The 288,358-nt window shown below is 47.8% G+C and overlaps 2 protein-coding genes across 7 annotated transcripts; both read right to left on the minus strand.

Annotated features, from left to right (window-relative positions):
* Positions 1 to 7,702: 7,702 nt before the first annotated feature.
* On the minus strand, positions 7,703 to 108,532 carry dmc1 (DNA meiotic recombinase 1). Of its 2 annotated transcripts, XM_038783852.1 has the most exons (14): positions 108,500 to 108,532; positions 105,252 to 105,356; positions 93,019 to 93,063; positions 91,846 to 91,992; positions 66,750 to 66,832; positions 56,880 to 56,932; positions 56,644 to 56,685; positions 55,875 to 55,947; positions 38,550 to 38,641; positions 25,612 to 25,685; positions 20,834 to 20,948; positions 19,887 to 19,947; positions 12,847 to 12,963; positions 7,703 to 8,435 (listed from the first exon to the last, which is right to left on the minus strand). In XM_038783852.1, exons 2-14 carry the CDS (start codon positions 105,306 to 105,308, stop codon positions 8,366 to 8,368), a joined length of 1,029 nt encoding a protein of 342 aa, XP_038639780.1. In that variant the 5' UTR covers positions 105,309 to 105,356; positions 108,500 to 108,532; the 3' UTR covers positions 7,703 to 8,365. The 2 variants fall into 2 exon arrangements, with proteins under 2 accessions (XP_038639780.1, XP_038639779.1); XM_038783851.1 differs by lacking the exon at positions 108,500 to 108,532 and having other exon boundaries at positions 105,252 to 106,061.
* A 25,742-nt stretch (positions 108,533 to 134,274) lies between these two features.
* LOC119956431 (SUN domain-containing protein 2-like) lies at positions 134,275 to 237,351 on the minus strand. 5 transcript variants are annotated; one of them, XM_038783647.1, is made up of 19 exons: positions 237,264 to 237,351; positions 229,196 to 229,360; positions 207,331 to 207,542; positions 193,711 to 193,904; positions 192,800 to 192,958; positions 186,720 to 186,788; positions 185,932 to 186,025; positions 183,935 to 183,996; positions 182,961 to 183,094; positions 158,568 to 158,804; positions 158,102 to 158,179; positions 153,709 to 153,752; positions 152,525 to 152,687; positions 148,589 to 148,828; positions 148,106 to 148,190; positions 143,629 to 143,744; positions 142,964 to 143,131; positions 135,914 to 136,006; positions 134,275 to 134,605 (listed from the first exon to the last, which is right to left on the minus strand). In XM_038783647.1, exons 3-19 carry the CDS (start codon positions 207,450 to 207,452, stop codon positions 134,492 to 134,494), a joined length of 2,172 nt encoding a protein of 723 aa, XP_038639575.1. In that variant the 5' UTR covers positions 207,453 to 207,542; positions 229,196 to 229,360; positions 237,264 to 237,351; the 3' UTR covers positions 134,275 to 134,491. The 5 variants fall into 5 exon arrangements, with proteins under 5 accessions (XP_038639575.1, XP_038639574.1, XP_038639573.1 ...); XM_038783646.1 differs by lacking the exon at positions 229,196 to 229,360; XM_038783645.1 differs by lacking the exons at positions 229,196 to 229,360; positions 237,264 to 237,351 and adding an exon at positions 224,630 to 224,799.
* Positions 237,352 to 288,358: the final 51,007 nt, after the last annotated feature.

Genomic DNA, 288,358 nt, shown 5'->3' on the forward strand with positions numbered 1-288,358 from the left:
CTTGCCCCGCTACAAGTTATCATGAGCCCTTTCCCTTCGCTTTCCTCCTACTCGTCCCTCTATTAGGCCACAAACTCCATCTCCTGGCCTCACCCTGCTCCAAGTTGTTCTTCAGACCTTTGTCGTGGTGTCTGCAGGAGTCCCGCAGCACAGTGCTGTCCAGACACTGGTGTGTGGCACCAGAGAGGAGGAAGGACACTCCTGTACTCCCAACCTCAGGCACAATACTGATTCGGCTCGGTGACATATGAGTGCCCATGGATGCAGCAGCATTGAATTGTCCATGAAGACAGGCTAGGCATGAAAATGAAGGTCTGCCCTGGCAGAGTGATGTACAGCGCATCAGGAGCGGCGCTGCACTATGGCAGAAAGTTGTTGCACTGACCCCGAAGTCTCTGGCAAACTGAGGACCACCTTGTACACATCACTCATTCATGATCAGGGTTGACGCCAACGTAAATCCCTGCTGGCGTGACACAAGGTTGAAAGGCCTGACAGGATGTCGGCATTGATGAGATGTAAATGAATGCAAATTATATTTGCACTACCTGTCAGCGGAAGAGCCACCCAACATTAACCTGCCATTGGGAGAATTGCAATGTGATGTTATGCTGGCGGTTCTGCGATTTTGTGGCTCCCACTAGATTCACCATCACCCACCAAATCGCCGAGGGCTGTTTGGGAGAATTCGGCCCAATGTTTCCCCTTGAACGGGACAGCATAACTAGAGGCCATCAATAATAAGATAGCCACCAAGAAACTGAATAGGGATTTCAGAAGAAACACTTTTAGCCCAAAGTGTTTCTTTGTTACCACAGGGAGTGGTTTATTTGATACTTTTGAGGGGAATCTAGACAAGTGTTTGAGGGGGAAGATGGTCACAATGAAAGATTTAAATGAGGAAAGATAACAAAGTATCATAACCTGCACGGGACTTACAAGGTGGCAATCATTAAACACCCATGTGCCATGCCAGATATGAGCTCCCTGGTTAAAGTGTGTGGGGAACCTTAAACCATGTATAATTAACTTCTGTATGAAGTCGACCAGTTTGGGTACCAAAAGAAAACACTGGCTGGGATCCTTCGTGCATTCTAAATAATAGTTTTTGTAATAAAACTTTATTTCCTTATAACAACTCGGTGTGGACTCCTTTGTGGTTAACTAAACTGGCAACGAGGATTCAACTGGTTTGCTGTCATTGCTGCTCTCTGTCGGTTAAGCCATCACCCTAACCCTACTGGATAAAGGTTGGAATAATTTCATTTACCATGCCTCTGTTCAAAAGGTTAAGTGTGTTTGACGCCAATTTGGAAGCTTGGATTCAGTACGCAGAAAAGAATGTGTTAATTTTTCTGGGCCAATAGTATCACGGAGAATGATCGTCCGTCATTCTGCTGAATGCCTGCGGCGCACATACCTATGGTGTGATATGGAGCCTCACCTATCCTGTGGCGCCTGACACTCATACTTTCGAGCAGCTAGTAACATTAGTGGGTAACGAGTTTGCACATTCTCCCCATGTTTGCGTGGGTTTTGCCCCCACAACCCAAAGATGTGCAAGGTAGGTGGATTGAACATGCTAAATTGCCCCTTAATTGGAAAAAATGAATTGGATACTCTAAATTTAAAAAATGAACAACATTAGTGGGCAACATTTCAACCCAACACCATCCATAATTGTACAGATGTATTACTTTTATACAGCGGAAAGGACACTGGGTGAGTTTGTCACACAGTTTTTGTCGTGATTATGAAAGGTAGCCAAATTCTGCAAATATGGCACGTCCCTGTCGGAAATGGTATGCGATCGTTTGGTACGCGGCATCAATAATGTGGCCGCTCAAAGTAAATTGTTGGCTGAACCATCCTTAAACCTACAGCAAGTAGTGCAAATTTCACTATTCCGCGAGAGCGCTGTGACGGGTTCTAGAGATCCATGGAGTGGAAGTTAATGGATTAGGATGCACCCCCTTACAATGATTGACCCCTCCCAATGGCAGTACCCTGCCCTGGACTGAGCGCGTGCAGGCCCGATCCGTTGGTCAAAGACTGAGTCGTCCCAATGGAATACCTCTGCATAGGGAGACAGGGCTGTTGTGGGGCGTGTGGTCACAGGTCCCGACATGAGCGCAAGCCGCAGGTCGGCCAGAGGCTCCAGCGCTCCGATAGAGGTAGACGGAAGACTGCATGCAGCTCAATTGTGTGGCGGCACCTCGAGATTTTCCCATCAAAATTGCAGCGCAGGTGAATGGGCATCTATTGGATATGGAGTTTGATACTGGCGCTGTGGTTTCCGTTGTAGGAACGCAAACTTTCAATTACATTAAGAAAGGGGTACAACAGTTGGATTTGAGGGACATTGATAATAATAATCTTTATTACTGTCACAAGTAGGCTTACATTAACACTGCAATCCGCTAGTCGCCACACTCCGGCGCCTATTCGGGTACACAGAGGGAGAATTTAGAATGTCCAATTCACCTAACAAGCATGTCTTTTGGGACTTGTGGGAAGAAACCGTAGCACCTGGAGAGGTTGAATTGGCCACTTATATCATCGAACCGCTGGACATTGGGGCAAGCGCTGTATCCCCGGTGGTTTATGGACGGCAGTTGTTGTGTCTCCCGCTAATTGTCGTAAAGGGACATGGCCTCAGTTTGTTAGGCCACGATTGGTTGAGCTGCCTATATCTTAATTGGCAACACATCTTCTAAATGGAATCCAGGGGCCTGAGCATGGTACTGAGAAATTACCCTGAAGTCATTCAGCCCTGATTAGGGAAAATAAAGAGTGCTGTAGCCAAAATCCATATTGACCCTGGTGCGCGGCCGAGATATTTCAGAGCCCTCCCAGTTACTTATGCATTGTTGGCAAAAGTGGAGACCGAGCTTAGCCGGCTGGAAGGATTAGGGATCATCCGACTCATGCACTTTGCAGATTGGGAGGCACCATTGGTCTCAGTGTTGAAGCCGGACAAGACGGTCCAGTTATGCGGGGATTATAAACTGACGGTGAATATGGCTTCACATTTGGACTGCTACCCGATGCCACGTATTGAAGACCTTTGAGCTAAATTAGCAGGTTGAATCTCATTTACTAAACTTAATATGTGTGATTCATATTTGTACCTTGAATTGGACACCACCTTCCGTCGTTACGTCACGATCAACATGCACCGCGTGGTCACATTAGGTTGCACTTCGGCATGTCGTCGGCCTGTGCCATATTCCAGAGGGTGATGAAGAACATTCTGTGTGGGTTACCACGTGTAGCGAAATATTTAGATGACGTGCTGGTCACTGGAGCGATTAAGCAGGAGAATTTGAACAACCAGGCAGATGTTCAACGGCGTTTTTCGGAGTCTGGTGTCTACCTGCAGAGTTTTTCATGCAAAAGAGGTGGTGTAAAGGACAGCACGGTGGCACAGTGGTTAGCATTGCTGCCTACGGCACTGAGGACCCGGGTTCGAATCCCAGCTCTGGGTTACTGTCCGTATGGAGTTTGCACATTCTCCCCGTGTCTGCGTGGGTTTCACCCCCACAACCCAAAAGATGTGCAGGATAGGTGGATTGGCCACGCTAAATTGCCCCTTAATTGGAAAAAATAATTGGGTACTCTAAATTTGTTTTTTTGGGCTATCGGGTGGACTGCGAGGGCTTCCGCCTGCTCGCAGAGATAGTGTACGCTATTCAGCAGGCCTCTGCCCCTACGAGCACCAGGAGCTTCGATCATTTTTAGGGTTAGTGAACTGTTACGGCAAATTCATCCCGAATCTCGCAATGATGTCGGCCTCCCTGCATCTACGTTTGAAGAAAAACCAAGAGTGGGCGTGGAGTAGGCCGCAGGAAACGGCTTTCATACAAGTGAAGGAACAGCTTTCAACTTCCAGGTTGTTGATCCCGCCAAGCCTCGCATCGCCATTGCATTGGGGCTGTTCTCTCTCATAGGATCGCAGGGAATGGCCGATCGCTTTTGACTTCTGGACGCTAGCTGTGGTCGAAAGCAAGTACTCACATATAGAAAAGGAGGGCCGATGGTGGTTTTCGTCATAAATAAATTTCACCAATACGTGTAGGGCCGCCATTTCACCATCATCATTGAACTCAAACTGTTGCTTGGTCTGTAGAAGGAGGACAGCACCATTTCGCCTATCGCTTCTGCAAGGATCCAGTAATGGACCCTTTTGTTGGCCACCTACGAGTGTTCGTTCAAACATCGGACGGGCACTCAGACTGCGCAAGCCGATGCATGGAGCCAACTACCCTTACCGACTAGTCCTCCCTCTCCTGCCAGGACTTTAGTGATTCGTTGGTGCTCACTGCGTCTCAGATCCGTGAATGAACCCAAACAGACCCGGTTCTTTCCAAAGTTCAACATCTCCTTTTGTATGGTGCCAGCATCGACAGCTCCCACGTGAATTGAGGGGTTTCTTGTCCAAGATGTCCGAATTTGGTATGGAAGGCGGTGTCCTGCTTTGCGGTACGCGTGTTGTCATCCTGGAAACAGGGCAGGGTTTGATCTTGCAAGACTTCCTCCGGGTGCTCCGGTTTCCTCCCACAGTCCAAAGATGTGCGGGTTAGGTGGATTGGCCAGGCTAAATTGCCCTTAGTGTCCTAAAAAATAAGGTTAATGGGGGTTGTTGGGTTAATGGTATAGGGTGGGCTTGAGTAGGGTGATCATTGCTCGGCACAACATTGAGGGCCGAAGGGCTTGTTCTGTGCTGTACTGTTCTAACCCAAAGACCTCCACAATAGACACCCGGGGGTACCAAAAATGAAAATGTTAGCACGCAGCTACGTTTGGTGGTCAGGCCTGGATGCTGACATTGAACAATTGGCCGGACAATGTACCGCCTGTGAGGAGCACCAGACGCTCCTGCTGGCTGCGCCCCTCCAACTGTGGGAATGGTTAGGGGATCAGGGGCGCAGTTACATGCCGATTTTGTCAGGTTATTTCAGGGTTTGATGTTCCTCCTCCTAATTGATGCCCATTCCAAAAAACTGGAGGTCACAAGATGTGGGAAACCACCTCCAGGGCAACAATTGAGAAGCAGCATTTGTCTTTTGTACCCATAGCGTGTTAGTCACAAACAATGGCACACCTTCTGTGAAGAGGTGAAGTGAAGAGTTCTCTGGGTTTCTGAAGGCAAACAGGGTATGACACATCCGAATTTCCCCGTACTGCCTGGCTTTGAATGGGTTAGCGGAAAGGGTGGTCTAGATGTTTAAACGGGGTTGCGGAGAAAGTCTTCGGGGTCGATGGACATTAGGCAGACCCAGTTCCTTTTTCGCTACCGGACCATCCCGCACCCCATCACTGGAGTGGCCCCAGTGGAGAGGCTGATTGGATGGAGGCTTCGGACCCACCTTAGCATAGTCTTACCTGATATCAGGGGGAAGGTGCGCCACAACCAGGACCTGCAAGGGCATTGCCCCATTTGACGCAGGCCGCCCAGGCACTTTGTATCAGGTGATGCAGTGTGTGTCTGAAACTTTGCAGACGGCGCCCAATGGCTCTCCAGGATCGTTATCTGCCAGTCAGACCCAGTTTCCTTTCAGGTGCAAGTCCAGGGCCAAGTAATGAAATGAAAATGAAAATCACTTATTGTCACAAGTAGGCTTCAATGAAGTTACTGTGAAAAGCCCCTAGTCGCCACATTCCGGCGCCTGTACGAGGAGGCTGGTACAGGAATTGAACCGTGCTACTGGCCTGCCCTGGTCTGCTTTAAAAGCCAGCGATTTAGCCCAGTGTGCTAAACCAGCCCCTAATGGGAAAGCACTGAGAGTGCATTAGGTCCAGGCAACCAATTCTTCATAAAATTCCTTGTGAACGAAAAGTTCTTGTGCAGCCAAATCTGATGCCCGAACTGGCTGGTCAAGACGCTGACATGAGAGTGGTCGTTGACACAGATTCGGATATAGAGATTCGGATATAGAGACTCAACCATCAGTGGTCTCTGATGGGGAGTTCACAGTGCAGATGGGGAGTCCAGGCTGGCACCCAGGTGGCACTGCCAGGGTGCCACACTGCCCAGAGGCCAACTCTGAGTGCCATTCCACCTGGTCCCCATTTGTGAGGACCAGCGCTGAGCGCTGCTCGCCTGACGTCTCCAAGGTGGGGAGTTAGATCCCACACCTTGGGTAGATCTTGTGAATGGGCACAATGGGCAGGATTCACATTGCGACATCTCACAAGATCTAACACGATCTCGTGCGGCATGTCGTGCCAGGTGATCCCGGAAGAGAGATCTCCTGGCATTTACCGGCTGCGCACTTTTCAGGCGCAACTTGGCCAGTACATCTCGCCTTTTATTTTCTTATAACAACTTGGTGTGGACTCTTTCGTGCTCTACTAAACAAAGGTATGGGTTTATTTGACTCAAAATAATTTTTCTGTACCAAAGATATGTAGCATTAACACTGCAGGAGAGGCCACCATATAATAAACATAATGGAGTATGATGTCATCGGCAGTAGAAAACAGTGGTATATCAATCATGTACAATTACAGGTTTTCAACATCATAGAAGGAGCTTACTCATCTTGGAAGGGTTATAATACAATATGCCAGAGTTGAGAAGGATGTGTATTTCTGATTTATATTTTATTTAGTGTACTAACAAACACAAATTAACAAATTATCCAGAGTACTGTTTTATCACTCAAAAAAATCGCTATTCATCTGAAGGCACTGTCCAAAAGAGATTCAACAAATCTACATTTTGAAAATAGTAATTTATCTATACTCCTCCTGGCTCTTCTTTTGGAAACATCATCTGTCAGGAAAGACAACTCAAGAGCTCAAATGGGCCGTGTTGTCTTCTTTCTTTGACTTCAGAGACACCAAAAGGTTCCCAGCCTTTGCATTGTGCTATATATGTGACATGTGTCTTGGTGATGCAGAAAGGTCATCTGGAGCATATTCTTCCACTCGAGAGAAAATAATCCCACAAACAAAAGCAGCATTGCATTTACAGGGCATGCAGAAATTGATTCTGTGACACACAAAAGCAGCTTCTTTTGTTAGAGATCTGTTATTTGTATGACCAGCGTCTATGCTGAAGAAAATAATGCAAGGTCGAGCCCTGTTTAGGGGCTAGTGAATTGGAGTTCCCGCGATAGGACTATATTCCAATTAACACTATATTCCAATTAATGCATTGAATAAATTTTAAATGATGTTCATACACTTTGTGATAATTTGAACCCTGAGATAAGGTGTAGCCTATAATTCACTCTCAGCTATTAGTTATTTTAAGTAGTACATTCTGAATGCATGGGACACAATACGAGTAGAATTCTGACATGGAGGGAGTGTATAACAACCACCTGAAAGTTAATAGGTAGTGCTCTATTACAGGGTCAATTTTGTAGCACGTGCAGGTTTGCATAATGTATACTGCACTGATACTAATGGATTTCTCACTGCATTACACACAAAGGTGCTGAAAATGTGATGGGATAAAAGGGAAATAATTGACATAGGAAATGAAATGAAAAATAGAAATCGCTTATTGTCACGAGTAGGCTTCAATGAAGTTACTGTGAAAAGCCCCTAGTCGCCACATTCTGGCGCCTGTCCGGGGAGGCTGGTACGGGAATCGAACCGTGCTGCTGGCCTGCTTGGTCTGCTTTAAAAGCCAGCGATTTAGCTCAGTGAGCTAAACCAGCCCCTGGAAATGTGTGGTATACATGAGAATTTTATATATTATATATAGTTTTATATACAATAAATAATATTAAATATTTATTGCTATGTCCATGTAAAGAATGGAAAATGTATTTTTAACCCCTAGGATCTCTTTCTAGTGATGTTGCCATGGGTCCTCAGTTTCCTCAGCCTACACTGCAACCAACAGCCACTTCTCCACTTTGCAAAGTGCAGGATGTTTTACTATTTAGCTATGGATTTTATCAAATCAAAGCAAATATTTTAAGAATAAAGACGGAAGGTGTGACCTTAATATGCAGATTGAAATTTATCCTCATGCCCTGGACTAATCAACCTTTGCCCTCTAACCTCGCTGAACTCACCCGTGCAACTCCACATCAGTGGTGTATTTTTCTCATGTTCTCTGTCACAGATCCAGTTCCACAGGGTATTGGGGGTCCTTAGGCATCTCACCAAAGTGGCGCACATGTGACAGCCTAGGTGAATGCTGGCAGGATATCATAACACACATTGTTACACAGAATACCCAGTTTTGTCACAGTTATCTTCCCAACAACCCAACAATATGTTCAATCTTTTAATTTTTTGCACTTTGTAAATCAACAAGAACCTCTGAGCCTCTCCATGTCTACAACAACTGTCTCATATTGAGGAAAAATTAAAACTTCTGTTCATCTCAATTCAAGATGTCTCACTCCTTTGCATCGCTAATTCCTCCCATAGTGATGGCGAATGTAGCTTCATTCTCTGGTAATTCTGGGCTGAGAATTGAAAAATCCTTTAAGTTAAAGACAAGGCCAAAATAAGGCAACTTTTATTCCATATAACTTACAGCACAGAAACAGGCCATTCAGCTCAACTAGACTATGCCAGATTTTTTCTCTACACAACCCTCCTCTCACTCTTTTTCATCTTATCCTATCAGTCATGTTATGTGCATGCTGCACGAAGTGAGGTCCTTGCCTGAGTGGTTGCTGATACTTCACCGTGAGCTTTCTTTTTTTTAAATTTAGAGTACCCAATTATTTTTTCCAATTAAGGGGCAATTTAGCGTAGCCAATCCACCTATCCTGCACATCTTTGGGTTGTGGGGGTGAAACCCACGCAGACACGGGGAGAATGTGCAAACTCCTCACGGACAGTGACCCAGGGCCGGGATTTGAACCCGGGTCCTCAGCGCCGTAGGCAGCAATGCTAACCACTGTGCCACCATGCCGCCCACCGTGAGCTTTCTTGACAGTTTTTATCAGTGGTGATTATCCTATCAGTATATCCTATCCTTATCTAGTTCCCCCTTAAATGTATCTATGCTATTGGCCTCAACCATTCCTTGTAGTGACAAGTTTCACATTTTAACCACTGTCTGGGTAGATAGGTTTCTCCTGAATTCCCTATTGAATTTATTAGTAGCTATCCATATTTATCAGCCCTAGTTCCGGTCTGCCAAGGAAGTGGAAACATCTCCTCTATGGTTATGTTTGTTCTTGTAAGGATGCCCTTAAATTTTGGATGTAGCCTCACCACAAGCTCCATCTATCAAATGTTGCAATAGATTGCACAATTGGTGGTGTGCTGCAGATGTGTAATACCTGCTGTTTTAGGGAGGTTGCTGAGTGAAGATTGGACTAGGAAGTAGAGGAGAGGGAAAAAGGAATCTTAATAAATTGTGGGAAGGAAGAATTGTTTGTAGAGAGCGATTCTCTGCCCAGGTTGTGCCTGGTGCACATCCCGTTATTCCGGGAGAATAACAGGCAAACTCTTAAACGGGGTTCACGCTGTACGCCGAACAGAGTGCAATGCTCGTGGCCGGTGGCACCTAACGCGCTCTGGTTGACGCCCTAGCTGGGCGTGAACCAAATGAGCATATTTAAACAAGCATTTAAATATGTTCAGACCGTTCAAAGCCGGCGTTCCTGGCTCCCCGGATTCTCCGTCTGCCCCAGACTGGCACTGCCAGGGCGCAAGGGGTGGGGCCTAAAAGGGGCAGAGCCATGAAGGAGGCATCTGGTGACCCCACAGCAGGGTGTCGCTTCCTGGGGAGGGGGGTGTGCTGGTGCCAATGATTGGGGAGGGGGGGTTGATGCCGGCTAGAAGGGGTGGAGCATGGAGGGAGACACTTTGGAAGGGCCCCAATACCAGCAGACCTTGGGGGTGTGGGAGTGTTGTGGGACCTGCACTCTCACTTTTAGATCGGGGGGCCCTTTAAAAAGGGAACCACGATCTCTGTGTGGGCGGGTTTGCCTGCGTCTTATTCAGGTCTCACATATTTTCCAGTGGGTTTCACCCCGGCACCAAAAAAATTAGTAAGTGGGGGAGCATTGTGATGGGGGAATTCGCACCGGTTTTCCAACCAGGTCATTTTTTGGGAGAATTCTGCCCTATGTCTTTATTTGTATGCTTCTTTTTTCTTTATTTTTTTCCTCTTGTTCTCTGCTTTCTTTTTCCTATATCTTGCTGGTGGTGCTCAGGGTTTCTGGGGCAGATTTTAATTTTATTACTGTACCTGCTGTACTGAGGGGAATTAGAGGTTTTCATGACAGTAATGGGGTAATTCTCCTTATTGTGGACCAAGTCCCCACGCCGGCGGGAAAACCAGCGTGAACCACTCCGGTGTCAACAGCCCCAAGGAGTGCGGAATTCTCCGCCAGAGGGGTTGGCGCTGCGCCAGCCGGACCCGAAGGGACTGCACGCCAAAGGGCCGGCGTGATCTCGCACATGCGCTGAAATGCCGGCGTGTTTTGGCGCATGCGTGGGGGTTCTCTTCTCCGCGCCGGCCATGGCGGAGCCCTACAGGGGCCAGCGCGGAACATGGAACATAGAACAGTACAGCACAGAACAGGCCCTTCGGCCCTCAATGTTGTGCCGAACAATGATCACCCTACTCAAACCCACGTATCCACCCTATACCCGTAACCCAACAACCCCCCCCCCCCCCCCCCCCCCCCCCCCCTTACTTTTTAGGACACTACGGGCAATTTAGCATGGCCAATTCACCTAACCCGCACATCTTTGGACTGTGGGAGGAAACCGGAGCACCCGGAGGAAACCCACGCACACACGGGGAGGACGTGCAGACTCCACACAGACAGTGACCCAGCCGGGAATCAAACCTGGGACCCTGGAGCTGTGAAGCATTTATGCTAACCACCATGCTATCGTGCTGCCCCTAGGCAAGGAAGGAGTGCCCCCACAGCACAGGCCAGACTGGAGATCGGTGGGCCCCGATCGCAGGCCAACCCACCGTTGCACCCCCCCCACCCCGGGGTCGGGTCTCTCCGCATCCCCCCCAAGGAACATCCCCGCCGACTTACCTGCCAGGTCCCGCCGTGTGGGACCATGTCTCACCCACTCGGGCGGGACTGGCCAAAAACGGACGGCCACTCAGCCCATCGGGGCCTGGAGAACTGCCGGGGGGGGGGGGGGGGGGGGGGCCACTGCCAACGGCCTCCGACTGGCGTGGCGTGAACCCCGCACTGTCCAAAAAACGGCGTCAGAGAATACGACAGCCGGCGTCAGGGCGGGATTCGTGCTGCGCCCCCCCGGGATTCTCCGACCCGGCGGGGGGTTGGAGAATCCCGCTGATGGGCTGCCCAAATATTCCTTCCAATTACATGTGTCATTACATGTAAATTCCAATTACATTGATAAGGGTAAGAAGCTGCTGTGGGGCATAAGAGGCGGGAGTGAGGGTAATGGGGAAAATAAGAATCTGGGTGGGGGGTGGTTTGTGGGAGGATAGGTGTTAGGAGGTCAGGAGGGGAAGGAAAGGAGACTTGTCTGCTTGTAGTGGCAGGCGATGAGAATAGGAGGCCATTAGTGGTAATGGGGGGGAATGGATGGATATGAAGCTAGTGGTGTGTTGCAGGGGAATGGGCCTGGAGAGGGGACAATCCTGCTCAGCTCCTCAGATAAATAAATGTGAAAAACCATTTTGTAGGTCACCACATGGTTCCAATCTGCTGTTACTGGCTCAGACTGAATTCCTTGGGATAAACCAATTGGTCTTGTCACTTAATGGAATTAATCTATGACAAATTAACTTCTCAAGCATGTCATAATCTTGAATACCAATATTAAGTCATCAACTAACAATCAACAAACAAGGAGGCTCTACCCAGCTTTACTCCCGTGAACCTTGTAATTACATTCTCTTGTGAGGTGGATCCGGCAGTCAGGGCTACAATTAGGGATGGAACATTAGGAGTGGAACTCAGATCTACCATCTTTCTTCCCCACTTACACTGGCCAAAATGTCCCAATCAAGCATTTGTAGGTATGTTTGGCCACATGTCAAGCCAGGGCTTTGTGAATGTGTCTGGGGCCATTCAGCTGACCTGGGGAATTCTCCTAGATGGACTCAGCAGGACCAGTTCTGCTGTTCACAAGTACTTGCTCCATTCAGGGCCAATTAACAGACAGAAAATGATAATCAATCCCGAAAGGGTCAGCTGTAATTGTGACAACAGTTTGCCTGAGCTGCTACATCTCCAAGTAAACCCATTCTGTGGCATGACACATGTAGTCACCTAACCAGGTTATATAAATGACCCTGTTTGTATAACATGAGATGGAGTCATTACTGAGTGAAGATAGCTTCCTCGGATGTCCTGTTTAGAAGGCTAGTAGTTCAGGGCACTCTGCACTCAGGGTAATCTTGATTTTGCAATGGGCACTTAAGGGAATTGAAGTTATACTTTACTTCTATTAAAGAAAATCAGCAAAATGCCAATGAAAACAACTATCATAATTATTCCACTATGGCATATTCAGGGATCGAGTGAAAAAGTCAATTAAATCTGTCGGCAGGATTAACCTAGAAAGACTTGTTGGATCATGGCCTGTTCCTGCTCCTAACATTTCCTTGTCCTCATTAATTCTTCACAAAGCGCATGTTTTTATATGAGCTACATTATTAATGGCAAATACATTACAATTATAGCTGGAAAATATGTGGTGTAACATCTTATAAATGTTTGATCTTACTGTTATAATATCATTTGCTAAAGTATTAAAAATGTACATACCGCTAATGATAGTGATAGTAATAGTTTAGGGGTATGTCCGAGTAATAACAAACCATTTTTCCTACTTAGTCAAGTTTCTCAATGGTACTAGTAGTGAATATGAAGCTTTACATATGCACTGAATGTTGTTGGCGTAAGGTCATATTACCTATCATAGATTTTTGCAATGCGCAGTTCACCTCGTCCTTTCCGCAGACTAATCCTTGTAGTAGATGCGTGAGCCAGAATGTGACCACCAATCGGTTTCTTTGGGTCTGCCTGGAAACTTGGCAAGACATCAAGGAACAAAGATTTATTAGAACAAGAGATAAAACATTGTTGCGGAAGCAAGCTGTGGAACATACAGAATATGAGCTAGTCTGTGCACTAAACAGACACAAGCTTTACTGCTACGGCTGTTCAGTGCCTGTCCTCTTGAGCAGAGATTCAACAAGACATGAAGAGTGCTCCAGATGACACATGTAGATAACTTTCAGATCTGCGTGGCAAAATAATTGTGTGGTTTTTTTACAGTTCCTGCATATCATTATGAGCAGCAGGTATGAGCACAGGCTAAATTTTAAACAATAACAGAAAATGCTGGACAATCTTTTAGGCTAAATTTTAACCGTTGTTTAATTAAAAAAATTAATTTCCTTATAATTTTAATTGCAAAGATAGCAATCACCTGTGTGCAGTACATTTCTATGTACTGATGAGCAGATTTTCTGAAGTCAAACCCAGGACTGCCTGAGGTAATGCTCCCTTAAAACACAACCAGATTTTCCTTTTCGCCCCCCAGGTGCACACATCCTCAGTTTTTGTCACTGGACACTCGGAATCAAACGCAGTGCCCATAAATGAGTGCCTTTTCTTCTTTCCAAAGTCAATTCCCCACCAAGTTCCGATGAAACCACGCAATGTGGATGCATTAAACATCCACAATGTGGGGCAAAGCATCACATAAACTGTGGCAATTGTGGGGCTGATCATGCTTTCTATAACCTATCTATGTAATAGACTTATAAGGTGGTCCTAGCGAACAATCAATTCCAATATAGCCCCAAACAACAAGATTCCTTTTCAAATAAATAACTAAAATGACCTGTTCAAACATTGGTGTATTAGTCCCTACCAGGTATTGTAGAAGTGGCCAAATATTGAAAGTAATCTGTACTCATCAAGCTATGGGCCGAATGGCCTCCTTCTGCACTGTACATTCTATGATTCTACCAGAATGCTGTTTCAAGTTCTCTTTGCGAAGATTACTGTTCAAGAGTTTGGTCCCCATGCAGTGCCTGGGGCTGTGGGACCCTCTACACAGCCCCGCACAGTGACCAGGGCTGTCATCCTCCATACACGGCTCGAAGCTGTGGCTTCTGCACGGTGCCTGGGGCTCTGGCCTCTTATCCGAAAGAAGAGTTTCAGAATCACAGAAATCATGCAAGGGCTTGTGCCAGTGAAAAAATAGGTCAACATATTTTCTTTTCTGTTGCTGTTGGGGGAATGTGTCTCCCACACACATATTTTTAATTTTGGGTAATAAACACCCACACAAGTACTCTAGTTATTGACATTGTATTAGGAGTAAAGAAGGGGCGGGATTCTCTGACCCCCCCGCCGGAGTGGTTCACGGGGGCGGGATGGGCGCCAAAGGGCCTCCGCCGGCCGGCGCGAGTTTGCGCATGCGCGGGAGTGCCAGCGTGTGCTGCCGTTATCCCAGCGCATGCAATGGCGGAGGTTGACAGCAGCCAGCGCGGAGAGAAAGAGTGCCCCCATGGCAGCGGCCCCCACCGGCGATTCTCCCTCCCGCGATGGGCCGAGCGGCCGCCCGTTTTCAGCCAGTCCCGCCGGTGTAAATCAAACCAGGTCCGTACAGGCGGAACCTGTCTCTATGGGCGGCCTGCAGAGTCCTCGAGGGGGCGTAGGGGGATCTGGCCCCGGTGGGGTGCCCCCACGGTGGCCTGGCTCACGATCGGTGCCCACCGATCCGCGGGTGGGCCTGTGCCATGGGGGCACTTTTTCCCTCTGCGCCGGCTGCTGTCAACCTCCGCCATGGCCGGAGCCGAGAACTCCCCTGTGAATGCGCTGGGATAACGCCAGCACACGCTGGCTCTCCCACGCATGCGCAAACTCGCGCCGGCTGGCGGAGGCCCTTCACCAACCCCGTCGACGCTGGCCTAGCCCCTGAAGGTGCGGATGATTCCGCACTATCCGGGCGGCCTGACGCCGGAGTGGTTCACGCCACTCCTTGGTGTCGGTACGGCCCGCACCGAATGGGTAGGGGGGAATCCCGCCCCTGATGTTTATTCAGAAGGTTAAGGATTTTTCACTGAGTAGATGAAAACATATATTTTTTAAAATAAATGTTTTTATTGGGTTTTTGAACAAAGTATATCTACCATTAGGTACACAGAATAAGATATATATACATAATATAGGGCGTACCCAAACATACCAAGAAAAAAATGTAATAATACAAAATAAAATAAAAAATAAAATAGAATAACTGGTAGGGTATTGTGCACCAGCTCAACAGCCGCAACTCTGTACAACTGGCAAAATTATTTACAACACATAAGTAGGTGACTGTTTGTAGGGGGGAGGGAGACTGGGGAGGTAAATATACATTTGGATGCCGGAGAAACAATTACAGTGGGCAATACTCAAATGGGTTTTGTGTTGGTGTTGTCACTTGCTTCTCCCGGACAGATCTTGCTGCCGTTGTCGTCACGCGCTCACCACCGCTTCAGCCGTTCCTCCCGTCTTTCGCCTGTATTCTCCTTGTTCTCTGTTCCTGGAGATGCCAAGTTTGTTACCCGTGCCCTCCTTCCGGCTGTCATTTCCCTGTCTCCCACCCACCTACCTGATTCTCCCATCTTGTTCCCTGTCCCTTCCCTCTTCTGTGGTTCGCCTTTCTTTCTTAGGTTTAGCTGTCCCCCACCCCCCTCCCGTTCTATCTCTCCTTCTCATGCTTTGGCTACTTTCCCCTGATTCTTGGCTACCTGGCTATTCTTCTGTTTTTCGTTGGCCACAAACAGGTCCCGGAACAATTGGGTGAATGGCTCCCACGTTCTGTGGAAGCCGTCATCTGACCCTCGGATGGCGACTTTGATTTTCTCCATTTGGAGAGATTCCACCCTCACCCCACCACTTCAGACATTGCCTCGAAGAAGGCTGTCCAGTACCCTGCAAGTCTGGGGCAAGACCAGAACATGTGGGCGTGGTTGGCCGGGCCTCCTTGGCACCGTTCACATCTATCCTCTACCTCCGGGAAGAACCTACTCATACGGGTTCTTGTTAAGTGGGCTCTATGTACCACTTTTAGCTGCGTCAGGCTGAGCCTAGCGCACATGGAGGTGGTGTTGATCCTGTGCAGTGCTTTGCTCCAGAGTCCCCACCCTATCTCAATCGCCAGGTCCTCCTCCCATTTCTTTCTTGTTGTCCAGTAGGGTGTCGGCCCTCTCTACCAGTCGGTCATACACATCGCTACAGTTTCCTTTATCTAGTATGCTTGCGTCCAGTAACTCTTCCAGTAATGTCGGTCGTGGCGGTTGTGGGTACGTCCTTGTCTCCTTTCAAAGGAAGTTTTTGAGTTGTAGATAGGTGAAAACATACTTGACCTGATCTTCACCAATCAACCTGATGCAGATGCATCTATCATTAGAATATTAGTGGGAATGACCGCCACACAGTCCTTATGGAATTGAAGTTCCGTCTTCACACTTTGCATACAATACTTTCCATCATGTTGTTTAGCACCACCACAGCTGGATCAAAAACCTAGGATTCTCTTCCTCATAGTATTGTGAGTGCACCTACAACCAGATGGACTAGATCAGGGTTTTTCAAAGTGCGGGTCTCGATCCGCAGGTGGGTTGTGGGCATAGGTTGGGAGTGTCGCAATGTTCCCGGGCTGATCCCGATCACGGAGAAGTGTCGAACAGCCGCTATCTGCTTTTAAATGCGGACGAAATGAGGCTGTGTGTAGTATTCCGACCATAAGCGGCAGGAGTGAGCAGGTCGCGTGCCCTGCACGTACAACTGACGTCAAGCGCCTTGTTGGTATTCGCTCTTGGCACCCAATGACAGAGGAGAGCTTCTTCCATTTTCTAGCTGCTGGCAAGCATGGCAAGAGGACTGTGAAGATGGATTGTTTTGTGACAAGAGGCGTCCAGAAGAGACACAAGTCGACAGTATACCTACTGGTCAGGATCTCACATCTGAATCTGCTGAAGATCAGGAGAACCCACAGCAGGACAGAGCAGTGCTAGTGTTATCTCTGTACAGAGCTCCAGGGCCATTGGGGAACAGCCTACAAAGAAGGGGCGGGATTCACCGACTCCCAGCTGGGTCGGAGAATCGCCGGGAGCGGCATGAATCCCACCCCCGCTGGCTGCCGAATTCTTGGGCGCCGGAGATTTGGCGGGAGCGGGAACTGCGCAGCGCTGGTCGGCGGGCTCCCCCCCGGCGATTCTCCGACCCGCGATGGGCCGAAGTCCCGCTCGTTCTATGAAGGTCTCGCCGGCGTAAATTGGACTATGTCCCTTACCGGCGGGACCTGACGGCACTGGCGGGCTCCAGGGTCCTGGGGGGGAGGGGGGGGGGGGGGGCACGTGGCGATCTGGCCCCTGGGGGTGCCCCACGGTGGCCTGGCCCACGATCGGGGCTCACCAATCCGCGGGCGGGCCTGTGTCGTGGGGGCACTCTATTCCTACGCGCCGGCCATGTAGGCCTCTGCGATGGCCGGCGCAAAGGTGAACCCCCCCGTGCATGCGCGGGGATGACGTCAGCAGCCATTGATGCTCCCGCGCATGCGTTGACCCGTGCCGGCTGGCGGAGTCCCTTTGGCCCCGGCTGGCACAGCGCCAAAGGCCTTCCTCGCCGGCCAGCGGGCTGCAAACGACTCTGGCGCCGGCCTAGCCCCTAAAGGTGCGGAGGATTCCGCACCTTTGGGGTGGCCCGACGCCGGAGTGGTTCCCGCCACTCCACTGCGCCGTTTCTGCCCAGCCCGCCGATTCCCGGAGAATCCCACCCAAGAAACGTAACTCTGGAACAAACAGTATACAGATGGGGCGAGATTCTGCGATCCTGAGGCTAAGTGTTGACGTCATCGGAAACGATGTCGCATGTCTCGACAGCGTCAACACAGCTTCAGGATCATCAATTCTGACCCCTACAGGGGGCCAGCACAGCACTGGAGCGGTTCACACCGCTCCAGCTGCTGATCCCAGTGTCAAATGGGCGCCGCGGGATCCGCGCATGCGCAGTGGCACTGACGCCAACGCGCACATGCACAGTGCTTCCTTCAACACGCCGGCCCCGACGCAACATGGTGTGGGACTACAGGCGCGGAGGAAAGCAGGCCGCCAGCCAGAGAGGCCGGCCCGCCGATCGGTGGGCCCCGATCATGAGCCAGGCCACATCGGAGGCCCCCTCCTGGGGTCAGACTACCCCTGCCCTCCCCCACAGGCTACCTCCCCCAGCCCAACCCTTCGACGCTGAATTCCCGCAGGCTGAGAGCAGGTGTGGACAGCTCCGGCGGAACCCGGGTTTTTTATAACGGCTGCTCAGCCCATCCCGGGCCGAGAATCGGCGGGCTGGCCACATAGAGCGGTTCCCGACCGCTGGCGCCAATGGCGGCGATTCTCCACTCTGCGTGCCGGTGTCAGGGCGGCGTGGTGCGATTCGCGCCGGTCGTGGGGATTCTCCGGCCCGGCCCCGGGCTGAGAGAATCCCGCCCATGATTTCTTGAGGTATGGTTTTGTCAATTGTGCTAATTCAAATAAAGATGCCAAGCTGGGGCAGCACGGTGGCGCAGTGGTTAGCATTGCTGCCTCATGGCGCCGAGGTCCCAGATTAGATCCCGGTTCTGGGTCACTGTCAGTGTGGAGTTTGCACATTCTACCCTTGTTTGTTTGGGTTTCACTCCCACAACCCAAAGATGTGCAGGTTAGGTGGGTTGGCCACATTAAATTGCCCCTTAATTGGAAAAAATAATTGGGTACTCTAAATTTTAAAAAAAATGCAATGCCCATGTGTGTTATATGCAGGGAAGCACTGGCAAATGAGAGAAGTTTCAGATTTTGAAAGAGAAGGAGTGGGTGAAAAATTCCATTTGATTTTGAGACCTCAGAGTCAATTATTAACTTAAGAGCTGACTACAAATGAAAAGACTAAATTGCTGTACTGACAGCACATTAAAAACACGCCAAAAGTCCATAAGGCTGTCAGCAATCTGGAGTAGCATCTCCTTGGAGAATCCAGTGTTGAGTAAAACAATCATTTTGTTTCTATTGCCTTTCACGACGACCTACATGGATTTTCCATTCTCACAAAGGTGAAGATGGCACAAACGAACTGCAAATGAACTCTGCACCTGATATGCGCATTGCCTTCTCCTGCTGTTAACCTGATTGGAGTGAAATTGTGAGGACCAATAAGGCTCCTCTTTTGCATTAAAGGTAAGGAAAAGTGACATGTGTTGTGCAGGCCAGCTGGTGTAGGTTGTGAAGGTCGGTCGCCATGGCTCCTGAAGATCAGCCAGTTGGCAAACATTGGTCCTGAGAAAAAAAGTTTGATAAGCACTGGACTAGAGCTCAAGAATGTGGCTCACTACCATCATCTCAAGGGCAAGTAGGGATGGGCAACAAGTACTGCCTTTGCCAGTGGCGTTCACAGCTCATGACAACAAATAAACTAAAATGGAACTGGCAAAATAAAATCTCATCCTCTTGTTTAAATCTCATGTTCTCGACTCTTTGTAAAATCTCCCAACCCCAAAATCCCTCAGAACTCTGCAATAGTCGAACCCAATGTCTTGTGCATTCCCCTTTCTTATCCCACCATTGACACTTGTGCCTTGACTGTGCCTTCGGCTGATTTGGTCCTAAGTTCTGGAATTTCTTACCTAAATCTTTGCATCGCCCTGTTTTAAGATGATCTTAAAACCCATACACTTTGGCAAGTTTTTGATCACCCCTCACAGAACAGCCTTCTTTGACTTGGCATTATTTTCGATCTGATTAAAATTCTAAGAAGCATCTCAGGATGTGTTTCCACATCAATAGTTCTAGAACTGGAAGTTGAACACGGAACACCCATTTTTCAACATTAGAAGATTAAGGAAACTCGCATACATCGTTTTCCCTAGTTTGTCTCCTTTCCCATCTTTGGATGATCATGTCTCAAGTTGAACCTTGTGCCTACCTCATGGCAGCTCCTGGATCGGCAGTCATCTGATTGGTGATAAACACGGCCACATTGTACTCTACAAGAAAATAATTAACAAAAATGATTCAGCAGCTATTAGAATCTCCAATTCTAGAAAGAGAAATCTGCTCCAGATTAATTTTCAAAACTTAATGTAGCCTCACTTGCTTGAGACAGGAGAGAATTTCAACCTCTTACCTAGAACACTGAGTTGCTCCTATTCAGAAATACATGAAGAGCTTGTTGCTTCACTATTTGGCACAGTATGCATTCAGGTACAATTCAGGTTCCCTTTAATTCCCATCACTGATCTCCTGAAGGTGTCAATCTCTCAGGGAGCGCAGTTCTGTGAGCCCAGGTTAATACTCTGGGGACTCAGGTTCAATTTCCACAATGACAGCTGGTAGAATTGAAGTTCAGTTTGTAAAACTGTACTATAAAACTAGTCTCGATAATGGCATGAAATTATCATTGATTGTTGTAAAAACTTTAGGGAAGGAAATCTGCCATTCTTACCTGCCCTGGCCTACACGTAACTTCAGGCCTACAACAATGTGATTAACTCTTAAGCGCCCTCTGAAATGGCCTGGCAAGCTACTCCAATTCAAGGGCAACTCGGGGTGGGCAACAAATGTTGTCCCTGGTAGTGACACCCACAGCCCATGAAAGAATAAACAATGAAAGAATAAAAGACAAGCTAGGAAGATCAGTAGTCGGAAAAAAATCAGACAATTCATAATTTCCAACTTTATGGAAAGCCATGCAGGTCTATAGTCGGGCTCCGCAGCCAGGTTAGAAGATACAATTGATTCTATGCATGCAAGAAACCACAACTGAGGGACTAGGTCTAAAATGATGTACTAGATAATGCACTGTTCATGATGATCTCTCACTATTCATCTAAACCATGCACTCTCAAATCCATGATACTGTTTGATAATTACCTTCAGAGATTTTCTGCAGGCGGGACAGCATCTGAGCCAGTTTCTGCTGACGTTCTGCAAGCTCAGCACGGCCACTGAAATCTACTCGGAAAAGTGCCATGATTGAATCTATGATCTAAAGTTCAATCAATAATAGTCACTTAATGAGCGGAACATAAAAATTGATGGAACAGAAATGCATCACCATTGCTGCACAATTGTGTATAGTTAAATAGGAAAAGAACTCAGATTGCCCCTCTAACCTGGATGTTTGCAAATTGACAGCTGTTAAAACAGCAGGAAGGTACACAAAGTTATCCAGTATCTTTTTTTTCATCTGTTGTTAACTGAACTTAATTACATATTGGCCCAGCATTTACAGGGAGGGTACAGGTGAGGCTGAAAACATTTGAAGAACAAAACCCTTAAGGCCAGGGACACGAGACCTCACCAACTTAATGGGAGCACCTCAGTAACAGTTTTTATCTACATTTCCCATCTAGCAGTTAGCCAATTGGATTGCCTGGTTGGTAGGTGGGAGGCAGGAAGCCAAGGTTAGGGGTCCTTGGGGACAGTAAGAGAGAACCTAAAGATTGAAAAAGCTGATGATTGACAATGGGGGTGGGAGAGAAACTCATGATTGGGTCAGGTAAGGCAGGCCTGCAAATAGGAGCTGGAGTTTGAAGCCTTCTTTGGGCTGAACCTCATGATCCTCAAGTGCTGAAAGGGTCACTTACCTTGCAGAGCCTTCAGCTCCAGATACCCCTTCATTTAAAAAAAATTTAAATTTAGAGTACCCAATTCATTTTTTCCAATTAAGGGGCAATTTAGCGTGGCCAATCCACCTACCCTGCACATCTTTGGGTTGCGGGGGCGAAACCCACACAAACACGGGGAGAATGTGCAAACTGCACATGGACAGTGACCCAGAACCGGGATCGAACCAGGGACCTCGGTGCCGTGAGGCAGCAGTGCTATCAACTGAGACACCGTGCTGCCCCTGGATGCCCCTTCATGGCCAAGTTCCCCAAACCATGGTAAATCTGTGCAGCTCCAGTAAGTAGGCGCCCAACTAGAATATCTTAGGTAAGTGATCCATTTACATAACACAGACAAACAGGGCACATGATGCATGCTGATGTTGACTTCTAAGTCACCCTTCCCAAACCCATTCTTGATTGAGGGAGGGAGCTAATATCAAGGCAATTATGCCAGAAATGAAAAACATCCATTTAAATCTTCCAGAATGTTTTCAAGACATACTGAAGAAAGAGGACATTAATTTGTTAAACTTATTGCAGCCAGTTTGTGAAGGCACCTAGAAGTTAATCTTTACAACTGAGCCATTATAAATATATAGCTCCTAACCCTATAACCCCTCACCAGTCTCAATAAGTGCCTCTCTATCTTCAGAAAGAACTATCCAACTAGTGTTCCCCCCTTACATATACTTAACCTTACTTTATACAATTAAAATGTTGCCAAGAAAATGAAATGAAAATGAAAATCGCTTATTGTCACGAGTAGGCTTCAATGAAGTTACTGTGAAAAGCCCCTAGTCGCCACATTCCGGCGCCTGTCCGGGGAGGCTGGTACCAGCCTGTAATATCCTGCAGGGACCTATGGGGTGGGAGTGATTATGTTCCCCATTGATCTCACAGAGTACGAGCTCCCCCGTCCATTCAATATGTATAAAAGGTCAGCCAGTAAGACACCTACTAAAGAGAGACCTAGTAGGGATCTACTGGGAGTTGTATATAATGCAATTGTAAATAAACCAAGTTTGTTATTCTTACTCGGTATGGACTCTCTGTAGCCTTTCTACAGTTCGTAGATGTTTGTGGGGTGTACTGACCGGGTTAGTGAGAGATCACCGGATGGCATAAAAGGAGGCAACTCGACCCATCATGTACTTTTAAAAAAATAACCTTAACAACTTGTCCTGCCTGAAAGAATCACAAAATAGTGCACCATTGAAGGAGGCAGGTGGCACTTTCAAACAGCAACCCAGTTTGTCCCACTCCCAGGTTCGTTCTCCATATCCTGTTAATTAGATATTAATGTTTTTATAGGGATGCAGCAGGCTGAGGATTAATTTGTGTTCTTATGGACAGACACAGACAGCTGGAATTTCATGCCTCCATCCTAGTGGGAAGGAGGATTTAAAACTGGAAGGCAGTACTCATTTCCAGGATTTCTATGGCCCTGGGATAAGCATGTGGGTAGCAAGCCCACACACAGCACTTTCACCTACTCCATTGTGGGGATCGACATTTTAACCCCCCACAATTTCCATGATGTTGGGCTTCCTTTGTTAGGTGGCATTGTTCACCTCAAAGGGGTCATGAACCATTGGGGAAACCTATCTGGGGTCAGAAATCTTTTACAGGCAAGTTCAAAAGGTGTTGACAAACTTCACCTGTCATAATGGGTAGTTGTTAAATATGTTTTTGATAGTGATTAATGGTGGGAATCTGTTTTTAAAAGATAAGTCACCATTAAATTGACCAGCTTTGTGTAAGTGTTCAGATGCAATACAGTACTTTATCTAGGGATAAAGTGTTTGTCTGTATTCAACAATATTGAGATTAAGATTTTAATTTGTCTTTGAATGCGGAACTTCAGTTACATAGATGGATTGGAGAATTGGGACTGTTTTACCTGGAGAAAAGAAGGCTGGATAGGGAGAAACGTCGCATTCATGAAAGAATTGGGAATGGGAGGGCACAGATTTAAAGTAATTAATTATAGAAGCAAAAATGACATGAAGAAAATATTTTTCGCAGTGAGCGGGATGTAATTCCTGAGAGTGTGGTGGAGACAGGTTCAACTTAAACTTTGAAAAGGGAATTAGACTGTTAACTGAAAAGGAAGAATGTACAGGGTCATTGCAAGAAGTCGGGAGAATGGTACTAAGTGTCTCGCTCATTCAGTGATACAGAATAAGTTTGTCTCTACTTCTGGGACAAAGGGGCACATTAGTGCTGATTCTCCAGTTTAGGAAGCTGGCACCACATGGGATGGAAGGGCACCCGCTACCCGTGGCCCTTACAGTCACCTCTGTTCTAAACATCTATGCGAGAGGCTTGTTTCAGGACAGCACCGGTAATCTGTGTGGCATCTCTCAGTCAGCCGCACACAAATGCATGTGGGAGCGAAAGCCCTTGGCCCTCAGAATGCTGCCTGAGGTAAGGGTTCTTGTGCTTCCCTGAGAGGATCTTTATTACTATTGAGGCAGGGATACAAGCCATTCCTGAGGTGCCCACTCTGCCCTTGCAGCCCGTGGGATCGCACCCAGTTCCTTCACAGTTGCTGCAGTGTTGACACTCAGTATTCACCTCCTGCCACCCACTTTCCAGCTCCAGGAAGGACAGGCACTCCCTCAGCAAGTAGGACACAGGAAGCAATGCTTGCATGCCAGCCTCCAGACCTCCTTAAAGCAAGGGTCGCCACAAAGTGAATATGAGGTAAGGCCTGCTTGCGACACCTCCCCCCAAGAATGAGTGATTGACCCCCAGCCCCAACTTGAACTTATCTATGTCCCGCACGTCCTCTCCGGTGCACCCTTAGCAGTGAAGAGCCTGAGGAATCATGGCTGCTTGAATGTTCACCTCCGATATCCCCTTTGGAGGTGAAGCCACCAAGTTCACCCTTTTGCAGACCTGTTGTAAATGATGGCGGCATAATGTCACGCTGGCACCCGGTGAATATTCTGTGAGAGGTGAAGGTCTGGAGAGACTGCCCACTAATCGCATACTAATGTATTCAAATCAGTTCCCAGGCTCACACGGTTTTTACCTTCTGTGCAGTCACTCCCGCCCCAAACTGTGATACCATTTAATCACTTTGATCCTTCCCACTGCATACCACTCCTCTACGGCCAATGGGTTTGTTGCCAAGGTACAGAATAAGTTTGTCTCTACTTCTGAGTCTCCTGCTTAGAAGGGTAGTCAGGCACTGGTGGGCTTGCGCACTTTCCTCCTTCAGACCCTGCAGGTAGCTGTACATCAAGGATTCTCCTAGATAGCATACACTGATGACATTTCTTCTACCAGTTGCTCAGTTTCAATTCCAATATGCAGCTCGAGTTTATAAACCCGGATGTCTCTTTGCATCCTTGTGGGAGCTGCCTGTCTTTTACAAAGAATTTATGAAGATCTAGAGCATGGTCACCTCCAGCTGGAGCTCTCCCTCCATCAGTGGGATTTTGCATGGCTAGTGAAGTTAGCAAGGTAGCCAGAGTCGGGGATATACTGCATGGCAAAGAAGTGGGCTGGATGTTGTCACAGGAGCTGCATCCTGAGGAACCACCATCATAGAATCACATCCCACATCAGTGCAAATCCACATGCCTCAGGAAACTTTGGAACGGCTGGCAGAAGGACACCATCATGTCAGCAGGAGGTGGAGGCAGAAGCAGCAGTGTGCAGTCCCCAGCAGAGGGCAGATCCAGCCACACTTACCCAGCCGCAGATCATACACAGCCTTGTGAAGTAGCAACAGGAGATGAATTAATCCACAATAAACAACTAGATTATAGACCCTTGCCCACTGAATAATCAAATGATGAGCCTCCACCTCCTTCCAGTAAACGAGATACCAGGACCAACACTATAGATACGCAGATAATTGTCCCATCACCCCACCAACAAGCAGAATAAGTGCTCAACTCCATAACATTCCTCAATTATAAAACAGGAGTATGGAAACTCTCATTTTACATAATGTGATTACAGACAATTATCAATTCAGATCCTATTAGCTAACAAATTACAATTCTAGTTGAGTGCTGCTTATACCAAGAGTTTAAAAATTCCGCCTTCTTCATGAAATTTGGCTGCTACATAATCCAGTAATTCCATCTGGTGTTCACCTGTCAATGACACAGAAAGTTACTGCAGAACTAACAATTTTCAACTTCAAAATCAATCAGTCAGAAGATTTGTGTTTTGTTAAGGGAGATTTATTTGATTTCAAAACTGTTCTTTGGACTAAAGCCATGAAAGTTACACAGAAATTGTATCTGACTGAAGAGTAAAATCAAATATAACAATTCATCAGTGAAAGGAAGCACACCAGCAAAGAAATGTAACAAGCATCCTTGGATTTCAGAAAGAATCCATTCCCGAATTTTGGCATGTTCACCTAGACAACATACTTGAATGTTAGCATCAATTACATTAACACTAACTATTAAATTCATAGCCTTATGCATATGTGCATCTGTTTAGCAAACAGAGACATGCACAGAATGTTACTTGCAGGGAAATTAAACTTAGATCCAAATATATGAGATAGTCACTAATAAATCCAATAAAGAATTCAGGAAAAACTTTTTTAAACAGAGAGTGATTAGGATTTGGAGGTCACCAGCACAAACCGTCATTGGCCTGAATTTTATGCCCTCCCCGGTGGATCTTGAGGGAAGAGGGGAGCATGAAATTGCATGGACAGGATTCCCTCCGGGATCCCACCCACCCCCACCTGGTTGGTTGCAATTTTAAGGCTGGCAGGTGACAGATAGATACAATGGGGAAATAGAACATTTTTAAATCCTAGATCTTGGGCGGGAAGGTGTTGGTGGGGATGGGTAGCCTCCATCAGAAGCCCCTCCTGATTTGGGATGCCTCCCCTCAAGGACTGGACGGGCACCTCCGGACCTCCCTCCCCACTCCAGCCTACTCACCAAATCCAATCTCCCTTCTGGTGACCCCACAAGGAGTCCCCTCCCCTCATCTCCCTGGGATCACTGCCACTTACCTGGCCTCCATGTCACAACCCCTACCCAGGTACGTCTTCCAGCCACTGCAATGCTGTGCCTGGATGAGCTGAGAGCTGCCGGTCAATCTGCTTGGCCAGCAGCGCTCCAAGGTAAGACTTCCATCGAAGTGAGGTAGATGAGTGAGTCTCCGCCATTCTAAAAATTCTGGCTATTGAGTTAAATAGCATACATGCATTTAAGTGGGTAGCTGAATAACCACATGCGAAAGAGAGAAATAGAAGAAAATGCTGATGGGTTAAAGAGGAATGGACATATGTACAGTGGAGCGTAACTATCAAAATGAACCAGATGGCCCAAATGCCTTGTTTCTGTGGTTATATGCAATTTTGCAGGAACTGAATACCTTTGGAAGTAAGAAGCAGTGGTTTAGATATGGAATTTGGTCAATGACGTTGTAATAACCTGCACAGGACTCATCCAGCTGGGGATGATTGTTCCCCGTGCTCAATTGGACTGAGTTAACCCAGCAATAGCATAAAAGGCAGGCAGCTGTAGAGCCGGCTAAAAAGGAATGAGGATCTGGTGAAAGGTAACCGGGCCCTGTGAATGTACGATGATGTTGTTGAAATAAAGGACTTTTAAGAAGCTCATTGGACTCCCCTGGCTTTATCGCAGACGTAAAGGCCATAGGAAGGGTCCAGAGGAGCTTTACTGGGATGTTATCAGGGATGAGGAACATCCGTTATGGCATCAGGTTGGAAGAGTTGGAAATGTTCTCCTTGGAACAAGAAAGATTTAAGAAGAGGTAACTAATAGAAGTTTTCAAGATGGTATGAGATTTTTAACAGAGCAGATAGTGGGCCAATAACTAGAGATCATCGATGCAAAATCTTTGGCAAAGATCTAGAGGGGAGATGAGGTGAGATTCAGAGAATTGTCAGGATCTGGAACATGCTACCTGAAAAGGAGGTGGAAACTATTTCATAAATAATTTAGAAAGTGAATTGATAGATGCTGGAGGGCGAGGACTTGACAGGGTTACAGATATTCTGGGGGGAAGCATGATTGCTCTTTCAGCAAGCTGGAACAGTTATAACAGGCTGAATGACCTCCTTCTGCATTGCTATTTTCTATGATTTTATGAAGTGGAGAACCTGCAGTGTCCAAAATTGAGTTGTCTATAGGAAGCAGGAGTAATGATCAATAAAAGCATAATGGATTGAAAAGTCTGGACTGGAAGCCATTGTTGCACTGTGCCTGTTCCTTTTTATTGTAGTTTTGTGAACTTCAGTTTTTGTAACTATGGAGCTTTTTTAATGTTGGAAATACTTTTTGACAAGGTCTAAATAGCAATAAAGGTTTGTCATTACTGCTGGAGATGATAACAAATGAGTTACAAACGGAAAGAGCAGCGTTCTGCAAATTGCCTACTCCACTCCTTCCACCAAACATCAGTTTCTAGCTTGGTATTATTTACATGTATAATTTAACCAGACAGTTCACAGATTTAACTTTGAACCTTCAGCGTAGATCTGACTATATTGCACCTCGGCTTTTGCACATCTGTGGGCAGCACGATAGCACAGTGGTTAGCATAGTTGCTTCACAGCTCCAGGATCCCAGGTTCGATTCCTGGCTTGGGTGACTGTCTGTGCGGAGTCTGCACGTTCTCTCCGTGTCTGCTGGGTTTCCTCCGGGTGCTCCAGTTTTCTCCCACAGTCCAAAGGTGTGCAGGTTAGGTGGATTGGCCATGTTAAATTGCTCTTAGTGTCCGAAAGTTTAGGTGGGGTTGCTGGGGTACGGGGATAGGGTGGAGTCGTGGGCTTAGGTAGGGTGCTCTTTCCAAGGGCCGGTGCAAATTCGATGGGCCAAATAGCCTCCTTCTGCACTGTAAATCTATCTTTGATCTATCACACTAGCAAAGATTTAATTCATGCCACATCCTCCTTCCTGGCCTCCTCCTCTACAGACTCTAGAAAATCTAATACGTGGCCACCTTCATTATGGTTTGCACGAAGTTCCATTTGCTCCCTGCTGGCTGGCCTTCAGATTAGTTCCCTGTACACAAAATTGTTGAATTGAAATTCTTGTCCCCAAGTTTCTCCAAGGCCTCTCCCCAACCACCTGCAGGTATGCATTCCCCCCCCCCCATTCCCAGACTCAGGTCTTCTATGTCTCCCAATATGTCTCTCTCTCTACTCCGCCAGCAGGTCTCCGGCTGTCTCAGTCCTACCCTCTGGAACAACACCATATAAACCCTCACTACCTGTCTACTTCTCTCCATAATTTAAAAAAATGCCAATAAACCAATTTCATTCCTCACGAAGGCTCATGTTTGTTGTTCTTTCTTCCTCTGTGAAGTACGCTGACACTAATTATATATTAAAAGAATGATGCAAGTTGTTGTTAATGTTTGAAATACACAGCAGGTTGATCAACTTCTAAAAGATTAAAAGACAGGTTAACATTTGGGTGTGACTACATTAAAATTCAGCTTTAAAATGTGTTTTTATCTTGCTGTCATATCCTTAACCTCCTAATTTTAATTTTTGAAAGGCATTATTATAATTCATAGAATTTACAGTGCAGAAGGAGGCCATTCGGCCCATCAAGTCTGCACCGGCTCTTGGAATGAGCACCCTACCCAAGCCCATACCTCCACCCTATCCCCATAACCCAGTAACCCCACCTAACACTAAGGGCAATTTGGACCCTGAGGGCAATTTAACCTGGCCAATTCACCTAACCTGCACATCTTTGGACTGTGGGAGGAAACCGGAGCACCCGGAGGAAACCCACGCACACACGGGGAGAACGTGCAGACTCCACACAGACAGTGACCCAAGCCGGGATTCGAACCTGGGACCCTGGAGCTGTGAAGCATTTGTGCTAACCACTATACTACCGTGCTGTTCCAAAATGTCAGAAAACATCCCAAACAAAGTTTGGAAAATCCAAATTTTCCTGGCTATGGTAGAATGGTCCAGACCTTACTTGAAAATAAATCTCATGCTCTCAGTGCTCATATCTCCTTCAGAAATTTTCAAATCGACCACTGCAACAAACGACACAATTGTGTACAACAGTTTTTCCCCTGCCATAAAAATGATGGAAATTGGATGTACCTGCAGTGTAAGCTGTAACAAGCCCAAGTTGCATCACATTTTCAATCCATCTCTTTTGCTTGAGTCACAGGCCTTGAGGAATACGAGAAAATCTGCTGAGCCCAATAGGAGGCCTTAAAGGAAGAGATAGTTTGGGAAAAGACTAAACACATTCCTAAGACTGGGAATGGAAAAGCATTCAAAGCTGGAGCTCCCTGAACAACTAGTGATACAGGGCTTCACATTCACAATACAAGAGAAAACCAAGCAGAATACAGAAATTGCAGAGGAGAGCTGAAGAAAAAGGTAAGAGAGGCAATGAAAGTGTCTGAGAAAAAGATTAATGGGTAACATTAAATACTAAAGTATTTTATAAACATGTAAAGAATAAATAAATAGTTAAGGGTGGGGCGGATTACCTACCAAAAATGATTGTGGAGGCAGAGGGTGTAGTTGAGGTATTAAATTAGTACTGTGCACCTATCTTCACTAAATGAGAGGATGCTGCCAATGTCAAAGTAAAGCAGAAGGATTTAGAATTTAGGATGGAAATAGATAAAGAGGAGCTACTTAAATTCCTGGGAGTGCTCAAAGTAGAAAAATCATCCAGTTTGTAAGGGATGCATCCTATGCTCCTGAGGGAAGTTAGGGTGGAGAAAATGGAGACTACGATCACAATCTTACTATCCTCTTTAGATATGGGATTGTGCAAGATGACTGGATGGTCCAGATCTTCGGCATGACAGAGAGGCTTTCTGCTGTGGCAGAAATGGTGGATGAGCCCAGAAAGCCAAAGTCTCACTTGCAAACAATATTTTGCAGGAGTGGGACTGAAGTCGAGCTGGAATTCGCATGTGCGTGGTTTACAGAGCAACTGAAGTGGGATTTTGGTCGGCCAGGAGTGTAAAATCTGCCGTGTGCAGATTATACCAGGTTAGAGGAGGTTTGAACTTGGTAGATTCATTTGGATAACCAGGGTACTCCTTTGGAGAGGTAAGGAACACCTTTGGTTATGGTCCCGGGACGCGATTCGCGCCGGTCGCAGGGATTCTCCGGCCCGGCCCCGGGCTGAGAGAATTCCGCCCCCGGGTTCAATTCCAGCCTTGAGTGACAGTGTGGAGTTTTCACTTTCTCCCCGTGTCTGTGTGGGTTTTCTCCGGGTGCTCCGGTTTCCAACTACAGTCCAAAGATGTGCAGGTTAGGTGGATTGGCTGTGATAAAATTGACCCGTAGGTTAGGTGGGGTTACGGGGATAGGGTGGGTGATGGGCCTAGATAGAGTGCACTGTCAGAGGAACGGTGCAAACTCGATGGACCAAATGGCCTCCTTCTAACTTTAGGGATTCTATGGATTCTATGTGGTTATGCCATCAAGGCTATATTTATTGCCCATCGCAGCTTGTTGTGAAAAGATGATGTTGGCTGACTTGTTCAAGTACTGATCAAGGCTGTTTTAATACCAGATGGACACTACCGAAGAAAAATCAGATCAGGGCTAATCCTCGAAAAAAAGTTAATAGTTGGCCTTGGATTTCCAGATTCTTTACTGAGCTCAGCAGGGAACAGAACGTGTTACTACAACTGGATGATGAGAATCTTTAAGAAGTTAAAGCAATGCAATTATCTTAACATGTTCAACATATGAGCATGTAACTAATGCCTGTACAAATACCGCATCTGCAGGTGAATAGTCTTCACTAAAAGGATTCCCTTTAAAGATTTCCAAACACCATTAATTACTCTATAACAAATCCTCAGCTGATGTAAACAAAGAGATGAAAACAAATCAATGAGAAGAAAGCCTCGGATCGAGCAGCCTATGAAACGTGTGCAGAGCTTTTTGCACTTTGTTCCCACTCTGTACATCAACCATATGAAATACGTAAATCTCAGACAATGAGGAGTATCCGGATTTGTATGAGCATTTGAAAATGAAATGACATGAAAATCGTTTATTGTCACGAGTACGCTTCAATGATGTTACTGTGAAAAGCCCCTAGTCGCCACATTCCGGCGCCTGTCCGGGGAGGCTGGTACGGGAATCGAACCGTGCTGCTGGCCTGCTTGGTCTGCTTTAAAAGCCAGCGATTTAGCCCAGTGAGCTATGTAGGGTGATTTTGCTTTAGAATGTGCCTTGTCAACAATGAAATCTAGCAAACTTTATAAAGGTCTTAGCTTGACATGCACACCCTCCTACACCAACATCACAGAGAATGTGTTATCACAGTAAAGGTAACTGGTTGGGAGATAGGAGACGAGGAGAATGGGCATATTCCTTAATTGTCAGGATGTGACAACTTCAACAGGAATCTGTAATGGGATAGAAACAGTAAATGCTGGAAATCTTCAGCTGGCCCATCAGCATCTGTGGAAGAGACACAGAATTAATGGGCAGGATTTTACTGCGGGCTTCAGGAACCTGACTTCGGGACAAAATGGGGGTCCCAAACCCACACTTACCTGCAACAGGATTGGCTCAGCAATTTTATTAGATTATCTAATGGGCAAGCTCTGGGTTTTCCATCATGTTAAGATGCTGGATGGGGTCCTTGGATGCTGACTGCTATCAGAGGAGAGGCTTTGGTAGTCCTGTTGGGGGGCTTGGGGGCGGGGGGAGTTGCTGAGGCAGCTAGGAAACCTTGAGGGCACAGAGGTAAGTAAAAAAACAAAATCAGAGGGACCATGCAGGCAGGGCCCTCTGGATGACCCAATGTGGCAAAGAGGATTTCAAAGAATGATCTAATCAAGATTTGTAAGATGATAAAGGGATTTAATAGGATAGATGCAAAGAAGCCATTTCCTCTGGTGAAGGATCCCGAATATCGATGCATAATTGTATAATTTGAGTTAAGCCTTCAGGAGTGACTTCTCCATGCAAACAGTAGTGGAAATCTGGAACATTCTCCATATAATGGCTGTTAAGTCAACTGAAATTTTCAAGATTATGACAATAACATTTGTTGTGAATGGGCATCAAAGAATAGGTGAGAGTTGCAGTACAGGCAGCTATAATATAACTGAATAGTGGAAGAGACTTTAGATGCTGAAATACCCAGTTTTAGTCCTATCGACCTACGGCTGGAGAAACAACAATTATTGCAATGTAAAAAGGTGAAAAGACAAGCAGCATGTTCCACGAGAATCACAAAACGAGAAGAAACAGTTAAGCATTCCCTGTAAATCGAAATGACAGAAGTTAGCATGCTTTCATAGAATCCATACAGTGCTGAAGGAGGCCATTTGGCCCATCGAGTCTGCACCGACCCTCTGAAAGAGCACTCCACCCAAGCCCACTTCCCCGTCCTACACCTAACACACATCTTTTGAACACTGAGGGGCAATTTAGAATGGCTAATCCAACTAACCTGCACATCTTTGGACTGTCGGAGGAAGCCGAAGCACCCGGAGGAAACCCATGCAGACACGGGGAAAGTGTGCAAAATGCACACAGTCACCCAAGGCCAGAATTGACCTGGGTCCCTGGCGCTTTGAGGCATCAGCACTAACCACTGTGCCGCCGCATTTTTAAACTTTGCATATCACCTCTCTAGCAAAGGAATCCTTTCCCCATTCCTCCCTCTTCAGGTACCATCTTCCCTATTCATCTAGAATCACTTTCACTGAACAAGATGGCATGGAAAGCTCTCAGAATTCCGAAAATGTGTTTGTTAATCACAAGTAACATTAACTACAACTGTACCTCATCGATCTCTATAATGCCTTTATCATTCCTCAATCTCTCAATTGTCTGACATTACTCATTCCATCTTCCCAACCATGCCTCAACAGGCAGTGGGATGGGAAAGTCATTCACAGGCTGTCCTGCGGCAGACTTAATTGGGGTGGAGGTGGTAAGGACCCTACCCCCCCCCCCCCCCCCCCCCCCCCCCACCCTCCTGCCCAATCAAATACCTCTACCACAAAACTTGCCCTGAGAAAGAGTGCACAATTCCACCCTATATTCCACTTCTGCCATACTAGACTCCACCTTTGTTCCACACCCATCCTGTTGCTCTGTCTTGGTTGTCTAATTTGATGATGCTATTAAGTGCTGGGGTTGAAATTGGGAAACTGCACATCCTTGCCCGTGAACTTCCACTCAATGTATAAAAAATTATATTGAGGGTCTGGAATGTCATTATGTGTGCTGCTGGCATTGGTCAAGCAGAAGGTCTCCACTCACACTCCTCCCATACCTGTACAGGTGCTTCTGGTTTACAAAGAGTGCATTACGACAAGCCATGGAGTTTACCACTCCAAAGTCTCCACTGACTCAAACAAGAACTAGATGAGTCAAAATTTCATTCACATTCAGAAAACAAAACCTGAGCCAACCTGTCTCAACAACAACCTGCATTTATGAAGCACTTTTAATGTAAAAATATCTTTAATGTAAATGATATTTAACCTGCGCCACATATGGCGATATTAAGGCTGACTTGATCAAATTGGATAGGTTTACAGAACATCCAAGGGAAAAGAAACGTTGACAGGGAGAGGTTAGGGGCTGCAGAGCTGGAGATTACAGAGTTGGGGAGGAGCGAGGCCATGGTGGAATCTGAAAACAAGGATGAGAAATTGTGAAATGAATCTCCCACTATCAAATAGGGGGAGAACCTCATTCACTGCTTCTAGCACCCATGTGGCTTTCTTCACTGATATCATTGAAAAATGCCATATGGGCGCTGAATGCCCTGGTGAATCAATGTAAGTCTGCATAGGTTTTGTCAAGAGGTGCAAAATAGTGGTTTATTCCTTGATCTGAAGATTTCTTCTAAATATTAACTCCGTTACCAAATTCCACATTTGAAGCATTGATCTCTTTGTCCTAATCCACCTACTCCATCTTACTGGTATTTGTTGCTTCACCAGAAACCCCCTCAAGGCCAGATTCCCCTGAAATTGATATATCTGGTCTTGTGCTAGCAGATCCTGGAGCGCTTATGTGATGGGCTTGACCTTGCTCTTCCCTGGTGCCATCTTCAGAGGCACTTTACAAAGCAAGGACAATACCTATTAGCATAGGATAGGAGTCAATCACTGTGCACGGGGTAGCAAATCCTATAGATCTCTTTACTGTAGACAAAGGTACATGTCAGAAAACAGAAAATGCTGTAAATACTCAGTAGGTTAGGCAGCACCTGCAGAGAGAGAAAAACAGAGAGTGGGGTTTTCCGGTTGTTCGGTCCCGCTGCTGCTGGGGTCGGGGCGGTGCTACAGCAAAGAACAGTAATGTAGTAGCAATTGGGAAAATCAGACATGACTGCCAACATGAGTCCTACATGGTTCCAGGGTATTGCGCATCATGATAAGGGTACACAGCAACGATGTACAGAGGATGACGGTTGAGGTCTTTCAGTCAGAGTTTAAGAAGGCAGGGAGGAAGTTAAAATGAAAGATCTCAAAGTTGGTCATCTCTGAATTACACCCAGTGTCACACAATAGCCAAAATAGAATTGCAGGATTTGGCAAGTTCATGGCTCGAGACATGATGCAGGAATAAAAGCTTTAGATTCATGGACATTGAGACGGCCTCTGAGGTAGGAGGGAGCTGTTCAAAATAGACAGGTTACACCTTACAAAGTTGGGAGCAATACCTTCACAGACAAGTTAACCACTGCTGTGGGGGAGGGTACAAACTAATTCAGCAGAAGGTTGGTCACCAATGTGTAATATTAACAAGTAGAAACAAGTGAACAGAATAGTGAGAAAGATTGTGATTAATAAAGTTTGTGAGCTGCTGGTGGAAGCAGCCATGTGAGAATTTGGTGTAGTGACAATAACAGACCCGGCTCAAATGTAAGAACAATTGGACAATTGGATTCTTAATATTCCTGGGAGGAAGGGAATGGTAGGGAAGGAAGAAAAGGAAAGGAAGAGAGGTAGAAATTTTGATTAAAGGTTGCACGGCACCACGGTGGCGCAGTGTTTAGCACTGCTGTCTCACGGCGCCAAGGTCCTAGGTTCGATTCCGGCTCTGGGTCACTGTCCGTGTGGAGTTTGCACATTCTCCCCGTGTCTGCGTGAGTCTTACACCACAACCCAAAGATGTACAAGGTAGGTGGATTTGCCACGCTAAATTGCCCCTTAATTGGAAAAAAAATTAATTGGGCACTCTCAATTTTAAGAAAAAAAAGGTTACAGTTCCTCACATCCTATACCTTATGAGGATTCTATTCTCCCAGTTCCTCCATCCGCTTTGCATCTGTTCCAATGATGCAACCTACTAAAAAGGAGACCAACATGGGACATCAAATAAAGCTTTCTTGTATCTTAAAACAATATTATTGCTGGGTTTTGCTTCTTCAGTGCACGGGGGCCTGAGATTGAGCCAAATCCTGTACTTTGGTTGATATCCTGTTGCCCCCCCTGGGGCGGTGGGACGCTTTCTTGTTTGAATGAGCAGTTCTCTTGGTGAGTGCTTGGCATGCTCCAGGGAAATATGGAACCAGATTTGGGTCTTGATCCTTTGTTATCCTGTGGATTATTTCTGGTAGTTCTAGTTCTTCCTCCTCTTTTTTTCTTTCTCGGGAGACCTGAAGGCTTGCTCATAATCCAAACATACTGTTGTTGTTGATCCTCTCTGTACAAATATATGGAATGATGTTGGTTCTGTACTGGGCCTCAAATTGGGGTCAAGTTTGTTGTGTTTATTTTGTAAGGGTAGGTACAAAGACTCCGTGACTGGTTCCTGCCTGGGTGCAGACGGGCTAGTGTCCGAGGAGACGAGGCTGTGGTGTGTCAATGGTCCATTTGGTGCTGCTAGAGTTGAGGGAGATGTATATTGGTGCAACCAATAGGGGCTGGTTTAGCACACTGGGTTAAATCGCTGGCTTTTAAAGCAGACCAAGGCAGGCCAGCAGCACGGTTCAATTCCCGTACCAGCCTCCCCGAACAGGCACCGGAATGTGGCGACTAGGGGCTTTTCACAGTAACTTCATTGAAGCCTACTCGTGACAATAAGCAATTTTCATTTCATCTTTAGGGGCAGCAGGGTAGCATGGTGGTTAGCATAAATGCTTCACAGCTCCAGGGTCCCAGGTTCGATTCCCGGCTGGGTCACTGTCTGTGCGAAGTCTGCACGTCCTCCCCGTGTGTGCGTGGGTTTCCTCCGGGTGCTCCGGTTTCCTCCCACAGTCCAAAGATGTGCGGGTTAGGTGGATTGGCCATGCTAAATTGCCCATAGTGTCCTTAAAAGTAAGGTTAAGGGGGGGGTTGTTGGGTTACGGGTATAAGGTGGATACGTGGGTTTGAGTAGGGTGATCATTGCTCGGCACAACATTGAGGGCCGAAGGGCCTGTTCTGTGCTGTACTGTTCTATGTTAACCCCGAAAAGGGCGCAGAAAATTTAACCTGAACTCTCACGGTAATAACGAGCAGATGTGGTATGGGAACGTACGTACCATTTTGACATGTTTTCATGGCCTCTTCCGGTTTCTCCCTTGATCTCTGACAGGTACCTAGCCATGTCTAATGATTGTATCGAGCCAGTTGGGCAGCACGGTAACATTGTGGATAGCACAATTGCTTCACAGCTACAGGGTCCCAGGTTCGATTGCAGCTTGGGTCACTGTCTGTGCGGAGTCTGCACATCCTCCCCGTGTGTGCGTGGGTTTCCTCCGGGTGCTCCGGTTTCTTCCCAGTCCAAAGATGTGCAGGTTAGGTGGATTCGCCATGATAAATTGTCCTTAGTGTCCAGAATTGCCCTTAGTGCTGGGTGGGGTTACTGGGTTATGGGGATAGGGTGGAGGTGTTGACTTTGGGTAGGGTGCTCTTTCCAAGAGCCGGTGCAGACTCGATGGGCCGAATGGCCTCCTTCTGCACTGTAAATTCTATGATAATCTGTGATAATGTACATCTCCTTTCCTCCCTCTGTATTTATGTATGTTGAGCACTTTTTACTTTGCTTATTGCGATGTATCATTTTTGTAATTTTGTTGCATTGTTTGTTAAAATGTTAAACCTTAATAAAATACTTTAAAAAGTGGCGGCACGGTGGCACAGTGGTTAGCACTGCTGCCTCACGGTGCCGAAGACCCGGGCCGGGATTCTCCCCTACCCGGCTGGGCGGGGGGGGGTCCCGACGTGTTGGAGTGGCGTGAACCACTCCGGCGTCGGGCCGCCCCAAAGGTGCAGAAGTCTCCGCACCTTTAGGGGCCAAGCCCTCACATTGAGGGACTAGGCCCGCGCCGGAGTGGCCCGAAAAGACTTTGCCGGCCGGCGTACGTCCGCGCATGCACTGCAGCGTCAGCGGCTGCTGACGTCATCCCAGACCATGGCAAAGGCGGAATATAAAGAGTGCCCCCACGGCACAGGCCCGCCCGCCGATCGGTGGGCCCCGATCGCGGGCCAGGCCACCGTGGGGGCACACCCTGGGGTCAGATCGCCCCGCGCCCCCTTCAGGACTCCGGCGCCCGCCCGCGCCGCCAATCCCGCCGGTCAAGTAGGTGGTTTAATCCACGCCAGCGGGAGAGGCTTGTCAGCGGCGGGACTTCGGCCCATCGCGGGCCGGAGAATCGCCACAGGGGGCACGCCGACCGGCGCAGCGCGATTCCCACCCCCGCCGAATCTCGGGTGGCAGAGAATTCGGGTCATGGCGGGGGTGGGATTGACGCCGGCCCCGGGCGATTCTCCGACCCGGGGGGTGGGGGTCGGAGAATCCCGCCCCGGATGCGATCCCGGTCCCAGGTCACTGTCCGTGTGGAGTTTGCACATTCCTCCCGCGTCTGCGTGGGTCTCACCCCCACAACCCAAGGGTAAGTGGATTTGCCACGCTAAATGGCCCCTTAATTGGAAAAAAAGAATTGGGCACTTTAAAGTTTTAAAAAAAAACTTTAAAAAAAACAATATTGCACAGCTCAAAAACATTCCACATATCTCATTGCAGCAGAAATTGATAAATGTGTTCTTACTGGTATAAGCACGTGCGTACAGCACATTATCTAGTACTGCGTCTGGATCCACTTGAAAGCGATCAGCAATCCCTCGCAGTCTTTCTGGCCGGCTAAAGGAGGTTAAGGATTTTGAGATATCAAACTGGACATCAAGATAGTATCACACAGAAAACACATCCACTTAATAGATTTCACAGGATTTAATCATTTAAATAACAGCAATACCAGACACACACAGATTGATACTATAAAAACTGACACACAAGACAACATGGAGTTATTATATTCGCACTATTTTTAAAATTTCACAGACACACACTGACAATAACAGGGACTTATTGCATATTATACAATTAGAATAGCCGAGATGATCTATGTGGGTGAAATCCTGGGCAGAATATGTTATGCAGCTGTCCGATACCTTGGATACCTTGTAGTCAACCTCATTTAAATATTAAAGGCAAGTTTCAGGTGTCAGGGATATTGCTGATTCAGAGTTTGCCTGTTGTGGGCAAGAACTAGTATGCCACTGCAGGATTAAAGATCCTTCAGCAGTTTAAAGCAACTGGCAGTCAACACAAATGAACTGGGAGAAGAGTGTCATTACAAATTATCTGTGACATCTGTGACATTAGGGGCAGCAGGGTAGCATGGTGGTTAGCATAAATGCTTCACAGCTCCAGGGTCCCAGGTTCGATTCCCGGCTGGGTCACTGTCTGTGTGGAGTCTGCACGTCCTCCCCCTGTGTGCGTGGGTTTCCTCCGGGTGCTCCGGTTTCCTCCCACAGTCCAAAGATGTGCGGGTTAGGTGGATTGGCCATGCTAAATTGCCCGTAGTGTCCTAATAAAAGTAAGGTTAAGGGGGGGTTGTTGGGTTACAGGTATAGGGTGGATACGTGGGTTTGAGTAGGGTGATCATGGCTCGGCACAACATTGAGGGCCGAAGGGCCTGTTCTGTGCTGTTCTATGTTCTATCTGCAAGAGAACAGAATGCTCAACTTTTAAAAAAATAAATGTAGAATACCTAATTATTTTTTTTCCAATTAGGGGGCAATATAGCATGGCCAATCCACCTACCATGCACATCTTTGGGTTGTGGGGGTGAGACCCAGGCAAACACGGGGAAAATATGCAAACTCCACACGGACAGTGTCCTGATGTGTTGGGTATGCTGCGTTTACCATAGCAGTAAGAGAGACAGGTTTCCAACACTTGGAGAAATGCAACTCTATTTTATTGAACTACCAACTGTTAAACATACTTTAACTGTGGGTTGACTATGCTGAGTTGACTGGAGACCTGAGGCTAACCTGACCAGACTATCTTACTACCACATGGTGGATGTTCGTGTTGTTGCTCGCAGGCTCTGGCTGTCTCAGAGGCTGCATCCCAAGAGAGCGGGAAAACTAGTGCCCTCTGGCTTTATAGCGGCCGTGTCCTGTTTGGTGATTGGCTGCTGTGTTCTGTGTGTCAATCAATGTCTGTCTGTGCACCATCATATACTTGTGTGTATATTATGACATCTTCCCCCTTTTCAAAAATGTGTATATGTCAATAAATAGTGAGTATGTGAATGTGCCTGACTACGTACAAAAAACGTGAACATATTTACATGGGAAGGTGTCTAGTGCAGATGGAGCGCATATAACAAATTAGAAAGAACAATATGTACAGGCGAGTAAAAGAAGAACAAGGAAACAAACCATTCAGTCTATAAATTCAGTCTCTGTGGCTGGCGATGAATTCTGCTTGACCGCCTCAAGGGTGGGTCAGGGGCCGCCTGTGCTAGAATGGGTGGAGCTGCATCGACTGTAGAGGGTGGCAAAAGAAGAGGCAGATCGGTGACCTCTTGGAAGGGTGTGTCCTGAGGAAACATCAGGCGAGGCGAGGTATCACGTTCAGGTGGCGAGCGTGGAAGCAGCCGCAGTGCCCGCCTATTACGCCGAAGAAAAGGGCCATCATTCATGCGAACTAGAAATGATCTGGGGGCCACTTGCTTGACCACCACAGCTGTGGTAGACCAGCCACCGTCAGGTAGCTGAACACGAACCTGGTCAGCAGGGTCGAGAGCAGGGAGATCCGTGGCGTGGGTGTCATACGCCGACTTGCATTGGGCCCGAGACAGTTGCATTCTTTGCAGGACCGGAAAATTGTCAAGGTCCGGGATGCGGATTGCAGGCACCGTCGTCCGTAGTGTGCGGTTCATTAGCAGTTGTGCTGGGGACAGGCCAGCGGACAAGGGAGTCGCCCTGTAGGCTAGCAGTGCTAGGTTAAAATCTGAACCCGAATCAGCCGTTTTACACATGTGTACCCCCTTTTCAGGATTCACATTTGACTGGGGCTCAAGGTGAAATTGTACCGTCGGGCAAAATCGGTCCACTCCTGACTGAAGAAACACAGGCCATTATCAGTCATGACCGTGAGTGGAATGCCATGACGGGCAAAGGTCTCTTTGCACGTCCTGATGACTGTTGCTGATGTGAGGTCATGCAGTCTGACCACCTCGGGGTAGTTAGAAAAATAATCCACAATGAGGACATAGTCCCGGCCTTTTGCGTGGAAGAGAGCAATACCAACCTTGGTCCATGGGGACGATACCAGCTCATGTGGCTGCAAAGTCTCTTTCAGCTGAGCTGGCTGGAACCGTTGGCACGTTGGGCAATTGAGGACAGTGTTGGCGATGTCCTGATTGATGCCAGGCCAGTACACTGCCTCTCTGCCTCGCCGGCGACACTTTTCCACCCCCAGGTGACCCTCGTGGAGCTGGCCAAGGACGAGCTCTCGCATACTTTGTGGTATGACGATCCGATCCAATTTCATCAGTATGCCATCGACCACTTCCAGATCGTCTTTTACATTGTACAACTGTGGGCACTGGCCCTTTTGCCACCCGTCTGTGCGATGGCGCATGACCCATTGGAGTAGAGGATTCCTGGCCGTTTCATGACGAATCTGGACGGCCCTTTCGTCAGTGACCGGAAAGTTGAATGCGCAGAACTCAACATGGGCATCGATCTGGCAGACGAAGTCCGACTGCTCGCACGGCGTGGTGATAGAGTGAGAGAGTGCATAGGCCACAATGAGCTCCTTGCCCGGGGTGTAGACCAGTTCGAAATCATAGCATTTGAGTTTAGAACAGTACAGCACAGAACAGGCCCTTCAGCCCTCAATGTTGTGCCGAGCCATGATCACCCTACTCAAACCCACGTATCCACCCTATACCCGTAACCCAACAACCCCCCCTTAACCTTACTTTTTTATTAGGACACTACGGGCAATTTAGCATGGCCAATCCACCTAACCCGCACATCTTTGGACTGTGGGAGGAAACCGGAGCACCCGGAGGAAACCCACGCACACAGGGGGAGGACGTGCAGACTCCACACAGACAGTGACCCAGCCGGGAATCGAACCTGGGACCCTGGAGCTGTGAAGCATTTATGCTAACCACCATGCTACCCTGCTGCCCCTGAGGAGGATGCGTTGGAGGCGTGGCGTCATATCATTGAAGTCCTTCTCATGGTGAACCAATGGCCTGTGGTCCGTTTCGACCGTAAATTTGAGGAGTCCATACACGTAGTCATGGAATTTATCAATCCCTGTGAGGAGGCCCAGGCACTCTTTCTCGATTTGAGCATAACGCTGCTCAGTAGGTGTCATGGCTCTAGATGCATACGCGACTGGGGCCCAGGAGGAGGATTCGTCGCGCTGGAGGAGTACCGCCCCAATGTCAGATTGGCTCGCATCACTGGAGATCTTTGTCTCCTTGGCAGGGTCGAAGAATGCCAGTACCGGGGCCTTGGTGAGTTTCGCTCGTTAATGAGCGGGGAGCCACTGGAAGTCGGTGGTTTTCTTTACAAGATTGCGGAGAGCTGTGGTGTGAGATGCAAGGTTGGGGATAAACTTCCCAAGGAAGTTGACCATCCCCAGGAAGCGGAGGACCGCCTTCTTGTCCTCCGGTGTCTTCATAGCATTGATTGCCGACACCTTAACTGCACCTGGCTGTACACCGAACTGCAAAATATGGTCGCTGAGGAACTTTATTTCTGCTTGACTGAACGAGCATTTGGCTCTGTTGAGTCGGAGGCCATGCTCGTGGATCCTCTGGAACACTCGCTTGAGGCGATCGATGTGTTCCTGCGGACTCGTGGACCAGACACTAATGTCATCGACGTACACCCGCACCCCCTCGATGCCCTCCATCATTTGCTCCATTATTCGGTGGAACACCTCTGAGGCGGAGATGATACCAAAGGGCATCCGGTTGTAAGAATACTGGCCAAACGGGGTGTTAAAAGTGCAGAGCTTCCGTCAAGTTTTATCTGCTAAAACCCGTTGGAGGCATCCAGCTTTGTGAAAAATTTGGCGCGAGCCATTTCGCAGGTGAGCTCTTCACGCTTTGGGATAGGGTAGTGTTCCCTCATGATGTTACGGTTCAAATCTATGGGGTCGATACAAATGCGCAGTTCCCCTGACTGTTTTTTGACACAAACCATGGAGCTAACCCAGTCCATGGGTTCCGTAACCTTAGAAATGACGCCCCGGTCCTGGAGGTCTTGCAGCTGCTGCTTGAAGCGGTCCTTAAGGGGCGCCGGCACCCGACGGAGTGCATGAACCACAGGTGTGGCATTCAGTTTCAAAAGAATCTTGTACGTGTAGGGGAGTGTGCCCATACCCTCGAAGACGCCGTGGTATCGTGCAATGATGTCAATTAACTGGATGCGGAAATTGGCATCTGGTGAGGCTGATGCCCCAGCGGGCGACATGGAGTGAACCCGCTGTACGAGATTCAGGTTCTTGCAGGCCTGAGCACCGAGCAAGGAAGCTTTGTTGGACCCCACAATTTCGAAGTGTAGGGTGGCTCTTAAAGAACGGTGTGATACCACAAGGTGGCATGAGCCACTGGCAGCAATGGCATTGCCATTGTAGTCGACAAGCTGGCAGGCCGATGGAAGGATGTTCGGCTTGACGTGGATGTTATCCAGGTCAGACTGCGAAATGAGGTTAGCTGAAGCACCGGTGTCCAGCCTGAAACGTATGCGAGATTTGTTGACCGTAAAGGTGGCACACCACTCGTCGTCCGGATCAGTGCTCATCACTGGGAGGGGCTTGGCCTTTTTTGAGGAAAGCATTGTATGCTTGGTGATGATGCCCACCCTGAATTGGGATGTGAGATCCTTGGTGTCGGGATCTGGAACCATGTCATATAGTCGGAATCTGTAACGGGTTGCTGCACGGACTGGATGTTCCTGCGCTGCTGCTGGGACCAATGTGAGGTGGGCCGTTGAGCAGATCTGCACAGGGTTGCGTAGTGTCCAAGCTTGCCACACTGGAGACAGCGTCGAGATTTCGCGGGACATTACCGCTTTAAGTGGGAGGAGCCACAGTTGTGCACGTCATGGCGCCGACGTCAGGACGCTCCGTGCGCCACCGTGCATGCGCGGTGCGGTTGAACGATGTGCGCACCTGCGCAGTTCGGTCCTCGGTCTCGCCGTCCCCTCGGTCGTTGCGCGCATGCGCAGGAGCCTGGGAAAAGCGCGCGAAATGGCTGCCCTCATCCAGACTCAGGCCCTGGAGCTGTTTTACGGCCTGCACGCACTCCGCATCGTGGGGTCCTTGCCGCGCCGTCTCTGCTGCCTTAATATGGGAGGACCGGTTAGTAGTGTGCTCATGTAGGACGTGGGTCTCGATGGCGATGGCGAGGGTGTGCTGCTTCACTTTAAGGAGCTGATGGCGAAGGGGGTCGGCGTGGAGCCCGAAAACGATCTGGTCGCGGATCATGGAGTCGGAAGTGGAGCCGTAGTTACAGGATTGCGCGAGGATACGGAGATGGGTTAAGAAGGACTGAAAAGGTTCATCCTTAACCTGAAGCCTCTGCTGGAACACTTAGTGTTCAAAGCTCTCGTTGACTTCGATGTCACAGTGGCTGTCGAACTTCAGCAGGACTGTTTTGAACTTGGACTTGTCCTCACCTTCAGCAAAGGTGAGGGAGTTAAAAATGTGGATAGCGTGGTCCCTGGCTGTAAAGAGGAAGAGAGCAATCTTTCTGGCATCCGATGCGGCTTCGAGGTCGGTGCCTTCGAGATACAGCTGGAACTTCTGCTTAAAAATCTTCCAGTTGACACCGAGGTTGCCGGCGACGCGGAGCGGCGGGCGGACGCTGTCCATGTTACCGGATGGCTGATCGCTGGTCAAAGGCAGACTATCTCGAGGTAGGTCCGTCAACCTCTAACACCCCACTCCTGGTACCAAGATGTGTTGGGTATGCTGGGTCTGCAAGGACTGCATTTACCATAGCAGTGAGAGAGACAGGCTTCCAACACTTGGAGAAATGCAACTCTATTTTATTGAACTACCAACTGTTAAACACACTTAAACTGGGGGTTGACACTATGCTGAGTTGACTGGAGCCCTGAGGCTAACCTGACCAGACTATCTTACTACCACATGGTGGATGTTCGTGTTGGTGCTCACAGGTTCTGGCTGTCTCAGAGGCTGCATTCCAAGAGAGCGGGAAAACTAGTGCCCTCTGGCTTTATAGTGGCCGTGTCATGTCTGGTGATTGGCTGCTGTGTTCTGTGTGTCAATAAATGTCTGTCTATGCACCATCATATAATTGTGTGAATATTATGACATGTCCTGGGGCCGGGATCGAACCCGGGTCCTCAGTGCCGTGACGCAGCAGTGCTAACCACTGCACCCGTTGCTCAACTTCTTTGATGCACATGTGGATGTGTTCCTGGACAAAGTTAGACAGAGGAGGGGGACTCTTGTTAGTCACACTGCCCTGCAGAGCCTATACAATTAGTGGCAGTCACTGCCATCTCCAAGACAATATTCATGGCTCGTCAGACAGAATAAAGTTAAATGACTTTGAGATTAGATGCCGTAAGAATTGTCAGGCACATCAAGAATGCATAGTGACTGAGCTTCTCTGTGTATTGCGACTCCCATTACACTACATTAAGGTACTTGAAATGCCCAGAAGATGGCACAGTGCTCTAAGAAATAGACAAATTACAGCAATTATTAGACTTAACGGCACAGTTCGAAAGAGTGTGCAGGAACAAAGGGACCTGGGGGTATATGTGCATCGACCTTTAAAGGTGGCAGGACAAAGGATGTCCATCATCTACAAGGCACAAATCAGGAGCGCAATTGTTGAAAATCAAGCACATGACCCTGCCAGTTGCGATTGAAACGTATACTGAGCATGAGCACTCTAAAAATCGCTATTCACAGTCCCACGAGGTGGAGAGTGTTCAGGCCATCTCCCGGATGCAGCCCCTCCACATTGACGAAAGCGGCCTTTTCGTGCGCTCTTCCCGGGGCCCGATGCATGTGCAATGCGATCGGGTACACGAAGCGGCTGAAGGTGCCAAGCTGGCAGTGGTGGCGATTGGGCAGGGGTGTCCTGCGCGGGTGTTGTGGGGGTGCGACCCGGAGATCCTCCCATAGTGCGTTGGGGGAGGGGGGGGAGGGGAAGGAAACAGAGGTGGTTGTGGCATTGGACACTGAGAAGGCGTTTGATCGGATAGAATGGGGGTACTTGATGGCAGTTCTGAGCGGTTTGGAATTGGACCAAGATTTGTGAACTGGGTAAAGCTACTCTATAAGGAGCCGAGGGTGAGTGTCCGCACAAACAACATCAGCTCGAGATACTTTTCTCTCCACCGTGGGACAAGGCAGAGATGTCCTATGACCCCCCTGCTGTTTGCACTTGCGATTGAGCCGTTGGCCATCGCATTAAGAAGTTCGGAAGCATGGAAAGGAAAGTGCGGGGCGGGGATAGAGCATAGGGTGTCCTTACATGCCGATGACTTGTTATACGTGTCGGAACCGAGTGTGTCGATCAGGGGAATATTGGAGCTGCTTCGAGTATTTGGGTCTTTCTCGGGGTACAAGCTGAATCTAGACGAGTGAGTATTTTGTGGTGTCTCAGCCGGGGGTGGGGGGGCTGCCATTCCATAGGGCAGGGACTCACTTTAGGTATCAGGGGTGCAGGTTGCCCGGGCGTGGGGGGGGGGGGCTTCGCAAGTACAACATCTCTAGTTTGGTGCGGAGAGTGAAAGCTGATCTGGCAAGGTGGGATGGTCTCCCTCTGTCACTGGCAGGTAGGGGCCAGGCGGTTAAAATGAATGTGTTGCCGCGATTTCTGTTTATTTTTCAATGCCTACCGGTTTTCCTGCCAAAGGCTTTTTTCAGAGAGATTGAGGAAAGGATTACCTCGTTCATATGGGGAGGGAAGGTGGCCAGAATGAGAAAGGTGCTGCTACAGAGGGGAAGGCAGGCAGGGGGTTTGGGTCTTCCGAACCTGATGTACTACTACTGGGCGGCGAATGTGGAGAAAGTGCGGAGCTGAGTCAGAGCATTTGATTCCCAGTGGGTCAGAATGGAGGAGAGTTTGTGCAGGGGATCGGGACTGAAAGCACTAGCAACAGCGCCGCTCCTGATAGCCCCGGGGAAATACTCAAGGAGTCCAGTAATAATAGCTTCATTGAGAATTTGGAGGCAGTTTCGCCAACACCGGGTTGGGGGCAGGGTCAAGGGAAATGCCGATTCGGGGGAACCACAGATTTGAGCCAGGGAGGTGGGATGGAAATTTTCGAAAATGGGAGGAGAAGGCGATTTGTTTCTTAGGGGACGGTTTGCAGGACTGAAGGAGCTGGAAGTGAAGTATGGGTTGGAGCGGGGGATGTATTTAGATACATGCAGGCTCAGAATTTGCCAGGAAGGAGATACAGAGCTTCCCGGTGGAACCGGCCTCCACATTGCTGGAGGAGGTGCTGACGACAGGGGGACTGGAGAAGGGGGTAGTGTCAGCGGTTTATGGAGTTATTTTGGAAGATTAGAAGACACCACTGGAAGGGATCAAAGCAAAGTGGGAGGAAGAGTTGGGAGAGGTTATGGAGGAGGAGTTCTGGTGTGAGGTGCTCCGGAGAGTAAATGCCTCCACCTCGTGTGCGAGGTTGGGGCTGAAGGTGGTATACAGAGCACACCTCACGAGGGCGAGGATGATTCTTTGAAGGAGTAGAAGATGTGTGTGCTGTGTGAGCGTTGCGGGGGGGGGGGGGGGGGGGGGGGGGGGGGGGAGGTGGGGGTTTCGGCGGATCCTGTTGGGATGGAGAGCAGCCTTTCCACCTGTGTCCTGGAGTGGCAGGAGGGCCTGTTGAAATTCTTGACTCTTGAGAAAGTTAAGTTTGAACTGAGGGGAAGGATGGAGGGGTTCTACAATTCATGGACATTATTCATTATGCACTTTCAAGAACTGGATAACATCGAATATTAGGGGGGTTGGGGGGAGGGGTCTGTGTGTATTAAGGGTGACTATGGGTGATTCCTGATTCATTTTTGTCATTTGTTTATGTAAACATGCGGGCTAATGTTTGGTGTTTGGTGGGAAGATGGGATCATTGTTATTGATATCGGGATTGACATATTTGTTGCTGATTATTGTTTATTATTGGTGGGTGTAAATTTGGGAAAAAATGTGAAAAAGGAGAAAAAAAAAAAAATTTTTAAAAATGGTGTCCAGTTCTCTAGCCACACTAAGGAGTTACGGCGAGTCGAGCTCCTCAGTGCAGAAAACAGTGCTATGTGCATCCTCGGCCATTCCCGCTGAGGCTCCCTATTAAACCTGTGTGCCGTTTAATAGCGTTGTCTCAGCGCTGCACGTGCCGGGAAACACACGGGTAAATGCGCTCGCTATGGGACTTTGTTCTAATTGAGTTAAATCGCACCCACTGGATTTAATTTAATTACAATCTCACTGAAATTGCAATCCTATCTCTGTATATGTAAATAAATGATTGTTAATGTACAGTCAGATGATGATGGCAACACTAACAGGAACTATATAAGGAGTTTCCCGCTCTTTCTTTAGGTTCTTTGTGTGTATGTGACCAACTCAGAGTGTAGTGTATTATATTCATTGTTAATTTAGTCTAACCTTAGTTAATTCTACCTACTAGTCAAAGTATTAAAGTAAAATAACTCACAAGTATATTGCTTTGACAGTCATTGAACTCAAAACGTTAGCTCTTTTCTCTCCCTACAGACCTGCTGAGATTTTGCAACATTTTCTTTTTGGTTTCAAAGTATATTATTTTGTTATTCAATAAATAAATTGTCATCAACTGGAAGACTTTGACTGTTTATCATCAAGTTAAATACAACTCAGCAAGACAAATGAGTAATATAACAACGGTGACAACTGCCAAAGAGCAATAAGATTGGGTGTTGAAGGAAAGCCAGATGTGCAGCTGGTGTGGGACCATGAGATAGCTACTTCACAAGGCTGCACTCATTAATCAGCAGAAGCCTTTCATGCAGTTCTTTAAAAACCTTCAAAGCTCTTTACATGGGAAATTAGAAAACATATAGATAATTCAACACAATGTACTAATAATAGATAATACCAAGGTGGAAGATTTGACAATTATGTTAATATATGTGTACCTTTCAATTTGAAAGGAATATTCTGATAGTGAAAAACTATCTATGAAATGAGATTTCTGCAATCTGCAGGCAAAAACTGAAACTGCATCTTTACTGCATTTATATTATATGAAAACATATGAACAAGGAACAGGAGGAGGTCATTCAGGCCCTTGAGCCTGCTCCGCCACTGAATAAGACCATGGCTGATCTGATAGTAACCTCAGATCTGCAACCCGCCCACCTTGTTGCTTACCAAGAATATATCGACCACTGCCTATAAAAATATTCAAACCCACAACCCTCCGATCGGAAAAAAATTGCCTCATCTCCGTTGTAAATGGGCGACACCTTGGGCTGGATTCTCCGTTAGCTGACACTGAAATCATGAAACGGGATTGAATGGAGAATAGCTACCAATGCCAAAATCGCGGCGGACACCGGTTTGATGCCAAATCGGGATTCTCCACCCCCCCCCCCCTCCAAAATGGTGTAAATGTGCCGCTCGCCGCACGGCCTTAAAGTACAGTAGGCATATCATTAGCAGGCCTGACGCCTGACGCTCCGGGGCCTCCGTGATTCAGTGCCTCGGATGGGTCGATTTCCCGATGGCGTGGTCACTTGTGGTTTTAAAAATTGTGAACCTGGCTGCTGAGCGAGAGAGAGAGAGAGGAGGTAGGAAATGGCTTGGAGTGACTACGGGCTGCTGGCCCTGATACCGGCCTTGCTGGCTGCGTGGGACATGCGTAGGTGTGGACTGCAGTGCCGACCAGGGCCACCGTATAGCCCATGGCACCTGGTTGGGCACAGGAGTACTCGCCATGCTAACTTGTGTGCCTTTCACCCCTGCAGACAATGGCTTTCGGACACCAACCTGCGATGCTGGCCGCCGTGGCGATGGCCTCAGCTCTGCATGAATCCCTGTGGCAGTATGAGCAGAGGCCGCTCAGGGAGGAGGTGGTGGCTGCAGCAGAGGGATGGGCTGCAGTGGGGCAGGTGGCAGCCGCTCAGGCTGGAGGGCTGTCCGCCTAAAGGACGAGGAGGAGGAGGAGTTGCCAAGGAGGTGACGGATGAGGCCCCGCGTGCACCAGTGCCGCATGACATTTGAGGACCTTCCGGACCGGGCATTGAGACGGAGACTGCAGATGAGCAGAGAGTGTGACACATCTGCCAAATGATGGCACACCTGGCACCGCAGCGGTTATGGGGGACGACACCCGCTCTCAGTGACCGTCAAGATGAAGGTCGCCCTCGACTTCTATGCAACGGGATCGTTCCAGCCCTGTCCGGGATTTTATAGGCATCGGCACACATGTGCATCCGCGCCATCGCTGATACCCTATATGCCCAGGCAGAGCGGTACATTCAGTATCCTGTGGACCGCGCCAACCAGGATGCCTGGGCAGCAGGGTTCACTCCGTCGCCGGATGCCCCGGGTCAAGATGGTGATCGATGGGTTGCATGTTACCCTATCGCTGTACACTAACCAAAAGGGCTACCATTCAATGAACGTGTGACCATCAGATGTGCATTATGCACCTCTGCGCTGATACCCGGGCAGCGTGCATGACACATTGATCTTCGCACACTCGGTGATACCCAACATGTTCAAGGCACCCCCCGCGCTGGGCTGTGGGCTGGCTGCTGTGCGACAGGGGTTACCTGTTGTGGACATGGCTGATGACGCCTATACAGAGGCCACAGACCGACGCGGAGACCGCTACAATGATGCTCTTACAGAAACCTAGGGTATCGTTGAGCGGTGCTTTGGGGTCCTGAAGATGGGCTTCAGGTGCCTGGACCGCTCTGGAGGGGTCCTCCAGTACAAGGCTAGGAGGGTCACCCACAACATCGCTCAGCAGAGGGGCGATGTGCTGGAGGAGGATGAAGAGGAAGGGCAGGCCTTGTTAGACGATGAGGATAAATGAGGGGGACAATGAGCGGGACAGTCACTGGCCAGGCAAGGGATGCCTTACAACACCATCGCCAGGGCCAGCGCGCACGAGAAGCCCTCGTCCCAACACGTTTTACACCTCCCACACCACTAAACCACCCGCATTAACACCCTTCAGCATACCTTCACCCTTAACATACCTGGGCACAATATCTGGGGGCACTGGGTTGGCAGTGACAGCGGGTCTGATCCATGGGATGGAGGATGATGACAACCCGCTCTGCGATGAGCTCCGTGCTCCACATTGTTTGACAATGTCTGACTCATGCCCACAGTAGCACCTTCCACCTGGGTGATCCCTGCATGCGAGTTGGCCAGTCCATCACATGGTCCTGTCGAATCGCTGGGGTGGAGCTGCTGGGGACGGTCGCGGCAGGTTGGGGAGGAAGAGTGGGGAGCACGGGGCCATCACTCGTCTACTACCCCCCCACTCTCACTGACCTGCACTTACCGCCCCACCCCGATCAGACAGAGCACAGAGGCAGGTTTGAACAGTGTGAACATGTGTTTATTGTGAAAAAATATATAATATAATAAAATAAAGTTTATTGTCGCAAATTCGCTTATATTAACACTGCAATGAAGCTATTGTGAAAAGCCTCTACTCGCCAAATTCCGGCGCCTGTTCGGGTACACAGAGGGAAAATTCAGAATGTCCAATTCACCTAACAGAACGTATTTCGGGCTTTGTGGGAGGAAACTGGAAAACGCAGAGGAAACCCATGCATGATGCGTTATCTGTGTTGGTCTAACATCGACTGCAACTGGATGCAGTGAAACAAGAAACAGGCTTCCGACACAGGAGATGGTCCAAGACTGTTTTATTGAACCTGCTGATTGCTGTACAAAATCTGCTGTGGGTTGACACTCTTATTAACCTAACTGATAGCCTCCTACTGGCTTGACCAGACTAGCTCTCTATTACATGGTGATGATGTTCATTGGCCTCTGCACTGTGACTATCTCCTTAGCCATGTCCTGTGAGAGAGGGAGAGTCTTAATGCCCTGTGGGCTTTATAGTGGTGGTGTCCTGTCTGGTGATTGGTTGTTCTGTGTCAGGTGAGTTCACTGATTATCCTGTGCATCAATCACTGCCTGTCTGCATCTCATTAAATACATATTATGACATCTCCCCCTTTTAAAATAAATTTTGGAACGTGGCTGTATATGCATGCATAACTATGTACAGTGGGGAATTAATGAACATATGTACATGGGAAGGTGTCTATCGTGCAGATACAGGGCAAACTGAACAAAATTTACAAGTCTAAAGATTCAGTCTTTATGGTGGGCGACAAATATTTGTCGATCGCCTCAGAGGTGGAGGGGAGACACCGGCACCTGGACAGGCGGAATGGCTGCCATCTCGGTGGCCTTGTGGACAGGTAGGGATCACTGCCAGATCTGTGGCCTCGTGGTGCAAGACGTCCGGAGGAGGCATGATGACATGCGGAGAAGTGCAGTCGGGTGATGGGCAGGGAACTTTACGCAGCACCCTCTTGTTGCGCCGTACAATGGAGCCATCAGCCATTTGGACAACGAAAGACCTGCGAGCAGCCTGTCTGACGACAATTGTTGGGGCTGACCAACCTCCCTCAGGCAGCTGAACGCGAACAACATCGTCTGGAGCCAGCGCAAGCAGATCCATGGCATGAGCATCATACGTGATCTTTTGCTGGTCCCTGGATCGCTGCACTTTCTGCAGCACCGTGAGGTGGTCAAGGTCTGGAACATGGATGGCTGGAACAGTCGTCCTCAGGTTGCGGTTAATGAGCTACTGCGCCGGAGACAAACCAGTTGACAGAGGGGTTGCCCTGTATGCCAATAGCGCCAGGTTGAAATCCGAGGCAGAGTCTGCAGCCTTGCACAGCAACCGCTTGACAATATGGACCCCTTTCTCGGCCTTCCCGTTTGATTGCGGGTAATGGGGACTGGATGTGATATGACTAAAGTGGTAGGATCGTGCAAGGTCGGACCACTCTTGGCTGTAGAAATATGGACCGTTGTCACTCATTACCGTGAGTGGTATCCCATTCCTGGCAAACGTCTCTTTGCAGGCTTTGATGACGGACTTGGACGTGAGGTCCGACAGTTTCACCATTTCCGGGTAGCTGGAGAAGTAGTCGACCAGGAGCACGTAATCATGCCCATTTGCATGAAAGAGGTCTATCCCCACCTTGGACCACGGAGAGGTCACAATCTCGTGCTATTGCAACGTTTCCTTGGGCTGAGCTGGTTGAAACTTCTGGCATGTTGTGCAGTTGAGGACCGTGTTGGCAATGTAAACTGCCTGACGGGTCCTGCGTCGACATTTCTCGACCCCCAGGTGACCCTCATGGATCTGTCTGAGCACCATGTTCTGCATGCTTTGGGGAATGACGATTCTATCGAGTTTATGAAGGATCCCCATAACAACCGTCAGCTCGTCCTTAACGTTGAAGAACTGGGGACACTGCCCCTTTTGCCAGCCATGGGCGAGGTGCTTCATCACGCGCTACAGTAGGGGATCTTTGGCAGTTTCTTCACGTATTTGGATAACTCGTTCATTACTGGCTGGGAGGTTGCTGGCACTCAACTGCACCTGTGCTTCAATGTGGCGAATTAAGTCGCCTTGTTCACACGGCGTGGTGACGGATCGGGATAGGGCAACCTCGACGATCAGCTCCTTACCCGGTGTGTAGACGGGTTCGAAGTCATATCGGCGGAGACGAAGAAGAATTTGCTGCAGCCAAGGTGTCATGTCATTTAAATCATTCTGGATTATGTGGACAAAGGCCTGTGGTCTGTTTCCACCGTGAACTTTGGCAGGCCGTATACGTGGTCATGAAACTTGACATTTCCTGTCAGGAGAACCAAGCACTCCTTTTCGATCTGGGCATGCTGTTGTTCGGTCGGAGTCATGGCCCTGGAGGCGTATGCCACTGGAGCCCAGGAAGAGGCGTCGTCTCGCTGGAGGAGCACCGCCCCAATGCCGTCCTGGCTTGCGTCTGTGGATATCTTGGTATCCTTGGTTGGGTCAAAGAATGCCAGTACTGGGGCTGTGGTGAGCTTTGCCTTCAGCTCAAGCCACTCCGCTTGATGTGCGGGAAGCCACTGGAACACTGTCGTTTTTTTTACAAGATGCCGTAGGGCCGTGGTGTGGGGTGACACGTTGGGAATGAATTTCCCGAGAAAATTCACCATCCCGAGGAAACGGAGGACCACCTTTTTGTCCTCTGGGGTCTTCATGGCATTGATTGCCAGCACCTTGTCAGTGTCAGGTTGCACACCCTGCTGTGAAATGTGGTCACCCAGAAACTTGATAGTGGACCTACCAAATGAGCATTTGGCCCTATTGAGCTGGAGGCCATTTTCATGAATCCCCTGGAAAACTTGTTTGAGGCGAGCGATGTGATCCTCGGCGTCGTGGACCAGATGATCACGTCGTCCACATAGACTCGCACCCCCTCGATGCCCTCCATCATTTGCTCCATTATGCGATGAAATACTACGGAAGCCAATTATACCAAAAGGCATGCGGTTGTAGCAATACCTGCCGAACGGAGTGTTAAACGTGCACAGCTTCCGACTGGACTCGTCCAGCTATATCTGCCAGAACCCACGGGAGGCGTCCAGCTTGGTAAAGAATTTGGCATGAGCCATCTCACAGGTTAACTCTTCACGCTTTGGGATCGGGTAGTGCTCTCGCATGATGTTGCGATTCAGGTCTTTTGGGATCAATGCAAATGAAGAGTTCACCAGGGGGCTTCTTGACGCAGACCATGGAGCTGACGCAGTCTGTTGGTTCCGTGACCTTTGAGATGATACCCTGGTCTTGGAGCTCTCGTAGCTGCATTTTCAGACGATCCTTGAGAGGAGCCAGCACCCGGCGTGGTGCATGGATGACTGGGATGGCAATCGGTTTTAGCAATATCTTGTAACGATATGGGAGCATGCCCATTCCATCAAACACGTTGTGAGAATGTCGTCTATCTCAGCCTGGAGATTTACATTGGGCGAGGCAGTCACCGGTGTCGAGGACATGGCATGGACGCGTTGGACCAGATTTAGGAGTTTGCATGCAAGAGCACCGAGCAGGTATGCCTTGTCAGGCCGGACGATCTTGAATCGTAACGTCGCTTTGATTGCCTTGTGAGATACACTTAGCTGACACGATCCACTGGCATTACCATTGTAGTCAAGGAGCTCGCAGGCTGGTGGAAGAATACTAGGTTGGTCACGGATGCTGTCGAGGTCCGACTGTGATATGAGGTTTGCAGATGCGCCAGTGTCCAATTTAAACCGGATGAGACTGGTTAACCGTGATGACAGCACACCACTCGTCGTCACACTGGCATCAGCACTTAGTCTCAAAATCGGAGAATCCAGCCCCTTATTTTTAAACAGTGACCCTAGTTCTACATTTTACCATATGAGGAAACATCCTCTCCAAATCCACCCTGTTAAGACCCCTCAGGATCTCATATGTTTCAATCAAGTCGTCTCTTACTTTTCTAAACTCCAGCAGATACAAGCCTAACCTCTTCTCCAACCTTTCCTCATAAGACAACACATTACTGGTGTTAGTCTGATAAACCTTATCTGAATTGCTTCCAATGCATTCACATCATTCCTTAAATAAAGTGACCAATACTGTACACAATACGCCAGATGTGGTCACACGTGTGCCCTGTATAACTGAAGCATTGCCTCGCTACTTTTGTATTCAAATCTCCTTGCAGTAAATTATAACATTCTATTAACTTTCCTATTTACTTGCTGTACATGCATGCCAGCCTATTGTGTTTTTAACCTAGTAAAACATTCCAAAGCACCTCATTGTTGAGGTTTGGATCTAAGTAGGAGTAAGGTTAAGAGGAAGGAGATGGGGAGGTGCAGGCTCTGTGTACATAGAATGTGAAATCATAACAGAAGAAGCCATGGAATGGAAAAAGCTAACAAAGGAAAGGATACAAGGTGTTCTCTGTATCAATGAAGATCACCTTTCCTCCACTGTATCCACTAAGTCCAGGAAGCTGAGCAGTTACTATAATGAAAGAGATAAATCAATTGGTACAGATCTGGTCAGAGGTCACTAGACTTTCATCAACCTGCCTCATTTTGGTGCTCCCAATCCCGAGTTCACCTCAATTCCAGGGTGAAAAGGGCACAGCTGTTACATTTGTATTTTTCAGCTCAGGAAACCACTATCATAATACACTCCTCCAGATAATTCTATTTGGTGCAAGTATAAGTCTACAATAAGTACAGGGTACAATGTTCAGTTTTTCTAGTTACACAATGGCTGATTATTGGTGACTGTATATTAATTGTGTTTAACTGTGGGCACGTGGTGGGTATTATATGGGTATTCAATTGTGCCAATTAATATAGAACATTGTATTAAACAGTGGGTGTTAGGTTAGAATGTGCTTGCTTGTAATCTGCAAAATAAATAAATGCTTCTAAAAGTGTGTAAAGATTGGTTCAGTTATATCATTCACTAACTGGCATTCTGAATTATATTACTTCCATTGCCACTGAAAGAATTTGTCTTCTAAACAAAAATTACAGCTTGATTCTTGGCAACATAATTTTGCTGGACTTTTACGTCCCTAATTTGCACTGTTTTCTTCGAATAACAACAACGATACAGATGATCTAATTCCCCACCCAGAATTTATATTTTCATCTTATAAAGTGCTGGCATAGAGACTTTAATGTTTTGTATATGGGAACTTACTGCAGAAAGTGTGCGACAGCTGTGTCTTCCCTGTTCGAAATTCTGCAAATAAAAACAGAAATTAACTACAAAGATAAAAGAAAACATTTGCATTTAGTGTCTTCCACATCCTGAAGGACTCAAAGTGCTTTAAATCCAGGCCTTTTGAAAAGTATTCACGACTCTTTGCACCGTTTTCTGCCTCCACTCCATCCTTTCCATTAATACCAGGGCCATTGTGCCTATGTTGAACTCACCACCAAATGCCTCAGTGATTGCCATGCTTTCAATTCCACCACCCAACAGTTTGCTGCAAAGCAACAAAATAAATGTTAATATGGCACATATTATTTTCTAGTCTCACTTAAAGTGTAGCACACAAATCATGCTAGATATGTTGTCATAAGTGATGATACACGATCAACTATACATCTTGCTCAACATACAGATGTCTCAGTCAAAGTTAGATGGTCACAAATGGTGGATTCTTTTCAAAAATTATTTCTCAAATCTAACCCAAAATACTTAAAAGGTGTATACAGAATATATGTTCAGATTTTTGAATCATTCCCCTGCCCATCTTTCCATTTCTGCTGCCTAGCGTCCTCCCTGGTGTCACATGGGCAGGACAATCTGTATTGTCACCTTTAGTATGATCATCATTAATGTCACTTAGATGAGCCGGAAGTGGTTCATTTGCAAAGTGAGATGGCGTCTTTCTTCTGCATAGTGTCTCCAGATGTGGTCTTTTTCATCCCTGAGAATGTTGAGTATGGCCTACACAAGTTGAAACCAGGCAAAACTATTACCAGGCATATTCTGCTACTTATATAATTTAATATATTTTTTTCTGAGACCTGGCATTAACAGCGTAAAGGGAAGTACAATACAACTCAGCAGTTAGAGCAGGCCACCACTTGTAATTGAATTAAACAGTTTTGACAACTGAACATCACGTATATTCAATGTCTGTCCATTGCTTTTAAAATAATGCAAGACAGTTTTACTAATAAAGGAAAAATAGTGCCTGCCGAAAATGCGCAAATTTTCTTGTAGTGAATGCAATCAAGATTGATTCTACAGTAAATCTAATTAATGGTTTCTGCAGTAAACGGAATGGTTACTGAAGTGAATGAAGTCTAGGTTCCTTTAGTAAAGGCAGAAGATATATTTCCTACAGTAAATTCAATATAGTTCCTACAGTAAATACAAGTTCCTGTAGTAAATGTAAGAATTACTGCCACAATGTAACAGATTGTTCCTGCAGTAAATGCAATACTTCCTGCAGTAAATAGAAAATATCCTGAGCGGGATTCTCCCGTACACGGCGGGGCGGGGGATCCCGGCGGAACAGAGTGGCGTAAACCACTCTGGCGTCGGCCCGCCGCAAAGGTGCGGAATCCTCTGCACCTTCGGGGCTAGGCCGGCGCCGGAGTGGTTTGCGCCCCGCCGGCTGGCATGGAAGGCCTTTGGCACCACGCCAGCCGGGGCCGAAGGGACTCTGCCGGCTGACGCGAGTCCGCGCATGCGCGGGAGCATCAGCAGCTGCTGACGTCATCCCCGCGCATGCGCAGAGCGGGGTTCACCTACGCGTTGGCCATTGCGGAGGCTGACACGGCCGACGCATAGGGAAAGAGTGCCCCCACGGCACAGGCCCACCAATCAGTGGGCACCGATCGCGGGCCAGGCCACCGTGGGGGCACCCCCCGGGGCCAGATCGCCCCACGCCCCTCGCAGGACCCCGTAGCCCACCCGCGCCGCCAGGTTCCCGCCGGTAAGGGACCTAGTCTAATCTACGTCGGTGGGACTGGCAAAGAACCAGCAGGACTTCGGCCCATTGCAGGCCGGAGAATCGCCGGGGGGGTCGCTGCGAGTGGCCGTCGACCGGCGCGATTCCTGCCCCCGCTGAATATCCGGTGCCAGAGAATTCGGCAGATGGCAGGGGCGGGATTCACGCCGCCCTCCCAGCGATTCTCCAACCCCCCGGAGAATTCCGCCCCCTTTCTGTAATAAATTCAATTAAGAGAGCATGAAATTCATCTGTCCTGTTCTTTGGGCATAGGGATTACAATTTATGACAAACTTTGTCCATCAAAATCATCTGAAAGATTTCTGTGCAAGTATCTGAAACTCCAGTGTTTCTCCCTTCTCAACATTGCCAGCAAACGCAGCAAACAGTAGGATGCACTAGCAGCATTATTAGTATTACAGGGCAGGTGGTACATCTCATACCCATTACAACACCAGCGTCTCATGCTACTCAATGCACCACACCACGTTAATCATCCAGCACCAGCCCTCGGCATTCATGCCTAACATCCAAGTACTCCACCTCAATCTCACACCTACTAATGTGCCAATCACACACCCACCTCTCACTGCCTCTATATATCTCCAACTCTTCAGCTATGGTCTACACATCACCCAAAGGCAATACAACAGACAATCTCCCCTCTCTCGTGCAGGCTCGAAAGAAGCAGAACGACTTCCGGTGACGGCTATGAAGGAGTAAGTCGCACATTTGGTGGCTCTCGCTCGGGTCGGACTTTTGGACCTTTTCCCCCGATTTTCTACTGGACTTGAACTGTAAAACTGAAGACAGAGGCAATTGTGTACTGAATTCTACATTGGTGCATGGAGAGAAGGACTAGAAGTGCTTGTAAAGGCAGAAACGGAAAGACAGAGAAGGCTTGGGCTGAAGCTGCAACGGGAGACAGCATGGCACAGGATCAGACCTCTGGTTTGTTGACCCAGCGGTCAACGGAGCAGCTGATGCAAGCAATTCAGGAAGGCTTTGCTAAGCAATCCAGAAGGTGGAGAAGGCACTGGCTGAGCAGGAGGAACATCAAACTGCGGTGGAGTTGGAGGTGGGGAGGCTGAGAGACCAGCAGAAGACGCTCCTGGAGAAGGTGGAGGACCTAGAGAATAGGTCCTGCTGGCAGAACTTGAGAATCGTTGGGCTTCCAGAGGGGTCCGAAGGAGCGGACGCTGGGGCATACATCGTAGATGATATGTTTGAGAAACTGCTGGGGGATGGGGCATTCTCCCGATTCTTGGAGGTGGACAGGTCTCACAAAGCACTCGCAAGGAAGCCGTGAACAGGAGACCCCCGAGGGCAATGGTGGTGAGATTCCACAGGTACTTGGATAAGGAGCGCATTCTACAGTGGGCCAAGCAGACACGGAGCTGTAAGTGGGTCAATAGTATCCTGCGGGTCTACCAAGACCTGAGGGTGGAGGTGGCCCGGAGAAGAGCAGGCTTCAACCAGATTAGGTCGATCCTTTTCAAGAAAAAGGTGACGTTCGGACTGTTGTATCTGGCCTGTCTCTGGGTCATCTACGAGGAACAGCACTTTTATTTCGAGTCGCCTGAGGACGTACTGGACTTCATGAAAAGGAAAGGACTGGTGGTGGACTGAGAATTTTTGAACTTTGCTGCAGCAGTCGTGTTTTGTTTTTCTTTTTGCTTCTCTGTTCTTTAAAAAAGTTTCTCGTTTTGTGGAAGCTGTTTGCAATGCCTTCTGTATTGATTTGGGACCAGTGGCAGAGCTGAGTGAGTTAAGGTTTTAATTTGCACTGTTGGGGAATGGAGGTCTTTAGATTTTGGTGTTTTTCTGTTGGGCGATTGTGTGGGGATTGTTTGATGTTGGGAGTATGTTTGTATGAGCGGGGGAGAGGGAACAATAGGTGGGAGAATATCCAGCGCCAGGGATGGGGGCCACCAAGCTAGCTGGGTGGGCGAGCTCACAGAAGCGCAGTGGGGGGGGGGGGGGTGCATATGTTCGGTTTATCAAAGGGGTTGGGTTACAGAGTGTTGTTACTGGGTGGGGAGGGGGGAAATGTTCTGCTGATGAGGGAGGGACTTGGGCCAAGGGACAGAGGGACATACTGGACCAAGACTCCCACAGGTTGGTCATGGGAGGGGACTTCAACAAAGTTATTGACCCTGGCTTGGACCGGTCAAACTCGAAAACGGGCAGGGTGCCAGTAATGGCAAGGGAACTGGGGGGTTCATGGAGCAGATGGGGGGGAGGGGGGGGGGGGGTGTGTGGATCCATGGAGATTTGGGTGGCCGAGGGTGAAGGAATTCTCCTTCTACTTGCATGTGCATAGTGTATTCCCAGATCGATTTCTTCATTTTGAGCAGGGCCTTACTGGCAGGGGTGGTGGACACGGGGTACTCGGCGATCAAAATCTCAGACCATGCTCCACACTGGGTTGACCTGCAGGTTAGTAAAGACAGTAACCAATGCCCGCACTGGAGGTTAGATGTGGGACTTTTGGCTGACGAAGGGGTGTGCGAGCGGCTGAGGAAATGTATTCAGAACTACCTGCAGGTCAACGACACGGGGAAAATTTCAGCAGCGATGGTCTGGGAAGCACTGAAGCTGGTGGTCAGAAGGGAGCTGATCTCGATACAGGCCCATAGGGAGAAGGTGGATAGGGCAGAGATGGACTGACTGGTTAAGGAGCTATTACAGATCAATAGGAGATATGCGGAGACCACAGAGGCAGGGCTTTCAAGGGAATGGAGGAGGCTACAGGCGGAGTTCAGCTTGTTAACCACAGGGAGGGCGGTGGAGCAGCTGAGAAAGGCGAGGGGGCAATCTATGAGTATGGAGAGAGGCCAGCAGAATTCTGGCACAGCAACTTAGAAAGAGGGAGGCAGCCAGGGAGATAGGGAAAGTAAATGACGGAGATGGGAACCTGGTTGGAGATTGAGCAGGGGTGAATAAGGCGTTAGGGATTTCTACAGTCGGCTGCATAGGTCGGAGCCCCCTAGGGGGCCGGAGGGGATGAGGCCTTCTTGGGAGTGCTGAATTTTCCAAAGGTGGCGGGGAGCTGGTAGAAGGGCTGGGGGACCCACTCAGATTGGAAGAGATAGGGGAGGGTCTGAAGGCCATGCAGTCGTGTAAAGCCCCGGGACTGGACAGGTACCCAGTGGAGTTTTATAAAAAGCTCTCTGGGATATTGGGGCCGGTGTTGATGAGGATGTTCAATGAGGCAAGGGATAGAGGGGTGCTGCCCCCGACGATGTCACAGGCCACGATCTCGCTGATCCTGAAGCGGGACAAGAACTCAGAGCTATGGGGGTCCTACAGGCCAATATCCCTGTTGAATGTGGATGCCAAACTGCTGGCCAGAATTTTGTCCTCCAGGATTGAGGATTGTGTTCCGGAAGTTATTGGGAAGGACCAGATGGAGTTTGTTAAGGGTGGGCAGTTGGTGGCCAATGTAAGAAGGCTGTTAAAAATGATCATGATGCCCCCGGAAGGTAGGGAGTTGAAGGTAGTGATCGCAATGGATGCAGTAAAGGCTTTTGATCAGGTAGAATGGGATTATCTGTGGGAGGTACTGGGATGGTACGGATTTGGGCGGGGCTTTATTGACTGAGTCAGGTTGCTGTATCAGGCTCCTCTGGCAAGTGTACGTACGAATAGGACAACATAGAACTACTTTAGACTGCACCGGGGGATGAAACAGGGATGCCACCTCTCCCCACTGTTGTTCGTGTTGGCCATAGAGCTGTTGGCAATTGCTTTGAGAGCCTCAAGGGGCTGGTCCGGGGGGGCGGGGGTGTGGAGCATAGAGTCTCACTCTATGCAGACGACCCGCTTCTGTTTGTATCGGACCCATTAGAGGGATGGAGAAATCATGAGGATTCGAGGGGAATTTGGCCAGTTTTCAGGGTATAAGCTGATCCAGGCGAGGGGACAGGAGAGGCGATTGGGGGAGCTGCCGTTTAGATTAGTAGGGGGAGGCTTTAAATACCTAGGCATTCAAGTGGCACGGGAATGGCACCGGCTGCATAAATTAAATCTGGCCCGGCTAGTAGACCAAATGAAGGCCGATTTTCGGAGATGGGACGTGCTCCCGTTGTCATTAGTTGGGAAGGTGCAGACGGTGAAGATGACAGTCCTCCCGAGATTCCTGTTCGTGTTTCGATGTCTCCCCATCTTTATTTTGCGGTCCTTTTGATCTCTGGCTTTGATTGGGCGGGCAAGGAAGGTAATGCTTGAGCGGAGTCGGGGAGAGGGTGGGCTGGCGCTGCCACATTTTAGCAACTATTACTGGGCGGCGAATATCGCCATGATCAGGAAGTGGGTGGTGGGGGAGGGGTCGGTATGGAGGCGGCTTCATGCAGGGGCACCAGTTTGGGGGCGTTGGTAACTGTTCCTCTGCCGTTTCAGCCGGCACAGTACTCCACCAGCCCAGTGGTGGTGGCGGCTCTGAGAGTCTGGGGGCAATGGAGGATACATGTGGAAGCAGAGGGAGCATCAGTCTGGTCCCCAATCTGTAATAATCACCAGTTTGCCCCGGGACGTATGGATGGGGGGTTCCGGATATGGCAGAGAGCAAGGATTGAGAGGATGGGGGATATGTTTATAGAGGGGAACTTTCTGAGTATGAGGGCACTGGAGGAGAAGTTTGGGTTGGCGAGGGGGAACAAATTCAGGTATCTGCAGGTGCAGGACTTCCTACGTAAACAGGTGTCAACATTCCCATTCCTACCGCTCATGGGGATTCAGGACAGGGTAGTTTCCAGAGGGTGGGGAGGAGAAGATGGCGTCTCGGACATTTACAACAAACATATGGGGTCAGAGAAGAACGCAGACCGAGGAGCTGAAGCGCAAGTGGGAGGAGGAGCTGGGAGGAGAGATAGAGGATGGTTTGTGGGCGGACGTGTTGAGTAAGTCAACGTGTCCGCAACATGTGCCAGGTTCAGCCTGATACAATTTAAGGTCGTTCAGCGGGCTCACATGACAGTGGCCCGGATGAGTAGATTCTTTGGGATGGAAAACAGGTGTGCAAAATGTGCGGGAGGACCAGCGAACCGTGTCCACATGTTCTGAGCATGTCCGAAGCTTCGGGGATTTTGGCAGGGGTTGGCAGATGTCATGTCCATGGTGTTAAAAACAAGGATGGCGCTGTGTCCAGAGGTGGCGATTTTCGGGGTGTCGGAAGACCCGGGAATCCAGGAGGAGAAAGAGGCAGACGTTTTGGCCTTTGCTTCCCTGGTAGCCCAGAGACGGATACTATTAGCTTGGAGGGACTCAAAGCCCCCGAAGTTGGAGACCTGGCTATCGGACATGGCTAGCTTTCTCTGTTTTGCTTAGAGTAGGGGGTTAATAAAAGTAAGGGAGGGAGACGGCTTTTGCACTTTGCTTATAGTTTCATGTACATTGCTTATTGTGTTGTTGTTATCATACCAAAAAATACCTCAGTAAAATGTTTATTAAAAAAAAAGAAGCAGAACAGGACCAGTGAGGAAAAAGATGCCTGCATCCCCTGAGCCCAGCAGAGCAGATGGCTTTCAGCATCATGGGCACAAGCTGCAAGGGGGGCTTGCAGTGTTTGACGTCACTGAGAACATTGAGGATGACGATACGTTTCTGCCCCTTCTCAACTCCCAGCACACCCCAGTCAAGTTATCTGGCTTGATGAGAAAGCTGTTGATGGCGTGACCATGGACTCTTGCTTCCCTTCCCATCCACTTCTCTCTGTTGCATTTACTGAAGAATTGTTGTTACTATTTTTGCTAAAGGAAAACTATTACATTTACTTCAGAAACAATCTATTACATTACTGCAATAACTCATATTTTCTGCAGTAACTCTGGTGCAATTACTGTGCCACATAAGTGCCAGGCAAAGACCATCTCCTACGAGAGAGGATCTAACCACCGCCCTTTGACATTCAATGGCATTACCATCGCTGAATCCTGGGGGTTACCATTGATCAGAAACTGAACTGGACTAGCCATATTAACACTGTGGCTACCAGGGCACGTCAAAGGCTAGGAATCCTACGGCAAGTAACTCGCCTCCTGATTCCCCAAAGCCTTTCCACCATCTACAAGGCACAAGTCAGGAGTGTGATGGAATACTCTCCACTTGCCTGGATGAGTGCAACAACACTTAAGAAGCTCGACACCATCCAGGACAAAGCAGCCACCTTGATTGTTCTCCCTTCCACAAACATTCAAACCCTCCACCAGTGGCGGTTCAAGGAGGTAGCTCGCCACCACCTTCTGAAGGGCAACTAGGGATGGGAAATAAATGCTGGGCTAACCAGCGACGCCCACATCCTGGAATGAATTTTTAAAAAAGGACTATCTCGATTCTATTTATGGTGGGGTTACATCTCTGCTGCCTTTACTGAAGTAACACTATTGCATGTACTGCAGGAACCATCTCTGTTCCATTAACTGCAGGAACTACCAGTTAGATTTACTTCAAAAGTTATTTTGATTACATTTAGTTGCAGGACAATCTCCACATTTTCTGATAATTATCTTCCTATTCTGAGCACTTCTTTCAAACACTCAGTTGTCTAGTCAATGAAGAGGCCCTGTCACTTGATATGAACACCTGCAGCTACCAGCTTAGATACTAGCACTGCATTTGGATGCCAGAATATAGTTGGTATCAAACCATGATGAGTCACGGCGCATGAGTGGTTGCAACCTGGCCAGGTGTTCCAGGGTGTTGGGTGTTAATGGGAATATGGCCCACCTCCTCGAAAACAGTACGGAGCAGTAACAGGGGCTTCCGGGTGCGGGGATTGAAAGACCAGCCTCAGTGCTCCGGGACTTATAAGGAATAAAACAAATAAACATTCTTCTAGCCCTCACCCCTCGCACACTCCCCATGCCCCATCCATGTCACCTTATGCCCCTTTACCCACCTCCCCATAGCCCCACACCCCCATGCAACCTATGTACACCCATGGCCCTTTATAGACCCTATGCCGACATACTGTCAGCTCGTGCCAATACATGGTCCCCTACCATCATCCTTTGTCCATACACCCTCAGTGCCAAGTCACATAGCATCCACCATTGCCAGACCTCAGGAAATTATTAATTAACCCTGTTTCATTACACAAGATCTAAAATAGTCTCTTCCTTGTTGGGTTAATGACACATTGATCTGGGAAACATCCTTGCTGTCATTTCCTAGATGTCCTCCAAACTATCTTTGACAATGTGATTAGTCAAGTCTATATGAAGATTAAAGTCTCCCATGATTATTGCATAACCTTTGATATAAGCTATGTCAGCTCCCTTTATTTCTTAGTTCCTAATATAGTGTCACAGAGATAGTGCCTGCAGTAAAAGACATGGAGTATTTAGAAAAGATAGTCCCAGCAGTGAATGGAAAAGAAATAGTTTCTGCAGTAAATGCAATTGATCACTTCTGCAGTTAATGGAAGAGATAGTTTGGCAAAAGCAGCACAGAAATAGCTCCTGCAGTAAATGTACGATAGTGTTCCTGCAGCTAATAAAAACAGAAAATGCTGGAAATACTGGGAGATAACCTCTGTAGTAAATGCACAAAAGTGTTCCTGCAGTATATAAAAATAGAAAATTCTGGAAATATTTGGGAGGTACCTCCGGTAGTAAACATGTAAGAGAGCTCCTGCAGTAAATGCACGAGTGTTCCTACAATAAATATACAAGAGCACTCCTGCAGTAAATACAAACAAAAAGTGCTTGGAATACTCAGCGAATCTGGCAGCATCTGTGGAGAGAGAAACAGAATTAACTTTTCAAGTCGGTGACTACTTTAACTCTCTTTCTCTCTCCACAGATGCTCTTTGACCAGTTCAGTACTTTCATCATTTTTATTTCAGCTTTCCAGCACTCGCAGTATTTCGCTACTATTCCTGCTATAAACAAATAAATAATTCCTGCAATGAATGAAGATTATTCCTGCAGTAAATGGAATAGTGACTGTCCTTGCAGTCAATGCAATATACTTCTGAAGCAAATGCAGTCCAGTTTCTGAAGTAAATGTCTCGGAGGTAGTTCATGCAGCCAATGAAATAGATCGTGCAGTAAATGGAACAGACGAGGGCATTTCCACAGCTCCAGAATGCAATCGCATCACAAAAATAATTCAGATGTTGCTCAGTGACCACCTCACTGTTCCTTGTTTGATGATTGTCTTTTCATTTTAATTCAATGCCTCTCAGACCATTTAGATTTTGCCAGCAACATCACCATTTAAGCAAAACTACTCAAGGTCAAAGAAATCCCCAAATGATGTACAACAGCTTTTCTGTTTGACTTTGAAACCGTTTTGCTCTCTTCATGTAATTTCCATAGATAAATACGGTTCTCACTCTAATTCTTGGCTGCCAGTGGTGATGTGAAACACTGTTTTCCTCTTCTCACTATACTCAAATGCGGTGAGAAATCCTGGCTCCTGCAGCACAAAAACAGTTTTGCATGCAAATAAAACAATGAACATCACAAATACTAGTCTGTGCCAAGGATAGCATGGAAGGGTATATTGGAAAGGGAGGACAGTTTCAAAACGCGTCACCCTTTTAAATTGGAGATGAGTGGTATATTTTTCTCAGTGTTATTAATTTTTCAAATTCACTACCCCAGGGAGCTCTAAGAGGTTGGACCATTCAATATATTATATTGAAATATCTACATTCTATTATTAGGCTAAGTTTAAAAAAATAAATTTAGAGTACCCAATTCATTTTTTTCAATTAAGGGGCAATTTAGCGTGGCCAATCCACCTACCCTGCACATCTTTGGGTTGTGGGGGCGAAACCCACGCAGACACGGGGAGAATGTGCAAACTCCACACGGACAGTGACCCAGAGCCGGGATCGAACCTGGGACCTCGGCGCCGTGAGGCTGCAGGGCTAACCCACTGCGCCACTGTGCTGCCCTATTATTAGGCTAAGTTAGACAGATTTTTGATCGACAAGGGAGTCAAGCGTTATGGAGAACAGGCAGGAACGTGGAGTTAAGACCACAATCAGACAAGTAATGATTTTGTTGACTTGCGAAATAGGCTCAATGGCAAATGGCTTATTCTGCTTCTTATTTCTTCATGTTCTATCAGCAACAGGTCTGTGATAGGCTTAATGACAGTCTTGCAGTCAATTATCGCAGCCCTAGAACATCACTGCTGGGGTTTCTCAGAACAATGTCTTGGGCCCAGCCATCTCTTGCCGCTCCATCAATGACCTTAAGGTCAGAAGTGGGATTTTCACTGATGACTGCACACTTCTATAAGCAATTTCTCAGAAAATGAACACATTCATGCCACACAACTGTCAGGCAATGACCATCTAATAAGATAGTCTAATCATCTCCCCATGACACTCCATGGCATTGCCATCATCAAATTCTGCACCATCAACATCTCAAATTCTGCACCATCAACATCCTGAAGGTCACCATTGACCAGAAACTGGACCAGCAACAACACTGTAGTTATAGCAGCAGAGCAGAAGCTGGGAATCCTGCAGTGAGTGCCTCAATACCTGACTTCCCACAGCCTTTCCACCACTTGCCAGGCATAAATCAGGAGTGTGATGGAATGCACCGTACTTGCTTGAATGGATGTAGCTCCAACGTCATTCAAGAAGCTTGCCACCATCATGAACTAAACCGTCTGTTTTGATAGGTACCCCTTTAACCACAGCTTAAGAATCACTCCTGTCGCTCTGGCACATCTTGGCTGCAGTGTACACAGTGCATTACAACAGTGGCTAAGCCTACTTCTTAGAACATAGCTTTTTCAAATATTCGGCGTCCGGTGGTAGTTTTTAGAAATCCTTTTTGAGGTATGCAGCTGGATGGGAACCAATGCAGGAAGTCGGAGGGGAGTAAAACGGGGGCAGAAACAAAAGGCAGTAAGGGGGAAAGTGTAAGTTTGAGAAACCATAGTCAAAAAGGGCCACAGTAGAGGGTACAGTGACTGAGGAGAGCTCAGTGAATAGGCCCAGCAATACGAAAAGGAATAAACGGGAAGTAAAAACATAAATGGAAAGCAACGCAGCAGGTTGTACATGAGGATATGGGTTCAACGATGAGGACAATTAGGAGAAAAGTTCAAAGGAAAAATAACTTAGGAGAGGTTACTGACAGAGGTGTTAAGATTCAAAACAGTGTTGGCTGACGAGGGAGGGATTTGATTTTAGAAGTGGAGAAGAGGTTGGGGATGGGCGCTGCCAGGAGGCGGGGCTACAGAGGCACAGGGCAGGGGTTGGGGGCAGGCCCCGTAAAGGGGATGGCTGACCGGCAAGGGGGGGGGCGCACGGTGCCCCCCAACTAGGCTGGTTACATGGAACGTGAGAGGGCTAAATGGGCCGGTGAAGAGGGCTAAAGTGTTCTCGCATCTTGGGGCTTTAAAGGCGGACGTGATAATGTTACAGGAGACGCACCTGAAGGTAGCGGACCAGATCGGGTTGAGGAAGAGCTGGGTTAGTCAGGTATTCCACTCAGGGCTAGACGCTAAGACCAGAGGAGTCGCGATTCTGGTGAACAAGTGGGTGCAGTTTGAGGTGGGGAATATTGTTTCGGACGGGGGGAGGTCGCTACGTTATGGTTAGCGGTAGGCTGGAAGGGAGGAAGGTGGTCTTGGCCAACATATATGCGCCAAACTGGAATGATGTGGATTTCATAAAGAGGGTGCTGGGAAAGATATCAGACCTGGATTCCCACAAGCTGGTTATGGGAGGGGATTTCAATACAGTTATGGATCCAGGCCTGGACCAGTCGTGCTCAAGAACGGCAGAGTGTCAGCAATGGGAAAAGAGCTGAGGGAGTTCATGGAGCAAATGGGGGGGACCGATCCGTGGAGGATTGGTAGGCTGACAGGGAAGGAGTTCTCCTTCTTCTCTCACGTCCATAGGGTCTACTCCCGGATCAATATTTTAATACTGAGTAAGGATCTACTGACAGGGGTGGTGGATGCACAGTATTCGGCAATCACCATTTCCGACCATGCCCTGCATTGGGTTGAGCTACAGGTGAGTGAAGAGAGCTTCCAGCGTCCGCAGTGGATGCTGGATGTGGGACTACTGGCGGATGAAGGGGTATGCGAGAGGGTGAGGAAGTGTATACAAAACTACCTGCAGGTCAATGATACGGGGGAACTCTCAGCAGCGGTGGTGTGGGGGGCGCTTAAGGCAGTGGTGAGAGGGGAGCTGATTTCAATCCGGGCTCACAGGGACAAGACGGACAGGGCAGAAACGGACCGACTGTTAGTGGAGATTCTGCAGATTGACAGGAGGTATGCGGGGACCCCAAGTGTGGAGCTCTTGACGGAACGGAAGAGGCTGCAGGCGGAGTTTGGGGTGGTGTCCACGGGCAAGGCAGTAGAGCAGCTCAGAAAGGCGAGGGGTGCGATATATGAGCATGGTGAGAAAGCCAGCAGGATGCTGGGCAGCACGGTAGCATTGTGGATAGCACAATCGCTTCACAGCTCCAATGTCCCAGGTTCGATTCCGGCTTGGGACACTGTCTGTGCGGAGTCTGCACATCCTCCCCTTGTGTGCGTGGGTTTCCTCCGGTTTCCTCCCACAGTCCAAAGATTAGGTGGATTGGCCATGATAAATTCCCCTTAGTGTCCAAAATTGCCCTTAGTGTTGGGTGGGGTCACTGGGTTATGGGGATGGGGTGGAGGTGTTAACCTTGGGTAGGGTGCTCTTTCCAGGAGCCGGTGCAGATGTGATGGGCCGAATGGTCTCCTTCTGCACTGTAAATTCTATGATCTATGCTGGCTCAGCAGCTCAGAAAGAGGGAGGCGGCTAGGGCAATAGGTAAAGTGGTGGATGGAGGTGGTAACTTGGTTGGGGATGCAGCGTGTGTGAACAGAGCTTTCAAGGATTTTTATTGCAAACTTTATAGCTCGGAGCCCCCAGCGGGGCCGGAGGGGATGAGACGTTTCTTAGACGGCCTGACATTCCCAAAAGTGGGCAGGGAGCTAGTAGAAGGGCTGGGCGCCCCGATCAGAGTTGAGGAGATATTAGAGGGCTTAAAGGCCATGCAGTCAGGTAAGGCCCCGGGACCGGATGGATACCCGGTAGAATTTTATAAAAAGTTCTCCGGGATATTGGGGCCGCTGCTGGTCAAGGTGTTTAATGAGGCAAGGGACAGAGGGGTGCTTCCCCACACGATGTTGCAGGCTACCATCTCCTTAATTTTAAACGGGACAAGAACCCAGAGTTGTGTGGTCTTATAGGCCGATCTCCCTTCTTAACGTGGATGCCAAACTGCTGGCAAAGGTTTTGGCCACTAGGATTGAGGATTGTGTGCCAAGTGTTATTAGGGAGGACCAAACAGGTTTTGTTAAAGGTAGGCAACTAGGGGCGAATATAAGAAGATTGCTCAATGTGATCATGATGCCCCCGGAGGGAAAGGAGGTGGAGGTAGTGGTGGCAATGGACGCCGAGAAGACATTTGACCGGGTAGAGTGGGACTACTTAGGGAGGTGCTGGGACGGTTTGGATTTGGGTGGGTTTCGACTGGGTCAGGCTGTTATATCAGGCCCCGGAGGCGAAGTGTGAGGACAAAAGGGACGATTTCCAACTATTTCAGACTGCACCGTGGGACAAGACAGGGATGCCCCCTCTCCCCACTGCTGTTTGCGCTAGCTATAGAGCCGCTGGCAATTGCTCTGAGGGCTTCAGGGGGTTGGAAGGGGCTGGTTCGGGGAGGGGGGGTTGGAGCATAGGGTTTCATTGTATGCAGATGACCTGCTGTTGTACGTTTCGGACCCGATGGCGGGGATGGACGGAATCATGGCGACCCTGGGGGAATTCGGCCGGTTTCGGGGTACAAATTGAATATGACAAAAAGTGAAATGTTTGTAGTTCAGGAGAGGGGCCAAGGGGACTGGCTGAGAGAGCTGACGTTCCGGCTCGTTGGGGACAGTTTCAGGTACCTGGGAATACAAGTGGCGCAGGAATGGGGTCGACTACACAAGCTGAACCTGTCAACCTGTCCGGCTGGTAGATCAAATGCGAGGGGAGTTCTGGAGATGAAAATGAAATGAAAATCGTTTATTGTCACGAGTAGGCTTCAATGAAGTTACTGTGAAAAGCCCCTAGTCGCCACATACTGTGGCCTGTTCGGGGAGGCTGTTACGGGAATCGAACCGTGCTGCTGGCCTGCTTTCAAAGCCAGCGATTTAGCCCTGTGATAAACAGATGGGATGCGCTCCCGCTGTCGTTAGCTGGGAAAGTTCAGACAGTTAAAATGACGGTCCTCCCGAGGTTCTTATTCGTGTTCCAGTGTCTCCCCATTTTCATTCCATATTCCTTTTTTAAGAGGGTAAGTGTGGTAGTCGGTATTAGGGGTATTACGGTACCTAGGTTGGAGGTACCCGATGCTGTAAGACCACTGGTGTTGGAGGTACCTGATACTGTAAGAACATTGGTGAAGCCTGCCTGCTGGTTCCGCCCAGTAAGGCGGAGTATAAAAGTCTGTGTCTCCCTAGCTGCTGCATTCTGTACCTGCGCTGCTGGGGGAAACATCTAGTCCAATAAAGCCTTCAATTGTACTCCAATCTTGTTTCGAGAGTTATTGATCGTGCATCAGTAAGCAAGATCATTTTGGGCCTTGTATGGGCGGGCAAGTCCCCGCGAGGTAAAGAGGGTGGTGCTCGAGCGGAACCGGGGGGAAGGGGGGCTAGCGCTGCCGAATTTCAGCAACTATTATTGGGCGGCTAACATTGCCATGATAAGGAAGTGGTGTGGTTCGACTTGGGAGCGATGGAGGCAGCCTCACGTAGGGGCACCAGTTGGGGGCCGTTGGTGACGGCGCCACTGCCGTTCCCGCCGGCGTGCTTCTCCACCAGTCCTGTAGTTTGGTGGCGGCCCTTTCGATCTGGGGGACAGAGGAGGAGGCACGTGGGAGCAACGGAAGCATCGGTCTGATCCCCAATATGTGACAACCATCGGTTTGCTCCGGGGAGGTTGGACGGGGGGGATATTGGGTATGGCAGAGGGCGGGGATTGAGCAGATGGGGGATTTGTTCTGGAAGGGAGCTTCCCTTGCTTGAGCGCGCTGGAGGACAAGTTTGGGTTGACGAGGGTGAATAAATTCCAGTATATTCAGGTGCGGGACTTTTTGCGTAGGCAGGTGCCATCTTTTCCACTCTTGCCACCAAGTGGGATCCAAGATAGGGTAGTGTCTAGAGGATGGGTGGGGGAGGGAAGTGTCTCGGATATTTACAAGGAGCTCATGAAATGAATGAAAAATGAAATTAAATTCATGGGAGCGGAGGAGCTGCAGACTGAGGAACTGAGGCATAAATGGGAGGAGGAGTTGGATGGGGAGATTGGGGAAGGCCTGTGGGCGGACACGCTGAGGTGGGTTAATGGGACTGCAACATGTGCCAGGTTCAGCCTGATTCAGTTTAAGGTTGTCCACCGGGCCCACATGACAGTGTCCCGGATGAGCAGATTCTTTGGTGTAGAGGACAGGTGTGTAAAGTGCCTGAGAGGACCGGCAGACCATGTCCACGTGATTTGGGCGTGTCCAAAACTTAGGAGATACTGGCAGGGGTTCGAAGACATCATGGGAGGAATTCTCCGCTCCCACACAGCATCGGGAAGGCCGTCGTGAACTCGGCCGATTATCACGTCGGCCTCGGAGGCCGCTCCTTGCACCCTATTCACCACACCCCCCCCCCCCACCCCAGGGGGGCTAGGAGCGGCGCTCCGTAAATCTCGGCCGGCGGGCCTTGACGCTTGCGTCAAGGCGGCACGCCGAGAAAGACGCGACGGCGGTGCCTAAGTGACGTCAGCCACGCAATGCGCAGGTTGGCCGACTCCAACCGCGCATGCGCGGTTGCTGTCTTCCCCTCCGCTGCCCCGCAAGACATGACGGCTTGATCTTGCGGGGCGGCAGAGGGGGAAAGAGTGCGTCTCTTGGAGACCCTGGCCCGACAATCGGTGGGCACCGATCGCGGGCCGGGCCAGTCCCCTCCCGAGCATGGCCGTGGTGCTCACTCCCCTCTCCGCCCCCCCACAAGCCACAAACAAAACTTTGGCGCCATGTTCACGACGGCAGCGATCAGGTGTGGTTGCTGCCGGCCGTGACCAGGTCGGGAACGTCAGGACGCTCGGCCCATCCGTGGCGGAGAATCGGCGGTTGTTGGGAAAAAACGGCGAGCGGCGATTCCTCGAGCGGGGGTGGGAGAATCGCGGGGAGTGCCAGGGCGGCGTGTCGTGAGTTGCCTGGCCCTCCCGCGATTCTCTCACCTGGCGTGGGGAGCGGAGAATTCCGCCCCATGTCTGGAGCATTGAACATAAGGGTGGCTTCCCTGGTAGCCCGGAGACGGATACTTCTAGCTTGGAGGGAGTCAAAGCCCCCGAAGTCAGAAGCCTGGCTGTCAGGCATGGCGAGTTTCCTGGGCTGGAGAAAATCAAGTTCGCCTTGAGAGGGTCGTTGTTAGGGTTCGCTGGAGGTGGCAACCATTCTTTGACTTCTTTGCGGAGAATTAATCGTCAGCAGGGGGTGGGTGGGTGGTTAGGGGAATGTAGTATAGGGGGTCAATTAGGCAGATCTGGGTAGGATGGGTTAGGGCGATTGCACGGTGTAGTTTGTTTATTGTACAGTCCTTTTGTTTTCACGTTCTGTAATTCTACTGTTTACAATGCCAAAAAATACCTCATTAAAATTGTTTATCAAAAAAAAGATTCAAAACAGTGGCAAAAAGCCAACATAAGGGTACTTTACCTCGATGCTCGTAGTATCCAGAATAAGGTAAATGAGTTGATGCCGCAAGTCATCGTGAATGACTATGATTTAATGGCCATTACTGAAACATGGATAAAGAATGGTCACGACTGGGAGTTAAATATCCAAGGTATCAAACTATTCGAAAGGACAGAATGGATGGTAAGGGAGGTGGTGTAGCTCTGCTATTTAAGGATGACATCTGGGCAGTAGTGAGGGATGACTTCGGTGCTATGGAAATGAAAATTGCTTATTGTCACGAGTAGGCTTCAATGAAGTTACTGTGAAAAGCCCCTAGTCGCCACATTCCGGCGCCTGTCCGGGGAGGCTGGTACGGGAATCGAACCGTGCTGCTGGCCTGCTTGGTCTGCTGTAAAAGCCTGCGATTTAGCTGAGTGACCTAAACCAGATGAGGTTGAATCCATTTGGGTGGAAATCAGGAATAGTAAGGCGAAAAAGTCACTGATAGGAGTAGTCTATAGGCCACCAAATACTAACATTAACGGTGGGGCGAGCAATAAACAAATAACTGATGCATGTAGAAATGTACAGCACAGTTACATGGGGGATTTTAATCAACATGTCAATTGGTTTAACCAGGTCAGTCAAGGCAGCCTTGAGGAGGATTTATAGAAGTATCTGCGATAGTTTCCTCGAACATTATGTAATGGAACCTACGAGGGAACAAACGGTCCTAGATCTTTCCTATGTAATGAGACAGGATTGATTAATGATCTCATAGTTAGGGATCCTCTTGGAAGGAGTGAGCACAATATGGTGGAATTTAAATACAGATGGAGGGTGAAGAAGGTAAAATCAAACACTAGTGTTTGTGCTTAAACAAAGGAGATTACAATGGGATGAGAGAAGAGCTGGCTAAGGTAGACTGGGAGCAAAGACTTTATGGTGGAACAGTTGAGGAACAGTGGAGAACCTTCCAAGCGATTTTTCAGTGCTCAGCAAAGGTTTATGCCAACAAAAAGGACGGTAGAAAGAGGGAAAATCGACCGTGGATATCTAAGGAAATAAGGGAGTAGCAAATTCAAGGAAAAGCATACAAAGTGGCAAAAAATTAGTGGGAGACCTCGAGGATTGGGAAATCTTTGGGGGCAACAGAAAGCTTCTAAAAAAGCTATAAAGAGTAAGATAGATTATGAGAGAAAACTTGCTCAGAATATAATAACAGATAGTAAAAGTTTCTGCAAATATATAAAACAAAAAAAGAGTGCTAAGGTAAATATTGGTCCTTTAGAGGATGAGAAGGGAGATTTAATAATGTGAGATGAGGAAATGGCTGAGGAACTGAACAGATGTTTTGGGTCAGTCTTCACACTGGAAGACACAAACAACATGCCAGTAACTGATGGAAATGAGGCTATGACACGTGAGGAGGTTTCAAGGCCTGTGTATTGAGTCACCTTCCACGTAGGCTTTTCTCCTGTGGCTCAACTCAGCACAAAGAGCAGCAGACACATCAACAATCTGAAGACGGTTTTATTTTCTACAAGATTGCATTCATTTACATGAGAGATAAGAACCTGGAACTTTCAAAAATCAATAGCCCTCCCCAGTTAGACGCGATTCAATCCCTGAAGCTGCTATGTTTAAACTTAGCCAATAGAATCGCAAGCAATGTTTAAACTTCACCCAATAGAATCGCAAGCAACCCATGATTAATGTTCATCCTGACAGCTTTGTACAATATCAGCATCCTGTGCTGATTGTTTGTGAGAAACAGAACACCAGAACCAGCACCCTGGATTATTTCACAAAGACAAGGTGTCAGAAGTGATGTCCTTCTGGTCAAGTTAGCTATCTTCAATACCATTTGATTACTCATTACTGCTATGTCCTAAAAATACATGTTTAATGGTTAATAATGATTACTCAGTACTCTTCCTATATTCATTTCAATCCTTAATAAAGTAACGTATGTAAAACTACTCTAGCGGCATGCTAACTATTCAGTTTTAAGAGGTATCATTGCTGAACCCCTCCCTTCAAGGACCTTGAGACGATTGTTATCACTAAGGACGTAGAGATGGGCAAGCTAATGGGGCTAAAGGTAGACAAGTCTCCTGGCGCTGATGGAATGCATCCCAGAGTACTAAAAGAGATGGCTAGGGAAATTGGAAATAATAATTGCAAATGATTTCAAGTGATAATTTACCAAAATTCACTAGACTCAGGGTGATCCCGGCAGATTGAAAATTAGCAAACGTGACACCACTGTTTAAAAAAGGAGGTAGGCAGAAAGCGGGTAATTATAGGTCAGTTAGCTTAACTTCGGTAGTAGGGAAGATGCTGGAATCTATCATCAAGGAAGAAATAGCGAGGCATCTGGATGGATATGATCCCATTGGACAGATGCAGCATGGGTTCACAAAGGGCAGGTTGTGCCTAACTAATTAAGTGGAATTTTTTGAGGACATTACCAGTGCGATAGACAACGGGGAGCCAATTAATGTGGTATATCTGGATTTCCAGAAAGCTTTTGACAAGGTGCCACACAAAAGGTTGCTGCATAAGATAAAGATGCATGGTGTTAAGGGTAACGTAGCAGCACGAATAGAGGATTATTTAATTACTAGAAAACTAAGAGTGGGGATTATGGGTGTTTTTCTGGTTGGAAATCGGTAGCTAGTGGTGTCCCTCAGGGATCAGTGTTGGGCCCACAATTGTTCACATTTACATAGATGATTTGGCAGTGGGGACCAAGGGCAATGTGTCCAAGTTTGCAGACAGCACTAAGATGAGTGTAAAGCAAACAGTGCAGGGAAACTGGAAGTCTGCAGAGGGATTTGGATTGTTTAAGTGAATGGGCTAGGATCTGGCAGATGGAATATAATGTTGACAAATGTGAGGTTATCCATTTTGGTAGGAATAACAGCAAAACGGTGTCCGAGTACATGAGTCACAAAAAGTTGGTTTACAGGTGCAACAGGTGATTACAAAGGCGAATGAAGTTTTGTCCTTCATTGCTAGAGGGATGGAGTTTAATAGTAGGAAGGTTATGCTGCAACTGTATAAGGTGTTAGTGAGGCCACACCTGGAGTATTGTGTTCAGTTTTGGTCTCCTCACTTCAGAAAAGACGTACTGGCCACTGGAGGGTGTGCATAGGAGATTCACTAGGTTAATCCCAGAGTTGAGGGGTTGGATTATGAGGAGAGGCTGAGTAGACTGGAACTGTACTCATTGGAATTTATAAGGATGTGTGGGGGGGGATGTTATAGAAACATATCAAAGTATGAGGAATAAATAGATAGATGGCGGGCGGGTTGTTTCAATGGCAGGTGAAAGCAGAACTCAAAATAACCTCAAAATAAGGGAAGTAGATTTAGGAGTGAGTTTAGGAGGAACTTCTTCACCTAAAGGGTTGTGAATCTATGGAATTCCCTTGCCCCCGTGAAGCAGTTGAGGCTCCTTCATTAAATGTTTTCAAGATAAAGGTAGATCGTTTTTTGAAGAATAAAGTGATTAAGGGTTATGGTGTTCGGGGCCGGAAAGTGGAGCTGAGTCCACAAAAGATCAGCCATGATCTCATTGAATGCGGAGCAGGCTCGAGGGGCCAGATGGCCTACTCCTGCTCCTAGTTCTTATGTTACATCTTCAAGAAACAAACCTGCAATCGCTGATCGTACAAGCTTATTATATCAGCACACGCACATTTGGGTGCATAACGCACACATAGTTGATTAGCTTAGTTTTAGTAGTTGGTTAGCTTACTTTGTCCTCTACAGTCCCCCTTTTGATTCTTCAAATAATATCAAAGAGAATGAATCATTTAATTCAGCAAGCTTGCGAAAGGTAGCACAAGTGCACATCTCTCAGTGCCTTTAACGGTCTCCATTTGTTCGAGACAGCCTTCAAACCTGTGATGGGCAAGCCTTATAAGCTGCATTTTAAAAATAGGAAGCGCATTTATGGTGTAGGAAGGGAAGGCGAGAGCTTGCAGGGGCATAATCATAACAGGGACTTTGGTTAATCGTTTACAAGCAACACTTAATAAGCAGAAAAACACAATAGAGAATAAGAATGATAATAAAGGATAAGATCAAGCCTTGAACTAATGAGTTCCCAAAGTGCCCAGCCCACCCAGTAGCCCAGCTCCATAAGCAGGAGGATGGAAGCAGCTTAAACTTTTCTATCTCCCTTTGGATGTGATCTGCCAGATTAATGATATTTTCGGAGTTATCCGGAATGTATGTGCAACACTGAGCCCCTATCAGGGCACAAGTACCCCCTTTCTCAGCAAGGATAAAATGTAGGGCCATGCGGTTTTGAAGGGCAACCGTATGAACAGCAACCATTTCATCATTATTTTATAAGCCTTCCGAGGTGTCATTGGCCACCTCTTTAAGCACAGAGGCATTGTTAATAGACTCCCTTGCCAGTTTGACACTCCCGTACCAAGGGACCAGGATGGAGAAGAATCTCTCCGTCTCTCCTTAACCTCCGCCAACGAGCCAGCACTAGAAGGGAGGTAAAATGGCGGATATGGGGCATAATATACTCCAAATAACAAGATCCTGTCCAAGAATATGGCAGCCAGGGATAGACCCTGTGAATACAGCTGAAGTAAGTACCAATGCAGGAGGTGAATCGGGCTACCACTTCCGGATACCAGCATTCAGAGAAGGCCTCGCCCTCGTAAGGTTGTTAAACCTGTTAGGCTGGAAGAGTCAGCATTATCAGACATTAAAATAGTGCAAGCAGTTACTGCGCCTCACATCATGGCCCCCTCTTTGATTTTTAATGAGTCATATGAACCCCAATGGTCTCCCCATGCCTGACATATTAGTGAGGGCCAAGGACATCTGTGCAAGGTTTGGCTGGTCAAAGGGGTGCAAACACTTAAAATGCAAGCAGCAGATATAACAAAAAGGTTAAACATATTAGTCAATAATAATTATCTTTTTAGCAGATAGGAGTTAATCCCAGTATGCTTGTTTTACGTGAGAGGCGTGTATCCAGGCCTTCTTCCCTTGCAGCTTGACAGCTACTTGGGTGGTCAATAGCACCTGAAAAGACCATTCCCACTTAGCTCCCAACGGTTCTTTTTGTTTTCTTCACATAAGAACTGACAGAATTTGTTAGGTTCTGACAATATTCTAGTAAAGCGTCACTCATCAGGTGACGGTCAGCTTTTTGGAAATCATTGGTTCCTGGCAGGGACATAGGCCTGTCTGTAATTATTTCGAATGGGCTGAAGCCCATGATTCTGTTTGGTGTCGCCCTAATGCTGCATAGGACTATTGGCAGAGCCTGGGGCCATGGTATTCCTTCTTGGTAATATTTGGCTACCCGTTATTTCAGGGTTCAGTTCATACGTTCCATTTAGAACATAGAACATACAGTGCAGAAGGAGGCCATTCGGCCCATCAAGTCTGCACCAACCCACTTAAACCCTCACTTCCACCCTATCCCCGTAACCCAATAACCCCTCCTAACCTTTTTTGGTCACTAAGGGTAATTTATCATGGCCAATTCCCCTAACCTGCACGTCTTTGGACTGTGGGAGGAAACCAGAGCACCCGGAGGAAACCCACGCAGACACGAGGAGAACGTGCAGATTCTGCACAGTGACCCAGCAGGGAATCGAACCTGGGTCCCTGGTGGTGTGAAGCCACAGTGCTTATCACTTGTGCTACCTTGCTGCTATAGTGATCTGTATATATATAAGGGGTCAAGGTAGATGCAATACAACTGAGCAAGCACCAGAGGGAGCACGGGAGAAGTATAAATAGAGAGAGAGACAGGAAGTTAGAGGCACTTCATAGGTACGGCAGCTGGAAGCAGAACAGATAGGCAGCTCAGATGTAACAGTAAGTTAAGCGCTGGAGAGAGAACAAACTCACAATAAAGCATCTACTTCAACTTTAAGATTACGAGCCTTTATTCAGACAAGAAACAACACATGGTACCAGGAGACTTCAGAACGCTTATTAGAAGATTACACAAGCTGTAGACACAGAAAGACCAAAATGCCAAGGAAAACTCCTACCGGACATTCGACGTGGGAAGACTTCGCTAATTCGATTATATCGATTGGAACTCCACCTCAGCTGAACACAACCGGTAATTTAAGTAACAAATGGAAAATATTTAAACAAATGTTCGATCTATATATCATAGCTAATGATTTAGAAGCAGCTTCAAAAGAAATGAAAATAGCACTGCTCATCGCAGGACATGAAGCTAGAGAAATATATAATTGTTTTAAATACTTCAAAGGTGAAGACAGCACCAAATTGGAATACTAAAAAAAATTGAAGAGCACTATATGGAATTTGAACAGTACTGTATGCTCAGAGGCCAAACTGCAAAGGGAGTGAGTGATGCAAAACTCAAACAATCACTAACAGAACAGAAAGGGTTCAGTCTAGAAATCACGAGTGAAAAGTCCAGATCGAAAGGAAAAAGTAACTTGAACTTCTTATAAAGAAAAAGCGCTGAAGTCCACTGTAAAATGGCGTCTGAGCACATTTTACAGTCTCCGGGGACAAAAGACGAAAATCTGTGTCTGCGCATGCGCAGGAAACAGAAGACGCGCATATGCAGCTAAAATCAGCCGTTTTACGTTCTGTGCATGCGCAGTTAGAAAAAGATTTGGTCGCGGATCGTTCTGCGCATGCGCCAGCCGCGCATGCCCAGTTGAAAGGAAAGATAGCACCATTCGAAGATGGTTCTGCGCATGCTCAAGGCGCGCATGCGCAGTGGACAAAAAAAAAAATTGCACAGTAAAGGAAGATCGATTTGCACATGCAATCGATTCCTACGCATGATGTCACGAGCGTCATGACATCAGAGGACCTGGATCACGCCCACTTAAAAGGGAAATGCCCGAAAATTGAAAACAAGACACTTAAAGCTGTAAAACCCAATTTTCTTACCTCAAAAGACAGAACAATGCCTGAACTTATACCAACAGTTGAAAATAACTCTCACAACTCCCTGGAACAAGCAGTCTGCACCACCCAAAGTGAAGGACACAATGAAAAATCAGAAACTAAAGAAGGTGATTTGTTCACTGAACATGAAGACATCGATAACAACCCCAAAACAAAACGAGATGATTTGGCTATTGAACAATACACACAATACTGCTCAGACATGGCTGAATTATTCGGACATGCTGATCACAGCATCAGCAACAAGGTTGAAAAGCTCAACACTACTCTTCTCATGGTAGATGAATCCAATACCATGGTGCCATGGCAGATCGTCGATACATTGGATGACAGCAATACCCAAGACGAAGACGACGCCACACAGAGAGCACAGAAAGACTCCACAAAGAGAGCGATGACACTCCACAGAGAGAGCGATGACAGACTCCACAGAGCGAGCGATGAAATACTCCACAAAGAGAGCGAAGCTAGCCTCCACAGAGAGAGCGACGCAAGCCTCCACAAAGAGAGTGACGTAAGCCTCCACAGACAGCTCGGTGACAGACTCAAAAATGGAAGCAAGCAAACACTCCATAGCGAACGCCACGCATGAACAAGACCCACCGTATCTGAGCAACCACAAGCAGGACTATGAAAGTCTACCAAGCTCAAATAATCAAGAAGAAGACAATGTAAGTCTACGCACTGCATGCAAAAACAGTGACAATGTGATCACACTTGACATACAGGAAGTGCAGCATCACAGCGAAACTGACAGATCTCAGCTCGTCTGTACAGAAGCACAGAGTAGGGCTACTCATGAGTCCAGAGAAACGACGTCAATTGAAATCTTGAAGACTTTGACTCCAGAAGAGGAGCACCAAGAGTCCAGAGAGACCACGTCAATAGAAATCATGAAGATTTTGGCTCCTGAAGAGGAGCACCAAGACCCACAAGAGAATGAAATCGTGAAGATTTTGACTCCAGAAGAGGAGCACCAAGAAAGCAAAGAAGAAGAATCAAATCCACCACAAATGACTCCAGAAGAGGAGTACCAAGGAAGCAAAGAAGAGGAATCAAATCCACCACAAATGACTGATGTCACCAACATCAATGCAACATCAGATCATTTTCACCATTCTCTAGATGAAACGCTCAATGTAACAGATACCACAAAGGACACTCGCACCAATAACTGTGACAATGACTCAAATTATCCCTGCGGAACATTCATTGAGCGCAACAAGAAAAACAAAAACCACAAGAAGCACTGCAGAAACAATAACAACAGCAACAACAAAAACTACAAACACAACAAAAACTACAAGAACAAAAACAACAAGCATAACAAAGACAACAAGCACGACAAAAACACAAACAGAAACAAGCACAAAAGAAAAACGACGAAAACAACAAAAAACAGAAACAAGAAGCACGACAAAAACAACAAGAACGACAACGAAAACAACAAAGATAGAAACGACAAAAACAACAAGAACGACAATGAAAACAACAAAGACAGAAACGACAAAAACATCAACAAGAACGATAACGAAAACAACAAAAACAGAAACGACAGAAACAAAAACAATGAAATAACGACCTATACAAAATGGTACAACTCTGCACATGAAGGACAATGCCACAGCACACTGCAAAACAATGACAAGACTACAAACATGCCATGGCATGACAAAGAATCTCATGGATTCACATCTGCTCCAGAACAAACAAGCACACCAGCTTTCAAGGCAGATGACACACTAAATCGATACAAGCACAGAAAAAAAAAGACCACGTCAGTCAACATCAGTGGTTCGGCCATTCAAACACATTGGGATGACTTGTTGGTTACTTAACACACAAGAACACTGACGACATTCACAAAGGAGTTGCAATGTCAATATCACCACGTCAACAAAAGAAAAAAAAACTCACCGAACAAATTCATAAAGTTTGGACTCATAAATGTTTTTATTCAGATTGGACTCATAAATATCAATTGGCTTTGTATAATAACCAATGTCATCACTACTTGTACAGATATACATATAATAAGCATATCATAAGTAATCTAACTAGTTTTTACAAATTTCTTTACCACGGTACAGAAAATATGTAAAAGAAAAAAGGGGGATGTAGTGATATATATGGGGTCATAGGTGATGCAAACAACTAAGCAAGCACCAGAGGGAGCACGGGAGAGGTATAAATAGAGACAGGAAGTTAGAGGCACTTCACAGGAACGGCAGCTGGAAGCAGAACAGACAGGCAGCTCAGATGTAACATTAAGTTAAGCGCTGGAGAGAGAACAAATTCACAATAAAGCATCTACTACAACTTTAAGACTATGAGCTTTATTCAGAGACAAGGAACAACACAGTTGCCCCACTTGATCTGAGGATTGTGGGTGGTGAGAAAAATGTAGGTCCCAAGTAATGTTCAGCAGGAGACAGACTTCCTGACAGACCGCACTAGTAAAATGGATTCCTTCTTCAGAGCCAATGCGGGCCATAACTCCCCATCGGGGAATGTAATCTTTGCACAGGACCTTAGCAGTGTGGGTGGCCGTAGCTCTTCTGGTCAGAACAGCCTCCACCCCTCTGGAGAATCTGTTGACGACAAGGAGGATGTCGGTATACCCATGGCACTTTGGCAGAATAATATAGCCAATCTGCTGGGCATATTTCTTGAATCCTTGACACCACCAGCTTTTCTAGAATCGGGCTGTCATCTGTTGCAGGGCCAGGTGTCCCCATGAGTGAACCTGTTGGGCTAGAAATGGCATCAGCACCTGTGGTGAGACTGGTTTATCGGTATCCCTCTTTCTCCAGATGCCATCTTCACATAGCTTGATTCTTGCCTTGATCCACATCCATTTTTCTTCCCTGACGGATTCAGCCTACATCGCCTGTAGATCTTGTACCAGATTACATGTGTCCAGTCTATATATTTGCATCAGTTCGTCCAAGAAAATACACTGTGAGACAGCTTCCTTAGCTGCCTGGTCAGCTAGGGCGTTTCCTTGGGCCTCTGAGTACCATCTTTCGTATCAGCTTTACATTTCAGGATGGATACTTCTCGTGGTAATCATCTGGCTTGGTGTACCCGTGACAGTGAGAAATCCTCTTTATCGCCACAACTGTCCAAAGCCGTGGGCAACTCCAAATGCACACTTTGATTCTATATAGATATTAGCCATCTGTTCTTTTGCTATCCGGCATGCCTCTGACAGGGCTCATAATTTGGCCTGTTGTAGACAACAACAATGTCGTGTAGGCTTGTGGCCGCCCATCCTGCTTTTCAGATACAGTTACCAATAAAGGAGGAGCTGTCCATAAACAGGATCAGGTCTGCGTTGTGCAATGGTTCCTCTGCTGCCAGGCTCAATTCCTCCATTTCTTTCAAGATCTTCGCACAGTCATGCCCTTCTCTTCCCCCCTCTTGCTTCTCGGGAAGCGGGAGTGTAGATGATGGGTTCACCGGGCTGGCCCAAACAATATGGAGATAGGGGTCTTCCAGAAACCTTTTCAACTGGTCCAGCTGGTTGCAGCTACCTGGGATACTCTATTCATGGATAGCAAGGCGTGGACAGAGTGTGGGCACTTCACCATCAGTTTTTGATCCAATACTAGTCCAGCAGTGGCCATTATGGCCCTGCACGTAGCTTCCATGACAAGTAGACAACTTCCCCATCTGAGGGCCACAGTGTCCAGTTTCGCCGAACAATAGCCAATGGGTCTTTGTTGGCCCCATGTTCCTGTGTCAGAATGGCTGTCATTCCGGATAAAGGGTAAATGGCTTCCCCTTGTCGAGGATTCCTAGAGCCGGTGCCGAACACAAAGCTTCCTTTAGAGAATCAAAGGCATCTTGCTGTTTTCTGGTGAATGTGATTGCCTCCTTCGAGGCAGTTCTCCCTTTCAGGAGATAATTTAATGGTTGGGAGAATTGTGTAAAGGAGTCTATCCAATGTTTGTTGAAGTTGCACAGACCCAGAGAGGATCTAAGTTCCTGAATAGTGGTAGGTTGTTTGGCATTTCAGACGGTTGTGGTTCTGTCCTGGGTGAGTTCCCTCTTTCTTAGGGAAATTTTCTGCCCAAAGTACACAACTTTTACTTGTGCGATTTGCGCTTTGTTGATGCTGGCCTGGTGTCCCCTCTGATAGAGGTGGTCCAGCAGGTAATAGAGATCCTGTTCGTATTGTTCTTCTGTTTCAGCGGCCAACAGGATGTTATGAACGTATTGGATAATCGTGGAATACATAGGAGGTAGTTCCCACAAATGGTTTTGTAGAGCCAAGTGGAATGCCATGCTGCTATTGTGGAGACCCTGTGGAAGTTCGATCCAGGTATATTGTTGGTGGACGGTGAAGGCAAACTGTGGGCGGGCCTTGGGTGCGAGTTGCACTGACCGGAAACCATTGGCCAAGTCTATGATGGAGAACCATTTATGTTCCGGCGTCAGGGCAGCCAATAATGTGGTGGGGTCCATAACCAATGGAGCCTTTTAATCAATACTCTGGTTAGCCTACCGATAGTCAACGGTAATCTGCTAGATCCCGTTCATTTTCCATGCTGGCCACACAGGGCTCTTGGAGGCGCTGTGTGTCTTAACCAGTACACCTCGCTCCTCCAGTTGTTCAATAACTGGTAAGTTTCCTGCAATGGAGGCAGGACTGATGGGGTATTGCCTAGTACATGACGGAACAGTTCCTGTAAATTTTGCCAGTTCCATTTGCAGTAGCCCACAATCATTCCTATCTTTAGCCCATATCGGATTATCCCGTAACTCCACTTTCTTCAGCCTTCGGATACACCATGTCACATGACCGTCGTCAAAATGCAACGAGGAATTCAGCTGAGTAAGAAGGTCCATTCCCAGAAGGGCTTGGATTTTCTGATCAACATGTGGACCCAGCCCCATGGGCAATTTAATTTGGGCATCGTGCGGTATAAAGTTTCCATATGGTAATGCTAAACAAGTCAATTCTGCCCCTGTATCCAGGAGAAGGTCTACATCTTCACCACCCACCCCTCATGGTTACATATAATCCATCTCCCTGTTGTTTCACAAATGCCAAAAGGGGCACTGAGAGGGCAAAGGAGGGCTCCCCTAGTTTTTTGTCACATCAAGTAACTCTCTCTGTTGTTGGGGATTCAACTGCTTAAACTTTTCCAGGAGGTCATGGTCATGAGAGGGTTGATCTGACCTTCGTGCCGGGTTGATTTTTTGACGTCCTTTTCCCCTTTGTTTGGCTCTACACATCTTGGCCCAATGACCCTCCTTTCCACAGTACTGACATTTTCCGAGTTGTCTATCTTGCCCATCTTGTTTCATTCGTTTTTATTTTTCCAACCTGCTTGCGTGGCGCGCAGTTTTGCTCCCATGTCCCTGTCAAGCTGATTGCATCAGTCACTTAATCCCGTGAAGGTCACTCTTCGCCCTTCCCAATCTGGCAAGGTTACCGTCAGCATTTTTGACAGTCCTGGCTTTAGCCCCGTGACTTCAGGGGCTGTTTAGCACAGGGCTAAATCGCTGGCTTTGAAAGCAGACCAAGCAGGCCAGCAGCACGGTTCGATTACCATAACAGCCTCCCCGAACAGGCTACTAGGCTACTAGGGGCGTTTCACAGTAACTTCATTTGAAGCCTACTCGTGACAATAAGCAAAATCTCATTTCATTTCATTTCAAAGGCAGACTTCAAAGGTCCAAAAGTACTGGCATCTATATCCTCGAGTCTGATGTTGTTCACGACCGAGTGCCCCAGCCAGATGGTTCTGAACCATTCATCGTATTCTAACATTTCTTCTATACCCTTTTGTCCCCGGTATTCTACCCGTCAAAGAATTTCTGGAGTTCATGTGCCCGTTACACCCATCTCCAAACTTGGGCAGCAGTTCGATGTTCCATACCTATGTCACCTTTATCCCACTATGGGACTTAACAGTTTTAACTATGTATTCTGATCAATTGTCTACTCTTTGTTCTCCATTTACTACTGTGATATATATATTCTAATTAATTCTGACATGAACAACTCACTTGAGACAGGTCATCTCGGTGAAGGGGCAGTGGATCCTCACCTCTGTGGCACAAGCCTTCATTGCTGTTGGTGACTGCTCTCTTCTCGATCAACCTGCAATTTCTAGGGCCTATTCCTCATAAGGAGGAAGGACAAATTCTTTCTATTAAACAGCTCAAAGAACAGAGATGGATAAATTCTTATGGTGTGAATGAACAGCAATGAGACTGGAGCATACAAGATCTTGTGAAATGTTCTCAGATCGTATATCACTCAATGCCTTTCGTTAACAAAAATCTATCCAGCTGTTTTAAAATTAACAGTAACTCTCGCATCAATTGCTGTTTGCCAAAAAGAGAACCAAACTTCTGCCACCCTTCATGTGAGGAAGTGTTTCCTAATTTCACTCCTCAAAGATTTTGGCTCTGCCCCCTAGTCGTTGATTAACGACTGGAAAGTTTCTCTATTTCACTTGTTACGTTGAAAACTTTGATTAAATCATTCCATAAATTCTAGAAACCACAACCCTAATTTGTGTAATCTCTCCTTGTAGCTTAACCCTTGGAGACCCGGTGCCATTCTAGCAAATCTAAGCTTTGCTCCATCCAAAGACGTGGAGCCTAAAACTGCTGAGTTCTCCAGGTGTGGCCTAACCAGGGTATTGTATAGCTGAAGCATGACTCTTATCCCTTGCATTCAAATATTCAAGATATATAGGCTAGAATTCCATGAGCTTTTTTGATAATTTTTGGGATTTGTCCGTGACATTTTAATCATCTGCATAGGTGGACACCCAAGTATCTTTGGACCACTGCTGTTTCTAATTTAGTACTATTTCAGAAGAAATTGCGCCCCCGTCCCGAGTTGGATTGGGCGCACAGGTCGTTGAGGCAGAAGCCACGTGCTGGTGAGCCACCACGTGCGATCATTTAAAAGATCATTGGGACTCCAGATGGGGGGATCTATCAGGATGTTGGAGCACAGATATCCTCAGATTCTGTCCCTCTCATTCAAATCTACCACCATCAGTGCTTTCCTCAAAAAAAACTCTGGATCCCTTCATCCAGCACGGTAGCACAGTGGTTAGTACTATTGCTTCACAACGCCAGGGTCGCAGGTTGGATTCCCCGCTGGGTCACTGTCTGTGTGGAGTCTGGACGTTCTCCCCGTGTTTGCATGGGTTTCCTCCGGGTGCTCCGGTTTCCTCCCACAAGTCCCGAAAGGCGTGCTGTTAGGTAATTTGGACATTCTGAATTCTCCCTCCTGTACAGGCGCCGGAATGTGATGACTAGGGGCTTTTCAAAGTAACTTTATTGCAGTGTTAATGTAAGCCTACTTGTGACAATAAAGATTAATATTAAACTGCCTTCCACCTGTAACTTCCCTTTCTGCACCAAAGTCTTTAAGCGTGATGTTACCTCCCAAATCCATGCCCATTTTTCCCAGCACTCCCTCCAAAAAGACTGCCAACCCTGCCACTGAAACAACTCTTATGAAATTCACAAATTAAATCTCATCTGTTGCGACAAAGGTCAACTATGCCTCCTCGTTTTTGACCTGTCTGCAGCTTATGTCATGATTGATCACACCTTACTTCTCCAATATCTCTCTACTGTTGTCCACCTGACTAGGACTACATTTTCCTGGTTCCATTCTTACCTGTTTAATTGTAGCCAGAGAACCACCAGCAACAGCTCACGCTGTTACTTCCAATAGTCCCCAAGGATCTATCCTTGACCCTCTCCTATTTCCCTTCTATAGGCTGCCTCTTGGCAACAACAAGGGGGGGTTCCTTGTCTGTAGCTCTTAGAAAACAATTTCATTTGCGTAGGAAACTAAAACTAGGGGCTATGAATATAAGGTAGGCATTAAAATAGGGCGCGATTTAACGGAAATGAAACAGAGTCCCGTGTCGAGCGCATTTAGCCGGGTAAGTCACGGCACTGATAGCGCCGAGAACTACCCCGCTATTAAACGGGATTGTGCTTCATTTCTGGGCCTTGGTGAGGAACGCCCACTGCTCAATGGGCGGTATCCAGATCGCAATGCCTCGCGAGATCTTCTTAGGCCTCTTGCGAGATTTACCGTCCTCACCACATTTCAAGTCGGGCATGGCAAGACCAATGGATCGCGCCATAATATATACCGTAAGTAATTGTATTATAAATAGAACTAAATTAATGCCATTAAATAAATAAATACAAAACTTGAAAGGCAATCCATATGTATAGATTGTATTATAAGGTTTGTAGACAGCATGGGCTGGATTCTTCTGCCTCGCCCACTGCAAGATCGCCACAGGACCACCATGTAAAGGTCCATTGACCTCAGGCGGGAATTTCCGGTTGACGGGCAGGTGCGGCTGGCGAATCCCGCCCCAAGTGTCCCAGATTGCCACATCTGCAATAAATCTCTTGTTTTCAGGAAAATATAGATATAAGAAGGGAAGAGTGACTGCAAGTCAACAGTGGGATTCAAGGGGAGTGTGATGAATGTAGGAAATTGTTATATATTATACTTGTTGTAGTAATGTTGATAAAAATCCTGGGTTCAAATACATACAGGCAGTATGTGTGCTAAAGCTGCGATTAAGAAGTCGTAAAGATGAAATAATTGATTTTAACCATTTACTTGTTTATAACGAGGTGGCTAATGGAATATTGTTTATGTTTTTGTATAGGGTGTGGATAATTTATGAGGAATTGTGTTTAGTTCTAACTAAGCAGGTTATGGGACATCTTCATCGGATGAGACAGTAGAGTGCTTTATCCTTGGGATACAGATGATGCAATTAATGGGAGAAGCCACGTTTGTCTATAGTTTTACAGTCTGCTTACAGTCTAATTTTAAGTTGAACAGCAGTTTGCCATAGGAGTTTAGTCTGACAATACGGAAGGATTTTGAGTTTGTTCCTGAAAGTGTCTCTCTCTCCAAAGGTCTGCACAGTTCGGGCAGCACGGTGGCCTAGTGGTTAGCACAACCGCCTCACGGCGCTGAGGTCCCAGGTTCGATCCCGGCTCTGGGTCACTGTCCGTGTGGAGTTTGCACGTTCTCCCCGTGTCTGCGTGGGTTTCGCCCCTACAACCCAAAAATGTGCAGAGTAGGTGGATTGGCCACGCTAAATTGCCCCTTAATAGAAAAAATAATTGGATAATCTAAATTTATTTAAAAAAAAGGTCTGCACAGTTGAGCAATCAAGTCTGATTGTTAACGTTATTTATAAGTGGCATTTGAACTGTATTGGGTTGCTTTATTGGAATATACAGTGGCAGGTAAAGATAGTGAGTTAAAGTTGTTTTTCCTTTTATTTAAGAATTGTTTTAGCTGTTAATTGGAAAGCTATTACTTGTTGCTAATGATTGATTTGGTGTTAAAATTAAAGCTACCTGTTGGTCAGTGTTTTCATCCTGTGATTTAGTAGTCTTCCCTCACAGTCTTATAAATTTCAAACTGTTGGGATTCTCTTTTGGGAGTTTTAACAGGAGATAGTGAAGGGATTTGGTAAACACTGGTTCTATTCAATAGGTACAATGTACTTGCTACCTGTGAGAATAAGGAAGCAGGCAGTAGATGGACCCAGTATGTTAACCATGGCACCATGGTGCAAGAGGTTGCCCAAACAGGGGTGCGGGAAAGAGCAAGAAAGAAAGCTTGTAGTCAGCGGGGATTGGAAAATAAGGGGGACAGACAGCAACCTCTGTTGACTGAGAATCCAGCTGCTTACTGGATGCAAATCTCATATGAAGGATATCTCAGATCAACTGGAAGAACTTGGAAAGTGAGGGGAGGATCCAGGTTGGGACCAATAATTGAGGAAATGAAAGGCAAGAGATCCTACCAAGGAACCATAAATAATTAGGAACTAAATTTGAAAACAGGACCTCAAGATTACTACCAAAACAATGCGCTAGCTGAGATAGGGATTGATATGTGAAGGAGAATGTGTGGTTGAAAGACTGGTGTGGGAAGTAGGGATTTCATTTCATGGGACACTGGCACCAGTACTTGGGCATGGTGCACTTCTGGGACAGGCTCCACCGGCACCGGAATAGGATTAGTGTTCTTGTAGAAAGACTAAATAGGGACGTTGACTGTGAACTAGTAAGACAGGATAGGTATAATCTAAACTGAAAATGTAATAAATAGTGAGCACAAATTTCAAAACTAAGTGTAATGCATGACCAATCTTATTGAAATTCTTGAAGAATAGAAAAAAAGACAAGGGTAATGCAACTGATGTAATATATTTAAGCCTTCCCTAGAGTACTGCATAGTAAACACTTAACTAAGGTCGTAATACATGCGGTCAGGCAATAAATAACGGAATAGTCCAAAAATGTGTATGTTAGGTGTACTGGCCATGCTAAATTGCCCCTTAATGTTCAGTGATACGCAGGTTAGATTACAGGAATAGAGCAGGGTGAACGGGGGAGTGGACCTAGGTAGCGTGCTCTTTTGGAGGGTTGGTGCCGACTTGATGGGTCGAATGGCCTCCTTCTGCATTGTAGGGATTCTATGAACTGAGTACATAGCAAGATAGCTATGATTTGGATTCAGGAATAGATCGTAATTTCAAAATTTGTGGATGATACCAAATTTAAGGAATAGTTAATAAAGAGGAGGGATATGACAAAATTCAGGAAATCCTTCTTAAAAGTGGCTCTTGTGGAGCTTTAACACTGATATGAAGCAGTTGGGCTAAATAGCCTGCTTGTACTGTTGATTCCAGGATTTATTTATACCTAAATCAGGACTGTGACAGGTTTTGTATAGTCAGGTTTTGTTTATATCACTGATGGTATCCTTACTATGAGCTTGTTGGCGGCTTCCTTGATTTTCTCCACCTTGGCCTCAGAAAGACCCTTGATGTTGCAGAGTGCCCTTCGTGTTGTCATCTGAATTCCCTTCACTGTGCAGATTCCAACAGTTTTCATTTTCTTAATATCGGCCACATTCTGTAAAAAAGGCACCATCAGGTTTCTGAATCATTACCTAAGAGAACAGAACATTATTTTGTTCAAAGGACATATACAAGCTAAGGTCACATGAGGTTAAATCCAAAGGTCAGGACTCCAAACCAACAGAACAATATTTGTGAACAGCCCAAATTTTCAATGCTTGGCAATTTATGTGTGGTTATTTTCTGTGGCCATCTCAGGATTATTCCTCCTCACCCCCCATTTAAGTTTTGATATGACCAACCACACCATCATCTTCCAACATTCTGTCTCCAGAGTTCAACTTATTGGGACTGTCTTCATTTCACTCCTCTCTTGCCAAAGGCATTCTTGAAATGGCTTCTCTTCTTGTCCAGGTATTATTATCTCAAGAGTTCTACAGGATCCATGCTTTGTTTCTTCTTCTTCTCTAATATTCCTATGCATCACCATCGGCAGACACAGGGTCAGATTCCATCCAGCACTCACTACCTCACCACAACATATTTCAACCCTTTCACTATCTCTGTTCTTTCAGACTTGATAATATTCATTCATTGATGGGCTGCAACTTCCTCCAGCTAATAGAAAGATAAGACCAAGATCTTCTTGGAAATCGGCAAAGGCCGATGGTGGGCGGGAAAAGCGGCATTGAAGCTGCCGACAACAACAGTGTCTTTCTCCACCATATGGTTTCAGACGTGACGAAAAACCTTAAAGGTGTGGGTCCCACAAAGTTTCACTGGCAGGATGGCTTCTCATTTACCCACTCTGCCAAGACATTTGAGAATCAGGCTGGCATTTTTAAAGGCCACCCCAGCACAAAGGAGTTCATCCCCAGGTCATCACTGCAGAGTTCATCAGGATAGTGTCCGAGGTGCACTGATCTTCAGCTGCTTCAACAATGACCTTCCCTCCATCATAAGGTCACGAGTGGGGATTTTCATTAACTGTGACTCAATGAGGAGCCTAAGTCACTAACTAGAGAAAAAGGGGAGTACACCCAGGATTCAAACTCACATGGTCTCAGGTTACTCTACTTACAATGCCGTGTTTCTGCAAGAGGTCAATGTCCTGGAAGAAGGACTCCTAAAGGAAAAAAAACAGAATCACCGAGAGTTTATATTTTACATCAAATCAAACTTAGCTGCTATTATAATCAATTATAGGATAAAATTCTGATGTGCAAGGATTAAGGCTCTTCATACTGTTATATTGCCTTCTGGAGATTATAGTTTTAGTACCCAAATATTCACTTGAAAGTAACATCTTAATTAAACTGTGGCAAGAACTAACCTGTGTATCCACACATCCTCTGCTCCTGTACTAAAATTAAACTCTTACAATTTTATTTTCCTATCCTTATTCCCATAGTGTATTACTTTACATTTCCCTACATTGAAAAGCACCTGCTACTATCTATCCATCCTGCCACTCAAGTCCTCTTAGTCTATCACAATCTTTGACACAATTACTCTTAAGCACCATTTTGTGTCACCAGCAAATTTCAATATTGCTTTTTCAATCCTCAAGCCTGACTTATTTGTGCATATTATAAATAAGCGTAGGTCCAGCCCAAATTCCTGTGCAATTAAGGGTGAGGCCGTGGTATTGTCACTTGACTAGTAATCCAGAGACCCAAGGTAAGGCTCTGGGGACCCTTGTTCAAATCCCACCACGGCAGATGGTGAAATTTGAAAACTCAATTAAATATCTGGACTTAAAAAGTCTCAGGATGACCATTATCAATGGTCATAAAACCCCATCTGTTTCACTAATGTCCTTTAGGGAAGGAAATCTGCTGTCCTTACCTGGTCAGACCTACATGTGACAGTAATGTGGTTCACTCTTAAATGTACCCTGAAATGGTCTAGCAAGCCACTTAGTTGTATTTAAACACTACAGATGAAACAAAATGAACGAAACCTGATGAATCATCCGGCATCGACCAAAGCACCGGAAACAACAACAACAAACCCAGCTAACAGTGGTGTACAGTGGAGAGGAAGTTGCCCTGGGAATTCCAAACATTGACTCTGGACCCCATGAAGTCTCAGGTCAAACATGGGCAAGGAAACCTCCTGCTGATTACCACGTATCATTTCCTCCTCAACTGATGAATCAATACTCCACCATGTTGCACACCACTTGGAGGAAGCACTGAGGGTGACAAGGGCGCAGAATGTACTCTGAATGGGGGACTTCAATATCCATCACCAAGAGTGGCTCGGTAGTACCACCAGTGACTGAGCTGGGAGTCCTAAAGGACATAGCTGCTGCTAGACTAGGACTGCTGCAGATGGTGATGGAACCAAAAAGAAGAAAAAATATACTTGACCTCATTCTCTGCCTACCGCAGATGCATCTGTCCATTACAGTATCGGGAGGAGTGACCACTGCACAGTACTTGTAGAGATGAAGTGCCATCTTCACATTGAGCATTCCCTCCATTGTTTTCAGTAGCACTTCAACTGTGCTAAATGGGGTTTGACTTCAAACAGATCTTGCAGCTCAAAGGTGAGCATCCATGAGGCACTGGGCCATCAATAGTAGCTGAATTGTATTGAACCACAATCTGTAACCTCACGGCCTGACATAGCCCCCATTCTACTATTAAGAAGCCAGGGTTATCAATTCTGGTACAATGAAAAGTGCAGGAGAATGGGACGGTTTGGATTTTGGCAGGGCTTTATTGACTGGGTTCAGTTGCCGTACCATGCACCGGTGGCGAGTGTGCGGAGGAACCGGGTGAGTTCAGACTACTTTAGACTGCATCGGGGTACAAGGCAAGGATGTCCCCTCTCCCCACTGTTGTTTGCCATGGCTATAGAAGCATTGGCAATGGCGCTGAGAGCGTCAAAGGACTGAAAGGGGCTAGTCCGGTGGGTTTGGGGGGGGAGGGTAGTGGAACACAGGGTCTCGTTCTATGCAGAAGGCCTACTCATATATTTCTTACCCGTTAGGGGGGATGGGGACATTTTGCGGATCTTAGGGGAATTTGGCTGGTTCTCGGGGTACAAATTGAAATGGGTAAAAGTGAGGTTTTTGTGATCCAGGCGAGGAGGCAGGGGAGGACACTGGGGGAGTTGCCGTTTAAAGTCGTGGGAGGGAGTTTTTGCTCCTTGGGTATTCAGGTGGCACAGGGTTGGGAGCAGCTACATAAATTATATCTGGCCCGTTTAGTTGAACAAATGAAGGAGGACTTTCAGAGGTGGGACATGCACCCGTTATCACTGGCGGGGAGGGTACAGATTGTAAAAATGACGGTCCTCCCGAGGTTTTTGTTTGCTTTCCAGTGCCTCCCTATTATTACATTAAAGGCCTATTTTAAGCGGGTGAATAGGGTGATATCTGGGTTTGTATGGGCGGGTAAAACCCCGGGAGTGAAGAAAGCACTGTTGGAGTGGAGCCGGGGAGGGTGGGTGGGTGGGGGGGGGGGGGGGGGGGGGGGGGCAGGGCTGGCACTGACGAACTTTAGGAACTACTACTGGGCAGCAAATATAACTATGATTAGGAAGTGGGGGAGGGGTCGGTGCAAGAGCGGGTGGAGACGGCCTCGTGTAAGGGCACAAGTTTGGGGCATTGGTAACGGCTGCTCTGCCGTTTCCACCGGCCCAGTACTCCACAAGCCCAATAGTAGTGATCGCCCTGAGAGTCTGGGGGCAGTAGCAGAATTATATGGGAGTGGAGAGAGCGTCGGTGTGGGCTCCAATTTGTGGTAATCACCAGTTTATCCCTGGGAGGATGGTTGAGGGGTTTCGGAGGTGACAGAGAGTGGGGATTGAGAGGCTGGGAGAATCTGTTTATTGATGGGAGCTTTCTCTATTTGGAGGATGATTTTGAATTGCCGGGAAGGAATGGGTTTCATTATCTGCAGGGAAGGGATTTTGTGTGAAGACTGGTTTTGACCTTTCCGCTTCTACCGCCGCAAAGGATACAGGATGAGCTAGAACGGGGGTGGGGGAGGGGAAGGTATCGGAAATCTATGAAAAAAAACTTATGGAGTGGGAGGAAACCCAGATAGGTGAGATAAAACGTAAATGGGACGATGAGCTGGGTAAGAAGTCAGAGGTGGGCCTGTGGGAGGATGCTCTGAGCAGAATCAACATGCCCTCATCATGTGCCACACTCAGCCTAATATAATTCAAGGTGGTTCACCGGGCACACATGATGGTGGCCCGGATGAGCAGGTTTCTTGGGGTAGAGGACAGGTCCCTGAGGTGTGCAGGAGGGCCCCCAAACCATGTCCACATGTTTTGGGAATGCCCGAAGCTTAGGGGATTCTGGCAGGGATTTGAGGATGTCATGTCCATGGTGTGGTGAATGTGATTCACACTATATATAGTTGCCAATATCACTCCATGTATATATGTTCGTTATCTACCTGTTGTAAGATCAATGCTGTATATAGTTGCCAATATAACTCCATGTATATATGTTCACTATCCACCATTGTAAGTGCGGTTGCACTATCCGACCACCAGGGGGAGTCGCTCTGGGAGTACGCGAGAGTGTGTACTGGGCTCCTCCCTTGGCTCCGCCCAGGACTCCTCCCCCTGGGACCGATGTATAAAGATCAGTGCCTTAGAGCCAGCCTGCAGTTGATCTGAAGTTCAACGACGAATAGGCTGGCTCTGTTGTAAATGTATTAAGGCCTCTGTTCAGATCCAACTACACGTGTTCGCTGAATTGATGGTTCCATCACATGGTACTAAAAGCGAGGGTGGCGCCGAGTCCAGAGGTGGCGATTTTTGGAGTGTCGGAAATCCCTGAAGTCCAGTGGGCGAGAGAGGCTGACGTTTTGGCCTTTGCCTCCTTGGTAGCCCGGAGACGGATATTACTAGGGTGGAGGGGCTCGAAGCCCCCAAAATCAGGGGTATGGGTTAGCGACATGGCTAGGTTTCTCAGACTTGAGAAAATTAAGTTCGCCCTGAGAGGATCAATGTTAGGGTTCGCTCGGAGGTGGCAGCCGTTTATCGACTTCTTTGGCGAAAACTAAACTGTGAGCAGATTCAATAAGGTGGGGGGGGGGGGGGGGGGTAGGGTGTAAGGGTTAATGGGGGGAGTTAGGCTATTTTTTATCTAGATTAGGCAGGAACAGTTGCAGATGGAGGGATGTGTTACGTACTGAACTATGTTTACATTTTGTATTTGTATCTTTTATTGTTATAAAACTATAAATGCCTTAATAAAATGTTTGCAAAAAAAAGAGTGCAGGAGAGCATGCCAGGAGCAGCACCAAGCATGCCTAAAAATGAGATGTCAACCTGGTGAAGCTATAAAACAGAACTACATGCATGCCAAACAGCATAAGCAGCATGTAATAGACAGAGCGAAGCAATCCCACAACCAACAGTACAGATCTAAACCCCCTGCAGTCCTGCCACATCCAGTTGTGAATGGTGGTGGACAATTAAACAACCCACTCCAAATATCCCCATCCTCAGCGATGGCAGAGCCCAGCACATTAGTGGAAAAGATAAGGCATTTGCAACAATCTTCAGCCAGGAGTGCTGATTGGATGATCCATCTTGGCCTCCTCCCAAGGTCCCCAGCATCACAGATGTGACCCTTCAGCCAATTTGATTCACTCCACGTGATACCAATAAACAATGAAGGCACGGGATATTGCAAAGGCTATGGACCCTGCCAATATTCCAGCAATAGTACTGAAGACTTGTGCCACAGAATGTGCTGTGCCCCTAACCAAGCTGCTCAAGTACAGGTTCAACACTGGCATCTACCCAGAAATGTAGAAAATTGCACAATACAGAGGACAAATCCAACCCAATCTGTCTACTCTCAATCATCAGTAAAGTAATGGAAGGGATCATCAACTGCGGCACCTAAGCGGCATTTGTTCAGCTATAACCTGCCCATGGATGCTCAGTTTGAGATCCACCATGGTCACTCAGCCCCTGACTTCATTACCGCCTGGGTTCATACATGGACAAAAGAGTGAGAGTGACTGCCCTTGACACCAAGGTAGAATTTGACCGAGTATGGCATTAAGGAGTCCGAGGAAAATTGGAGTCAATGGAAATGGGGGAAAACTCAGGTTGGAGTCATACCTGACATAAAGGAAGATGGTTGTGATGGTGGAAGTCAATCATCTAAGCTCCAGGACTTCATTGCAGGAGTTCTTCAGGATAGTGTCCCAGGCCCAATCATCTTCAGCTGCTTCATCAATGACCTTCCTCCCTTCATCATAAGGTCAGAAGTGGAGATGTTTGCTGACGACTGCACAATGTTCAGTATCATTCGCGATTCCTCAGGTACGGAAGCAGTCCATGTCCAAATGCAGCAAGATTTGAACAATATCCAGATTTGGGCTGACAAGTGGCAAGTAACATTCAGACCACACAAGTGCCAGGCATCTCCAGCAAGAGAGGATCTAACCATCACCCCTTCACATTCAATGGCATTACCATCCCTGTATCCCCCACGATCAAATCCTGGGGTTAACAATGACCAGAAACTGCACTGGAACATAGAACATAGAACAGTACAGCACAGAACAGGCCCTTCGGCCCTCGATGTTGTGCCGAGCAATGATCACCCTAATTAAACCCACGTAACCCGTATAACCGTAACCCAACAATCCCCCCATTAACCTTACACTACGGGCAATTTATCATGGCCAATCCACCTAACCCGCACATCTTTGGACTGTGGGAGGAAACCGGAGCACCCGGGGGAAACCCACGCACACACGGGGAGGACGTGCAGACTCCACACAGACAGTGACCCAGCCGGGAATCGAACCTGGGACCCTGGAGCTGTGAAGCATTGATGCTAACCACCATGCTACCGTGAGGCCCCAAATGCTGTAGCCTAGCCATACAAATGGACTAGCCATACAAATACTGTAGCTACCAGAGCAGGTCAAATGAAAGAAATCCTGCAGCAAGTAACTCAGCTCCTGCCTCCCGAAGCCTGTTCACCATCTATAAGGCACTAGTCAGGGTTTAATGGGATACTCTCCGTTTGCCTGGACAGGTGCAGCTCCAACACTCAAGAAGCTTGACACCATTCAAGACAAAGCAGACCGCTTGATTGCTACCCCTTCCACAAACATTTCATTTCCTCCATCACCGATTGACAGTGTGCTGAGATGATTGACCTCCAACCATCACAACCATCTTCCTTTATGCCAGGTATGACTCCAACCTGTGGAGTGTTTTCTCCCTATTTCCATCTACAAGCTACACTCCAGGAACTCACCAAGGTTTCTTTGGCACCACCTGTCAAATCCACAACCACTACCATCTAGAAGGGCAAGAGCAGCAGATAATGGGAACGCCACCACCTGGAAGTTCCCCATTAATCAAGTTACTCATTGACCTGACTTGGAAATATACTGCCGTTCCTTCACTGTCACTGGGTCAAGATCCCGGAACTCCCTCCCTCATAGGTCTGTGGGTGTATCTACACCTCAGGGACTGCAGCGGTTCAAGAACACAGCTCACCACCCCTTCTCAAGGGCACAGTAAGAAGTCTTACAACACCAGGTTAAAGTCCAACATGTTTGTTTCAAACACCAGCTTTCGGAGCACTGCTCCTTCCTCAGGTGTGCTCTGAAAGCTAGTGTTTGAAACAAACATGTTGGACTTTAACCTGGTGTTGTAAGACTTCTTACTGTGCTCACCCCAATCCAACGTCGGCATCTCCACATCATGGCTTCTCAAGGGCAACTAGGGATGAGCAATAAATGCTGGTCTAGCCAGCAACATCCACATCCCATATATGATTTTTTTTAAATCCTCTTTCGCTTATTCTTTAGGGCCAATAAACTTCCATTTATCCCTTCCTCTTGCTTTTTACCCTTCAACCATCCCTTAATCAGTGATCTGCGATGAATGTAGGATTTTAGATATATTGGATTATTAGTATTTGGTGAAGTAAGGGTTAAAAGCCTGTTTGAAAGACAACATAGCTTTTAGTAGCCTGAGGTGCAACTAACCATCATAAAAGCTTGGGCGCTAAGCTTTGAATTAAGCTTGGAAACAATCCTTTCCCATATAGAATGGGTGGTCACCTCCACCTATACACATGGAACCCACCAAAAAGGCCAATGTCACAGCTTCCACAGGTCAAAATGTTACAGTTATAGCTCAAACTGTTGCTATTTGGTTCTGGTTACTGTTCAAAAGGGTTCCAGGGCATCACGACAGTCCATCAATTGGGCGGCACGGTAGCACAGTGGTTAACACTGTTGCTTCACAGCACCTGTGTCCCAGGTTCAATTCCCGGCTTGGGTCACTGTCTGTGCGGAATCTGCACGTTGTCCCCGTGTTTGCGTGGGTTTTCTCCAGGTGCTCTGGTTTCCTCCCATAGTCCAAACATGTGCAGGTTAGGTGGATTGGCCATGCGAAATTGCTCGTTAGTGTCCACAAGGTGAGGGTGGGGTTACTGGGATAGGGTGGAGGTGTGGCCTGAAGTGGGGTGCTCTTTCCAAGGGCCGGTGCGGACTCAATGGGAAAAATGGTGTCCTTCTGCACTGTAAATTCTAGCATTCATCTCCACCTCGGCTCCTTTGATGCAGACAGAGGTGTGTACGCTACTTCGCTTCCTGAAGTCAATGACCAGCTCTTTAGTTTTACTGACAATGAGGGAGAGTTTACTATCGTTACAGCATCCACTAGGTTCTCTATCTTCCTCCTGTACCCTGACTCATCTTTATTCGAGATTCAACCCACTACGGTCGTGTCACCAGCTATCTTGTAGATGGAGTTGGAGCCAAATGTTGCCACACAGTCGAGTGTGTATAGGGAGTATAGTAGGGAGCTAAGTATGCAACTTTGCGGGGCCCCGGTATTGAGGACTATCGTGGAAGAGGTGTTGTTGTTTATCCTTTCTGATTGTGGTGTATGGGTCAGGAAGTCAAGGATTCAGCTGCAGAGGGAGGAGCCAAGTTTTAAGTTTTGGAGCTTTGATACGAGCTTGGTTGGGATTATGGTATTGAAGGTGGAGCTGTATTTAATGAATAGGAGTCTGACGTGGGAGTCCTTGTTGTCGAGATGCTTCAGGGATGAGTGTAGGGCCAGAGAGATGGTGTCTGCTGTGGACTGGTTGGAGCGGTATGCAAATTGCAGTGGATCAAGGCAATCTAGGAGTACAGAGTTGTTGTGTCTCATGACTAACCTCTTGAAGCACTTCATAATGATCGATATGAAGGCCACCGGACGGTAGTCGTTGAGGCATGTTGCCTGGTTCTTCTTTGGCACCAGCATGATGGTGGTCTTCTTAAAGCAGGTGGGAGCGACAGAACGGAGTAGGGAGAGATTGAAGATGTCCGCAAACACATCCGCCAGCTGATCTGCACAGGAGCTGAGTGCACGACCAGGGACCCCGTCAGGACCTATTGCTTTCTGAGGGTTCACTTTCAAGATGGCCAATCTGACTTCGGAAGCTGTGGCGGTAGGAATGGGTGTTTCTGAGGCTGCTGGGGAAGTTGACAACTGATTGATGGTTTCCTGCTCGAACCGAGCATAGAATGCATTGAATTCATCAGGAAGGAGTGTGTTACTTCTGGAGATTCTACTAGGCTTCTCTTTGTAGCCCGTTATGTTGTTTAAGGCTTGCCACAACCGATGAAAGTCCATGACTTTAGTCTGTGACTCTAGTTTAGTCTGATATTATTTCTTGCCGTCCCTTTTTTAAACTAAATTTAGAGTACCCAATTATTTTTTTCCAATTAAGGGGCAATTTAGCGTGGCCAATCCACCTACCCTGCAAATCTTTGGGTTGTGGGGGGGTGAGAACTATGCAGACACGCATTGTGGCACATTTGGAATACTGCGTGCAGTTCTGAACGCCACATTACCAGAAGGATGTCGATGCCTTGTAAAGGGTGCAGAGGAGGTTCACCAGGATGTTGCCTGGTATGGAGGGTGCTAGCTATGATGAAAGGTTGAGTAGATTAGGATTGTTTTCGTTGGAAAGACGGAGGTTGAGGGGGGACCTGATTGAGGTCTACAAAATTATGAGAGGTATGGACAGGGTGGACAGCAACAAGCTTTTCCCAAGAGTGGGGGTGTCAGTTACAAGGGGTCACGATTTCAAGGTGAGAGGGGGAAAGTTTAAGGGAGATGTGCGTGGAATGTTTTTTACGCAGAGGGTGGTGGGTGCCTGGAACGCTTTACCAGCGGAGGTGGTAGAGGCGGGCATCATTTAAGAAGCATCTAGAGAGGTATATGAATGGGCGGGAACAGAGGGAAGTAGACCTTGGAAAATAGGAGACAGTTTTAGATAAAGGATCTGGATCAGGGGAGGCTGGGAGGGCCGAAGGGCCTGTTCCTGTGCTGTAATTTTCTTTGTTCTTTGGCACGCAATCTTCAACACACTTGCTGATGTAGTTTGTGACAGTGGTGGCTTACTTGTTTAGGTTGGTCGCTGAGTTCTTAAATATGGACCAGTCCACTGACTCCATGGAGTCACATAGGAGCTCTTCTATTGCCTCGGACCAGCACTGCACGATTTTCTTAACCAGATTCTCCCACTTAAGTTTCTGCTTTATGCCGGGAGAAGGAGCATCGTCTTATGGTCTGATTTTCCGAAGTGCGGTCTTCGGAATACCTTGATTGGTAGGCGCCCTTGATTTTTGTATAGTAGTGGTTGAGAGTGTTGGCACCCTTGGTGGGACAGATGTATTGGTGGAACTTTGACAGTACACCCTTGAGATTAGCCTGGTTAAAGTACCCAGCCACGGTGAACAAGGCTTCCGAGAGTTCTGTTTCATTGTTATTTATAGCAGCATACAATTCAGCAAGCGCCTTCTTCACTTCCGCCTGGGGTGGGATGTAGACATCTGTGATGATGCCTGAAATGAACTCCCGTGGGAGAATTTCAGTCAGGTATTCCAGGTCTGGGGAGCAATAGTTCATCTGCATCACCACATCCAAGCACCAAGAGGAGTTGATAAGGAGGCAAACCCACCACCCTTCGCTTTGACCAATGACGCCGTGCGGTCCATCCAGTGCATTGAGAAGCCTTCAGGTTGTATGGCACAGATAAGCTACGTCTCCATGAAACAGAGCACACAGCAGTCCCTCACTTCCCTCTGAGAGGTAAATCTAGCATTAAGCTCGCCCAGCTTGTTTTCGATGACTTGGACAATTGCTGTGGAGAGGAGACTTGAAACCATGTTGTTTTATTCTCACCTGCAGACCGCCATGTTTCCACATGCATCACGTGGTCCCTCCCCAACTTGTATTTAAGTCTGATTCCTGACTTAATCCTTATGTTCTCCTGTAATCTAAAAAACAAATTTCCAAATTCTACATCTGATTTGGTCCTTGCATGAGCTCAAATTGCCTGGTACTTCTAATTTACTATCCATAGCCGTTTTGCATTAGAACATAGACATAGAACAGTACAGCACAGAACAGGCCCTTCGGCCCTCAATGTTGTGCCGAGCAATGATCACCCTACTCAAACCCACGTATCCACCCTATACCCGTAACCCAACAACCCCCCACAACCCTACTTTTTAGGACACTACGGGCAATTTAGCATGGCATTATAGGGGAATATAGCTTTAACTTTCCCTTGTCTTCCTGTGCTTGTTGGGTTTCGGCTGTCTTCGGTTCCATCTCGGTGCCTTTTATTTAAACTTTGTAATTCTGCAGGAAATCTTCAAACAGGTCATTTGGGACAGCTGCTTACTTTTTAGAGCTTGGAAAATCAATTTGAATGTGTTTTTTTACAGTTCTATTGCAGATGGATTTGAATGCCATCTTTTTTCAAATGAGCACGGCTGCCACATGGTAAGACACAGACTCCTTCCAGCTGTGCTGGTTAAACCATAGTTTTGCTCTGTCTGATTATTTTTAGTTCAGCCTTTAAGTGAATCTTGTTCACCTTTTTTAATAACCTAGTGCTTTGACTTTTGCTTTGACTCTGCGTTCGATCAGTATTGGCACTGGACTGCCTCATTCTCTTCTGCTCTTCAGCCTCACATCTGCCAGCGTTTGGCAATCTCCAGCTCAAATCAGGTACACTTTGTTTAGGTCACTCTGTAGATTCGAATTCTCTGGAATCCTTCTCCAGCTTTCCTGAGGTTATGGATTCTTCCATTAACTGCCACCACGTTGCAAGGTTGTTTTGAGCCTCACTAAGAGGCCTGGAGGCTTGTGTTTTTATTTTAAATATTAGCTCTGGCATTTATTGTCAAATTGTTTTTGAACAGAGTGGCTGGCTAGGCCAATTCAGAGGGCTTTAAGAGTCAACCACATGGTTGTGGGCTTGGAGTCACATGTAGGCCAAACCAGGTAAGGATGGCAGATTTCCTTCCCGGAAGGACATTATTGAACCAGATGATTTTTACGTTTTTATGAGCATTATTTCATGGTTATCTTCAGGTGTTAAATTCCATTTATTTTATTGTATTCAAATTTCACCATCTGCCTTGGTGGGATTCAAACTCCAACATTACCCTGGGTCGCTGAATTACGAGTCCAGTGAGAATACTACTGCGCCACTATTAACACAATATTATGTACATATTTCCCAGGATAGCCCTAACTAGATTGGCAGAATGGCCTCCTTCTGCACTGTAGGGATGCTATGATTTATCATCTTGTGACTCTTTGAATCAGTCCCACATTCTCCCTTGCTCTGCTGAACACCCTATACTACACACTTGACCTGTCTATATCTCTTTCCAGCTTTTTTGTGTTCTCCTGAAAGCTTGCATTCCCACAAAGCTTTGTAATTACTCGCTGTCTCTTTGACCTGAAACATTAACTTTGTTTCTCTTTTCACAGATGCTGCCACACCTTTGATTGCCAACATTTTCTACTTTTATAGACTCACAGACGTTTACAGCACAGAAGGAGGTCATTTGGCCTATCATGTCCACACCAGTCAAGAAAAGATCTGACTATACTAATCCCATTTTCCAGCGCCTGGAACATAGCCCTGGAGGTTACAGCAGCGCAAGTAAACATTTAACTACTTCTTAAATGTTATGAGAGCTTCTGACTGAACCACCTTTTCAGGCAGTGAGTTCCAGGCTCCCACTACTACCCTCTGGGTGAAAACGTTTCTCTGCAACTCCCCTCTAGGCCTGCTACCTCTTACCGTAAGTTCATGCCCCCTGGTTTTTGACTGCAATAAATTTCCAATTTTTAGCGTCAGCAATATTTTGCTCTTGCATTTTTGTTTTTGTTATATGTACACTTCAAAGCTTGGCTATGAGAAGTTTCACATTTTGGAGCCATGTTTGACACTGTTATGAAAAGCAGTCTCAGATTACACATTTAGCATTACTGTACCTCTTCATTCTGGAAGCTAACTTCCTCCTCCACTACCTGATCCTCCATGGCCTTCATGGTTACAAATATATGCAGGCCACTTCTTGTCTTAAGTCAGTTGTGGCGCTAAAAGCACAAAAGGGTAAGACAGATTCATGAATAAAGGCAGATTTTCATAACCTCAGGATATCTCAAAGTACTTTAAAGCCAATGAAGTACTTGTGAAGTGTTGTCACGGTTGTCATGTAAGAATCACAAAAAATTGTTGCATGGAGTCGCCATAAAAATAGCATCTCATGTAAATGTTTGATTTTGCAATGTTCCACTTGCAATAATGGGTGGGATGCAAAGTTATAACATAGAAACAGATGAGGAAATGGTGCGAAGCAGGACTTGGAAATGTCCTTTGTATGTTTTCATCTTTCATCGTAAATGTTGGTTTCCTGCAAAAATGCTGTGTAACATGGGTGAAATGGCAGATTTTAACACCATGGAAAAACTAGCAACGTTGGATGGAGGTAAAGGCTGTAATTGAAGTCAGCCAGGCCAATTGGATAACTGCTCCAGACCAGCAGGAGAAAGCAACCCAATCAATAGACACCAGGACCATCATGACGTGATGCTTGCCCTATGCTACCACAGCTCCAGCCCCAAGGCTGGGAGGTGGTTGGGCAGCTTGGCCCAAATCGCCTCCTGAATGTAGTCACTTCATATGTCTGAGAATTACTGAGCATGGATCCTCATCCACACACAACCAAATTATTCCACTCTAGCCACTCAACACCCTGCATACCTCCCAGTAGCCTCCCAACACCATTCCATCCTTGTTCTACCTCTATTAACCTTCTACCCATCCCGTTAACCCCATTTCCCCAGTCCTCAACCCTCCTCCCCTGCATCCCTTTCTCTCCCCTCACTTAAGTCATTTTTCTACCCCCTTACCTCACTTTCTCTATCTTATTACCACTCCCAACCACATTTTCTCTCTTCCTTACTCCCTCGCCCTCATCCCCACTTTCTCTACCTTGTCCCTTACTCGTGCTCAATCTACCCTAAAATTTTCTCTCACCCTCCCTTTTCCCCTTCCTCTCCCCTCCTTTAACCCACTCCACCCTCCCTTACTCCCCTCTTCTCCCTTACCCCACCACTCCTGTATCTCTCATTTCACTTCCTCTACCGTCATCCACCTCCCTCACCCCTCCCTCTCATGCCCCTCCATTACCCCACTCTCACATACCTTCACTCACCTCCCACTTACTCACCCCTCTCCATCACTCCTCATCCCAGCCTCAACCCTTCATTCACTTCCACTGTATCTCATCTCCCTACCCCTCCCTCCCTCAAACCTCTCACTCCCTCCCTCATTTACCACCTCATCATTCTCCCCATTTCCCTCACCCCCTCATCCTCCCCCACCGCCTCTTATCCTCCCTCTCTTGCATACACCTCCCTCACGCTATCATTCCACTTCCTCACCCCACATCTCTCATCCCCATCACATCCACTCCCTTACTCTCATCTCCCTTCTTCACAACCCCTTTCATCACCCTCCCTCATCCCCACCTTTTACTCATTCCCTCCCTCTCATCCCCCTCCCTCATAACCCCTCATTCCACTCCCTCACCCCCTCAACCTCTCTCATCTCCCTCCCTCACAACCCCCTTTCATCCCACTACCCCTCATTACCATCTTACACACCCTCTATCTCATTCACATCCCTCACCCAGGCTCTCCCTCATCCGCACCTTCTCACCTTCTTACCTCCCTCCCCCTCACCTCCTTGCCTCATCCCGCTCATCTCCCCCAACCTGCCATTCCGTCACAACTCCTCCCTAACCCCTCTCCCTCACACCCCTATAGCTCACCCCCTCTCCCTCACACAAACCCCCTCAACCCCCTCTCCCTCACATTCGTCTCCCACATCAGCCTCTCCCTCACAACTCCTCCTCTCCCTCACATCCCCCCTCTCCCTTACCCTGCCCACTCCCTCACACATCCCTCTCCCTCGCATTTTCTTTCTCACATTCCCCCTCTCCCTCACAACCCATCTCCCTTACCCTGCCCTCTCCCTCACAACCCCTCTCCCTTACCCTGCCCACTCCCTCACATAAACACCCCTCTCCCTCACACATCCCCCTCTCCCTCACATCCTCCCCCGCCCTCACACACTCCTCTCCCTCACACCCCCTCCTTCTCCTTCACCCTCCTTCCCTCACACATCCTCTCCCTCACACCCCTCTTCCTCACCATCCTCTCCCTCACACATCCTGCCCTCTCTCACACCACTCTCCCTCACACCCACCCTCCCTCCTTCCCTCATACAACCCCTCCCTCCTTCCATCACACATCCCCTCCCTCTCCCTCACACCCTCCTTCCCTCACACATCTCCTCCCTCTCCCTCACACCCTCTCCCTCACACCCACTCCCTCACATCCCGCTCTCCCTCACCCCCCTCAGACACCCCCTCTCCCTCACACCCCCTCTTCCACATCCTCTCCCTCACACACCCACTCTCCCCCTCCCTCAACCCCATAAATCCCTCTCCCTCACATCCCCCTCCCACATTCCAATCCCCCGCCTTCCACCATCCCCCCTCCCCTCCACCACCCCCCCACCCTTCACCCCCCCTCAACACCCGCCTTCCACCATCCCCCCCTCCCACTTCCACCCTCCCTCCCATCACACCCCCCCACCCTCCTCCTTCCACCCCCTCCCCCGCCTTCCTCGCCCCTCTCCATCCCGTTCCTTCCATCCCCCTGAACTCCCTCACCCCCCCTCCCTCCACTCCCTTACCCGCTCCCTCCACTCACCCCCTCCCTCCTGCCTCCACTCCCTCACCCCCCTCCACTCTCTCACCCCCCCTCCCTCCACTCCCCCTCCCTCACCCCCCTCCCTCTACTCCCCCACCCCCCTCCCTCCACTACCTCACCCCCCTGCCTCCACTCCCTCACCCCCCTCCCTCCCCTCCCTCACCCCCCCTCACCCCCCTCCCCTCCCTCCCCTCCCCTCCCTCACCCCCCTCCCTCCCCTCCCTCACCCCCCTCCCCTCCCTCACCCCCCTCCCCTCCCTCACCCCCCTCCCTCACCCCCCTCCCTCCCCTCCCTCACTCCCCTCCCTCACTCCCCTCCCCACCCACCCCCCTCCCCCTCCCTCTCCCCCTCCCCCTCCCCCACCCCCCACCCCCCACCCCCCTCCCCTCCCTCCACTCTCTCAGACATGCCTCTGCCCTCTCCCACATCCCCTCCCTCACACATCACTCTCCCTCACTCTCTCGTGCTCGTCTCGGGAAGGTTTCCCGCTCGCCCAGCCACAGCCCCGCCCCCTCTCGCTCCCGCCCCTCCTATTGGTCGCTTCCATCACGTGTCAGTGATTTGAAGGCGGGCGGCGGTTGGTTTTGGCGGGAATCTCCCCCCTTCCCTCCGCGGCCGCTCGGGCCGCCGGTTAAATCGGCTCCTCCTCGAAATCGGATCCAGCGGCTTGACAAACACAACCTCACCCAACCGGGCAGAGACTGGTGAAGAACTGCAGTGGCCACTGAGTTCATCATGGGCCTTCGGTTCACCCCCACACAGCAAGCCCAGCCCAGGCTGGGAAGGGAGGCCAGATCCCGCACGGTAACTGCAGTGTGCTCACATTAGCCCCTGCTCCAGGTTGAGGCAAGAGCTCCTCTGGTGTGTGTGCTAAAGATCTTTTTCAACTGCACGTCAAGCCAATAATTTATTTTAAAAGGCTCTCCTCGAGCACTGCCTCAAAAGTGTTGGCACCTCCAGTGCCCAGCCCTGGTCTCCCAAAAGAAGGGACATTGTTATTGAACAAGACTATTTGCCGAATACCCAAATACCAGAGGCCATTTGGGATGCATCCCTCCACATAAACCTCATCCTCCTCACTCCCTTTGCTGCAGGAATCCATGATCTTGCCCTCAAGCCAACTGAGACCCCATTTCCCTTTTTTGATCATTGTCAAGACCTAAGACTGCCTTTTACAGCATTGATCTTGTCCGACCTGTACCGTGTCCCGTTTGAGATGTTTCCTTTCGAGACTGAAGAGTTTCAGTTTCAACGGAAGTAGGGTGGCGCGGTGGTTAGCAATTGCTGTCCCAATTGCCAGGTTCAGTTCCAACTTCGGACGACTGGAGTTTGTATGTTGTCCACATGGGTTTCCTCCCGGTGCTTTTATGACCTCTTCATCTTATATGTGGGGTTGCTCGCTGATCCCACAGTCCAAAGATGTGCAGGTTAGGAGGATTGGCCTCGCTAAATTTCCCCTTAGTGTCCAAAAGGTTAGGCAGGGAAAATGGGCTACGGGATAGGGTGAGGAGTGGTAGAGTGCTGCTTCAGAGGGAGGGCGCAGACTAGATGGGCTGAATGGTATCCTTCTGTACTGTAGTGATTCTAACCCAGAGTTGGCTGGCGGGATTTTTGAGAGGAATGTTATTCAGTGGTTAACAGGAAATTCTGAACTATCTAATCCTCGAGTACATCTCAAAAATCACACCAAACTGAAAACTTCCTTTCTGTTCTGAGGTATTCTCAATTTTGAATTAATATATTAACTGTTCTTTTTTGTGTGCAGTCAATAAATAAGTGCAATCCTCGCATTATTTAGGGTATAGTGTCCTAGGCCCAGTAATCTTTAGCTGCTTCGTTTTATGACCTCTTCATCTTATATGTGGGGTTGCTCGCTGATGACGGCACAATATTCAGCACCATTTGCAGCTTCTTGAATACTGAAGCTGTCTGTACCCATATGCAGCAAGACCTGGACAGCATTTGGGCTTAGACTGACAAGTAGCCTGTAACATTCGCGCCATACAAGTTCCATGACAATGACCGTCTCCCAACAAGAGAAAATCTAACCATCTCTCCTTAACATTTAAAGGCATTACCATCGCTGAATTACCCCACTATCAAAACCCTGGGATTAACATTGACAAGTTACTGTGGCAACGAGAGCAGGTCAGAGGCTGGGAATTCTGTGGAGAGTAACTCCCTCCTAACCCCCCAAAGCCTGTCCATCATCTACAAGGATCAATTCAGGAGTGTGATGGAATATTTTCCACTTGCCTGGATGCGTGCAGTTCCCAACAACACTCAAGAAGCTTGACATCATCCAGGAAAAAGCAGCCCACTTGATTGGCACCCCATCCACCACCTTGAATTCTACCTCCGATGCACAGTGACAGCAGTGTCTACTGTATAAGAGGCGCATTGCACCAACTCATTAAGGCTCCTTTGAAGCACCTAGGACAGCACGGTAGCATTGTGGATAGCACAATCGCTTCACAGCTCCAGGGTCCCAGGTTCGATTCCGGCTTGGGTCACTGTCTGTGCGGAGTCTGCACATCCTCCCCGTGTATGCGTGGGTTTCCTCCAGGTGCTCCGGTTTCCTCCCATAGTCCAAAGATGTGCAGGTTAGGTGGATTGGCCACGATAAATTGCCCTTAGTGGAGGTGTTAACCTTGGGTAGGGTGCTCTTTCCAGGAGCCGGTGCAGACTCGATGGGCCGAATGGCCTTCTTCTGCACTGTAAATTCTATGACTATGACAAGGGCAGCAGATGCATGGAAACCCCATCACCAATGCAAGTTCCCCTCCAAGTCACACACCATCCTGACTTGAAACTATATTGCCGGTCCTTCACTGTTGGTTCACCACCACATTCTCAAGGGAAATTAAGAATGGGCATGAATTGCTGGCCTTGTCACTGATGTCCACCAGTAAAATAGCCGATCTTAAATTTCAGCATGTTGAAAAACGGCTTTTTCAAATTTGATTGATTCGTTCAAGACCATTGCATTGACTGAGAAGCTCTTATGTTGGAACCCATTAGTGTGTAATCCTCTATACGAGAAGTTTTATATTTTTATTCAGTATCACTGCTATGTTTTGGTTTTTTTACTGTGATATTTCTCTTGCTAGAGGCCATTTCTGTAAGTGAGCTCTTGCTCTCTATAAACTGCAGTATACCTTTATATGTCCAGTAACTTGTAATATAACAAGCCAAGTGGTTGAACAAAGCACCTTTCTTGTCATTGTATTTAGTGTACTTGAGGGGCGACGCAGTGTTTAGCACTGCTGCCTCACGGCGCCGAGGACCCGGGTTTGATCCCAGCCCCGGGCAGGGCCGGCTCAAGGCACCGGCAACTCGGGCAGTTGCCCGGGGCGCCATGTGCCAGAGACTCGGGTCCCGCGCATGCGCAGTTGGGCAGGTGCCAACCAGTGCATGCGCGGTGGCCGACCTCCCTCAGGGCGGCCCCCCCCCTCGGTCCGCCCCCCCCCCCCCCCCCCGCTCGGTCCGCTCCCCCCACCCCCCCCCTCAGTCCGCCCCCCCTCGGTCCGTCCCCCGACCCCCCCTCAGGTCCGCCCCCCGCTCGGGTCCGCCCCCCCCTCGGGTCTGCCACCCCGCCCCCCCCCCCCTCGGGACCGCCCCCCCCTCGGGCCCGCCCCCCCCCCCCCCCGCCCCCCCCCAAGGGCGCCGAAGTTCAGCTTGCCCGGGGCGCCAGCAACCCTAGGGCCGGCGCTGGCCCCGGGTCACTGTCCGTGTGGAGTTTGCACACTCCCTCCGTGGGCCTCACGCCACACAACCCAAAGATGTACAGGGTAGGTGGATTGGCCACGCTAAATTGTCCCTTAATTGGGAAAGAAAATAGCTTACCAGATATGTCATGAGAACCATTTTCTGCTCTGTTGGACTTCAGAAATCACCATTAGATTGTGGATTAGTATAAACAATGGAATCGATTTATTAAGTGTTATTTAAACTGTGGTAACATTACACAGACAAGATCTATTCCCACAGGCATTGAAAATTATGGAGGTGACCCGACGTAATAGTCTAATATGTTTGCTCAAGGTGCTGCATGAGAGAAAACAAATGACGGATAAAACGACAGGAAGATTAAACACGGAAATAAGAAACATGGCACATGGCGTTGCAGGACAAGAACTGAATCAGCCGTAAGTGTTCAATCATGTGTCTGAAATTACTCATACTTAAATTGTCTTGTGTACTATTAATTTCTATCAAGTCATTCATAGTTAATTTCCCTAATATCGGGAGAACCCTTGCTGCTCTCCTTTGACTCAAACGTCTGTTATTCCACTAATGTTACAGCTGTACACTGCATGAGGCACTCGGTGCAGCTGCAGCACAGCTCCTAGGGCCATAAGCTTAACTGATTTGACAGTAATTCTGTTGAAAGTGCGCTGCTGCCTCATACTATTTTGACATGGTGAATGCATTTTTATCCCGTGCCCCAGATACTTTTCAACCCCCACCACAGGTTCTAGCACACCCTTGGAGTAGATATGCCTCTGATTTTGCAGCCAAAATGCTGCGTTATGCAGGGGATGGTTTAGCACACTGGGCTAAATCGCTGGCTTTTAAAGCAGACTAAGGCAGGCCAGCAGCACGGTTCAATTCCCGTACCAGCCTCCCCGAACAGGCGCCAGAATGTGGCGACTAGGGGCTTTTCACAGTAACTTCATTTGAAGCCTACTTGTGACAATAAACGATTTTCATTTTGTGTGTGTAATATCGATTACCCACTGATTGGCACAGATGCATATCCTTTTAATTTCTGCCCTATTACTCTTGATTTCATTAGGTTTTAATGCCACTCAAAATGGAGGTTGAATATTTAAAATTCAGCATAGTTGTAGATATTTGGTTTCCTGCTGCAGCACCCCTTTGAAGGGATATGCTAATATTGCGAAACAAAATTGTTTTGGGTTGATATACCACAAGATGACTGACTTCATGCTAGTCATTCAAGTCAGCCATCAATTTCATAGACTCCCTACAGTGCAGAAGGAGACCATTCAAAGACAATTGGGTCTGCACCTACCTTCCGATAGGGCACCCTACTGAGGTCCAATCCCCCGCCCCTATTCCTGTAACCCCACCTAACCTTTGGATACTGAGGTACAATTTAGCATGGCCAATCCACCTGACCTGCATATGTTTGGACTGTGGGAGGAAACTGGAGCATTGTAAGGGAATTTGTACTGGATATTGTATGAGTTAGGTACCAAGTTTAGAATCATAGGTTTTAGTGAAATGATAAAGTAGATTTAGGTGAGTATTGAGATGAGTGTGTAACCCAGGGTAACTTTGTGTGACCTAATGTAATCAAGTATAGCTAAGGTAATCAAGTATAGCTAAGGTAATCAAGTATAGTTAATATGATTAAAGCAGAAGACCCAGAAAAAGAGTATAGCTTTACTTAACATTTAAAATACAACAGTCACTTGGGAAAACAATGAACACGGCTCAGGGCTTAACTAAAATGGTTGGCCATAAATAAGGGCCATAAAAAGACAGGAATGAAGGAAGCCTGTTTTTGTATACATTCGGCCTTGGTCAGCAGAACTGTCTGTTTCACAAGAAGAAAGTTTAGACAAAGATGAGATAAGAACTGACTTATGGCTGCTAGGCTGAGAGGCTTAATGTAAACAATAGTGGCCAAAGTAAGGAAAGCAGATAAGACGGCTGTAAATTAAGATAAGAGCTTGAATCATGGAGTTAAAATGCACATAAAAGGCGGTAAGCCCTGAAGCTTTTTTAGATTGCTCCGGACAATCTCAACTTTGTTTCTCTCATGCTAAGGGAAATAAAGTTCACTGCTTGGAAGATCGCTCCTCAGACTCTCTGTGTTTTAATATTTGAATAGGTACAAACAAATTGTCGTCCTGGGGAACCACGACAAAATTGGCGCTGCGAAGCAGGGTTGGTGAGAGATCGCCCAGAAAAGCATCTGGAAGGAGTGGCGGAGGCGAAGGTCCGACCGGGGCTGGACATCCCAAAGCCGGCATTCTGACAGCAAGGTAAGCAGATTTGTATTGCACGTAAATCCTTGTTGTCAGAAAAGGGATCTCGAGGCCCGGCGCACTCAGCTCTTTGCTGGTCCTGAATCTCCCCAACCACAAAGATATCCTGCGTGACTAAAACCAAATTGGGTAAAATAGTTTTGAGAGACTGAAACTGATCTGAAGAGTAGAGTTTTGCATGCAAAGCGCACTGTGAATACTGTATTGTCTGTGAGTGGGTAAAAAGGGAGACGAGAAAAAGGCCGAACGCTAAGGTAATGCAATTAGGTTAAGTCAACCGGTTTGGAGCGGGTTTTTCCAGGATACGACTTGCCCAGAAGAGAGTAAGTGTGGGAAAAATCTGCCAGTCCAAACCTACCCAGGACCTCGGGTAAGAGACGTCAACCGAGAGGGAGAGAGATCAGTGAGAGATCACTCTCTGACCTAATACGGTAGTCAAAAGCATAGGAGGGGAACCTAACCCCGGAGGGGGGGATTAACAGCTAGGATAGAGAAAGTAAAAGACCAATTTGAACAAACTGGTCTGAGACAGCAGCGTGGAGGACAGAAATAAGAAGGAGAGTCGGAACACAGGTAGGGTAATAACTAACAACGTGGAAAGGTCACACTGACAAAACCGCCTAGCGGAAAGAGGGGTATAATCGATTGGGAAGGAAGATTAGTTAGGGGATTAAGACGGGATAATAATAAAAACGGAAGCAACACTGGATTGGGGAAAAATTACACATATAACTAACTTAAAAGAGGTAGAGAACGAGTGGCCGTATGTAAAGTGGGAAAGAATAGCTGATAGGAGTTGGATAGACGAAATAAACTTGGAAACTCTAGGGAAATTAATAAAGGAATCTGATCGATATAGGGTTTCTATAGACATAGACAAGCACGTAAAAACCTACTACCCTCTAGCCCGGGAAAGGAAGATAGAGCCGGGACAGGGGACTACGGGGAAGTGGATATCGAGACCCCGGTTAGAATTACAGATATTGTCAAGAGACACCCAAGAGAAAGGTAAACAGGGGACTGAACACGGAAAAACGACACAGCAAGTAATAATCACTGTGACACCTAACTCTGACGGATTAAGTGATAAAAATTGTGACAGTAATCCGAAAAGACAAGTAATGGCACACCAAATTAAAACACCAGTGGAAACATTAGGGGATAAATTCCCAGCCCTCAGGGGAGACATAGAACACGTTTCTAAAAAATGGGCCAAAAGAACAAGTAAAACTAATACACCGTGGCCGGAGGAAGGCACATGGTGCGTAGAGAGATGTGAGGACCAGAAGGGAATGATAAAGAACTATAAAATAAAAGATAAATCTAAGAAAAGAAAGGAGAAGCGAGAAAAAGAACTAGAGATACTGGCATTGTTTGAAAAGAAAGGAGAAGGGCATGGAGGGAAATATGGATGCAAATGCCAGTGCAACTTCAGGAAAAAGCAAAATTAGAAGATCCAAATGTAGTCCCGCCCCCATACTCAGAGGAACAGGGTTCCACGGGACTGTACCCAGTTATATCAGGCACAATTGGAGGAGATCAAAAACAAAGATAAGCTAAAGGCAAAAGAAGATCTCACGCCCAGAAAAATAGCACCGATGATGGTGGAACAGAAGCCAGGGGAAATACCTGCACTAATAATAGGGGGAAGCGGAGATGGAGGCCAGCCCATCGTAACCTATAACATTTCTGCCTTCCCACTGCCCATAAACCCAGAAGCCCACAGCCTAAATTATCAAAACCGATACGCCCTACAAAATCAGACTGACTGGAATAAAAATGGGAAAGGACAGGGAAGTGGTAGGCCACCCTTTCAGAATCAGAGAGGACAGGGACAGGTTAATTATCAGACTCCGAGACAGGGACCACTGCCTGGCCCTCCAGGTGTGTGCTGGGGGTGCGGGGAGACAGGTCACATAAAAAGGAATTGCCCGCGGAATTCCACCAGACAGGGAGAAAACCAGCAACAGGCAGGCCAACAGCTGATCCAAGGGTCGCCGAACAGCGTCCCGATGTTTCAAGGGCCGGGGAACCATCAGAGTTTCGCATAGAGAGGCCCAGAGAACCCCGAAATGGTAGGACAGTACGTACAAATAACAGAAACCGCAGAGCAGGAACCTATAGTTAATGCTAGAGTAGGCAGGATCGAGGTCCCCATGATGATAGACACCGGTGCCACCTGTACGTGCATACAAACGAAATATGCGGATCACCTACCATTGTCAAACCGGTTTGTAAAAACTGTGGGGTTCTCGGGGAAAATAACACTAGCTCAAATGACGATGCCGGTGCCTATTATCATTGGAAATAAAACTACCCATGTACCTATTTTAGTATATGATAAAACTCCTTTAAATCTATTGGGAAGGGACGCAATCCTAGGTCTGGGACTGAAATTAGAATGTACCGAACAAGGAATTGATTTGATGGGAATGTATTCACTTGAGGTACCAGGAAAGGAAGGGGTTAATGTATATTGGCTGGGAGATATAGAGGAACAAATTAAAAAACAGATCTGGACAGTCTGGGGAAAACTTATAGACACTTGGGTTCCACAAGCCAAGTGGCCGAGAACAGAATTACATAGTACAATGATATTTGATGAAGGACAGGCACCTGAAATACAAGAGAAATGGGAAAAGGAGGCAGGACGAGAACAGGAAATAAAGTCAGGAAGTATTTTAATTGGACTAGAGGGAGTGGCCCTCGCAATCGTTAGGAATGAATGGATTGACAAATGGTTCTCGGTACCTGGGGCGGAGCCACATGTCACATTGAAAGTTAATCCGGGATATAGATCAAAGGACCTAGGACCCATGGTGTTAAGAGCGCAAGACTTAGAATTTGTACAGACAGATAGTGCAGATATTTGGACGTCCAGCGATGGACAAATGACGAAAATAATTTTGGATGTTAGGATGCTTGGGACACCAAAGCAGATAACAATAGGAGTGCAAAGTGAGAAACAGGAGCGGGAATGGAGAGAGAGCTTAGAGCAGGATTTGAATTCCCTCCCACAGGAGTTGTGGTCCAGACAGGACACGGATGTAGGGAGGGTTAAAAACGCTAATCCAGTTGAAGTCAGACTAAAGACAGGGCGCCAGGGGCCCTATAGACCACAATACCCAATCAAGACAGAAGCAATTGAAGGAATTAGAGAAACGATTAAGGGATTGATAGAAGCAGGGGTATTAAAGGAAACCCGGAGTAGGTGTAATACCCCGCTCCTACCAGTAAAGAAGGCGGACGGAGAAAAATGGAGATTGGTGCATGACCTAAGGGCAATTAATGAGGTAGTGGAAGATATGCCCGTAGAAGTTCCAAACCCTTACACCTTGCTGACAAATATACCACCTGAAAGTAGATGGTTTACTGTAATCGACCTATGTTCAGCATTTTTTAGTGTGCCACTAGCTCCAGAAAGTCAGTATCTCTTTGCATTTACGTACGAGGGGAAACAATACACATACAATAGAATGCCCCAAGGATTTAAACATTCCCCACATGTATTCAATCAGGTGTTGAAAGCAGATTTAGAAGGAATACAGTTGGAAGGAACACTGCTACAATATGTGGATGATTTATTATTATGCACAGAGACACAAGAACAATGCAGGAAGGATAGTTTAAAACTTTTGAAAAGACTAGCAGAGGGGGGTCATAAAGTATCCTGGAAGAAGCTGCAGCTGTGCCAGAGACAGGTAGAATACTTGGGGAGAGAAATATCAGCAGGACAGAAGGGGATAGCTCCACAGCAAATAGAAGCAGTACTGAAAATTCCGAAGCCACAGACGGTGGGACAAATGATGACATTTTTGGGAATGACAGGCTTCAGTTCAGAATGGGTGGAAAACTATGCAGAAAAAACGCAGGCACTACGAAAGATAATGAAGGAGGCAGGGTGTGACGAATTAAAAGCCAAACTAAAATGGGACAAAGATGCGCTAGAAGCATTTGAGAATATAAAGAGTGAAATGGCACAGGCACCAGCATTGGCTTTACCGACCTATGACAAGCCCTTTGATTTATTTGTGAGTAACAGAGAAGCCGGATTTGCTACAGCAGTGTTAACACAGGAAAGTTGCAAGGGAAGGCGAAGGCAGACTGTAGCATATTATAGTACCAAGCTAGATGACGTAGCAATGGGATACCCGCCGTGTTATCAAGGCCTGGCAGCAGCTTGGTGGGCGTACGAAAAGGCAGCTACGGTCACAATGGGATATCCGATAAACATACATGTATACCATAAAATAGCTGAATTGATTGAAAAAGGGAAGTTTGTTCTGACGCCGGCTAGAATTCACCATTTTCAAATGCTGACCACATTCCCGGACATTACGATAGTAAAGTGCAATAGGGCCAACCCAGCTGACTATATGCCATTGCCACATGAGGGAGAGGAGCATGAGTGTGTGAGAGAGACAAGAGTGTTTATGAAACTGAGGAAAGATCTGCAGGCTGATAAGTTAAACACAGAAGAAAAGAGAACGTTGTATGTTGACGGCTCGTGCCATAGGGATCATAGGGGAAATCATGCTGGCTATGCAGTAGTTGAACAGAAAGGGAAAACATTTGAGGTAGTGGAGGCAAAAGAATGTGAGCAGCCATGCTCAGCCCAGTTAGCGGAGCTTGAAGCACTGACAAGAGCATGTGAATTAGCAAACGGGGAAGCAGTGGAAATTTATACTGATTCAGCCTATGCCCACGGGGTTTGTCACCTTTTTGGGGCAATATGGAAGCAAAGGGGATTTATGAAAAGCGGAGGAGGACCAATTCAACACGAAGTTCAAATCAGGGCTTTAATAAGGGCTATGATGGGCCCAAGGGAATTAGCCATAATTAAGTGTCAGGCGCATAAAAAGGGAACAGATAACATCACACAGGGAAATACCAAAGCTGACAAGGCAGCTAAAGAAGCATCAGGATACATTGAGGCTACGATAGCCCCAGTAGAAATAGCAAGGCCGCACCCAGGGCCAGGTGTGGGGAATATCGAACCTCAAATCACATTAGAAGATGTGGCACAATTACAGGAAGAAGCCCCTGTAGCAGAAAAAACAATGTGGAGAGAGAGAGGAGCATTACAGGGACAACATGACAAAATATGGAGAAATGGGGAAGGGTTGATCATAGCACCCACATCGTTACTAACCGTACTAATTAGTGAAGCACACGGGGTGGATCACTGTGCGAGAGGAGAAGTGGCTAGGAAGATTAAGAAAGAAGGATTCTGGTCACCATACCTGCAGAACTCAATTGACTACATACTGGGTCTGTGTGAGGTGTGTGCTCAGAATAATATCAGGAAAGGCATTACTGCCCCAATAGGGCACATACCCATTCCAGAAGGGCCGTTTAAACATCTATGCATGGACTATGTGGATATGGGAAAGGTGGTAAGAGGAAAAAGATACATGCTAGTGATTATTGATAGATTCAGCAGATGGATAGAAGCAACGCCATCCAAAGATCAAGGATCTGGAACGGTAATTAACTTCCTGTCAAAAGAAATTATCCCAAGATTTGGCATACCCATGCAATTAAGTTCAGACAATGGATCTGCTTTTATAGGGAGGGCACTGAGAGAGACACTCTCAGCACTCCGTATAAAGCAGAGGTTTGGATGTGTGTATCATCCTCAATCCCAAGGAATGGTGGAGAGAGCAAACGGAACCCTCAAGGCTAAAATAAGCAAAATTTGTAGTGAGACAGGAAAAAACTGGATAGATGCTCTGCCATTGGCTTTAATGCAGTACAGGAGTCAGGAAAACAGAATCACACATTTAAGCCCGCATGAGATGATGACAGGAAGAGTAATGCCGGTGCCAAAGATCGGGGGAACAGGGGGCCCCACATTGGAGTGTTTAGATCAGGATGCAAGAGAGTATGTACGACAATTAACTTTTATACATAGAACTATTTTTGAACAGGAAAAGGCCAAGGAGGAGGAGAGCCCTGCCACGGAACACCAGATCACACCGGGAGATCAAGTATACATCAGAAAGTTCCGGAGACGTTGGCATGAACCCAGACGAGAAGGGCCGTTTGAAGTCACCAGAGTATCTCCCACGGCGTTGCAAGTAGAAGGCAGTACACTGTGGTATCACTTGAACCATTGTACCAGAACGGTACCTGGGGTAGGGGAGAGAAGGGAGACTGAAGTTAGAGGTAGGGCGGATAGAAGTAGCAGCGAGGAAGAGATAGAACTACACGAGGAGAATCGTGAGGAGGAGGAGCAGAGCCAAAGTACAGCAGAAATAATAAATGATGATGAGAGTGGTTCTGTGCATGAGCTGGCTGATGATACAAATGCCCAGCCTGAGCCTGTTAGTCACGGTGCCGAGGGAGGTGAGGACGGGGAAAGGGCCTCGTTCCCCACATGGGACTTGGAAACTGTTTCCCTGGGGGACTTCCTTGACCCGTAACAAGGGAAAGCGGGATGCAGATGATATAGGGGTGCGGAATCAGGAAGGTAGAGTATTAAGACAAACAAGACGTAGGCGATCAGTGAGTACGGATACTATTTGGGAGAAAGCAACAAGGAACAGATGGTGGAAATGGGCTGAGTATACAGGTCAGAAAAACAGTGAGGGGAAAGATTGTGTGGTATGTGCATCAGAGAACCCTTATACCCAAGAAAGGAGGGGTCTGTGTTATGTTTGGAGATCAGTGTTGCACATTTATCCCTAACAACACTGATCCAGAGGGGTCATTTACACGGGCCATGAATAAGTTGAAGAATCTTAGGGCAGAAGTGAAAGAAAATGCGGGGTTTGGGCATGAAGCATGGAATTGGTTGGATAGGATGTTTGGAAGATGGGGGGCATGGTTTGCCAAAGCTGGAGCTGTAGCAATCATAATCATAACCGTTCTAGGACTCATATTTTGTTGTTTTTTACCCGCCCTGAGATCCTTCCTTACCAGAGTTGCAACACGGCAGATGATGGTGACAAGCAGCTCACGTTCGCGAGGAAAAACGGAGGAAAGGGAAAACCTTGAGCTGCCTCCGATGAGCGGATTCACCATGACCCTGGTCGAGATGGAAACTCGTCACTCTGTGAAAGGACTATAATAATGGACGATTGCTTTGTACCAACAACAGCACCTGACTGAAATTCGCAAGAGACTTGGAGAACTTAGTCTGTACACAGGAATCAGTCTTTTTTCCTTCCCTTGACAAGGGTGGGAAGGTTTTTGGCTGATGACTGTCAGGAGCAAGCAATCTGGGGGAGCGACCCGAGAATTAGAACCTGGATAGATGAATTATGATAAAGAAGAATTAGGGACATTGTTCCCTGACCAAAGTATTCGGCTCCTCCACATTGCCTGCAAAAAGTGTTTAAAATAAATTGTCAATGGGATCCAGTAAGGGGATTATTTGAGCTTGGTAATTTGTGTGAGGCTAGGGAATAGCCTCAAAGGGGGGACATGTAAGGGAATTTGTACTGGATATTGTATGAGTTAGGTACCAAGTTTAGAATCATAGGTTTTAGTGAAATGATAAAGTAGATTTAGGTGAGTATTGAGATGAGTGTGTAACCCAGGGTAACTTTGTGTGACCTAATGTAATCAAGTATAGCTAAGGTAATCAAGTATAGCTAAGGTAATCAAGTATAGTTAATATGATTAAAGCAGAAGACCCAGAAAAAGAGTATAGCTTTACTTAACATTTAAAATACAACAGTCACTTGGGAAAACAATGAACACGGCTCAGGGCTTAACTAAAATGGTTGGCCATAAATAAGGGCCATAAAAAGACAGGAATGAAGGAAGCCTGTTTTTGTATACATTCGGCCTTGGTCAGCAGAACTGTCTGTTTCACAAGAAGAAAGTTTAGACAAAGATGAGATAAGAACTGACTTATGGCTGCTAGGCTGAGAGGCTTAATGTAAACAATAGTGGCCAAAGTAAGGAAAGCAGATAAGACGGCTGTAAATTAAGATAAGAGCTTGAATCATGGAGTTAAAATGCACATAAAAGGCGGTAAGCCCTGAAGCTTTTTTAGATTGCTCCGGACAATCTCAACTTTGTTTCTCTCATGCTAAGGGAAATAAAGTTCACTGCTTGGAAGATCGCTCCTCAGACTCTCTGTGTTTTAATATTTGAATAGGTACAAACAAATTGTCGTCCTGGGGAACCACGACAAAATCTGGAGGAAACCCACGCAGACACAGGGAGAACGTGCAAACTCCAGACAGTCACCCGAGGTCGGAATTGAACCCAGGTCCCTGGTGCTGTGAAGCAGCAGTGCTAACCACTATGCCATCGTGCCGTGAAGTAGCTTGCTTTCTTGCTGGATTTTAATTTGTAATGGTATATTTGTTATGCAATCCCACCGAGATGAGCTGCTGAGGATTATCCAAACACACCTCATACAGGTAAAAATCTTAGTTATGAATGTTTACGAAAATGTAGCTGTAACCTCTGTTAACGTTTATCTTGCTGTGACAGACAGTAAAGAATTAAGTTCTGCATCATGTTTTGATAGCTCATGAGATTATATTCTAAACTCGTGAGTCAGAAAAACTACCTTTTTCTGCTGAGAAGTATTTTGTCAAAACAAAAAATGCTAGAAATTCTAAATAACAACAGTCAGTGCTAGTCAGGCCGTCTATGGCAAGACAAACCAAATTAATAGCCCAAACCTTCCAGTATCCAGATCATTGGAGGTGAGATGCAAGTTGGGAGATGTGCACCATAAACCTGCAGAAGATCTGAAGTCCATACATGCAGTGCAATTGCCCAGAACATCTGAACTTCCAATGGGCTGATTTCCATTAATCCCTAGTTATTACCTGGTTTAAGTCAGTTGTTAGCCCGCATAACTTAGTTAGTCACAGCTAACTTCCTGACCTGGCCCACTTATCCACCTCACCCATCTCGGGCACGATCTACCAGACGCACCCCACCAGAATCAGAGTAGGACGCAGCCAGGAGAGGCCTCCCTCAGGATTTCCGACGGCTGCAACGCCTACTGAGATCTAACCAGATCTCACAATATATATTAATGATTTGGATGAGGGACTAAAATGTAACATCTCAAAGTTTGCAGATGATACCAAGTTGGATGGGAAGGTGAACTGTGACGAAGATGCAGAGATCCTTCAGTATGATCTGGGACAGGTTGGGTGAGGCAGGCAAATAAATGGCAGACGCAGTATAATTTGGATAAATGTGAGGTTATTCACTTTGGAAGCAAAAATAAGGCGGCAGATTACTACCTGAATGGCTGTAAATTGGGAGAGGGGAGTGTGCAGTGGGACCTGGATGTCCTTGTCCACCAGTCGCTGAAGGTAAGCATGCAGGTGCAGCAGGCGGTAAAGAAGGCAAACAGTATATTTGGCTTTCATTGCGAGAGGTTTAGAGTGCAGGAGCAGGGAAGTATTGTTGCAATTATACAGGGCCTTGGTGAGGCCACACCTAGAATATTGTGTGCAGGTTTTGTCTCCTTTTCCGAGGGAGGATGTTTTCCTCTCGAGGGAGTGCAGCGAAGGTTTACCAGGCTGATTCCAGGGATGGCAGGACTGACGTATGAGAGATTGACTAGATTAGGATTGTTTTTGCTGGAGTTCAGACGAATGAAGGGGGGGGGATCTCAGAGACATAACATTCTAACAGGACTAGGTAGGGAGGATGTTCCCAATGGTGGATGTGGCCAGAACCAGAGGTCACGGTCTGAGGACTTGGGGTAGACCATTTAGGATAGAGATGAGGAGACATTTCTTCACCCAAAGAGTGGTGAGTCTGTGGAATTCAATACCTCAGGAAGTAGTTGAGTCTAAGACATTGAATACATTCAAGAGGCAGTTAGATATGGCACTTGAGGCAAATGGGATCGAGGTTTATGGGGAGAAAGCATGATTAAGCTATGGAGTTGGACGATCAGCCATGATTGTGACGTATGGCGGAGCTGGTGTGAATTGCCAAATTACCTCCTGCTATCTTTTGTTTCTATCTTGTGAGATGCCGCGATCTGGGTTGCGCCACAACGAGTGGGACCCTGTCTCGCACGGTTTAAGAACCGTGCTGAAGCCGGATCAAACAGGCTCTCGGCATCTATAGGCCTTCCCAATGAGACCCCAATCGGGCACCGATTAGTACTGGTCCACACAAACGTGAACCAGACGGAAAGGCACCTGGTGGTGGTCTCCCAGGCCATTGGAGGCCCTGGGTGGTCAGGGACAGGACAGGGTTGCACCCTGGCTCTCCCCCTGGCACTGCCACCCAGTCACTGCCAAGGGCCAGGGCCTGAGGTGGGGCATGGTCATGAAAGGAGGTATAAGAGGGGGGTATGAAGCGTGGGGAGAGTGAAGGGCAGGTATGAAGGGGCCTCCGGAAGGTTTGGGCTGGGGGCAATGCCCATGTGTGTGGGGGTGACATTACCCATAGGTGGGCGGGGGTAGTTGTGGGGGGGGGGGGGCCTCAAGCTCACTTAGAGAGATCGGGACACCCTTTCAAAATGATGGCCTGATCTCAGAGGAGCTGGTCTGGTCAGCAAGTTCAGCTCCCCAGTGATGAAAATAATTCGAAGTGTGGGCTAACCCAGAGGAAAAACTCCCTGGGGCCCCAAGAAATGGCTAAATGTGGTTAGATAGCGGTGGGGAACTCTCCGATAGAGGCGTGAAACTCCCAGCCAAACCTGCCTGAAATGACACTTGGAAGGGCAGGATTCTCCGGCCCATCACCACATGTTTCTCAGCGCCGTGCCGTTCGCTGGCGGCAGGCCTCTCTACTCCCACCGCTTGCCAATGGGCTTTCCCATTGTAACCATCACACGCCACCAGGAAACCCGCTGGTGGGGGTGAGCTGCTGGAGTGAAAAGTGAATCGCTACAACCGGAGAATACCGACCCAAAACTTTTCCAATAAATCATCCACCTATCCTTATCACCCACACATTCACCTCACCCATTCATTCACTGAAAGACATGGGCCTTTAAAAACATATCTGAACATGCCAGTTACTGTTATGAAAAGGGTAGAATGATCTCCCTTCTTCCAACTACTCCTTTGCCTGATGATATTCCTCTGGATAGGCTGCGCTGGGAACAGAGGACATGACGGAAAAATCATAAAAGGGTTGGGTTGCAAAAATGTGGCTGTGTCAATGCGCTCAGCGTCAACATTAATTGGAAGATATGGCCAATGTTTTAGGCCAATGACCTTTCCTGTGCTTGAGGAATGGCTAGATGCCCTACAGCAGGCATTGTCAAAGTCGGGGGCGCGACCCGCGAGTATGTGGTGGGCATGTCGGGAGGGTTGCGGAGCTGTCCGTCGCGGCCCTCCTGATTGCGCAAATTTGCGCGCAACAGCCGGCTTTTAACTATGTCGGCTGCAAGCGGCCATTTTGCCATATTAAAAAATTGCGGCCGCACTGCGTGTGCGTGCCTGCTCATGGATGCGCATGTGCAGTGCGGCCGCATTTCTTTTATATGGTAAAAAGGCCACTTGCAGCCAGCATAGTTAAAAGCCGGCTGCTGCTCGCTTTGCCCGGTTCGGAAGTGCTCGGTTCTACTGAACAAAGCTAAGGCCGAGTTTCCCCCCATCGGATCCACCCGCAGAGTTTAACGCCATGGCCTCCACTTCGGAACTCGCCTGTATCTACAGCACGCTCATCCTGCATGACGACAAGGTCTCTGTCACCAAAGACAAACTCAATGTCCTGATTAAAACAGCTGGTGTGACCATTGAGCCTTTCTGGCCTGGTCTGTTTGCAAGGCATTGGCTAATATTGACATCAATAGCCTGATCTGCAATGTTGCTGCTGGTAGCAGTGCCCCAGCTGCTGAAGCAGTTGTTTCCACCGTTGCCCTTGTTGCTGCTGAAAAGAAAAAGGAAGAGAAGAAACAGGAAGAATCTGAAGTCAGCCGATGACATGGGCTTTGGTCTCTTTGATTAAACGTGCCATGCAACAACATTGTTACAATTTACAAAAAATAAATAAAAATTGAATATAAAAGCCTACTGCTGTGGCTGAAGACATTCAATTTGCGCAATCGGAGACGCACATTTAAAAAAAAATTCTATGTAATCGTCCTGCCTGAGGGAGGCAGAGAGCAGGTCACGGCCCCAGAACGTCGTCATCACATGCTTTGGGATCGATTGCGATTCCTCCATTTTGTCAGCAGCAAACAAGGTGGGTCGCGAAGTTCGGCCAGTATGGGCCGCTAAGGTCGGCCGTCATGGGTCTCAAAGATCGGCCGGCGTGGGTCCCGAAGGTTGGCCAGTTGGTAAAAATGGGTTCCCGGAAAATAAGTTTGAAAAACACTGTCCCACAGGGTATATGGGAGGCTGAGAATTTCCCCAAACACACGATTCAAGAGATGGTAACGTTGCATCTAGAGGTGCAAGGAGAATATGTGGGTGCCAATCTGTCCTGGGGCGGTGGGGGGGTCCTCTGGGGTGTGTGCTGCTTTCTATGTGATCTTTGGTGCTGAAACCAGGGGTAGGGATTGCAGTCTGGAGCACATGGGGAAAATGACTGCACAGGAAAATGCAGCAAAACAAAAAAGTGCCTTGATCATAGGAAATTGATCATAGGATAAAGAGCCAACATGACTCTCATTATGTGCTGTCCCTTTGCTGCCAACTTACTGAACAAGTATGATTTTTTTTTGAGGGAAGTGAAGATGTCTTAAACAATGATGCAGAGTGGAAAGATTGATATCCAATAGACAGTTTCAGAAGCTATGAAGAAAGGTAATTTGGTGGAAAGAACTGCAGGTGATGGTTTCCCTAGAATCCACCAACACTGTACTAATGAGACAAGACCCTCAAACCGCCCATTGGGACTTTCAGATGACAGCGTGCTCTTTATCCAAACAATGCAGAGCAGGAAATCTTCCCCATGAAATGTGAATTGCTGCAGCTAGTTGCAGGTCTCCAGTGGCACAATCCAAGTTGAAATCTGGTTTTGTGTTCGGGGGCACAATTGGGCCTGCTGTAATGAGCATTTCCAGACCCTGGGTGGCATTGATCTAGAGCACTGATCACAATCATACCCTGTTTGACAAGCCTGCGGCTGATTAATTGTGTGCTTTTATTTTAATATTTAGAAGTTCATAATCATTTTTAAATGTATTGTAGCTTTATTTTTATGCAGTGCAAATTATAATAAAACATTGGTGATTTAAGTTAAGAGCAAAGTGTACAAAAATAAATTTCAGAATCCTTTTGTGCTGTAGAAAATATTTCCATTTGTATCTAGTAATTATATAATGGTAGAACTGATAATATATAATACAGGAAGCAGAAATAACCATTAAAATGTTTGTCTCATTTTTTTATTGCAAACAAAGAGCAGTGAAGTAAAAAGAGCAGATTATCCTTTTTATCCAGAATAAATTTAATACAAGCTTTGTTACATTTCAGTTGAAATCATTTAAGTAAAAATATCCTCATATGGTTTTATCAGACATCAAGCCATTGTTGTATCACAGCCATGGACTGTAATATATCAAATACTGAATGGAATCACTGACATAAGAGATAGTGGTGAACATCTGCAATGTTTGGCTCTTGTTTTGAGTGGTTTACATTTAGGTTCTGGTTGAAAACTGCTGCCTCATACAGCATGGATGCCTCAGCTATGAAAAGATACATAGTGCGATGATTCTGGCTTTGTTCACTGCTAGGAAAAGTTTTTTTATAGAGCATATCAAAGAAACAAAATACCCTTTTCTACATTTAATGTCCATATATTATTACAGCTGATAGCCCGGTCAATAATAATTATATATTTTAATACAATAATTAAATAGAAGTCTTGGCTGTCAACAGCTTAACTTCATTGTGCTGGTTTCTTTCTGAATCTTTTTTAAAAATCTGTCATTTGTGACCAGTCCATTAACTAATATATCTTAAAAGGTGCCTGTAAGCAGTGCAGTATCATAGAGGTGCAAATATTGTCTCGAGGCTGATAGTAGATTCAAAGCTAATGCTACAAGTCATTAAAAATAAATTAGTTGTCACTCGGTAACAAATACTGTTCTTACTCCACTTGCCTAACTTACATGATATAAAAACTGACTGCAAGAAATAAACTTGATGGGAAAAGGGAATGAGGAACAGAACTAGAAAATCCTACTCTCCAATCTAGCTGGAGATGAGTCCAGCTCCAAGCCCTCAATCGTTTTTGTCTTTTGTTGCTGAGTTTGAGGACAATTGCAGCTTTTCATTTAAATCCGTAGCTATATTTTTTATGTAAAAAATCGTGAACTTTTACATGCTTATTAGGGTGTTCGATGTTAATTTCTGAAAAATGGAACTGTCTCATTTCACTGTCAGAATCTGTCATTCCCAGGTTGGGTACACATATCGGATACAGAGTAAAGTTCCCTCTACACAGCTCCAGTGTGCATCTACCCACCCATACTTGCATTGGCTACTTCACTGTTTCTATTTCCCACATCAGCCATTTTGTAACCAATCTCCATCAGAATGCCAATTAATGAAGTCTCAAGAGTTCCTGAATTGACTTTCACATAGAGTTATATGATTCCAAAAGCTTTCACCCAGTCCATCTTTGCGGATTAAAACCCAACTCCTATGGTGAATGATAGTATCCTAAACTGTTGCACCATCTCCCTGTTTATGAACCTATTTAAGATCTATTTCTTATGGACAAATTTCTTTTGTAAGCAGTGAAAGGTTAATTTTGATGATTTGAAAGATTTGTGTCTCATGGAGTAAGTAACTTGGAGAATATTTTTGAAGAGCAATTTATGATACAGGGAATGAAAGTAGATGGAGCTTTACCTATAAAGCTTGTCAATTGTTTGGCTTTTCTAAGTCATTAAAACAGAAATATAACTTATAATTTCTCTGCTTATCCAACGTGTAAATCTTGTTGCTGGCAGGTCTTGGTCACAGGTTAGCAGAGCACATGGTTAAGTGGATTGGCCATGATCAATGTGCAGGATCACGGGGATATGGCCTGGGTAGCATACCCTTTCGGAGAGTCGATACAGACTCGGTGGGCCGAATGGCCTCCTTCTGCACTGTGGGGATTCTATGCCTCAGAGTGGACCAATATCTCTCGGAGGCTGTTATGGATAGGTGGGACATGCCGTTGAGCAGTGGTTAACCTTTCTACAGGAATTGAAAAGAAAAATAGAGACATGGTACGGGGTAGAGAGGCAAAGGCCCAAATGATGAGGTCAAGCAGCATACCTTTTATATCAGTTACCATGATTGGTTTGAGAGTAAACACTGTTTTTGTATACTTCATTTGAAAACCATTTAATTCAGGCTTCTTTGATAATGTAGGCCTGCAGACTAATGCTGGAACCTGACTTTGGGCGGATACTTTATTGCAAACAGCAGCTGTGCTTGCATTTACCCTTCATTTCCCCACAGTGCCTGCACCCTGTCAGGTGTAGGTTTGGGATGTTTACAATTCCTACAATGTAATAATCTTGCAGTGTGTGGTTTGCAATTATTTTTGCTCACACATAAACAAAAATTATGTGTGGGTAAATGGAAATTTTCTGTCCAATATTTTTTTCCGAATAAACAATTCGCTGACAGGTAAAATGAAAGCGTAAAGCTGTGGATAATAAATATCTATTACAAGACAGATGACCTTTGTTCTGCATTAAAGAAAAATGAAAACTTAGAAGGATGAGTCCAAGTAAAAGAATGAATAAATGGATGTAAAAATTAAAATTACAGCCCTCTCTTGGTGCACGCTGTTAGCCAAAAACCATCAAAATAGCTCTGGTTCAGGACAAGTAGCTCCTGTTACTTAGTTAAAACTTGCACATGGCCATTTCAAATTACAGTCTGTACTGTATTTTGCATTGTAACTAGGTCACAATAGGTTTTGAGAGAATGAAATCCTTGCAGCAAATGCAAATTGCGACTGTGTGGACTTATGGTAGCCTACAGGAGCAATAAATGTTGCAGGTGATAGTGGGTTGGTATCCACTTTCAGTTTTAAATATATTTTAAACACCAGGTGTCTTATAATTCAACCAGTCACTCTCTGACGTGTGTCTGCACAAATCAATTGTTCACAAAATGATGTTAAAGCAGATGCAATTTTACTTGTTTTCTGCCCCATTACTCCCATGATTGATCCCATTCACTGATTAACCGATGAGCAATATCTACCCTAAGTAACATTCAGTGTCAGATTTGAACTGTCAAACACCAATATGTTTCACACATCAGCATGATTTAACCCAACAGATTTACAATTAAATCCCAGGGTCTAACGTTACCGACCAATCATACATTGTGCTCGAAATTTATAACAACTTGCATTTATTTAGTACCTTTTAAATCATCCAGAGTTTATTCACTGGGACTGTTATCAAAAAAAGATAGTTTTAATGGTCAGAACCCTGCACCTGAAACATGATCATTCTGTTATTCATTACTGTGCTTTCAACAGAAGGACAATATGATTCTTGCTGCTGAGCCATTTAAGATGTTAATAGTGTTGCGAACTGAAAGCAGATATGCTAACACTAAACATGTTGGCTGTATTTGTAATCGTATCAGCAACTTAGAGGGTTCCTTCAGCAGCCTGACTACACTCATAAAACTGTGCTATTTCCATTTCCTAGACTTTTTACAGAAATTATATTTTTAAGATCAATCCAACTGGATAAAATTAACATTAACAACAAAATGTTACATTTAAAATGCCAAATAATAAATATAAATAAGAATATTTGATGTAATGGCAAGTAAATATTGCACTTTAGGAACAAACACATGGAATACTGTGCTCTGTACAAACATGTAAAAAGTCCAGAGAGAGATATTTATAAAGAATGGTTTACCAGTTTTTTCTCTTGATCCCTGTCTACACTTATTACTAGTATGGGCCCTCCATAATATCCAATAGTGAATCATAGAAGTCAATTCTCCGATATTACATTCGCAACTGAAATACAGAACTTTGACAATTATCTCGAGTTCTGCCACTTTATGTTGGTTAACTTGAGCTGAAGCATCAATATTTTTTCAAAACAATATTTCTACATTCTTAACACTGTCATGTTGACCACTATGAAAAGAAAAGCTTGTACCACGGCTAAAACTTTTTTACAACAATCTAGAGACAGTTGAAGACCATTTCTGGCCTATTATATATAATAAAGGGCTTTGCTGGCGTTTAACAGTAGATTAGTAGATTAGTGATGATATATTTAAAAAGTGAAATACTGTGGCACAAATTTCAAATGGGACTTGCTCTCATTTTGCTGAAATAACTTTCATATCAAACGTCTACCAAAGTTACAGCAGGAGGAACTCCACTCCGTCTGTAGCAATCCAGATCAAAGAAAAAAAAAATTCTACCTTTTACAAAGAGTCAACATTAATAGACTAGAACTACCACACAGCAGTTATTGCACATTTAAACATTATACTTCAACCTACCAACTGGAAATTAGCCGCAAGGGGGGTTCTCTCCATAGCCATCTAAATTAGAACAGGGAATAATTATATGGGCCAGGATTCTCTGTTGAGAGTTCGCCCCGCTTTCGCTGCTTGCGAAGGCGGACAATTTGGCACTCAGCCAAATCCCTCATTCACTGCAGCAGGAAAGGAGAATCCCACTGCCATGAATGGACAGAGAATCCCGCCCACAATGTTTTCATTTATTCCACTTTCAAAATAACAAACAACCTAAGAAAACAATTACATCTTTTTTCTTCTTTAATTATTTTTTTATTATTCCTTCAGGAATGTGGCACACTGGGCCAGTATTTATTGCCTATCCCTTTGCCCTTGAACTGAGTGTTGCTAGACCTTTTTCAGAGGGCACTTAAGAGTCAACCACAGATTTCCTTCCTGAAACAAACATTAGTGAGCCTACTTGATATCCACTTTTCTGTTATTTACCTTTATCAATTTGAAATATCGGCAGAATAATTGATTTATTTAATAATAATAATCTTTATTATTGTTACAAGTAGGCTTACATTTACATTGCAATCAACTTACTGTAAAAAGCCTCAGTCGCCACATTTGGGCGCCTGTTCGGGAGAATTCAGAATGTTCAATTCATCTAACAAGCACGTCTTTTGGGACTTGTGGGAGGAAACCGGAGCACCCGGAGGAAACCCACGCAGACACAGGGAGAATGTGCAGACTCCACACAGACAGTGACCCAAGCGTGAATCGAACCTGGGATCCTGACACTGTGAAGCAACAGTGCTAACCACTGTGCTACCATGCTGCCCAGTATTTGTTCCTTATGTTAAATAAACTGCTGTACTTCCTTCATGTTATACCGATTGCTCATTTACAGCCAATACAATCATGGCGCTCAAGAACAAAGGATATGCAAAAGTCTATCTGACCTTTTTAAAATTAAATTTTTTGAGTGCTTTTCACCATACTCTCCATCCTGGGTCTGGAATTTAGGAAACACTGGTCCCAAATTCCTTAAATTACAAAAACGATAGACGGAATATGAAACATTTGGGGGCTTTGCACAATAGCAGCCAGAATGCTAAAAATACTAGTTGGCTAAAAACTTCTATAAACCCAATAAATAGTGTAGCTCAAGAAGTCAAAATCATATTCCCAAATAGCTGCAAGCATTGTGCTGTACCTATAACATGATCATTTAACAGAACCTCACCAACCTTTGACTGAGGTGATGAAAGTGGGCATATAACTGGCACCAAGAATCCTTGAAAAGCATTACTGAACATCACGTTGAGCAGAACAGCCAACTGGTTATTATTACTAGATTTACAACCCGAAAGTTCACCATCTCACCATTGGCAAATTGTTGGTAATTTGTTGATACCAGCAGAAAATGAGTAGAATAGCTGCTGGACTGTAAGAATGCAGTTGATTCGCCAATGTGGTTCAGAGAAGGGGCCGTCACTCCGAGTCAGTCTGAGTACCGTGACTCCAGTTCAGATGGGTTTAATTCTTAATGCATTCAACACAACTAGAGATAGACAATTCTTCTTTTGTCTGTGTTGCCCACTTCCCAAGAACAAATATTAAAAACAAATCACTGTAAGGTGTTAGACTTTCTGAATTTGAACAATTTACAGTCTAAGCTTGCTGACCTTGAAACGTACACATTATAAGAATTAAGATTCATGTAAAAATGCCAGGAATTTTAGAGGAGCAGTTGTAGTTCTATATGTCATGCTAAGGCAGGAAGGTTCCTTGTGCTATGCTGTTGGGCTTGCACAATATTTCCAGTTAAGCAACTCTGATGGGTGGAATGATTTTTTTTCTTGCTGCAATTCAGCTCGCTGCCAATTAATCATCTTAGTCATATTAGTCCTGAGAAAATAATTGTGCAATTGCACACTTGACCAGAACTGTGGTTAACTTAAAAGTATGCTTAGACAGTGCCAACCGTATATTCCTGGCAGATACAATACATAGAGCATAGAACAGTACAGCACAGAACAGGCCCTTCGGCCCTCGATGTTGTGCCGAGCAATGATCACCCTACTCAAACCCACGTATCCACCCTATACCCGTAACCCAACAACCCCCCCCCTTAACCTTACTTTTTAGGACACTACGGACAATTTAGCATGGCCAATCCACCTAACCTGCACATCTTTGGACTGTGGGAGGAAACCGGAGCACCCGGAGGAAACCCACGCACACACGGGGAGGACGTGTAGACTCCGCACAGACAGTGACCCAGCCGGGAATCGAACCTGGGACCCTGGAGCTGTGAAGCATTTATGCTAACCACCATGCTACCGTGCTGCCCCTAATACCTGCACGGGTCCATCCTGATACTGAAACACGTATGAGGTTGGTATCTGAATATCAGGCAGGCGCAAGATAGCTGTCTCCATATGAATACAAACATAGTCATTTGCAACCTCTGTACTTTGTGGGAGCTCATGGTCTTTCACCATGCTATAATAAGAGGTGAATTGCTTGGTTTGCCAGTGTGTTCTCATACCTTATAGTTGCAACTGACAGTAACACAACTTTCAATGAAATGTTGTGGACTTATCATTTGCATGTCTAGATCACTTGCAACAACATAACAAAAAGTTTAACATTTCTCAATATATCCAGAGGATTCTTAATGTGGATGGATGCTTGGGCTATGCCACTGAGATGAACAGGTGGTGATTTGAAGGGTGTCTTGTAAAAGGGAAGATTTCCCAAACACCTGGCATCCAGCAGATTGCATCCTTCCATTCTTTGCCGATTTATTCACATCTCAGACTATAAACTGGAAAGACAATCCTGAAATTGAGTTTCTTTTCAATATTTTTTAGTTCCAAATACCTTTGCTATTCTTTCCAGAAACCCCGTGCTTTTGTTCCTTATTTGCAACAAAAAACACAGCAAAGTTTGAGTGGCAGAACAGTCTCCAGCACTGCAGCTTCAGATGTGGGGATAAAATAAAGACAGACCAGGTCCATGAAATGCTGCCCAAACATTTCCTACAGTGCAGGTAGCTGTCTCCCAACATTACTTCACTGGCTCTCCATGGACACGGAATCGATAGAGGCATGTGTACTCGGGATGACCCCAGTTGCTATTCACCCTCAGCTCAATGACTTGAAACGCTCCAAGTTCCTTATTCTGAAAGGTAAAAATAAGCAAAGGACTTTAGGGCAGGTCAAGAAGCCAGTGGTTCAGCATGAAGATACCACCTGTAGATCAGTTAGCTGGCAATAGGTGGGTGGTCTAGAGATTGAATTTACAATTTACGTTAAACTATCACATCTGTGATTCGCTCATGGAATCAACTTGCACTCAGAAAATGACTTTAACCTAGCAAAAGTGTCCCAAGGCACTTGAGACACATACAGTCAGCAACAGAGAGGGTATGCTTAGCCACGATGAAAATATCAGGAGCTATCAAAAGCAATGCTGTTCCATGCAGTATAGAATGAGGATGTGTGTGTGTGCATGCATGCGTGTGTGTGTGCATGCATGCGTGTGTGTGTATGGGAGGGGGGGAGAGAGGAAGGTGTTGGATGGAATCTTACAGCTCCAAGGGCCTGAGAGAATAAAACCTTTTGAATTCTTTTAATCACCAAATTAAAACGTTCATAGCTAGCTTTAAGGATTTTCTTCATAATGATGAGAAACTTTCCCTAATTCGAATAAAATGAATCGAGCATTGTTAAATTAACCATGAATATTATCAGTCAGGGTGATATATACTTTCCATGCACAACATACATAGGATCGATTCACCATTTTTTAACATGAATTTAACTTGCAGATAAAACAAGCATTTTATTGAAATTAAATCTCTAGCAACTATTCCTTTAACATTGGACTAAACTAACATAAACATTCAATAAAGAGTGAGCAGAAAACACACCATTGTTTCTTCCACAATAAAGGAACTGTCCCTAAATCCCCTGTAACCATCAATGTGTCAACCATGTGGCGTGCCAGTAAGTGTAGTCTCAACAAATAACCATAATTCTGAGATAAATAAAGTGGAACACTGTAATACAAAATATTTACATGTTTTTCCAATTTAGCGTGACCAATCCACCCACCCTGTACACCTTTGGGTTGTCAGGGTGAGACCCACGCAGGCACGGGGAGAATATGCAAACTCCATACAGATAGTGACCAGGGCTGGGATCGAACCTGGGTCCTCGGCGCCATGAGACAGCACTGCTAACCATTGCACTACCATGCCACCCAATATTAAGACATTTATAACATACCAGATTTCAGTTCTAAAGCACGAGTTATTACATTGAGAAGCCATATTTTAAGAGAAAGATGGGTAAATATTTGAAGTAAAGGAAGATACAGGACTATGGGGAGAGAGCAGGGTAGTAGCATTGTTCTGGCAAAGAGCTGGCATTAATACCATGAGCTGGATGGCCCTTTACTGTTCTGTAAACATCTGATTTCTATTACCTGGACCTGAAACGTCTGAATGGAGTCTCCATCCTGGTCATACATGTATTGTCCTAATGGGAGTCCTTCTTCCCGAATCTCGTTATCAAGGCCCTGTGGGGAATTAGTACAGATAAATTAACTATCCTCTGTCATTCTACACAAGCAATTTCTCACATAGTGAAAATCCTGCTCCATCCAACTCCAGACTACATCATGTAATTGTTCATTGACCTTGGGAGTGAAGTTCCTCTTTCAAGATTTCATTTGATACTCTTTGTCCCTAAAAGTGGCAGCAGGAAGAACTTAATTTCATGATAGGCAGAAATCAAATACATGTGTATACAAACTTATTGGAACATGCGTGTATCCTGCACATGTAGGATATAAAAATTACAATAGTTTCATGAACAAATACTCTGATATATTTGTGGTTGTATTTTAACCCGTGGATACAACCTGTAGTTTAGTCACTCTGGTGCAGATAGGCTGATGTCAGTATATGCACCAGGTGCCAGTGTGTTGAATCAGTGAACAGAAACAAAATAATATATGCAAGGCAACGCGTTAATAGTTGTATTTCCTGAGGAAAAGTACTGTCTGAGAGCTAGAAATAACCCAAAGATGTGCAGGTAGATTGGCCACGCTAAATTGCCCCTTAATTGGAAAAATGAATTGGGTAATCTAAATTTATACAAAAAAAAAATGATTCCCTTCTGCACCCTTTCCAATGCTTTCACATCCTTCCTGAAGTACAACACCTAGAACTGGATACAATATTCCAATGGAGACCGAATTAGGGGTGCGATCTTCCAGCCACGGTGCCCTGGAAAAGCATCTCGCTGCGGCACAGCTTGGCCAGTGACAGCCGGGAGACCCCGCTTCCGGGATACACCCAGCTCACAACGCCTTGTGAGATTTTGTTGAATCTCGCGAGACTTTGCAAGGAGAATCCCACCCACAATGGGCGAGATCACCGTTTGACAAATCTGCATATTAGAGCAAGGCAGTTAGCTTTCCTCTAATGAGCAGATTTCCAAAGTACCTGAGACTTTGGGATTTAATCCCTTCGCCTCGAAGACCTTGGGTGAACGCCGTTCAGCACTAGTCCCTAGATGAAACGGCACTCGTGGGGGTGTCCAAGGGGATATGCTGCATGTTCTTGTGTCATCTGTTCTGTTGCTTTCCTCTTCTAATCTTTTCTGCTTCACTCTGTTTTAATCTTCGGTTTTTCTATTTGTGCATTTTAAAAAAATAATGCAGTGGAACTCTGTCTCCCTTACTGGATTGGATTGGATTTTGTTTATTGTCATGTGTACCAAGGTACAGTGAAACATATTTTTTGCGAGCAGCTCAACAGATCATTAAGTACAGGAAAAGAAAAGGAAATAAAAGAAAATACATAACAGGACAGCACACGGTGCACATAACACCGGCATCGGGTGAAGCATACAGGGCTGTAGTGCTAATGAGGTCAGTCCATAAGTGGGTCGTTTAGGAGTCTGGTAACAGCGGGGAAGGAGCTGTTTTTGAGTCTGTTCGTGCGTGTTCTCAGACTTTTGTATCTCCTGCCCGATGGAAGAAGTTGGAAGAGTGAGTAAGCGGGGTGGAAAGAGTCTTTGATTATGCTGCCTGCTTTCCCCAGGCAGCGGGAGGTGTAGATGGAGCCAATAGATGGGAGGCAGGTTTGTGTGATGGACTGGGCTGTGTTCACGACTCTCTGAAGTTTCTTGAGGTCTTGGGCTGAGCAGTTGCCATACCAGGCTGTGATGCAGCCAGATAGGATGCTTTCTATGGTGCATCTGTAAAAATTGGTAAGAGTTAATGTGGACATACCAAATTTCCTTAGTTTCCTGAGGAAGTATAGGCGCTGTTGTGCTTTCTTGGTGGTAGCGTCGACGTGGGTAGAGCAGGACAGATTTTTGGAGGTGTGTACCCCTAGAAACTGCTAACCATCTCCACCTTGGCCCCGTTGATGCTGACAGGGGTGTGTACAGTACTTCGCTTTCTGAAGTCAATGACCAGCTCTTTAGTTTTGCTGGCATTGAGGGATAGATTGTTATCGCTGCACCACTCCACTAGGTTCTCAATCTCCCTCCTGTATTCGAGATCCAGCCCACTATAGTCGTATCGTCAGCAAAGTTGGAACCAAATCTTGCCACGCAGTTGTGTGTGTACAGGGAGTATAGTAGAGGGCCAAGTACGCACCCTTTCCGGGCCCCGGTATCGAGTACTATTGTGGACGAGGTGTTGTTGTTCATTCTAACTGATTGTGGTCTATAAGTTAGAAAGTCGAGGATCCAGTTGCAGAGTGAGGAGCCAAGTCCTAAATTTGGGAGCTTGGATATGAGATTGGCTGGGATTATGGTGTTGACGGCGGAGCTGTAGTCAATAAATAGGAATATGATGTAGGTGTCCTTGTTGTCGAGTTGCTCTAGGGATGAGTGTAGGGCCAGGGAGATGACGTCTGCTGTGGACCGGTTGCGGCGGTATGCGAATTGCAGTGGATCAAGGCGTTCTGGGGAGTATGGAGTATGGAGGTGATGCGCTTCATGACCAACCCCTCGAAGCACTTCATTACGACTGAAGTCAGGGCCACCAGCCTGGTTTTTCTTTGGCACCAGTATGATGGTGGTCTTCTTGAAGCAGGTGGGGACCTCGGTGCGGAGTAGGGACAGGTTAAAGATGTCCGCGAACTGCATGTACTTCTCTCTCTTAATTGTTGGAGATAGAGTACAGTTAGGAGAGAGGATATGCTGAAAGCTATAGCTATATTTTGGTGAAGGATGTAGCTGAAGAAGCAGGCATGTAAAGTACCACTCATTTCACAAGACTCATTACTACAGATAAGTGCCAGTAACAAACTTGGGAGAATACTATGACTGTGTTCTCCCAAGTTTGTTACTGGCACTTATCTGTAGTAATGTCTCTTTGGTTCGACTGCATCCATTAATTACCTACCCGTCATATTCTCTTTCCTTCACTCCTCACCCTTAATTCCCTTAACAGCCTCCCCGGACAGGCGCCGGAATGTGGCGACTAGGGGCTTTTCACAGTAACTTCATTTGAAGCCTACTCGTGACAATAAGCGATTTTCATTTCATTTCATGCCTTTTTTACTCCTTTCCTTTCTTACCAGCATTTGATACTCTGTCTTGTCCACTCTTCCTCCTCCCATTTCAACTGTTCTTGCAATCATCTCTCCCAACACATTCTCTTATTTCCTCCACCTGAATACCCACAACCTAAAATCTGGATGGCAGTGGGCTGAGTAAAACATTTTGTGTTGCTTTATATTTATGGATTCTAGGTCAGGGAAAGTATCAGCAATGGCAGAAGAACTGTGGGGGTTTATGGAACCTATGGGAGGGGTTGAGCCGTGGAGATTCGGGAGGCTAAGGAGCAAGATTCTACTCCCATGTGCACAAGGTATACTCCAGGATAGATTTCTTTGTACTGGATAAAACACTGTTAGCGGGGTGGAGGACATGGAATACTCAGCAATTGTGGTGTCAGGCCATGCGCCACACTGGATAGACCTACGGGTAAGCATGGGAAAATCCCAGGGCCCGCAGTGGAGATTATATGCAGGGCTGTTAGCGGACGACAAGATCTGTGAGCAAGTGAGGGAGGCCATTCAGGGGTATATAAAAAACGACGGCTGGGGTGGTGTGGGAGGCACTGAAGGTGGTTATTAGAGGGGAATGTATTTCGATTCGGGCCCATAGGGAGAAGACCGAAAGGGCAGAGCTGGACAGGTTGGTAGGAGAAATCTTACAGGTGGACAGGAGATAGGGGTAATATCTGGATGAGGAGCTCTGAAGGAGCATCAGAGACTCCAAATGGAATGTGGGCTCCTTTCCACATGTAAGGCTGAGGGACAGCTGAGGAAGGTAAAAGGGGCGATATATGAATATGGGGAGAAAGCTAGCAGGATGCTGGTACATCAGCTGAGGAAGCAGGAGGCGGCGAGAGAAATAGGGAAAATAAAGGATATGAGGGGGAAGGTAGTGATGGACCCGGGGGCAGTTAATAACGTGTTCTGTTGATTCTATAGTCGACTAAATGAGTCGGAACCCCCAGTCGGGGAAGAGGGTATGAATAAATTCTTGAAGAGTCTAGCATTCCCGAAGATAGATGACGAGCTGGTGGAAGTCCTGGGGGGCCCAATTGGGCTCGGGAGGTGATAGATGGATTGGGGGCAATGCAATCGGGTAAGGCCCCGGGACCTGACGGATTCCCAGTGAAATTTTATACAACGTTTTCTGGGTTACTAGGGCTGCTTCTGGTTAAGACTGTTAATGAATCCAAGGAGCTGGGAGTGCTTCGCCCGACACTATCAGAGGCATCAATTTCTCTCATCCTGAAGTGAGACAAGGACCCGGAGACTATGGATCGTACAAGTCAATTTCCCTTTTGAACGTAGATGCTAAATTGCTGGCAAAGATCTTGGCCACTCGAATAGAGGATTGTGTCCCGGAAGTAATCGGGGAGGATCAGACGGGATTTGTGAAGGGCAGGCACCTGATGTCCAATATTAGACGGCTTCTTAATGTTACAATGATGCCAGCGGAGGGGCGCGAGGTTAAGGTGATAGTAGCCACGGATGAGAAGGCTTTCGACCGGGTGGAGTGGGAGTCGACTATAGAATCATGGGATATTTTAGGCAGGTTTGGGTTTGGGCCGGGATTTGTGGATTGGGTCCGGTTGTTATATCAGGCGCCGGTGGCAAATGTAAGAACCAACTGAGTCCGGTCAGAATACTTCGGTCTCTGTAGGGGGACAAGGCAGGGATGCCCGCTCTCCCCATTACTGTTTGCCCTGGCCATAGAGCCCTTAGCAATGGCCCTTAAATCATCGAATGCCTGGCGGGGGATAGTGAGAGGGGGGGGGGGGGGGGGAGGTGTGCAGGAGCACAGGGTCTCTCTCTCTATGTGGACGATTTGCAGTTCTGTCACAGACCCGGTTTGGGGGGGGGGAAATCGCCGAAATCATGAAGGTAATAGGAGAATTCGGGCGATTTTCAGGCTCCAAGTTAAATATGACAAAGAGCGAGATGTTTGTGATCCAGGCACGGGGGCAAGAAAGGAGACTGAAGGAGCTACCTTTTAGTGGTTGAGAGGAGTTTTAGATATCCGAGGATTCGAGTGGCTAAAGGATTGGGGACAGCTTCACAAGTTAAATCTAGGCAAAGCAGTCGATCAAATGAAAAGGTACTTCCGCAGATGGGACATGCTCCCGCTGGCGGTGAGGGTCCAGACGGTAAAGATGACGGTCCTTCCAAGTCTGTTCTTCTTTTTTCAATGTCTCCCAATTTTTGTCCCAAAGGCTTTTTTCAGGAAAATGAACACGGAGATGTAGGGTTGTGTGTCGGCGGGCAAAACCCCGAGAGTATTGAAGGTACTCCTGGGGTCGTGGAGGGGGGGCGGGGGGGGGGGGGGCTTGGCCCTCCCAAGCTTCATTAACTATTACTGTACGACCAACATATTGATGGTCAGGAAGTGGGTAGTGGGAGAGAGTGGCAGCAGCATCCTGCAAGGGTATGAGCTTGGAAGCTTTATTAACGGCGCCCCTGCCGTTCTCGCCGGCTCGGTACTCTACAAGCACTGTGGTGGTGGCAGCCCTAAGGGTGTGAGGGCAGTACATGGGACTGGAGGGGGCGTCAGTGTGGTCACCGATCAGTGACAACCACCGGTTTGTCCTGGGGGTGCTGGATGGGGGCTTTAAGAGATGTCAGCGGGCAGGGATTGAGAGATTTGGGGACCTATTCATCCAGGAGGGCTTTCCGACATTGGAGGCATTAGGGGAGGAGTTCAAGCTGCCGGGTGGGAACGGGTTTCGGTACCTTCAGGTGCGGGACTTTGTACGGAGGCAGGTTCCAAGCTTTCCTCGCCTCCCCCTGAGGGGACTACAGGATAAGGAGATGTCAAAAACAGGGGTTGGAGAGGGCAGGGTTTCGGAGATATACAAGGAGTTGATGGAGTGGGAAGCGGCCCCTATCAGGGAGGTAAAGAGGAAGTGAGAAGAGGAGCTGGAAATTGAACTGTGGGGAAAGGCCTTGAAGAGAGTCAAATTCATCCTTGTGTGCCAGACTTAGCTTGATCCAGTTCAAGGTGGTCCACAGGGCCCACATGACGGTAGCCCGGATGAGCAGGTACTTCGAGGAGGTGGAGGACAGATGTGGGCGGTGTTGGGGTTGCCCGGCGAATCATGTGTGTGGGCGGGCATGTCTGAAATTAAAGGGATTCTGGCAGGGGTTTGCAGACGTTATGTCAGTAGTCCTGGAAGGGAGGGTTACTCCCAGTCCAGAACTAGCAATATTTGGGGAATCGGGGGCCAAGGTGGGGGCTGTTGTCCTGGCCCGGAGACGGATTTTGCTGGGATGGAGGGACTCGGTGCCCCCGAAGTCAGGAGTGTGAGTCAACGATACGGCAGGGTTTCGCAGTCTGGAAAAAAATCAAGTTTGCTTTGAGAGGATCAATTCAGGGGTTTGCCCGGACCGGATGGCCACCGTTCATCGATTTCTTCAAGGAAAATTGAACGTCAGCAGTAAGTTTGGGGGGGGGGGGGGGGGGGGGGGAGGGGAGGAAAACAGGAGGCATGACAATGTCAGAAAAGGACAGGGAACTTAGTATCTGGGTATTAGGGATAAGGGCGGGGGTAGTTTTTTATTTTTTAGGTGTTTTGCGTGTGTCGGCCAGCGTGGTTGTTTAAGAAATGTTAATGTGTTAAACTTTGAAAATTACAAATGCTTCAATAAAATATTTTCTAAAAAAAAGAATTGATTGCCCAGTTGCTCTATGAACTCCAGTCAAACGGCATTATTCTGAAATGAAAATGAAAATCGCTTATTGTCACGAGTAGGCTTCAATGAAGTTACTGTGAAAAGCCCCTAGTCGCCACATTCCGGCGCCTGTCCGGGGAGGCTGGTACGGGAATCGAACCGTGCTGCTGGCGTGCTTGGTCTGCTTTCAAAGCCAGCGATTAGCCTTGTGAGCTAAACCAGCCCCTGGATGCCTGGATGCAGGCAATCATGAATATGTGCTTACATTTTACCCTGGTTTCACTTACATAAACAAAGAAGTCACGTGGTGCACTGCTGATTAATCCATGGAGGGCAACGGACTTTGAAATATGCTCTAGAGTAAATGAGGTGGGTCTGATTCGGGCAGCAAGCTGGATGACGACAAATCCTTGAGAACCTTTAAATGCCCAGCAGTTCCCTGGATGTACATCAGGCTGTAGGAGAGAATAAGGCAAAGATAATTAGTAAAGTGTTGCCACTTCCAGCAGTTTATCCAATGAAGGTTAGTTTTATTTTTGTCTCTGGAAGATACTTTGATTTCCGCTAAAGCCAAGGAAGGGACAATCAGAGAGCTAGATGGATTTGCTGATGTCTCTCTCTATGACAAACAACTAGTACTAAAATAGTACCTGTAACATAACCTTATCACCTGGTACAATACTCTTAAATGGCAGTCACTGTTATGCAGGTAATGCTTCATTTCAGACTATAAATGAATGCCGAGTTCAATCAATGCTGAGCTGTAAACCACAGCTGATAGCAGTTGGGGACAATACCTATGCAGCTGGGCATAGAAGAGGGCGGAAAAAAAAATCAGGTATGATTTTGGCTCCTCGTCATTACCCGAGACATTGCTGGATTGTGTGCGTGTACAGGGACGTTTACTCCAATTTTTCAAGACAGACAAAGGGGCAACAGCAAGAATATGTACCTGAATGACAGCTCTCGGAGACTGAGAATGGTACCACAGTGGGACTCCAAACAGGCTAAGTAGAGCGGTCTTGGTCTCAAATGTCTCTGAGCAGCGGGTGCTAATTACACTGGCACCTAAAAAAAAAACAAAAATATGAAGTACAGAAATGCAAGGGTGCAAAGCTCGCCAATAATTCCTCAAGAAACATTGACAGAGTTTGTGCACTAGCAGAACTCTTGATACAGGAACTACAGAAGGTATTCAATGGCAGCTGGATGCAAAGAAAGAATTTACATATCGCGACGTACCATATTCTCGGTAGTAGCTGGTTTTGTATAGTGCAGTTAGGTTTGTTTGGGAAACATCACAGGCTAAAATTGAAAGCTAATTTGTACACAGCAAAGTTCCAAAGTGGTTAATTACATGATCACAGAGCCCTGACAAAGTCTTTAAGGATGATGTAAAGTGTTTGTCTTGAACAAATGACCAATGTTTCAGATGGAGTTGGTTGAGGAAACAATGTTGGCCAAGAAACTGAAAGAACTTCCTCCCCTTTTAGGATTGCCACATGATCTACATCCACTTGATCAGATAGAGGGTGGCCCGTTTGAATATCTCATCTAAAAGAAACTACTTCAGCTTGGTATTTTTGCCTCGTTTTGGCTTGCTGGCTTTCACTTTAAATCAAGTCATAATAATTAAGTGGCAATAATTTGGCAGAAATGTTCCCAATCACACTCCATTGCTTTGGCAGAAACCTGGAAGAAATGGAGTCCATTGTAAAGATAATAGTGTCAGTAAAATTTGCACTATCATTCTCCTTGAGCAGGAACATTAATATTTATAAATTTTAAACTAAATTACTGTAGGATTACTTTAGGATCAGTTATTTATTGTTTATTTATCCCAGAATAAATTGGCCTGATAGCCATAGTCTGAAATGAACTCCATAATTGTGAAGCTTTGTTGTACTCGGTGGAGGGGGGGGCAAGATCCTGTGTTGGCATCGCATAATTCCCCTTGCTAAACATGGTCAAATCCATTGTCCCAAGTACAACTTTATTAAGATCATAAGAACGTAACAAATAGGAGCACGAGCAGGCCATTCAGCTCCTCAAGCCTGCTTCACCATTCAAAAAGATAATGGCTGATCTGATTGTGGCCTTAACGCCACTCTCCTGCCTGTCCCCATAACCCTCGATTCCATGATAGATCAAAAATCTGTCTGACACAACCTGGAATGTATTCAGTGACTTAGCCTCCACTGCTCTCTGGGGAAGGGAATTCCAGAAATTAATGATTCTCTCCCCTGCACCTTCCTGAGAGAAGAATCAGCAGGCAAGCCTTCATTTGCGATGGGAAGCCCATGAGGCCTCTTTAAGTGGACCAATTAACGTTGAATTACATTGCCAGCCTCACTGGCCTGAGCGCTGGGAAGGTCACGGCAATTTCCTCTCGTTACCACACTTAGAAATTTTTTCCGAGAATCACGTCCGATGTCTTTGTTGAGAATTATGAAATATCTCCTTCAATGTCAGCCACATTTACAAGGTTATGGGGAAAGGGCAGAGACTGGCACTCATTTCAACCTCAGTGCCATATGATTCTGTATTCCATTTACTCAGGTGCTTTACCCTTTGTGATTGTATGGAAAGCATACCCTAAATATAGTGCTCCTTCTAGGTGCCATCCTTTTGTGAGAAGGCAAGACTGCTGCCCATCACGGAGTATTTCCTGGGATGATTATCACTCTCTATTTTATTCTACAGAATCATAAGGTGAATCTCCAAGTATTGGATTAAGTTTGATCCAGTAGTTGTCTGAGCCAGCTCTTTCTGGCTCATTCGAGTGGGACAGTTCAATGGTTTGGATTTCTAAGTATATCCCTCATCTAAACCTACTCCTTTCCTGTCCTTGTGATATATATACTACTCAGTGCTACTCAGCTCATTTCCCCAGCCTGCTAAATCCAGACATAACAGATTTATGTCTCAAGGTCTAACATCAGTTAATATGTTCCAAGAGAACCTACAAATGGACTTCTATTAAAGGATACTCTGCTGCAGACAGACTGTAGGTCTGTGAAATAGTCTAACAACACTGCACATAGAATGGTTCTGGATTCCTCTATCCACCTGAAACAACTTGTGTTCTCTCAAATCCTGATGCTCAGACAGACCCTTCTCTTCTTCCCCCACCCCCTGCCTGTTTACAGCACGCAGGAATGAGAGCGTGGGCAGAGAATTGAGAAGGAGTCCCACAACAGCTTTCACACCGGTGGAATTTCCAGCTCAGTTGTACCCACCTATGATGGCATGGAAGGTCAGGAACCCTATTACCATATACTTACCAGGCCTTCCTGCTGTATCGCACCCCCTCATAGGTATTTCCCCCAACCTCCTCCAGCGTGACGTCACATGGGTTTTTTAAAAACGGGAACCTGGTAAACAATCCCCGCCAACGGCACACAGGTCTGTACAGTCACCAAGTGAAAGAGGGCAATGCCTGGGCGGTACTCAGGCACCATCTCCGACACTGACAGGAGGTAGTGCCACAGTTAAGTACCCAGGCACTGCCAGGTGGTAATGCTAGGTGGGTGCAGCGTGCGCGCGCGTGTGTGTATGTGTGTGTGTGTGTGTTGCCGTGGGAGGGTAGGGGTTCTCCCTGAGCATGGGAGGGGAAGTCTCTTGTGTTTTTAGTTTTGTTAGGTGGGGCGCTCTTTAAAAAAGGTGCCTCCATATCTTGAAGGCTGAAGTTGCTGCTGGGTTGGACTTTGCCACGGCGGGACCTGCATCCAGCACTCTTTTTTTAAACTAAGTTTCAAAGTGGCAGGGGAGGCAGTGGGCAGCAGACTATTTTTCCCACTTGAATTGACACTCGGGTGAAAAATTGGAAAATTACACCCAGCAACGTTCACTGTATGCAGGCCCTGGATAGCGTCAATCCAAGAACTCTGCAGTTGAGGGTGGCTTTGAACCAACTCCTGCTGTTTTAATCACCATCTGCACTTGCTCCTTAAATCAAACTGGTAGTTCCCTTTCCAAGTTTAAATATGAATCTCTTGGAGTGAATGGCACTATGCACTGATGTGGCAAATTCAGTGACATCCAGTAAAATACAAGAGGAACAAGCATCAGAGTAGACTTGCCATACAAGACATATTACAATATTGTGGTGCATACTAAATTTGTGACTGACAGAGTATCAAAGTGTGTGAAAGATTAAAGCAGCAATGAAGTGCAATATGCTATCCAATGAGCTGTAGTAATTCCTGGGTAAAGATCCAAAGCATCAAGGGATGATTCTGCCAGTTAGTGAAAATGAGATTCGCGGGTGAACCTCAGTCATAGGATGGCTTAGCAGTGCTGCCTCATGGTGCCGAGGACCAGGTTTCAAACCCTGGTGTCACTGCCCGTGTGGAGTTTGCACATTCTCCCTGTGTCTGCATGGGTCTCACCCACAACCCAAACATGTGCAGAGTAGGCGGATTGGTCACACTAAATTTAGAAAAAGCAAACTTACTTGCTCATTTTTCTGATCCTGTGACCTATTTGCTGTAAACACTCAGATTGAACAAATGCTCTGACATTATGACATAACTGGGCAACCTGCCTCCTTAAACATGAATCAATAAGATGTGCTAGACTGGAACTAGTGGAAACATCATTAGGCAGCGAGTCACATTCCGAGAATGTTTCCTTGGAAAATGGAAGATTTGCCATACATGAATTTGAGTTGCTTTACAATTTGCAAGAGAGGTTTCTAAATTTTGATCAAACATATTGCTGGCTGAGGCAAGAATATGTGTACAGCCAGTGCAGGCACTGATTAAAACAGCAGGAGTTGGTTCGAAGTTAGTTCAAAGCCACCATTACGTTTTGAACCAGATACACTTACCACATCAGCGTCGATGACTTCTAACATTCAACATGGCAGTCACCTGCTGTGAAACTTTATTGCAGATGTACAATAGTAATCAAAGAATGTGTTAATCTGACTTGAAGATAGAGGCCCCCCTCTTTATATCTCCCTCAATATTATATATAGAATTCTCAGAGTAAAGGGAAAAAGTCCTCTCTTCTTTCCTCAGAGCTCAGGCAACTCATGCAAGGTAGCGAATTGCAACATTGATAGCTAGTAACTTGCACGGTTACCCTAGTTAATGGCACTTCAAGGCACAGCAGCTGTTCCTGAAATCTGCTGCTGGTACATGGTACAAGAGAGATAAATCATTATTTAAATATGTGAACCTGGACAACTTTCATGGGATATGTGTCATGTATGTTTGATACAAGGTGTATTTTGTACTTTCTGATGCACTGCCACCACATCCTGATTAGGAAAAAATAAAAAGACATTTTTTACCTTCTACAAAGTAGTCAAAGAGAAAGCACATATTCTGATCCACTACAGCAACTACTATAACCAGAAGACCAGTTTAACTTGCAGGCACTGAATTTCCAGCATTTGGGAACATATTAGATATGATATTTACCAGCAGACTCCAGCGCATAATCCACCATTCCTATCTGATCGGCACTGTACAGCTTCAGGGCTTTTTGCACAATATCCTCAACTTCCTGGAAACACAATGGGGAAATGCAGCATTACTGCGCTACAGCTTGAAGTTGGTGTAACACACATACAGAGGCAGGGATCGAGCTGCTAGCAGGCAGCACTTCCTCTTTACGATCTTCTGGCCTCACTACCTGTGATAAATGAGGTAATAAAAAAAATGGACAAGAATTCTGGGGAGCTGCCAAATAATTCTTACTAGAGCAAATTTTAAAAATCCAAAAGAAATGCTTAAAATGATCTATTTTATCACTTAGACGTATTACAGCAGGTAGATCCCACCATATACTTTTGCCCAACCCGTTGTACAAGATAGGATGGATAAAAATTCTACATTGCTGTTAGTGCTCTGCCCAAGATTCATAAACGCAGTTTGCTCGCCGAGAAATGCTTTCGAATTTACCTCTGTAATTCCTGCTTCGGCTAACATGGCTCTGACAGTTCCTGCATTCTGCTTTGCTGTTTGGCCGTAATTCTGTGGAAGATTGGCAAGGATCTTTCTCTCCAAGTCATGAAGGAGGGCCTCCAGGTCCTTACGATTTACAAATTGCGTTACGAATGCTTGCTGTGAAGATACAGCTGTGTCATCTTGTGATGACCCAAAAAGCAGTCTGTGGACCGATTTGAGCACTTCTGCCTGCACCTAAATTTAAAACAAAATAAGTACTGAAGAGTCCAATGCTTTTCTTTGTAAATGAGCAAACTTTACAGACACAAAAGTATGGCATCTGTACAAACAAGGACTTTAGTATTTTTAACCATATTCTTCCATCTTTTACGGTTCTTTTATGCAGAATACCTGGCCTGACACTCTGGGAAGAGACGCATGAGAAACTGGAGGTTGGGTATCCCAACCCAAGTTTCACTGAAGTATCAAGAATATGCAATCACATGGGCGGGTCAGAGAATCCCCGGGGTGGCAACGTGAATCCCGCTCTAACGCCGGCTGCCATATTCTCCGGCGGCAGTTTTCGGGGCGGGAGCAGGGATCACGCTGCGCCGGTCGGGGGCCATTGGCAGCGCCCCTCTTCCCCCCCGGCAATTCTCTGGGCCCCAATGGGCCGACGCCCATCCATTTTCGGCTAGTCTCGCCAGCGTGAAATGGACATGGTCCCACATGGTGGGACCTGGCTGGCATGCTGGCTGGTGCAGTCCTCCGGGGCAGGCACGGTGGCCTGGCAGGACTAGAACATCCCACCAACCTGAACAGCTGGAAGACTTTACACAATGATTTTAATCTTCCCAATATTCAGTTTCTGGCAGTGCCTAGCACTGCTGCCTCAGTGCCAGGGACCCGGGTTCGGCCTTGGGTAATTTGCATGTTCCCCCATGACTATGTGGGTTTCCTCTGGATACTCCCGATTCCTCCCACAGTCCAAAGATGTGCAGGTTAGGTAGGGTTACGGTGATAGGAATTTTAGATAAGCAGTGCGACAATATCGAGACAGTGGAAAGGCAGAGATTTGTTGAGTTAATGCTGGGTTTTGTCATTTTAAGTGGAAATTGGATTTCTCCTGTTGTTGGGATTCTCTTTTCCTGTCGACAGCGCACCCCTGCCCACAGGTTTCTTGGCAGTGTGGAGTGGGTTTAATGGGAAATCCCATTGATAAGAGGCAGGAGTATAAAATCCCGCTGCCAGCAAACGGTATGCCATCGAGAAACGTTCGGCTGGGGGATCGGAAAATCCCGCCCTTTGTGCTTTTAGATGTTGACAGCATGTAGATGGAAAATGGGAACTAGCCACAGATAAGATCCTCAGAAGACATGAGAGGTAATGGTGCAGGACTGGGAAGAGAAACCATTGTAGATGATTGTCTGGCTAGAGTAAAGGTAAAATTGATGATCATTAATGAGATAGAAGAGTTTGAAAGAGAATGGAAAGATTTGGCATAATCTGTAGTTCCAATTCGGAGCCGGGCGCCGGAGGGGTTTGCGCCGCGCCAACCGGCACCGAAGGGCCGGCGTGTTCTGGCGCATGCAAAGGGGCTTTCTTCTCCGTGTCTGCCATGGCGGACCCTACAGAGGCCGGCACGTAAGGAAGGAGTGCCCCCACGGCACAGGCCCGGTCGTGCACGCACCCCCCCCCCCCCCCCCCCCCCCCCCCCCCCCCCAACTCCTTCCTTCCGTCATTAACTCAACAAATCTCTGCCTTTCCACTGTCTCGATATTGTCGCACTGCTTATCTAAAATTCCTACATAGAATCCCTTCAGTGCAGAAGGAAGCCATTTGGCCCATCGTGTGTGCACCGATTTTCCGAAAGAGCACCCTACCTAGAACCAGTCCCCCGTTCTATCACCGTAACCCTACCTAACCTGCACATCTTTGGACTGTGGGAGGAATCGGGAGTATCCAGAGGAAACCCACACAGTCACCCAAGGCCGAATCAGGTCCCTGGCACTATGAGATAGCAGTGCTAACCACTGCCAGAAACTGAATATTGGGAAGATTTAAATCATTGTGCGAAATCTTCCAGCTGTTCAGGTTGGTGGGATGTTCCAGTCCTGCCGATGGCACACCCCCTCCAAGGGATTCCCAGTGGCATGGGTTAGATTCAATGTGAAATCCCATTGAAAGTGGCGGGACCAGCAGTGGGCCGCCTCCAGCTGCCGAGAAACATTCCGCAGGGAGGCCATTATCTGTGGTCCCTCCCGCAAATTTAAGTTTCCTAGCCACTGACACCATCCCCTTACCTGGCAACCATGAGGTTCAACTAGACTTGATGTTGTCATTTGACTCGATACAAGTTTCTTATCACATATCCGTGCCATCACCATGTCCCCGTGCAACAGGTGATTAAGAAGGCAAATGGAAATTTGTCCTTCATTGCTAGAGGGATGGAGTTTAAGACTAGGGAGGTTATGTTGCAATTGTATAAGGTGTTGGTGCGGCCACACCTGGAGTATTGTGTTCAGTTTTGGTCTCCTTACTTGAGAAAGGACATACTGGCGCTGGAGGGTGTGCAGAGGAGATTCACTAAGTTAATCCCAGAGCTGAAGGGGTTGGATTATGAGGAGAGGTTGAGTAGACTGGGACTGTACTCGTTGGAATATAGAAGGATGAGGGGGGGATCTTATAGAAACATTTAAAATTATGAAGGGAATAGATAGGATAGATGCGGGCAGGTTGTTTCCACTGGCGGGTGACAGCAGAACTAGGGGACATAGCCTCAAAATAAGGGGAAGTAGATTTAGGACTGAGTTTAGGAGGAACTTCTTCACCCAAAGGGTTGTGAATCTATGGAATTCCTTGCCCAGTGAAGCAGTTGAGGCTCCTTCATTACATGTTTTTAAGGTAAAGATAGATAGTTTTTTGAAGAATAAAGGGATTAAGGGTTATGGTGTTCGGGCCGGAAAGTGGAGCTGAGTCCACAAAAGATCAGCCATGATCTAATTGAATGGCGGAGCAGGCTCGAGGGGCCAGATGGCCTACTCCTGCTCCTAGTTCTTATGTTCTTATGTTCTAACCGCTGCCCCTCTCCAAATTCTCCTGCTGCTGTCTTTACTGAAACGTTCACAAAGCCTGAATTTAAAATTATCCTTTTCAAATCCCTCCATGGCCTTTGCCCCTCCCTATCTCTGTAACCTCCTTCAACAACCTGTAAACCATCTACAAGGCACAAGTCAGGAGTGTAATCGAATACTTTCCACTTGCTTGGATGAGTGCAGCTCCAACAACACTCAAGAAAAACAACACCATTCAGGATAAAGCAGCCCAGCTTGATTACTATCCCTTCCACAAACATTAATTCCCTCCACCACCGACGACCAGTGGCAGTCGTGTGTACCAAATACAAGATACCCTGCAGGAACTCACCAAGGCCTCTTAGGCAGCACCTTCCAAACCCACAGCCAGTATCATCTAGAAGGACAAGGGCAGCAAGATACATGTGAACCCCACCACCTGCAGGTTACCTTCCAAGTCACTCAGCTCCTGACTTGGAAATATATCACTGTTCCTTCAATGTTGCTGGGTCAAAACCCTAGAATTTCCTCCCTAACAGCAATGTGTATGTACATACACCTCGGGAACTGTAGCTGTTCAAGAAAGCAGGGTTGATACAGCAGGAACCCATTAAGCCATTGCCGGGGAAGGGACCATCACAACCGGAAATCCCACCGGCATGGCACCGCAGCAAGAAGCTTTTATGGCGCAGCGTGGCCGGAAGACTGCGTCCATAGTTATTCCCATTCTTATACTCATGGATTTCTATAGCACACCAAAACATTCCACACTTTAACCATTTTGACTATGCTGCTATCCCCAATCTGGAATGGGCCTCTAAACATGGTTTTGATCTGTTTCTGTTCAATAAAAGCAGTAGCCCTCCAGATGACTCACATCGTCCTTCATACTTTCAATCCTGCTGCTCAGCGTTTCCACATTTGATGCCATGTTCGTTTGCACAGTACGCACATCCATCAACTCAAGCTGGGTTTGGCCGAGCTGTTCTTCCAGTTGGTTTAATGCAGACTGAAATGATTTCTGCTCATCAGTCACAGTACTGAGAACAAAGAGAAGATACCATCTGTGAACACAATAGGTTTAAAAGCCTTGCAGAGAATGGTAGTATTATTATTTATTTTAAACGTGGATTCTTAAAACATATCCAGAGAAAACTGCACTGCTTGATGGACTGTCAGCAGCTGTATAATAGAGCCACCCAAGACCGTAGGTTCTAGGTGCAATTCCAGTTCTTTACCCAGCTAGCTGATACCATTAGGGACAGTGGTGGAGCGCCAACATTTTCCTCAATGTGCTCGAGGTAGAGAAGGGAAAATAACCAGGGGTTGGTTTAGCACACAGCTAAATAGCCGGCTTTTAAAGCAGACCAAGACAGGCCAGCAGCACGGTTCAATTCCCATACCGGCCTCCCCAAACAGGTGCCGGAATGTGGCAACTAGGGGTTTTTCACAGTAACTTCATTTGAAGCCTACTTGTGACAATAAGAGATTTTAATTTTTAATTTCAATAGCCAGTGATTTCTACGGGATATTGAATGTCAGGCTCATACATTAAAACTCTAAACTGTTGATGCCTGTGAAACTGTAACTTAGCAAGGCTCAAAGGCCTCAGGAGACGAGGAGGAAAGGAAAAGATGGATTCATGGAGTTGACTCTTCAATTCTGTATTGGTGAAAGAATATATCAAGTGACTTGGTCAGTGAAGGGCAATAAACTGCTTCATGTATCAGCCACTAACAAACTCTTATATGCTGCACTCAAGCATTTTTCTGTTGACATTGCTCCAGTTACAGAAGGGCTAGTTAGCACAATAAGCTGGAAATACAAATGACCAGCTGGACAGTACCAAGTTGTGATATTACCAATATACAGTCAGCTGGAGAAGTACTTGCTCATCCTGCAACACTGCAGGTATCATTTTTAAGTCGGCTCCTCACACTGCAGCCCAGCACAACATCGTATTAATTAGTGGCAGTCATCAATGTGGCTTTTTCCGATTGGAAACATTTCTATTGTACAGATGCATGATAGAGAAACTATGCCAGACCTCAATTCCCATACCTTGTAAAAGCTGATTTTGCCTCCTGTATTTCTCTGAACATCTCCTGGAAAGGGGGCAAAAAAAGAAAAGAAAATGGGATTCAATTTTATTTGCCTGTATGGATCCTCAGTTGCAGCTACCCAGGTTTCTCAGAGCCTGCTGGTTTGCCATCTGAACAATTTTGGAACGCAACAGTCTTATTTTCAAGTAGACTGTCCGGAAACTTTAAAAGCGAACACCACGGGCAGAATTCACCACGGGCAGAATTCTCCGCAACCAGAAAAAATTGGCAAAGCCGTCGTGAATTCGGCCAAGTTTCACGACGGCCTCGGAGGCCGCTCCTCGCCCCCTATTCGCCCCTACCGGCGGAGATAGGAGGGCCGTGCCGGGAAACTCGGCCGCCGGGCCTTGTCCCTGGCGTCAAGGCCCGGCGCGCCAAGAATGACGCCACGGCGGCGCCTAATGACGTCATCCGCGCATGTGCGGGTTGGGCAGCTCAAACCCGTGCATGCACGGTTGCCGTCTTTCCCCTCAGCCGCTCCACAAGACGTGGCGGCTTGATCTTGCAGGGCGGCGGAGGGGAAAGAATGTGTCTCTTAGAGACGCCGGCCCGACGATCGGTGGGCACCGATCGCGGGCCAGTCCCCTCCCGAGCACGGTCGTGGTGCTCGATCCCCGATCCGCCCCCCACAAGCCCCACACTTACCTGGTGCGCCATGTTCACGACAGCAGCGACCAGGTGTGGTTGCCGCCGCCGTGAACAGGTCGGGAACGGCAGGCCGCTTGGCCCATCCGGGCTGGAGAATAGCGGGGGTGCTGGAGAGTCGCCATTCTGCCTTCGTCGGGCGACTCTCCGTGGATTTTCGCGAGTAGGCCGACCACGGACATTTGGCCGCTGGGGCGAATAGCGGGAGCGCGTCGGACCGGCGTCGCGGGAAAAAACAGCGCAGCCCGCTATTCTCCCACCCATCGTGGTTGCGGAGAATTGCTCCCCACAAATCTGGATTCCAAAACAGAAGACTTTCTCCCGTTTCTTTATATATTTACAATATAAACGTAATTGCTGATGTTTCTCATGTATTTTCAGCAAAACAGAACATGAAGCACCAGCACTCAATTTTTGAGTTTGGCAAAAGGTGGCAATGCTAGGTCCCAACCACAAGCCTAAGCTCAGAGCTGCACAGATCCTTACCCAGGTCTGGTAGACCAGAATTATACAGCTGTGAACCCCAGGCTAGCTTAAAGCCCAGTGCTATATCTTTTTTTCAATATATAAGGTAGAGGCACAAATATACATTGGACCAATGGAAAATGTGGCTGGAGAAGTAATAATAGGAAACAAAGAAATGGCAGAGGAACTGAATAGTTACTTTGAATTATTCTTCACGGCGGAAGGCACCAGTGTGATGTCAGAGCTCCAGGAGAATCAGGGGGCAGAGGTGGGTATAGTGGCCATCACTAAGGAGAAGGTTCTGGGGAAACTGAAAGTTCTGATGGTGGATAAATGACCTGGACCAAATGGACTACATCCCAGGGTTCTAAAATAGATAGCTGAGGAGATTGTGGAGGCATTGGTGGTGATCTTTCAGGAATCACTGGGGGCAGGAAGGGTCCCAGAGGACTGGAAAGTGGCTAAAGTAACATTGCTGTTACATTAGCTACTAATGGCTAATGTACTAGGCTAATGGATTGTTACTAATTAATGGAGGGAGGCAGGAAACGTGAAATTATAGGCTGTTTAACCTGACTTCGGTCATTTGTAAGATTTTATAGTCCATTATTAAAGATGAGATCGCGGAGTACTTGGAAGTGCATGGTAAAATAGGACTGAGTCAGCACGGCTTTGTCAAGGGGAGGTCATGTCTTCGAGTTCTTTGAGGAGGTAACAAGGAAGTTAGACATAGGAGAACCCGTGGACGTGATTTATCTAGATTTCCAGAAGGCCTTTGACAAGGTGCCGCATAGGAGACTGTTAAATAAGTTACTGGTGTTAAGGGTAAGATCCTGCATGGATAGAGGATTGCTGATTGGCAGAAGGCAGAGTGAGGTTGAAGGGGTCTTTTTCAGGATGGCAGCCAGTGACTAGTGATGAGCCTCAGGGGTCAGTGCTGGGACCACAATGTTTCACAATATACATTAATGATCTGGAAGAAGGAATTGAAAGCACTGTTGCTAAGTTTGCAGATGATACAAAGATCTTTTACATAGAATTTACAGTGCAGAAGGAGGCCATTCGGCCCATCGAGTCTGCACCGGCTCTTGGAAAGAGCACCCTACCCAAGGTCAACACCTCCACCCTAACCCCATAACTCAGTAACCCCACCCAATACTTAGGGCAATTTTGGACACTAATTGGCAATTTAGCATGGCCAATCCACCTAACCCGCACATCTTTGGACTGTGGGAGGAAACCGGAGCACCCGGAGGAAACCCACGCACACACGGGGAGGATGTGCAGACTCCGCACAGACAGTGACCCAAGCTGGAATCAAACCTGGGACCCTGGAGCTGTGAAGCGATTGTGCTATCCACAATGCTACCATGCTGCCCGTTCTGTAGAGGGACAGGTCGTATTGAGGAAGCAGGGGGGCTGCAGAAGGATTTGGATAGGCTAGGAGATTGGACAATGAAGTGGCAGATGAAATACAATGTGGAAAGGTGTGAGGTTATGAACTTTGGAAGGAGGAATGGAGGCATAGACTATTTTCTAAATGGGGAAATGCTTAGGAAATCAGAAAGACAAAGGGACTTGGGGAACAAGATTCTCTTAAGGTTAACGTGCATGTTCAGTCGGAAGTTAGGAAGGCAAATGCAATGTTAGCTTTCATGTCGACAGGGCTAGAATACAATTGCAGAGATGTACTTCTGAGGCTGTACAAGGCTCTGGTCAGACCCCATTTGGAGTATTGTGAGCAGTTCTGAGCCCCATATTGAAGGAAGGCCTTGGAAAGGATCCAGAGGAGGTTCACAAGAATGATCCCTGAAATGAGGAACAGTTGAGGACTCTGCGTCTGTACTCGGAGTTTAAAAGGATGAGGGGGGATCGTAGTGAAACCTACAGAATACTGCAAGGCCTGGATAGAGTGGATGTGGAGAGGATGTTTCCACTTGTAGAAAAAATTGAATCAGAAGACACAATCTCAAACTAAAGGGACAATCCTTTTAAACAGTGACGAGGAGGATTCTGTGGAACTCTTTGCTGCAGAAGGTTGTGGAGGCCAAATCACTGAGGACTGGAAAGTGGCGAATGTAACATCGCTGTTACATTAGCCACAATCTGTATTTAAGACAGAGATAGATAGGTTCTTGATTAATAAAAGGGGATCAGGGGTTATGGGGAGAAGGCAGGAGAATGGGGACGAGAAAAATATCAGCCATGATTGAATGGCTGGGCAGACTTGATGGGCCGAGTGGCCTAATTCTGCTCCTATGCTTATGGTCTTATGTATCAGAACATTTCATAAATTGTATGCTGGCATTTTGTCGCCCGACACATCTCTTCTTCCCCCTGGGCTGTGCGACTATTCTGAAGCCCCAAAGTAATACCTATCATTACCGCTTAAACAAACCATAGGAACAATTAGGTCTAATTCATGCCCCAATAGGCCCAAAGCATACTGCACTCACCAGGTGTCATGTCTCACAGTACTCACACACTATTACAATATCCTAAGAGCTGCAAATTCTAATCAGTACTGATTTATTCAAATACAGTCTGTTTCTAGCATTTCCTGAGGGAGTTGCTCCATAGATTGGCCATTGGCTCAATATTAATAGGGAGAGGATGCAGGGATGTGTGGCAGCATAGGGAAAGAGCAGCCAAGGGCAAGGATTTGGATGTGGCTGCAAATAATAGAATCATAGAATTTACAGTGCCGAAGGAGGCCATTCGGCCCTTGAAAAGAGCACCCTACTTAAGCTCAAGCCTCCACTCTATCCCCATAACCCCACCTAACCTCTTGGACACTAAGGGGCAATTTAGCATGGCCAATCCACCCACCCTGCACATCGTTGGAATGTGGGAGGAAACCAGGGCACCCAGAGGAAACCCACGCAGACACAGGCAGAAAGTGCAAACTCCACACAGACAGTGACCCGAGGCCGGAATTGAACCCGGGTCTCTGGAGCTGTGAGGCAGCAGTGCTAACCACTGTGCCGCCCCATAAAATGGTGCAGACTCCCACTCGATTGCTGGTCAGAATGACAACCCTGCTGGCATGTAGGAGCATATACAAGCAAGCAGCAGGAGACTGCAGCCAGGGACCTGTATCGATTTATTGATCCTGCCCTGGCAGTGAGCAATGTTTGACCCAAGATCCGACTATTTTAATACAGGATTCAGTTTCCTCATTGTAGGTGTCCTGCTCAGTACAACAAATTAATACCTGATCTGTACAGGTTTCCAAAACTCACCTCTGTTTGGCCATTAAGTTCTTGAAGCAGCTGCTCCATTCGGGCATCTTGCTGTTGCTGGACAACAGCTATATTATTCTATGGGAAGAGAAAGACAAAACATTACTTACTGCAGACATCCTGGCTGCTGTCTCCTGCTGCTTGTCCTTTTTTGTACAAATGAGGGTCTTTTCAAAACATTTGCGAATGGTCCCACCAGGCACCATGAATTAATTAAAAATTCAATTTACTCCCATGTTTGAACATTAAATACCCACATCACTTTGCTGTGAATACCGTCTGTGGACTGATTAGGTGTCAAAGTCACTAAATTTACAGTCAATTATGTTTTTAATGTGTGACGAACAAAGATAAGGTGCAGTGAGAAGCTCTTGCTGAGCCAGCAAACCAAAATCACGTTGGTGTTAGAAGTCATAGGGACCATGCTACCAAAGAGGTGTTGGTGAAGCTAAGAATTATAGCTCACCTGAATCCTCAAGATTGAATCATTCGGCACTTCATCTTGAACCGCCTCGCGCTGTTGAGTGACAAACTCCTGAAGCAGTTTGGTCACATCGTCTTGTGTAAGTGGAGGTTCAACCGGGATAGTCTCCCTTTCCCTTGCTGGCTGCATTTGCTGACTTGGTTTGGTTTCTTGCTGTAACTGGGTACGAAAGTCAGAAGCCAGCTGCGCCAACTGCTGTTCCATTCTCTGTACACGAGACTGTAAATCAAAAAAATATTTTTTTAAAAATTCATGTTGGATGTCAACCTGATCTATTGGCTTAATTGCACATTATTTTAAAACCAATGGCCTGGATTCTCCAGGGAAGATCACAAGACATGGGTTTGCTTTGGCCTGCAGAATCCACGTTGGGCCAAAAATCAGGATTCGTGATGGGCCTCCATCCCCGTCCCACTGACATTCCAGGCGGGCTTCCCGCCCCGACCTGGCAGGACCATGCAAATAGCTCATTATTTTACATGTCATCGATGAGCAGCACGTACCATTCACTAGCCAGTTGGGATGCTCCAACCTTCCCCAGCCAAGAGTCCTGCTGGCATGAATTGGTGCAAGTATTGAGGATCATGGACCAAGCAGCTTGCAGTCAGAGGTGTGACAAAGTAGTAAGTACTCTCCCAACAGTTGCCACCAGGCTGCCAAGCAGGGTCCTTCATGAGAGGTAGAGTCTGGGAGGCTTATGCTCGGCTGGGAGGCTCAGGGCAGGGGTCTTCCCTGGAATGGGGCTCATTTGGCTGCTCTTCTCACCTGCAGCCTTTAAACTCATTAAACAGCAACGTCAATGAGTAAAAATTATTTTTTTCTCATAATAAACTGAAAGTGAGGGGCTAGTTTAGCACAGTGGCTAAATAGCTGGCTTGTAAAGCAGATCAAGGCCAGCAGCGCGGGTTTAATTCCTGTACCAGCCTCCCCGAACAGGCGCCGGAATGTGGCACCTAGGGGCTTTTCTCAGTAACTTCATTAAAGCCTTCTTGTGACAATAAGTGATTTTCATTTCATTTCAAGCGTTCTCATCTGTACCCCTAAGACCATGGACTGGTATCTCCGCTCCCCTAGTCACGTGCATCCTGGCGGCACGCCATTCGCTGGTGACGGGATTTTCTACTCGCGCCGCTTGTTAATCAGATTTCCCATTGAATCAGCCCACACTGCTGGGAAACCCAAGGGCGGGGTGGAAACAGAGAAACATGGCCCATTTAAACAATCACTCAGTATCTCAGAAATACATATCCCTCATAATATGAAAGTGTTCTAATCTGTAACCCTAAACCCTTCAAAACATCTGTCAATATGCCAAGTTTAAAGTTTTATGAGATGAAAGTAAAAGTTATGTCTTTAAAGTGGTGGAAACCTTTGAAGTGGTTTTCACACAGTCAATTTCAATACCCTTTAAAGTATAGAAAGTCTGTGTAAATGGCTAGGAGACTGAAAGCTTTGAACTGAATTTTTTACATTCAATTTTACACTCCATTGCCTGCTGAAAGCTTCTTGATTGACAGGTTGAGGCAGTTACAAAGTGAAGAATCAGATTGTTTATTTATATAGCTCTGCACGGATCCATTACAAAGAGTCTTCCTCTTTGTTCTCATATGCTTCCTAGAACGTGCAGGACAGCTATAAAATTGGCTCAGCAACAGGAAACAAAGGGAAGCTGTTTCCAGTGGCGATCCATAGGGATCAGTTTTGGGGTCCTTGCTGTTTGTTGCACATATAAATGACTTGGACTTAAATGTGGGAGGCAGATTTGGGATATTTCCCAATCTGGGAATTTCCCAATAAGGGGCCCCCTTTCCCAATAAGGGGCCTCGCGGTAGCATGGTGGTTAGCATCGATGCTTCACAGCTCCAGGGTCCCAGGTTCGATTCCCGGCTGGGTCACTGTCTGTGTGGAGTCTGCACGTCCTCCCCGTGTGTGCGTGGGTTTCCTCCGGGTGCTCCGGTTTCCTCCCACAGTCCAAAGATGTGCGGGTTAGGTGGATTGGCCATGCTAAATTGCCCATAGTGTAAGGTTAATGGGGGGATTGTTGGGTTACGGGTATACGGGTTACGTGGGTTTAAGTAGGGTGATCATTGTTCGGCACAACATCGAGGGCCGAAGGGCCTGTTCTGTGCTGTACTGTTCTATGTTCTATTTGCGGAAGCCACAAAAATGGGCCATGTAGTTAATAGTGAAAAGGATAGCTACTGTATCCAGAATTATATTAATGGTTTGGTTGAGTGGGTGTAAAATTGGAAAACAGAATTCAATCTGGAGAAATGTGATGTAATGCATTTGGGCAGGGCATCAGAGCGAGGGAATACACAGTAAACAGGAGTATATCGAGATGGGTAGAGGATGTGAGACACCTCGGAGTGCATGTCCACAGGTCCCTGAAGGTAATTGGACAGTGGACAAGGTGATAAAAATAAACCATATGGAATACTTTCCTTTATTGGATGAGATATTACTACAAAAGCAGGAATATAATGCTGGATCTTAGAAAAACTTGGTTAGGCCTCAGTTGGAATTTTGTGTAAAGTTCTGCTCACCACATTGCAGAAAGAATATAATTGCTCTGGAGAAAGTACAGAGGGGATTTACAAAAATGTTGCCAACGCTTGAAAATTACAGCTATAAAGGAAATATTGGAGAGGCTAGGGCTGTTTTCCTCAGAAGATGAGGCTGAGAGATGACCTAACTATGACAAAATTATAAGCAGTCCAGACAGGGTAGACAGGAAAGACTAGTTTCCCCTAGCTCAAGGGGTGAGACAAAGGTGTCGTTTTAAGGTGATTGGTAGATGGTTTAGAGAGGACATGAAGAAAATCTTTTTCACCCAGAGGATAATGGACATCTGGAATTCCGTGCCCCAATTGGTGGTCAAGGCAGAAATGGTCAACACATTTAAATGGAACCTAAATTTGTACCTGAAGTGCTATAACCTGCAAGACTAAAGACAAGGTGCTGGACAGTGGGATTAAAATAAGTGGCTAGTTTCTTTTCTTTCTCTTATTTTGGCTGGCACAGACATGATGGGCTGAATGGCTTCTTTCTGTGCCATGCCTTAAACAAAAGAAAGCACTACATTCCTAACTTGAGATAAACCACATTTGAGACAATTTTAACAAAAGCATTGGAAAGGCAGGGCTCCATGATGATGCACACATCAGACAACTAATGGCAGGAATATGGGGCCAGGGTGTGAGGGGATTTGAAAGCGGACGGTCACATGAAAACATTTCCCAGAATATACCCATCCAAAGGTGGCAACCCTAATAAGACATTGGTTGAGCATGCTCCTTGATTCTTGGATGTCATTGGTTGCCCAGCTGTCAGTCATGGCATTGTGCTCAATGTGGCACATAGCAACTGGCTCTTACCACTCTCAATCACCTCCTCCTCAGGCCTCTAATAATTAAAGCATTGAAAAAGATGTTTACCTTTAGAACAAGCCAGATCTATCATTACTTCCTATTAAATTATATGGCAATGAAAGTGCTAGGAGGATTTGAATTGCTCAAGTTCAACTGCGCCCATTGATTGACAGGTCACAGGCTACACGAAACACTCTATCGAACTCTGACTGACCAATCGGAGCGGAGTATTCACTATGGTCGTCAGGCATAGTTATTTTGGGGTGGAGGAACAGAATTTGAGAAATTGTTTCTTTCTTGCACGGCAGATACAAGAGGTGCAGTGTAAATCAAGTTAATGCAGCTGACGACAGTGCCCAAAAATGGACAGAAGAACACAAATTAGAGCTGTCGCATTGAAGACACCCTCCCCAAAAAAAATAAAAATAAGAATTGGTCACAGCTCTGGATGCCAGTGAGAAGCATTTCCACACATGGGGATGCACAACTTATGGTCAGCGGGTGGCTGCAGTACAACACAAGAGGGTTTTTGTTTTAGTTTGTTGATAGTAAATAGAGATCAAGGTAAAGGGAAGGTGAGAGGAAAAGAGTCGCTGATACTGTGCAAAAACATTAAGTGCTGACGGAATTCCTTTATATGGTTCATGTAAGGGGAAAAAGCTGTAAATCAGGACATGTGTTATTTCAAGCAAATTGTTGGGACGCTGGGGTGTTTAATGAAAAACCAGGACTGTCCAGTCACCATATTCTTTTAATTTAAGATGAAACAAATGTCCTAGATTGGGTGGGGGGGGGGGAATGGAGAGTTTTAAAAAAATATAAATTTAGAGTACCTAATTATTTTTTTCCAATTAAGGGGCAATTTAGCATGGCCAATCACCTAACCTGTACATCTTTGGGTTGTGGGGGTGAGACCCACGCAGACACGAGGAGAATGAGCAAACTCCATACAGCCAGTGGCCGGGGCTGGGATCGAACCCGTGCATTCAGCGCCATGAGGCAGCAATGCTAACCACTGTGCCATCCAAGAGATCATCCTAAACTCTGCCTGGAGACTCAATCCATGCAGGGGTCTGATGCATGCTGGACAAATAATCAACTTGTTCCATCACCCATCTAACACCAAGATTTGCAAGACCCAAAATGATGACAATCCACACACTTTAAATCACAATATCTTCATGATGAGGCAGAGCATGATGGTAGGAAACAAGAGAAAAAGCAGCAAATCCTGCACTCCAGGTCCCACAGATCTCATGGGACATTCTGCCCCTTGTGTTCAAAGATCTGTGGGTAGAATCAGCCTACTCATGAAAACCCATGGCAGAAACGTGTGCCCCTGAATAGATGTCATCCTCGAATCAAGGGACAGCTGACGACAAACTACTAAAAGTGCCACAAAAACCCACCTGATTCACTAATGTTCTTTAGGGAAGGAACAACTGCCCTTACCCAGTCCAGTCTATACAATTCCAGATACCCAGCCCTCTGAATTAGAATCTATTTCCTCATTGAGTCTCTGCTAAAACTAAAATCTGTCCAATGGTATATCTTTAAGTATCAGAATTGGACACGACAAAAATACAGTCAGTCCAGTAAACCCTACTAATTCCTCCTCATTAACATCCAGCAACTTGTTCCAAATGGACGAGCAATAGCCTGGTATAGTCAGAGTCACTTTTCAGTCAACATACCCCATCATCAGAAATCCTTACAGGGAAATACATATTCTGGGTTGGCGTATTCAATGTCTATTACGAAGAGTGACTTGATCGCCACCACTGACTGAGCTGGCCAAGTCCTGAAAGGCATGGCTTCCAGATTGAGCCTCCAGTAGGTGGTGAGACAACCAACTTAAGGGAGAAAGCCTCACCCTCATCAATCTACCGGCCAACTATGAATCTGTCCATGATTAAGCAGCCAGGAAATAAAGTCCCATCTTCACAGGGTGCCCTCCATCGTGTTGTGTGGCACTACGACCATGCAAATGGGATAGACCCAAAACAGGTCCAGTATCTTAAAATTGGACACTCATGAGTTAATGAGCAACAGCAGGAATTGTATTCCACCTCAATCTGTAACCTCATGGCCCAGTTTATCTCTCACTGCACTATTACTTAAAGCCAGGTGACTAACTTTGGTTCAATGAAGAATATAAAAAGGGCATTTCAAGAGCAGCAGAAGACATACCTAAAAATGAGGTACCAACCTAGTAAAGCCACACCATAGCCCACATGCAAACTAAACAGCATAAGCAAGATGCTACAGGCAGAATTAAGTGAATGTAAAACCAACAGATCAGATCGCAGCTCTGCCATTCTGCCACATCCATTCATTTATGACAGTTAGTTGACAATTGAACAACTAGTAGGAGGAAAAGGATCCACGAACAAAACCATCCTTAATGATGGCAGAGCTATCAAGTGAGTACAAGAGACAAAGCTGAAGCATTCACAACCATCTTCAGCAAGAAGTGCTGAATGATGATCCCTCTAAGCCCTCTCCGGAAGGTCCCACTATCACAGATGCCAGTCATCAATCAATTTCATTTACTCCACATATTAAGAAACAGCCGAATGAGACTTCTGTTTGCGGCATGTTTGGTGGCTCCTGCCAAAGTTGTCTTTTTCAGACTCTTTACACCCAGATTTTGGGAAAATTCTTCTGTGGGAAGCAACTTGCATACCACTCCAACCAGTCCCCAGCAGACGCCATCTCTCTGGCCCTACACTCATCCCTGAAGCATCCCAACAACAAGGACTCCTACATTAGACTCCTATTCATTCACTACAGCTCCACCTTCAACAGCATAATCCCAGCCAAGCTCATATCCAAACTCCAAAACCTACGACTTGGCTTCTCCCTCTGCAACTGGATCCTCAACTTCCTGGCCCATAGACCACAATCAGTAAGGATAAACGACGACACCTCCTCCATGATAATCCTCAATACTGGGTCCCTACAAGGCTGCGTACTTGGCCCCCTACTGTCGTCCCTATACACACATGAGAACACAATAGCAGCTATACTTCCTCAAGAAACTGAGGAAATTCAGCATGTCGACATTGACTCTTACCAATTTTTACAGATGCACCATAGAAAGCATCCTATCTGGCTGCTTTACAGCCTGGTATGACAACTGCTCAGCCCAGGACTGTAAGAAACTACAGAGAGTCATGAACATAGCCCAATCCATCACACAAACCAATTTTTACAGATGCACCATAGAAAGCATCCTATCTGGCTGCTTTACAGCCTGGTATGACAACTGCTCAGCCCAGGACTGTAAGAAGCTACAGAGAGTCGTGAACACAGCCCAATCCAGCACACGAACCAGCCTCGCATCTATCGACTCTGTCTACACCTCCCGCTGCCTTGGGAAAGTGGGCAGCATAATCAAAAACCCCTCCCACCTGGCTTATTCTCTCTTCCAATCTCTTCAAAGCAGAACAAAGAAGAAAAATTACAGCGCAGGAACAGGCCCTTTCGCCCTCCAAGCCTGCGCCGATCCAGACCCTCTATTTAAAACTGTCGCCTATTTTCTAAGGATCTGTGTCCCTCTGCTCCCTGCCCATTCATGTATCTGTCTAGAAGATACATCTTAAATGATGCTATCGTGCCCGCTCTACCACCTTCACCGGCAGTGCGTTCCAGGCACCTACCACCCTCTACGTAAAGAACTTTCCATGTATATCTCCCTGAAACTTTTCCCCTCTCACCTTGAACTCGTGACCCCTAGTAATTGAGTTCCACACTCTGGGAAAAAGCTTCTTTCTCTCCACCCTGTCTATACCTCTCATGATTTTGTAGACCTCAATGAGGTCCCCCCTCATCCTAATCTACTCAACCTCTCTTCATAGCTAGTGCCCTCCATACCAGCAACATCCTGGTGAACCTCCTCTGCACCTTCTCCAAAGCATCCACATCCTTTTGGTAATGTGGCGACCAGAACTGTACGCAGTATTCCAAATGTGGCCGAACCAAAGTCTTATACAACTGTAACATAACCTGCCAACTCTTGTACTCAATACCCCTTCTGGTGAAGGAAAGCATGCCGTATGCCTTCTTGACCACTCTATCGACCTGCCACCTTCAGGGTACAATGGACGTGAACACCCAGATCTCTCTGTAAATCAATTTTCCCCAGGGCTTTTTAATTTACCATATATTCACTCTTGAATTGGATCTTCCAAAATGCATCACCTCGCATTTGCCCGGATTGAACTCCATCTGCCATTTCTCAGCCTAACTCTCCAATCTATCTATATTCTATATTCTGCTGTATTCTCTGACAGTCCCCTTCACTATCTGCTACTCCACCAATCTTAGTGTCATCTGCAAACTTGCTAATCAGACCACCTATACCTTCCTCCAGATCATTTATGTATATCACAAACAACAGTGGTCCCAGCACGGATCCCTGTGGAACACCACTGGTCACAGTTCTCCATTTTGAGAAACTCCCTTCGAGTCCAAAAAATGTTAGGAGGGGTTATTGGGTTACGGCAGGGGTGGGCAAACTACGGCCCGCGGGCCGCAGCCCACCAAGTCATTAAAAAATTTAAAAAAAAATAAAAAATTATAAATTTATTTTTTAATTTAAATTTTTTTTTAAGGTTAATGGGGGGGGGGGGGGCTGTTGGGTTACTTACTGGTATAGGGTGGATACGTTGACTTGAGTAGGGTGATCAATGCTCGGCACAACGTCGAGGGCCGAAGGGCCTGTTCTGTGCTGTACTGTTCTATGTTCTATATGAGGCGCCCAGAATCATAACCGGGTGAAGTAATTATTTTACTTAATATACTATGCGGCCCTTTAAAATTGTGAATTTCTGAATGTGGCCCTTGCACGGAAAAGTTTGCCCACCCCTGGGTTACGGGGATAGGGTGCAAGTGAGGACTTAACTGGGTCGGTGGAGACTCGATGGGCCGAATGATGCACTGTATGTTCTATGTTCTAAACTACTACTCTGTCTCCGGTTTCACAGACAGTTCTTTTTTTTAAACTTAAGAGTGCCCAATTTTTTCCAATTAAGGGGCAATTTACCATGGCCAATCCACCTATCCTGCACATCTTTTGGGTTGTGGGGGTGAAACCCATGCAAACACGGGGAGGATGTGTTGGGTATTCTAAAAGGCATTAAGGTGGACAAGTCCCCAGGTCCGGATGGGATCTATCCCAGGTTATTGAGGGAAGTGAGAGAGGAAATAGCTGGGGCTTTAACAGATATCTTTGCAGCATCCTCTCTTTAAAAGCCTCCCACATATCAAATGTGGATTTACCTTCAAACAGCTGCTCCCAATCCACATTTCCCAGCTCCTGCCGAATTTTGGTATAGTTGGCCTTCCCCCAATTTAGCACTCTTCCTTTAGGACCATTCTCGTCTTTGTCCATGTGTATTCTAAAACTTACGGAATTGTGATCACTATTCCCAAAGTAATCACCTACTGAAACTTCAACCACCTGGCCAGGCTCATTCCCCAACACCAGGTCCAATATGGCCCCTTCCCGAGTTGGACTATTTACATACTGCTCTAGAAAACCCTCCTAATGCTCCTTACAAATTCTGCTCCATCTAGACCTCTAACACTAAGTGTATCCCAGTCAATGTTGGAAAATTCAAATCTCCTATCACCACCACCCTGTTGTTCCTACATCTTTCCGTAATCTGTTTACATATTTGTACCTCTATCGCACGCTCGCTGTTGGGAGGTCTGTAGTACAGCCCCAACATTGTTACCGCACCCTTCCTATTTCTGAGCTCTGCCCATATTGCCTCACTGCTCGAGTCCTCCATAGTGCCCTCCTTCAGCACAGCTGTGATATCCTCTCTGACCAGTAATGAAACTCCTCCACCCCTTTTACCTCCCTCTCTATCCCGCCTGAAGCATCGATATCCTGGGATATTTCGTTGCCAATCATGCCCTTCCCTCAACCAAGTCTCAGTAATAGCAATAACATCATATTCCCAGGTACTAATCCAAATCCTAAATTCATCTGCCTTTCCTACTGCACTTCTTGCATTAAAACAAATGCACCTCAGACCACCAGTTCCTTTGCGTTCATCATCTGCTCCCTGCCTATTCTTCCCCTTAGTCACGCTGACTTCATGATCTAGTTCCTTACAGGCTTTAGTTACTACCTCCTTACTGTCCACTAACCTCTTCATTTGGTTCCCATCCCCCTACCACATTAGTTTAAACCCTCCCCAACAGCATTAGCAAAAGCATCCCCAAGGACATTGGTTCCAGTCTGGCCCAGGTGTAGTCCGTCCAATTTGTAGTAGTCCCACCTCCCCCAGAACCGGTCCCAATGTCCCAAAAATCTGAACCCCTCCCTCCTGCACCATCTCTCAAACCACGCATTCATCCTGCCTATTCTTTCACTTCTACTGACTACATGACACTGGTAGCAATCCTGAGATTACTACCTCTGAGGTCCGACTTTTTAAACTTGGCTCCTAACTCCCTATATTCTGCTTGTAGGACCTCATCCCGTTTTATACCTACATCATTGGTGCCTATATGCACCACAACAACTGGCTGCTCACCCTCCCCCTTCAGAATGTTCTGCAGCCTATCTGAGACATCCCTAACCCGTGCACCTGGGAGGCAACATACCATTCGGGAGTCTTGTTTTCGACTACAGAACCGCCTATCTACTCCCCTTAAATTAAATCCCCTATGACTATAGCCCTTCCACTCTTTTTCCCGCCCTTCTGTACAGCAGAGCCAGCCACGGTGATGAACCTGGCTACTGCTGCCTTCCTGTTGCTTTTGAAGCACACGGCTTGGTCTCCAAGGTGTGGTATTACAATTATGGACACGTGGGTTTTTAAACACAAAACAATGTTTATTCCATGAATTCAACTTAACCTTTTAAAATAAACATTGAATCCCTTAACACCCCTTACTTCAAAGATAACCCCGAAAATAATACAACACTAAATAATCCCTCAAAATGTTCATTCAAACCTCCAAGAGATTTAACACCTTTAAACAAAAACACATAAGGTTAAAGACATTACTATTATGAGTTTAAATCACCCAAATGATTCAGATAGTCTTTCCTTGCAGAGATCATGGCAGATCCAGCTCACTGCAAACACAGACACACCCAAGCTCTTGTCCTCAAAACTGGCTTTTCCTTTCAAACAGCTCACAGCAAACCAGCCAGGCACTTTTCAGCTGCTCTCTCAAACTGAAACTAAAAGCAGAAGTGAGCTCAACTCAGCTACCCCCACCCTCTGACATCACTTCAGTAATATGCTCCATTTCTTAAAGGTATATTGCTTAAACATCCATTTCTTAAAGGTACTCTCACATGACACTGTTTTGGAGGGAGATGACCGCAAGGGACACCTGAACTGCCTTCCTGCTTTTTCTCTGCCTTTTGGTCACCCATTCCCTTTCTCCCTCAGCAATCCTAATCTGTGGTGTGACCAATTCGTTAAACTTTACCTCAGCATCGCGGATGCTCCAAAGTGAGTCCATCCGCAGCTCCAAAGCCATCATGGGGTCTACCAAGAGCTGCAGCTGGACACACTTCCCACACATGAAGGAGTCAGGGACATCAGCCACGTCACTGAGCTCCCACATTGAGCAAGAGGAACATAACACGGGTCTGAGATCTCATGCCATTTTTAATCTTAAACTAAACTTAGTCCAACTATAATATCAAATAATAGATAAATGAAAAAGTGAAAAAAAAGAAAAATTGTTACCAATCATACAATAAAAAGAAATGGAAATAGAAAAACCTTACCTTATCAACACACCACAGTCTTTTTTTTGGTTAGGGGGGAGGGCGGGTGGGAGACGGGTTCAGCCGCTGCCCAAATATATCAGTTCACTCCTTCCCAGAGCGCAATTCGACCGCTCCCACTCAGCTCCTCCCCCTCACCGCTCCTGTAAGGTAAGTTTTTAAAACGGGAAACGTACCTTCCCTACAGCCCCCTGGTTACTGCTCTCGCTGCTACTGCTGAAAAACTGAAGGCCGTTTCTCCTGCAAGGTAAGTTTTTAAAACGGGAAACTTACCTTCCCGACAGCCCCCTGGTTACTGCTCTCGCTGCTACCGCTGAAAAACTGACGGCCGTTTCTCCTGTAAGGTAAGCTTTTAAAACGTGAAACTTACCTTCCCGAAAGCCCCCTGGTTACTGCTCTCGCTGAACAACTGAGCAGGAGATACAAAAGTCTGAGAACACGCACTAACAGATTCAAAACAGCTTTTTCCCGTTACCAGAATCCTGAATGACCGTCTTATGGACTGAACTGATCTCTCTACGCATCTTCTCTATTGTTGTAACACTATACTTCCTAAATTCACCTGATGTCTATGTCTATGTATTTACAGTGTGTATTTATCAAATGTCCTATGGTTTTCATGTATGGAATGATCTGCCTGGACTATACGCAGAAAATACTTTTCACTGTACCCCGGTACAATGACAATAAATCGAAATCTAAGTAGTATCAGAGGTTGGGTTCCTACTGTTTGGTGAGCTCTTGTTACATGTACATAGATAGGTGGATTCAAATATCAAAGTCCTGGAATAGCTGCACCAAATTTGAACCAATAGTACCTTAAACAGGTAGAGGTGATGTGTGAGTGCATTTTTTTTTATTCTCTGAGTATGTGTGGGTCACTTGGTCAGTGTGTATACTGACCAGAAGAAGTTTGTTATACAGATCAATGATTTGGACATTTCTCCTAGCTATGTGAAGCTGGGCCTGATCCGAAATTCTTTTGAAAGTGGCCTGCGCATAAAGAGTATCAGGAGCCTGAGGATCAGCCAAACAGTCTGATTCTTAAGGAAAATGTTGGCAATCAGGTGGAGAAGTTAGTTACATGATGTAAGATGTCATCAGGATACAGTGGCATTATGTTCAGCTCCTCCAAATGCTACACTGTGGATGTCCAAACCCACTCTGCTGTCAAGTGTCCTAGGTCAAGGGGCTGGTTTAGCTCACAAGGCTAAATCGCTGGCTTATAAAGCAGACCAAGCAGGCCAGCAGCACGGTTCGATTCCCGTACCAGCCTCCCCGGACAGGCGCCGGAATGTGGCGACTAGGGGCTTTTCACAGTAACTTCATTGAAGGATACTCGTGACAATAAGCGATTTTCAAATTTATTTTTGTTTCATCAGTACAAATGATTTGAACCTGCCTGGTCCCTGTCCTGCGGTTGACAAGGTGGGGGTGGGGAGGGAAGTGAGGATGCTGAGGCTGGTGCTGCAGAGTGAACATGAGTATAGAGTATAGAATTCTAATTCATTAGTGAAGAGAAGGGCAAGAGATGATCTGCAAGAGTTATAAAATAATTAAATGGTTTCGCGTTCACAATATTAAGCACTTCAGGGAGAAAGGAAGGAAATGCCGATAGGCTTAGATGAAGACAAGAAGGCGTTTGTGCAATATAAACACCAGAATAGATCCAGCAGAGGGCAGCAGAGCAGAGCTACTGATCAGCTGTTCTGGGGGAATTTGCATACGTGCAGTGCGGTCAGCCTAAGTTGAAGGTGGTTTGTGGAGGGGCTGTTGGCAAGTGACAGTTAAACCCGAAACACTTTGTGAGTGTTTCCCACCCTACCTCACGGTGGTTGGGAAGCGGGAGCAGGGGCCTGTCGTGAAGGTGAGTGAGTGCCTTTAAATTTGCTTAACTTTCAGCGGGAGCAGGGTTTGAGGTAATATCAGGTAAGCTCTTCCTTTCTTTTTCTTGTTTTTTTTTTAAATCTAGAGGTGATGTCAGGGAAGGTAGTACAATGCTCCTCCTGCAGAATGTTTGAGGTGAGGGACGCCGTCAGTGTACCTGCTGATTTCATCTGTGGGAAGTGCACCCAACTCCAGCTCCTCAAAAACCGTGTTAGGGACCTGGAGCTTGAGCTGGATGAACTTCGGATCATTCGGGAGGCAGAGGGGGTCATAGATAGGAGCTTCAGGGAAGTAGTTACACCAAAGACTGGAGATAGATGGGTAACTGTAAGAGGGACTGGGAAGAAGCAGTCAGTGCAGGGACCCCCTGCGGTCGTTCCCCTGAGTAACAAGTATACCGTTTTGGATACGTGGGGGGGGGGGGACTTACCAGGGGTAAGCCATGGGGTACTGGCCTCTGGCACGGAGTCTGTCCCTGTTGCTCAGAAGGGAAGGGGGGAAAGGAGTAGAACATTAGTAATTGGGGACTCAATAGTCAGGGGCACAGATAGGAGATTTTGTGGGAGCGAGAGAGACTCACGTTTGGTATGTTGCCTCCCAGGTGCAAGGGTAAGTGATGTCTCGGATCATGTTTTCCTGGTCCTTAAGGGGGAGGGGGAGCAGCCCCAAGTCGTAGTCCACATTGGCACTAACGACATAGGTAGGAAAGGGGACAAGGATGTCAGGCAGGCCTTTAGGGAGCTAGGATGGAAGCTCAGAGCGAGAACAAACAGAGTTGTTATCTCTGGGTTGTTGCCCGTGCCACGTGATAGTGAGATGAGGAATAGGGAGAGAGAGCAATTAAACAAGTGGCTACAGGGATGGTGCAGGCGGGAGGGATTCAGATTTCTGGATAACTGGGGCTCTTTCTGGGGAAGGTGGGACCTCTATAGACAGGATGGTCTACATCTGAACCTGAGGGGCACCAATATCCTGGGGGGGAGATTTGTTAGTGCTCTTTGGGGGGGTTTAAACTAATTCAGCAGGGGCATGGGAACCTGGATTGTAGTTTTGGGGTATGGGAGATTGAGAGTATAGAGGTCAGGAGCACAGATTTGACTTTGCAGGAGGGTGCCAGTGTTCAGGTAGGTGGTTTGAAGTGTGTCTACTTCAATGCCAGGAGTATACGAAATAAGGTAGGGGAACTGGCAGCATGGGTTGGTACCTGGGACTTCGACGTTGTGGCCATTTCAGAGACATGGATAGAGCAGGGACAGGAATGGTTGTTGCAGGTTCCAGGGTTTAGGTGTTTTAGTAAGCTCAGAGAAGGGGGCAAAAGAGGGGGAGGTGTGGCGCTGCTAGTCAAGGACAGTATTACGGTGGCGGAAAGGATGCTAGATGGGGACTCTTCTTCTGAGGTAGTATGGGCTGAGGTTAGAAACAGGAAAGGAGAGGTCACCCTGTTGGGAGTTTTCTATAGGCCACCTAATAGTTCTAGGGATGTAGAGGAAAGGATGGCAAAGATGATTCTGGAAAAGAGCGAAAGTAACAGGGTAGTTGTTATGGGAGACTTTAACTTTCCAAATATTGACTGGAAAAGATATAGTTCGAGTACATTAGATGGGTCGTTCTTTGTACAATGTGTGCAGGAGGGTTTCCTGACACAATATGTTGACAGGCCAACAAGAGGCGAGGCCACATTGGATTTGGTTTTGGGTAATGAACCAGGCCAGGTGTTAGATCTGGAGGTAGGTGAGCACTTTGGAAACAGTGACCACAATTCGGTGACCTTTACGATAGTGATGGAAAGGGATAAGTATACCCCGCAGGGCAAGAGTTATAGCTGGGGGAAGGGCAATTATGATGCCATTAGACATGACTTAGGATGTGTTGGTTGGAGAAGTAGGCTGCAAGGGTTGGGCACACTGGATATGTGGAGCTTGTTCAAGGAACAGCTATTGCATGTTCTTGATAAGTACGTACCAGTCAGGCAGGGAGGAAGGGGTCGAGCGAGGGAACCGTGGTTTACCAAAGAAGTGGAATCTCTTGTTAAGAGGAAGAAGGAGGCCTATGTGAAGATGAGGCATGAAGTTTCAGTTGGGGCGCTTGATAGTTACAAGGAAGCGAGGAAGGATCTAAAGAGAGAGCTGAGACGAGCAAGGAGGGGACATGAAAAGTCTTTGGCAGGTAGGATCAAGGAAAACCCAAAAGCTTTCTATAGGTATGTCAGGAATAAAAGAATGACTAGGGTAAGAGTAGGTCCAGTCAAGGACAGTGGTGGGAAGTTGTGTGTGGAGGCTGAGGAGATAAGCGAGATACTAAATGAATACTTTTCGTCAGTATTCACTCAAGAAAAAGATAATATTGTGGAGGAGAATGCTGAGACCCAGGCTATTAGAATAGATGGCATTGAGGTGCGTAGGGAAGAAGTGTTGGCAATTCTGGACAAGGTGAAAATAGATAAGTCGGATGGGATTTATCCTAGGATTCTCTGGGAAGCCAGGGAAGAGATTGCTGAGCCTTTGGCTTTGATTTTTAGGTCATCATTGGCTACAGGAATAGTGCCAGAGGACTGGAGGATAGCAAATGTGGTCCCTTTGTTCAAGAAGGGGAGTAGAGATAACCCCGGTAACTATAGGCTGGTGAGCCTAACGTCTGTGGTGGGTAAGGTCTTGAAGAGGATTATAAAAGATACGATTTATAATCATCTCGATAGGAATAATATGATTAGGCATAGTCAGCATGGTTTTGTGAAGGGTAGGTCATGCCTCACAAACCTTATCGAGTTCTTTGAGAAGGTGACTGAACAGGTAGACGAGGGTAGAGCAGTTGATGTGGTGTATATGGATTTCAGTAAAGCGTTTGATAAGGTTCCCCACGGTCGGCTATTGCAGAAAATACGGAGGCTGGGGATTGAGGGTGATTTAGAGATGTGGATCAGAAATTGGCTAGTTGAAAGAAGACAGAGAGTGGTAGTTGATGGGAAATGTTCAGAATGGAGTTCAGTTACGAGTGGCGTACCACAAGGATCTGTTCTAGGGCCGTTGCTGTTTGTCATTTTTATAAATGACCTAGAGGAGGGTGCAGAAGGATGGGTGAGTAAATTTGCAGACGACACTAAAGTCGGTGGAGTTGTAGACAGTGCGGAAGGATGTTGCAGGTTACAGAGCGACATAGATAAGCTGCAGACCTGGGCTGAGAGGTGGCAAATGGAGTTTAATGTGGAGAAGTGTGAGGTGATTCACTTTGGAAATAATAACAGGAATGCGGAATATTTGGCTAATGGTAAAATTCTTGGTAGTGTGGATGAATAGAGGGATCTCGGTGTCCATGTACATAGATCCCTGAAAGTTGCCACCCAGGTTGATAGGGTTGTGAAGAAGGCCTATGGTGTGTTGGCCTTTATTGGTAGAGGGATTGAGTTCCGGAGCCATGAGGTCATGTTGCAGTTGTACAAAACTCTAGTACGGCCGCATTTGGAGTATTGCGTACAGTTCTGGTCGCCTCATTATAGGAAGGACGTGGAAGCTTTGGAACGGGTGCAGAGGAGATTTACCAGGATGTTGCCTGGTATGGAGGGAAAATCTTATGAGGAAAGGCTGATGGACTTGAGGTTGTTTTCGTTAGAGAGAAGAAGGTTAAGAGGTGACTTAATAGAGGCATACAAAATGATCAGAGGGTTAGATAGGGTGGACAGCGAGAGCCTTCTCCCGCGGATGGCGGTGGCTAGCACGAGGGGACATAGCCTTAAATTGAGGGGTAATAGATATAGGACAGAGGTCAGAGGTGGGTTTTTTACGCAGAGTGGTGAGGCCATGGAATGCCCTACCTGCAACAGTAGTGAACTCGCCAACATTGAGGGCATTTAAAAGTTTATTGGATAAGCATATGGATGATAAGGGCATAGTGTAGGTTAGATGGCCTTTAGTTTTTTTTCCATGTCGGTGCAACATCGAGGGCCGAAGGGCGTGTACTGCGCTGTATCGTTCTATGTTCTATGTTCTTTTTTTTAAAAAATAATTTTTATTGAAATTTTTCGATACAAACATTTACCCCTACTACATTTTAAATTATAACACAACAAATCCCCCCTGGAAAATCCTCCCCACGCCCTCAACCGCGCGCACCCCCCCCCACCCTCCCCCCCCCCCCCTCCCCCCCCCCCGCGCTACCAGTCTAGCAACCAAACCGTTTTTCCCTTTCTGCCGATGGCCTCGGGCAGTCATTGCCCGCGACCCCCCGCTGACGTGCTCCCTTCGTTGCTATCCCCCCCCCCCCCCTCCCTTTCCCCCCCCCCCTTTCTCCCCGGGTTGCTGCTGTTTCGGCCTCCAGTTCCTATCTCTGATCCAGAAAGTCAAGGAAGGGCTGCCACCGCCGGAAGAACCCCTGTACCGACCCTCTCAGGGCGAATTTGATTTTTTCCAATTGGATGAAGCTTGCCATGTCGTTTAACCAGGTGTTAACACTTGGTGGCCTTGTGTCCCTCCACTGAATCAAGATCCTTCTCCGAGCTACCAAGGACGCAAAGGCCAATATTCCGGCCTCCCCTGCCTCCTGTACTCCTGGCTCCACCCCAACCCCAAAAATCGCTAGCCCCCACCCTGGTTTGACCCTGGTTCCCACCACTCTCGATACCGTCCCCGCCACCCCCTCCCAGAACTCTTCCAGTGCCGGGCACATCCAGAACATATGTACATGGTTCGCAGGGCTTCCCGAACACCTAACACACCTGTCCTCACCCCCGAAGAACCGACTCATCCTAGTCCCCGTCATATGGGCTCTGTGCAGCACCTTAAATTGGATGAGGCCCAACCTTGCGCACGACGACGACGAATTGACCCTCTCTAAGGCATCCGCACATGTCCCATCTTCTATCTGCTCTCCCAGCTCCGCTTCCCACTTGTCTTTCAGCTCCTCTATCGATACCTCCTCCACCTCCTGCATTATTTTGTAGATGTCCGAGACCTTCCCTTCTCCGACCCAGACCCCTGACAGCACCCTATCACTCACCCCTCTATCGGGAAGCAAGGGAAATCCTTCCACCTGTCGTCTGGCAAATGCCTTCACCTGCAGGTATCTAAACGTGTTCCCCGGGGGGAGCTCAAATTTCTCCTCCAGCTCTCCCAGGCTCGCAAACCTCCCCTCTATGAACATGTCCCTCAGTTGCCTGATGCCCGCCCTGTGCCAGCTCTGGAATCCCCCGCCAGTGTTCCCCGGGACAAATCTATGGTTCCCTCTCAGTGGCGCCGCCATCAGACCCCCCACTTCCCCCCTGTGTCGCCTCCACTGCCCCCAGATTTTCAGGGTGGCCGCCACTACCGGACTCGTGGTATACCTTGTGGGGGGGAGCGGCCATGGTGCCGTTACTAGCGCCCCCAGGCTTGTATTGCCGCAGGACGCCCTCTCCATACGTTTCCAAGCTGCCCCCTCCCCCTCCATCATCCACTTGCGCACCATCGATGCGTTCGCCGCCCAGTAGTATCCGGAAAGATTGGGTAGCGCTAATCCTCCCCTGTCCCTACTCCGTTCCAAGAAAATCCTTCTCACTCTAGGGGTGCCATGTGCCCACACATAGCCCATAATGCTGCTAGTTACCTTCTTGAAGAAGGCCCTGGGGAGAAAGATGGGCAAGCACTGAAACAGAAACAAGAACCTCGGGAGGACCGTCATTTTGACTGACTGCACCCTCCCTGCTAGCGACAGCGGTACCATGTCCCACCTCTTGAACTCCTCCTCCATCTGCTCCACCAGCCTTGAAAAGTTCAGCTTGTGGAGGGTCCCCCAGTTCCTTGCCACCTGCACCCCCAAGTACCTGAAGCTCTTTACTGCTCTCTTAAAGGGGAGCCGCCCAATTCCCTCCCCCTGATCTCCCGGGTGTATCACAAAGACCTCACTTTTACCCACATTTAATTTATATCCCGAAAAGTCCCCAAACTCCGCTAGTATTTCCATTACCTCCGGCATTCCCCCTTCCGGGTCCGCCACATATAACAACAAATCATCCGCATAGAGTGATACCCGATGTTCCTCCCCTCCCCTTGTCAGTCCTCTCCACCCCCCTGAACCCCTCAGTGCCATCGCCAACGGTTCGATCGCTAATGCAAATAGTAAGGGGGATAGGGGGCATCCCTGCCTGGTACCTCGATGGAGCCCAAAATACTCTGACCTCCTCCCGTTTGTAACCACACTCGCCATCGGGGCCGAATACAGCAGCTTCACCCACTTGATAAATCCCTCCCCAAACCCAAACCGTTCCAGCGTCTCCCACAGGTATTCCCACTCCACCCTATCGAATGCCTTCTCCGCATCCAGTGCTACCACTATCTCAGCCTCCCCCTCCACTGCTGGCATCATAATCACATTCAACAGTCTCCGGACATTCGTGTTAAGTTGTCGTCCCTTTACGAACCCCGTCTGGTCCTCATGGATTACCCCTGGCACACAATCCTCTATTCTGGTTGCCAGGACCTTTGCCAACAGTTTGGCATCTACATTCAAGAGGGAGATAGGCCTGTAGGACCCGCACTGTACAGGGTCTTTGTCCCGCTTCAGGATCAAGGAGATCAGGGCCTGTGACATTGTCGGGGGCAGAACCCCCCCCTCTCGCGCCTCATTGAAGGCTCGCACCAGCACTGGACCCACCAAGTCCACATACTTCTTATAAAATTCCACCGGGAACCCATCCGGCCCCGGCGCCTTCCCCGCCTGCATCTGGCCTATCCCTTTAACTAGCTCCTGCAGCTCTATCGGCGCCCCCAGCCCCTCCACCCGTTCCTCCTGGACCTTTGGGAACCTCAATCTATCGAGGAAGTTCTCCATTCCCCCCCTCCTCCTGGGCGGCTCAGACCGGTACAATTCCCTGTAGAAATCCCTGAAGACCCCGTTCACCTCTTGCCCCTTCTGCACTACGTTCCCTCCCTTCTCTCTCACTCCCCCAATCTCTCTGGCTGCATCTCGCTTGCGCAGCTGGTGTGCTAGCATCCTGCTCGCCTTTTCCCCGTACTCATAGACCGCGCCCTGTGCCCTTCTCCATTGCGTCTCCGCCTTCCTAGTGGTCAGTAGGTCAAACTGGGCCTGTAAACTGCGCCGCTCCCTCAACAGCCCCTCCTCTGGTGTCTCCGCATATCTCCTGTCCACTTCTATAAGTTCCCCCACCAGTCTCTCCCTCTCCTGCCTCTCCTTCCTTTCTCTGTGTGCCCTTATGGAGATCAGCTCTCCTCTGATCACTGCTTTCAGGGCCTCCCAGACTACCCCCACCTTCACCTCGCCCGTGTCGTTCGTGCCCAGATATCTCTCAATGCCCTTCCGGACCCTTCCGCACACCTCATCGTCCGCCAGCAGCCCCACATCCAGGCGCCACAACGGGCGCTGGTCCCGTGCTTCCCCCAGTTCTACCTCTACCCAGTGTGGTGCATGGTCCGAAATCGCAATGGCCGAGTACTCCGTGTCCTGCACTCTCGAAATCAGCCCCCTGCTCAGTACAAAAAAGTCTATTCTGGAGTACACCCTGTGGACGTGGGAGAAAAAAGAATACTCCCTCGCCCTTGGCCTGCCAAATCTCCAAGGGTCTACCCCCCCCATCTGCTCCATGAACCCCCTTAGCACCTCTGCCGCTGCCGGCCTCCTATTCGTCCTGGAACTCGATCTGTCCAGCCCAGGGTCGAGCACTGTATTGAAGTCCCCCCCCATGATCAGGCCCCCTGCCTCCAGACCCGGAATGAGGCCCAACAGGCGCCTCATAAAACCCGCGTCATCCCAATTCGGGGCATACACATTCACCAGCACCACATTCTCTCCCTGCAGCCTACCCTTCACCATCACGTACCTACCCTCCTTATCTGCTACCACCTGCGCCGCCACGAACGACACCCTCTTTCCCACCAAAATCGCCACCCCCCGGTTCTTTGCGTCCAAGCCTGAGTGGAACACCTGTCCCACCCACCCCCTTCTCAGGCGTACCTGGTCTACTACTCTCAAGTGAGTCTCCTGCAACATTGCCACATCCGCCTGCAGTCCCTTTAGGTGTGAAAAAACCCTTGCTCTCTTGACCGGCCCATTCAGCCCCCTCACGTTCCAAGTAACCAACCGGGTCGCGGAGCGACCTGTCCCTTTCCCCTGTCTATTAGCCATGTCCTGTCCCCTGTTCGCCCCGGGTCGACCCTCCCCTTCTGACCCGTTCCCCATGGCGATGGCCCCCCCCCCCCTCTCTCCTCCCGTTCTTCCCTTCCCATCCTCGGCCTTTCCAGCAGCAACCCGGTATCCCCCCCTAACCCCCCTTCCCCCCCCCCCCCCCCCGGCTAGGACCCCTCCTAGCCGCGGTGTATCCACCATCGTACTCCCGAGAGTCAGCTGATTTTCGCTGACCCGGCTGCCCCTGCCACACTCCGACTCCTCCCGATGTGGGGGGGGAGGGGCCTCCCCCCCCCCCCCCCCCCCCCTTGCCATCCCTCTCTGACCCCGCTTCAGCGCGGGAAAAAGCCGCCATTGCTGGCCACACCCCACTCTTCTCTCCTCCCCCTTCCTCCGTCCCGCGCGCGGGAAACAGGGGAAAGCCCGCGCTTTCGCCCGGCCACACCCTACCCCGCCATCTTCAATTCCACCCCCGTCCCCATCCAAGCCCATAAAAAAGCCCCCTTAAAACGAGAGGAAGAAAAAAGAGAAAAAGAAAACCCGCATAACCAACTTGCACCCCCCCCCGTCCCGCCTCCCCAACTTAACAATATAACAATATAAATAACAAATCTCAAATAAATACATAAATACATAACTATGCCTGCATAACTAAATAACTACCCAATAATAACGTATTTAACCATCACCCTCCATCGAACAGAACAGTAACCATAACCCTTAAAGAACAGATCAAAAAACAGTAAAAAAAAAGCCCCCCCTACAACAACAATAATTAAGGGAAGTTGGCAACGGGAAGAGACACACAAAAGGAACAAAGAAACCCCCCATAACACAAGTTTCAAAGAAACCAAACGATCCATCAACTTTAACCAAGTTCCGACCTGGCCTAAGAAAGACATGGGCCACTTGATCAGTCAAGGGTACTCAGGCGGCCTCGACCGCCGGCGTTCCCAAGTTCTAGTTCAGGTCCAGCTTTTCCTCCCGAACAAAAGTCCATGCCTCCTCTGGGGTCTCAAAGTAATGGTGCTGGTCCTTGTAGGTGACCCACAAGCGCGCTGGCTGCAGCATTCCGAACTTGATCCTCTTTGCGTGCAGCACCGCCTTCGTCCGGTTAAACCGGGCCCGCCGCTTTGCCACCTCCGCACTCCAGTCCTGATATATCCGCACCGTCGAATTCTCCCATTTGCTGCTTTTCTCCCTCTTGGCCCACCTCAGCACTTTTCTCCCGATCACAGAAACGCTGGAATCGCACCAGCACCGCCCTCGGGGGCTCGTTCGCCCTAGGCCGCCTAGCCATGACCCGATATGCTTCTTCCAGCTCCAGAGGCGATGGACCGGCCCCCTCTCCCATCAGGGAGCTCAGCATCTCCGCTACATATTTCGGGAGATCAGGCCCCTCCAGGCCTTCTGCTAGGCCCAGGATCCTCAAGTTCTTCCGCCTCATTCGAGTGTCCAGCTCCTCAAAGCGGCTCTGCCATTTCAGGTGGAGTGCCTCGTGCACCTCCACCTTTCCCACGAGGACCGTGGCCTCCTCCTCCCTTGCAGTCATCTCCTGCTGCAGCTCTCTTATCGACGCCTCTTGGGTCGCCTGGGCCCCCATCAGCCTTGTGGTCGTCGCGTTCATGGACTCTAAGAGTTCCACTTTCAGCTCCGTAAAACACCGGAGGAGAGCAGCCTGCTGCTCCTCCGCCCATTTTCTCCAATCTTCTAGTGCGCCACCGGCCGCCATTTTGGTCCTCTTCCCCCGCTTTTTTCGGGGAGCTGCTGCCGCTTTTTTTGTCGCCCCACTCCGAGTACCGACCATAAAGTTGGTCTCACTCTCCTCAGGGAGCCTTCCCCCACCGGGATTCGTCTTTACAGTACCGTCAGGGCCCTCCAATCGGCCCTTAAACACCTTTGTCGCAGGAGCTGCCAAATGTGCGACTTAGCTGGTCATAGCCGCAACCGGAAGCCCTCTGTTCTATGTTCTAATAAACCAGCAGGGCCGAATGGTCTGCCTGTGTTCCTGATTCAATGTAAATAGATGTAACTTCTGAAAGAGCTACCAAACCCATTAGTCTTGTGTGCAACAAGAAAGAATGCTATTTCATCCAATCAAATGCCTTTTCCAGTTTAAAGCAAAGTATTAGAACAGTGAGGATGTCGCTGCGACATTTATGCAAAGCACTGAATAGATATCTCGGCCGGAATTCTCCGGCCATTCGCTGGTCCCACCGGTAGCGCACCCCAGCCCGCATGTTTCCCGGCAGCGAGGAGTGGCTTCAAGGGAATTCCCGATGACAGCGGCAGGAGCAGAGAATTCCGCCAACGAATGCCGCGCCACCGACAAACAGGTGGCTGGGAGGCTGAGAATCCTGCTGCTCATGTTGCACCGAATGATGGCTCTACGTGAAGTTTATTTGGCCCAGGCAGCAACTGTGTCCACATAGAACATACAGTGCAGAAGGAGGCCATTCGGCCTATCGAGTCTGCACAGACCCACTTAAGCCCTCACTTCCACCCTACCAATAATCTAATAACCCCTCCTTACATTTTTTGGTCACTAAGGGCAATTTATCATGGCCAATCCATCTAACCTGCACATCTTTGGACTGTGGGAGGAAACCAGAGCACCTGAAGGAAATCCACGTACACACGGGGAGAACATGCAGACTCCGCACAGACAGTGACCCAGTAGGGAATCGAACATGGGACCCCGGCGCTGTGAAGTCACAGTGCAATCCACTTGTGCTTCTATGCTCCACACTGGTGGTAAGGATCTAGAACAATCTTGAGTAGGAATAGAAATCTGTCGGAAGAACAGGTAGATGGCAGTGTGAAGTGGGGAGAGAGGTCTATGCTGTTTCTGTATATTTGTGTGACTGAGACTGAGGCTACCTTCAGTGTGCCAGTAAGGCTACTCATCTCCTTATGGTTGTATAAGAGTTTCTTAAGTGCGGATCTTTGCTGGGTATTCAATGGATCGAAGGCTTTCCAAGATTGCAAGCTGTTGGGATCTCTCTGAGTGCCTGTGTACCCGAGTTGGGATGAGTCTATCTTCAGGGATGAAGCATTTGAACTTAAAGCCAATCTCAATCTGTTGCACCAACATTAGCTACAAGACCTGCATGGAAGAATGTACAGGTTGTGGGGAGGCAGACAGAGAGGGAGAGAGAGAGAGAGAAAAAACACCCCAGGAAGAGCAATGGCGTTAGCCAGATGAAATAGGAGGTGTCATCGATTGTGCATGCTCATCCTCACCTGTAGAGAGAGATCCAAGGCAGGAGCAGCCAGCTTCTCTGGCCAAGCTGACCATTTTGAAGATTCCCTTTCTAATTTTGCTGGCATCTCAGCTCGAGACCGTGCGGTTCTATGCGATATTAGGAGCCAAACACCTGCAGAAGGATGAAGATTCTGACTTTGTGACCAAAACAAACAAGATTACTATCCATCACTGCCTTGAATATTCAGTATCAGACTGCATTTAACCAGCTCTTCTAAGTTCTTCAACCCGAGGTCTACAACGCACTCTCTTTGTATCCCAGCGCCCCATTCCCTACTCTCTTTTATTTATTGATTTTTAAATAAATTTAGAGTACTCAATTATTTTTTCCAATTAAGGGGCAATTTAGCATGGCCAATCCACCTACCCTGCGTGTTTTTTGGGTTGTGGGGCTGAGACCCAAGCAGAAACGGGGAGAATGCGCAAACTCCACACGGACAGTGACCCGAGGCTGGCATTGAACCCAGGTCCTCAGCGTCATGAGGCTGCAGTGCAGCTGGTTTGTGATGCAGAGTAAAAGGTTCAATTCCCGTACCGGCTGGGTTATTCACAAAGGCTCCGCCTTCTCAACCTTCGCCTGAGGTGTGGTGATCCTCATGTTAAATCACCACCAGTTAGCTCTCCCCCCTCAAAAGGAGAAAGCAGCCTTTGTCATCTGGGACTATGGTGACTTTACCTCAGCCTTCCATTTTACTTAGAGAAAAGAGTCTCAGTTTCCTATTCCACCCCCACTATATAACTCAATTCCCCATCTTCTTGCCGTTATATCTTTGCACCCCTACTCACTACATTGCGGTATCCCATCCCTGACCTGATTTATACCAGTCACGTCAGCTTTTCATGGAATTCTTCCTGAATTCACTTGTATCAAGATTTTTTAAACATAATAAAGTAAAGATAGCAATATTCTTGTCCATGCCTACAGGTGACTCTATATTGAGCTAGAACTTACCCAATAAACCAAGCAGGACTAGCAGACTCAACAGTAACCACCTCTTCATACTGGGGAGGCACCTGGAAGGGGAATGAAGCAAACATATTAATTAGTCCTTGCACACAGAATCTCCTTGTGCTTTCGCATACAGTACCCCTACTAGTTCTATCAGTAACAAACAAACAAAGCATCAATAACTATAGTGACTCACATACTTAATTTAACATTCAAACAATTTATTTTCCAATCCCCATCTCCCTCAGTTCTGTCCACAGACACCTATCCATTGTTGTAATGGGCCATTCTACCAAATATACCCGGAAGGTAAACACAGTAGGATACAAGGAGGTGTGTGTGTATGTGGGGGGGGGGGGGGCACCCATTCCAGCAAACAAAGCAACATTCATCAAAACTGTTAACAGAAGGTTTTGAAGGGTAGGGGCGACTAGGGGCTTTTCACAGTAACTTCATTGAAGCCTACCTGTGACAATAAGCGATTTTCATTTCATTCTCATTTTCAAAACATAATGAAGTGGAGTACAGCAGTGCTCAGTATCACTGCCAGAATCAACACGATGAGTTTGTGAAATCTGTGATAACTTGTCCTGTTTTACAGTCACCTACAAAATCCTCAACATGAAAGCACATGCAGGGCACTGGGAGTGCAAACCAATTGAAAACTGGAATTTGTGTTGAATAGAATGCTGCATATGCTGCTCGGGTTGCAGCATGTAGCCATCTAAGATGGACACTGGGCTACAAAATGGAGAACTGCTAAGGCTGCAGGGAAAAACAGTCTTAGTGAGGACAAGCAGCTTGCAGAAGACTAATTTGCATTCTGCACGCACAGAAACCAGTTTCTGGCCAGGTGCAGAGTTTCAGCCAAAGGTGCAAATGGGAAACAGATCTGCATAGTAATGAGGTGATTCAGATCCAGACCCCGCACAATAGAAACATTTAAGTATCAATGGATACTTTTCCGTAGACACCCAGACAGAATGGCGCCAAAGCAACCAACACAAAGAGCCGTAGGGACCGCCCCACCCATCGAGGAACGACCCTCAGATTGGGGGGTTTGGAAGATATCGATTGGGAGAGGCCCAATCGATACCTGGCAGGTGAAAGAACCGCCCCAACGGGGCACGGACTTCTAGGACCTACAAGAGTAGGTCCCGCACATGGTTCGGTCTGCTTGCTCCGGCCCAAGTCTGCTGCTTGCTCCGGCCCAGACTTGTTACATCGCATCCTGACTCCAGTTTCCTCACCGGCCGTTGAGCCTCAGCCATCGAACTGTAAGTGCCAATACAACGATCGCTACGTGATCCAGACCATGCTAGATCTTGACAACTTTACGAATCAGAAAGTTGCAGACCAAGAACGGGACGTGGCCTTGTTCCCTGACCTTGCCTGTTCCTGTCTAGATAAGTATTTAGTTGTTTAGTATTAGAAGTAAGTTAGTCTCTTTAGCGTATGCATGTGTATTTATTATATTTGTTATAATAAACACCAATCGTTTGGACTTACTAATCGGTGTACGGATTTATTACTTTGAACCTGACCTCGATATACTTGTGACGGTGTCTAAATACGGCACCTGGCGACTCCGAGCATAATTACACATACAGAGCCATAGTAGTGTTAAGCACACGGCCTTTAAACGGAGGCGTGTTAATCACACTCCAGTAAAACGAGCAACAAGCAGAGAACATTCTGTCTTAGATATAATGTGTGGGGTATTCTAGGTGGGGATGTCTCCTATCAACATGCCTGCGTGCCCATGAGAGAGAGAGAGAGAGAGAGAGAGAGAGTGAGTAAGGTGAGTGAGAGCGGAGGTCCTATAATTGGTAGTGTATGCGTGTGTGTGTTAGGAGGGGCCCGTGTTACGTACAGTGCGTGTTGGATATTCTGGAGGGTCAGGTGGGTTGTACATGAACTCATAAACGATGTTCTCTGTTAGGGGAAAGTGCCTAAATGTAGACAGTGTATCAAAGACCTTGCTCCCAGGCAGCACTCACCTGGACAGAGTGTAGACATCAAGCAGGGAAGCTGCAGTTGTTAACTGGTACCAAGCTGTCCCAAGCCACCAGTACACCATGGACAGAGCTTTCCCTGAAAAATAAAGCTAATAGTCAGGAGACAACGTCAAACATCCCATCACCACAAGACAACTTGTGTACAATGGAACAACTGATATTGTAGACGATCTCTGGTTTATATTAACTATTCCACAACTTCCCCTCCGAAGTAGCCATTGCACCGATCTGGGCACAACAAAGATTGCAGATGCTGTTCTCCCCTCTCACATGCAACACTTTCCTCCAGGGGCAATTGGGATAGCAACGTTGAGCATAAACCTGGAACCTCCTTTAGGCCAGAGCCTTCAGGCCAATTGTAGTAACCCTACTGTTATTCAAATTTGGATCAGATAACACCACACAGACTGTGGATTAAAAGTGTCACTTTCTGGTCTGCACCCTTAGCTCCCTAATTATGGAGAAATTACATTTTTGGGCACCAGCAGAAGGATGTAACAGATTTAAACATTGAGAGGCTGGAGCACATCAGTGACTAAGCATCTTCACCGACACTAAGACACAATCAATCCTATACAGTATTAATAACCATTCGAGGTTTACTACACAGAATATTAGGAACCGAGGTTACTGCAAATTGGTAACTTTGAATTCAAGGAAGGAGCAATGTTTCAGTATTCCACCACATTGACACCCACTTCGCTGGGTAGAAGTTGGGGATGTTTGACATTGAAATATGTTAAGACGATAAGGAGGAATGATGCCAACACCTGGAGATAGCACAGAGATCCAGTTCCATAGCTTGGCAACAGGAGAGGCCGGTGCTGAATATGCAGAACCTGGAAAGTGGGGGGAAAAAAGAAACACGTCACTAAAGCAAACTTCCCTCATGAAATCATTCAAGTTTACTGGAGCAGGCCATTTACCCCAAAGTATCTGCAACACTTTGCTAAAGTAATCTAAAACTAATCCCACAGAATTCTATCGTCCTTTGCTACAAATAGCTATCCCATTTTCCCTTAAAAGATGCAACAGTATTCACCCCAATTACTCCCTATGGTAAAACATGCCCCGTTTCAATAACCCTTGGCATAAAAAAAAATCTCCTAATCTCAAATCTTCACTCTCAATTACATTTTGCCTATGCCACTAACTCCAAAACCAGAACAAATAGTCTTTAGCTATTCATCAATTCAAAACCTTTCTGAATTTTAAAAACTATTAAATCCCCTCTTAGCCTTGACCCCACCAGTTGTATTCCCAGCGTCACAGATAAAGAAACAGTCTGTGCTCACACATAGCAAAAAGGCAACTCACCACCACCTTCTGAAGAGCAACTAGAGATAGGTAATAAATGCTGTCCTATCCAGTGAAGCCCACATTCCGTAAACACATTTTTAAAAAGACCAGGAACTGGACCAGCTATGTAAATGCTATTAATACTAAATATTAACACGAAATCTGGTTAGAGAGAGATTAGGTATTTTGTGGGAAATGGTTTGCCCCTCCCGATTCCCCAAAGCCACTCCACCACTTGCACAACACTGCACTTGCCTGGATGAATGATGGCAAAAATGCCATCCATGACAAAGTCCACTTGATCAGCACCACCTTAAACACTGCACCCTCCATCATCGGCATATGCAATAAAATAAACGCACTGCAGCAACTTTCCAAGGATATGGGGATATTGGGTAGGGTGGCAAGATGGCTCAGTGGTTAGCACTGCTGCCTCACAGCGCCAGAGACCTGGGTTCGATTCAGACCTCGGTGACTGTCTGTGTGGAGTTTGCACTTTCTCCCAGATGCTCTGGTTTCCTCCCACAGTCCAAAAGTGTGCAGGTTAGGTGGATTGGGCATGCTAAATTCCCTCCGAGGTTATGGTGAGGTTATGGGGCCTAGGTGGGGTGCGGTGCAGACTCGATGGGCCGAATGGCCTCTTGCACTGTAGGGATTATATGAGTGGGACTGACTCAATGGGCCAAATAACCTTCTGTGCCATAGTAACTAATTTACTCTATGATAGTGCCTTCTGGAAGGACACCAGGCACGTAGGAACTCCGTCACATCCAGCCTTTCCCCCCCTTTTCCTGGTCACACACCATCTGACAAGGATTTATTTATATTTTATTATAAATTTAGAGCACTCAACTATTTTTTCCAATTAAGGGGTAATTTAGTGTGGCCAATCCACCTACCCTGCACATCTTTGTTTGTGGGGACGAAACCCAGTCAAACACAGGGAGAATGTGCAAACTCCACATGGACAGTAACCCAGAGCCGGGATCGAACCTAGGACCTCGGTTCCGTGAGGCAGCAATGCTAACCACTGAGCCACCATGCTGCCCACTCTGACAAGGATTGATGCTGGGTCAAAATCCTAGATATCCCTACCTAATAGGACTGTGGGCTAGCTTTATCACATGGTCTACAGAAGCTCATGAATAAGGCCCATCATCACATTCTCCAGGGCAACTGGGAATAGGAATAAATACCAACCATGTCTATGATGCCAAGAAAGAAAATATGAGAAACATTGAATATCCCTTCTAAGTATAAATATCAATTCGGTGAATCTGCATTGTACACTCTCTATGACTTTTAAATCCTTACTATAACTGGATGTATCGACGGTGGTTTAACCAATACATTTTACCAATTTATTAATATTCCTCTTCTCTTGTTCTCATTGTCCTTATTTGTAAAATTCCATCGGACATTTATGCTCCCACACTTTCAGAATAATATATATCTGACCCCCAAGAATCTCTTAATCCATACCCACAAATTGAGGCTTGGTTTACAGACAGAAAGCAGAGATTAGGAATAAAAGATTGTTTTCAGGTTTCCATTGCATAACCAAGCGTGCCACAGGTTTCAGTGCTTGGGCCTTTCTATTTACAATCTAGATTGCAACATTCCCTCTATGGAGAGAAATTTTCCAGTCCCACTTGCATGGGAATTGTCACGGGTGGGCTGGACAATTTGACGGACCACTTAAAGGTATGTTGACCTCAGGTGGTAATTTCCACTCTCTCTAGGCAGGAGCAACTGGAAAATCCCACACACTATTTATTTGGAGCACATGGAATATATTTAAATGTACAGCTCCTTTAAATGTTCTTGCACAGCCCGTGTACTTGTGTTAAATTAAAGGGGCTGACTTGTTCGCCGACTACACAAGGGCTTTTGGGTTGCTGCACAGCCATATCGCTTGGAGGAAACATTGTTGGCAACATAGTTGGAGTGTAAGATTAAGGAGATCTTGTTGCAATTACAGAGGGCTTTGGTGAGGACACATCTGGAGTACTGTACATACCTTACAGGGAGTTCAACAAAGATTCAACAGGTTGATTCCAGGGATGAGATTCAATAGAATGGGCCTTAGAATGGAGTTTATGAGAATGAGAAGAATCTTAATACATATAGAATTGACAGGGAAGATGCTGAGAAAATTCTCCTGGGTGGGGCAGCACGGTAGCACAGTGGTTAGCACTGTTGCTTCACAGCACCAGGGTCCCAGGTTCAATTCCTGCTTGCGACACTGTCTCTGTGGAGTCTGCACTGTCTTTCCATGTCTGCGTGGGTTGCCTCCGGGTGCTCCGGTTTCCTCCCACAAGTACCGAAAGACGTGCTTGTTAGTTGAATTGGACATTCTGAATTCTCCCTCTGTGTAAACGAACAGCGACTAGGGGATTTTCACAGTAACTTCATTGCAGTGTTAATGTAAGCCTACTTGTGGCAATAATAAAGATTATTATCTTAGAATAAGGCATAGGCCATTTAAGATAAGGAGAAATTTCTTCACTCAAGAGGTTTGTGAATGCTCATTTGACAAATATATTCAAGACCGAGATCGATAAAGTTTTCTCTACGAAGAAAATCAAAGGATAAAGGTATCAACTGGGAAAGTGAGGATCAGCCATAATCTTATGAAATAACAGAATAGCCTTGAAGGGCTGAATGGCCTACTCCTGCTTCTAATGGACAAACAATCAGTTGATTGTCTATGGTTAGAATTGCAAAATGAGAGAGGACTTAAAAGCTGTAAAAAGAGCTGTCTTTATGCCTTCAGGCAGCAACAATGAAGCAGCAGAATGAATTCATTCAGTTATTAGGCTTATAACAAAAGCAAAATTGATTAAGGGTGAGACTTTAACTTTTATGTAGATTGGGAAGAGCAAATAGCTCTTTTTCACAAAGGTAGTGAATCTTGCCTGCATTCAAAATAGATATTTGCAGCAAAATCTGAGCCAAATTGAGTTAATAATCGAACAGAAAGGGAACATTTATTTAACAGGGATCATAAGATGATTAAATTCAATATAGGTTTGAAAAGGGAAAGCTTAACACAGTTACTAAGATTCTACGCTTTAGTAGGACAGGAACTGAATTGATGGCCGCAAACTGGTCAAATCTGCTATGGGCAAAACTACAGATAAACAGGCAATGTGCTCTAAAATAATTTAGCCCAATGCAGGATCAGTATATATCCCCAAGGGGAAAGAACTCTGTTTACCAAATAAAACAGACGCAGTCAACAAAAAAAAAGTGAGAGATAATATAAAACTAATGGAAAGAGCATTTTGAAGTACAAAGAACAGTGTAAATCCAGGGAACAGGGAGAGATTTTAAAAAAGCAATGACGCCAAAAATGTAGTAAGCTGCAAAAAGGAAATTGAAAGAAACTTTAGGGATATCAAGATTAGAAAATTTTTACAATTATATCAGAAGGAAGTCAGGGCAGTGTCTTCACTTTCAAAACAGATGGAGTAACACTGCAAATCAAAATAAGGAAATGGCAGACTTGTGAGAATAATAGGATGGATACAGCAGAGGAGGCCATGTGGCTTGTTGTCTGTGCCAGCTCACCACAAGAGCAACTCAGCTAGTTCCATACCCTACATATCTTTGCCAAATATTTTCTCCACAGATAATTATCCAATTCTCTTTTGACAACAATGATAGAATCTGCCCCCACCACACTCTCAGGCTGTGCATACCAGATCCTAACCATTCATTGTACAAGAACGTTTTTCCTCGTGTCGCCTCTGGTTGTTTTGTCAATCACCTTAAATCTGCTCTCAACCCTTCCAGCATAGAACATAGAACAGTACAGAACAGAACAGGCCCTTCGGCCCTCGATGTTGTGCCGAGCAATGATCACCCTACTTAAACCCACGGAACCCGTATACCCGTAACCCAACAATCCCCCCATTAACCTTACACTACGGGCAATTTAGCATGGCCAATCCACCTAACCCGCACATCTTTGGACTGTGGGAGGAAACCGGAGCACCCGGGGGAAACCCACGCACACACGGGGAGGACGTGCAGACTCCACACAGACAGTGACCCAGCCGGGAATCGAACCTGGGACCCTGGAGCTGTGAAGCATTGATGCTAACCACCATGCTACCGTGAGGCCCCTGTGGAGCAATGAGGACAATTTCTCCCTACTACCCTGTCTAGAATCATGATTTTGAACACCTCTAGCAAATTTTCTCTCAACACCTCTTTCTCCAAAGAGAAAAACCCAGTTTCTCGAATCTGTCAACATAACTGAGGTTTCACCCCGGAATTATTCTTGGAAATCTTTCCCACACCCTCACTAATGTCTTCACCCAGTAGAGGCCAAACCAGTTAGGTGTAAAGATTATTTCAATTGTAGAAAGCAGTGGGATTATCTTTCTGTGAGCTCACAGCCAACATTGCTCTGTTTAGTAATAGGGTCACTGAGGATTAGTAGTCTGAAATAACACAACTACTCCTTACTATCTATAATCCAGCATCAAGGACTGGATTATTCCACTCAATACATTCACAATGTCTTCCCCGATCCGCACCCAGTCCATTCACAGATTCCACACCCACAAGTCTAACCTGTACCAGCAGAGTGCATTCACAGCCCCCCCCCCCCCCCCCCCCCCCTCCCCCCCCGGCCCCGGCCCCGGTCCCTTCTTGTATGCAAACCGGCTGGAATTTTCTACTCCCATTCGTGTTCGACAGGTTCGGCAACGGGAGGAAAAGAATATCGTAAGAAGTCCAAAATTGCCTTTCATAATGACATGAAAGCATGACAATTGTTCCCTCTCCTCTGTCAGTGACAGGCCACGTTTCCCAACATTCAACATCGGGAACATCAATATAATAAATTTATATATAATTATCAGCCCTAAATGGCGGAATCCACCCCCCCCCCCCATCAAAAGATCCCTCCACGCGGGATACTGTCAGAATGGTGTGAAGCACAACTGGTCTCCAGAGGCGTGTACCTGGCGAGCAGTATTCCCAGGGGAGCTCGGGTGAGTGCAGTGCTTGTATTGGGGGGACGGGGGCCAGGCCTGGATGTTGGCTCAAGGATGCACCTGTGTGAACTGGTTTGCTCACCCCGAACTGGGGTGGCCTTTAAAAATGGCACCCCTGATTACAGAGTGTCTGAGTTGCTGGCTGGGTGAGCTAATCAAAGGCTGCCTGTGGCTTCAAGTTTTTTTTATTCCAAGTTCCGGACTCTATGATGGGAGAAAGCCACCACTGTGGTCAGTGGCTTCAATACTGCTTTTCCCATCTGACATCAGCCTTTGCCAACATCCCAGCCACCGAGTACATTCACTGCCACCCTTGCCTCCCCCTTTTGTATCTGCACTGAATCCATTCACCCCTGCCACTCCTCCAATTCCCATGCTGCCCGTTTCCACACCAAGTCCCATTTACAACCCCCACCTACTCTGGTTGGACTCCATGTAGTGGGGCCCTGCCATGAAGTCTAATGAAATGTACAATGGGTGATTTTTCTCCGGGGGTCAAAACATGGGGTTGGGGAAGAAAAAATGCTAAACACTCCAGTTACCCAGCTGCTCATCTTCGGAGGAGTATCCAGAAGTGGATGCTGCGTAGATATCGGAGGAATTTGGAGTTGCTGACAGCATATTGCGCTTGTAGCCATTTGCTCGCCTTACCATTCCAGACAGCCTCTCATAATTGTCCTCAAGGCCAGGTGGGTCACCACCTATTAGACATATTATAACATATAACTGATCAAAAATCATTGTATTAAACAGCAAGAGGGAACTCATTACAGCAGAGATCATAATCTCTCCCATCTTCCCATCAATGGAAGTCACACCCCAATCCACCCAATTTCCACCCAGTGTGTTAGGTCAAAATTGACCCCAATATCTATCGTACTGCTGTTTTTTTCTTTATATCAACAGCTTGGGTATTACTTTTCAGTGACGCCACAATGCCTTCCACCCACCTCTTTCACATACACCACTCAGGAATGTTCTATAAAAAAAAATACATCATAGTCTATCATGGGGCAAATGTGATCTGAAATGGTAACCACACCTGATCTTGGAAGAATATTAAGAACTTGAAAGTTAGGGTTAGAAGCCAAGGAAGGGTAAAGGAAAAATGCAGTTCCTGAGAGCAGAGCATGTTAAAGGAAGATTTAATAGAATGACAATGAACTGAGATTGGGGAAACATTTGCAGGAGAGTGAAATTAATTAAGCCAAGTACTGCCACTGGCAAGACAGGCTAAATGACCTCCTGCTGCACTGCATCATTCAACAGTGCTACGAGTCAAACTTTATAGAATTTATATGCCAAGGACTATAGCTGTGCTTCGACCTTGGTGTTAAAGCTGCTGTAAGATTCCCCATGGATATAGACAGATGCAAATTTATTACACCCCTATCCTCAGTTACTAGTCCCTGGAATCAAGATTTCTGTTAATCAACCGCTATGGAACACGTACCGATAGGCTCAGACACAGTCTCTGCTTCAGGTTCCTGCCAGTAGGGATCGTTGTTTATCGGTTGACCCAGCATGGAGGCAAGACTGCATTGACTATTCACTGAGCTGTTGGATATTGAGCGTTTCATGCTGGGCACGGGCGTACTGCGTGGCGTGGGACCTGAGCGTTTAGCATTCGGTTTTTTCTTGAATATCCTTAAAGGTAAATAAAGGTTCATTAAATCATGATGGGGTTAGTACCTGAACATGTGAAAAAAAGAGCTGCATTTACATAATGTCTAGAATTTCTCTTAGAAATGTACATGTGATTTTAAAGTGCATTGAGCCAACTTCTTTCTACTGTGACTTTTGATGTGATGAGGAATTGTCAATCATAGCAAGAGTATTTATAAACTTTCTGGTTAGCATCAAGCACCTCTTTGAGTAATAAAACTGAAAATCACTAATTCACTGGCAAATGCAATGTGTTGCTTTGTGAAACTGAATGGAAGATTTGCATTTCAAAGGACTTTTGAGGAAACCTCTGATACTTTTAACAGCTGTTACTTTAAATACATCTGCTGCGTCAGACAAAAGTTAAGTGAAAATGCATTGATTTTTCATTATACTGCCTGGACTGCTCTTCAGCTTCCAGGCTGGGGTCTCTGATCTGAGGGGGGGGGGGCAGTCACCTGAATGCGCATATGCTGTGTGTGTGGTGGTGGTGGTGGGGGGGCTGCCCATACTTGTCAGTGAAAGGGGGGGGGGGGGGGGGGAGAAAACGGGGACGGCCACAGAGGGAATCGCACCTGGGTGCCACTCCTAGATCCAGCAGAGACCAGGAGGGCGGTTCCCCCGACTCCCTTAGTCTCCAGAACGGAGAATCCAGCCCTAAATGTAAATTACAACAATGAAATGAAAATCGCTTATTGTCACGAGTAGGCTTCAGTGAAGTTACTGTGAAAAGCCCCTAGTCGCCACATTCAGACGCCTGTCCGGGGAGGCTGGTACGGGAATCGAACCGTGCTGCTGGCCTGCTTTAAAAGCCAGTGATTTAGCCAAGTGAGCTAAACCAGCCCCTAGTGAGCTAAACCAGCCTCTAAGAACAAAGAAATGGGATTAATGACAGGAGGTTTGAAAATGGTTATGACCCGAACCAGCTTGAATGTTGGGACAGAAAGCGTGTCTGGAACGGGGACCGTAGTCGTTTATACCAAAAAAAAATGCTCGGAGCATGGCTAATCCATGTTTCTGGTGTGATCGCCCGCTATCACTATGCAATGAACTGTCCACAGCGAAGGAACTGTGGGCGCGATTCTCCGCACCCGCAAAAAATCGCGAAATTGTCGTAAAAAACGGGCGCGTTTTACGACGGTCGGGAAGGGTCCATTTCCCGACGTATTCACTTCCGGGAGATGGGCTAGTAACGCGGCCGCGTCAATCACGTGCCCAATGACGACAGAACGCGGCGACGACACGATCACGCCCACGTGACGCCGCCCGACGCCGTAAAAAGGCGCGGGCGAGCACAGAATCTGTCGGCCATGATGTCGGAGCCCAGGAGAGCTGTACCCCGTTTTGTGGAGGTCGATGTCGAGACGCTGCTCGATGCTGTCGAGCAGAGGAGGGGCATCATCCGCCCGCGGAGAGGGCATCGCCAACCTGCCAGCGCGGTACGCCAGGCCTGGCGTGAGGTGGCTGCTGCCGTCAGTGCTGTGGGGCAGACCCCTCGCTCTGCAGAGCAGTGCCGGAAAAAGCTTCACGACCTCACCAGGGCTGCCAGGGTAAGTGCCAAGAAGGTGCCCCCTGGTCACAACCATCCCCCCCCCCCCCCACTTTACTTAATCACCCACCTCCCCCCCTGGCACGGGGGGGGGGGGGGGTGGAAGGGGATTGGGGCAGAGTTATTTGAGGATGGTTCACAAAGTTGTCACAGACCCAGCGCTCTGGCCCCGTGGAGAGATGCAATCGTCTTATGACCCCCAAACTGTGCCAGTATCTGAATGGACTGCTGATACCTGCCGTATTGTCATGATCTACCTATGTACCCTCCCCCAACAGGCGAAGTTCGCTCACCAGAACCGTGAGCGGCACAAGACTGGAGGGGGTTCGCCCAACTGCACCCCCTCACCACCTTTGAGCAGAGGGCACTGGACCTTGTTGGGGGGTCTGTCACCCGGGATGTCGCGCTATGCGAGGTTGGCGGATCTGCAGCAAGTGAGACAACCCTCCTTGACAAACACCCAACCCTCCTTGACAAACACCCACCCCTCCTCCATCCTCTGTCCCTTCACACACCCTGCCCACTTGGACACCTCCCCCATCCTCTGTCCCTTCACACACCCTGCCAACTGGGATACCTCCCCCATCCTCTGTCCCTTTTATACGCTGCCCACTGGGACCATCCAGCGGCCTGCCGAGCAAATCTAAATAACCCGTCTCATTCTCTTCCCTAGGACGTGATGCCGAACGACCAGGGCCGTCTGGCTGCAGACGGACACAGGCATCTACCGCCACCTCACACGGGGCCGCACGACAGAGGGTGCCCGATCAGCGGGGAGTCCCATCGTCCCCAACCCAATCTGCGGATCAGGACGCCCAGAGGGTGGCGAGAACACAAGCCACGGAAATGGCCAGGGATAACCCTCCGGACTCTGAGCGGCCCCACACCATTGAGGAGGCGCTAAATTGCGAAAACATCGGGCTTGCGGCACTGCTATCTCCCACAACATCCATCATCCCAGAGACACTCACCCCGGCGGGCCTATTTAGTGATGAGTCTTCTGGGTTACAGTCTGGTTCGCACATCACAGCTGAGCAGGTACAGCAGGTGGAGGTCGGAGCAACAGAGGGCCCGGACTCGCGGAGGCCAGACCAGGCCCAGGATGCAGCTGGCTCCCAGACGCTTTCGGAGTTCCTGGAGTTTCTCAACCCACCCGCACAGCCGATGCCTTAAGAAACCCAGGGAAACAACGACGGGATGAGGGCTGCCTTCCAGACTCTGCAGACGCTGTTAGAGGAGTCGAACCGCGTCCACGAGCAGGGAGTGGTGCCGCTCATGGCAGAGACCCAGTTCGACACCGCACGGATGGCATCCGCGGTGGAGGCAATGGGTCAGGTGATGCAAGGCATTGGGGTTAATATGCACGCGTCATCCTCGGCCCTGGACAGGGTTGCCCTCTCACAGGCAGCAATGTGCCAGAGGCAAAACGACATTGCCGGCGCCCTGCAGGCCTTGGCCCAGTCTCACCAGGTCATTGGCCAGTCGCAGCAGTCAGTCGCCAAGAGCATCAACCGACTGACACATGTGCTGGATGGCGTCGTGCACTCACAGGTTGAGATCACACAGTCCCTGGCGGGAATGCCTAACTCCCTGGACTCCGTGTCTGCAAACCTTCTGATCCTGGTGGATACCGTTGCAGGCCTCCAGGACTGGCAGTACCAGGTGTCGGTGGTGCGACGGGGCACCTCCCCGCTCGCACCTCTGTCCCAAAGTGAGGCCCGGGGGCCACCGGGCTCCCCGAGGGAGGAGGTGGTTTCGGGGCCCGTCCCATTAAGTCCTTCACGGGACGTCCCGGAATTCTCGGCCTCCCCCCGTCCCATCCCTGGTGCATCGGGTGGGCAGCAGGCAGAGCAGGGTGGCACAATATCACCCGAGACGCCCGCAGAGCAGCCTGGCCCATCAAGGCCGGGTCGCCCCAGGAAACGCTTGGCCAAGGAGAAACGAGTCGAGGGGGGCGATTCGCAGCAATCCTCCTCCACTCCTGCTGTATCATCTGGGGAGTCACGTAGAAGTAGTGTTAGGGCCCGTAAGGCAACTAAGATAGACACTGAGTAAGTTGGCACGGGTGAAGGGCACAGTTTAGTTGTAGGGTCTAGGGCACCTGTAAATAATTGTTAACATTAAACGCACTGTTCCACCTTACTTGTAATACCGTGTGATTGTTCCACAGCCACAGGATTTGTGATGGTGACCGAGTGTCGCTGGGGTTGACGAGTGGTGAAACTTCGGTGCCGGGTGTGCAGTCCCTGCACCTCCCCCCACAGCTAGCCCACGCGGGCACGTGATGGAGTGTCAGTGACGATCTCAGCGGCCACCAAGGTCTATGGTTCAGCTATTGCCATGGGTCAGACTCTCTCTAACGATTCTGAGCTCACAGCTCATCGCAGAGCGGGCTGTCCCAAAGTGGAGCAGTGTACACTGAGAGGGGGTGGAGGGGGTTGTGGTGGTGGAAGTTGTGTGTTGACCCTCTGCACGACTGGCGATGCAGGTGGTGGTTTGGTGTTCAGTGAGGATGTCACATGCGATGTGTGAACCGTGCTGCCACCAAGGCGTCGCGTGCCCGCCGTCCTCGCCGGGTCTGTCGTGCCGCCTCCTGGACATCACCAGCAACTGGGTCGTGTCTGCGTTCTGCACCCGCCACTCCACCAGCCTCCTCCTCCTCCCTCTCCTCATCCTCCTCCTCCTCCACCTCCTCTGTGCTGTCACCACTGCCACTGGCTTCTCCCTCTGCCTCCTGCAGCAGGTCATCTCTCCTCTGCACCGCGATGTTGTGCAGCGCACAGCAGACCACTACAATGCGAGCGACCCTTTCGGCCTGGTACTGCAGGGCCCCTCCGGAGCGGTCCATGCACCTGAATCTCATCTTCAGGAGGCCAAGGCAGCGCTCCACCACACCCCTGGTTGCTGCCTCGTTGTATCGTGTTTCTGCATTGGTCTGAGGCCTCCGTATAGGCGTCATCAGCCAAGACCTCAGCGGATAACCCCTGTCGCCTAGCAACCAGCCCCTCAGCCGGGGGGGGGACGTCCCTCAAACATCGCAGGGATGAACAACTGCGCCAGTATGTAGGAGTCATGCACACTCCCTGGGAACCTTGCAGAGACATTAATGATCCTCATGTGGGGGTCGCATACAACCTGGATATTCATGGAGTATGTCCCCCTTCTGTTTGTGAACACGTCCCTGTCTCCTGCAGGTGGGCGCATGGAGACGTGAACACAATCGATTGCCCCCTGCCACCTCGGTATCCCGGCCACGCTGGCAAATCCACGAGCTCGTGAGTCTTGACTTGCTTTGTCCTCGGTAAAGGAGATGTAGCGGTCCGCGATGGCATAGAACATAGAATGATACAACGCAGTACAGGCCCTTCGGCCCTCGATGTTGCACCGACATGGAAAAAATCTAAAGGCCATCTAACCTACACTATGCCCTTATCATCCATATGCTTATCCAATAAATTTTTTAATGCCCTCAATGTTGGCGTGTTCACTACTGTTGCAGGTAGGGCATTCCACGGCCTCATCACTCTTTGCGTAAAAAACCCACCTCTGACCTCTGTCCTATATCTATTACCCCTCAATTTAAGGCTATGTCCCCTCGTGCTAGCCACCTCCATCCGCGGGAGAAGGCTCTTGCTGTCCACCCTATCTAACCCTCTGATCATTTTGTATGCCTCTATTAAGTCACCTCTTAACCTTCTTCTCTCTAACGAAAACAACCTCAAGTCCATCAGCCTTTCCTCATAAGATTTTCCCTCCATACCAGGCAACATCCTGGTAAATCTCCTCTGCACCCGTTCCAAAGCTTCCACGTCCTTCCTATAATGAGGCGACCAGAACTGTACGCAATACTCCAAATGCGGCCGTACTAGAGTTTTGTACAACTGCAACATGACCTCATGGCTCCGGAACTCAATCCCTCTACCAATAAAGGCCAACACACCATAGGCCTTCTTCACAACCCTATCAACCTGGGTGGCAACTTTCAGGGATCTATGTACATGGACACCGAGATCCCTCTGCTCATCCACACTACCAAGAATTTTACCATTATTCCGCATTTCTGTTATTCTTTCCAAAGTGAATCACCTCACACTTCTCCACATTAAACTCCATTTGCCACCTCTCAGCCCAGCTCTGCAGCTTATCTATGTCCCTCTGTAACCTGCAACATCCTTCCGCACTGTGTACAACTCCACCGACTTTAGTGTCGTCTGCAAATTTACTCACCCATCCTTCTGCTCTTTTATGACCTCTAGAGTCATTTATAAAAATGACAAACAGCAATGGCCCCAGAACAGATCCTTGTGGTACGCCACTCGTAACTGAACTCCATTCTGAACATTTCCCATCAACTACCACTCTCTGTCTTCTTTCAACTAGCCAATTTCTGATCCACATCTCTAAATCACCCTCAATCCCCAGCCTCCGTATTTTCTGCAATAGACGACCGTGGGGAACCTTATCAAACGCTTTACTGAACTCCATATACACCACATCAACTGCTCTACCCTCGTCTACCTGTTCAGTCACCTTCTCAAAGAACTCGATAAGGTTTGTGAGGCATGACCTACCCTTCACAAAACCATGCTGACTGTCCCTAATCATATTATTCCTATCTAGATGATTATAAATCGTATCTTTTATAATCCTCTCCAAGACTTTACCCACCACAGACGTTAGGCTCACCGGCCTATAGTTACCGGGGTTATCTCTACTCCCCTTCTTGAACAAAGGGACCACATTTGCTATCCTCCAGTCCTCTGGCACTATTCCTGTAGCCAATGATGACCTAAAAATCAAAGCCAAAGGCTCAGCAATCTCTTCCCTGGCTTCCCAGAGAATCCTAGGATAAATCCCATCCGACTTATCTATTTTCACCTTGTCCAGAATTGCCAACACTTCTTCCCTACGCACCTCAATGCCATCTATTCTAATAGCCTGGGTCTCAGCATTCTCCTCCACAATATTATCTTTTTCTTGAGTGAATACTGACGAAAAGTATTCATTTAGTATCTCGCTTATCTCCTCAGCCTCCACACACAACTTCCCACCACTGTCCTTGACTGGCCCTACTCTTACCCTAGTCATTCTTTTATTCCTGACATACCTATAGAAAGCTTTTGGGTTTTCCTTGATCCTACCTGCCAAAGACTTTTCATGTCCCCTCCTTGCTCGTCTCAGCTCTCTCTTTAGATCCTTCCTCGCTTCCTTGTAAATATCAAGCGCCCCAACTGAAACTTCACGCCTCATCTTCACATAGGCCTCCTTCTTCCTCTTAACAAGAGATTCCACTTCTTTGGTAAACCACGGTTCCCTCGCTCGACCCCTTTAGAGGGCATAGAGGGCATCGGTCACATCCCAGATGCACCTGTGGACCGATGACTGGGAGATCCCAGAGACGTCCCCGCTCGGAGACTGGAAGGAGCCGGTAGCATAGAAGTTAAGAGCGACCGTCACCTTGATGGCAACCGGGATCACGTGTCCTCCCCCCCGTTCCACGTGGGGCGAGGTGCGACAGGAGTTGGCAGATATGTATCACCGTCTGCCTACTCAGCCGGAGTCTCCTCCTGCAGATTATGTCCGTCATTGTTAGGAAAGAGACCCGGACACGGTACACCCTCGGCCTTGGTCGTAGCCTCTGGCGCCGTGGCTGCACCCTCACTCTCTCCTCTTCCTCCTCCTCCTCCCCATGCTGCTCAACGACTGGCAACTCCTCGGCCCTTCCCTCTGCTGCTGCAGCTGGCCCTGCATCCACTGCGGGTTGTGGGTGTGGATGCTGCTGCATCGCCAAATGCAGTACAGCGGCCCCAACCACTGCGCAGAACATAGGCGTTCTGTTCACATACATTGTGCTAACCTACAGAAGGGTGGTGGGGGCAGAGAAACGGGACATGTTAGACGGAGGTTAGTCAACACCTCGGCAGCTGCCTGCCACGGGATACCTGTGTGTCCCGGTGGCCTGGACGCGCTGCTGACACGCGGGCAGCCTAACCCCTGGTCACTTTCTGCATCCAACGGCCAGTAAACTATGTCCTCCTCACGGGTGCGTCAGTGGCCTATGGCCGTAAGCCACAGGGGAACCAGTGTCCGTGTCCTCGTGACCGGCACGCCATGGCATGCTGGCAGACATTTTGTTACGGGGTTGGATGGCTCACTCGCTTACTCTCTACCTAACCCCCCCCCCCCACTCCCACTCCCCCCCCCCTCCATCTCCCCCACTTCCCCCCCCGTCTCCCCCACTCCTCCCCCCCCCGTCTCCCCCACTGCCCCCTCCGTCTCCCCCACTGCCCCCCCCGTCTCCCCCCCACTGCCCCCTCCGTCTCCCCCACTCCCCCCGCTCTGGACCCCCCTCCCGTTCTCAGGGATGCCTTCCCCGTTGTGGCCAGACTCGAGCGGTGCGCTGAGCGGTGCGCTAACCTCCTCGAAGCTGTCGTCAGCCAGCACGACTGGTCGACGAACTTAAAAAGTAGGTGTGTTTGACGCCGTGTAAACAGTGTGCGATGACGTCGGGACTTCGGCCCATCCGGGCCGGTGAATAGCGGGGGGGGCCAATTTGTAGCGATTCTGGTCGTGTCGGGGGCGTGAAGGAGGCGTTTGTCGGGAATGGCGACTCCGAAATTTTGCAGGGTTCGGAGAATAGCGGGAGGGCGTCGGACCAGCATCGCCGTAAAAATTTGCGACGCCCGCTATTCTCCGAACCGTCGTGAGTCCGGAGAATCGCGCCCTGTGTTTTTGAAATGACCCTGAAACGGATTTATCGGGAGATTGAAAATGATGATGGTGATTGCCATGATGGAATTGTATTGGTCACCGAGTTTGAATCCAGTAATGAGCATATTGATGGTCAATTCCTTCAACTGCGCAGTTTGAACAGCGGCTGCACTTAGTGTGTTGTGTGGATTGGCTTAACTGCTATCTGGAGCCTCGATTAGACAGACCGGCGTGCGGTCAGGGAGTGTGAAAGCAACTCCTGCTACAAGTACAGAGATGACAACGCATTAGCATCCTCCAAACGGGTGCTTCTCCCTTGGAAGATCGCAGGGCTCACTCGGTTTATCAATGCTGATGTGGTTTCCAGCTATTGTTAAGTTGATCTGCAATGAAGGCGGCTCAGATGACACTGGACATCTGGAAGAATGATCGAGCTATAGTGTTTGGAAAATGTGTGGATCGGCATTTTACTTGATCAGATACAAATCACGTTCACCCTCCAAAGAAATGACATTGAGCGGATTTTTCGGCCACGCCCTCCCGGCGACCAGAAATTCCAACCCGAGGTAAATTGACCTTTACATGGTCCCCATCTGTGGCGATCTTGCATGGGGAGCAGCAAAAAAATCCAGCCCAAGTGTTGGAAGCTCGCGATGTGAATCGCTTTGGAACAGCCAACATGACAAATCAATTTTTGAGAAAATTCCGCCTGATATTTTCAACAGACCCCACAACACAGCAGCAATGCACACTGTTTACATGATGCGACACAGAACTTGCCAGTTACATAACACCTTAAACCGCTCCTGCACAGTCAACCCCACATAGCTCGCAGCCATACCACACAATTCGGGGATGCCGACCTAGCCAGACTGTGGGATGTGGTTGAAATAAGACAGGATGTCCTGTTCCCCTGAGAGTCAGCCACAGGGCAGCCAGTGCCACCTGGGAGGAAGTGGCAGCAGCCATCAGCTCGGGTAAGCGCCACCAGGAGAATCGGCACCCATACCATAAGAAGGTCAATGACCTCCACCGGGCCGCATGGGTGAGTTGGCACAGGCCCTTGGCACAGGCTCCGCCTGCCAGGTCGAGGCCGTCCAATGTGAAACGGGAGAAGATGAGGGCATCCCTGGCCCTCTGGGGTTGCCGGACGCTTGCCGCTTTCGCCTGTCGTCCAGCCAACCTCCCTGGGCTCGTCCTCCACCCCCTCCTGGTCTGGGGCCTCCTCGTCCACCTCCTTGGAGTTGGCCACATGGAGCAGGTATCCTCCTACTCCATGTGGTGCCAAATCCACAAAGACATGGCACAGGTGCTTCACCGTCCCCTAGTTGAGGTGGAGCCTTTTGCAGCACACGCTGTACATCATCTGTTCAAAAGACGCATGTACACCTTTAGTCATCTCCGGTCTCCCCCTCTGGGTTCCTCCCTGGCCTGATGGGCAGCCGGGTCCACAGGGTGTAGGGCAGTGCCTCACACCCTGTCGACGCTTCTGCCGCCACCTTTTCCAGCACTTGGCTGGCCAGCAGCACCACCAGGGCAGCTTCTACAGGGTCCAAAACATCCATCCTGTGTAATATCTGTAAGAATGAGGACAGAGTGAGAGATTGACAACCAACGGCATATTCCACCCTGACACCCTCCATTCCCCCCATTGCTCCCACCCCCAACCGCCTACCCCTCGCACCCCCAGTCGCAGCTAGGGCCCCCAGTTACCGGACCGTACAACCATGTACCCCATACACCCACACGTAACCTTACTTGGACCAGGCACTGGTCCACTCCCGACTGCCAAAATGTCCCCGGTTGTGGTGTTGCCACCCGCAGTGTTCAGTCACAGTGTCCAGGTGTCACAGTCTGATTGGAATGCTAGACAATAATTCCCACATGCTACATGGCACGCCAACACACAAGAATACACTTGGAAGCTGTGAAGTGCACATTTAACTACAATTGCTAATTCCCAACTACCAATAGCCTTCAGTCGCGCGGTCAGTGAGAGTTATGGATGGTAGGTGGGGCAGACTGGTGCGGGGCTTGGGTTGCACCAGGAATGGGAACACACGATCCAGCGGTGGCATGGCGGACCCACTTGAGTCACCCATTCCCTCCCCCCCCTCCCCCAGGCCATTGTTCATGCACCCACCACCACTGATGGTGGTGCACCCCAATCAAACCCCCCCCCCCGTCCCCCTCTCCCCTTCAAGCACATGGGCATCAACCCCAGTGCCCCTGGGCTCATTGCCCGAGAGCAAAGATGGCTAATCACCTTCCCGGATCCTCACAGCAGCCCTTCTGCCAGTCTCAAATTTTAAAAAAGGCGTACTAATCGGCGCCCTCATTACCACTTGCTGGGGAAGCGGATGGATCAAGGGAGGCCGTTAGATGGGGCGCTGTTACAGTTAATAGTATGGCAATTGGCCTTAAGTGGTGATTATTGGATTCTTGCCACACTACAGCAGGTTCCTGATTTTGCCAACTGCGGTGGGCTGGTTAGATCGCAAACCGATCGGTGCCCAGCATGGTTCCTGTTTTCAACTTCTCCCGCAATCTAATGGCCTTGTCGCGCTCTCGCTTAAGAGCAACGCAGCCATTAAATTGCACACTAAATGTGGGTAATAGTTTGGCGTGAATCTCACCAAAAAAGACCCCGCGAAATTCGCCCAAAATGACAATTAGAAATGTTTCAGTTAAATTGTGCCCAACATTGAGTCCGTATGATTCTTCTTCAGACTGGGAACAAACTCGAAACAGTAACTCTGGGGAGCATTTTCCGTCTCCTTTTTTGGAGGACAAGGTGGGGAATCGAATCTAGTGGGAGTCCCAAAGCGGCCTTTATGCCGGCAGGATTTTCACACTCCATTGTCCCCACCCCTTGCCAGTAAAGGAACTCCTGCCATGCAATGATAGGAACCAGATTTAAATACATTTTAATATAATTAAACATATTCAATTCTGGTCCCCATAGTACAGGAAAGATGTTATTGAACTGGAGACAGTGCAGAGGAGATTCATGAGGATGTTGCCAGGATTGGAAACATTTAGTTATTCGGAAAGTTAGGTCAGAGTGGATTAGTTTTACTTGGGAGGGTCGAGGGGTATCTTAGTTGAAGTGTACAGTTCTGATGGACCGAGATGGACAGCGCAGATGAGGCTCCAGAGGCACGGCTCCGGTGGTCTACCAGCAATGACGAGGTGGTCACAGGGGAGAGCGGGAGTTTGGAAATGGTGCATTTTGAAATTGAAGCTGCTGATACAACAGAAGATCAGCCATTGACTGAGCCAGAGATGGAAGAAGTCATCCCAACCTTAGAGAAACTGGCCTCAAAGGTATGTGGTGACCCGTTCCAGGCCTTTGAACCGGTTCCTGTAATTTGTTCCCAAAACATCAATGACACCGATGACAGATGGGAGGACATAGATGACAATTGCGATGACAGCAACATGGGGATTGCTATAGTCGGCAACTCTGAGGCTGACCCTGAGGAAGAGTTGATGACAATTTCATTATGCAGCTCCACAGACCACTCTCACATTTGTGAGTTTGATAAAGATGACCCAGTGCCTGGATCAGCTCAGCCAGAGAGTATTGTCATCTCGAGTGACGAAGAACAAATGAGCGAAGCTCCAGCAATCCAAGAAGGGGTGAGACCTGCAACCCATTCTTCCAATCTTCACTCAGACACCAGAAACAGAGGTATTCCAACATGTCAGTGAGGCCACACAAGTGGGCGTGGTCATACCACCCAAAGATGATGCAACGTCTAAACCTCTGCAGACCTTTCAGCCAACAACCAGCACCATGCTTGAGGCTGCTACGGGAAAAAAAAGCAAGATACACACCAAAATCCATCACCATGTTCTCAAAGTAAAGAGGAGAAGACTGGGAGAGCTAACTCATCCCACCAACAGACCAGCAATAAATACAGTCCCAAGTGGCAAACAACATTATGCAAGGAAGCGAAAGAGAAAGTGACTAGTAACCCAAGAATGGCAGTCATGGACACAGGCCTTTCAAAGGCACAGTGCAAAGAGCAAGAGAAACAAGAGACCGGCACGTAAACCAGTCTTCGAAGAGGCTGGCAACAGCTCGAATGATCACAGAGGTGATCCTGTGAGGGAGGCACAATGATCTGTGTAAAGGAAAAGGATATTTGTCAGGCACAGCATGTTTATGGGCACCTTAGTAAAACTTGTTCACTTTATTAGCCAAATAATATGAATGTATAAAGTTTAACGATCAATGTTGCTTGTAAAAGTATCTTAATGTTTTGTGAGGGAGGGAGATGTGGTGATATGCCTATGGGCTATATCATAGATGGATGGTGTGTGACCTCCAACCAGCAGGTGGCAGTGCAGACCCAACATGCGGTCTCAAGACCAAGGTCATGTGATCAGTAACTCTCATACAAGGGGAGACACATCGGGCCATCTTCAGAAGACGATTGAGGGGATAATAAGATATACAAGTGGTCAGTGCTAGGTGCAGATTCCAGAGGGATAATAAACAGACTCCATGATAACGTGTTGTCTATAGCAGGTTATCATCTTACCACACGAGACTCAATAAAAGATTCTGGTTTGGACAAGTTGAGGTGTTTGGTGGATTCCTTCGTATGACATAAAAGACCAAACAGCATTAAGCCTCTTCTGTTCCCTAATTTTATTCAGTGTCTTGCACTGCGCAGCCGATCATTGTCATGGTCACAGACACCCCGATTCAAGGTGTGTCTACAGCACCAACAGTGTGTGGTTCACAGTGAGAAGGAAAGCTTTATACCACAGTAACAGTCACTAGTGCCCTATCTGTGAGTTCTGGAGTAAGAACTGCCCCAACTTCCTAATCAAGCTGCAAATCACTTTGGTCCGTAAAAACAGCTGCCAGACATGCCAACCTCTCCTGGCCACTGTACACCTCAATGAAAGTGGAATTCATTGGTTAATTTCTAAAATCTCTTCAGTATAACGCGATCTTAAAGTGGTGATTGAGGATGACAAGTTGACAGAATTTTGAAATTTACATTCTAGTTTCGCTTTGCTTTAACAGACAGGGGAGAGTTGGGAAAGAATGATTCGACAAGACAATGGAAACACCTGTTTCCTGTCGAGTTGCTAATTGAGAACACAGTTTTAAAAGTTAGCGGGACCCACCTGACGGGACTCTCCTTGTAGGACACAACACTCCCGGTAACAGATCCGCCACTGCTGCTCGAGGCATCATCATCATCTTGATAGTAACCACTTGCTGCAAGACGTGTGCTACGCCGTGACATCCTCAACGGGTTCTGATACTCTCACACCGAGGGACAGCAACTCAAACTAAACTCAAAGGGAAGCAGAATCCATTACACCCACATCGCCACCTAAAGAGACAACATACATGAGATGTTAAAGGGACTGTTTAACAGTCCATGTATACGTCTATCACTGTAAAACAAAATTAGCTACAGTACTGGTGGGGAGAGGACTGTCACTGTAGAACATAGGGGTTCAGTACTGGTAGAAACGGCTCTGTCACTGTGTAACACTGGGGTACAGTACTGGTGGAGACGGCTCTGTCACTGTGTAACACTGGGGTACAGTACTGGTGAGGACAGGTATATCAATGTATAACACTGGTACAGCATTGGTGGGGACAGGTCTATCAATGTATAACAGGCACATTACTGTGAAGTCAGGTCTGTCACTGTAAAACACTGGGTACAGTACTGGTGGGGAGAGGTCTGTCATTATTTAACACTGGTACAGTACTGGTGGAGATGTATAACACTAGAGTACAATACTGGTGGGGACAGGTCTGTCACTGTATAACACTGGGGTACAGTACTGGTGGGAACGGGTCTGTCACTGTGTAACACTGGGTACAGTACTGGTGGGGATGGGTCTGTCACTGTGTAACACTGAGGTACAGTACTGGTGGGGACAGGTCTGTCTCTGTACAACACTGGGATATATAGTGCACTGGATATGCGGATTGGCAATTGTATGTGTGACTTGATGCCTTCTGCAATACTGCAGGTAGTGCAGAGTTACAGCCACATTTCAACATCATGTTGACAAAACAGCAGCAATGTTGAGCAATTGACAATTCACATTAAATAATCCCAATTACAGATTGGTTCATCATTCAGCATTTTACTCTCTCTGCTTCAGCATGAGTCACCAATGTTTCCTTCCATTCCTCCAACTATTTGAAATTTGAGCAACGCAGTACAGAAGAAAATGAGAAAACAAGAATGTCAGAACTACAAGAACTGGCATTGCATCATAAAAGTACTGACCACAACACCACCAGCTGCTCCATCGCCTTCAGAAACAGACTGAACACAACATCAACTGCTAGTCACTCACTCGCCACACTGTCAGGGCATCAGCAACTGCTGCTGGGGTCACTTCACTACCACATGTTGAGAGCAGGCTGGAATCAGCAGTACACGCAGAGTGTGAGGGAAATGAACAGAGGTCAGTGACACACACTGGGTGTGAAGGGAATGAACAGAGATCAGTGATACACACTGGGTGTGAGGTAAATGAGCAGGGATCAGTGATACACACTGGGTGTGAGGTAAATGAGCAGGGATCAGTGATACACACTGGGTGTGAAGGGAATTAACAGAGGTCAGTGATACCCAGTATTAAAAAAAACACAATGCATGAAATGGGTAAGGTTAATCGGAGTTGAAAAGCTTCCAGGCACTCTGACAAACTGCTGTGTGGATGTTCAAAGAGACGTGGGTGTACTTGTACAAAGAACACAAAGTTAGCATGCAGGTACACAAAGCAACTTGGAAGTTAAAGATACATTGGCCTTTATTGCAAAGGGTTTGGGGAACCAGATTAAGGAGGTCTTGCTACAGTTGTACAGACTTTGGTGAAGCCACACCCAGATCTCAGTTTTGGCATCCATATCTACGGAACGATATACTTTCATTGTCTTGGGAGATGGTACAGTAACAGTCGTTTTTAAAATTCTTTTCATAGCTTGTGGATGTCGTTGGCTAAGCCTATCTCTAATTGTCCTTCGGAAGTTTCACTAGACTTGTTCCTAGCATGGAAGGGGAGGGTTGTCCTCTGGCCAGAGGCTGCGTAAACAGGGTCTACATTCTGTGGAGTTAGGAAGAATGTGAGGTGATCTCATCAAAACATACAAGTTTCTGAAGAAGCTTGACAGGGTAATCATTGAGTGGTTGATTCTCCCTAATTGGGAAATCTAGAACACGGGGACAGTCTGAAGATAGGAGTCCAATTATTTAGAACTGAAATGATAAGAAATGTCTTCACTCAGGATGTTGTGAATCTCTAGCTCAAGAGACTTGAGAATACTTCATTAATAACACGGTAGCACTGTGGTTTGCACTGTTGCTTCACAACGGCAGAAACCTGGGTTCGATTCGCGGCTTGGGTCACTGTCTGTGCGGAGTCTGCATATCCTCCCCGTGTGTGCTTGGGTTTCCTCCGGGTGCTCCGGTTTCCTCCCACAGTCCAAAGATGTGCAGGTTAGGTGGACTGGCCATGATAAATTTCCCTTAGTGTCCAAAATTGCCCTTAGTGTTGGGTGGGGTTACTGGGTTATGGGGATCGGGTGGAGTTGTTGACCTTGGGTAGGGTGCTCTTTCCAAGAGCCGGTGCAGACTCGATGGGCTGAATGGCCTCCTTCTGCACTGTAAATTCTATGATAACGTAAGTGTTAATGTAAGCCTACTTGTTGCTGGAGCGCAGGAGGGTGGGTTGGCACTGTCGAACTTCTGCAAATACTACTGGGCAGCTAATATAACCATGATCAGGAAGTGGGTAGTGGGGGAGGGGTCGGCATGGGAGCGGATGGAGGCGGTGTCATGTAAAGACATCAGTCTGGGAGCATTGGAAACGGCACCTCTGCCGTTCTCGCTGGCCCGATATCCACAACTCCGGTGGTAGTGGCGGCTCTGAGGATCTGAGGACAGTGGAAAAGAAATAAAAAAGTGGAGGGAGCATCGATTTGGACCCGGATTTATAACAACCACAGGTTTGTACTGGGTAGGCTAGATGGCGGGTTCTGGAGTTGGCAGAGGGCAGGAATTAGAAGGATGGGGGATCTATTTATAGATGGGAGCTTTCCCAGCTTGAAAGCTTTGGAGGATAAATTTAAATTGCCAGCAGGGAATGGTTTTAGGTGTTTGCAGGTGCGCGACTTCCGGAAAAAAGATGCCGGCCTTTCCGCTGCTGCCGCCACGAGGGATGCGGGATAGAGTAGTTGTCGGTACCTGGGTGGGAGAGAGGAAGGTATCGGATATTTATCAGGAGCTTATGGAGGCAGAGGAAACTCCAATGGAGGAGCTTAAGGGCAAGTGGGAGGACGAGCTAGGAAGAGAGATAGAGGCAGGTTTATGGGTGGATGCCCTAAGCAGGGTTAATATCTCCTCATTATGTGCCAGACTCAGCCTGATACAATTTAAGGTAGTCCACCGGGCACACATGACAGTGGCTAGGATGAGCATGTTTTTCGGGGTGGAGGATAGGTGTGCGAGGTCCGCGGGAAGCCCAGCAAATCATGTCCACGTGTTTTGGGCATGCCCGAAGCTTACAGGGTTTTGGCAGGGTTTTCCTAAGGCAATGTCCACGGTGCTAAAAACACAGGTAGTGCCGAGTCCGGAGGTAGTGATCTTTGGAGTGTCGGAAGATCCGGGAGTTCAGGGGGTGAAAGAGGCCGACTTCCTGGCCTTTGCCTCCCTGGTAGCCCGGAGACGAATCTTATTAATGTGGAGGGACTCGAAGCCCCCGAGTGTAGAGACCTGGGTTAGTGACATGGCTGGGTTTCTCAGTCTTGAGAAAATAACGTTTGCCTTAAGAGGATCAATGTTAGGGCTCTCCCGGAGGTGGCAGCCGTTCGTTGACTTTCTCGGGGAAAATTTAAAATGTCAGCAGATGCAGTATTCAAAGGTTGTGTGTGTTGGGGGGAGAGAGAGAGATTGTTGTTGTATGGTTGAAGTGTGTGAAGATTGGGCTGGGGGGAGGGGATGTTTATTTTAACTATGTTGATGTCATTGTTTTTGTTAGTGTTATAACATTTTTCAAATACCTTAGTAATATATTATTTTTTAAAATGTAAGCCTACTTGTGATAATAATAAAGATCATTATTATTCTTAAGGTTAACATAGGTAGATGTTTGGTTTTCTCAAGAAATCAATGACTATGGGAAGAGGGCAGGAAAGTGGAGGTTGAAGATCAGCCATGTTCAAATTGAATGACAGTGCAGACTCGACAGGCCACATGGCCTACTCCTGCTCCTATGTCCTGTGTTCTTATGAAGTCCAAGATATGTCATTGTTGCCCTTCTCCAAACTCTCCAATGTGCAAATTTCAATGTGTTTTTAAAAAATCTTTTTATTCTCATTTTCAACATTTTCATCAAATAAACAACAAAAGTAAAAACAAACAAAAAACAAATACAATAACAATCCCCCAAACAAAAACAGCACAACCTCAATATACAGACCAAAACATCCACCAGTGCGTTCCAGGTAACAAATTAAGTCAATCAGTAGTAAACAGTGTAATCAAAAATAACAATAATCCCAACCCCCCCCCCGCAAATTTCAATGGCAACCAAATCTCAAAAGTGCATAATAAACAGTCCCCATGAATTGTAGAACCTATCGTTCATCCCCCTCAGCTCAAATTTAACCTTTGTGAATCAGAAATTCCATTTGATCCCCCCCCCCCCAAGCCGAGGCACAGGGTGGAGAAGCTGACTTCCACCCCAACAGGACCCGCCTCCAGGCAATCAGCAAGGTATAGGCTAAAACATCTCCCCCGCACCATCCTGCAGCTCAGTCCGATACCCCAAAAATGGCTTCTAGGGGCCCTGGTTCCAAGTTCACATGTATCTCCCTCCAATACCTCTCCAGCTTCGGACAGGACCAAATCATATGTACATGGTTTGCGGGGCCCCTCCCACAATGCTCGCATATGTCCTTAAAGAGTTGGCTCATCTTCGCCCCCGTGAGATGCACCCTGTACACGATCTTCAGTTGTATCAGCCCCAACCTCGCGTACGAAGTTGAGGCGTTCACCCTCTGGAGCACCTCACAACACAAACCATCTTCCATAATCTCCCCCAACTCTTCCTCTCACTTGGCTTTGATTCCCTCCATGGATGCCCCGTCCTCCACCAAAATCCTCCTGTAGATCGCCAACGCCACCCCCTTCTCCATTCCCCCCGCCGTCAGTACCTCTTCCAACAATGAGGGGGGGGGTTGGCTCTATCGGGAAGCTCTGAATCTCCTTCCTAGCAAAGCCTGGGCCTGCAAGTATGTAAACCCTTCCCCTTGCCAGAGTCTATACTTCTACCCCAACTCTTTCAAACCAGCAAAACATCCCCCCTGGAACAGGCCTTTTAATATGCTGATTCCCCTCTCATCCCATCTAGCCCCCCCCCAGCTCAAATCTGTGATTCCCCTGATCACATCTCCCCAAACCCAGCCCCCAGCTTAAAGTGTTGCCTCAACTCCCTCCAAATCTTCAGTGTTGCCACCACCACCGGACTCCCAGAGTACTTCCTCAGGGCCACTGGGAGCGGTGCCGTTGCCAACTCCCTCAACCCCGACCCCTTGCATAGACCTTCCTCTATTCTAACCCATCGCCCCCCCCCCCAACTCAACTCCTCAGTCCTTCTGCCTTCACAAATGCCTCTGCTGCTTCCACCGCCTCAAAGTAAAAGTCTTTGGACTTGTAGGTCACCCTCAACTTAACTGGATACACTATGCTGAACCGCACACTGCTGTTATGCAGTGCTGTCTTCACTTGGCTGAAGGCTACCCGCCTCCTCGCCAACTCCATGGTTAAATCCTGGTATATTCGTACACCAGCTCCAGCCAACTGCACCTCCCGCTTCTGCTTCTCCAAACTCAGGACCTTCTCCTTCACGTGGGACCTATGGAAACAAATAATCGCCAGTCTTGGCAGCTCATTCGCCTTCGGTTTAGGCCTTAATGAGCAATCCAGTTCTCCCCCCTCCCCCAACAGCTCCTCCAACATCTTGGACACGGATCCTCCACCCCTTCGAGCAGGCCCACGATCCTCAGATTTTGCCACCTGGATCTGTTCTCCATGTCCTCCACCTTCGCCCACAGACCTTTGTTGGCCTTCACCACCCTCTGCGGCTCCTCACCTATCGAGGCGAGCTGATCGCTGTGTTGCGACAAGGCCTCATCCACCCCTTTCAGTTTCGCATCCTGCTCCCACACCTCTACCGACGTCTTCGACACCGCTCCTTCATCAGGGCAATTGCCTCCTCTACCAGCACCATCATTGCTGCCATCATCTCATTCCTCCATGTGCTTTGCAAACTGCTTTTCAAACTCCACAGCCATCACCTCGGTCAGCTTTTCTGCCACGAATAGTGCAACCCCACCCAGAGACACAGCCTCTGCCATCTTTCCAGTTGCCGAGCTGACCCTTTCGCTAGACGGCGAACCTTCACTCGCCCCCTTCTTCACGGCGGTTTTCTTTTGGTCTTTAGATATCCCTCTCGTTCCTCATGTCTTCCTGCACTTATTTGTTGAAAAATTGCCCCTGGAACCGGGCATTAAATTCTAAAAATCAAGCCTCGAGCAGGAGCCACCCAATGTGTAACTTCCTCCTACATGACACCACCGGGTGTTGTGAATGTCCTTCTGTAGGATTCCTGAATCTTCATGCAAGCTGAAAAATGTAATACTAGCCAGTATTACATCACCAGACTCCAGCAAACCTCTGTTCAGTGGAACCAAAGGATTCTCCCTCCGATCATCTCCTTCCCTTCAAACGACATTGTTTGGGTCGCTGCATCTCAGGGCCATCAAATCCCACACACAGTCCCTGCTCCCCATCCCGTGTCCCCACCCCTTTCCCTTTCTCGATATTGATCCAAACCTTCAGACCTGGTCTTTCTCTCTCTTTCTCAATACAGGTCCTATCAGTCCATGTCCCTCTCTCAGTACTAATCCAAATTCTCAGTCTATGTCCTTCCCCTTTTTGTACTAATAAATCAATTTTTTAGAACGGTAATTGGATCTAAAATGAACAGTTTGATCAGGGAACAAATTCCTCTAACTTTATACTTAACGTTCTCGGTTTCTTTTCTTGAATCCACACGGTCCATTCCTCTTAATATTTTAAGAGTCTGAACCACAATCTCCTCAATCTGTTTTTCTCAAATGGAAACAAGTACATTTTGTAATTTAAAGCTCTAAATTCCATTTGTTTCCAAACCCTCTGGAGGGTGTCAATATTCTTTTGATAGTAGGGTGTCAAGAATTAAAAACAACAGGAGTGTCACGCAGCCAGTGGGCAGGTTGGGTGTGCAGTGTCACGCAGCCAGTGGGCAGGTTGGGTGTGCAGTGTCACGCAGCCAGTGGGCAGGTTGGGTGTGCGGTGTCACGCAGCCAGTGGGCAGGTTGGGTGTGCGGTGTCACGCAGCCAGTGGGCAGGTTGGGTGTGCGGTGTCACGCAGCCAGTGGGCAGGTTGGGTGTGCAGTGTCACGCAGCCAGTGGGCAGGTTGGGTGTGCGGTGTCACGCAGCCAGTGGGCAGGTTGGGTGTGCAGTGTCACGCAGCCAGTGGGCAGGTTGGGTGTGCAGTGTCACGCAGCCAGTGGGCAGGTTGGGTGTGCGGTGTCACGCAGCCAGTGGGCAGGTTGGGTGTGCAGTGTCATGCAATCAGTGGGCAGTAGGTTGAGTGTGCAGTGTCATATAGCCAGTTGGGTATGCAGTGTCACGCAATCGGTGGGCAGTAGGTCGGGTGTGCAGTGTCACGCAACCAGTGGGCAGTAGGTTGGGTGTGCAATGTCACGCAGCCAGTGGGCAGTAGGTTGGGTGTGCAGTGTCACGCAGCCAGTGGGCAGTAGGTTGGGTGTGCAGTGTCACGCAGCCAGTGGGCAGTAGGTTGGGTATGCAGTGTCACGCAGCCAGTGGGCAGTAGGTTGGATATGCAGTGTCACGCAATCAGTGGGCCAGTACGTTATCTGCAGATGCAATGTTGCATTAGTGGGCTTTGCTCAAGCACTTCCTAGGGTCCCCATTACACACAAATTTGACCCAAACCCGTGAGTCACTAATGCGCATATTCAGGCAGCAGAGAATGAAAAGTAAAGAGTAAGGATATTGAGGCAAGACAATGCTGAATTACATCTACAGCTCTCCTCAGTGTTCAGAGTATTCACTGCGTGAGATAGATCAGAGCTAGATAGACACGGAATCATTACCATCCCATCAGGATGGCAGCATCAAAAGTAAATGTTGACATCAGGTTATTCATGACAGAAAACGTTAACACAGAAACTTGGATAGTAGAATCAGCATGATTGGCAATTAGGAATAGCAAGGGTCAGAAAACACTGGTACGAGTAATTTATAGGCCCTGAACAGTACTTATATCATTGGACAGACTACTAAACCATGGTTTTTCAAACTCAGGGTCGCGACGCATGGGTGGGTCGCTGGCTGGTGTCATGAGGGTTGTGGAACGATTGGTTGCAGCCTTCCCGATTGCAGGAAGAAGTCCCCAACGGCCACATCCGCTGTTTAAGAATGCCGCTGCAGGTAGTCCTGGATTGGTTGCACCATTTGAGAGGGCGAGGCAGCACGAGGTGGGGCTGTGTACTAGTCACTGCGCCGGTGGGTGTGGGGGAGGAGGCAGCAGAGAGAGAGAGAGAGAGAGACAGACAAGGGCTGACGGGATCCACGTGGGCGCATAATGCTACCAGTAGTGGCCTGAGCTTGGAGCTCCACTCTGGCGCTCGTCCTCTGTGCGCTGCTTTGCTCGTCCCCGCCACCAATCACCAGTATGCGGCCTGCGGCTCCGTGATCAAGCTGTTCAACGGTTGGCAGAATGTCTGCTTGAACTCCCACGATGTGAAGTGTGCTGGGTCCGGTGCTGTGGTTGGTATCCGGTTGCCCCCTGGAGCTTAGGATGTTCCTTTGCAAAGGCATTTATTAGGGACATGCTGAGAGGGCTCCTTGGCTCCTCTGTGCACAGGGGTCTGGTGTTGAGTATTTGAAATCCTGTTGCCTCCCTTGTGGTCAGGACGCTTATTTGATGGGAGCAGTTTATTTTCTCTTTTTCATCAATGACGGTGAGGGGGAGGGGAGGGGGAAATAGGACACACAGTTGGGACCTGGCCCTTGTTACCCTGTGATCCACCCCTGGTAGTTCTCCGTCCCTTTAGTTGGGAGGCGTTGACAGCACTGATCATAATCTAAATGCTGGCCCTCTCTGATTGTATGGAATGATGTTGGCTCCGTACTGGGCCTGAGACTGGGGTTATTTTGCGTTGTGTGGTACATATGTAACATCCCTTTCGAACTGAGTTTCCATGTATTTTCTTTGTTTTTTTTCCCCCCCTTTTTTTATTGGTGGGGATGATAAATCGATGATTGGATCCAGCAGGGTTACCGTCCAGACGGGTCTGGTATTCCAGGGAAGGAGATGGCGATGAGTTATTGGTGCTTCAAGTGCTGCTGGGGTTGAGGGAGCTGCATATTGGTGCAAGCCTGAATATAGCACAAAAAATCTATCCTTCACTCTCGTGGTAATTGTGAGCAATCGCCACATGGGACGTTGTGCAGCATTTTACCATATCTTCATGCCTTTATCCTTTTGTCCATTCTTCTCTGCTGGGGCTTTTAGTTATGTCTAACGATTGTATCGACCCAATTGTACTGCTATTCTCCTGTTCCCTCTGTATTCATGTATGTTGAGCCTTTACTTTTTCTTGCGATACTGTACCATTCCTGTGGTTTCATTGCGTTGTTAAAATGTAAAACCTCAATAAATATAATTTTTTTTAAAAGGGGGAAGTTTAAACCCTGTAACGACAGTTTAGTTAGTGTAACAACGATGGTGGGGAATGTTTTAAGAGAATAATCTACTGATTCTATCTACACCTCCTGCTGCCTTGGGAAAGCAGGCAGCATAATCAAAGACTCCTCCCACCTGGGTTATTCTCTCTTCTATCAGGCAGAAGATACAAAAGTCTGACAACACGCACTAAAAGATTCAAAAACAGCTTGTTCCTCTTCTGAATGACCCTCTTACAGACTGAACTGATCTCCCGACGCATCTTCTCTTCTATGTAGCACAGCACTCCATACGCTTCACCCGATGTCTATGTAATCCCGAAACACGTGCTTGTTAGGTGAATTGGATATTCTGAATTCTCCCTCAAGTGTACCCGAACACAGTAACTTCATTGCAGTGTTAATGTAAGCCTACTTGTGACACTAATAAAGATCATTATTTACATAGTGTTTTTATTGCATGTCCTATGTTTTTCATGTATGGAACGATCTGCCTGGACTGTACGCAGAACAATACTTTCACTGTACCTTGGTACACATGACAATAAATCTAAATCTAGTGCAGGCAACTTTAGCCAGCAATTCAAGAAGTATGGACTAATGTTTCCAAATCAACAAATCATTTGTTAAATATAAATGGTGTTTGATTAACTTGATTGAGTTATCTGATGATGTAACAGAGGATAATGCGGTTTGATGATATTGTGCATATTGATTTTCAAAAAGGCATTTGACAAAATGGATTTGTCAGCTAAATTAAAGCCCTCGGGATTAGATGGACTGGCAGTGTAGATAGAATATTGTCTAAGGGATAGAAAGGGGGCAGTAGCGGAGAAAGATTGTTTTTCAGATTGAACGGCGATACACAGTGGAATCAGTGGATCTTTGATGTACATCAAGGACCTGGATTTGGAAATACAGGTTACCATTTCAAAGTTTGCTGAGGGGAGACCTCAGGGAAACAGAAAAAGGGAGGAGGTACAGATCTTCCAAATTAATTGGCAGACAAAATTTCATGTAGAAAAATATATAGTGCTTAATTTTGAAGAAAGAATGAGGAGAATGTTAATGCAATGGCACAATTTCAGGGGCGGCACGGTGGTACAGTGGATAGCAGTGCTGCCTCACGCCGCCAAGGACCCAAACACTCAATGGTACAATTTGAAAAGGTGTACAAGCACAAATAGTTGATGGCAGCAGGAAATGTTCAGAAAGCTGTTTTTAAAAAAAGTGGTCCTTAGTTTTATTACTATGGTAACAGTATAAAAGCAAGGAAGTTATGCCAAACCTTTCTAAAATACTGGAGAGGATTTTCACAGTAACATTTTGGATTGGATTGGATTGGATTTGTTTATTGTCACGTGTACCGAGGTACAGTGAAAAGTATTTTTCTGCAAGCAGCTCAACAGATCATTCAGTACATTGGAAGAAAGGGAATTGAACAGAATTCAAGAAAGTACATGAGAATACATAATAGGGCTACACAATATATACAATGTAACTACATAAGCATTGGCATCGGATGAAGCAGACAGGGTGTAGTATTAATGAGGACAGTCCATAAAAGGGTCGTTTAGGAGTCTGGTGACAGTGGGGAAGAAGCTGTTTTTGAGTCTGTTCGTCCGTGTTCTCAGACTTCTGAATCTCCTGCCCGATGGAAGAAGTTGGAAAAGTGAGTAAGCCGGGTGGGTGAAATTAACATTTCAGTGTTAATGTAAGCCTACTTGTGACAATAATAAAGATTATTATTAGACCTTCACTGGAGTATGGTGGCCAACCTTTCAGGAAGGATGCCAAACTCTTAGTGAGAGTGTAAAAGAGATTTACCAGAATTGTACGACTAGAAGAGACTGGAGAAGTTGGGATTGTTCTTTTTAGAGTAAAGAAGTTTTTTTTTGTAGAAATTTAGAGTACACATTGGGGCCCATAGAGCCAAGGCAGACCGGGCAGAGATGGATAGATTGGTCAGGGAAATGGGCCGGATAGATGAAGAGCACGCGGAGTCCCCGGGGGAGGTTTTACTCAGGGAGAGGCAGAGGCTACAGGCGGAACTGGGGGCACTATCCACGAGCAGGGCCGTGAAACAGCTTAGGAAGGCGAGGGGAGTGGTGTACGAGTATGGGGAAAAGGCTAGCAGACTGTTAGCGCAGCAACTTGGGAGGAGGGAGGCGGCCAGGGAAATAGGTAGAGTGAGGGACGAGGGGGGGCACAAAGTGGAGGATCCGGTAGAATTGAATAGGGTATTCCGGGACTTCTATCGTAAGCTGTATACTTCGGAGCCGCCAGAAGAACCGGAGGGGATGAAAAGGTTTCTGGATGGGTTAACATTCCCAACAGTTGGGGGGGGGGCGAGTGGAAGAGCTGGGGGCCCCGATTAGAGTAGGGGAGGTATTGGGGGGCCTAAAGGGAAGTCCCCGGGGCCGGATGGATACCCAGTAGAGTTTTATAGGAAGTTCTCGGAGCTGGTGGGCCCGGTCTTGGCGAGGGTTTTCAATGAGGCAAGGGACAGAGGGACCCTGCCGCCGACGATGTCACAAGCCACCATATCTCTGATATTAAAGCGGGGTAAAGACCCGGAGGTGTGCGGGTCCTACAGGCCAATCTCCCTGATTAATGTAGATGCCAAGCTCCTGGCAAAGGTACTGGCGGGTAGAATGGAGGACTGTGTACCGGAGGTGATTGGGGAGGATCAAACGGGGTTCGTGAAAGGTAGGCAGCTGGCGGCCAATCTGAGGAGATTGCTCAATGTGATAATGATGCCCCCGGCGGGTAGAGAGGTGGAGATAGTGGTGGCTATGGACGCCGAGAAGGCCTTTGACCGGGTGGAGTGGGAATATCTATGGGTGGTGCTCGGATGGTTTGGGTTCGGGGAGGGATTGGTGGATTGGATCAAATTATTATATCAGGCCCCGAGAGCCAGCGTCAGGACCAACAGAGAAGTGTCGGAGTACTTTAGGTTGTACCGAGGGACCAGGCAGGGCTGCCCGCTCTCCCCGCTGCTGTTTGCGCTGGCCATAGAGCCGCTGGCGATTGCGCTGAGAGCCGCAGAGGGTTGGAAGGGGATGGTGAGGGGCGGGGTTGAACATAGGGTTTCTCTTTATGCAGACGACCTGCTCCTGTACGTGTCGGACCCAGTGGCCGGGATGGGAACTATACTGGGAATGCTGAGGGAGTTCGGCCAGTTCTCAGGATACAAATTAAATACGGTCAAGAGTGAAATGTTTGTGGTACAGGCAAGGGGCCAGGAGAACAGATTGAGAGGGCTACCGTTTAGGTTAGTTGAGGAAAATTTCCGGTATTTGGGAATCCAGGTGGCACGAGACTGGGGCAGGCTGCATAAGTTAAATTTGGCCAGGGTGGTGGAGCAAATGAAGGGAGAGTTTCGGAGATGGGATGCACTCCCGCTGTCGCTGGCAGGGAGGGTGCAGACTGTAAAGATGACAATCCTCCCTCGATTTTTGTTTATTTTTCAGTACCTCCCGATCTTTATCCCACAGTCCTTCTTCAAAAGAGTTAACGGGCTGATCATGAGCTTTGTCTGGGCGGGAAAGTCTGGGCGGTGAAGAAGGCAATGTTGGAGAGGAACCGCAGCGAGGGGGGGCTGGCGTTGCCGAGTCTGGTCAATTATTACTGGGCGGCCAACATCGCTATGATAAGGAAGTGGATGGTGGGTACGGGGTCTATTTGGGAGCGGGTGGAGGCGGCTTCGTGCAGGGGCTCCAGTTTGGAAGCCCTGGTCACGGCTCCTCTACCGCTGCCGCCGGCCAAGTACACCACCAGCCCGGTAGTGGTGGCGACCCTGCGGATATGGGGCCAGTGGAGGAGGCATGTGGGGGAGATGGGGGCGTCTGTCTGGGCGCCAATCTGCGACAACCATCGGTTTGCCCCCGGCAGTATGGATGGGGGGTTCCGAGTATGGCGGCGAGCAGGGGCGGGAAGGGTGGGTGATATGTTCCTGGAAGGGAGCTTCGCGAGTTTGAGGAGCTTGGAGGAGAAATTTGGGTTGGTAAGGGGAAATGATTTTAGATACCTACAGCTGCGGGACTTTGTTCGTAGACAGGTCCCATCTTTCCCACGCCTCCCGCCAATGGGGATCCTAGACAGAATAGTCTCTGGGAGGGACGAAGGGGAGGGTAGAGTCTCAGGTATTTATAAGGTGCTCATGAAGGAGGAAGGGTCCCAGACAGAGGAACTGAAACTTAAATGGGAGGAGGAGCTAGGCGGGGAAATGGAGGATGGGCTGTGGGCAGAGGCCCTGAGTAGGGTAAACTCGACCGCGACATGTGCCAGGCTCGGGCTGATCCAATTTAAGGTCGTTCACCGGGCCCATATGACGGTGGCTCGGATGAGCAAATTTTTCGGGATAGAGGACAAATGCGCTAGGTGCGCGGGAGGACCAGCGAACCATGTGCACATGTTTTGGGCATGCCCTGAGCTGAGGGGGTACTGGGAGGGATTTGCGGGGGTCATGTCCCAGGTGCTAAAAACAAGGGTGGTGATGAGTCCAGGGGTGGCAATTTTTGGGGTTTCGGAAGACCCGGGCGTCCAGGGGGAGAAAGCGGCCGATGTGCTGGCCTTTGCTTCCCTGATAGCCCGGCGACGAATATTATTGGCGTGGAGGGACTCAAAGCCCCCGAAGACTGAGTGGTGGCTTGCGGTCATGTCAAGTTTCCTGGGGATGGAAAAAATTAAGTTCGCCTTGAGGGGATCTGTGCAGGGGTTCACCCGGAGGTGGCAACCATTTATTGACTTCTTTGCGGGAGAGTGAGCGTCAGCAGGGGGGTGGGGGGAGGGGGGGGGGTAGAGTAGAGTAGGAGGGAAAATATGGCGGGTAGTACGGGTGGGAGGGGAGCGGGCTTGTGCAATACGGTACGATGGAAGTATTGAAAGTACGTGGATGTTTGCACATTTTTGCCTTTTTTGCTTCCTTTCTGATGATGTCTGTAACTGTTTATAAAGCCAAAAACTACCTCAATAAAATTGTTTATTAAAAAAAAAGAAATTTAGAGTACACACTTATTTCTTTACAATTAAGGGCAATTGAGCGTGGCCAATCTGCCTACCCTGCACATTGTGGGAGCGAGACTCATACAGACACGGGGAGAATGTGCAAATTCCACATGGACAATGACCCTGGTCTGGAATCGAGCCCGGGTCTTCGGTGCCGTGAGGCAGCAGTGCTAAGCAGTGCGCCACTGTGCCGCCTCAAGAGTAAAGAAGGTTGAGAAGATTCGATAGAGGTGTTCAAATTCATGAACGATCTTGAGAGTATAATGTTATGAATGATTTTGAGAGAGTAGATTAGAAGAAACTGCTTTCAGTGGCAGGAGGATTGATAACCAGGTACTCAGATTTGTGTGATTAACAAATGAACCAGAGACAACATGAGGAAATGGTTTCTGTTTTTGACTCAGCAAATTGTCATGATCTGGTGTGCTCTGCTTGAAAGGCTGGCGAAAGAAGATTCAATCATTGCATTCAATATTAAAGAGAGAATTGTAAAAGCACGTGAAGGGAATTTTAAAAAAAAAGAGCTGTGTGGAACTAATTGGATAAATCTAACAAAGCTAGGCTGAATGGCTTTCTGTGCTGTATGCATCTAACTATAGCTAGTCGGAGCCAAGACCTGACTGATCACCATGGAGTACTCTCAGAGACGGGGCACCTCCAATAGTTTCACATTTCCTAATCCAGATAATTGTGATACAAAAGTACATTTATACATTCTGCACTGCCTCCACTGGTTAAATCCAAGAAGGCCTGTGCCTGACTAAAGTAATAACCGATTACAACGTCTAGGGCACAAAACAGAGGCTAGTCCAAAGGACTAAACGACATATAGCTGGCCTTCGGTACATAAACACACACAAACACCAGACTGAACACATAAATGGCGTGCGCCTCCAGGCTGAGAGCACAGCGCCGTGCACCCCCAGGCTGAGAGCACAGCGCCGTGCACCCCCAGGCGGAGAGCACAGGCGCCAAGGACCCCCAGGCTGAGAACACAAGCGCAATGCGCCCCCAGGCTGAGAACACAAGCGCCAAGCGCCCCCAGGTTGTGAGCACAGGAGCCATGCACCCACAGGCGCCATGCGCCCACAGGCTGCCCACAGGCTGAGAACACAAGAGCTCATTAGCATGAGCAGACAGCATGGACCATGCACCCTTCACCAGGGTGTGAAACAGTAGCTGAAATGAGATGAGATATTAGTCTCATTGGGACCAGTTTCACTGGAGCAGAGGAGGTAGGCAAGAGAGAGCAGGGCAGTGAGTTAGTTTTTGGATTGCTACAGGACTGTGGGAGAGTGGACAGGAGATCAGTTTTGGATGGCTTTAGCAAAAATTCAGTCATACATCTGGGTGTGATTGACTAAATGGCTGACTTCCTGAAAGCTCAATGGTTGAGAATCAAATTGGAGAATGCTGGAGTCCCAGCAGTTATGGAACTGATGGGCAATTTCTCACCTCACATCCACCGCTAAACTCAATAATCCTTTCACTACAAATTCCTCTTTCAGACTTCTAGATTTCTCAGTATCCTTCTTTCTCGCTCTCACCAATTAGAGTTTTTTTAAAAAATCACCAAGCCAGGCAGGCAGTAGCTTCCGCAGTGACCAAATGGAGTCCTCCAGGCCCTCCCCTGAATTTTGTCCTGGGGCAAGTGTCCAGTAAGTACATGTCCCATTGCTTCCCCCTGAACCACAAGATCTAAATTCATGGAATCATAAAACCTCTACAGTGCAGAAAGAGGCCATTCGGCCCATTGAGTCTATACCAACCCTTAGAAAGAGTACCCTACCTAGGCCCACACCTCACCCTACTTCCATAACCCAGTAACCCAACCTAACCTTTTTGGACACTAAGGGACATCCCCCTAACCTGCACATCTTTGGACTGTGGGAGGAAACCGGAGCACCCGGAGGAAACCCACGTAGAAAAGGAGAGAGCGTGCAAACTCCAGACATCACCCGAGGGCGGAGACGAACCTGGGTCCCTGGCGCTATGAGGCAGCAGTGCTGCCCACTGTTCTGGCCAGAAGGCTGACAGGATCCTTGGCATGCTTGCATATTAATGACATCTAATGTCGATTTAATGCGGTGGCATTACCAGAGGGGGAGTGACTCTCGTCCACGGTGCCCTGAATAAGAGGTGCTCAGTCCACAGTGCCCCGAATAAGAGGGGCTCAGTCCACAGTGCCCCGAATAAGAGGGGCTCAGTCCACAGTGCCCTGAATAAGAGGGGTTCAGTCCACAGTGCCCTGAATAAAAGGGGCTCAGTCCATCTTGCCATCCCCAGGAGCCAGTTTCTGGTTAATCGCACACAATGCAGAGACTTCTTCCCTGGAGACAAGGTGGGGGGGCTGCACAAGGCCTGGCCTTCAATTGTCTGTGATGCCTCTGCCATTCAAGTCACAGGTCCAGGTGAGTGCGCACAGACGTTTCCAGTCAGCTCCCTCCCTGAGATTGTGACTGGGACAGATGAGCAGCCCACGGCTGCTTCAATCCTCGCCCTTGTGACACTGGCATCGCCCGGGTTTGGCAGGTTGTAAAGCGGCAGCGAGAGAGGAGAGGGAGAGGGGGGGAATGCCCACACACACATTGTTTAACCGCGAATAACGGCTCTGATCACCCACCTCGGGAGCTGATCCACTTCAAACGAGGCTGCGGAGCTGCTCATCGCTTCCCCAGCCCGCCGCCGGGAATCAAAGGGCCAGGCCGGGCAGAGCGCCTGGGGAAAGGGGCGAGGGGCAACAGCGGAACGCGGGGTGACAGGGGCGGAAACTCCGCCCGGCCCTCGACCCTGTGGGCGGGGCAACAGAGACCCCACCCAGCCCCTCCCCCCTCCAATCAGGGGCCGGGGACTGCGCCCGCCCACGCCGCCGATTGGACAGCTCTGCTATCAATCACCAACAGCCCCTCATTGGCCATTGTATTCAAAAGATTCACTTCCTCGTGTCAGTTACACCGATTTAAAGGCGCAGGCACCCTCGGCCATTCTGCCCCTCTCCCCCTTCCACAACAGAGGGCCAAACCTTACGTATTGCAAGTGTTCCCCTCCCATCCAAGCAGTGATAGTTGACAGGCTATTAGACTGCAGAGGGCATCACAGCCAATCCTTATCCCGCCCCTACTTAGAACATAGAACAGTACAGCACAGAACAGGCCCTTCGGCCCTCGATGTTGTGCCGAGCAATGATCACCCTACTCAAACCCACGTATCCACCCTATACCCGTAACCCAACAATCCCCCCCATTAACCTTACACTACGGGCAATTTAGCATGGCCAATCCACCTAACCCGCACATCTTTGGACTGTGGGAGGAAACCGGAGCACCCGGAGGAAACCCACGCACACACGGGGAGGACGTGCAGACTCCACACAGACAGTGACCCAGCCTGGAATCGAACCTGGGACCCTGGAGCTGTGAAGCATTTATGCTAACCACCATGCTACCGTGCTGCCCCAAAGTCACTTGACACCCACAAAGTTGATATTACACACTGTGGGTGGGTGGGTAGTGATGGATCGTGTTTTCCGGGTCCTTAAGGGGGAGGGGGAGCAGCCCCAAGTCGTAGTCCACATTGGCACTAACGACATAGGTAGGAAAGGGGACAAGGATGTCAGGCAGGCCTTTAGGGAGCTAGGATGGAAGCTCAGAGCGAGAACAAACAGAGTTGTTATCTCTGGGTTGTTGCCCGTGCCACGTGATAGTGAGATGAGGAATAGGGAGAGAGAGCAATTAAACACGTGGCTACAGGGATGGTGCAGGCGGGAGGGATTCAGATTTCTGGATAACTGGGGCTCTTTCTGGGGAAGGTGGGACCTCTATAGACAGGATGGTCTACATCTGAACCTGAGGGGCACCAATATCCTGGGGGGGAGATTTGTTAGTGCTCTTTGGGGGGGTTTAAACTAATTCAGCAGGGGCATGGGAACCTGGATTATAGTTTTGGGGTACGGGAGATTGAGAGTATAGAGGTCAGGAGCACAGATTTGACTTCGCAGGCGGGTGCCAGTGTTCAGGTAGGTGGTTTGAAGTGTGTCTACTTCAATGCCAGGAGTATACGAAATAAGGTAGGGGAACTGGCAGCATGGGTTGGTACCTGGGACTTCGACGTTGTGGCCATTTCAGAGACATGGATAGAGCAGGGACAGGAATGGTTGTTGCAGGTTCCGGGGTTCAGGTGTTTTAGTAAGCTCAGAGAAGGGGGCAAAATAGGGGGAGGTGTGGCGCTGCTAGTCAAGGACAGTATTACGGTGGCGGAAAGGATGCTAGATGGGGACTCTTCTTCTGAGGTAGTATGGGCTGAGGTTAGAAACAGGAAAGGAGAGGTCACCCTGTTGGGAGTTTTCTATAGGCCACCTAATAGTTCTAGGGATGTAGAGGAAAGGATGGCGAAGATGATTCTGGAAAAGAGCGAAAGTAACAGGGTAGTTGTTATGGGAGACTTTAACTTTCCAAATATTGACTGGAAAAGATATAGTTCGAGTACATTAGATGGGTCGTTCTTTGTACAATGTGTGCAGGAGGGTTTCCTGACACAATATGTTGACAGGCCAACAAGAGGCGAGGCCATATTGGATTTGGTTTTGGGTAATGAACCAGGCCAGGTGTTAGATCTGGAGGTAGGTGAGCACTTTGGAAACAGTGACTACAATTCGGTGACCTTTACGTTAGTGATGGAAAGGGATAAGTATACCCCGCAGGGCAAGAGTTATAGCTGGGGGAAGGGCAATTATGATGCCATTAGACATGACTTAGGATGTGTTGGTTGGAGAAGTAGGCTGCAAGGGTTGGGCACACTGGATATGTGGAGCTTGTTCAAGGAACAGCTATGTTCTTGATAAGTACGTACCAGTCAGGCAGGGAGGAAGGGGTCGAGCGAGGGAACCGTGGTTTACCAAAGAAGTGGAATTTCTTGTTAAGAGGAAGAAGGAGGCCTATGTGAAGATGAGGCATGAAGTTTCAGTTGGGGCGCTTGATAGTTACAAGGAAGCGAGGAAGGATCTAAAGAGAGAGCTGAGACGAGCAAGGAGGGGACATGAGAAGTCTTTGGCAGGTAGGATCAAGGAAAACCCAAAAGCTTTCTATAGGTATGTCAGGAATAAAAGAATGACTAGGGTAAGAGTAGGGCCAGTCAAGGACAGTGGTGGGAAGTTGTGTGTGGAGGCTGAGGAGATAAGCGAGATACTAAATGAATACTTTTCGTCAGTATTCACTCAAGAAAAAGATAATATTGTGGAGGAGAATGCTGAGACCCAGGCTATTAGAATAGATGGCATTGAGGTGCGTAGGGAAGAAGTGTTGGCAATTCTGGACAAGGTGAAAATAGATAAGTCCCCGGGGCCGGATGGGATTTATCCTAGGATTCTCTGGGAAGCCAGGGAAGAGATTGCTGAGCCTTTGGCTTTGATTTTTAGGTCATCATTGGCTACAGGAATAGTGCCAGAGGACTGGAGGATAGCAAATGTGGTCCCTTTGTTCAAGAAGGGGAGTAGAGATAACCCCGGTAACTATAGGCCGGTGAGCCTAACGTCTGTGGTGGTTAAGGTCTTGGAGAGGATTATAAAAGATACGATTTATAATCATCTAGATAGGAATAATATGATTAGGGATAGTCAGCATGGTTTTGTGAAGGGTAGGTCATGCCTCACAAACCTTATTGAGTTCTTTGAGAAGGTGACTGAACAGGTAGACGAGGGTAGAGCAGTTGATGTGGTGTATATGGATTTCAGTAAAGCTTCCCCACGGTCGGCTATTGCAGAAAATACGGAGGCTGGGGATTGAGGGTGATTTAGAGATGTGGATCAGAAATTGGCTAGTTGAAAGAAGACAGAGAGTGGTAGTTGATGGGAAATGTTCAGAATGGAGTTCAGTTACGAATGGCATACCACAAGGATCTGTTCTGGGGCCGTTGCTGTTTGTCATTTTTATAAATGACCTAGAGGAGGGCGCAGAAGGATGGGTGAGTAAATTTGCAGACGACACTAAAGTCGGTGGAGTTGTAGACAGTGCGGAAGGATGTTGCAGGTTACAGAGGGACATAGATAAGCTGCAGAGCTGGGCTGAGAGGTGGCAAATGGAGTTTAATGTGGAGAAGTGTGAGGTGATTCACTTTGGAAAGAATAACAGAAATGCGGAATATTTGGCTAATGGTAAAATTCTTGGTAGTGTGGATGAGCAGAGGGATCTCGGTGTCCATGTACATAGATCCCTGAAAGTTGCCACCCAGGTTGATAGGGTTGTGAAGAAGGCCTATGGTGTGTTGGCCTTTATTGGTAGAGGGATTGAGTTCCGGAGCCATGAGGTCATGTTGCAGTTGTACAAAACTCTAGTACGGCCGCATTTGGAGTATTGCGTACAGTTCTGGTCGCCTCATTATAGGAAGGACGTGGAAGCTTTGGAACGGGTGCAGAGGAGATTTACCAGGATGTTGCCTGGTATGGAGGGAAAATCTTATGAGGAAAGGCTGATGGACTTGAGGTTGTTTTCGTTAGAGAGAAGAGGTTAAGAGGTGACTTAATAGAGGCATACAAAATGATCAGAGGGTTAGATAGGGTGGACAGCGAGAGCCTTCTCCCGCGGATAGAGGTGGCTAGCACGAGGGGACATAGCCTTAAATTGAGGGGTAATAGATATAGGACAGAGGTCAGAGGTGGGTTTTTTACGCAAAGAGTGGTGAGGCCGTGGAATGCCCTACCTGCAACAGTAGTGAACTCGCCAACATTGAGGGCATTTAAAAATTTATTGGATAAGCATATGGATGATAAGGGCATAGTGTAGGTTAGATGGCCTTTAGATTTTTTCCATGTCGGTGCAACATCGAGGGCCGAAGGGCCTGTACTGCGCTGTATCGTTCTATTTTCTATGAGAGTGGAAATCTTGGCTGATTTTTATTTTGCACAATTTTGCCCCAGAAATGGAATTTCTTGCAGCTCAGGTGTCACTCATTCACCAACTGCATAAAACCGTTAAAGCATCAGGCAGCTGCTTTGAGTGGCAGGAATTTCAAATGTGGGAGCACCACTGCTACCAGGCTGAGTATTTTAAAGCAATGTTTGGTTAGGTACCATGAACGGAGAGGGACACGGTGAGACAGTATGACATTGTGACAGAGCGGCACCATGAGGCAGAAAGTGGCACTGTGAAAAAGAGCGATGGTTCATTCCGGCCTTATGCCCTTTCTCAATTCCCACTTCATCCTGAAGAGCAAGCTGCAGATCATGTGACCAGGGACCTCTTGCTTTCACCTCACCACCTTTCGATCACCCAAATCTTCACTCCTGATTTCAGACATCTGAGAGCTGCCAGGTGCCAGGCTCAGGAATCCTAAGATGAAGGCCAGGAACAATATCGCACCCCTGTTGAAGAATTAATGTTATTCGGTCTGACACTCGTACTATCAGCTCAGATATTGGCGCTGTGCAAACTTTCAAGCTTAATGTAGAGTTGGTATTTGCATGTGGTGAGCCATTGGGCATTAATGTGCTGCAACCAGGCTTTTTAAAAATTAATTTTTGCGGGATGTGGGCTTCGCTGGTTAGGCCAGCATTTGTTGGCTATCCCTAATTATCCTTGAGAAGGTGGTAGTGAGCTGCATTCATGAACCGCTGCAGGCCATGTGGTGTGGGTATACCCACTGAGCTGTTAGGGAGGGAGTTCCAGAATTTTGACCCAGTGACAGTGAAAGAATACCGATATATTTCCAAGTCAGGATGGTGAGTGACTTGGAAGGGAACTTGCAGATGGTGGGGTTCCCAGGTATCTGCTGCCCTTGTCCTTTCAGATGGTAGTGGCAGGGGGTGGGAGGGGGAAGGGGGGGGGGGGGTGATACTTCACGTGTTAGGTCACCAATTGGCAGGTGCCGCCACAGAGAGCACACATGAGGAACACAATGGGGTGGCCTGCAGGAAAATACTGATGACCAAGATTTGCAAGAGTTCCTGGCTTACAACATGGTGGACTCTGGCTCCAAAATGGCAGAGGGCATTGTGCATGACCATGGACCTCAACACTAAAGGGTGAATGCAGGCTCTTGCAGCTGTCCAATAAGATTACTAGGATGCTGGGTTTATCCTCCATCTTTCAGGGAAGTAACATTTGTAATCCTCACCTCTGCCCCTCCACCATCCAATCAGACTGGTGCCATTTAAACTAAGGTGATGCAGTCATAAGCCAAGCTCTCAGGACCCATGGCGTCTCGAGGGTGTTCTGCACATCCAGCGGCCATCTACACCAGTCTTATACCAACCAAACTGCAGCTATTGGAATAGCACTCTGCATAGGAGCAGTAGACCATGCAGCAGCCACTGGATTAAGATTCTGCACAGGAGCAGTAGATATTGCAAGATGAAATTGCTGCATAGGAGCAGTAGATCATTGTGCAGACACTGGATTAACGCTCTGCGTAGGAACCAACGAGGAAACAGGCCATCTTGGACTGGGTGTTGTGTAATGGGAAAGGATTAGTTGGCAATTAGTTGGTGAGAGAACCCTTGGGGATGAGTGACCATAATATGGTTGAATTCTTTATCAAGGTGAATATGGTGACTAGGGGCTTTTCACAATAACTTAATTGGAGCCTACTTGTGACAATAAGCGATTTTCATTTTTAGTGAGGAGCTGTAGGAAAGTAGTATTAGTAAAGAAATGGTTTTGGGGAAATGAATTGGATTGAAGGCAAACAAATCTCCAGGGCCTGATAATCTGCATCCCAGAGTACTTAAGGATGTAGCCCTGGAGATAATAGATCCATTGGTGGTCATTTTCCAAAATCCTTTGGACTCAGGAATAGTTCCTCAAGACTGGAGGGGAGCAAAAGTAACCCTGCTATTCAAAAGGGAGGTAGAGATAAAACAAGGAACTGTAGACCAGTGAGCCTAACCAGTGAGTCGGTAGTAGGGAAGTTGCTGGAGTCCATTATCAATCATTTCGTAGCACAGCATTTGGAAAGCAGTGGTGTAATCAGACAAAGTCAGCATGGATTTACGAAAGGGAAATCATGCTTGACCAATCTACTAGAATTCTTTGAAGATGTAACTAATAGAGTTGACCAGGGAGAACTGGTGGATGTGGTTTATTTAGACTTTCAGAAGGCTTTCAACAAGGTCTCACGTAGCAGTTTAACATGTAAAGTTAAAGCGCATGGGATTATGGGTAGTGTCTAGAGATGCATAAAAAGCTGGTTAGCAGACAGGAAGCAAAACGTTGGAATAAATTAGTATTTTTCTGATTGGCAGGCAATTAGTTGGATATCGCAGGGGTCTGTGCTTGGACCTCAACTGTTCACATTATATATTAATGATTTGGACGAGGGAACAAAATGTATTACCTCCAAATTTGCAGATGATACAAAGTTGGGTGGGAAGGTGAGCTGTTAGGAGGATGCAGAGATGCTTCAGCAGGATTTGGACAGGATGAGTGAGAGGGCACATGCAAGGCAGATGCAGAATAATGTGGATAAATGTGAGGTTATCCGTTTCAGTTGCAAAAATAAGACGGCAGATTATTATCTGAATGCGTGTAAATTGAGAGAGGTGGAGACCTTGGCGTCCTTGTGCATCAGTCACTGAAAGTAAGCGCGCAGGGACAGCAGGCAGTAAATAAGGCAAATGATATGTTAGCCTTCATAGCGAGAGGATTTGAGTATAGGAATAGAGATATTTCACTGCATTACAGGAAATTATAGGCCAGTGAGTTTAACTTCGGTAATAGGGAAGATGCTGGAATCTATCATCAAGGAAGAAATTGCGAGGCATCTGGATAGAAATTGTCCCATTGGGCAGACGCAGCATGGGTTCGTTAAAGGCAGGTCATGCCTAACTAATTTAGTGGAATTTTTTGAGGACATTACCAGTGCAGTAGATAACTGGGAGCCGATGGATGTGGTATATCTGGATTTCCAGAAAGCCTTTGACAAGGTGCCACACAAAAGGTTGCTGCATAAGATAAAGATGCATGGCATTAAGGGTAAAGTAGTAGCATGGATAGAGGATTGGTTAATTAATAGAAAGCAAAGAGTTGGGATAAATGGGTGTTTCTCTGGTTGGCAATCAGTAGCTAGTGGTGTCCCTCAGGGATCCGTGTTGGGCCCACAATTGTTCACAATTTACATTGATGATTTGGAGTTGGGGACCAAGGGCAAGGTGTCCAAGTTTGCAGATGACACTAAGATGAGTAGTAAAGCGAAAAGTGCAGAGGATACTGGAAGTCTGCAGAGGGATTTGGATAGGTTAAGTGAATGGGCTCGGGTCTGGCAGATGGAATACAATGTTGACAAATGTGAGGTTATCCATTTTGGTAGGAATAACAGCAAACGGGATTATTATTTAAACGATAAAATATTAAAGCATGCCGCTGTTCAGAGAGACTTGGGTGTGCTAGTGCATGAGTCACAGAAGGTTGGTTTACAAGTGCAACAGGTGATTAAGAAGGCAAATGGAATTTTGTCCTTCATTGCTAGAGGGATGGAGTTTAAGACTAGGGAGGTTATGTTGCAATTGTATAAGGTGTTAGTGCGGCCACACCTGGAGTATTGTGTTCAGTTTTGGTCTCCTTACTTGAGAAAGGACGTACTGGCGCTGGAGGGTGTGCAGAGGAGATTCACTAGGTTAATCCCAGAGCTGAAGGGGTTGGATTATGAGGAGAGGTTGAGTAGGCTGGGACTTTACTCGTTGGAATTTAGAAGGATGAGGGGGGGATCTTATAGAAACATTTAAAATTATGAAGGGAATAGATAGGATAGATGCGGGCAGGTTGTTTCCACTGGCGGGTGACAGCAGAACTAGGGGGCATAGCCTCAAAATAAGGGGAAGTAGATTTAGGACTGAGTTTAGGAGGAACTTCTTCACCCAAAGGGTTGTGAATCTATGGAATTCCTTGCCCAGTGAAGCAGTTGAGGCTCCTTCATTACATGTTTTTAAGGTAAAGATAGATAGTTTTTTGAAGAATAAAGGGATTAAGGGTTATGGTGTTCGGGCTGGAAAGTGGAGCTGAGTCCACAAAAGATCAGCCATGATCTAATTGAATGGCGGAGCAGGCTCGAGGGGCCAGATGGCCTACTCCGGCTCCTAGTTCTTATGTTCTTATGTTCTTATGTACAGGCATTGGTGAGGCCACATCTGGAGTATTGCATGCAGTTTTCTTGTCCTTAACTGAGGAAGGTGTACTTGCTATGGAGGGAGTGCAGCAAAGGTTTACCAGGCTGATTTCTGGGATGGCGGGACTATCATATGAGGAGAGACTGAATCAGTTAGGATTATATTCATTGGAGATTAGAAGAGTGAGAGGGGATCTCACTGAAATTGCAAAATTCTAACAGGATTAAACAGGGTAGCTTCAGAAAAAATGTTCCCGATGGTGGGGGAGCCCAGAACTAAGGATCATGGGGAGGGGGGGGGGGGGGGGGGGGGGGGGGGGGGGCAATATCCGATATGGCGGCCAAGTGTTCACGTAGTCGTGAACGGCGTCACGTTTCACGACGGCGCCAACGGGGCCCGGGCATGGCCTATTCTGGCCCCCAGCACGGCGCTGGAGCAGTTCACGCGGCTCCGTTCTCCATACACGGCGCCAAACGGGCGCCGCGCCAACCCGCGCATGCGCAGTTGGGCCAGCTCAATCCTGCGCATGTGCAGTTGGGCTGTGCCATCCTGCGCATGCGCGGGGAACTTCTTACGTGCGCCGGCCCCGACCCAACATGGGGTCGGTGTTCAGGGGACGGCCGCGGCGGAAAGTAGGCCCGGTTGGTGGGGGGGGGGGGGGGGAGAGAGGCTGGCCCGCCGATTGGTGGGCCCCGATCGCGGGCCAGATCCCTTCGGAGCCCCCCTCTCCCGATAAAGGAGCCCCCCTCCCCCCCGCAGGCTGCCCCCCGAGCGTTCCCGCAGAGTTCCCGCCGGTAGCGACCAGGGTGAGCGGCGCTGGCGGGACTCTGTCGTGTCGGAGCAGCCGCTCAGACCATCTGGGCCGGAGAATCAGCAGGAGCTGAAGGGAGCAAGAGTTATGGGGGAACGTAGGATCAGGGTATTGAACTTGATGATCAGCCATGATCAATATAAATGGCAGAGCAGGCTCAAAGGACCGAATGGCCTCCTCCAGCTTATATTTTCTATATTTCTATGAGCATAGGAGCAGGTCATTGTGCAGACACGGAATTAATGCTCTGCATAGGAGCAGCAGGTCATGCTGCAGCCACTTATATAGTGCCCTGAATAGGAGCAGTAGGTCAGGGAAAGTCACCTACAAGATAAACACTATGGGATCAACAACAGAATATTTTTATTTATATAATTGGATGTGTTGTTGGATAAAGATCTTATGGAACAGTTTTTGTTGATGGTGTTTATTGCAGACCAAGAGGATGTTTTGATGGTACATTGTAAATGGATGAGGGAGTAGGGAATACGGAGCACAGGCAGTGAAGGGATGACATTCGAAAGGAAGCAAATTCTGGATAGGTGTTTAAGGAGCAAAGAGGTCCTGAATGTCTTCTCCTGGCCTTCTATTCCTCCTTCTCCTCCAAGATGACCTCCTTGTTTGTCTGGTGGTGATGGCCACACCCTTAGAATAATAAGATTTTGGAGAACACAGGGGATCTCATGAACTTGATCTCCATACAGGTTTTCAGACTGCCCTCCAGGAATCTAGGCAGTGAAATAATTGCTTATGAGGCAGAGTAGGGGGGGGGGGGGGGTAGTGTGGGCATTATGGCTGGGGTTCTTTGTGTAGATCTCCAGGTGGGAGTTGCCATGCTAGCAGGGATGCTAGTAAAATGAAGCAGTGTTGAGGGGGGGGGGGGGTACAGTGGGCAGCCATAGAGGGGTTGTGGAGCTGTTAGGTAGGAGGGGAGAAAAAGGAGGGGGGCTAGTTGGAGGGGTGGTGCTAAGGGGAGAGGAAGGAGAGGATTGGGGGATGGGCTGATGATGCAGGTGACTTTATGGCTGGGTACAGGCGAGAATGGAAGAGATGGCCATTTTGGGTGAATCTGGACAAGAAGGGGCCTGGAGATAGGGAGAGTTTTGTGTCTGGGGCAGTCCCTAATAGAGGGTAGCTTCAGAAACCCCTGGAGAGGATAGTGATGTGGAACATGCGGGGGCTAAACGGCCTGGTTAAATGGTCTTGGGCGTTCGCACGCTTGAGGAATTAGATAATAGTTAACCAATTGTATTTGCTGAATATTTCATTATAGTTCTCGTTATTAATAAAAAGTAATTGTGTAAAAAAATAATTTACAAACCTGGTGACTGTAATTATTGGGTAGCCAAGGGCCGAAGACGCTGGGTATTTTTCTAAGAATTGTTAGTTAATTCACTTGTGACTCCAGGTCAAGTGGGGCTGGAATTGATAGCCCAGGGCATCGTAACAGCCCCTCGCTGCTCATACTGCATAATTAGAACATCTTTCCTACTCTGCTTATGTCATTTGGACCGTGACAACTGGATCCTTCCCCCAACTGCAAGTTCCTCTCCAGCCCACAGCAGATCTTGAACCCTGGCACTGGGCAGCAAACTCTTGATCTCGGCTACAGAGAACTATGTCGATTCCACTGACTATACTGTCCCCCTCTCCCACGACATTCGTTTTAACTCCCTCTGTTTAAATGGCTTCCTGTACCATGGTGCTATGATCAGGTTGGTCACTCTCCATACAACCCCCACTTTTGTCCATACAAGCTGCAAGAACCTCAAATATGTTGGACAATTGCAAAAGACCGGTCCTCTCCATTTCTACTTTCTCCATCCCTTTACCTGCCTCATTCGCACACACACTCTCCTGTCCCTCACCAACCACGGACCAAATCAGACAATCCTACCATCGGCACGGTAGCACAGTGGTTAGCACAGTTACATCACAGTTCCAGGGTCCCAGGTTCGATTCCCAGCTTGGGTCACTATCTGTTCTCCCCGTGTCTGCGTGGGTTTCTTCCGGGTGCTCCGGTTTCCTCCCACAAGTCCCGAATTACTTACTTGTTAGGTGAATTGGACATTCTAAATTTTCCCTCTGTGTACCCGAACAGGCGCCAGAGTGTGATGACTGAGGGCTTTTCACAGTAACATCATTGCAATGTTAATGCAAGCCAACTTGTGACAATAAAGATTATTATTATTATTATCAGGTGTGTATCTGACTTCTGGAACAAAGTGTCCAGGTAACATTTCCCCTCCCTGCTGCATCACAGTGTCTGTAACTCGGCCTCCAGCTCATAAACTCTGAGCCAAAGTTCCTCGAGCCACAGACACTTACAGCAGACCTGGTTGCCCTGAGTCACACTGGAGTCCATGAGCTGCCACTTGCTGTAGTGACAACACATCACCTGCACAGCCATCATTGTTCCATTAATTGTTTTACTAATTAAATTTTAACGAATGTCTTTAGTCCTGCCTCTGCTTATATTCTTATTATTTCAATTAATGCCCATTTACCCTCACTCAAATTCCTGAGTTCAGATAAGAGGAGATAGAAAATACTCCCCACACAATCACCTACTACTTTCCTGTCAAATTATACATTGACTGAATGCTGCAATGGCAGAAAAGCCCCGAATGAAACTGCCGAAGACCCAAACGCTCGGCCTTTGTAAACCCCTTTGGATTCACATTTGTGTTAGCCACCAATCTATTCTCATACTATCCCTTTGCTCCTCTTGTTTACTTTTTCATTTCTCCTTTGTGCTTTTGTATATTCAACCTGATTCACCCTTCTATTATCAAGCTGGGATCTATCACAAAGCCTCTTTCACACTTTAACTCTTTCATTGTCCTGGGGAACTCCTGCCCTCCACTTTCCCTTTGTGAGAATGTGGCAAGACTGTACCAGAATTGTCTGTCCTTTACAAAAATGCCCATGATCCCAATACCTTTCTGCCTGGCGGTCTCTGTCTCTTTACCCACCTCAGATCCTTCCTCAATTCACTGAAATTATCTCTTCCCCTGCCTGTCATTAAATATTTAATTCTACATTGCTCTTTGTTCTTCTTTAACTGATCTGAAGTTTACAATACTGCGATCACTATTCCCGAGACACTCCCCAATTCTGGCACTCTCCACTTGACTCACTTCATTTTCCTGGACTAGATCCTGCAATGCCTTTCTTTGTTGGGCAGGAAAATTCTCCTGAACATACTTCAGAAATTCTCCCCCTCCTCCACCTAAACACAATCTGTTGACTTATTGGAAAAGATTTTGAAAAAGATCAGGAACGTTTACAATTTTGAAATTAATCAGTGAAGATTAAAGCAAAGAGTCTGACATATTGTGTAGTTTCTGGTACCTGGTGTCGTGAGTCCCTCGTTATTCTGTATTTAGCTCATTCCCAGGAATCTGTAATTCCATCTGTAATTTAACGAACATATCTGTTCATATTTGTAGCAATAGTGGTGGAAATACAAATTACTCAGCCACAGCTGACATCACAGTGACAACGTGACAGAACAAAGCAACTCACTCAACTTCCTTGTGCTGCAAAAATGCTCATCAAAATGTTAAAAATACACCAGCCATATTAGAAACGCTGGAAGTAGAATATGCTCTGTTTGGAATGGATGTGCCCTTTCACTCAACCAGCCTCAGAGTAAAACTATCATTTACCTTTCAGCTTGGATCCGGGTGGCACAATAGCACAGTGGTTAGCACTGCTGCCTACGGCGCTGAGGACCTGGGTTTGATCCTGGCTCTTGGTCTCTGTCCCTTTGGAGTTTGCACATTCTCCCCGTGCCTGCGTGGGTTTCACCCCCACTACCTAAAGATGTTGAAGGTAGATGGATTGGCCACACTAAATTGCCCCTTAATTGGGAAAAAAAATAAGTGGGTAGGCTGATCACTTAAACCCAACATATGTCAAGATCTCAATCTTTGCACAAACCTATCTTGCAGCTCACAAGGGTACAATGTAAAACTTGCAGAGTAAACCTGGGGAGTTAACATCTAAGCTAATGAGTACAGTACTGAAGAATATCAATCTCAAGATTAGTATATGTAACCCATCAATAGAAAGACACAATGGCTTGAATGGCCTCCTTCTGTGCTGTGTCATTCTATGATTCTATGAGCGGAACTTTGAAGATAACAATCAACGGGCGAATAGTGAACGTAGAACATAGAACTGTACAGCACAGTACAGGCCCTTTGGCCCACGATGTTGTGCCAAACTAGTCTGAAACTAAAATCAAATCAACCTACTTCCAATCATTCTAGTGCACTCCATATGCCTATCCAATAACCGCTTGAAAGTTCCTAAAGTGTTCGACTCCACGACCATAGCTGGGAGTGCGTTCCACGCCCCAACCACTCTCTGAGTAAAGAACCTACCTCTGACATCCCTCCTATATCTTCCACCATGAACCTTATAGTTATCCCCCCTTGTAACAGCTACATCCACCCAAGGAAAAAGTCGCTGAACATCCACTCTCTCATCATCTTATACACCTCAATTAAGTCACCTCTCATCCTCCTTCGCTCCAGTGAGAAAAGCCCTAGCTCCCTCAACCTTTCCTCATAAGACCTACCCTCCAATCCAGGCAGCATCCTGGTAAATCTCCTTTGCACCATTTCCAATGCTTCCACATGCTTCCTATAATGAGGTGAGCAGAACTGCACACAATACTCCAAATGTGGTCTCACAATGAGACATCGAACAGTTGCAGCAAAACCTCATGGCTCTTAAACTCAATCCCCCTGTTAATAAATGCTAATACACTATAGGCTTTCTTCACGATTCTCTCCACTTGGGTGGCAACTTTCAGAGATCTATGGACATGAACTCCGAGATCTCTCTGCTCCTCCACATTCTTCAGAACCCTGCTGTTAACCCTGTAATCCGCATTCAAATTTGTCCTCCCAAAAATGAATCACCTCACACTTATCAGGGTTAAACTCCATCTGCCACTTTTCAACCCAGCTCTGCATCCTATCGATGTCTCTTTGCAGCCTACAACAGCCCTCCACATTATCCACTACTCCACCAATCTTGGTGTCATCAGCAAATTTATTAACCCAACCTTCAACTCCATCATCCAAGTCATTGATAAAAATCACAAATAGAGGACCCAGCACTGATCCCTGTGGGACACCGCTGATGACTGGGCTCCAGGATGAAAATTTACCATCTACCACCACTACGCATCTACGCACCCACCATCCATTTCCTTATCATCGCTATGTTGGCCGCCCAGTAATAGTTGCTGAAGTTTGGCAACGCCAGCCCTCCTTCTCCTCTGCTCCTTTCAAGCATCACCCTCTTTACCCGCGGGGACTTCCCTGCCCATACAAATCCCAGAATAATTTTATTCAGCCTCTCAAAGAAGGACCGCGGGATAAAGATGGGGAGACACTGAAAATGTGTCTTCCATGTGATAGCCAGTTACTGATCCAATCGGCCAAATTTCCCTCTATGCCATGCCTCCTTACTTTCTGTATGAGCCGACCATGTGGCACCTTATCAAACGCCTTACTAAAATCCATGTATACGACATCAACTGCTCTACCTTCATCTATATACTTAGTTACCTCCTCAAAGAATACAATCAAAAATAGAACATAGAACATTACAGCGCAGTATGGGCCCTTCGGCCCTGATGTTGCGCTGACCTGTAAAACCATCTGAAGCCTATCTGACCTACACTATTCCATTTTCATCCATATGTCTATCCAGTGACCTTTAAAGTTGGCGAGTCTACTACTGTTGCAGCCAGGGCGTTCCACACCCCTACTACTCTCTGAGTAAAGAAACTGCCTCTGACATCTGTCCTATATCTACCACCCCTCAATTTAAAGCTATGTCCAACCGTGTTGGTCATCACCATCCGAGGAAAGAGACTCTCACTGTCCACCCTATCTAACCCTCTGGCTATTTTATATGTCTCTATTAAGTCACCTCTCAGCCTTCTCCTCTCTAACGAAAACAACCTCAAATCCCTGAGCCTTTCCTCGTAAGACCTTCCCTCCATACCAGGCAACATCCTAGTAAATCTCCTCTGAACCCTTTCCAAAGCTTCCACATCCTTCCTATAATGTGGTGACCAGAACTGCACGCAGTACTCCAGGAGCGGCCGCATCAGAGTTACGTACAGCTGCAGCATGACCTTGTGGCTCCGAAACTCAATCCCCCTACTGATAAAGGCTAGCACACCATATGCCTTCTTAACAGCCCTATTAACCTGGGTGGCAACTTTCAGGGATTTATGTACCTGGATGCCGAGATCTCTCTGTTCATCTACACTACCAAGAATCTTGCCATTAGCCCAGTACTCTGCATTCCTGTTACTCCTTCCAAAGTGAACCACCTCACACTTTTCCGCATTAAACTCCATCTGCCACCTCTCAGCCCAGCTCTGCAGCTTATCTATGTCCCTCTGTATCCTATAACATCCTTCAGCACTATCCACAACTCCACCGACCTTCGTGTCATCTGCAAATTTACTAACCCATCCTTCTACACCCTCTTCCAGGTCATTTATAAAAATGACAAACAGCAGTGGCCCCAAAACATTACATTGTACCCTTGTGAGTTGCAAGATAGGTTTGTGCAAAGATTGAGATCTTGCGGTACACCACTAGAAACTGAACTCCAGGATGAACATTTGCCATCAACCACCACCCTCTGTCTTCTTTCAGCTAGCCAATTACTGATCCAAACTGCTAAATCACCTTCAATCCCATACTTCCTTATTTTCTGCAATAGCCTACTGTGGGGAACCTTATCAAACGCCTTACTGAAATCCATATACACCACATCAACCACTTTACCCTGATCCACCTGTTTGGTCACCTTCTCAAAAAACTCAATAAGGTTTGTGAGGCATGACCTACCCTTCACAAAACCGTGTTGACTATCGCTAATCAACTTGTTCTTTTCAAGATAATTATAAACCTTATAATTATAACCTTTTCCAACATTTTACCCACAACCGAAGTAAGGCTCACAGGTCTATAATTACCAGGGTTGTCTCTACTCCCCTTCTTGAACAAGGGGACAACATTTTCTATCCTCCAGTCTTCCGGCACTACTCCTGTCGACAAAGACGACATAAAGATCAAGGACAAAGGCTCTGCAATCTCCTCCCTGGCTTCCCAGAGAATCCTAGGATAAATCCCATCTGGCCCAGGGGACTTATCTATTTTTACACTTTCCAAAATTGCTAACACCTCCTCCTTGTGAACCTCAATTCCATCTAGCCTGGTCGACTGAACCTGAGTATTCTCCTCGACAACATTGTCTTTCTCCAGTGCAAACACTGACGAAAAATATCCATTTAACACTTCCCCTATCTCCTCTGATTCCACACACAACTTTCCACTACTATCCTTGATTGGCCCTAATCTTACTCTAGTCATTCTTTTGTTCCTGATATACCTATAGAAATCCTTAGGGTTTTCCTTGATCCTATCCGCCAACGACTTTTCGTGTCCTCTCCTCGCTCTTCTTAACTCTCCCTTTAGGTCCTTCCTGGCTATCTCTCAGGACCCTTTCCAATAATTTACCTATGACCAAAGTGAGACTAACCGGCCTATAATTCCCAGGGTTATACCTATTCCCTTTCTTGAACAAGGGGACAACATTCGCCTCTCTCCAGTCTTCTGGCACTATTCCTGTAGACAGTGAGGACATAAAGATCAAAGCCAAAGGCTCTGCAATCTCATCCCTCACCTCCCAATGAATCCTAAGATATATGCCATCAGGCCCAGGGGACATATCTATCCTCAGGCTTCTCAAAAATTTCTAACACATCTTCCTTCCGAATATCTACCTCCTCCAGCCTACCAGCCTGTATCGCACTATCCTCCTCAACAACATGGCCCCTCTCCTTTGTGAACACTGAAGAAAAGTATTCATTTAGGCCCTCTCCTATATCTTCAGACTCCATGCACACATTCCCACTACTGTCCTTGACCGGCCCAAACTTTATGGTTTCATGGTTGTACACAGTCATAAACAACCATGAAACAGAACACCCGGAGGCCCTGTTCATTGTGGCCGGAGACTTCAACAAAGCCAACCTCAAGAGTGTACTGCCAAAATTCCACCAGCACATCTCCTGTACCACCCGGGGCGACAACACTCTTGACCACTGCTACTCAAAAATCAAGGGCGCCTACCGTTCCATCCCCCGACCGCACTTTGGGAAATCAGACCATAAGACTGTGCTCCTTCTCCCGGCTTACAAGCAGAAACTCAAGCGGGAGAATCCAGCTAAGAAGGTTGTGCAGTGCTGGTCTGAGGAGACAGAAGAGCTCTTACGTGACTGCTTGGAGACAGTGGACTGGTCCATATTTAAGAACTCAGCGACTAACTTAAATGAGTATGTCACCACCGTCACAGACTTCATCAGCAAATGTGTGGACGACTGCGTGCCAAAGAAAGCAGTACGTACGTTCCCCAACCGGAAACCATGGCTCAACCTCGAGATTGACTCCCTACTGAAGGACAGATCTGAGGCGTTCAAGGCAGACGACCCTGTCCTATACAAGAAATCCAGGTACGACCTCCGCAAAGCCATCCGAGATGCCAAGAGAGAATATCAAACTAAGCTAGAGTCACAGACAGACTCTCGGCGGTTGTGGCAAGGACTAAGCAACATAACGGGCTACAAAGCGAAGCCGAGCAGTATCTCTGGCAGCAGTGCACCCCTCCCCGATGAACTTAACGCATTCTATGCTCGGTTTGAGCAGGTAACCAACAACCCGCTATCGAGTGCCCCAGCAACCCATAATTCACCCATACCCACCATCACAGTTTCCGAAGTCAGATCGGCCTTCCTGAAAGTGAACCCATGGAAGGCGATGGGCCCGGACGGGATCCCTGGTCGTGCACTCAGAACCTGCGCGGACCAGCTGGCAGAGGTTTTCACAGACATCTTTAACCTATCCCTACTCCACTCCGAGGTCCCCACCTGCTTCAAGAAGACCGCCATCATACCGGTACCAAAGAAGAACCAGGCAACGTGCCTCAATGACTACCGCCCGGTGGCCCTGACGTCAGTTGTAATGAAGTGCTTTGAGAGGCTGATCATGAAGCGCATCACCTCCATACTCCCGGAACGCCTTGACCCACTTCAATTCGCATACCGTCGCAACCGGTCCACATCAGACGCCATTTCCCTGGCCCTACACTCATCCCTAGAGCATCTCGAAAACAAGGACTCCTACATCAGACTCTTATTTATTGACTACAGCTCCGCCTTCAACACCATAATCCCAGCCAAGCTCATATCAAAGCTCCGAAACCTAGGACTTGGCTCTCCACTCTGCAACTGGATCCTTGACTTTCTGACCAACAGACCACAGTCAGTAAGAATGAACAGCAACACCTCCTCCACAATAGTCCTCAACACCGGTGCCCCGCAAGGCTGCGTACTTAGCCCCCTACTCTACTCCCTGTACACACACGACTGCATGGCAAAACTTGGTTCCAACTCCATCTACAAGTTTGCTGACGATACGACCATAGTGGGCCGGATCTCGAACAACGACGAGTCTGAATACAGGAGGGAGATAGAGAACTTAGTGGAGTGGTGCAATGACAACAATCTCTCCCTTAATGCCAGCAAAACTAAAGAGCTGGTCATCGACTTCAGGAAGCATAGTACTGTACACACCCCTGTCAGCATCAACGGAGCCGAGGTAGAGATGGTGAGCAGTTTCAAATTCCTAGGGGTGCACATCACCAAAAATCTATCCTGGTCCACTCATGTCGACGCTATCACCAAGAAAGCACAACAGCGCCTTTACTTCCTCAGGAAACTAAGGAAATTTGGCATGTCCACATTAACCCTTACCAACTTTTACAGATGCACTATAGAGAGCATCCTCTCGGGCTGCATCACAGCCTGGTATGGCAACTGCTCGGCCCAGGACCGCAAGGAACTTCAGAGAGTCGTGAATACCGCCCAGTCCATCACACGAACCTGCCTCCCATCCATTGATTCCATCTACACCTCCCGCTGCCGGGGGAAAGCAGGCAGCATAATCAAGGATCCCTCCCACCCGGCTTATTCACTTTTCCAACTTCTTCCATCGGGCAGGAGATTCAGAAGTCTGAGAACACGGACGAACAGACTCAAAAACAGCTTCTTCCCCACTGTCACCAGACTCCTAAATGACCCTTTTATGGACTGTCCTCATTAACACTACACCCTGTCTGCTTCATCCGATGCCAATGCTTATGTAGTTACATTGTATATCTTGTGTTGCCCTATTATGTATTCTCATGTATTTTCTTGAATTCTGTTCAATTCCCTTTTCTTCCCATGTACTGAATGATCTGTTGAGCTGCTTGCAGAAAAATACTTTTCACTGTACCTCGGTACACGTGACAATAAACAAATCCAATCCAATCCAATCCAACCTTGGCCATTCTTTTATTCCTCACATAAGTGTAAAAAGCCTTGGGGTTTCCTTGATCCTACCCGCCAAGGACTTCTCATGCCCCCTCCTAGCTCTCCGAAGCCCTTTCTTGAGCTCCTTCTAGCTATCTTGTATCCCTCAAGTGCCCTAACTGATCCTTGTTTTCTCATCCTTACATAAGCCCCCTTCTTCCCCTTGACAGGACATTCAACCTCTTTTGTTCTTTTTTAACAAACAATTTTATTGAGGTGTTTTAGGCATAGAGAAAAAGTGACATTATACAGTACAAAAAAAGAAGTCAAGACACCAATTACAAATTAAACATAGTGCAAACCACGGCTCTGTTCACGCACGGACCTGCCTCAATATCCCCCTACTCTACTCTACCCCCCCCCCCCCCCCCCCCCCCCCCTCCGCTGACGCTTACTCCTCTGCGAAGAAGTCAATAAATGGCTGCCACCTTCGGGCGAACCCTACTAGCAAACTCTCTCAAGACAAACTTGACTTTCTCTAGGCCAAGAAAGCTCTCCATGTCCGATAGCCATACCTCAGCCCTCGGGGGCTTTGAGTCCCTCCATGCTAACAGTATTAGTCGCCGGGCTACCAGGGAAGCAAAGGCCAGAACGTCGGCCTCTTTCTCCTCCTCGACTCCCGGGTCCTCCGAAACCCCAAAGATTCCCACCTCCGGGCTCATTTCCACCCCAGTTTTCAATACCCGGGACATGACATCTGTGAATCCTTGCCTATACCCCCTGAGTTGAGGGCACGACCAGAACATGTGTACATGGTTAGCCGGCCTTCCGGCACACCAAGCACACTTGTCCTCCAGCCCGAAGAATCTGCTCATCCGGGCCCCCGTCATGTGGGCCCGGTGCACGACCTTAAACTGGACCAGGCTAAGCCTGCCGTATGTTGCGGTCGTATTTACTCTGCTCAGGGCTTCTGTCCAAATACCGTCCTCCAGCACCCCCCCCCGAGCTCCTCCTCCCACTTAAGCTTCAGGTCCTCGGTCTGCGTATCCTCAGCTCCCATTAGTTCCTTGTAGACGTCTGAAACTCTACCCCAGGGGTGGGCAAACTTTTCCGTGCAAGGGCCACATTCAGAAATTCACAATTTTAAAGGGCCGCATAGTATATTAATTAATAGTCCCGGTTGTAACCAATTAGCGTGCGGCATATACCTCAGCGCTTCCCCCGGCGGCATCCTGCCTTTAGCCCTCTTTTTCTCTACTTTTCAAAAATGGCGTTTCACCCGGTTATGATTCTGGGCGCCTCATATAGAACATAGAACATGGAACAGTACAGCACAGAACAGGCCCTTCGGCCCTCGATGTTGTGCTGAGCAATGATCACCCTACTCAAGTCAACGTATCCACCCTATACCAGTAACCCAACAGCCCCCCCCCCCATTAACCTTATTAAAAAAAAAAAATTATTTAAAAAAAAAATTTAAAAAAAAAAAAATTTTTTTTTTGATGACTTGATCTTGGTGGGCCGCATAAAGACCTTTGGCGGGCCGCATGCGTAGTTTGCCCTCCCCTGCTCTACCCTCTCCCACCTCTCCCCTAGAAACTACCCTGTCCTGCCTCCCCTTCGGTGGGAGACGTGGGAAGGACGGCACCAGTCTGCGTACAAAATCCCTCACCTGCAAGTATCTAAAATCGTTCCCTCTCGCCAGCCCAAACCTCCTCCAACGCACTCATGCTCGGAAAGCTCCCTTCCAGGAACAGGTCCCCCATCCTCACAATCCCCGCCCTCCTCCACAGTCGATACCCCCCGTCCATGTTCCCCAGGGCAAATTGGTGGTTGCTGCAGATTGGGGTCCACACCGATGCTCTTACCTCCCCTACATGCCTCCTCCACTGGCCCCAGATCTGAAGAGCCGCCATCACTATCGGGCTGGTGGAGTACCGTGCCGGCGGAAGCGGCAGAGGCGCCATGATCAGGGCTGCTAAGTTAGTGCCCCCCCCCCCCCCCCCAGACCAGCCCTTTCCAGCCCCTAGAAGCTCTCAGTGCAATTGCCAGCCGCTCTATGGCTAGCGCAAACAGCAGTGGGGAGAGAGGGCAGCCCTGTCTTGTCCCACGGTGCAGTCTAAAGTAGTCCGATGTCGTCCTGTTCGTCCTTACACTCGCCTCCGGGGCCTGATACAGTCGATGAACCCCGCTCCGAACCGTCCTAATACCTCCCACAGTTAATCCCACTCGACCCGATCAAAAGCCTTTTCAGCATCCATGGCTACCACTATCTCTACCTCCCTACTCTACGGGGGCATCATAATCACATTGAGCAGCCTTCTTATGTTGGCCACCAGCTGCCTCCCCTTTATAAACCCGGTTTGGTCCTCCGCAATTACATCTGGTACATAGTCCTCAATTCTGGCCGCCAAAATCTTGGCCAGTAACGGCGTCTACGTTGATCAAGGAGATCGGCCTGTGTGACCCACAGGCCACCAGGTCCTTATCACGTTTCAGAATGAGTGAGATGGTGGCCTGAGACATGACCTTGTTCAGCCCTGCTGGATCACCCACTAGATTACCTTCCCCATCCACTACCCTCTCTATTTCCCTAGCCGCTTCTCTCTTCCTCAGTTGCTGTGCATGCATTCTCCTGGCCTTCTCCCCATGCTCATAAATCGCGCCTTTTACCTTTCTAACCTGCTCTACAGCCTTGCCTGGAGTCAGCACCTCAAATTTGGCCAGCAGCCTCTGTCGTTTCCTGAGTAACTCTGGCCTCGGGGATTCCGCGTAACTCCTGTCCATCCGTAGAATTTCCTTAATCAGTCGGTCCGTCTCTTCCCTATCTGTCCTGTCCCTGTACGCCCAGATTGAAATCCGCTCCCCTCTCACCACTGCCTTCAGTGCCTCCCAGAGCACTGCTGCTGAGACTTCTCCAGTATCGTTCACCTGCAGGTAATTCTGCATGCATTTCCTCAGCCTCTCACACACCGCCTCGTCCGCGAGTAGTCCAACTTCCAGCCTCCATGGTGGGCGCTGAAAGCTGTCCTTACAAAACTGCAGGTCTACCCAGTGCGGAGCATGGTCCAATATGGCAATTGCCGAATATTCTGCCCCCACCATTCCGGCCAGCAGGCCCCTCATCACCACAAAGCAGTCAATTTGGGAATACACCTTATGGACGTTGGAGTAATAGGAGAACTCCATCACCGTCAGCCGGCTAAATCTCCACGGATCTGCTCCCCCCATTTGCTCCATGAACCCTCTCAGTTCCTTTGCCATCGCTGGCAACCTGCCCGCTCTTGAGCATGACCGGTCCAGGCTCGGGTCCAGGACTGTATTAAAGTCCCCGCCCATGATCAATTTACGCGAGTCCAAGTCGGGGATCTTCCCTAGCATCCTCCTAATAAAATCCACATCTCCCAATTAGGGGCATACACACTGACCAGGACTACTCTCACCCCTTTGAGCTTACCCCTCACCATAACGAACCTGCCACCCCCCATCCACGACTGTGCCCTCCGCCTCAAATTGTACCCTTTTATTAATCAGGATCGCAAACTGGTGGGTGTCCCCACGATCGGGGCCTACCATTCCGCGGGCGGGCCTGTGCCGTGGGGGCACTCTTTTCCTACGCGTCAGCCGTGTCAGCATCCGCGTTGGCCGACGCGTAGGTGTATCCCCCCCTGCGCATGCGCGGTGATGATATCAGCAGCCGCTGATGCTCCCGCGCATGCGCGGACTCTCGTCGGCCGGTGGAGTCCCTTCGGCCCCGGTTGGCGTGGCGCCAAAGGCCTTCCCCGCTAACCGGCGGGGCGCAAACCACTCCAGCGCCGGCCTAGCCCCTGAAGGTTCAGAGGATTCCGCACCTTTGGGGCGGACCGACGCCGGAGTGGTTCACGCCAGTCCGTCCCGCCGGGACCGCCTGCCCAGCCGGGTACGGGGGAATCCCGCATGAGGTCTCTCGTGAGATTTACCAGCCTCATTACCCCTCACGACATTTTAAAAAATATATATTTTTATTTCAAACATTACAAAAATCTCATATAAATACATTAAAACACTCAAATATAATACAGTTTGTCATTTCTTGTTTTAACAACTAGCTGTAGTAACCCCAAAACTTCCAGCCCACCCCCCTCAAGCCGACACCCCCCTCCATCTCCCACTGCTTAGCTGCTGGCAACAAACAGATTCTTGAAGAAGGCTATGAATGGCTTCCACCTGGAGTAGAACTTCCTCCGACCCACTTGATGTGTTGGGTATGCTGGGTCTGCGAGGATTGCGTTTACTGTAGTAGTGAGAGACAGGCTTCCAACACTTGAAGAAATGCAACTCTATTTTATTGAACTCTTTGTCATAATATACACCAGTATAGTATATCATGGTGCAGACACACACACTGATGGACATACAATAGGACCAATCAACATGCATAACACCGCAGCCAATCACCAGTTAGAGCACACTCACTATAAAGACAGAGGGCATCACTTCTCCCGCTCATTCGGGATGCAGCCTTTCAGAAGCACAAGAGCTTATAGTTTACAGCACAGTTTCTCACCACACGCTGAGTGATTCGACTGGTTAGGACAGGCACAGGTCTTTAGTTAATCGAACATCGTGTTAACCCACAGTAATAGTATGTTCAACAGTTAATAAAATAGTGTTGTACTATTTTAAGTGTTGGTGGCCTGTATGTGTTTCACTGATCCACAGCACCCAACGCATCATGGTACCAGTAGTTGAGAGATGTTAGAACTTCTTAGACCTACCTGCAAGTGATCTGCCTTCCACCAGTCTACAGCCATCCTGCAACATGGACAGTGTCCGCCCGCCGTCGCCGCTCCGCATCACCGGCAACCTGGGGTCCAACTGGAAGATCTTCAAACAGCGCTTCCAGCTATACCTTGAGGCCATGGACCTGGAAGCTGCCTCGGATGCTAGGAAGATTGCTCTCTTCCTCTCCACAGCCAGGGACCACACCATCCACATCTTCAATTCTCTCACCTTCGCCGATGGTGAAGATAAATCTAAATTCAAGACGGTCCTCCTCAAGTTTGACAGTCACTGCAACGTCGAGCTGAATGAAAGCTTCGAGCGCTATATCTTGCAGCAGCGCTTACAGGGTAAGGACGAACCTTTCCTGTCCTTTATTACCCACATCCGTATCCTTGCGCAGTCCTGCAACTACGGGTCCACCTCCGACTCCATGATATGCGACCAGATCGTTTTCGTTGTTCAGCTTCTTAAGGTCAAGCAGCTCACCCTAGCGATTGCCATTTAGACCTGCGTGCTCCACGAACATGCCACTAGTCGGTATTCGCACATCGAGGCGGCTGAAACGGCGCGTTAAGCTCCCCACGAGGCAGAACGGGTCCAAGTCATCAAACCACTCCAGGGCCTCAGCCTGGATGAGGGCGGCCATTTCGTGCTTTTTGCATGCTCCCGTGCTTGGGCGCACCGAACGAGGGGACGGCGGCATCGACGAACGTAATGCGCAGGCGCGCACCACGCCGGATCGCAACGCGCATGCACGGTGACGCAACAAACGCACTGACGCAACGACCTGCGGCAACTGTGGCTCCGTCCATTTAAAGCTGCAGTGTCCTGCCAAATCCCGACGATGTTTGCAGTGTGGCAAACTTGGCCACTATGCTGCTTTATGCAGATCAACTCAACCTGCCAGCTTTCGTCGCTCCAGCCAGCCTCGCAGGGATGTCCGGGCCATTCAACCCACAGTCACCGAGCCTGATCCAGACCTGCCCCCTGATTTTGACAGCGACGACCCGAAGGTGCCTTTTCAAGTCGGCATCATAACAAAGAACAGGATGTCTCCCAAGCACAGCACCAAGCCCATTCCGATACACAGCATCAATCCGGATGATGAGTGGTGTGCCACCCTTATGGTCAACCGATCCCAAATATGATTCCGCCTGGACACCAGTGCCTCCGCCAATCTCATTGACCTCCAAAGCCTTCGTGTCAAACCAGCCGTCCTGCCATCTGCATGCCAACTGGAAGTGACGCATCGTGCACACAGAGCCATCTTGCCGTTTGAAATCGTAGGTTCCTTGAAAGCCTCCTTGCTTGGCGCGCAGGCATGCAAGCTGTTGAACCTAGTGCAGAGGGTTCACTCTCTCTCTCCTATTGATGCGTCTGCCTATCCAGACACCGACTTCAGGCCGCAACTCAACGGCATTATCCAACAGTACCACAACGTCTTCGAGGGCATGGGCACACTCCCGTATACCTACAAGATTCTGCTAAAGCTGAATGCCACGCCTGTGGTCCACGCACCTCGCAGGGTCCCAGCGCCCCTTAAGGACTGCCTCAAGCAACAGCTCCAAGACCTCCAGGACCAAGGAGTGATCTCCAGGGTCACGGAACCAACCGACTGGGTCAGTTCCATGGTATTTGTAAAGAAGCCGTACGGCGAATTGAGAATTTGTATCGATCCCAAGAATCTTAATCGCAATATCATGAGGGAGCACTACCCATTTCCTAAGCGTGAAGAACTCACATGTGAAATGGCTCACGCCAAGCTCTTTACAAAGCTTGACGCCTCAAAAGGCTTCTGGAAAATCCAGCATGAATCTAGCAGAAAGCTATGCACGTTCAATCCCCCTTTGGAAGATATTGCTGCAACAGAATGCCATTTGGGATCATCTCGGCGTCCGAGGTGTTTCATAGGATCATGGAACAAACAATGGAGGGAATTGAAGGTGTTCGCATCTATGTCGATGACATAATAATTTGGTCCGCCACCCCGCAGGAGCACATCAATCGCCTCCAGCGCGTTTTCAGACGCATACACAAACATGGCCTCAATAGATCTAAATGCTCTTTCAGTCAGACAGATATCATATTCCTAGGGGATCACATCTCCCATTTGGGTGTGCGGCCGGATGCAGACAAAGTAGCTGCAATCACAGCTATGAGAACGCCAGAAGATAAGTCAGTCTGGCATTGGAGCCGTGCTTTTGCAGCGTGATGAGGCCTCATCATGGGTCCCCGTTGCGTATGCGTCACGGGCAATGACCCCCATGGAGCAGCGCTACGCGCAGATAGAAAAGGAGTGCCTGGGCCTTCTGGCCGGTGTTGTGAAGTTTCACGACTATGTCTATGGGCTTCCCCAATTCACTGTCGAGACCGACCATCGCCTGCTCATCAATATAATACAGAAGGACGTGAACGACATGACGCCTCGCCTCCAGTGCATCCTGCTCAAGCTCCGGCGATATGATTTACGACTGGTGTACACCCCAGGCAAGGACCTCATCATTGCGGACGCCCTCTCCAGGTCAGTCAACACTCCAGATGACCCAGAGGGGTTCGTTTGCCAGGTTGACGTCCAGGTTGAGTTCGCAGCCTCACATCTGCCTGCATCAGATGAACGCCTGTCCAAATTCGCCGCGAAACGGCGGCTGACCCCCTGTAGCGTGTAGGGGTTCCCCCTGTAGCATGACACGCTGTAGCGTGTCATGCGCCACATGACGGACGGGTGGCTCAAGGGCCAATGCCCACAGTTCTATAACGTAAGAGACGATCTGGCAGTCGTTGATGGGGTTCTCCTGAAACTGGACCTCTTTGTCATCCCGCACAACATGCGCCAGCTTGTCCTGGAACAGTTACACGAGGGCCATCTGGGCGTTGAAAAGTGTCGCCGACGGGCCCGTGAGGCTGTGTACTGTCCTGGTATCAATGACGACATTGCCAATGCAGTACTCAACTGCCCCACCTGCCAGCGCTTTCAGCCGGCCCAACCATGGGAGACTCTGCTGCCCTATGAGTTGGTCACGTTGCCTTGGACCAAGGTGGGCATCGACCCATTCCACGCATTGGGTAGGGACTATGTCCTGATTGTCGACTACTTTTCAAACTATCCGGAGGTGATAAGATTGCACAACCTCACTTCATCCGCAGTCATTCGGGCGTGCAAAGAAACATTTGCTCGGCACGGCATCCCGCTCACGGTGATGTCGGACAATGGCCCCTACTTCACCAGCCAGGAATGGGCCAGCTTCGCCTGGCGGTACAATTTCGCCCATGTGACATCCAGTCCCCTGTACCCTCAGTCCAACGGCAAAGCAGAGAAGGGAGTTCACATAGTCAAGAGGCTCCTATGCAAGCCTGCCGATGCCGGTTTTGACTTCCATCTTGCCTTGTTGGCCTGTCGCTCCGCCCCGCTGTCCACTGGTCTGTCGCCTGCACAGTTGTTAATGAATTGCACCCTGAGGACGACGGTGCCATCTATCCATGTACCAAATCTCGACCATGTTCCAATTCTTCGCAAAATGCAGATGCACAGCACAAGGCGACACATGAATCCCGTGCTGCTGATCTCCCGCTCTCACTCCGGACGACAGTGTTCGCGTCCGTCTCTCAGATAATGGCTGGTCTGCAACTGCTGTTGTCCTGAGGCAGGTGGCCCCCTGCTCGTTCCTGGTTCGGCTACCAGACGGCTCCATTCTGCGCCGCAATCGGCGTGACCTTCGCCTTGTTCCACGATCGCCACAGGATCCTCCGGATCGCTCCCCTGCTGACCCTGCAATGGACTGTGCAGAGCTTCCGGTCACTCTGCCTCCTCTCGACTGTGATGCAGTCCAGCCTGCTCCTGATCTGGCGGCTCTCGACCCACCCTTGAGGCGGTCAACCAGAATTCGTCGCCCACCTCAGAGGCTGAATTTATGAACTTTACAAATTTATGGACTCTCTGAGTTGTTTCCCTGCCTTGTTTGATCATTTTCTTGGTTTGTATATAGTATTGTTCTCGTTCATTTTGTTGCATACTAGTTCTCTGCACCAGGCACCTTCCCTTGTATATAGCTTAGTTTTCCTGTACACAGTCCTGTAAATACGTCTTTGCACCATACATATAGTTAGGAACATTGTCCACACACACACTATTTATTGACACATACATACAATTATTTAAAAAGGGAGGGATGTCATAATATACACCAGTATAGTATATCATGGTGCAGACACATGCACTGATGGACATACAATAGGACCAATCAACATGCATAACACCGCAGCCAATCACCAGTTAGAGCACACTCACTATAAAGACAGAGGGCATCACTTCTCCCGCTCATTCTGGGTGCAGTCTTTCAGAAGCACAAGAGCTTATAGTTTACAGCACAGATTCTCACCACGTGCTGAGTGATTCGACTGGTTAGGACAGGCACAGGTCTTTAGTTAATCTAACATTGTGTTAACCCACAGTAATAGTATGTTCAACAGTTTATAGTTTAATAAAATCCAGCAGAGGGCAGCAGAGCAGAGCTTCTGATTGGCTGTTCCGGGGAGATTTGCATACGTGCAGTGCGGTCAGCGTAAGTTGAAGGTGCACCTGCATCAGTGACCCGAGGAGTTCGACGGAAGGTGAGCATCCAGCAGAGGGCAGCAGAGCAGAGCTTCTGATAGGCTGTTCCGGGGAGATTTGCATACGGGCAGTGCGGTCAGCGTACGCTGAAGGTACACCTGCATCAGTGACCCGAGGAGTTCGACGGAAGGTGAGCATCCAGCAGAGGGCAGCAGAGCAGAGCTTCTGATAGGCTGTTCCGGGGAGATTTGCATACGTGCAGTGCGGTCAGCGTACGCTGAAGGTACACCTGCATCAGTGACCCGAGGAGTTCGACGGAAGGTGAGCATCCAGCAGAGGGCAGCAGAGCAGAGCTTCTGATAGGCTGTTCCGGGGAGATTTGCATACGGGCAGTGCGGTCAGCGTACGCTGAAGGTGCACCTGCATCAGTGACCCGAGGAGTTCGACGGAAGGCGAGCATCCAGCAGAGGGCAGCAGAGCAGAGCTTCTGATAGGCTGTTCCGGGGAGCTTTGCATACGGGCAGTGCGGTCAGCGTACGCTGAAGGTGCACCTGCATCAGTGACCCGAGGAGTTCGACGGAAGGCGAGCATCCAGCAGAGGGCAGCAGAGCAGAGCTTCTGATAGGCTGTTCCGGGGAGATTTGCATACGTGCAGTGCGGTCAGCGTAAGTTGAAGGTGCACCTGCATCAGTGACCCGAGGAGTTCGACGGAAGGCGAGCATCCAGCAGAGGGCAGCAGAGCAGAGCTTCTGATTGGCTGTTCCGGGGAGATTTGCATACGTGCAGTGCAGTCAGCGTAAGTTGAAGGTGCACCTGCATCAGTGACCCGAGGAGTTCGACGGAAGGCGAGCATCCAGCAGAGGGCAGCAGAGCAGAGCTTCTGATTGGCTGTTCCGGGGAGATTTGCATACGTGCAGTGCGGTCAGCGTACGTTGAAGGTGCACCTGCATCAGTGACCCGAGGAGTTCGACGGAAGGCGAGCATCCAGCAGAGGGCAGCAGAGCAGAGCTTCTGATTGGCTGTTCCGGGGAGATTTGCATACGTGCAGTGCGGTCAGCGTAAATTGAAGGTGCACCTGCATCAGTGACCCGAGGAGTTCGACGGAAGGCGAGCATCCAGCAGAGGGCAGCAGAGCAGAGCTTCTGATTGGCTGTTCCGGGGAGATTTGCATACGTGCAGTGCGGTCAGCGTAAGTTGAAGGTGCACCTGCATCAGTGACCCGAGGAGTTCGACGGAAGGCGAGCATCCAGCAGAGGGCAGCAGAGCAGAGCTTCTGATTGGCTGTTCCGGGGAGATTTGCATACGTGCAGTGCGGTCAGCGTAAGTTGAAGGTGCACCTGCATCAGTGACCCGAGGAGTTCGACGGAAGGCGAGCATCCAGCAGAGGGCAGCAGAGCAGAGCTTCTGATTGGCTGTTCCGGGGCGATTTGCATACGTGCAGTGCGGTCAGTGTAAGTTGAAGGTGCACCTGCATCAGTGACCCGAGGAGTTCGACGGAAGGCGAGCATCCAGCAGAGGGCAGCAGAGCAGAGCTTCTGATTGGCTGTTCCGTGGAGATTTGCATACGTGCAGTGCAGTCAGCGTAAGTTGAAGGTGCACCTGCACCAGTGACCCGAGGAGTTTGACGGAAGGCGAGCATCCAGCAGAGGGCAGCAGAGCAGAGCTTCTGATTGGCTGTTCCGTGGAGATTTGCATACGTGCAGTGCAGTCAGCGTAAGTTGAAGGTGCACCTGCATCAGTGACCCGAGGAGTTCGACGGAAGGCGAGCATCCAGCAGAGGGCAGCAGAGCAGAGCTTCTGATTGGCTGTTCCGGGGAGATTTGCATACGTGCAGTGCGGCCAGCGTAAGTTGAAGGTGGTTTGTGAAGGGGCTGTTCTCGAGTGCAGCTCACAAGGGTACAATGTTATGTTTTGGGGCCACTGCTGTTTGTCATTTTTATAAATGACCTGGAAGAGGGTGTAGAAGGATGGGTTAGTAAATTTGCAGATGACACGAAGGTCGGTGGAGTTGTGGATAATGCTGAAGGATATTATAGGATACAGAGGGACATAGATAAGCTGCAGAGCTGGGCTGAGAGGTGGCAGATGGAGTTTAATGCGGAAAAGTGTGAGGTGGTTCACTTTGGAAGGAGTAACAGGAATGCAGAGTACTGGGCTAATGGCAAGATTCTTGGTAGTGTAGATGAACAGAGAGATCTCGGCATCCAGGTACATAAATCCCTGAAAGTTGCCACCCAGGTTAATAGGGCTGTTAAGAAGGCATATGGTGTGCTAGCCTTTATAAGCAGGGGGATTGAGTTTCGGAACCACAAGGTCATGCTGCAGCTGTACATAACTCTGGTGCGGCCGCACCTGGAGTACTGCGTGCAGTTCTGGTCACCACATTATAGGAAGGATGTGGAAGCTTTGGAAAGGGTTCAGAGGAGATTTACTAGGATGTTGCCTGGTATGGAGGGAAGGTCTTACGAGGAAAGGCTCAGAGAATTGAGGTTGTTTTCGTTAGAGAGGAGAAGGCTGAGAGGTGACTTAATAGAGACATATAAGATAGTCAGAGGGTTAGATAGGGTGGACAGTGAGAGTCTTTTTCCTCGGATGGTGATGACCAACACGAGGGGACATAGCTTTAAATTGAGGGGTGATAGATATAGGACAGATATCAGAGGCAGTTTCTTTACTCAGAGAGTAGTCGGGGTGTGGAACGCCCTGCCTGCAACAGTAGTAGACTCGCCAACTTTAAGGGCATTTAAGTGGTCACTGGATAGACATATGGATGAAAATGGAATAGTGTAGGTCAGATAGGCTTCAGATGGTTTCACAGGTCGGCGCAACATCGAGGGCCGAAGGGCCCGTACTGCGCTGTAGTGTTCTATGTTCTAAATATCAAAACGTGTGCTCTCCTATCTCCTTGGCAGAGATTCCCATGTCAACTTCAATCTTTAAGGGCCCGCCTTTTACCAAAATGAGTGAACATTTAAATCCATAGTACTGGACTCATAGGGCAGCAAGGAGGCATTGCTGCCTCACAGCACTGAGGTCCCAGGTTCAAACTCTGGCCCTGGGTCACTGTCCGTGAGGAGTTTTCACATTCTCGCTGTGTTTGAGTGGGTTTCGCCCCCACAACCCAAAGATGTGCAGGGTAGGTAGATTGGCAACACTAAATTCCCCCTTAATTGGAAAAAATGAATTGGGTACCCTACATTTTAAAAAGAAAGTACTGGACTCATCCATATTATGCACTTACGATTTATCACTAACTCTGTTACTGGGTAGACTTGACTTACTTTTACATTGGTGCCTTCAGTGACCTTTCCAATGGTAGAAAAAACATTCAGTTTCTTTATACTGGCAGGCTTCAGAGGAGTGATTACCCCCACATCTGTAACACTCTGCTTCACCCCTAGGCGATTGATTGGATCTTTTAAATCTTGCTCTATTTGTGGCTGCGTTTACTTCCTATTTTAAAACTACATCTTCATTTTGGGCTCCACTACTGACTGCTGCTTCCTGTCCATACTGGTAGACTGCACCATTTTGTGCGCTCTGAAGTTCCTGTATGCCCTTCTCAGTGCTCTCCATCGCCAGTGCTATCTTCAGCGCCTTCTTTAAATGTATATCTGCCTCTGCTAATAGCTTCCTTTGGATGGCCTCGCTATTTACCCCACAGACTAAACAGTCCTGCAGCATATCGTTGAGAGTGGCTCCGAAGTCACAGTGCTCTGCGATCTGTCTTAACTTGGTAATACAAGTTGCAATAGTTTCCCCAGGGGCTCTCACAGTTGATTTAAACTTAAGTCGCTGTAATATTATTGATGGCTTGGGGTGGTAGTGTGTTTTAATCAATTGAACTACCTCAAGTGAATGACTTGGAGTCGGGCGCGCTTGGGGATGTATACTAAATTGTAGGCCTGGGCCCATACGCACTGAGAAGGATTGGCTTTCTCTTCCCTTCCTCCTCTATTTTGTTGGCCTGAACGTTCAATATATTGTGTCCAATCCTCCACAGAGGCATCAAAAGGACCTATCCGTCCAAATAAGGGTATACCTGCAAACACTCTTGTTTCTCAACTGAACTTTAACATGACTTAATACTCACAATGTTGGGACCGCTTTTGCTTCTTTTATCCTCATTGTCAATATAATATTTCCCATTCACCAGTGAGATAATTAATAACTGCAACGTTTATTTACATATAACTGCAATGCAGAGGTTCGTAGCCTCATGGGAGCAAGTCAGCTTCCATGATCGAACTGATACAGAAACCTGCGCTTGCTAGGGTGAGCCCCCATCCTGGTCCCTGATTAGTTACCCGGGTCACGTGACATCTTCAGCAAATCACACACCATTTAAAGGAAGTATCTGTCCACACAATTATCCAATTGCAATGAGAAGGCAGTGGCATATTGCCGCTGGTCTAGTTTTTAAAAATTTGTTCAGCATTTATTGCCAATCGCTATGCCCTTGAGGGGGCAGTTAAGAGTCAACCACATTGCTGTGGGTCTGGAGTCACATGCAGGCCAAACCGGGTAAGGATGGCAGGTTTCCTTCCCTAAAGGGCATTAGTGAACCAGATGGGTTTTTAACGACAATGATCAATGGGTTTCATGATCATCGTTAGACTTTTAATTCCAGATTTTTATTGAATTCACATTCACCATCTGCTGTGGCGGGATTCCAACCCGGTTCTCGGATTACCCAGGGTTTCTGGTTTACCCGTCCATTATCAATACCACTGTGCCATCGCCTCCCCTAATCCAGAGACCCAGGGAAGTGCTCTGGGGACCTGGATTCGAATCCCACCAGGGGCAGATGATGGAATTTGAATTCAATTAAAAGTCGGAATTAAAAGTCTAATGATGACCATGAAACTTTTGTCATAAAAATCCATCTGGTTCACTAATGTCCTTTAGGGAAGGAAATCTGCCGTCCTTACCTGGTCTGGCCTACATGTGACTCCAGGTCTATGGCAATGTGGTTGACTCATACATGCCCTCAGGGGATGGGCAAAGAAAAAAACAGAGCCACCTCACGTGGGCCTTGGGACAGAGGCAAAGCTACACTGATTTTCTCTGTATTACAAACCGTTTATTCCAGTCACGTGTGGTCCAGTAGGTCTGATTCTGAGGCTGGAGGAGGTGAGGGAGCAGCGAGCTCAGTAACACTGACATTTTGCAGACAAGTCAGGAGGAATAAATTACAGAGGCCAAAGTAAGGGGTCTGAGAGAAAGCAGCACAATATGGAGTGATTCCTAGACCCACCACCAGGGGTCACAGCAGATTGCCGAGTTTTGTACAAAACTCAAAATTGGATTAATTCAGGTTCAGAAGCAGTGAGTTATCAGATCCTGCTGTTGTCAATCCAGAACATTCACACTGTTCAAGACTGAGCACTCATCATTGGCCTCTTTCTGCACTGTATGTTCTAATAATCTAATTATCCTCGTGAATTGAGAGCTACAACATGAAAACAGCTTGCATGTCTTCATTACCTCAGGACGACCCAAAATATTTTTCGATCAATAAGGAACTTTGAAGTGTGTTCATTCCTGTAATGCGGAAAGCATGGCAGCCAATCTGCACACAGCAAGGTTCCACTAACAGCAATAGGATAGATATGATGCTCAGACAATCTGCTTTATCCACGTTAATTCAGGGATAAGCATTAGTCACCGAGTATAATTTACGGGCGGCACGGTAGCACAGTGGTTAGCACAGTTGCTTCACAGCGCCAGGGTCCCAGGTTCGATTCCTGGTTTGGGCCACTGTCTGGTGTGGAATCTGCACGTTCTCCACGTGGCTGCATGGGTTTCCTCCGGGTGCTCCGGATTCCTCCCACAGTCCAAAGATGTGCAGGTTAGGTGGATTGGCCATGCTAACTTGCCCTTAGTTTCCAAAAAGGTAGGTGGGGTTAATGGGTTATGGGGATAGGGTGACAAGTCCAAAGGCTGGTGTGGACCCGAATGGCCTCATTCTGCACTGTAAATTCTATGATGATTCTATGATAACGTCCCCTGCTCTTTCGACGATGCAACGTGTTACAACCCAGAAAACCAACTTATGAAGGATAAAACAGGAGCCAAACTTAGCACATTTTTATAAGCTTTTATTTACAGACGTTCACATCACAAATATACATCCCTAACCCCACCCCCTGTGGGCACAGTTTTAGTCGGTGTTTTTTTATTGGAGCAGAAGTAAATCTCCAGTTCATGAAAACCACTTAGAACATAGAACATAGAACAGTACAGCACAGAACAGGCCCTTCGGCCCTCAATGTTGTGCCGAGCCATGATCACCCTACTCAAACCCACGTATCCACCCTATACCCGTAACCCAACAACCCCCCCCTTAACCTTACTTTTATTAGCACACTACGGGCAATTTAGCATGGCCAATCCACCTAACCCGCACATCTTTGGACTGTGGGAGGAAACCGGAGCACCCGGAGGAAACCCACGCACACACGGGGAGGACGTGCAGACTCCGCACAGACAGTGACCCAGCCGGGAATCGAACCTGGGACCCTGGAGCTGTGAAGCATTTATGCTAACCACCATGCTTGAATACAGTTAATATAGACTCATCGAATCCCTTCAGTGCAGTAGGAGGCCATTCGGCCCATTGAGTCCACACCGACACTCCGAAAGAGCACTCTACCTAGGCACAATCCCCTGCCCTATCCCCATAATCCCACCTAACTTTTGGACACTAAGGGGCAATTTTGCATGGCCAATCCACCTAACCTGCGCATCTAATTAACAAATTCACCTTCTTGCTCCTTAAGTAAAAGAAACAATAGGCTGAATGGCCTCCTTCAGTGTTGTACATGTCTATGATTCCATACAGTTACTATGTACAACTAAAATTTCCAGAGAAACCCTACAGTGCAGAAGGAGGCCATTCGGCCATCCGGTCTGCCCTGACCCTCTGGAAGAGCACCCTACCTAGGCTCTGCCCCATTCTTTCCCCATAACCCCACCCAACCTGCACATCTTTGGACACGAAGGGGCAATTTGGCATGGCCAATCCACCCAACCTGCACATCTTTTTTGGGCTGTGGGGAGAAATCGGAGCATCCGGAGGAAACCCACGCAGACACGGGGGTAATGTGCAAACACCACACAGTGAGTCACCTAAGGCTGAAATTGAACCTGGGTCCCTATGCTGTGAGGCAGCAGTGCTAACCACTGAGAAAATTCGATTAAAAGCCTCTATATTCTGTACATATTCATTAAATCATGTCTGCTTTGCCCAAAGGAAGGTCCTTGGCTCATTGTCTTCTGATGCTTCATCATGAGCAATTTTATTGTCAGTGGTGGTTTCCCATTGCTTTGCACTCTCAGGGCAGAGTGAGGAGGCAGGTCCTATGCCTACCTCAGCCCTAGAAGCTCACGCTGTTGGGGCCAATGTGATTTACATGCTAGCTCCTTAGCCAGTGGAGTTAACAGGCACCCTTATTCTGTACAAAGCATTATATTATTGGACGCCCCTCCTCTAGGGTCTCCAACACATCGTTCGTGCATATATTTCATTTCGTAAAATAATCAGAAAGTTGATGACTTGCATCCATCCGTTTAGTTTTTCAGATTTCCTGTCCTGTATTTGCTTCAGGTCAGTAAGGTCAATCTGTAACCTTTTTTCACTCAGACTTTTCGTGAAGTGGACATTATCCTATAATAAACAATTACCAGCGAAACATTTAATAGATATTTTAATATAATATTTTAAATTGATTGGATTGGATTTGTTTATTGCCACGAGGTACAGTGAAACGTATTTTTATGCGAGCAGCTCAACAGATCATTAAGTACATGGGAAGAGAAGGGAATAAAAGAAAATACATAATAGGGAAACACAAGGTATACAATGTAACTACATAAGCACCAGCATCAGATGAAGCACACAGGGTGTAGTGTTAATGAGGTCAGTCCATATGAGGGTCATTTAGGAGTCTGGTAACAGCGGGGAAGAAGCTGTTTTTGAGTCTGTTCGTGCGTGTTCTCAGACTTCTGTATCTCCTGCCCGATGGAAGAAGTTGGTAGAGTGAGTAAGCCGGGTGGGAGGGGTCTTTGATTATGCTGCCCGCTTTCCCCAGGCAGCGGGAGGTGTAGATGGAGTCCATGGATGGGAGGCAGGTTTGTGTGATGGACTGGGCGGTATTCACGACTCTCTGAAGTTTCTTGCGGTCCTGGGCCAAGCAGTTGCCGTACCAGGCTGTGATGCTGCCATATAGGATGCTTTCTATGGTGCATCTGTAAAGTTGATAAGGGTTAATGTGGACATGCCGAATTTCTTTAGTTTCCTGAGGAAGTATAGGCGCTGTTGTGCTTTCTTGGTGGTAGCGTCAACGTGGGTGGACCAGGACAGATTTTTGGAAATGTGCATCCCTAGGAATTTGAAACTGCTAACCATCTCCATTGACGCTGACAGGGGTATGCACAGTACTTTGCTTCCTGAAGTCAATGACCAGCCCTTTAGTTTTGCTGGCATTGAGGGAGAGATTGTTATCGCTGCACCACTCCACCAGGTTCTCTATCTCCCTCCTCTATTCGGACTCGTCGTTATTCGGGATGCAGCTGTTTCTCTTTATGATATGATGTTATATACCAACAGCGTCTCCAATACTGTGAGCATTTCTATATATCTTGGTGAACCACAAGCCTTCCCTTATATCGATCAAATTACCACACAACCAGTTAGTTAGTTCAAAATATGGTTTATTTAGATACACAAGAGTTATCTCAACATGCAAACACAATATCTACTACGAGTTAAACTACACCTATCAGCTACAATAACCTATACAACTTCAGGGTGACCAGCACTATGCAAATGGATAAGGCCTTTATCTGGATTTCACGTGGCTGGTTTGAAGAAGTGGCTCTGTTTCTGCTGGGCTCATCCGTCAGCTAGCGATCGTTGGTCTTGAACTTGGCTGTCTGGTCGTTATGCTGCAGTTGGTGTGGGCACAGGCCAATCCTAAAAGAGGCTGGCACAGGCCGGGCCAAAAGAGGCAGAACATATGGCTGTGTCCCTTTCATTCCTCTGGGATTTTGCGCTCTTTGGGGCGGTCCTTGATCTTGGACCCAATAGTTCGACGGGGCTCTGATCACTTCCTTTGATTTCGGCCAATAAAGGGGCGGGTGCTTTGGTAGCTGGGCGGGTCCTTAGCGGTCATTGACCTTGGCAGTTGGGCTCTCTGAGTAAAGGGAGTTGCGCCGATCAGCCTGTGGCTGTACCGGTTTCTTGATTGGAGTTCTATTGTTCTGGGGAACAGGCCATTAAAATGCAAACGAGCAGGGGTTTCGATCAGGTCTAGCTACCTGTGTTTCAAATACACAGAAGTTCTGTATCTGTCTGAGTCTTGGGTTGGCCATAATTCCCATGGTCCTTTGCACTTGGCCATCTCAGATGGCTACATGGCCCACTATGGTCGTATCATCACCAATCTTGTCGATGGAGTTGGAACCAAATTTTGCTACGCAGTCGTGTGTGTACAGGGAGTAGAGTAGGGGCTAAGTACGCAGCCTTGCAGGGCACCGGTATTGGGGACTATTGTGGAGGAGGTGTTATTGTTCATTCTTACTGATTGTGGTCTGTTGGTCAGAAAATCGAGGATCCAGTTGCAGAGTGGGGAGCCAAGTCCTAGGTTTTGGAGCTTTGATATGAGTTTGGCTGGGATTATGGTGTTGAAGGCAGAGCTGTAGTCAATAAATAGGAGTCTGATGTAGGAGTCCTTGTTGTCGAGATGCTCTAGGGATGAGTGTAGGGCCAGGGAAATGGCGTCTGCTGTGGACCGGTTGTGACGGTATGCGAATTGCAGTGGATCAAGGCGCTCTGGGAGTATGGAGGTGATGCGCTTCATGATCAACCTCTCAAAGCACTTCATTACGACTGAAGTCAGGGCCACCGGACGGTAGTCATTGAGGCATGTTGCCTGTTTCTTCCTTGGCACCGGTATAATGATGGTCTTCTTGAAGCAGGTGGGGACCTCGGAGTGGAGTAGGGACAGGTTAAAGATGTCCGCGAACACCTCTGCCAGCTGTTCCATGCAGGGATGAGTTGCACAACCAGGGATCCCGTTTGGGCCATCGCCTTCCAAGGATTCATTTTCAGGAAGGACGATCTGACTTCAGAAGCTGTGATGGTGGGAAGGGTGAGTTATGGGCTGCTGGGGCACTCGACAGTGGATTGTTGGTTACCTGCACGAACCGAGCATAGAATGCATTGAGTTCATTGGGGAGGGGTGCGCTGCTGCTGGAGATACTGCTCGGCTTTGCTTTGTCGCTCGTTATGTTGTTTTGTCCTTGCCACAACCGCCGAGAGTCTGTCTGTGACTCTAGCTTGGTTTGATATTCTCTCTTGGCATCTCGGATGGCTTTGCGGAGGTCGTACCTGGATTTCTTGTATAGGACAGGGTCGTCTGACTTGAACGCCTCAGATCTGTCCTTCAGTAGGGAGTCAATCTCGTGATTGAGCCATGGTTTCCGGTTGGGGAATGTACGTACTTCTTTCTTTGGCACGCAGTCGTCCACACATTTGTTGATGAAGTCTGTAACGGTGGTGGCATACTCATTTAAGTTGGTCACTGAGTTCTTAAATATGGACTAGTCCACTGTCTCTAAGCAGTCACGTAAGAGCTCTTCTGTTTCCTCGGACCAGCACTGCATGACCTTCTTAGCTGGATTCTCCCGCTTGTTTCTGCTTGTATGCCAAGAGAAGGAGCACCGTCTTATGGTCTGATTTCCCAAAGTGCGGTTGAGGAATGGAACGGTAGGCGTCCTTGATTTTTGAGTAGCAGTGGTCAAGAGTGTTGTTGCCCCTGGTGGGACAGGAGGTGTGCTGGTGGAATTTTGGCAGTACCCTCTTGAGGTGGGCCTTGTTGAAGTCTCCGGCCATGATGAACAAGGCCTCCGGGTGTTCTGTGTTGTAGTTGTTTATAACTGTGTACAGTTCGTCCAGTGCCTTACTCACTTCTGCCTGGGGTGGGATGTAGACCGTTGTGATAATGGCTGAAGTGAACTCACGTGGAAGATAGTATGGGCGGCACTTCACGGGCCGGGGAGTAGTAGGTCTCCAGGGTCGCGACATCCAAGCACCAGGAGGAGTTGATGGGGAGGCACACCCCTCCACCCTTTGCTGTGAATTGAGCAGCCTTCAGGTTGTATGGCACAGTCCAGTGAGGCGGGTGAGCCATGTATCTGTGAAACAGAGCACATAGCAGTCTATTACTTCCCTCTGAGAGGTAAGTCTGGCGTTAAGTTCATCCAGCTTGTTTCCGATCGTTTGGACGTTTGCCAGGAGTATGCCTGGGAGAGGGGTCTTGAAACCGCATTGCTTCAGTCTCACCTGCAGACTGCCACGTTTGCCTCACTTCCTCGGTCGGCAGCTGCGGCTGGATGATCCTGGGATCCGATGGGAGAAGTCTGACCTTGTGGAAGGTAGGTGGTTGTGTCTGGTGGGGTCCACGGCGCTGGCGGCAACCAGGGCGCTGGTTACGTTTCCGGGGTCGCATCTGGCAGGGTCCTGGGCACTGGTTAAGGTAAAGGGGTTGCTAAGGGGGCATGTTTGCGATCCGTCTGGGTCCCGGCGTTCTGCGGGCACGTGAATACCTTGCAGCGTGTTCGGGTCCTCGTGCTGGGTTTCCGCCATTTTGGGGGTCCTGGGTCGTGGGCAGGGGCTTCCTGAGGCAAGTTGGGCTGAGTCCTGTGGTCTTTTCCCTCCCTGGGCGCTCCTAGGGTCGGGTCTTAAAGTAGGCCTGGTCGGGCCTCCACGTGGATTTTTCTTTCTTCCATCTCCAGGTAGGTCGGATTGTTGGGCGGGCCTCTCTAGGTCGGGTCACCGGACAGGTCACTCGGGGTCGAGTTGGGCCGGGTCTTGTCGTCGGGGGTCAGGTCAGGAGCTCTGGGGACTGGGCCGGGTGATCCGGAGGCTGGCGTTGGTTGTTAGGCCGGGTTGGTTGGTCGGCTCCAAATCGAGGTCGGGGCTTCACTTCCAGTTTGGACCCGATCCGCTTCCAGGTTGTGGAGATTAGGTCGTGTCGGATCAAAAGGTCTCCAAGCCTGCAAGGAAAGATTAAAGAGAGAGGTTAGTAATAATGTTAGTCTTAGAATTAAATTTTGAAAGAGTAAAATGAGTTTAAGTTAAGTAAAAAGTGGATCTGTTGGGGAGAGCTGGCAGAGTGTCGCCTCGCTCTGGCGCCATCTTCTGATGGAAGTACAGAATTCTGTCACTGCACAGAATCTCACTTAAAATATTTGACAGATAGAATCTTACAATAATAATAATCTTTATTGTCACAAGTAGGCTTACATTAACACTGCAATGAAGTTACTGTGAAAAACCCCTAGTCGGCACATTCCGTCGTCTGTTCGGGTACACAGAGGGAAATTCACTTTACCGTCTTTCGGGACTTGTGGAAGAACACTGGAGCACCCGGAGGAAACCCACGCACTCCCTACCACAACAGACAGTGTTTCAGCAACCAAAGTACTTTTAACAATCCTTCTTATTTTCTCAAATTCTCAGGCTAAAGTATAATGAGCACAACTTTCCCCCTGCATTGCGCCCAGCACCGATCCAGGTGCGGTGGGAGCATCGCGGGAGAAGCCCAAACCAGGCTTTGCGCCAGGCGCAAACTCCCGTGCAAGTCACCCGATCGGTGGCATCCGGCGCGTTCTCAATCACACCTTTGCTGGGTGGGATCCAGATAATCAGATTTAATAACTCATTTAAATATGAGCGGTCTAGTTGATGCCACATTCTCCCTCACACGGGTGCCGATTAGTACTGGTCTGCATAAGCAGATATTAGGGGGTCCCAGAGGCCAGGAGAGCTCCCCGGGCAGTCAAGAACAGGCAGGACTGTACCCTGGCACACACTCTGGCATCTGGGCAGCCTGGCAGTGCCAATCTGGCACTACCAGGGTGCCCAGTTGGATTTGCCTGGGTGCTAGGTTGGCACTGACAAAGGTAGTGGCCTGAGGGGGGCCAGGCCCATGAAAATGGGGGGTGGGGGGGGGGGGGGTGAGGAGTATGAAGGGGCTTCATAAAGGTTGGGAGAGTGAAGGGGGTGTCCTGATAGAAAAGGGGCCTCAGCAACCCCATAGCGAGGTGTGCTCAGTTGGGGGGATGGGCGGCAGAGTAATACCCATGTATGGGGGGGGGGGGGGCATTGTCTGTGGGTGGGGGACCACCAAGCTCCCTTTGAGATTGTGACACCCTTTCAAAATGACGTCCCAATCTCTGAGGAGCCGTTCTCTCTGGCAAGTTCAGCTCCACTCTGCTGAAAAAAATGTCTAAGTGTGGGCTGGACCGGGAGGAAAATCCCCAAGTCCAAAGAAATGACTAAGTGTGGGTGCATCTAGGTCTGGGTCTCACCCAAAAATACGGCAGGAAATACCCCACCAAAATGGCACTTAGGACGTGATTCAGTGACCGCGTTGCACCAGGTGAATAGCGGCAGAGGCTGAAATTGAGATTCGTGCTGGGCGCAAACCATTTTGCAATTCACTTGGCGAGTTCCGGATCTCGCCCAAAAATATCATTAACCCTAATTTGCGTTCATTTCAACTTCACTATCGAGATTGAAGTCGATTGCAGTGGGAATGACCTAACTCCTCAGCGGGAAGTCGTTTAGTACTCCTTAGTACTTAGGGGCTGGTTTAGCACAGTGGGCTAAATAGCTGGCTTTTAAAGCAGACCAAGGCAGGCCAGCAGCGCGGGTTCAGTTCCCGTACCAGCCGTCCCGAACAGGCGCCGGAATGTGGCGACTAGGGGCTTGTCACAGTAACTCCATTGAAGCCTACTTGTGACAATAAGCGATTTTCATTTCATTTCATTCAAAAACGTGAGAAGCCCTTTCCAATTACCGGCATGTAACGCAAGGCTGCCGGAGCTGCTGTCCCAGTGCTCGGGGATGAGGGGCCCTTCAGGGGGGGTTTGGGGTTGTTCGGGGGGGCTGGAGGGGGTCCAGGTCGGGGTTTGGCACTGGGCCAAGGGACGAGGGGCTTTGCTTTTGCGAGACTTTCAGGCCATCCTTAAATATTGTGGAGACCCATAACAGCAATAGAGGCAGCCTGTCTGTTCTACCAAACTCATCCAGGACACAGTCACGCTGCAGCTCCTCTCCTGAATGTCAATTTCACCTCCTTTGATGAAGAACAGCTTCTAGCTTCACAGCTGAAGCTATTTCAAATGAGGAATTAGCCTTGTTAGTTGTGAGAGCACTTGACACTCCTGAACTCTCAAGTGCCTCCTCAAAGACACAGCTGCCATGGGTGATTAGTGCACTGCATGTCCAACAATGTTTGATGCCTGAATACTGTGCATCAACCCCATATAGGTGACTGTCAATATCAAACACTAAAGAGCAGGGCTTCATCACTGAGGACCCTCTCCTGGCCAAAGGGTAAGTGCCTGAATGAGCGGAGGGCAGCTGAGCACATCCTCTATAATGTTCCCAGCAGAGGTTTGGGGCCGAGGGCGAGTATACAGAGCAAGGTTTGCTAGCGCAACTGGCTCACTGCATAGCTCTCTGAGAGAAGGTGGGACAGTCATGTTAAGGGTGGGGGAGGCTTGGGGGTTTGAGGGTCCCGGGATGGAAGACTTAACTGATTGTCGGCCCCTCTCCTTCTCCAATTCCTTCCAGGAAAATAAATGTTCGCTGGTGTGAATCCCACGGAAGCTGCCCCCACTGTGCATGTGGCAGCCGAGGCAGGCGAACGCTGTAGAAGACAGCAACAGCAACGCAGGCTGGAGGCAGTAGGCTGCCAATACACATCCTGAAGACCCGGCCGCCCATCAGGCTGAGGAGGGGGCCAGAAGGGGTACGACTCCAGATGGCCCGGCCTAATCGGATGGTAATCATGCATGTGGTCAGTGAGAGGGCAGGATAATTTTGTAAGACATCAACAAACTCATTGACACAAGTCACCTGGGTGAGGGGACAGCGGATCCTCACTTCTCTGAAACAGGCCTTTCTCGCTGTCGGTGATTTCTCTCTCCTTGGGCAACCCCATGATCTCCAGAGCCCGTTCCTCATAGGGGGTGAAGACTCGGATCTCTGGGCCACCCCCTTTCCCTCTTTGCCCTTTCCCTCTTATTATGGGCTATCTTCTCCTGCGGGGACAAAAAGAAGACATTGTGAGCCGCATGCTTGACAGGTCATGGGGAAGGGGGGCGGTCTGCAGTAGGTGGCATGTGTGGGCACCGCATCTAAACATGAAATTTGACAATTTGAAGGGTGACAGGTGGAATTGATGCCAGGAGAGAGATGGCAACTTACCCTTGCAGCTCATTGGAGGTCATTTGTCTTCTTCCGACATTGGACGGCGGTCCTCCTGGTCATGTTTAGGGCAGCAGGGTAGCATGGTGGTTAGCATAAATGCTTCACAGCTCCAGGGTCCCAGGTTCGATTCCCGGCTGGGTCACTGTCTGTGTGGAGTCTGCACGTCCTCCCACTGTGTGCGTGGGTTTCCTCCGGGTGCTCCGGTTTCCTCCCACAGTCCAAAGATGTGCGGGTTAGGTGGATTGGCCATGCTAAATTGCCCGTAGTGTCCTAATAAAAGTAAGGTTAAGGGGGGGTTGTTGGGTTACGGGTATAGGGTGGATACGTGGGTTTGAGTAGGGTGATCATGGCTCGGCACAACATTGAGGGCCGAAGGGCCTGTTCTGTGCTGTACTGTTCTATGTTCTATGTTCTATGTTGCCCGCACTCACTGCAGCTACCACTGCCTCCCAGACAGAATTTCTCACTCTGCTACTGGTTCTCTGACCTCCACGAGGAACATAGAACATACAGAGCAGAAGGAGGCCATTTGGCACATCGAGTCTGCACCGACCCATTTAAGCCCTCACTTCCACCCTATCCCCGTAACCCAATAAACCCTCCTACCCTTTTTGGTCACGAAGGGCAATTTAGCATGGCCAATCCACCTAACCTGCACGTCTTTGGACTGTGGGAGGAAACCGGAGCACCCGGAGGAAACGCATGCAGACACGGGGAGAACGTGCAGACTCTGCACAGACAGTGACCCAGTGGGGAATCGAAACTGGGACCCTGGCATTGTGAAGCTACAGTGCTATCCACTTATGCTACCGTGCTGCCCATATCTCTGGGATGCCCTACCTCTCATTGACAGTGTTGAGAAGCCTGGTCAAGTCAGCATCGCCAAAGCGAGGAGCAGGTCTGCATGCTGCCATGCTTGCATGTTGACTGAGAGTGAACGGTGAGGGAGCCTTTAAAAGTTGCTCTCCTTGTTAGCGGCAGCAGCTGAGGGGCTAGTCGGGTGAATCAGATGGTGAGGGAGCCAGGTATGTTGAGATTTAGTTTTGACAAAGAGTCATCGGACTTGAAATGTTAGCTCTTTTCTCTCCCTACAGATGCTGCCAGACTTGCTGAGATTTTCCAGCATTTTCCCTTTCGTTTCAGATTCCAGCATCCGCGGTAATTTGCTTTTATAAGTTATGTTGAGATTTATGTGGGGCTTATTTTTGGGACAGTGGGGTTGAATACAGGCCGCGATCTTGCCAATGCGGCCGACGTGAAACACCCCGACAAACCCGCCTCAAGTGACATTTTTCCACTGAATCGAACCCTCAGTCATTTTTTGAGAGAATCGCGCCAATATCTCCCATTTCACACAATATTAGCACCAGCACTGAAATACCCATCAAGAAGATTAGCATGTGAAGCATTATTAAAACTGACTCTTTTCATGCTCTTTGGGTCAGCTAAGAAAGGGAACTTTGTATTAATTTCTGCTGATTTAATTTTGCAACGTTTTATTTGCTCTTAAAACATTCTCGACTTTAGGGGTTTTCATCCAATTCATCAAAACTAGCATTTGGTGTGTAGTCTGGACCTGGTTCATGGGAATAAGGTGGGCCAAGAGGATAAAATTTCAGTGGGAGGACATTTAGGGGACGGTGATCATTACATCATAAGATTTTGGTTGGTTATGGAAAAGCACAAAGAGCAATCTAGTGTAAGAATAATTAACTGAAGGAAGTCCAACTTCAATGGGATAAGAATGGATCTGAATTGTATGAATTGGAATCAAGGGTTGGCAGGAAGAATGGCAGCTGAATAAGAGGCTACCTGCAAAGACGAGATGGTTCAGGCACAGTCAAGGTATTTTCCCTCAAAAGGGAAAGGTAAGGCAGACAAACCCCGAGCTCCTTGGATGACAACAGAGAGGGAGCGAGATTAAGATGAAGAAAGTATGCCTAGGACATTTTAGGTGGATAACACAATGGAGGACCAGGCTGAATATAGACGGTTCAGAGGGGATGTGAAAAAGCAAATAAGAAAAGCAAAGAGGGAGTATGAAAAGAGACAGATAGCTAGCATCAAAGGGAATCCCAAATACTTCTATAGGCACATAAATAGTAAAGAGATGGCAAATGAGGAGTATGGCTGATTTAGTACCAAAAAAGGGATTTACACATGGAGCTGAGGTATTAAATGAATACCTTGCATCCGTCTTTGCCAAGCAAGAAGATGCTGCCCTAGCCATGGTGAAAGAGGCAGTAATTAATGGCCTAGAAGGATTTACAATGAATAAGAAGGGGGTGTTAGATGGGCTGTCTAAAGTGGATGAAGCACCAGGACTGGTGAGATGCATCCAAGGATACTGAGGGAAGTGAGAGTTAAAATTGCGGAGGCACAGGCCATAATTTTCCAGTCATCCTTAGACTCAGGGGTGGTTCCTGAAGACTGGAAAATTGCAAAATTGAAAATTGGACAACGAATGCACAAACATAATCAAAACAACCACAGGCCAATCAGCTGAACGTCAGTGATGGGGAAACTTCTAGAAACAATAATTTGAAACAAATGCATTAGTCACAGGGCGGCACAGTGGTTAGCACTGCTGCCTCATGGTGCTGAGGATCCAAGTTCGATCCCGTCCCCTGGCCACACTCCGTGTGGAGTTTGCACATTCTTCCCGTGTCTGCGTGGGTCTCACCCCCACAACCCAAAGACGTGCAGTTTAGGTGGATTGGCCACGCTAAATTGCCCCTTAATTGGTAAAAAATAATTGGGCATTTAAAATTTTTTAAAAATGTATTAGTCACATGGGCAAATACATGTTAATTAAGGAAACCAGCGTGGATTTGTAAGGGAAAATGATGTCTTAACTAACTTGCTGCAGTTTTATTGAAGAGGTAACAGAGAGAGCGAGATTCTCTGGCCTCCCCGCGGCGGGAAGCGGCCCGTCATTGGCCATCGACGGGATTCTCTGGTCCTGCCGCTCTCAATGGTATTTCCTATTGAATGCACCCCAGGAAATCCACGTCACGGGTGTGCCATTGCTGGGACCAGAAGATCCCACCAGTGTGAACAGTCGGACAATCTCACCCAGAGGGCCAATGCTGTTGGTGTGCTGTACATGGACCTTCCAAAAGGGGTTTGATACACTATCAGACAACATACCTGTGAGCAGAATTATAGCTCATGGAATAAAAGGGAAAGTAGCAACAAAATTATCTGAGGGACAGAAAACTGAGAGTCGTGGTTGATGGATGTTTTCCGGGCTGAAGGAAGGTTTGTAGAGCAATTCCTCGGGAGTCAGTGTTGGAACTCTTGGTCTTCCTAATATATATTAGTTAGTACACAGGTCATAATTTCAAAATTTGTGATGAATAAAAACTGGAGGCATTGTGAACTGTGAGGAGGCTAGTGTAGAACTTCAAAAGGATGTCGACAAGTTGGTGGAATGGGCAGACAAAAGCTTGGGGTAGAGCCATTCCCTAGTTCATTCCTCATGGCAGTGCCTTGACCAGAGTTGACCTGCCTGGTTTCAGTTTCAACAAAAGCTTGGCAGTTAACTTTTCCCTGGTGCATTCTCCATGGCAATCCCTCTACCAATTTGAGCCCACTTGACAACCAATCAGCAGCCGCTCCTCCAGCAGCATAAATTGTTGTTCCCTTTGAGATTTGGTATTCTTGCGAATCTATCCTCATGAATATAAGACAAGAAGCTTCAAAAGAATGTCACTTTCTTCCGCAATAATTCTTATTAGTTTATCCGTACGTTTACTGGCAGCCACGAAAACCATGAGGACTTTTGCTTCCAGTTCTGTGCCGAAACCTTTCTGTGACCTTTGTTTCATTGTCTATTCAAACTAGGGCTGTACTCGCACTTCTCTGTCCGTTGGGACCACAATTGCGAGATCACCCTTTTACACTATCAGAAGGTGTTTCTCTGGTAGGTTGTTCTTTGTTGGTGCAAGAGTTACTCCTGCACCAACGAGTACTTGCACTGCGTTTTCCTGAGGTCCACTTTTTTAATCCATTCTGCCAGTCCATGGACCATTCAACCAATATTTGAACTTGAATTAAGTTCTGTCTCAGAGGGTCTGACAAAAGTCATCAGTAGCCTTCCAACATTGTTTTGAGACTTGAACCATGATAAAGTCTGTCTCCCTGCATGCATATAAGGCGATTTAATGTGCAGAAATACTTGAACTAATTGTCATATCTTCTAGAGGACTATCACCCAGCAGAGAAGGCAATTTGGAATTTTGCTCAGAGTCTAATCGATAAGGACTAAATGCTCCAACTATCTGGTCTGAATTCTTTGCGGGAAACGCCCAGGCCAGCGTGGTTGTCAACTCTCAGGGCACGAATCTCTGGCCGCATTATGCTCAAATGGGAGCACAACGGGGCCAGAGAATCCCAGGACAGGCCTCCAGCGAGCCTCCCGACAGCCTCCACACCTCCCGGGTTTCACCAAAGTCCTGCGAGACATCGGAGTCAGAACTCCGCCCCAAATGGGCGTGATCAAACATTAGTAGGTTTCCGACCTACTTCCGGGAGCAGCGTTTGGTCACGCCCATTTGGGGCTGAGTTCCGGCTCCAACATCTCGCTGGACCTTGGTGAATCCCACCAAGGTGCGGAGGCTGTCGAGAGGCTCGCTGCAGGCCCCTCTCGGCATTCTCCAGCCAGCTTGTGCTCTCACTTGAGCGCAACGCGGCAGGAGAATTGTGTCCTAAGAGTGGGCTAAACTGGTGAGAAACTCCCCAGAGCCCAAAAAATTCACTGTGTCATTGAATACCGGCGGGAAACGTCCTGAAAAAACCAAATTAATTTGGACGTTTTTTGGGAGAATCGTGCCCTCAGTCTGGTTGATTAGCTAAAATTTTGTACCTATGGTTATCACTCACTCCACTCACACTGTTTGTTCGTGTAAAGACTCACACTCCAACCATTCTTCACATTCCATTCTGTAATTATCGTGCAATTGTGTTTCTCCTATATATATATGCTGCGATTGTGAACCTGCCTCCACTTCACTCCGAAAGCTTGTGATTTCAAATAAACTTGTTGGACTTTAATCTGGTGCTGTGAGACTTCTTACTGTGCCCACTCCTGCATTATCAATGAGAAACTTCGCTAGTACCTCAATCCCGATCCATTTCTTCTTCATTTAGCGCAACCTAGCAATCTAAACAGTAGTGTTGATACAGGGATTCCCGAATTGCATTTCTTCAATCTTTCATACAATCTGTTAAAGTGTGTGATGGATTGCTGCATGGGATGACCATCTGTTTTCTGAAATCTACCAAAGTCTGACCATGCTCCACAGGCATTTATCAGATCATATTTGTTGTAAATTTCATCCAAGAGCTCCCATCAAGAGTCCAAATCTTCATCACTATCCAACTGACCGGCATCCAGTTCAAAAAGTACTTTGCATCTGAGTTGATCGCTGTAGCAAGTGACAATATCATAGCCATATTTTGTTTCTTTTTGGGGAAGGACATAGAACATAGAACAGTACAGCACAGAACAGGCCCTTCGGCCCTCGATGTTGTGCCGAGCAATGATCACCCTACTCAAACCCACGTATCCACCCTATACCCGTAACCCAAGAACCCCCCCCCTTAACCTTACTTTTTTAGGACACTACGGGCAATTTAGGATGGCCAATCCACCTAACCCGCACATCTTTGGACTGTGGGAGGAAACCGGAGCACCCAGAGGAAACCCACGCACACACGGGGAGGACGTGCAGACTCCGCACAGACAGTGACCCAGCCGGGAATCGAACCTGGGACCCTGGAGCTGTGAAGCATTTATGCTAACCACCATGCTACCGTGCTGCCCTAAGTCACATATCCACTCCATTGCTCCACTGGTCATATGGTTCAGACTCCAAGAACATTAGATGTTGATCATTACTCAGTAATTGACACTAGGCTTTTTGTTTGCTGTTTGAAATGTCAGGCGCGATTTAACCACTGCGTTGCGCTCGGCGCGGGTCTGGGCATGCCCAGTTAAACAGCGGTAAAGGCCAAATTCTGGTGCTATTAGTTTGCTATCTAACCGGCCCACTCCCGGTGCCCAGTTCTGGATCCGGCCCAAATATGGCGAGCATATCATTAACCCTCATTTGCATTCATTGCCTTCACATTAGCGAAATTGAAGTCAAATACAACAGCCTTCCGTGAATTAACTGGCTCCCCAGTGAGAAATCACACGGGCATCATTATGTAGGGGCTGGTTCAGCACACTGGCTAAATCGCTGACTTTTAAAGCAGACCAAGGTAGGCCAGCAGCACGGTTCAATTCCCGTACCAGCCTCCCCAAACAGGCGCCGGAATGTGGCGACTAGGGGCTTTTCACAGTAACTTCATTTGAAGCCTACTCGTGACAATAAGCAATTTTCATTTTTTTCATGTACTTTTTTTTTTAAACGTGAAGATTTCACAATGAGGGCAAGTGAGGAATTGAGCATCCATTTCCTTTTGCTGGCATGCAGCTCAAGGATTAGACTGGGTAGATTCAGAAAGAATGTTCCAGATGACGGAGAAGTCCATAACTAGAGGTAATAAGGGTAAACCTTTTAGGACTGAGGTGAGGAGAAATTTCTTCACCCAGAGAGTGGTGAACCTGTGGAATTCACTACCACAGAAAGTAGTTGAGGTGAAAACATTGTGTAATTTCAAGAAGGAATTCTATATAACTCTTGCGCTAAATGGATCAAAGAATATGGAGGGAAGGTGGTATCAGGGTATTGAACTTGATGACCATGATCGTAATGAATGGCAGAGCAGGCTCAAAGGGCCGAATGGCCTACCCCTGATTCTATTTTGTACATACGTTTCCAGGTATAACTTTTACCTTCACTTTGAGATCCTGATCTCTGATCTCACCTTTGCCAGTGAGTTTAGCACCACCGCCCCCCACACCAGCTGGCTGCATAATCTTGGTGTCAGCACTTTGAAGCTGCACAGAGGGCTTTTTGATCTGGCTAGAAAAGGCAGCTGTGAAGCCAACAGGTTTCACGCAGTTTTTCTCGCCTGATCCAGCCTCTGTGCAATTTTGGCAAAATTCCGCCTCTTTCCTATCGTTGAATCAGAATCCAAGAATTTCCCCCATAATTCCATGGCCGGGGCAGCATTAATGAATTGACAGTAGCAGGAGGAGACCCACCATCACTATGTAGCACCATGTAGATTCAGACCATTTGCATATCCCACCGGATCATATCTATTTGATTGACAAGGGAGCCAAGGGCTATAGAGGTCTGGCAGGAAAGTGGCGTTAAGGCCACACAATCAGAGCCCAATGACGTCCTCCTGCTTCATTTCTTGTATTCTATGCCGCAATGCCATATCCACACCTCACAGGGCCATTTCCATGCCCTCATCATAAAGTAAATATCTTTCTCAATTTAAAAAAAGGGGCTGGATTCTCTGTTCTGGTAAGAAAATCGGCGGGTCTGTGCTGGACATGCGCTGGGCTGACAAGCAGCAGCCGCGTATACCTACATCCCCCACACACGCAACGATCGCTGTGCTGGACTGAGTACCCATCCACCCCAATCCCACAGCCCACCTCATGACCACCCCTCACAGGCCTCACGGTAGCATGGTGGTTAGCATCAATGCTTCACAGCTCCAGGGTCCCAGGTTCGATTCCCTGCTGGGTCACTGTCTGTGTGGAGTCTGCACGTCCGCCCCGTGTGTGCGTGGGTTTCCTCCGGGTGCTCCGGTTTCCTCCCACAGTCCAAAGATGTGCGGGTTAGGTGGATTGGCCATGCTAAATTGCCCGTAGTGTAAGGTTAATGGGGAGATTGTTGGGTTACGGGTATACGGGTTACGTGGGTTTAAGTAGGGTGATCATTGCTCTGCACAACATCGAGGGCCGAAGGGCCTGTTCTGTGCTGTATTGTTCTATGTTCTATGTTCTAACTCCCCCCAGCTCTGGCAGAAGATCCCCGGCCAGCGGCACAGCTTTCGGCAGAGTTTGGCAGTGCTGGACACTGTCCGCACACCCTCTCTCTCTCAGCAGCTGCCACACCAGGTTCACTGAGACCCACGAGTGGTCCATACCATCGGCAACTCGGCCCATCGGAGGTGGAACATCGCGGGTAGGCCTACTAATGATATTCAAATGGGGTTGTGACTGCGCGTGGCGCGTGTCTCGATTTCGCCAATTTGGAGGGGGAGGAGCATCGCGACCTGACGTCAAACCGCCGCTTGCCACGATTCCGACGTCGGGAACCATCTCTTCGCCTGATCGCCGTTCCCGATTTTGGCTTCTGGCAGCGGAGAATCCCGCCCAAGTTTTCTCACTAAATGTGTGCCTGGTTTCTGTCCAGAAGCAAAGCTGTCATAGCACTTTCAATTTGAGACAATAACCATGCTACACCTCGACAGCTAATAGCCTGCTGTCTGGAGGTAAGAATTGCAGTCTACAGTAAAAGCTGATGACCCAGACTCATTTCCTGAGCATCCGATAGGATGAACTCCACCAGAACAATTACAGGCACAGCTTCCTGATGATTGCCTCGAGGCACTGGGCCAACCTGGGCAGCTTGTTGGTCTTGTCTAGTCAGGGTGTCTAGGATCACAATGGTGTTGAGGATTCCTGATGACTGTCTCAGCGAGGAAGAGAATGGAAGACAATGCTGCGTGGAGCTCTGAGACATCAGACTTGCTCCTCTGGGTTGCAGTTTTTAAAATTACTTATCACTCCCGGGACAAATGATACTGAGAAAAACAGCAACAGCCTCTTCAACTGATAGGGCCTTCTCGGAAGTGTTTGTGTTGACACCAAGCGCAACTCAGATAAAGAAATAGCAGTTACATTTTTTAAAAATAAATTTGGAACATCCAATTCTTTTCTTCCAATTAAGGGACAATTTAGCGTGGCCAATCCACCTACCCTGCACATCTGTTTGGGTTGTGGGGGCGAAACCCACACAGACACGGGGAGAATGTACAAACACCACACGGACAGTGACCGAGGGCTGCGATCGAACCTGGGACCTCGGCGTTGTGAGGCAGCAGCGCTAAACCACTGCACCAACGTGCTGCCCATAGCAGTTTGATTTTTGACAACGCTGAGGCTCATTGTAAGTTTAGAAGTAATGTTCTCAGCCATTGAGAAGGGGACCGAGGTCAAATGACTTCCAACACTAGTACTTCTCACTGCTACAGCGGGTGAGCTGGGGGCCTGTACAGAGCAGTGTGACAGTGCAGTGAGTTTCTCATTCTTTCCAGCCTCCTGATTGTTGATGAAGGCAGTGGGTTCATTTTCACGGAGCGATCTGCATGCCCATACACACCGACGAAGGTCAGACTGTTGGCTGCGATTGGTGACTGAGGCAGTAATTTAAGCAAGTGCTTTTGCACTTCAGCACTTTCCGCTCTCGCAGTCACTGGCAAATTTTGTGGTGTATGAAGTTGCTGTTAACACTAGCCCAATAGAAATACCATGCAGGACCCTGAAGGACCTGTTATATTACGTTGTGTAATATCTTATTACTCATTTGCTTTTTTCCTAGATGATCCTGTACTCGATGTTCATTAACACTCAAAGTCTCCAATTAAAGCAAATTGTTTATTGTGTAATGTTAACAAATAAACTGAGTTTGTTCTCTCGTCAACAACTAAACTAGAGATTAAATTAACAAGATTAAATATATATTAACTATGATTAACAACACCTTCACTCTGAGCTATCTCTCTCTACCTCTGGTAACTAAACACGAAGAGGCGGGAACTCGGCTTGAGCTTGTCTTTTATACCCACCGCTAGTGCTGCCATCTAGTGGTTTCCTAGCTGTTACTTCTGTATATTAATGAAAATGAAATGAAAATCGCTTATTGTCACGAGTAGGCTTCAATGAAGTTACTGTGAAAAGCCCCTAGTCGCCACATTCCGGCGCCTGTCCGGGGAGGCTGGTACGGGAATCGAACCGTGCTGCTGGCCTGCTTGGTCTGCTTTAAAAGCCAGCGATTTAGCTGAGTGAGCTAAACCAGTATATTAACCCTTTATATACATTGTTGCTCGTTCTGGGTGAGTGTGCTTAACACTCAATTTGGCTCTGTTTCGTTACTTAGCTCTGGAGTCGCCAGGTATCATTAAGATACCGCCACAAGTTTCAAGGTCAAGTTCAAAGCAATAAAACCATACACCAATTAGTAAGTTCAAACAACTGAGTTTATTATAATACAATTATAATACTATCCATGCACACGCTAAGATGATTAAACTATTCCTACCACTAAATAAATCAATACTTATCTCAAAGGGAACTGCCGGATCAGGGGACAAGGCCTCTTGCTCTGCTCTGGTCTGCAGACTTCAGGTTGGTACGGGTTAAAAAGGGGTCAGGAGTGTCTATCCAGACAAGGATGCCCACTGTCCCCGCTGCTGTTCGCACTAGCAATCGAACCGCTAGCAATCGCGCTCAGGGCAGCAAAAAATTGGAGGGGGATCCGAAGGGGAGGTAGAGAGCACAGAGTCTCACTCTATGCGGATGATCTGCTCCTCTATATCTCGGACCCACAAAGCAGCATGGACGGAATCATAGCGCTCCTGAAAGAGTTTGGAGCCTTCTCGGGCTACAAACTCAACATGAGCAAAAGTGAGATCTTCCCAGTACACCCGCAAGGGGGGGGGGGGGGGGGGGGCAGCACTAAAGGGGCTGCCGTTCAAACAAGCCCGAAATAAATTCCGCTACCTGGGGATCCAAATAGCCCATGACTGGAAAGGGATCCACAAATGGAACCTCACCAGCCTGACGGAGGAAGTTAAAAAGGACCTGCAAAGATGGAACACACTCCCGCTCTCCCTCGCGGGGAGAGTCCAGACGATCAAAATGAACGTACTGCCCAGGTTCCTTTTCCTGTTTAGATCCATTCCGATCTACATCCCCAAGGCCTTTTTCAAAGTGCTGGACAAACATATCATGGCGTTCGTATGGGGGGGGTAAAAATGCTAGGATCCCAAAGAAGGTCAAAATCCAGGGGGGGGCTAGCCCTCCCGAATCTACAATTCTACCACTGGGCGGCAACAGCCGAGCGAGTAAGGGGATGGATCCAGGAGCCAGAAGCCGAGTGGGTGCGTGCGGAGGAGGCCTCCTGCATGGGAACCTCCCTCCAGGCCCTCGCCACGGCAGCACTCCCATCCCCACCCAAAAAACACTCCACCAGCCCAGTGGTGACAGCCACCCTCCAATCCTGGAACCAACTGCGGCAGCAATTTGGCCTGTACAAAATGTCGGACAAGGCTCCCATCTGCAACAACCATAGGTTCAAACCAGCACTGACCGACGCCACCTTCAAAAGGTGGAGGCAGGACGGGGGGACACTGACAGTCAGGGACCTATACACGGACGACAGGATCGCAACACTGGACGAACTGACAGAGAAATTTCAGCTAGCTGGGGGGAACGAGCTACGGTACCTGCAGCTCAAAACTTCCTACGAAAGGAGACAAGGACGTACCCACAACTGCCACGAAAGACACTATTGGAAGACCTACTGGACGCAAGTATCCTAGAGAAAGGGAACTGTAGTGACATGTATGACCGACTGGTAGATAGGGACGACACCGTACTGGACGCAACAAGAAGGAAATGGGAGGACGACCTGGGGATGGAGATAGGGTGGGGACTCTGGAGCGAAGCACTGCATAGGGTCAACTCCACCTCCACGTGCGCAAGGCTCAGCCTGACGCAACTAAAAGTGGTACATAGAGCCCACTTAACGAGAAACCGTATGAGTAGGTTCTTCCCGGAGGTGGAGGACAAATGTGAGCGGTGCCAGAGAGGCCCGGCCAACCACGCCCACATGTTCTGGTCTTGCCCCAGACTTGTGGAGTACTGGACAGCCTTCTTCGAGGCTATGTCCAAAGTGGTGGGGGTGAGGGTGGAGCCATGCCCGATAGTGGCGGTCTTCGGGGTTTCAGACCAGCCAGATCTATTCCTGGGGAGGAGGGCGGACGCCCTTGCCTTTGCCTCCCTGATTGCCCGCCGTAGAATCCTGTTTGGCTGGCGGTCAGCAGCACCACCCAGAGCTGCAGACTGGCTGTCCGACCTCTCGGAATCTCTCCAAATGGAGAAAATCAAATTCGCCATCCGAGGGTCGGACGACGGCTTCCACAGAATGTGGGAGCCATTCATGCAACTGTTCCGGGACCTGTTTGTGGCCAACGTACATGAGGAAGAATAGTCGGGTGGCCAAGAACCAGGGGAAAATGGACGGGAATCGGGGGAAGGTAGCCGGGGGGAGGGGGGGGGGGGGGGGGGGGGGGGGGGGGGGGGGGGGGGCTACGGGCTCGGTATGGGGGTTTGATGGCAAGCCAAGGCCCAAAACCAAACTATAAATAAATGCCTATAAACATGTGCCTCGGCCATATTGGGGAATGTAAAATATGTATGCTGGCTAAAGGGGGCGGCCACAATGATTGTTATGAAGATGCTTACCTGTAAATATTCATGTTAAATTTTTGTGTTTTCCTTTTTTTTTCTCTCTCTCTAATAACTTGTAATTTGTCATATATAAAATATGAAAACGCAATAAAAAAACATTTATAAAAGAAAAAAAGGAGTGTCTATCTCTGGTAGCGATCGTTGTGAGACACTTACTTGCTGGCGGCTGCTGTCCCAAACCTTTCCTCTCTCTCGGTCAAGGTCTTCTTCGGTAAAAGGCTGGTCGAGAGGAGGGCTGGTTAAGAAGAACAAACTAAGTTTGGGACCTGTCTTTTATAGGTCCTAGGGCTTTGCGCCCTTTTGAGCGGACCCTTTACCTGCTCGGAATCGATTGGGTCTCTTCCCAATCGATTTGTTTGAATCCCCCCAATACTGAGGCTATCTCTCGGCTACTGGGCGGGCCTTCAGGTGCTTTGTTTTCGAATCCCGCTGGTGCCGGGGTGTCTGGTTTCCCATACACTGTTGCAATTACTTCTCTATTTGTGCCCATTGTCCCTGGGATCGTTCCATTGCTATGTTAACTATCCCGGAGATTGCCTCATTAGTATGCGGAATGTTTGTTTCAGTGCTGTCTGCTCTCTTAGCAGACAGAATACACATTGGCTTGGTGCAGCCTGCTGGTGCTGCAAACATTGTCCGTTTTAACCTGCAAGCTTTGCGTTCCTCCATTTTGTATTTAGGGAATGGCCAACTTCGGTGGCTACAACATACAGTTATGCAGATCACTACAAGACCTTTGCAGCTTTTCCCTGATGCTTAATATTTCCCTCTGTCTCTACCTAATTTTCTCCTTACTTTATGTAAAACATGTTAGTTTCGGTTTTGGGAATACTTAGAAAAGCAAGGGGTGACTTGATTGAAGTATATAAGATCCTGAAAGGTATTGACAAGGTGGATGTTGGAAGGATGTTTCCTCTTGTGGGTGACTCCAGAACTAGGGGTCACTATTTAAAATTAGGGGTCACCCTTAAAGGTCAGAGATGAGGAGAAATCTTTTCTCAGAGGGTTGTGCAACTTTGGAACTCCCTGCCTCAGAAGGGAGTTGAGGCGGGATTACTGATTATTTTAAGGCGGAGGTAGAAAGATTCTTGTTGGGCAAAGGAATCGCAGGTTATCAGGAGTAGATGGGGAATGTGGAGCTCAACACAAACGGATCAGCCATGATCCTAATGAATGGAGGAGCAGTTTTGAATAGCTGAATGGCCTCCTGCTGCTCCTATTTCATATGTTCGTACGTTCTATCCAAGTTATGACTGTCGCGTTTCTTTCTATCTGGATGTCTCTGATTTGCAGGAATTGGTGATCCATGAGGTCAAGTACCTCACTCAATAAGCCATTCTTTTGTACGTCAGAACAGCGAGGATTGGGATAGATATTTCCCCATGACCTCTGGTTTTCCCCAAGGATCTGAACTTGGCCCCCTCCTATTTCTCATCTACATGCTGCCTCTTGGTAACATCATCTGCAATACATCAGGCTCCACTTGGCCTAGTCCTAGTCTGGCAGAAAGTTGACTTTAAAATTCTCACCTTCATTTTAAATTGGTCCTCACCCCTCCCATCTCTGTAACCTCCAACTCCACACCTTCTATGATCTCTGCACTCTTGCAATTCTACCCAATGCAGAATCTTCATCCCCGCGTCCCCTAACTTCAACCTTCAATGCATCTCCAACAGTTAATTTCCCCCATAAGGGCTGGATTCTTCCGCCTTGCCCGCCGCAAGATCATCAGGGGCGGGACGCGTGGGTGGGAATTTCCTGTTGCCGGGCTGGTGCGGCCGGAGAATCCCTCCCTATATTTCCATGACAGAAACCCCTTCACGACAATTCCCTCACTTCATCCCCTCCCTTCGCCCCATCACCCTGACAGCAGCTCCCTCACTGCATCCCCGCACAGTATTTATCTCACTTCATCCCTGATAAGGAGTATAATGGAACTTCCTTAGGCTGTATGGTCTTAACCAGCTAAGCCATTCACTGGGAATTTCCTTGGAGGTTCTTGCGATTAACTGTGGTCCTTAACGATGGCAATTAGAGATTCCAAATTTTGCAAAAATCTGCAGACATTTCACTCCAATTTGAAGGCATTTTACCACCTGGCAGTGACTCAATCTGATAATGGACAGGATATTTCTTTAACTGATAATGTGAGGATCCCAGTTACACATAAATCAAACATCAGTCAAACCATAACTATGCTTATCAGAACATTTATCAGAACAGTTTGTGTTCTAGTCAGAGTACAGGAGGGAGATAGTGAATGTAGTGGCATGATGCAACGACAACAATCTCTCCCTCAACGTCAGCAAAACTAAGGACTGGTCATAGGCGTCACGAAGCCAAGTGTCATAAGAACATAAGAACATAAGAACTAGGAGCAGGAGTAGGCCATCTGGCCCCTCGAGCCTGCTCCGCCATTCAATTAGATCATGGCTGATCTTTTGTGGACTCAGCTCCACTTTCCGGCCCGAACACCATAACCCTTAATCCCTTTATTCTTCAAAAATCTATCTATCTTTACCTTAAAAAAATGTAATGAAGGAGCCTCAACTGCTTCACTGGGCAAGGAATTCCATAGATTCACAACCCTTTGGGTGAAGAAGTTCCTCCTAAACTCAGTTCTAAATCTACTTCCCCTTATTTTGAGGCTATGCCCCCTAGTTCTGCTGTCACCCGCCAGTGGAAACAACCTGCCCGCATCTATCCTATCTATTCCCTTCATAATTTTAAATGTTTCTATAAGATCCCCCCTCATCCTTCTAAATTCCAACGAGTACAGTCCCAGTCTACTCAACCTCTCCTCATAATCCAACCCCTTCAGCTCTGGGATTAACCTAGTGAATCTCCTCTGCACACCCTCCAGCGCCAGTACGTCCTTTCTCAAGTAAGGAGACCAAAACTGAACACAATACTCCAGGTGTGGCCGCACTAACACCTTATACAATTGCAACATAACCTCCCTAGTCTTAAACTCCATCCCTCTAGCAATGAAGGACAAAATTCCATTTGCCTTCTTAATCACCTGTTGCACTTGTAAACCAACCTTCTGTGACTCATGCACTAGCACACCCAAGTCTCTCTGAACAGCGGCATGCTTTAATATTTTATCGTTTAAATAATAATCCCGTTTGCTGTTATTCCTACCAAAATGGATAACCTCACATTTGTCAACATTGTATTCCATCTGCCAGACCCGAGCCCATTCACTTAACCTATCCAAATCCCTCTGCAGACTTCCAGTATCCTCTGCACTTTTCGCTTTACCACTCATCTTAGTGTCATCTGCAAACTTGGACACATTGCCCTTGGTCCCCAACTCCAAATCATCAATGTAAATTGTGAACAATTGTGGGCCCAACATGGATCCCTGAGGGACACCACTAGCCACTGACTGCCAACCAGAGAAACACCCATTTATCCCAACTCTTTGCTTTCTATTAGTCATACACTAATCATACACTAGTCATACACTAGTCATACACTAGTCATACACATAAAAGTCATACACTTTTTTTTTAAATGTATTTTATTACAAACATATATCAAAACAGGTTACAGTGAATAAACACTCCGGGAAACATACTTCCCATCAATCAACTGTACAGTCTGTACAGATTTTTTCCTTTTTTAACCCCCCCCCCTCCCCCCCCCCCCCCCCCCCCCACCCCTGTGACGAACAGCTCCTCAAACACGGTCACAAACATCCCCCACCTTTCCGCAAACCCTCCTGAAGAGCCCCTTAACTCAAACTTTATCTTCTCTAATCACAGGAAGTTGTACAGGTCACCCAACCAAGCAGCTTCCCCCCATGGCGACGCCGCCCGCCACTCCGGCAAAATTCGGCGCCGTGCAATCAGAGAGGCAAAGGCCAAGACATCGGCCGCCTTCCGCTCCGGCTTCTCTGAAACCCCAAATATCATCACCAAAGGGTGTGGATCCAACTCCTCCTCCACTATCCTGGTTAAGACCGCAAACACTGCCCAGAAGCTTCCCAATTTTTTGCAACCGCAAAATATGTGCACGTGATTCGCTGCCTGGGGGAGGGGGGGCACATCTCTCACACTCATCTGCTGCCCCCAGAAAGAACCCACTCATACTCGCCCGAGTCATATGCACCCTGTGCACCACCTTAAACTGTATCAGGCTTACCCTTGCACAAGAGGAGGTCCCGTTTGCGAAGTGACATACACCCCCCTGTCTGCATCAATGGTGTCGAGGTGGAGATGGTTGACAGCTTCAAATTCCTAGGTGTACACAAGGTGTGCACATCACCAACAATCTGTGCTGGTTCACCCATGTTGACGATATGACCAAGAAAGCACAACAGCCGAAAGTTCCCCTCCAGCCACCAACTGTGGGGGCCTTTTGTGATGCTTTGCTCGAGACTATGCTTCAGCTTGCGGTGGCTGTGGGTCGGGCGGTGTATATCGATTCGTCGATCACCTTTTTCTGGCTGACCTCCAAAGTGTTATCGCCGGGACCTCGGTCCGGACATAACATCATCCATCTGCACTGATTCTTCCGTGTCCATTTCTGAGCTATCCTCCTCCTGCTGGACTGGATATAGACGGTTGGGTCCCCTGACTGGTGGGCGTGTCTGGGCATGTAGGGGATGTCAATGTTGGGTTGGGTTGGGTTGCCGGTTGGGCATCATGTAGTGCGGGCTCCTGCTTCTTGATGCTTCCACTGAAATCTCCCCAGATCCTAACTTTGTAGGAGACCGCTGCTGTTCTTTCCAGCACAACACCTGGGAGCCAGAGTGCCCCATCTCCAAAGTTACAGGATGGACTGCGTTATCTGAGTAAAACTGGTGCCTTGGCAATCTCAAGTCATGGTGCCGCTTCTATGCCTCTTGCTCCACTTCCACTTTTCTGCCAAGGTTCAGAAATGTGAGGCTCAATCCGGTCCTAAGCCTTCGGCCCATCAGCAGTTCTGCAGGGGTGATTCCCGTCCTCCCACGTAGCGTTCTGTGGTAGTTAAAATGGAACCGCATCAGTTGTGTGTCCAAGGAACCTGTGGTCTGTTTTTTTAATGCCCCTTTTGAAAGTCTGGGCCACTTTTTCCGTCAGGCCATTGGATGAGGGACAGTATGGAGTGGTTCTGAAATGCCGGATAACGTTCCCTTTTGTAAACGTGGCAAACTCCTCACTTGTGAAGGGCATCCCATTTTCCGTCACCAGGACTTCAGGGATCCCATGGGTTCTGAACGAGCACCAGAGATTTTCTACCGTGGCCATGGACTTCGTCGCAGCATTCTTAAACATGTCAAGCTACTTCGAGTGGGCATCTACAATGAGAAGGAAGTTGGACCCCATGAAAGTCCCTGGGAAGTCCATGTGCTGGCGCACCCATGGGCATCCCGGCCATTCCCATGGATGAAGGATGGCCATTGGCAGAAGCGACTGATGATCTCAATGTTCCCATTTATACCGGGCCATCAGACATTACTATGGACCAACATCTTTATCTTCGAGGCGTCCGGTTGCCCACTTTGTCCGGGAAGGCTAGGTGGTTTCACAAGCGAGTGTGGAGTTTCCTTTTGTCCTCGTCGACAATTTAGTAACTTAATGAAGCTAGCGGTAGTGGAACAAGGATTTATTGAACAATATACTCTGTTGGGGGATATTTTCTGATACTGTATAAATTACAGGTGGCTCTGTAACTACATTTTTGCTCCTATATTACTTCTGAATAGTTCTGCTGAGACAAAAGGTACTTATTGGCTTAGATGCCTGTTTAGAAGAGGCAATTTGTAGAAATAGATAGTGTATACATAATGCTTGTTAATATCAGAAAGGACACAAAATGGCTGTTAGGTATTTTAGCAATACTAAAGACACAAAATGGCTGAACTAGCCACATTAGAACATAGAACATAGAACGATACAGCGCAGTACAGGCCCTTCGGCCCTCGATGTTGCACCGACATGGAAAAAAACTAAAGGCCATCTAACCTACACTATGCCCTTATCATCCATATGCTTATCCAATAAACTTTTAAATGCCCTCAATGTTGGCGAGTTCACTACTGTTGCAGGTAGGGCATTCCACGGCCTCACCACTCTTTGCGTAAAAAACCCACCTCTGACCTCTGTCCTATATCTATTACCCCTCAATTTAAGGCTATGTCCCCTCGTGCTAGCCACCTCCATCCGCGGGAGAAGGCTCTCGCTGTCCACCCTATCTAACCCTCTTATCATTTTGTATGCCTCTATTAAGTCACCTCTTAACCTTCTTCTCTCTAACGAAAACAACCTCAAGTCCATCAGCCTTTCCTCATAAGATTTTCCCTCCATACCAGGCAACATCCTGGTAAATCTCCTCTGCACCCGTTCCAAGGCTTCCACGTCCTTCCTATAATGAGGCGACCAGAACTGTACGCAATACTCCAAATGCGGCCGTACTACATTCCTGAACAATAAGTTACAAACTTTGTAAACTACCTCATGAGAACCAGGCGTGGGTATGTATAGGGAGTATTTTAACAGCCGCTGATAACAGCTTCACAGAACAAGGAATGCAATGTATCCTTAATAGCTCATGGTCCCCAGCTACAGACAGGACATATCCTTATGTTAGTCTTGAGTGATTTTTGCATGAAGTTAGGAGCTGGTGAGACAACACCCACTTTAACCATATATGTGATAACTGGGATGCTAAGAAAATTGATTGGCTACATGTAATGAATTGTGCCGCGAATATAGTGATTGATTGTATGTAAATGAGAATGCAACTAATTCCGTCCATGGAATCTGTATACTAACCCAATACGAACCTTAGCTCAAGTGAGAAAGAGTATTGCGAGACTGCGTAGTTTCCAAATGTTTCTCCCAGATCTGATATAATAAACTGCTTCTTTACTCACTCAAAAAGGCCTACGTGTGAATATTTTCACATACTCAGTCCACGGCAGTAACTCTCTCCCAATCCAGCAGGGTAGCATGGTGGTTAGCATAAATGCTTCACAGCTCCAGGGTCCCAGGTTCGATTCCCGACTGGGTCACTG

This window comes from Scyliorhinus canicula, chromosome 23 (genome assembly GCF_902713615.1).
Source record: "Scyliorhinus canicula chromosome 23, sScyCan1.1, whole genome shotgun sequence".
NCBI classification, from domain to species: domain Eukaryota; kingdom Metazoa; phylum Chordata; class Chondrichthyes; order Carcharhiniformes; family Scyliorhinidae; genus Scyliorhinus; species Scyliorhinus canicula.

Excerpts from the sequence above, each read along its gene's own strand:
- dmc1 (XM_038783852.1), bottom strand. The coding sequence starts at position 105,308 with ATGAAGGCCATGGAGGATCAGGTAGTGGAGGAGGAAGTTAGCTTCCAG. Across the intron at positions 66,833-91,845 it reads AAGCCGCCAACAAGCTCATA|GAGCCAGGATTTCTCACCGC; the intron begins GTAAGGATACCA and ends TTTGTGCTGCAG. Across the intron at positions 19,948-20,833 it reads CCTGCAGAAAATCTCTGAAG|AGTACAATGTGGCCGTGTTT; the intron begins GTAATTATCAAA and ends ATTTTCTTGTAG.
- LOC119956431 (XM_038783646.1), bottom strand. The coding sequence starts at position 207,452 with ATGTCACGGCGTAGCACACGTCTTGCAGCAAGTGGTTACTATCAAGAT. Across the intron at positions 193,905-207,330 it reads TACAAGGAGAGTCCCGTCAG|GATATTCAAGAAAAAACCGA; the intron begins GTGGGTCCCGCT and ends TTTACCTTTAAG. Across the intron at positions 158,805-182,960 it reads CCTTGGATCTCTCTCTACAG|TCTCGTGTACAGAGAATGGA; the intron begins GTGAGGATGAGC and ends TTTGATTTACAG.